General features: G+C 41.5%; 12 protein-coding genes and 2 long non-coding RNA genes across 37 annotated transcripts; 6 read left to right on the top strand and 8 right to left on the bottom strand.

Annotated features, from left to right (window-relative positions):
* Positions 1–923: 923 nt before the first annotated feature.
* Positions 924–8,822, bottom strand: LOC135503264 (doublesex- and mab-3-related transcription factor 1-like). 3 transcript variants are annotated; one of them, XM_064796762.1, is made up of 7 exons: positions 8,687–8,822; positions 7,731–7,996; positions 7,075–7,326; positions 4,164–4,271; positions 3,899–4,003; positions 3,507–3,611; positions 924–3,244 (listed from the first exon to the last, which is right to left on the bottom strand). In XM_064796762.1, the coding sequence occupies exons 2-7, from the start codon at positions 7,972–7,974 to the stop codon at positions 3,159–3,161; spliced, it is 900 nt and encodes a 299-aa protein (XP_064652832.1). In that variant the 5' UTR covers positions 7,975–7,996; positions 8,687–8,822; the 3' UTR covers positions 924–3,158. The 3 variants fall into 3 exon arrangements, with proteins under 3 accessions (XP_064652832.1, XP_064652833.1, XP_064652834.1); XM_064796763.1 differs by lacking the exon at positions 4,164–4,271; XM_064796764.1 differs by lacking the exon at positions 7,075–7,326.
* Positions 8,823–10,061: 1,239 nt separating this feature from the next.
* On the top strand, positions 10,062–56,880 carry LOC135503229 (uncharacterized). Of its 2 annotated transcripts, none has more exons than XM_064796697.1 (4): positions 10,062–10,240; positions 52,170–52,275; positions 52,374–52,527; positions 52,956–56,880. In XM_064796697.1, exons 1-4 carry the CDS (start codon positions 10,132–10,134, stop codon positions 53,088–53,090), a joined length of 504 nt encoding a protein of 167 aa, XP_064652767.1. In that variant the 5' UTR covers positions 10,062–10,131; the 3' UTR covers positions 53,091–56,880. The 2 variants fall into 2 exon arrangements, with proteins under 2 accessions (XP_064652767.1, XP_064652768.1); XM_064796698.1 differs by lacking the exon at positions 10,062–10,240 and adding an exon at positions 22,849–22,955.
* Positions 56,881–59,190: 2,310 nt separating this feature from the next.
* Positions 59,191–70,129, bottom strand: LOC135503063 (uncharacterized). Its single transcript, XM_064796350.1, has 13 exons — positions 69,997–70,129; positions 66,493–66,596; positions 65,992–66,236; positions 65,665–65,787; positions 63,492–63,734; positions 63,183–63,305; positions 62,606–62,860; positions 62,246–62,379; positions 61,930–62,055; positions 61,508–61,637; positions 61,058–61,192; positions 60,558–60,683; positions 59,191–60,210 (listed from the first exon to the last, which is right to left on the bottom strand). The coding sequence occupies exons 3-13, from the start codon at positions 66,224–66,226 to the stop codon at positions 60,062–60,064; spliced, it is 1,779 nt and encodes a 592-aa protein (XP_064652420.1). The 5' UTR covers positions 66,227–66,236; positions 66,493–66,596; positions 69,997–70,129; the 3' UTR covers positions 59,191–60,061.
* A 708-nt stretch (positions 70,130–70,837) lies between these two features.
* Positions 70,838–78,584, top strand: LOC135503253 (glutathione hydrolase 1 proenzyme-like). 2 transcript variants are annotated; one of them, XM_064796738.1, is made up of 16 exons: positions 70,838–70,970; positions 71,605–71,746; positions 71,888–71,996; positions 72,229–72,504; positions 72,641–72,694; positions 73,276–73,343; positions 73,783–73,856; positions 73,973–74,175; positions 74,322–74,409; positions 74,737–74,867; positions 75,339–75,427; positions 75,717–75,866; positions 76,054–76,174; positions 76,343–76,469; positions 76,590–76,700; positions 76,972–78,584. In XM_064796738.1, the coding sequence occupies exons 1-16, from the start codon at positions 70,901–70,903 to the stop codon at positions 77,133–77,135; spliced, it is 1,977 nt and encodes a 658-aa protein (XP_064652808.1). In that variant the 5' UTR covers positions 70,838–70,900; the 3' UTR covers positions 77,136–78,584. The 2 variants fall into 2 exon arrangements, with proteins under 2 accessions (XP_064652808.1, XP_064652809.1); XM_064796739.1 differs by lacking the exon at positions 72,641–72,694.
* An 883-nt stretch (positions 78,585–79,467) lies between these two features.
* LOC135503232 (mRNA-capping enzyme-like) lies at positions 79,468–86,499 on the bottom strand. The gene is made up of 15 exons (XM_064796701.1): positions 86,408–86,499; positions 85,759–85,881; positions 85,197–85,306; positions 84,677–84,780; positions 84,464–84,552; positions 84,052–84,267; positions 83,686–83,908; positions 83,456–83,557; positions 83,009–83,144; positions 82,636–82,707; positions 81,782–81,946; positions 81,530–81,601; positions 81,280–81,380; positions 80,888–81,078; positions 79,468–80,539 (listed from the first exon to the last, which is right to left on the bottom strand). The coding sequence occupies exons 2-15, from the start codon at positions 85,829–85,831 to the stop codon at positions 80,397–80,399; spliced, it is 1,797 nt and encodes a 598-aa protein (XP_064652771.1). The 5' UTR covers positions 85,832–85,881; positions 86,408–86,499; the 3' UTR covers positions 79,468–80,396.
* A 216-nt stretch (positions 86,500–86,715) lies between these two features.
* Positions 86,716–95,002, top strand: LOC135503192 (ATP-dependent RNA helicase DDX54-like). Its single transcript, XM_064796638.1, has 17 exons — positions 86,716–86,884; positions 87,390–87,641; positions 87,833–88,021; positions 88,248–88,297; positions 89,785–89,826; positions 90,018–90,297; positions 90,528–90,659; positions 90,944–91,154; positions 91,349–91,480; positions 91,665–91,756; positions 91,872–92,075; positions 92,349–92,540; positions 92,721–92,866; positions 93,092–93,196; positions 93,378–93,491; positions 93,773–93,900; positions 94,145–95,002. Exons 1-17 carry the CDS (start codon positions 86,804–86,806, stop codon positions 94,471–94,473), a joined length of 2,679 nt encoding a protein of 892 aa, XP_064652708.1. The 5' UTR covers positions 86,716–86,803; the 3' UTR covers positions 94,474–95,002.
* A 29-nt stretch (positions 95,003–95,031) lies between these two features.
* On the bottom strand, positions 95,032–97,276 carry LOC135503193 (uncharacterized). Its single transcript, XM_064796639.1, has 4 exons — positions 97,191–97,276; positions 96,360–96,817; positions 95,870–96,097; positions 95,032–95,540 (listed from the first exon to the last, which is right to left on the bottom strand). The coding sequence occupies exons 2-4, from the start codon at positions 96,794–96,796 to the stop codon at positions 95,279–95,281; spliced, it is 927 nt and encodes a 308-aa protein (XP_064652709.1). The 5' UTR covers positions 96,797–96,817; positions 97,191–97,276; the 3' UTR covers positions 95,032–95,278.
* A 5,473-nt stretch (positions 97,277–102,749) lies between these two features.
* On the top strand, positions 102,750–134,794 carry LOC135502880 (MYND-type zinc finger-containing chromatin reader ZMYND8-like). Of its 4 annotated transcripts, none has more exons than XM_064796050.1 (23): positions 102,750–102,852; positions 116,293–116,434; positions 116,654–116,794; positions 119,959–120,042; positions 120,453–120,692; positions 121,364–121,482; positions 121,796–121,825; positions 123,673–123,822; positions 123,972–124,085; positions 124,441–124,533; positions 124,790–124,877; positions 125,374–125,510; positions 125,865–125,924; positions 126,115–126,293; positions 126,412–127,154; positions 127,324–128,186; positions 128,320–129,266; positions 129,654–129,807; positions 129,973–130,126; positions 131,538–131,662; positions 131,860–132,132; positions 132,789–132,929; positions 133,502–134,794. In XM_064796050.1, the coding sequence occupies exons 4-23, from the start codon at positions 119,988–119,990 to the stop codon at positions 133,835–133,837; spliced, it is 5,001 nt and encodes a 1,666-aa protein (XP_064652120.1). In that variant the 5' UTR covers positions 102,750–102,852; positions 116,293–116,434; positions 116,654–116,794; positions 119,959–119,987; the 3' UTR covers positions 133,838–134,794. The 4 variants fall into 4 exon arrangements, with proteins under 4 accessions (XP_064652120.1, XP_064652118.1, XP_064652121.1 ...); XM_064796048.1 differs by having other exon boundaries at positions 132,786–132,929; XM_064796051.1 differs by lacking the exon at positions 121,796–121,825 and having other exon boundaries at positions 132,786–132,929.
* Positions 105,639–109,875, bottom strand: LOC135503395 (uncharacterized). Its single transcript, XM_064796954.1, has 2 exons — positions 109,822–109,875; positions 105,639–108,266 (listed from the first exon to the last, which is right to left on the bottom strand). Exons 1-2 carry the CDS (start codon positions 109,873–109,875, stop codon positions 105,639–105,641), a joined length of 2,682 nt encoding a protein of 893 aa, XP_064653024.1.
* Positions 134,795–135,622: 828 nt separating the features above from the next.
* Positions 135,623–144,485, top strand: LOC135503361 (translocating chain-associated membrane protein 1-like 1). 2 transcript variants are annotated; one of them, XM_064796915.1, is made up of 13 exons: positions 135,623–135,814; positions 136,307–136,364; positions 136,586–136,704; positions 137,464–137,580; positions 137,816–137,880; positions 138,024–138,054; positions 138,324–138,448; positions 138,927–139,037; positions 139,246–139,317; positions 139,472–139,543; positions 139,729–139,883; positions 140,604–140,654; positions 141,441–144,485. In XM_064796915.1, the coding sequence occupies exons 1-12, from the start codon at positions 135,689–135,691 to the stop codon at positions 140,609–140,611; spliced, it is 1,059 nt and encodes a 352-aa protein (XP_064652985.1). In that variant the 5' UTR covers positions 135,623–135,688; the 3' UTR covers positions 140,612–140,654; positions 141,441–144,485. The 2 variants fall into 2 exon arrangements, with proteins under 2 accessions (XP_064652985.1, XP_064652984.1); XM_064796914.1 differs by lacking the exon at positions 140,604–140,654.
* A 546-nt stretch (positions 144,486–145,031) lies between these two features.
* Positions 145,032–146,991, bottom strand: LOC135503363 (uncharacterized). Its single transcript, XR_010449893.1, has 2 exons — positions 146,850–146,991; positions 145,032–145,771 (listed from the first exon to the last, which is right to left on the bottom strand). It is a non-coding gene; the product is annotated as an uncharacterized LOC135503363 (long non-coding RNA).
* Positions 146,992–149,529: 2,538 nt separating this feature from the next.
* On the bottom strand, positions 149,530–151,512 carry LOC135503364 (uncharacterized). The gene is made up of 2 exons (XR_010449894.1): positions 151,405–151,512; positions 149,530–150,278 (listed from the first exon to the last, which is right to left on the bottom strand). It is a non-coding gene; the product is annotated as an uncharacterized LOC135503364 (long non-coding RNA).
* A 2,413-nt stretch (positions 151,513–153,925) lies between these two features.
* Positions 153,926–159,862, top strand: LOC135503276 (serine/threonine-protein kinase RIO3-like). Its single transcript, XM_064796780.1, has 11 exons — positions 153,926–154,546; positions 154,946–155,094; positions 155,466–155,564; positions 155,985–156,094; positions 156,381–156,524; positions 156,764–156,891; positions 157,104–157,298; positions 157,704–157,863; positions 158,362–158,532; positions 158,815–158,919; positions 159,332–159,862. Exons 1-11 carry the CDS (start codon positions 154,314–154,316, stop codon positions 159,491–159,493), a joined length of 1,656 nt encoding a protein of 551 aa, XP_064652850.1. The 5' UTR covers positions 153,926–154,313; the 3' UTR covers positions 159,494–159,862.
* A 10,651-nt stretch (positions 159,863–170,513) lies between these two features.
* Positions 170,514–237,470, bottom strand: LOC135503416 (syndecan-like). 16 transcript variants are annotated; one of them, XM_064796977.1, is made up of 13 exons: positions 237,297–237,470; positions 206,599–206,715; positions 197,425–197,490; positions 196,764–196,887; positions 196,213–196,341; positions 190,547–190,634; positions 190,164–190,297; positions 189,746–189,772; positions 187,428–187,499; positions 185,260–185,345; positions 178,605–178,674; positions 178,032–178,178; positions 170,514–175,839 (listed from the first exon to the last, which is right to left on the bottom strand). In XM_064796977.1, exons 1-13 carry the CDS (start codon positions 237,360–237,362, stop codon positions 175,670–175,672), a joined length of 1,296 nt encoding a protein of 431 aa, XP_064653047.1. In that variant the 5' UTR covers positions 237,363–237,470; the 3' UTR covers positions 170,514–175,669. The 16 variants fall into 16 exon arrangements, with proteins under 16 accessions (XP_064653047.1, XP_064653049.1, XP_064653057.1 ...); XM_064796979.1 differs by having other exon boundaries at positions 185,305–185,345; XM_064796987.1 differs by lacking the exon at positions 178,032–178,178.
* Between the last annotated feature and the right edge of the window lie 1,307 nt (positions 237,471–238,777).

Raw genomic sequence — 238,777 nt, 5'->3', positions numbered from 1 at the left:
TTTTTAGTATGTTAAACCAACATATATCATCATGACACTGTCCAAGCTGTCCCTTTAAAAAGAGTATGCACGTCCCAAAGCCCCAGTCCGCACACAACTGTACTCCGGCTAGGCTTTTATGTCATGGTGTATCCGCAACCAGAGTTTTTTGATCAATTCTGGTTATCCAAATTCTCATCCCACCCAAGAACTCTTCCACCTAATTCTTTTCGTAATCTTTGTGAAACGTCTCACGTTGCGGTAATGGACTAATCTGCTAACGGGAAGGGGATGCTGACAATTAATGCGAATTGCGGAAAAAAAATTAGTGAAAGAAGAACATGTACATGTAGCAGATGTAATCATTATCAGCGCTATTCTAGCAGGATTTTTCGAAATGAAATGTCGCAAAATGTTTATAACTGTAACCATTTTAGATACTTTGGAGACGGTTATGACAACTCAACAGAAAATACAGTGTATAGGTCCAACTGCAAAAATATTGTTGGATATGCAGGGATGCTATATTCGGGTGAGCTTTTTGCTCTCAAAACATTGGGGAAGAAGAGATGAATTCCCGCAAAAGTAGACGTTCGTGGGAGCTTTGGTTTTTGAGCCAGATTTAGGGATAGGAGCCAACATTTAGTGGTGTTGATTGTTAGACACCCTCCCCTCAAAAATAAAACTATATATTAAGTAATCGAGCCACATCGCAATGTACATTGTACGCCATTTCTGGTACAGAGTTTTTTTAGGTTCGTCTCTCAACTGGTTCCCAAGTTATGGGGTGGAGAGTGAAAACAAAGATGGCCGCCTTGTATCCATATTTGAGTTCCCGGCTCATAGCTTTCCATTTCTTGGAAGATTTCGAGGCCTCCAGTGGCCAAACCTTGACGAGGGTCGTCATACAGTACTTAACAGATTTAATAAAACAGAATTATCCTTTAACGTAATTTATTTCAATACTGAACGATTACAATGTTTCACAAACATAAATACTAGTTAACACACATGTGCACATCACGTGACACACGAAATATGTCATGTGACACATCACATGATACATCACATGACATACCATCTGACACACCATGTGACATATGCTAATAATTACTTCACAAGTAATTATTATGGAAATAGCAATACAGATATGCAAAGAAAATGAACTTGAATACTTTGTAATTACTTCATAGGTAATTATTATGCAAATAACAATATGCAATGAAAATAAAGTTGATTACGGAAGTACAATTTGAAGCACAATTTGCGTTTGTAACAGGTGAACAGCAGTGATAGCAAAGGCACAAAATTCAAAATTCATATGATACCAAAAATACAACAAGTTTCAAGCAAATATCAGCTAAAACTATGCAACTATTGCCGTCAAACTGACAACAGTTTCTGTGGGTAATGAATTTAATGCATAACTTAGTTTGGTACAGGTGTATTTCAAATGGAATTTAGTGGGTTTTAGCATGGAGGTATATATATATTATTTATACCTCAATGGTTTTAGGGGGTTCAGATACCGAAATGGGGGGGGGAGTATTTTTGACATCATAAGAATTTTGTCAGCAGTAAACAATATCAATTCAGTAATAATCATGGTAATAATCTTTTGATATGACGAATACTTAAATGGACAAACATGGATGAAAAATACTTTTTAAAACCTGGATTGGTTGAAACGGAAAAGCTAAGCTAAGAAACAACTGTAGTTCGAGCCTCAAGTTACGGCACACCGCTAACCGGGAGCTCGAACTACCACACTTTCCTGTTTGACCAAAACCAGCAAATTAATTCTCTAAATAATGAGCAATTATCTTTCTCCAAGTTTGCAAAACAAATAATACTGAAAAATAAGCCAAGAGCTGTCACATTGGGTGCTGCTACTCTTCTGTAAAGGTTGAACTACCACCTTACAAGTCATGACAGCCCCTGACCGGGTTTACAGTAATTACACAAAGAAACATGATGCAATCATAAAATGGAATGTATATACAGTAATACACAAAGCGTTCGGGTTGAGGGACAGAAGTTCATTGATAGATATGATTTTACACAAAAGAGAAAGCTTACCATTGAACACGAAACAACAATTTTTTGTTTACAACCAGGTTATGATGAAATGGCAAAATTATGGTTAGTGGACACAAGAAATTGTAAAACGATATATATCAATAAATGAAATGAAATATGCTACAATACTACACTCAGTTTCAATGTTGATTAGCAATATTTGGTTACGATTTAGAATACTCTTGACCAACCGTCAGAGAAAAATTGGCAAGCAATGACACAGTGACAAAACTACACATTGTTAAATGTTGATTAGCATACCGATGTTTTGAAAAATTACAATATGGCAAAGCACGTTAGCAAAAACGTGGAGTGCTACTCTCTCATGGACAAGGGGGAATTTGGTCTAAATAGTCTTGACTAGCCGTCAAGGAAATCTCAAGCAGGGACGCAATTATAGACAACATGTAACTTGGAATATAATAAAACATGAAATACAAAACTACACTTGTTTTAATTATGATTAGTTGACATGATATGGCCAAGCACTTTAGCAAAATTGCAAAGTGCTACTCTCTCATAGACATTGAGGAGGGGGAATTTAAATACCTCGACAAGCTGTCGAGGAAAATCTCAAGCAGGGACGCAATTTTGAACAACATGTAACTTGGAATATAATGAAACACGTTGACTTGAGTTAAATTATTTCTAACTTAACTCAATTGATTATAACTTAAGTTACTTGATTGTAACTTAAGTTACTTGATTATAACTTAAGTTACTTGGTTATAACTTAAGTTTTCACAACAGTACAATACCGTACCATGACCACCTTATCTTAAGACAGACTATGGACATCCAAGACAAGGAAATCACTGACGCAAACGGACAAATTCAGATGGGCCAGCATCAATTGGCTTAAAATCTTGCTGCGTGGAGCCCATAGTCAGCATCCACAGTGGCCAGAGCTAAATGATGCAGACTCAGGAAAATTTGCCGTAGATAATTTGCTCTATTTTTTTAGAATGTCTGTAAAGTTCTTAAGTTAATTCACTCTAACTAAGGTTAATTTATCTTAACCAAAGCTAACTCAAGTTGGTGGATTAAACTAACTTAAGCACGGTTTTTCCATCAGCTAACTATTCTGGCCTCACGTTTCCTTAGAGAAATCCGTTAGGATGGTAAGACGGGGCAGGCATCTGCATGGGTGACATTCTCCTCTCTGGACTCTGCAGGTTTTTGTCATCTGGAAAGAAACAGAGTTTGGGAACATCCTTTTAAAAAGGGCTGGATGGCAAGACTTTTTGTCTGACAGGGTAGTCCTTATGGCGCAGGTAGTGTAGTGCATAGCAGAACCAAATAAGACTAGCTGTACTACAGATACAGTTGATCCATTTTGGGCAGTACCTATTCACCCATTCCCTTGAAGAAGCGAAGTAAAAAGCAAACCTGTTCTTTAACTTTTTAAACTTTAAGTCAATCTTCTTGTTACAAAGAATCAAACTTACCCAACATCATGTGCTGGACAGAGTGTGAAACATTCGGTAAGTAACTCGCTGAATTATTTGCCGGTGCCATTCGAAGAAGTGAATCAGACGAATTTCGACCAGCACCTGAAATCGGCAGTTTCTCAAAATGAAATGGACAATCATCCACGTGCTTGACTCGAATGATTGCCGAAGACTAGTTATGCTACAGAAGAATAATGATATGAGCACCACAAGCCTTAGCCCTTCAATCTATCTTGAGGAAATCAGGTGTCTAGCTCTAGCACAAGGCCAAGGCATATTCTCTCATTGGCTGAAGTTCTAGTGCAAAGCGAAATGCATCCGATCGGAACCCTTTTTTCAGGGTTTTCAGATTTGGCCCGGGGAGGGGGAAATTAAGGAGGAAACCTCACCCAACATCATGTGGTGGACGGTGTGCGTAATATTCGGCACGTAGTTTGCCGTGCTAGATGTTGGTGCCATCCTTAAGAACGAATCGGAAGAATTGCGGCCAGCACCTAGAGACAAGACAAAGAAATAAAGTGAATTAGAGTTGAAATTTTCAGACTTTTAAAGTTTGCATTTGACAGTGCCGCTCAAATCAAGAAGATGAATGAATTGACTTTTCCTGGCCTCATTTGACAACACGAAAACAAAACTGATGAAATTCTTGCTTACCAAACATCATATGCTGAACAGAGTGTGATGCGTTTGGCATGTAAGTCATCGAATTATTTGCCGGTGCCATCCTATTCCTAAGCAAATCAGGGGAATTTGGCCCCGCACCTAACAAGATGAATGATAGAACTTTAGAAGAAGCAATAATTTTAGAGGGAAGATCATCCTGCCCTTGTTCTTTTAAAGTACTCTTTTCCTTTCTTTAGGACCCTTCGTGCCCTAGGTGGCACATGGGGCGTTCCTCAGGGTCCTCCACTCAAGTCTGTTGGCTGCTCGCTGTCTGGCTGCCTCCCACGTTAGGCCCTTCTCTTGAAGTTCCTTTGCCATGGAATGCCGCCAGGTCTCTCTTGGTCAGCCTCTATTCCGTCTCCCCTGTGGTGTCCATGTGAGTGCTCTCCTTGGCAATGCGTTTGCAGGCATTCGGAGCACATGGCCCAACCATTGCCATCTTCGTTCCTTCACCAATTCTGATATGGGCTTCAGGTTCTTTTAAAGTACAGTACTCGGAAAACAAGACATTTTTGTGGGAGTGATTTGCGTTAACTATTGCTGCCAAGAGCAACAAAAAGATTGCTTGTTCACTGGTAGAACTGGGTGCTGCTGTGTTGGATATTTATTGCAGGGTGCAGCGATGGTCATCGCAAACAAGAGATTTTGTGTAGAACTGCCTGGTGTTATGTTGGATATTTATTGCAGGGTGCAGCAATGGTCATCGCAAACAAGAGATTTTGGGTAGAACTGCGTGGTGCTGTGTTGGATATTTATTGCAGGGTGCAGCAATGGTCATCGCAAACAAGAGATTTTGGGTAGAACTGCGTGGTGCTGTGTTTGATATTTATTGCAGGGTGCAGCAATGGTCATCGCAAACAAGAGATTTTGGGTAGAACTGCGTGGTGCTGTGTTTGATATTTATTGCAGGGTGCAGCGATGGTCATCGCAAACAAGAGATTTTGGGTAGAACTGCGTGGTGCTGTGTTTGATATTTATTGCAGGGTGCAGCAATGGTCATCGCAAACAAGAGATTTTGGGTAGAACTGCGTGGTGCTGTGTTTGATATTTATTGCAGGGTGCAGCGATGGTCATCGCAAACAAGAGATTTTGGGTAGAACTGCGTGGTGCTGTGTTGGATATTTATTGCAGGGTGCAGCGATGGTCATCGCAAACAAGAGATTTTGGGTAGAACTGCGTGGTGCTGTGTTTGATATTTATTGCAGGGTGCAGCGATGGTCATCGCAAACAAGAGATTTTGGGTAGAACTGCGTGGTGCTGTGTTTGATATTTATTGCAGGGTGCAGCGATGGTCATCGCAAACGAGATTTTGGGTAGAACTGCGTGGTGCTGTGTTTGATATTTATTGCAGGGTGCAGCAATGATCATCGCAAACAAGAGATTTTGGGTAGAACTGCGTGGTGCTGTGTTGGATATTTCTTGCAGGGTGCAGCAATGATCATCGCAAACAAGAGATTTTGGTCTTAACTGCAAAAAAGCTTTTTGTTTGCGTAGCACCAAGCACTGGCACAAGAGAGTCAGTCATGTCAGTGCAAGCAACTTTTAACAAACATGTATTGTGTATTTTTTACAGAGATACAATGTGCACAGAATGATACATAATGTTTATTTAAAAATCATTGTTCCTTTGTGACTTTGTATCAGTTGGTGTTCAATGTATGTGTTCAATGTATGTTGTGTTTTTTCAACATGTTGCTACTTCACAATTTTGTTGACTTGAGTACATGGTTTGCCTTGACAAACTTGCAAGATGCTTAAAAAAATTCCCATTAATCACAGATTTGTGTCAAGTCATTAAAAAAAAGTGATAACTTACCATCTATTCTAACACAACGCCATAAAAAACTCATAGTCTTTTAGATGGGGAGGTAGTTTGATCTAAAGGAGGGGTATGTTCAAAAAATTGAAAGGGTTGGTTTTAACGAATTACCCCAACCCGCTCACCCCCAGCCTATGCCTATGAAACCGCTCATTACAGTCTAAATTATCGGGTTCTGATACGGCCCTGCCTGGCCTGTCAAATAGCACTGAATGCACCTATTGACTTTGAAATGTTGTCCCACAAATCACCGTGTTGACACTTTGTATAACAAGTTGATACATAGCGACTACTACAAACCAGTACGAACATTTCAATAAATCATTGAGAAGATTACAAACTGTGATAAAATTCTCGAGGAGTGTAACCAGTGGCCAGTACAACAAAAACACACTCTAGATGCTAAATTTAAAAGATACTCTAGTTTCACCAATATAAGACTGTATCAATGATATGGAAACTGGAGAAAGCAGAGGTCAGTTGATGCCATAACATGTTCACTCAGTGACACTTTAGACAATGTTTGGCAAACCTAAGTTGTCATGCTTATATCTTGGCCTTTTGTGCGAATTCCTCAGTAATCTTGAGTATGTATTTATTCAATCACATCAATGGAAAAGACTTGCTTTCTCAACTGACTTGACCTTCATATTTTTCCACGAGTCTCTTTATCTTGTTATAATGTTTTTTATTTATTTTAGCACCCGGACAAAAAAATAGCACCCGGACAGAATCATGGAGTTGGTAATCAATGGTTTTAAATGGTAGAGCTACCAGACATATTTTGCTGCCAACTTGGGCATAACTGGAATGTGTCAAAATATGGTCGGAGCAGTTGACCCAGGAAAGTTTCTGTGGGGAAAACTGACATGGACTAAAGTGCCTCCCAAATGAACCATCAACCTTTTTGTCGTGCAACAACCTGTGCCAATTATCCCAATCGCTGCAACCTGCAATATATGCCAAACCCAGCAGTGCCAAGTTTCACCCGCAGACAGAGGTTAATAATCACCACACACTGCAGCAATACACCTAACTCATCTGTGAGGCACTTAATGCAACAACAAACAATTTTGGTCCTACCTGCTCTCATGTTTTCACTCTGCAAAACCGATGTCTCTTCTTCCAGTGTTTGTTGTCGTCTAACCGCGATCTGCACTGCCATAATTTTACGTCGAGCGACGTTTAACTTGCATTTAGCGCACATACAATCCCGAAATTCACAGTATTGCTTGTGTCCCCGCAAATGTCTTACAACGCCATGATTTTGACACAAGGCACACTTAGGCGATCGCATTTTTGCGTCAATTTTGTTTCCAGACAAGGTTTTGCAAACTGTAAACAAAAGAATGGTAGACTTATAAATTTTTAGGGAATTTTGATTAATTTTGTGGCAAAGATGAGCACCCATTTTCACCTCATCATTAATTCCAACATTTCTGCTAGAAGAGCAAGATGGTCTCACCCTGTCTCCATGGTGATGAACAAAATGAGTATCATGCGCGGAGGCGGAGGCCACTCTATTGAGAAGCTTTTTTCAGAGAATAAACAGTAGGCCTAAATGGCTTCATTCAAAATACTTTTGCTAAAATAGTACAATCCCAATGGTAAACTCAAGTTGCCTGTGAAAAAGGTGATAAAAAACAGCCCGACAGGTGAGAAAGCAATCTATTCTGATTAAGTTAGGACAACAATATGAATGACAACAAAAAATAAAAATAGATTTAATGACAGCTCACCACCTGAATCTCGCATATTTTCACCTGAAGTCTGCAAACTTCTCATTTCTTGCTCAAGGTCATGTTGTCTCCTCAGTGCGATTTGACTCGCCATCACTTTTCTCCTAGCCAAGTTCAGTTGGCAGAGTTGACAAAGGCAATCCTTAAAGGGACAATACTGTTTATGTCCCTTAAGATCCCTTACAACGCCATGGTTTCTACATCGAGCACATTTTGGCGCCCGCGTCTTAGGAACTGTTTGCATTGTGTTGTCCACCGCCACAGAACTGAAATAATAAAGACCAGCTAGTATTTGTCAGTCACCACCTTATTATCAATATCATGACGACATCCCCTCCCCATCCCCCAGCCGTGACGTGCTGATGACTTCACTGCCACATTCAACCCCAAGTTTTGTTGAAATTTTACATCCCATCGCGAACATCAAGATCAGACTGAAGTGACACCAAGTCTGCCATTTTTTCCCCACAACACAGACAGTAGGCTATAGACTAGAGAGCGGTCGGGATCAGCCACTCTTATTACCTGATCAGCAGAGAGGCTACTTATTTGCTGATTAAGAGCAAGGGTCAAACTAGGGAGGGGGCAGGTGGAACGCAAGTGCCCCAGATATCTCAGATGTCAGTTGTCAGCAAAAAAACTTGTTTCAAAGTGACATTCGCCCCCCCCCCCCCCTCCGCCCCCGTCCCCACCCGAGGCCAAGGCCAAGACCAAAAATCCAGCTACGCCCCTGAAGCAAGCGGAGAGGAAAGCCACATCAAAAATGACAAATAAAGCGTCAAAATTCCGCATTTCGAGAGCGCGGACGCAACTGAATATCACTTGTCAATTTTGGGGAAGCGGGCGGCGCATTTAAGTTGAGAACGACGACCACCATTTTCGTTTTGGGGTGAAAAAATACACTTCTAAAGTTAAGATATCTCAACTAATTTTCAGTAAAACCAAGACATTCCTACCTCAAAATGATCCTCCCAATAGCGTCCGGTTATTAAATCCAAAGATTATTAATAGGATACAGTGAAACCGATGAGATCTTGCATTTTGTGGGAATGCGACTTCCCTCCTCGCCTTCCACTCTCCACTCAGATGTCTGACACTACATGATTGACTCTGCCACCGCGTGGGCCAATTGTCGTGGTTGTCGTGAGATTATAAAAATGGTCTTGACACTTCTTCCGGGAAAGTCTCAAAAATACCTTGAAGACAAGTAAATACTGGTGGTGGTAACCGCTGAGTGTTTTTCTAAGGTGTTACATTTGTATGCCAATGGTACAGATTCTTACAGCCATCTTTACCAACAACTTCTAAAACATGAGGACTTCCAATAGACCTTTCACCAGTTTCTTCCATTCAATAATTTACACAAGGTAGCTAGCTGGAGGGACGAGGTTACCTCATCTCGATAGCTGATTGATGCATTATTGGCAAGGTTGATTACTCCTGAGGCCGAGGATGTCAATAAAACAGTCTGCAGTGTGGCCATCTATAGCTGACATGTTCAACAAACAAAACTCGCCCTACGATTCAGTACGCGCCGTGAACTTGTCGTACACAAATACAATTGATAGTAAGCCACCTTCCTTCTTGGGGGCGTTAGTGTCAGTGTTCTTCCGACGTACTCCGATCCAGGGACGGTCGTACGTTCAAAGGTGCTGTTTTGCGGGATGGGGCTCCGTACCCAATAGGTTTCGCAGGCCTACGTACGTAAGTACGAAGCAAAAAAACTGTTGTTTTTCAATATATACTCATCTTGAGGACTCCGGCATGCACGCTGCGTGCAGGGCTCAGAGACCCTGATTTTCTCAGGATGCAATTTTGTGTATGACATCGAACCCTGAATCTCAGGATGGGTACTTATACCTTCGTTAGTCCTCATTGCCCCCAGCTAGCGGGTTTACTGCCCTATTAGAAAATACATCTTGACTCTCAATCGGGCCCTCTACGGTTTGGTTTGACATTGTTTACCTGTTATTCAACATAGTGAATACCTCTGGAACTATTGACAGCAAGTATATAATGCGAACTAACGCGAATGAAGTGGAATATCATTGAGAATATCACCGCCAGCTGTGAAATAACCCAATATTTGAATTGCAACGGGGCGAGTTCATTTTAAAATAGGGATGATTAGTATTTACACGCATCAAAATCACACAAAAACATTGAAAATCCATAATAAAGCATCTAAATATCATTTCCATTGCTTAGTTTTACCAACTGTGGGCTTGATTTGCATTTATACGATAATATTTCCTATACTTTGAATCATAATTTGGCGCGTGTCTATCTCTCACCCCTCCGTGGTCGAGTCCAATTTGGATGGTGAATCACTATCGGGTTTTCCTCGTGAAATGTTAGGCTGTTGAGTTGTTTCAATGCGACGATGAAGCACTAAAACATCATGGATTGGTCGGATTTCCAGCGTAATCTTGGATTTACTGCTCTTTTTGGATTATTATGGTGGATTAGTCTTGCGGATTCGGATAAATATATGTACACAAGGCAACCAGGTATGGGCTGATACATATACCCTCATTAATTTTCTTTCTGTTTTGCTATTAAAATATCATAGGCCTTTTAGGCATAAACCTGCAATTTGTATGCGTTACTCCAAGTATAAGGCTTTCTGTACACCTATGTTTTGTATCAAGTTCTCTACCTGTGGGGTTCTTTGGCGCCAAAAAAGAACCCCCGTTGGAGCAGTGTTCCAGTGCCTGCACGTGCCAATTATCTAACGTAATTGACTGTCGATCATTAACCAATCAAGCCAATCACGATGGACAATTGATGCCTTGCCTTGGTTTGCCTTGCCTTGCCTTGGTTTACAAAGATACCAGTTTCAAATAATAATGTCATTTATGATCCTGATGGTGTCCCCGTCCTTAATAGAGAGGTTCTACTGGATATGTCCTAAAGGAATGCGTGTCACATCAATTCATTTTGCATTACAGATAGAAAGTTATGACCCAAAAATGAAATTGGTGAATAATATTTGTGTCTCATTCTCCCATTGTTTGCATTTGAATATCATAAATACATACACATCTAGGTTATCCATATTTGCTCAAATTAAAAAACAACATCTTATCAACAAAACATGACCTATATAATAATACCACCAAAGAATCGAAGGCTGGCATTATAGGGACAGGCAAACACAGTTTTTTTTAAATCGTTGGTCAGGAAGATGGAAATGCAGTTATATCAATGCCGTATTGATAGTGCAGTTGTTCATGGTATTGGTATATCTCTGTCTACCACAAAGACCATGTTGATACTAGTATTTATATTCAGAATACGGATTTTATACAATTGCAAATTTTTAAATTCAGTTCCAGATTTCAAATTTTTAATGAAATACGTATCTACGCCTCTAAAAATAACCAAAACAATGGTGACGTACCCAGGACCCCGGATGCGGGTCAAGTTCAGCCCAAGATGTTATACTCGAAAATTTTGGTTGGCATTTTATACTTCCCTGGAAGATCAAATCCTTTCTGTGTCAGCAGAAACTTTCTTCACGATTATTCGTTGTTGCTTAATGATTACTAATCTTTTGAGAATTGTATTAGCTCTTGCATCCGGGCCCCATGAGATTTTGCCTGTCATCGTTCTCCTACAATCAGACTTGAATAAGATATTTGGTGATTTCGCTTCGAAAATTGAATATTTGAACGTAACGTTATATTTCATCTGAAAATTCAAAGTTAAAACTATCTAGAAATACATGTATAGTGTGTTGGCCCGAACATTCTTGCCAACATTCATGTCTGCTCTTGCTTCAAGGAGAACCGGCCAAAACCACACTAGTCCTATTGCTAGCAGGATTATTTTGTGGGATTAATTCAGATTAAAGCCTTTGGAGTTTTAAATGTCAGTTTATCTAAAATTCGGCACCTGTTGACCTTAACGCAAGGGTTTTTGGTCTGCAAAAGACATAAACAAACTACTTATCAAAAGAACTTAAGGTGCACCGTAATCAATTCTGACCTATTCTTAAAGGCCTACTGTGGGTTTTAAAGAATATTAACTCGAGAGAATTAAAAAATTTCCAATTGAGTAAATGTGTGGCAGTGCATATAAGCTTATACTGAATATAAATTTCAATAGCGTATTTGAACAGATGCAAATACTGTAAATGTCAATTTCATCAAATTTGTATGCATAATAACTGCACTAGGGCAAAGTGTATTAATGTTTACTTGAGTAACAAGAACACGCAATGAACACACATAATGTAGGCCTTTAAAGAAGCATACATGTTAAGTTAAACGCATCATGACAACCAAGATTTCCTGTTAAATGCATGGGACGGCATGAATGTACTTAGTCAATGGGTGATATGAATAAAGACAATCAAATGCTTTTATCTAAATCTCCATGTACATTTACACTAGGCCTTCCTGTACAAAACCAGAGTAAAAGCATTTGCTAGTCTTTATTCATATCATCCATTATGAGTGAAATGGGTTGTGTTCAGTTATATTCAGTTCTTAGCACAAAAAAAGTAGACATGGATGTGCAGACATAGCCAGATTGGCTGAGTGCCGTTAAATAATTAATGGCTAATAGAGTTCTCCCCCTGTAGTAATATATTTACGGAATTTTGCCTGAATATAAGCCAATTAAATACATTCATATCACGTATAGTATATGAGAGCCAACCATGAGAGCAACATATTCGCATGTTTGCACTCGATTCTACGACTTTGTAATAATCATAGTTCCTGTGCTAACTACGTATTAGCTAATTATTGGCAATTGACTAACAATATTTTGATTACCATTACATAAACGACTGGTAGCCTTGTGGTCCAACAAGTACAAACGGTAAACACGAATCCATGTTTTAGAACTTAGCCAAGTTTATTTTGAAATCGTTCCAATAGAATATCAACTTGAAATAAAAAGGCAGAAAAAATTGAAACGACGAAAAGCAACTAAAAAACAACTTTGTAATACGTTTTGAAGTATAGCAAGTAGGCCTACTTTAAGTTTATTTCACAATACAAAGTTGAAGGAAATTCGAAAGCAACATAGAACAAATAATTTAGAAGTACATGTACATGTTTGATCTGGGTAACCGATGAAACATTATACTTCGTGTATATATGAATTGTTTCTACCTGTTAAAAAAGGACATTGATCACAAGTTCGAAATTACCGAAATAACTTAATACACAGAACATACCAGAATAAGAGAATATTGAAAAATTAATAATTAGCAAAAACGAATCGATCTTTCAGAGAACATTGTCGTTATGTTTTAGTCCATTCATGCCAAATTAATAAAACATTAACTTAGTCTAAATATATTTCTGCTTTTAAAATGTGTCAGAATTCATAATAACAAACAATAGGTTTAATTCAACGTGAATAATGTCCTTTTTTACAGGTAGAAACGTACACGTAGTTGAACGTTTCAGTTTTAAAAATTTATCAGAGAATTGAAAATAATTTTCATTCGTACCACGAAAGCCCAGAAGGATCATTCGAAATACGATCCTTCTGGCTTTCGTACTCTGCCAGTTCCTTGTCTGGTCAACAGTTAAGACCCTCCTTGTATACTTTTGAGTGTTTGTGTCGTTGATCTCTCCCCGTCTATTCGTATCATCTGCTTGACCAAATCCGCTCTTCGATTTGAAAGTTTTTTTCTGGATGATTGATCCAATTATGGCTAAAACGTATAGTAAGGTTTCCAGACACATTATTTGCCCTTTGTATAAACTCTAGTTTCACTGATCTAAAAATATTGGAAAAAAACTCGGAGGTATCATGCGTATGGTAGTTTTGTGGCATTCAAAACGTTTAATTTGAATAGAAATGGGTTGGCGACACCAAGTTGCCCAATGGTCATGACTAAATAATCAAATACATCAAAAATCCCTTCATCTGTAGACACAAGACATTTTCAACAGGCAATAGTTCACAATGGTTCTTTTTCTCGCCATAAAGCATATCCCTTAAGTGTTCTAGTACATTTCTGATTAAAAAAGCAGCATTTTATGTCCAGTCTCGCCAATCAAAGCACTTTGTGATGTATATCGAAAAACAGTGTCGTGTCCTGATCAATCCTCTCTTCTTCCTCAGTTGGATAGATATCGATATTTCACAGCTGGTAGTTCGCAGGCCTGTTTACTAAGACACAAACTCTGCAATAGGCTGTTTTAACGCGCGAGTAGCTCGAATTAATGATGGCCGTCAGTGATCTTTCTCTGTACAGTGGAAGCTCTCTCAGCAGGCAATTTTTCCCTCGGAGATTCTCTCTATTGGTAGTGCAATACTTATCATGTCTCTGTGATAAAAATCTATCTGTATTATACAGTTTATAGGCCAGCGACAGATCTCTCTAGATTGTTGGCGCGTATTTTATTAACTTCAAATTACACGTTTCCACACTTTGGGCGCTTTCGTCCTTTGAACAACTTATCAACAAACTTTCAGCATAGATCAGAGTGAGAATTGAAGCTTTGAACGTCGCTCGAAGTGAACTTAAGTATCCAAAAGCCCTGGAGCAAAAGGAGGAATTGGAAATTTGTGAAACCTGGATGTAATCGTATCTTGTATTGGGAGTTGTCATATTATATGAAGCATATGATCAATTTACGGGCTTTTGATGAGAACCGTTTAACGGTTTCCAAGTTATTCGATCGAAAACAAGTAATACGAGAAAAAACTTCTCAGCGTAGGTTTGAGAAACTTATAGATGATTTAAAAGTTTTGGGGGGGTTTGCAAAATGTTTGAAGAATGTTGTTTTCCACTAACGAAGTTTACGGCTGTTTTTCCACGTGGCTTCGAATTTGCTACTTGAGTAAATACATGTAGAAATGAAAGTGTTCGTTCGTAAAGAAACACATCAGGTGAAAATGTTGCATAATATTTTATATGTGACGAACGCCGCAATTTCCACAGTGATATTTTTTATTTATTTTATAAAATTGCGAATCTTTAAAGAATATTCCATTTTGTGATGTTGTGAATATCTGGCTTATTTGTTTGTTATTTGTCAACATAGGACAAAGACTTTTGTTGCAGTTGATGGTTGTGCCTGAAGGCAACAAATATTTGTCGTGTAAATTTTAAATCTTCGATTTTTGTAGTCAGTCAATAAACCATTTATTTGTTGTTGTTTGTGGTGTGTTTGTGCTTCATACTGATCGATGAAGTGTTAAAGGGAGGCTAATATAGGCAGAAGATAGGTAGGCCAGACAAAGTTACGCAAAATTGCTAATCGCAGAAATATTTACAAAAGAACAGTTGAAGTCCTGAGTCTTTTATACTCCTTGCCATAAAACATGACTAGGATAATGTGTGGCAAATGCGTTGCTTTGCATTGGGATTTCTGTATCAATCAATAAACCAAAATAGTGTGTTTATCATAGTGCATTTGGGAAATAGAATGTTATCAGCGATAATGGTTTATTGACTTGAGTTGACGAGGCCAGTTCCAATGGCTGTACTGAAGTGATTACCACACATCAATATTGTTTTTACGCCGTGAAACGTCCTCTGTCGCGAAACATCATTTGGATTAGACATCGCAGCAACAAGCGTGACTGGATGGAAAGTTAATGATACAAACCTTGCAATATATATAAAGGACAGTTCACATGACACAAAAGTGACCCGTTGGGATCCGATCGAATCTGGAGGGGTTCCTAATTTCTCTTGTGTAAACGGAATATCGGTACCCAAGAGGAAATAGTCCGGCTTCAAAGTTGATCATCTATCGAGTTGGTTCTGTCGGGTCATATCCCCCATCCCCCCTCGCCTTTGAGAATAACACATTGCGATTGTTTTGATCAATCAATTTGATAGAAAGGCTGGTCCTGTGCGATGGCTGGACCACAGTCATTATCATGTCATCAGTATTGTTGTGATGGAAATCCTCTGGGAACCACCATTGGGATCAGATACATGTACAATGTAATTAACTGCTTTGAATATCAGTCGAGAACGAGCTCCGAATTCGCGGGGAGAGCGATGGTTGAAGTTCGCAGTCGTTCTCTGTTTTGTCTATAGACTACCGGGGCATTTCGTCATCCTATTCAAACTGTCTCATCGGGTGAGGGAAGAGGCCAGTCCACTGCGTCCGGAGTGTGGTTTTTTGATGACAACGCCCTCTAGTGATGAACATCAAAAGTATCCCATCATCTGTAATATTATGGTAACAGGAGAATATTGATATCCAGTAATCGCCACAGGGTGGTAGTTTTGATATTGTGTTGTTACTTTTTTCAGCCAGATCATGTTTTTACCCCTTGGCCACCAGCAGGGCCAAAACGGTATTGTTTTTTTTTCTGATAGTGTGTCGAACCACCTGCTAGTGTTTATTTATTGATGTTGTTTCCCTGATTCTGCCTGTGCAGTATCCCGATATCAGCAGCAGCTAACTAGACGCAGATTTCATTTACAGTAGAGCCTCTCTCTTAAGGACACCCTCGGGACTGACAAATGCTGCCTTAATAGAGAGGTGTCGTGATTAGAGAGGTCAAATTGAATGGAAACAACCAAATTGGGACCAAAACTAGTGTCCTTAATAGAGAGGTTGTCCTAGAGAGGTGTCCGCTAAGGGAGGTTCCACTGTATTTATTATAATGACACTGGGGAGAACCAGGAAAATCTATGTAATTATGTCCTTTTAGCCTGTTGCTTACAAGGCTGTATCGGGTTTTAGACCAAAAGTATGAACTCCGGCCTGATTTCAGATGATGAAAGCTTACTGTATCCCGCGAAATGTTTGCAAAGCTAAACTAATCTGAATTTCCTCTTCTGTGTGTCAGGATGTAGTTATCTCAGAAAGGCTCTAGTCCTAAGGGGGTAAATGGTAGTTTCTGCAATGATACTTTTTGTTTCCTTTCATCTAAATGATGCTTAACTCTTGCATCATTCACCTCCCTTCAATTACTCTCTCTATTTGAACATAACTCTTTCAGTAATTAGTGAGATTAACGGACAAAAGCAATAAAATCTCATCTTATCATCCTGCAATTGTGTGATAAAGTATCAATTACGGCAACACGACGGAGAACGACAATTACACGAGTTGCATGACTAATGATCATCATTCGCTCAGATTTAACACCCGACATGAGAAAATAGATTCTTGTAGATGATACTGTAAAACAGAAAAATTTCGCGTGCAGGATATTTTCGCGAATTAAGTGCGTCATGAAGTGATTCAAGTACTTTCCGAGTCACTTCTCAGAATCTGTTGTGCAATAACTGTTATTTCCTGCAAACAATGATGCAGTATCCTAGTAATCAATAAATTGATACCGGTAATTCGCTGTTATCTGTTCTACAGAGCTCTGCCGAGAGCAAGTAGTTTTATTTTTAGCAATGGAAGGCTAACATTTAACTCAAATTGCAAACAATTGTTAGAATCTTCCCACACCATTATGAAATCTGCTCCGGAGTCTCCAGTTTCCTCCTACAATACATTGCAATTCACTCAATATTGTTTAGTTAAGAAGCTATTTGAGGCTCAGCTTTCAACTCAATATTTTTCAACTTGCAACGAATTTTGAAAAAAATCGTAATTATCAATTTGTTCGCCAGGCTTCTTAACCATTAAGTATAACTTATCGGTTTTTTGATTGCAATAAGCGCCACGGGATATTTGAACGCCGCATCAGAATTACCCTATTACCTGTGATTACCCAAGAGAGACATTGTTAGCATAGTTTATAGTATGTCGGTCATGGTGTCACGGGATCTTTATTGGAGCCATATAGCCTACACAAAGAGTTTGTTACTGTTGACAGAGACGTTATGACCTAGTGCTAATGTTGGTGAACGTAATTGATATGTGTAAATTGATATGTGTAACTAAAGATATGACATTTGATAGCATACTGAGATCAGTTAGTACACCTCTGTTAGAACACAATAGCTGCAATCTGCTCGTGACACATCCTGCAGACACATCACACAAATTGGGTCGGAGAAGCGAACGTTAAACCCTGATTTCCCCCCAGGATGCTCGTGATAATGACGATGCCATTCTTGTAAACCCATTGTATTGTGCAGGGCAGTAAGATGTAACTATGAATTAAATGATGATTAATACAATAGAGATACAAGCTATGTCAAATCATATAGGATCAAGACTACACAACATGAGCTACATGTCACTTTCCACCAGTTGGATGCTATGCAAGAAAACTGACCTTGGCTCCAATTAATACTTCATTCCTTTGGTGATTGGTTCATTATTTCGTGCTTGGTTTTCCTGATTGCATCCTGTTGACAGAATGTTAATGTGTCGTTGTGGTTAGCAGCCATCTTTGATGGGGTGGTGATAAGTCTTGATACCGTAGCCTACGTGGTCTGTAATTTTGTTGCCCAAACCGCAGAGGAAAATATGGTGCTAAGAGCAAAGCATCAACTAAGACATTGTCAGTTCTACAAAATGATGTCGGGCAATTTGTAATATAAAGTATGAGGAAACCCTTGAGAGACCTTTAAGGACACCTATGCCTTCAGTGAGAGCTACTCAATGTCATCAGAGTAAGTGGGGGTTGAACCCACGACCTTCGTGACAAGCGCTGATGTTAGTTTTGAATGTCGATGTTATGACTTTTGCAGTCGGAAGCCAATAGTCATATTTGGGTATGAATTCAACTTTACATAATCGTTAAATAGACGTTGCAATCTCGAAGCATTGTGTGTAAAGAGATTTGTGGTACTGTGAGACTTTCGAAGTCCAAATCACAGCTGTCCCAATCAGATTACTTCAGCAATGCTGCCTAATCCTCTTGTCCTTGTTGTCCACCATCTCAAGTTTCGCTGATCTTGACCACATTTCCGATCCAAGCCCTGAGTCGTGTTTTCCGTAGCAGGTGGCATCAATAGTCAGGGAAACATTTGGGTACATCACTATTGTATTCCAATCATCGATCAGAAGTGACTAATCTAGTATTATCTTATGTTCTTCTCCAAGCTATGAACCGCCAGATCACACAATGGAAATCAAGAAAGGCTTGGGTATATCGCAGACTGTACGTTTTGAAGTACACTGGTACACGTAATTAACAAATTCAGTTTTATCACCTGTATTGGCCCTCTCCAGACTTTGATCTTCCCGAACCAAGTTTGTAAATCCATAGCCAAACGGCATTCAACATCACTCGGTGACTGGTCAGGAGGTGTGACAAATGCAGTGTAATCTCCTGGCCCTCTCCCGACTTTGACCTGCCAGAACCCACTATGTAAATCAATATAGCCAAGAGGATTCCACAGCACTCGCTGGCAGGTCGGAATTGTTCTTCCTCTTTATTAGTGTTTGAAGGTTACCCTGATGTTGGTACCTCAATGGTCAAGCATGGACACCGTTGCCACGCTGCCATGAACACTTGTTCCGCAGATAAACTTAGCCATATTGTGAATTATCTGGCAGGAACACTATCTGAAAGGAACGCATTGCTCCTGTAACAAAATACCATTGGTTAAGACTTACAGGTCTTCCTGGCTATTTTGATTTACTTACTGGGTTCTGGCAGGTCAAAGCTAGGAGAGGGCCAAGAGATTATACTGCATTTGTCACTCCTTCTGACCAATCACAAAGTGATGTTGAATGCCGTTTGGCTATGGATTTGCAAACTGGGTTCTGGCAGGTCAAAGCCGGGAGAGGGCCAAGAGATTATACTGCATTTGTCACTCCTTCTGACCAGTCATCAAGTGATGTTGAATGCCGTTTGGCTATGGATTTGCAAACTGGGTTCTGGCAGGTCAAAAAGCCGGGAGAGGGCCAAGAGATTATACTGCATTTGTTACTCCTTCTGACCAGTCACCAAGTGATGTTGAATGCCGTTTGGCTATGGACGTAATTGACTGTAAACAGTAAAAGGGTGACCATGCTAGTCCCTCTTCTGTGTTGTCAGGCGAGAACATACCTGGATGCATTAATACTCGATCGTGTTCCATATTTACTAGCAATCGACGCAACAGATGACCCAATAAATTTTCTGTCATGTTTGCCAAGGAAGCAATATGGTGGGGAATAATGAGATATGGCAAGTTTATGTGACATCAGGTGCGATAAGCTCCATGGGATAATTGACTGAAGACATGCGAAGAACTAAAGGAATTGTTGCGTTTTATTGGCTCGGTAAGGTCACATTGACTCGTGCAGACCTCTTTCCAAATGATCAATGCAGTTTTTGTGCAACAGTAAGATCGTGGTCAAACTAAACAGCCACATCATTAACGAGATATTGCAATCTATATATGATATATTACGATGTAAGTAACCAGAGAAGATGACTCCTCTCAGTCATGCCAAGAACTTGGTGAATCATTGCGTGTTATCTTTCCGGGGAAGGCCGCATCGATGGAGACCACTCTGCAAATGATCAATTGAAGCTCTTTTGCAAGGGATTAGTGACAACCATAACATGGAGATACCTTGCCGGAAGCAACAAGTTGGTGAGTAACAAGATATAGCAACTTTTCTGTGATTATATTAAGACGTGGTAAGCCAGAGTGGATATTGACTGCTCAGTCTAAGTCCTGGCTAAGAACTAAACAAAATACTGCCATGGAAGCATTATTGACACGTACAGACCTCTTTCCAAATGATCTAATGCAGCTTCTGTGTCAAATGAGGTCGTGCTCAAATTTAGCATCCGCTGCAAGGATATACCAGGGACCTTGGTATTTATAGGCCAAAACCAAATCAATTTTATAGCATGTTTGCCGTCTAGGCAATATGGAGCTGCATAACGAGATTATCGCAATCAATGGATATAAGCTGTAGTTCCAGCAGGTAATTGACTGTAGGCTGTGTTCAAGGTGTCCCTGGTGAGACCATACTGACACACACCACATCCGCGCTGCCAAGCGTTGATGTAGCTTAGGGCCCAAAGGAAAGGAGTATGGAAGTGCACTGCGACAGAGTTCGTAGCCAAAAGCAACAGAATTCATCGTATCCTCTTCATTGGGGAAAGAAATACGTAGGAGTTCGTCCAGATCTGTGTAAGCGTTCGGCCGAGCTTGAAGAAGTGGTGAACGTAATGCGGCTTTTGCAACTCAAGACTCCAACGCCGGAAAAGACATTGATTTGGTGAAGACAAACCCGTAACAAAGTGATAGCATAAGTGTAAATAAGACATGCGGATGTGACGGAAATCCGCTATCCTCCTTGATCCAAGTTAAGTCACCCGACATATTAACTAAAACAACCACATCAATGATCTACGTTACATGATAACCTGACCATTCGTGTTATTAATTGGAATCGTCGCAACAGACAAACCAATCAATTTTCTGTCATGTTTGGTAGAGAAGTAGTCTGATGGCGGATAAAGAGGAATGGCACCGTTATGTGATATAAGCTGCGATGAGCTCTGATTAGTAATTGACCGAGTGTTCTTGTTTTATGGAAGAGATGATGTCCATGTCAATGTTGCTCAGGTTTAATGGAAGAGGTGATGTCCATCTCAATGTCGCTCAGGTTTTATGGAAGAAGTGTGTCCATGTCAATGTTGACCCAAGGGCGTGCTCAGGTTTTATCGGAGATGTGTCGTCCATATCAATGTCTACTCGAAGGGTGAGCTCCCGTGTTGTAGGAGAGGTTAGTTCCATATCAATGTTGGCCCAAGGGCGTTCTCAGGTTTTATGGGAGAGGTGGTGTCAATATCAATGGCGGCACGATGGGGGAGCTGAGGTTTTATAAGAGAGGTGGTCTCAATATCAAATGCAGAACCAGCAGTGCCTGGGAATGTAAAACAGGCTTATTACCATACCTTCTAAGCAAACTCTTCTGAAACGGTGATGAAATCACTTACGAAGCCCCGACTTGCCAGAGCTGTTAACCTTTACAAAAACGAGTCCTGATTTGATGATAGTGACATGCTAATGGAAAGCTCTCGTGACAGTTCCCTTGTGTAAATATCTTCAACACATTAAACCAAGTCTGTAAGATAGGTGATTCGCAGCTTTTTCTTGCAGAGGCATGCAATATATATCACCCTGCGATGAGAAAAGAAAGACTGTTGTTATTGTACAAGTTGTTGAACTCCAGTACCGCACCATCCTCTTGCAAACAGGGCCTACAACACGACTTCTTCTCACGCATGTTTGAGGGAGTAAGTATGTATGTATCGAGTGAAATGGCCTGATAGTGTCAGGATGGTACTGCACTTGAAACAAATATATATTGACGACCTAGTTAATACACAAATTTGATATCAAAACAAACACATTGATATTGCTGTATTTCATTTAAGTTTGGATAGTCGGCCCATATGCCTACTATAAAACGGCCATATTTCTATTTGCAGAGGCTTGCAATCACTCCAATGAGTTTTGAACATGTTGTCGAACTCAATGCACCTAAAACAAGTGAGAGTTGACATTTCGATAACCGGGTTAATATTCAAATTTGATACTAGACCAGACACATTGACATTCTTAGCAAATCGTAATGCTGTATTGACTAAAGATTGGAATGTTGGCTATAACTACCTCATAGGGTAATCTTTAGAGGAGAATAAAAACAAACGTGCAAAATCATGTGTGTCACTCTATCTCCATACAGAAGGTACAACAATTAGATAAAATCTAGAGAGTTCCGGGGGCTAACGTTTTGCAGCATCTCCTCTGTACATTCAGAGAATGGCCCATTTCCTCGTTAAAATGTTCACCTGAGGCAATTTTTATTAGAGTTAAAATTAGCTTAGTTAGATCTTTCAGAAGGAACAAGCTGCGATATTAGTTCATACTACACCGCCATCTTGAACCTCATGGTCTTATACACTCTTAACGAAGGAAGCCAGGGTGGCCACACATCATGACCGGAATTCATTTGCTATCGCCAACAATAAAAGGGGAAGCAAGGTGTATCCGACTTTTAGGAAATCTATACCGGAAGCTACACTTCCTGGGGCTCAATAGGTTGCAGCTCTGGCAAGGTCAAAATAACATCCAGCAGAATAGTTTCTGTGTTAAAGTCAAAGCAAGTGGTTACAGTGACCTACTTCCTCATGAAGTTGTTCACCTTTGGGTTAAAGATTAGCTTAGTTAGAACACCCTGCTGGAAATACTACACTGACATAAGAACGCTTGTTCGTCCGGCACAGCGTTACAGAATTTGATTTGCTATTGTCGTCAACTTCGGAAGAGGAAGGGTGTATTAACTGTTTATCGGATTTTTTAAAAAATGTGGCTGGGATTGTTATGTTCGATGGTGACGTTTGGGCTTGTAATCTCTTCTATACAAGGTAAGCATTGCCATCTGGTAATAGTATGTGGTTGTGTTTTTTGTTACCAGAAATTCACCTGGGGATTTTCTTTCTTGGGCTTGTAACGTTTAAAAGACAACGATCCATCCGATGATTACAATGTAGCCGTTTATGAAAGGCAGTATTCATCTTCCTATACCTGCAGATCTGTTGATCAGATGTGCAGCAAACGCTGCTCGAACTCCAAGCAGTGCTTATATAATCAAGCGGTGTCTATTTTATATGGAACCATGGGACCAGGTAAATCTGTGTAATCTATAATAAATCTCGGAGTTGGACGAGCACTGAGGAACGCATTTCAGCTTACTCCTTTGGTCGAATGACGTGATTTTTCCACTGTGAGTTACTGCCATTGCTATCTTGCGGCTGTACCACCGAAACTGGGAATATTTGGGGATTTTCTCGAGCTTTTTAAGTGTTTTTTGCTCAGATTCACCAATAATTGGTCATTCTGTGACAACTCCATTTGACATGGTAAACCACTCCGTGTTCATTTCCGAGTCCGCCGTGGATCGCGCATCTATATCTGTCTTCGGTCATTTGGATATGTGTTCGGTGAGAAGTCTCGGGGAGTGCGACAAACAGCAGACCTTGGGCTAACTTGACGTCTCGGGGTAGTGGCAGTGGGTTTTCAAAGAAATACTCAATTAACAATGCTCGTACCAGTACAACCCGTCCGTAGGACGGGGTACCAACTAGTCCATTTGAAACTTGCAAACATTTCCAATGGCGTGATACGTACTGATTGTTGTGTAGACAGAATGCTACTACTACACTAAATTTCAGCAAAGCTGCATACATGATAACTGCACTCGGGCACTGTGTACAACTGCATTCCTTTTTTTCTTGGACCACCAGATATTATGAACGGCGTATGCCATGTAGTGGGGGCTGTATTATATTTTTCTGTGTGTTTCATACCAGAGCTGGAAAACCTTGCATGAAGAATTCTCCAGAGGCTTTATCATCATGATATATACTCTTCATTCACCTGATTCCACCTGATGGCCAAACAAGAAATACTGCTCTAGATTATCAGCTCGGCATTCTGTTACATCAGGTTACAAGAAGTGTTCTCTGCGAAGCATAACTCTTCTTTCACCTATAAATCCTCTTGTAGACTACACACAGTCCTGCACTTGTAGTATTTTCAGGTTTGAGAAAGAGAGAGATGACCATTGCAGCCTCTGATGACGAAAGGGTTCCCACAATGAAGCGAATGACCACAGGTCACTGCGACCACAGTTTTCATTACCAACAAGCGATTCACTCTCCTTTCGCAGTTAATGCACATTGCTGCGATTATAGTTGCTGCAGGCTGCTATTTTAATCGCTTTTTTGCGCAAAGCTTAAGATGAAGCATTACATGATTGAGCAACAGAAGGCATATCCCTTCAGTTTAAATCTCTATACACCTATGATATTAAAGCTAAGAAATCTTAGTTAAGTTAGTCTGATCATCACCTTATGACCAAAGGTAGAGGTTCTCATAGTTCTTCAGCCTTATACATTATTGTCATGCATTATAAGTCATATGTTGCCACTCTACTGGGAGTTCAAGCTTGTGAATGTTCTTGCATTCAGCCTTCAGCACATCATGATGGTAACATAACAGTATTGGCCCACAGGTGCTTTACAATATAACTCATCCTCCAGAATAAAAAATATGGCAGCATGTTTTAAAACACTGAATAATGCAAAGGGGAGCCCATATCACCAGGTCGACTGTACGTGTGAGTTGAACAGCGTAACCTCCTGAATGTTCCCGTATTGAATGACAGACCAACCACATCAGTGCACCTGCGTGTGTGAAATTTACCCTTTGCATTTCGATTATACTTATATTAAAATAACGTCAGTGTACCCAAATCAGAGTTCGCGATAACCCTCGAAAATTGTGTTTTGATGTATGAAGGTTGGCCTTAACCCTAGCAGTCTACCTCTGCCTACTGGGCACCCGCAGTGTAAGGCCGACGGTCAGTTCGAAACTTAGTGCGGCGCAACAGTCTTTTTCGGCTACAAGTATCAAAAATGATGATGACGACGACGATGGCGACGACGACGATGACGATGATGATCACGACGAAGTATTGACCACGAAAGATGAAATAGTTCTTTGACATCATTACGAAACATGTATTCCCATCTTCCATGTTTGCAGTCCCCCTCCAGCAAAGTGCTTTCCCTATACCAGTCACATCTCCAAAAACAAGCCAAATATTTACTTGGCTCTGTACAATCATGAGGTTGTTTGATCTCTCCGTAAATGTTCAGCGCAGGTAATAATTCAATCAACACGTTTGTACTGTCTTCTCAAAAAAGCCAGTTAGTCCTCATCCAATCACCGAGAAAAACACCCCAAATATTTACTTTATTTGGTTCAATCAGATAGTTATTTCATCTCTCCGTGGGGTATACAATCCATGTACACCACCCTCCTACCTAATTGTACTGATTCCCACCCAAACTAATCAAACTGAGGAAGTTACCGGGCTTGATTATAATCATGGTTGTTTGATGTAGTGGGGCATGAATTTGGATACCCACCATCATCAACAATCAGGCTGAACATATATTTGATAAGCGAGCGTAAATATTTGAGTTATCCGTCTCATATTTACACAGATGATCCATTGAGATCCCGAAATTTGATAATGATGTTGATTCGATTATACCCGTTTTTTTGCGTGTTGTCCATCTACAAACCAAATTGGCAAAGCAACCACTCTATCAATCCTTGATACATCCTCAGAGTGTAACGCAATGGTTTGGTCTCCAATGTCTAATTGCCCATTCATTCAGGAGCCGAGTTCAGTCAGGCTATTGTTGCATGATTGAGAATCAGTAAAAATTCAGCTTTTTCTCTTCTGCTCATCTTGGGTAATGAGACCAGCTCTTACTTAATGATTCTTTACATTCATTCAAATGGATGCATTTAATATAATAGGAACTTTCGGTCAGAGGTAGGAAATGTCTCATCATCGTTTTCCTGTGTCTGTGAAGTCATTGCATCGGATTGTAATTCCTCGTTATGTTGACTCCACGTGGGATAGGAATGACAAGTAGCGTGGGTACGGCTCCAACACACTGGAGAGACCTGAGACCTGGACACGTCAAGCCTCAACACACATCCAGGCCGGAGTTAAAATGGTTCACAACTGAATTAGGCTTGAAAACACGACGTGAAGGTGAAAAGTGACATCGTGAATCATATGTAGCCCGCTCTTTGGAAATGACCTGTTCGTTCTTTGTGTCACGCATGGAGCCTGAACAGTGACACTTTACATATGAAAACCGTGAACTCTATCTAATCGCGGCCTTGAAAGACTGGGCCTGCCTGACTCTGCCAACTGTGAACCTGATTTCTTGCGAAACGCCAGAGCACATCCGGGAAGACTGTCCCTCGACCAAGGGAAAGCCTGGCCGACATCTTCGCCAAGGATACAGCACGTACACTACCACATTCTTAAAAACAAACTTTATGAAAGTAAACACTGCCTGGTTCATTTCGTTCAGCTGAGTGACATTTTGATTGATAGAATGTCTACTCAGGAGTAGACTGCTGACTAAATAAGGAGATTCATCTTCTTCTCTGCTGTTTCAATTTGGGGCACAATAACACATCACATGTGTAGGGAGACAAAAACTGTCTCCGATAAACTGCTGACATAAATAAAGACTGACATCCTGTACATCGCCAACAGCATAACACTTGAAATCCAGCCATAACAAAGTTGGATCGTGTTATTGAACAAGTTTCCTTAAAAAATCCAGTTTTGCAATGTTTGCATTTACTCTGTGTGTCGCCAAGACAGCTGCTCAAGTGTTTGCTGTTGAAAAAGATTATTGCCAACCATCGCCTTACCAGCGCATGATTGATGAGTGTAATCAATGATGGCGTCCAGATTGTGGTTGCAAGGATGTGCTTCCCCATACACGACAACTCTTGTTGAGCTTTAACTCACATGTGGGGAGCTTTCCGGTCTTCAATAACGTGTCCTTGATCATGCGTTAGCGGAGCTCGTTTCGTAACCACTAGGACTAGATGGCTTGGAACCCGGTGTAATTGCAGCTTTGGGCGGTTGAAAGTCAATGGTTGCGAGAAAAATTTATTGTGGATTTATCTAATTGGCACCTATGAGGCATCTCTACTATTTGACAAAGATTTAGGTCAGTGTGACCTTCAGATATAAGTAGGTCACTGGTCATAAAATCCTGGTAGCTGTGCGTGATCTTCAAAAGTATGTCATTGATTTATTTTTTATGCCGGCTTGAAAAACAAAATGTTGGAAAAGAAATTGGTCTGTGCCTGCTGCAAGAACTTGCCGGCCAGAAAAATCAGGCGAGAAAATTGTTGTGTCTGATGCTTTTAAGGGTAAAGGCTTCCATGAATAAAACATCTCTCTCTTATTCAAACCAACATGAACTGATTAGGTGTCAAACCAGCAATCACGTTGGCGATTTTTACCAGGATGACTGATGACTGTGTGCTCAATCATTACCTGGGCCAGATCGCCTTGATTGGGCTCCAGAAATTGTCTATTGCCAGTCAATGGAGGAGAGGTTTTTTTCTTCACTTTTTGTGAACATGGGGATTTGGTAAAGAAGTCACTGCGAAACTAGTTTCGAGATACGTGGATGATGGATGAACAGCAGTAGGAAGCTGACATTCTTCTTCGGATTCGATATGGGTTGTTTAGATGAAGGAGAATGCCGTTCAGACTGAGAGATGTTCCATAAGTCGAATGTATGAAATGAAGAGCAGCAGGATCACCCGGCCAAATTTGGGACATCTTTTTGTCAATTTTCTTCATCAGATTTAAGTTCGTTACTAATTTAACCCAAATATCAATGGGGTGATTTCTGTTATATTTGGCCTTATTTAAGCATTACTAACTGCGAATCCGACAACTAACAAGGTTTGGAAAATCTCTCGCATGTTTTGTCATCACTCTGATGATCGAAAGTAACTCAATTTCAGTTTGTCAGTAATTCGACTCAACAGGTTTCTTGGAAGATCTCCCATGGATTTTGTCTAACATTTATGTGAGCGAAATGGATTCGATAATGCAGCCAAATTCTTGAAATTCCTTGGCTTACTATGTCATCGCTCTACTGACAATCGATGACAAAGAAGATTTATGTGAATGTCATCCCTGTTTGTCTGTCACCGGATATTGACATGTCGTCAACTAAAACCCTTATATCCTTGTCACATTACTGACACATGGTCCTATCATCCATTGATACTTAAAACAGCGCAACAGCGCGTATGATATGAGTTTGTCATCTTCCATTGATGAAGGCGATTCTATGTCTTATTTCTTTATGATATCGGCTATCATATCAAGTCATCTTATACAACTTATGAGACAGATTTGACAAGAGCAATTTCCTATTTCCCAGTTATGTGATTTTTATGGCTGCCTTTAACCATTTCGGGGCCATATGACGTACAACGTACGTCATGATCTGTATAAGCTTTTTGGCCAGTTATATCAGTAAACATCCTCTGTACCAGAGTGACCCCACATACTACTTACACGATGGCACTTCACTGTTACTTACTGCTAAATATTGAAGCTTTTTCGGATAAATCAACCTCTCCCGGCGAATATATTTGACTTCCCCACTTCAGCTGCGCTGAGAGGAGCAATTTCTGTTGCAAAACTAATTAAAAGTTACGTACGTTTGCTTCCAGTGTTCTGAGAGGAGTGTCTGAGTGTCAAGTTGGTGGTGTGCTTTGGCAAAACTCCTCGGTCAAGTTGGTGGTGTGCTAAGCCAGCGAGTCACATGACCAACTGTATAGTTAGTTGGTGGTGCTAAGGGAATGACCCACTGTCAAGTTGGTGGTGTGCTAAGGCGAGTCGAATGACCCACTGTAGAGTTGGTGGTGCTATGATCAATTCCCTGGAGAAAGCGCTACGTCCAAGTCAAAGGGAAGGAAACTAAGGAGTCACAAGAGAGTTTCAGTCTCGTACGGTAATTTGAATTATGTATCATTCTGTGACTGCCTTGGTTGAACTGGGTCAGAAGGAAGGCCAGGTCTGTTCCAGCGCAATTGCTGTTTTCAAAGTGATATGCTCAATGATGTTCCTTGTCTGACAAGATCGAGAAATAATCTCAGCTCCTAGGGATTAGGTATTTTTGTACGATAGTGAGCTGTCGGAAAGATGGGCATATCAGCATGGCTGGCATTGGACCGGGGCCCTAGATATAGACCAGCATTCAATAATGAGACTTCATTATATGTAGAGATTGTAAAAAAAAAATTATTGTAAAAACTGTTCATGTCAAAACATATGACGCATGTTCCGGCTGAGCCACAGCTGCAAGACTATTCTTGACTGAAATCTAAACTGTATGGATTTTATATCAGACAAAAGCTATAACAATTGTCCTCCATTTTAGACATGATCCACAAAACTAGATGTGATATGATGGTGCGGCTGCCAGCAAAAAGCACTTCCAATGCCATTTTCCAAGCCTGCAGCAGTAAATAAATATAGTGCTTTCAACAGATGTTTGTGACATCCCAGTGTATCAATAATCAAGATATTCATGATTTAAAACCTTTATCACGCCATTATCGTCCTTGTGAATCGATTCTCCAGCTTGCCAGAATCAGGGTAGCCTACCAACAAGCCAAGTGGTTCTGTTCTGGGTGGAATAATGCTCTTCAATTATGTTAGAAAAACACTGGTGTAGTCGTCATCCAAAAATGATGTTGTGTTCAAATGGAAATTAGGTTTCTGTTTGTCTGACCATGAAACTCATGATTTCATCTCACACTCGAAATCACTTTGGTCTTGATAGGAAATTGCTTTATTATCGTTTGGCTATATCGGAGGGCAACAGTGCATGGAAGGGACGGAATGCTGGGATATCGTCACACCAACGCTCAGTGGTAGATTAAGCAGCTACATGTACTAAGCTGCGACATAGAGTTCACGTTTGAACATGTTACTTGTCACTGTTCACTTTTCAAGCGTGACATGAAGAACGAACAAGTCATTTCCAAAGAGCGAGCTACATACGATTCACGATGTCACTTTTCACCCTCACGTCATGTTTTCAAGCCAAACTTGGTCAACTCGTGACAAATGAATCATGACAAGTGACAACGTGAACCCTATTAGGCGTGCAAAACGACCCTTCATAAAAACTTCCCATTCAATACCATTCTTCTGCCTTTCAAGCCGATTATGACTGACATCCACACGAGCTATGTTGCAATGCCAACATGTATATGTCGCCTTCCTCTGCCAACAAGCAGCTGAAGGCTCTACTTCACGGCAGCCAGTTGACCAATACTTCCCAGACTGGAACAAGTATTTATTCTGGCGGGACTGACTTGACATCCGCACGATATTTACGGAGGTTGACAAGCCCTCCTCATCAGGCACCTACTCTTCAGATAAAAGCTCTGCAAACAGATAGCTAAAAGCTCTACTTCAGAGCAGTCTGTCGGCGATTTCTTGTCTTGCTGGGGTAAGAGGTGGTTCTGATGGACGCACTTCTACCTTATATATTCTGCCCTTCGCTCTTGTCTCTGTCGACTTCATCCAGTTGAAGATCCTAAGCCATCTGAGTGGATTCTTTGACATCTCTGTGTGCTCTGCTCTGTGTGCCCTCTTGGTTTTCAAAACAAGGAAAAACTTGTTTTCTTTCCGATAAGCATATGCATGTTCTATATCCCCAAAGATTACCTTCTGCTGTTGGCAAGTTATCTACAGTGCTCTTTGCCTATGCTTATAATGCATGCGCAATGTACACTGTATGACTATGCATTATATAGTGTATTTTGGGCCGGGGTGAATGACGGGAGACCCAATAAGTTCGGAATTGCTGGTGATGGGCAGTTTCAAGTTGAACCGCTATGCATCTGAATCTTTCTACTGAAGAGTCACAAAAGCCGATATTGAATTTTAAAAGCTAATGGTATTCTGAATATCGGCAGTCCCTGGTCTATTTGCTGGGTACATTTAACATTACTTATTCTGCACAGCGTTTTAAGAAGTGCGATGCATTGTGAGTGGTATATCTGAAGAGCCCCTTAACGTAGCTCTAACTATGATGGCTCGATCTCACAAAAAGCCGATATCAAATTTACCTTGAACCTGATGGTCTTATTTCTATGGAAAAGGCCTAAGGGTTTCTCTCTAGCCTATGCTGATATGTAGATTTAAGAGTGCATTGTCTCTGCATTTACACAAGGGCGTTACGATTTGGACTGTTATAGATGTCTGAAGATCTGTTAAGTACCTCTTATGGCACTGATGACCTTGAAATGTTATGGTGTTAACTGTCAACAAAATATCGGTGGTTCCCTCTGGCTCTGGCCTATGGCTATGTACATGTAAATTGATATTTCGTATCTGAATGCATTTGAAGTAACATTGTTGACAGAACTCAATAGCAGTTTAGCGGCCATGTTGATTCATTCAACATTTGAAATTCGAATTTAAATTTTTGAATTTTTGAATTTTTGAATTTTCAACTATGCAAAATTTCCTTTACACTTTTGGTGTCGGAGTTATTTTGGAGGGGTCCTTTTTAGACCTAAAATAGTTACTTCGTCATTTCCAAGAAAAAAACGTAATCTTATGGAAACCCTTCAGGTGCTAATTGCCTACTCTATGATGTTATCAAAAGTAAAGTGGGAATTGAAATATAATATCGTTAATTAGTGAAGAAAGTGGGCTGTGCAGAAGAGGTTGAGTGCTCTTGTTTTCATCGGTAATTGGCGCTGATAAAATGTTTTCTATTTGTAGTTAATGGTTGTTATTGTTGAAGTTTGAAGTTTAAAATATTAACTACTCAAAAATCTATGTCCGCCATGACTGAGAACAGTCGCGAGAAAATCTCAGAAAAAGCTGTCGTCTGATATTTCAAACCGAAAACAGATTAACTTTTATAAGGGTCAAAAATAGTAAAAATCGCAAAAATAGTGTGGTGCAAGAAATTGGCGTTTACAGAATGTTTGGCGGAAAAGTTTGCTTTAACTTGGAGAATTACTGTTAAACCAGTTGGGAGCGAGTCGCTTTGACAAATTTATGCCGATCAACTCAAATTAATTCCAATTAGCAATATGTCACGTTTGAGGAAGTCAAGTGTCAAATACGCAATTTAGATATCACCGTTATCCATTTTCACTGCAGGCTGATTACTATTTACCTTAACTTGATTAGAGTTGTTACTTTGACAGATGACAACTAATTTCCATATTAACACATCGATGATAGAACTTTCCTCCCATTAAGGACACTTTGAAGAAAGCAAATTTGTCAAATAGCACTATCCACCATTTTCACTAATAAAATATACGAGTCATAAAATTGAAAATTATTTATAACCTTAAAGATAAAATGACCCCGATTGCAATTTGGTAATAAGAGCTAAAATTTGATACCGCACTTAAATGAAATTACATTCTGAATCTAACTTTTGAGATTATATTCCCGCTACTGTTAGTAGGCCTACAGTAGAATCACTGAAACTTGACATTACTAGTATTTGTAGATCATTCTACTCCATGACATTGTTGAAAATTACATATAGTACGTACATGTACTACATATAATAATTGGAAACTTTCAAATTCAAGTTCAACGTTCAAATTTTTGATCACAAAGAGGACATGTTTTTGCCTTTAACTGGACTGGAGTTGTAACTTTGACATACGAAGACCATTTCAAGATTAGTACCTCGTCGGTAAATGACATTTCTTGTGATTTCCTGTGGAGTAATTTGATCAATTCCTTCAAGGAGACATCTGAAATGAATGAGTCGACGATTGCTTTGAACAGCAAGGCAGCCGAGGTTGCTGACCTTTTCATTCAAGTTACTTGTAAGTTTATAATTTGTTTTTGTAAGGCAGACCTCTTCCTATGGCAACCCATTTTCGATCCAGATTCAACAATTGAATGAATTGAACGTCCATTGTCCAAATAGGCAATTTCTACTCATGATTGGATCTCGTAAATAACATCTCTTTAAAAGTCTACGCCAAGATTCTATACCAATTTTCAGTAAAGCTGCGTGCATGATACCTGTACAACAGCAATGTGTACAACTGCATTTCTGTTTTCCTTGCACATCAGTACCCTTTTAACGTTTAATGATACATTGATGTATTTAGACAGTTTACTCTGAATTGAGGCAATTTACTAGCACACCATCAAAATATAACTGACCTTTACAAAAAAAATTAATTGGAAAGTGTGCACCATCTCCAACATAACTCGTGGGTTAACAGTACGCATGGTATAACGAAATTACCCCTTTTACTGACACATCAGACCAGACGGTTGACATCACATTCATAAATGGATGGCTGATTTATATCCGTTATCACTACATTCCCTGCTTGCAGGCATTTTAAATCCAAACCGTCATCTTTGAAAAATCAATGAACTGTAAATTTACGTATGTAAGATTTTTTGAAAATATCTAAAATCTCACGGATTACAGTTCATGAAGACAAAATCTCCGTATTCGTGCATCAGTCTGATCTGGTAAAAAAATGCGTAATCATTAATCGTATAGCTGGTGAGCGATGCGCGGAAGCTCAACTCTAGACGATAGTCTCAACACGCAAGATGATCATCAAATAAATCATGAGACATTAGTGTGGATTCTCGTTTGTGATAAAGCCATCACATGGAAGATGAATTCAGTTACGTGTGATTTTTTGCCCTCTGGTATAAGTCTTTAGCCTACAGGCCGTGTGTTCAAAAGTGTGTTTATCTCACAAGAAAACCTTTATCAAGGCCTATGTTGAATGGGGTTAATGAGGTGAGAGCCCAGAGTGACCCTAGGTTTGAATACTAATTAGTTGACTCAAATAGGTCACCTCATTCACCCCATTCAACGTTGGCCTTTGATATTTAATGCCCTATTTTGGGAAGCCCTATTATTTAAAGATGTCGGAAAATCCTTCTGCTAGTGGTACTTGTGCTTTGCCTCATTGGAAAATGAGCAAATACGCCAACGTTTACCTTCGCGAAAACTCACAGATTCCCCTTCCCCATCCCAGTCTTTTCTAAGTTTTCCTGTCGACAAACTCGGCCACAAATTTGTTTAACGTGAATTGTCTTGAGAGGCGTCTCACTCGGTAAGATGGGATTCCTCCACGTCTATAACGAACGGCTGTTCCTCAGTGATGCTTTCCCCACCAAAGTGCAAACGGGTTGTAGTTAGGGAATACATCAGATTCTAATTTCTAACACAGCACTGCCAATTAACGCTCTTTGTGTCGTTAAACCATGTCTTGTAGATTCAATTGAATATCTTGACAATTTAATGAAATTACAGATCGATAAAAACCTACGTTGCGAAGAAATTGGCAGTTGAACAGGTGTGTCTTTCGTTCCAATGCATTGATTTGATCATGTCTCGTCGCGAGCGTTCACATGCAAGCTATCGTACAGCACATAGGCACACAGGATGGAGGTAGCCTACCTGTCCCGATGTCTTGTTATGAAAAAGCCTTCATCACGATTCCTGATAAGCAATTTCGGTTGATTCATGACTGAATACGCAGAATTCATCATAACCCTCACTTAGGACTATCATGACACCTTTAACCTCAGAATCCTTTCAAGTTTGTTTGCTTGATGTCAACAGATGCTACTATTTCTTCTGTAGTCTGTCAATTAGCTTGATTGATGTCTGTCAGTTAGCTTAATTGACCCCCTATGGTGGTTGACTTCCATTAGCAATCAAAGCTAATACAATTTAGCATGTTCAGATGGCACTGATCATACGTTTTTATCATGGGAATGGTAGTTTTTGTGATGCCGAAAGCAAAACGAAAGAGCTGGGATTTTCAGGATAGATTCCCATGTTTTATCATGATAGGGAAATTCGGGAGGGGAAAATACTGCATTGTATCAGGATTTGCCGAAATTGCTTGTCGGGATTTGGGATGAGGCCTATTTATTACCGTCTCACCTCCCCCTTTTGCCATCCAAACTAATCCCAAAATCCCCTTATTTACCAGCATGCTGTACAATACATGTGGACAAAAGGAAACCCAAATTGAGGTGGACATTTCTGTGTCACCACGAAGGCCGCAAAATAGCAAAATTTCCATAAGCAGTGTGTATGTGTGAGTAAAATCATCTTGGCTTGAGCTTGTTTACAAATCAGAATGGCGGCCTGATTGGACAATCAGGTGACGTTCTGACTGCCGTATACTCTTGTCTGATTTCTAATTGCAGCACGGCTTTATATGCATTTGTTTTAGAAACGATCACAAAATATTGACCCCCCCAGTCATCCCTTTGTCACCACAATCAAGCCTTTTATCCATTACTGTGACCTTGACCCTTTAGTCAATGCCCTCTCCTTCAGCATCAATCAGCGAACACTTTAGCTAATGATGTAGCAAACGTCATTAACTACCATGTTAGCGCATTTTCATCTCGGTATTGCATCGATACATCAATACAGGGCCATAACATCACACCAGGATGATTCCATTACTGTGATGTATTTCATCACTGCTTACGTTAGCTTTGCTTGTGTTAGCGAATATTGCACTATGTCCTGTGCAATTATTCTTGCTTCCCCAGGCCGTATACACTGCTGGTATGAGAAGTGTGCAACCATCCAATTTGTGCTGAAATTTCCTTTATTAAGTTGTGGTTGACCTGCTCGGCCCCATCGCCAAAGTTAAGCAATGCCGAGAACGGTAAGCTGGCGGAGGGATGACTGATAATTCTATTCAGCCCCTCCTTACTTCCTACATAGAAAGAAGGCCTCTTCTCTTTCTAAAGTTTAAAGTTCATCAAAGTAAGGAAATGGAAAGTTTACAACACCAATAAACCATAAAAGAAAAAAGAATACATGTATATCACTCAGTGCACAAGACCTTTAAGTGTCCCGCATACGAGCGATTTAAATCACTGCAACTTGCGATCAGATTGGACAGGACGTAGAACAGAGGACCTGATCCGCCTTGCAGAGGACCGGTCCCTATGGTGCCAAGTAGTCATGCATGCAGCGTCGCCCAAATGACCTGACAGCTGCGGGACATGATGATGATGATGATGATGATGAACTTGCGATCATGATTACATACATCGATAATTGCTTGTTTGCGATGGTCATCGCAGCTGCAACACGAATCGATGGTCTCAGCAATCTTCGATCAATATCGAACCTAGCAATCACCGGTTTCCTTCTCTATAGTTAGACAAGATATCTTTCTGTTGCAAATTGTAGCGAATATAATCACTGGGGGCAGTGAAGGAAATCGCTTATTTGGATGGCGCTTCCCCTCAGAACACAACGAACTAACAAAATATCAAATAACATTGTGACCTGAAGCTGGAAAAACAATCTGATTCAAAGATTTCAGAAAAACAGAACAGGTGGTCATAGCTTGAAGCGATAACATTTTGTTATCCCCAGCTACCAATACTGCTTCCTTCCATCCCACGCAATCAACTCAAAAACCAACGGTAATCTTCTTCAACCTCGAGGCGAAACACTGAATATCTTATCTGACAATGTTCGTTACAAGGATTGAAGGTACGTGTATTTTTGAAAAATAGCATCCCGCGAAGATGACGTCACGGCAGCTGCTGCCCTCTATTTCCCCATCGCTGAATTACAGGCAATGTCGTACAAACATGCGGTTTCGTAATGGATTCAGCCTTTCTAACTGGGCAGTTAGATTCAATCTGGCACATGTCCGAGTGTTGGAAATACTACATACATGTAATTGTTCTGAATATTTCTCTCTGACTCTATGGTATCATTCATGCTAAAAACAATGCAGGGTCAAAGATAATTGACTTTGAAATAAGCTCAAATGCGTAGAAATAAGTGTCGATGTCCGACTGTCACGTGACTAAAACGTCATCAATATCTTATGCAAATGACCTTGTGAGCTATAAATAGTAACTTCGCGGAATGCTATATCGGAATGATGATCATTTCCTTGAAAATGGTATTCGTCATTCAAATGAAACGAAAGTGTACATTAAGTGTACATTATTGTGACTAATACTTTATTAGTTTCTAAGTTCCTTTAACTTCCGCTGCACTTTCTCACAAGTTTCCTGAATGGAACCGTGCCAGACACATTGTTAGAGACATTTAGAACGACGAGCACTGGATAATGGTATATGTTACCTAACCTGGAACTAATGACTTTAGGCAACAGCTTCGCCCAGTGTCTCTTCTCATTCAGTACTAAAGGAGTACATGTACCTTCAAAGCAGCGAGTCATCTCGCACGAACAAAGCATCAACATCTTTCTTCAAGAATACATTGCTCCTGACATCTCCTCCTAAAAAATTTCCCTCCGGTACTGTTATCAAATTTACTACAAAGCCTTGATGTTCCACCTTCAATGCACAGTATTGCAACACCTACTTCCAAGGAAGCAGAAGGCTCTTGGGGCACTTCCTCTATAATCGTGTCATGATCGTAGCAAACCTTTCTTTAAAGATGTGTCAATGATTTGTCAAAGAAACGAGATATATTCATTTGATAGAGGCACTTGGCCATGTCAATGAGACTTGAGCCTAGGCAGGTTGGCTCCCAGTTGTAAATGCCGTTTGTTCCTCGTGTTCAGATCGTTATGAAATTGCCAATATCCACTGCGGAATGTCCTGGTTTGTCAAAGAATAAAGTTGATACGTTTGATATAGAGGTGAAGTTGTCAATGAAACTTGAGCTCAAGCTTGTTGGCTTCAAGCATCGCTTATGAATTTCTCCCCTCGCGTAGCTATAAATGCTGTATTGTGCTTGTGTTCTAAAGCAAGTTGTAACTGCCGATATCCACCGTGAAGATCAAGCGAAGAATATGCTTCGTACCTGCCAGATTATCTTCTGTCTCGTCAATTCTTGGCATTGTACAAGAGTCAAGTATAGTCGGCCTTTTTAAGCTGATGGTAATCAATTTATAGGCTGAACCCTTAAGCTGACTTCTGTACCATGACGAGACAGCCTAAAGGGAGTTTCGTGTAATTCTCATTCACTGATGAATTTGATTCCCAAACCTTTGTAAATAAATAGCTCTTCGAATATGTCTCCCTTACCTGTCATGAAAGCGATTAGAATTAGCTTGATGATGAAGGATCTGTCAATGCAACTGTAGCCCAGGGACCTTGGCATTCAATCAGTTAGGGTTTTAAAGGGAATGTTCTCTCTATGTTTAGAAAATACAAATTCTCTCCATTACTTCAATGCTTTACCTACTTATAAGAGAGCATTAAATTGAAGTTGGACTTTCTCTATAATCTTGTTACACCTTTGATTTTTTTTCTTAAACCTTTGTAATAGATATGTACCAGTAGGAGCGTCCCGGTTTGGGAATTAACTCAGATTCATTTGATAGAGGTGGAATTGTCAAGAAAACTTAAACTCCGGCGTCGTGCATGAAATTCTGCCTTAATGCAGTTATAAATGTTGTATTGTGCTTGGGTTCTCAAGCAAGTTGTAACTGCCAATATCCACTGTGATGATCAAACGAAGTATATACTTTGTACCTGCCGGACTATTTTCTGTGTCGGCTCATTAAGCTGACGGTAATCAATACATTGACCGAGATCTCCATCCCTCTTCTTTACCAAAAAGAGATCGCCTTAAGTGAGTTACAAACAAACCTGTTACGCTTGTAAATTCTATTATCGAACATTTGTAATAAATCGATCTTGTCACCTAAATGTCTTGCTAATCTTTCATGCAATGTAATATGATAAGGTCGATGATAGTGGGATTGTTCGAGCAACCGGAGGCCGCAGAATAAACAAAAAGCGACGGTTCATTCTGATATTGCTGTAAGAACTGACTGAAACCTGTATGAAAAGTTGTTTGATCTTCGAGATTGATTTGAGATCAAAGTCTACCTCAGAGCGCTACGAGGATGGAATGGATTGCTCACAACTGTGGTGTCACCTTAATTTTTCCGAACTGTCTATTATGAGTATCCCTTCTTCATGTCTAACTTGCTCAAGCCTGTAGCAGACTGTATATTCAGTTGTTCCTCAAATAAAATCCTGGCTTTACTCTGATTTCAGTTTTCTTGTTCTGTAAAGGCCAACAGTTAACGGTATTTTCGTGGTCCTGGCGCAGAACCAACATAGACATTGCTGAGGGGGTGAGACAACAGGTTTTTGTCTAGTTTCTATTCTATTTCTGGTTCTGTAATCAATAGCATCACCAGTTTTCTCTGTGGCATCAGCATCAGCAGTTGCAAAAGTAAGGCATACAGTCTCATAATAAGTCCATTTTTGTATCACCATCATCTTTGTTTGTCCAGTTGCATGTTCATGTGGCGCCGAATAAACAGAGACCGACAGGTGCCGTGTGCACAGCCAGTTTCTTTCTTCCCTATTTCTGTTCAAAGGGGTCGCCTGTGTCAACCCGCGGTCAGACTTCAACCTACTTGCAGAACAAGCAAGTGGCTGGATCCATTTGTTATTGGTAATCGATGGCTACAGAAAAGCAAATTTGATCTTAGTCTCCCCTGGGCACCACCTCTGCATGCCAGTCAAAGGGCTCATTCTTTATCTGCAAATTGTCATCTAATCCCTCAATGTTCTCAGGTTCATTGACACTGTACTGTTAGAATTTTTATCTATGGTTGAAGCTTTAAAAAACGTCTCAGACTGAATCTTATCCTGCGGCCACCTATACAAAGGTCAGCCAGAATATTGCCACCGTCTACCAGTTCTTTGTTTGGAATCGTTCTTTTTATGCAACTTATTCTGAGTTATATTATGAGAGATAATATATTGAAAAATGCTTATGAAACGTCTATGTTTTTAGGTGTTCAGCTTAGGCGAGTAATTCACCCGATGATGGCTGTACAGATATGTCATGGCAGCAAAAGATGCCATTTTGGACTTCAAAATTACGTTATCAAACGACGATGCGGACTTTTGTCAGTAAAGTGTCGCGATGTCAAGCATGACCCTATCAATTTGTGGCTCACTTTGTTGGCAATGTAAGCAAGGTCAAGGGCAGAGATTGCCATCCAAAATGGCTGTCTAAGTACGTCAGTGCATGTCATACATGGCCTCTTAACACACAGACAAAATCTCATCGGACTTCCTCTGGACAGGCAATCTATACAGTGTTATTGGTACTCGATAGCCTTCAGGTGACCTACCACTATATCCTGAGCCATCCAATAACGAGCTGTAAGATGGTATCTTCTTTGGGTTTTTAAGCAGATGGCTCTCTGATGGTATCCGTCACTACTCATATTTGTGCAACCAATGAATTATTGGAAATACAATATACCGCATCGATCGGTTTTTCACCACCATTGGTCAAGGAGAACCACAACTGTTAACCCCCCAGTTTTAATAATATTCAAACGTTTTAATTTGAAGTGTGCATAAGAGGGAAAAGATGAAGGCGTAAACTGCACTACACAGCGCTCTGTAAAAGAGCATTTCTTTTTTCCTGGACCACCAGTATTTACAAATGGCGCAACCCTCAAAAAGTGCATATCTGAAAAACAGAGATTTTCAGAACTGGAGCTTCTTCATAACAGATCAGACAACGGCGTATCTACCGACATAATAATTCTGACATGTTTGTTTAAACGCCACAATCACCTTCAACAAAATTATTCAGCTGGCGTTCATTTTCCCGCCGGCTTGCCCGGTGGTGCCTCATTTCGTATGCTGGTTTGCGATAATTTCTGCTCAACTGTCAGTTTGGTTGATAGCGCATCTTGTCTGGTTTATATTTATATCATAACCCGCTCGAATACCATATTCTTGAGTTGATACGTTGAGATTGTGCTCCGGCAATTGGCCAGGTTGTTTCTTATCACAGAAAATTCTAGTCATCTTTTGCAACAGATGTACTCCTGAGAAATTTTCTACTCAGAAAAATAAATCTAAAGAGTTAAAAAAGTCAGAAAATGGCATATACACAATCATGAAAAATTGTCGGCTTTCTATGAAAGCAATCGAAAAATGGGCATGGCGTCTCTTCTCTAAATAAGCAATCGTTGCATTTAGCCGTAGGGCAGTTTATGGACACCTTGGCTATTTGTGATCTCACTACTCTGACATTTACCTATAAGCAAAGCGTTGCTCATGGGCATGGCGTGACTAGAACCAGATTATTCCTGACTATTCCTGACTATTCCTGACATGCTTCAATCTCCTGTCTCCTCTCCTCGGTGTCAGACAATATGTTGCCTTCCAATAGACGTCTCAGATTTCCTGCTACATAAGGTGATAACGAGATAAACTTGGCAGAAAAAGACTTGTATCGTGGATGACATAAAACTACCTACTTCTACCTACATATATGTATCTCAGTAATGAGTTGTGTATTTTGTGTTCTGTCGAGTCAATGACAAGATGCGATGTACTAGACGACTGTTGAGAAGCAGGCAATCGGTGCATCGTGTTTCATTTTGGCTGAGAACAGTTGAACAGCTCGGAGCGATTAATAACTTTATATCTACCAAAAATGTATAAGCTTTGATTATATATTTGTGACCCGCTCTACCAAAACTAGGCGCTTGTCGCATCTGAACTTGACAGGTTGATACGGACTTGTTGTTCATTTCCCTATTGTAGACCTTTTGTGAAATGTGACCAGATCAGTTTGTAATAGATTTCACAAAAGGTCTACAATAGGGAAATGAACAACAAGTCCGTATCAACCTGTCGAGTTCAGATGCGACAAGCGCCTAGTTTTGGTAGAGCGAGTCACATTTTTTGTTTCTGTAAGCAAAGCGCTCCTCATTACGGCTCCCGACATCTCTACTGCACTCTTATATGTCACCTTTCAACCGGTATCGGACATGTCAGACAAGTATGCTATCGTCCAATAGACGTCTCACGTTTCCTGCAACATTGTGCTTAATTACTTGGCAGATAAAAACTTGTATCTTCGGCGAGATAGAACTTTATGAACATGGCAGAAATCTTTTGTGTCTTAGTAATTCTAGTTGCCTTTTTTGTGTACCGATGCATGATGACATGGAAATGACAATGGGTAAGAAAGGGAACCCGATTGCTTCATGTTGCCAATGGGCTAAGGACAGTTTTTGGACAGCATCTCGAGAGTGGCCAGTCACCATTGTCGTCGGGTTATTCTGTGTGACGTCGTGCTGATTCCATGACAACTGCTGCCGAAGACAATTCTTTTCTTCTATACTGTGAACAGCAACATTTTCACACCACCATGTTTTACGTTCCCGAAAATAATATATATGAAAAAATTTTGATTTTCACGAATTTTATCACTTTCTTTCTGATTTTCCAGTAAAGAAAGATAGTTTCTCGGTTTTTCCAATAAAGTTTTAGGAGAACTGATGCATAATACCCCTATAAAACGGTTTGAGATAGAGACGGATTCGGGCGAGTCTGTTGTGGCCCGTCACCAGTATATTCATCGATTGGACACCGTGCTTTCATGGCAGAGTTTCTAATGAATACGTATGGACAACCATGTCTTGAATAAACGAGGCAATTGTGCCTTGTTTGAGTGGGACTTGTGAGTCCTGTTTCCCACTGGCGGGTAATTCTAGCATCCTACTCGTGTTTGTATGGGTTGTGGAAGTGGAGTGTAGCCAAGCTTCCTCTACCGATTCCTCTTGTGTCACTTGTATTTCTTCCTCCTCCAAATTGTCTTTTGTCTGCAAGCAGTATTCGCTCCACACCTTTATAACATCATCTAATTGCACATTTTCACGTATTGTTGATAATAATCAATATTGTGACCCGTCACAGCAAAACCAGGCGCATGTCGCTCTGAGCTTGGCAGCTTGAGACGGACTGTTTGATCAATTCTCTATTGTCTGCCTTTTGTGAAATATGAGCACATCAATTTCTTCCATTATCTCCTGGTGTCATTTAGGCTCATCTTCTGTGCGACATGCGCCTGGTTTTGCTGGAACGGGTCACATATGTGGTCTGTCGCAGCATAACCATTTTACATGCTGCTTTGACCTTGGCAGGTTAAGACGGGTATGCAGATTGTTTGTTTCACGTTTGCCCGCCTTGTGCGAAATCTGAGTACGTCAATTCCTTCCAATATCTCCTGATGTTACATAGGCTCATCTTCTGTACGATTTGCGCTAGATTTTGCTGTGACGGTTTACGATACATTTGTAAAGCACTCTTCGATTGTTTGACAACGCTCAGGGTACCAATTGGTGCGAAATAAGAAAGAAACATTGATGCATTACCCGATATACCTTTCCTATTTCTGTAAATTCACAACCTCATATCCCCTAGTTCCAACCAACAGCTGCCATGTAAACCTGCGAATCTGAATTTGAAAATTTGAAATTGTGTAAATGCGTACTGACTAAATATTTCAGCAATCCCGTTGTGTAGAGATATATACAAATCCTAAAATACCAAAATTCAGCAAATTCCCATGGATTATTACTGCAACTACGGCATGTGTATGGCAGCGTGTACCTCTTGAACCTTCCGGCTACAATTTGAAAGTACTTGATCTACAGGTGCATCTTGGGTAATGCGATGTTCCTATTGTTGCCGCACATGGCGACTACTTGAGTGCGATCATGAGTACAAGGGCCTACTTGATTCCTGTGGGAAACACGTGTCCTTCATACGTGTGCAGAGATGTGGGAAAATGGCATACTGAACTTCCAGCGTAGCCCCCCCCCCCCCCCCCCAATTGATGTGCGTTTATTTTCTGGGAACTGAGCAATGTCATTGCATTGTTTGAAAGGTGGGAAAATGGAGGTATTATAGATTCACGTTGTCACTTGTCATGATTCACTTGTCACAAGTTTTAACTTGTGACAAGTGATTTACGACAAGTGACTAAATTAGGCTTGAAAACACGACGTGAGGGTGAAAAGTGACATCGTGAATCGTATGGAGCCCGCTCTTTGGAAATGACTTGTTCGTTCTTCATATCACGCTTGAAAAGTGAATTGTGACACGTTACATGTGAAAACGTGAACTCTATACACCTTTCCAGAAATGGGGCGCTGAGTGTCCGAAATAGTGATGTCATATAAAGGGGAAACTAGGCCATATGGTGGAGGGACAAAGGAGATAGTCATGGTTGACCAACACACTTGAATGCCTTTAATGACCGTCAAGGGGGAAAAAGTTAGTTCCAATGCAAGCCACCAATTTCGGGAAGCATGTATAAAGTGTACAATGCATTTAGGCTACTGGTGGCGGGCACATGTTTACTGCACAGTAACAATACAGGCGTCTCAAAGTCGCAAATATTCCGCCAAATAAACGCCATGCCAATTTGAAGTGAAAAAGTGGCCAAAATCCAGAGTGCTAGGCAATTTGTATGATTTGTGCGATAGCTATCCATTTTGGCTCCGACACGTCCATTTATGATGTATGGGTATTACGTGCGTCGTTTTCCTACGGGAATACAGTGGGGATTTCATTTTCTCATAATTTCATGTCGGGAGGGTATTTATGCTCCAGTTTTTGATCCTGGGGGTGCTGGGAAAAGCTTAATCAAAGCGATAAACTAGAACAAGAAGGGATTTGTTTTCAGGGAAGAGATTTTTTTAGATTAGAAGCTATTCAGTCTGTCTAACATATATTATGCTTCCCATTCTCAATGAGTGTTTTCATAAAAGACCAACGCCGATCTTTAAAGATTTGAACTTTATAATAAATTTGAAAAACTCCAATATTGCGTCACCAAGTCACAGCAATGACGCGTGCATAATAATTGCACTACGGCATAGTGCATTCCATTGCATTTCTATTTTCCTGGACACGGCGTACCCCTTTAAAGGCCGAGGCCAGTCATGTTCCGTGTATATCTACCAGTGGCTCAGGAAACAAAATCTGAACAGTGTTGTAAATGATATGCACATACATTGTAATATTCTGTGACTTTTCGTCTATAGTGTTGCTCTGCTGAAGCATCGATTTTCATCGATTTTGTAACTAGAGTGTCTTGTGTGCATATTCTACAGTTGCATGGAGGATTTTGATTGAAATTTTTTGTAGGTTCCCGCAAATGTCATTCAATCACGTTCTGTTTTCTCAGCCATCTCAATCTGTTTTAGAAACCCACCGGGTTATTAATATTTTAATATTTGCAGTGCCCGGGAACAGAGAGAGATTACTTTTCTGGCGAGAGTGCATGATATAATGGATGTTTAAAACCATTACAGAATCTAACTGAATAAATTTTTGAGCTCTACAGAAAATTAGAAAAAATATTGAGGTGAGGGCTGAGCGTCAACTCGGACATTGTTTGCTCTGTAAACAATACAGGACGATTGTAATGTAACTAGAAGGAAACCGGAGACCCCGGAGGAAACCTACACTGTTGAAGAGAGTCGCCCTCTCTTTCACAAGAGTGGGATTTTCAGATTAATTTTTGTCTGACTGTAATTTCTTGCCGGCGTAAGCCCTCCATTAAAGTGGCAACCACAAACTGCGCACATCCCTCTGAAAAAAATCAGCATTTCCGCACATCCTGTTAGCCTCATTGACGCTTACTAGAAAAATACAGAGCGTCCATCACTGCCTTTCCTGTCAAAGATTTCCGATATTTGTTCCGTTCCATTACCGTCTACCGATTACAACTTCCAGGTGCATATTGGGAAATATGTTTCAATACAACCGCGCCTCGATGACAATTTGAATTTTTATACTAGCTCACTGATTGGCTATTGTTTTTCAGCAGTTTCCTGATTGATTCAGCGCATTGGTGTTATTGCCCAGGAAAATTGCAACTTGATGCGAAGGCCGAACACGCCGTAACGACCAAACGTGATTTAGAGTAAATGTACACTCCTTTGGCTTCATATACATAGGATATGATTGGTTACTTGAAGGGGGGGAGTAAGAAGATACGGGTCATTTCTTAGGCTTCGTTTCCGAATTAAATATGATATCGTGAGTCTCAAGGGGAGTTAGATGATCTTTGTCGTTGCCTTTGATGAGGTAAAGGGGATATTGATGGGTTTCACAAACTAGGTCACAGGGTCAGCAACCACTACAGAACGGATGAGATTGCCATCCACTGAAAAAACTGGTGTTACGTGACATAACCAATATCTCCCATCAATAAGATAAAAAGATTAATGCGCTGCGACAAAATGCAACCGGTGTCTTCCTTCATGCCAGTCAAGGAAATGGGTTTATCGATCAAATTCCCATTGGGAGTGGCTGTATTCTGAGCAGTGCTGTTAATATCGGGCAGTGCTCAGTATTTTCACAGCGGGTTGAGGGAATTTACGATGATTGCTGAATCCCCATTGGCCAATGAGAGGCTTTGTCGTTATGTACGTCGAGCACGCGGGTCTTGAAACTGGTCACGGGTTTGGTGGAAATGTATGGAATCGGTTGGAGTCCGGTCAAATAGCTCGTTTTGGCGAAAACTTGCCGTTGAGGGATCCTAGCTTGCCTGCCGAATGTGGAATGTCGTGTTGCGGCTTGGTCAGCGTCATTCAGAGTGCAACCAGCAAAGGTTTCAGCATGATGCCGGGATCAACTTCCTGGCACCAGTGGTTTTTGATAAAGGCCTACCCCGCCTCTCGATATTTCAAATTGAACACGAGATAGGAGTATCGAAAACCGGAATCTCAGGGGGATGATCAATGATTGGTTGTGACCCGTCATCTTTGCCACCGTCACAAGACGCAATCTCCCGTCTCAGTAGAAAAGGATACTGCTTCGTACGTGTCGAAACTTACTGTGCTCAATTCGTGCACGGCCACATGGTTGGCTGCGACCGGCTAGCAACGACAGGATCGAAAACCACTAGTTGTGACAAGTACGCGACCTCGCTGTAGCTATTTTGGACAAATTTTTTGAAGTAAATTTCAAATTCACATTTTAAACTTTTGAACGAACAGGGCTGGCCTTTAAGAAGTAATTACAAGGAGTCACAGTTAATGGATCTTTCAGATGATTTCCTGGGTTACGACATTTCCTTCTACGAATTAAGATAAAAGCTTCGGATCTCTTTAGAGCCGCGTTCGTCGACTTTTTTTCACAATATTTGAAATTAAAATGTCGTCACCTGGGAAATCGTTTTGAACGTTTTATGAATTGTGCAACACCATGACAACTCACTCACAAGAGAAACAACTTCGTGAATTGCTTTTCTGAGTAAAACGACAACTTTAATTTGCAAGTTTTGTGCTAAATTTATTAATCAATTCCGTCTGTTGTATCAAAAGGTTCATTCCTAGGCGTGTCAGCTCTAAAGAGAACGTACAGCGCAGCTTATTCTTCTTCGAGAATAACCCCCAGGATAGAGCTATTGTCTCGTAGCGGTTGTCGAATTGCAACACGTATCAATGATGAAATCAGTTTTAGGAACAAGGGTTTTTGTTGGATTGTCATTGCCAATATCAGTTTTTCTGCTCAGCAGGAAAATCAGGTTTTCAGACTAGACAGCTTCTGAAACTAGAGGCAAATATGCCCCTGAAGCTAGTTATTTACTCATGTTGGCCGCATTTTGCCTCATTGTGGCAAAAGATGTGGTTTGTCCCTTCCATGTCTAATTCGAGGTAGGGGCGGGCGAAGTCTCTCTATCAAGTGATGACACGAATTCTAAAATAGTTCTCAACTTTATATATCTCCTTATTTCTCATCCCCATGCAGCTAAACGATGTCATCCTGGTCAAAATGTCGCTCATTTCCGGCCGAATATCTGAGAATATCACTAAATAGCACTAAACTTTAAAATATCTTCTTGTTTCTCATACCCGTGGAGCTAAATGATGACATCCTGGTCAAAATGTTACTCCTTTCCGGCCGACATATTGCTAAATAGCACAGTCAGAGATCTGACACTCATGCCTGCAACCAAATAAAATCCATCCAAAGGTCGGGGAGATTGAAGCTATACAAAATGGCGATAGAGGAAACTAAATCAAAGGGGGTATCCGACTCCTCCGGTAGTAATGATCGATAATAGCGTCTCCTTCAGTTGCATCCTCCGTCGCGAAAGGCAATTTTGTCGCCATTAAAAGATGACTCGGATAATTTTGGATTATTTTCTCTATGGTTGGTGAAGAAGATCAAGAGACCAATGAGATGATGATGAGACTTCTATAGGACTAAATCCGATTCATCTTCAAGCGCTCTAAGCGCTGAGAGTCCAACGCCATCTGTTGATTTTGTTGGCGGTTGTTTTTATAAAAATCATGACACACACACAACTGCCGTTCGGCATCAGAGTAAACTGGGTTTTTTTCAGTTTTGAAGAACAAGATATTAACTCTGCCTTGGGACTTTCAAATTCAAGTTCAATTTTCAAATTCTAAGCAAGGGTGCATGCCTTTTACCGTATTTGCATGCTTGGAAAAGACTCCTTTCAGAAAATGTTATTCAGCTATCATTTGTGTTCTTATGGTAAAAAAGATACAATTGTGCCGGTCTGCCCTTGGAATAAATATGTCACTCGGATGGTAGCTTTTCTTAAGTCGGCTCAACGGCAGCGTCCCTGCTCCTGACAGGAGGACATGACTCTAAGCGCCAATTAGAGTAAGCTCTATAAGAATGACTCAGTCACTAAGACAGTAATGGGTAAATCTTAATTCGGCTTTTGCATGTCGTTGTCTGTTTCAAGCTGAGATTGCCTGAGTTCTTTACTAATGTTGTGCTGCGAATGTACAGTGAATATGACCCAACATGCTTTGAAAAGAACTTAAGAAGCGGGCTGATGTCTGTTCCAACGTAGCTTTGCCCGAGTTATCTATAGTGCATATACTGCCAATGCATAGTGAGTTTAACCTAGGTTTTGCTGGATAAAAAACTACATTGTTTACGGAAGCAAAGGGGAGGGAGAAGGGGGAACTTGTCCCGATGTCCCGTTATAAATATTATAGATCAATCTCGTCAAAAATTGAAATGTCGACATTGCAAAGCAGCATGGGTAATAGCGCAGTTATAGTAACACAAAGCCGCCACTAGGGGTCTCTCCCATCTCAAACTACGTCAGAACAATTCACGTTTGTACGAGGAATATATTTAGTAGTGAATCAAACACGACCAAGTGTCCTTACCGTGCATATTAGTCAACCAAAGTTGGCCGCGTTAACCCTTCTGCACCAGCCTAGTCCCACTGTATCCAATAAGGAAGCTATAACGTAAATGCGTTTTTATGTTAGCTTCATTAATAGACAGATCCTGTTACTCCACCCCTCCAATAATACTAATCACACAGAACGAGGTTCTCCATAACATAAAAAGACCTCACATCTTTGGAAAGTATACCTTAATTCTCATGATCAAAACCTTATGGCACAAAGCGATAACTTTTTGTCAGAAAACGTAGCTTTTGTAAGAAGTTGCCACTTTTTCTGGTTTGATCGAGTCAGATTTTCCATGTAATCGACCACCTTGCCACCCAATAGCGCTTATATGAAGCAAGCTGTCGCTCTTTATAAATATAAAAGAAAACCAACGAAAGCCCACTCCTAACACTTAATTTGCCTTCTCCTATTTCACGTAGCGTTTAACGCAATCTTGGCGTGTAATTACCCCGTTATTTCCTCGCATTTAGATCAGAGAACCCAGGGCCAGGCTGATCCGTGGAGAAAATCGTAGCAAATTAGCCGTATTGTCTCTCAATGTCGTACTGGCAGCTCATCATTGAAAGATCAGAGTAGCACGACCTTTAAGGTTAACGGATCTCGCTAAGAAATAAAACAATTCCACCTTGATATATCATCTGATGAAACAAACAAGATATCAGGTGATGCCTTTTAACGAAAGATGTAGGACTTGTTATAAGTAGGTCTTAGGTTGTCGGAGTAATCAACGCCTCTCACCTATGATGTCCTCGATTCTATTTCCGGTTGTTCCAGGTATACAATCATGTTAAAGTCAGGCAGGGGCGACTCTCTCAGCATGCGTACGTTTCCTCATCGAGGGGTGCTGGTTTCCTCCTACTTCACATAACAATAGTCTAATATGGTTTATAGATCTAATATTGAACGAATAGTGTACATTTCTGACACCTCAGAACCGCTCACTGGTAATTTACGCAATTCGGAATTTAAAAATTTGGAACATACGGCCGCATGCCTCTAAATGTCAATTTTCACCAGATTTTCAGTGCATTTCATGTCAAAGGGAAAAATAAACTAATGAAATTAATGAAGTCGGACAGCATCCGATCCTTAGTATTACATTACAAACACCGAAGGAACGTGTCCTTGAAACTCTTTTCCAATTACCGTAGTGTCATATTTAGAGATTGTAGATTGTAACGAAGCAGTCATATTGTACGTCCGATGCCAGCCAACGCATGGCAGAAGTACACTCCGGGCCGGGCGCAGTGGACCGACCTCGTTCTTCACCCTAAGGAGTACGCGATGGGCTGCCCGGGGAGTCTAGGCAGGAGACGCCCAGGTCACCAGCGAATGTCCTACCTGTCTTACGCCCAGTCACTGTTAGGAGATGGAAAAGGTTGCTGTCACCGAGTCATATTCAGGACCTAGCCCACGACATATATAGGCCGGGTTGGCTGGGGGAAGCTTGTGGCTGCCTGCTGCGCAGTCGGCAGATGTTGATGAGAGATTGTATAGTTTAATCATTTTAATGGCTCCTCTCATCATTTTAATGGGTCTTCGTTGGGTTGCGAACAATTTAGAATCTCGTTAGGAAGTGAATTCCAAAAATGAAACTGGTCCGGAAACGGGAAGAGGGAAGATGCGTGCGAATGATTGGGTTATTTGTGGGTATGAAATGATTAGTGTCCGTAATGTAGAGGTGTCCGCCTGGCAGAGGTGTCCGCTAAGGGAGGTTCTACTGTCGACCGAATGATTTCGGCAGGGCTAATTTTTCTTTCGAAGGTAACTGAGCACGAACTACACCGATTTACCGGATCATAAACCAACATCTAACGGGCAATAGAAATGCAACATCACAGCCAACCATTAATCTACGATCCCCGAGTGCGGAGGCCGTCTCAAGCGACCAATAAAACTACGATAAACCAAACGAGACGGAGCTAAATACAGCAGCGTTTTGGATCTCGACGCTATTTCGTTGAGTTATTGTGGTGTTTTTACATCACAGTATCGCTGTGTGATAAATCTTTGATGAGCTAATCACAAATTTGGGGTAACAAGAATTAGTGTTCCGACTGTTACACTGTGTGCAGCCAAATGAGTAGGCAGAACAGAGTTGGTAACTTTGACCAACTTTCATTGTATTACAGGACATCCTCTCTAGTAGCAACACGCTTGGACTGACAAATGCTGTCCTTATTAGAGAGGTGTCCTGATTACAGAAGTTTATTGGTATCGAACCCGCCCTATTGGGACCAAAATCGGTAAGCCTAATAGAGAGGGTGTCTTGTTAAGTGATGTGTCCGGTAAAGGAGGTTTCACTGTAGTTTGAAAGATCAGCAGCCTTTGCAACTTCTGCAAAATTACCAGTATATGAATAGGCAAAAAAAGATCTCGTCAGTTCTCAATGATCCTCAGAGGAGATTCCGCAAACGGCACCAGATTACCAAGTCGTGCAGAAACTACAGAGTGCGCAAATGGTCGGCCACAGAAGCTGATCATACCAATTACAAAACCACGATAACCATTTATTATTCCGCAATCTGGCATGTAATAGGTGGTCTTCAACTAATCATAGACCGTAAGCGGCAGCAATTCCGGGGGGGGAGGGTGGCCAGCAGCAGGGTCATCATCCGCCCAAGTTGTCCCTTAACTGATCAGACGGATTATTACATTGTCTTGGGCGGCTGCTGTTCCCTGATTAAACCCACGATCTACTTTGATGAGGACAAAATGCTCCTCCTTTGTATCGGAGGCAAAGGCCTTTGTCATTCGCCGTAACCTTTGTCTGGTCTTTTCTGAGAATTAATGCTCTAGTTTGCGGGATTTGCTATTTTCTCATCTTTTTCTATATACGGGTGGGTGATACGATGAAAGTCTTCAGAGAAGAAAATGACAATTATCGTAGAACTGTTCTTGTTTGTATTGTGAAAAATGTGGTGAACCTCTGGCCATTTCATTGTGTCAGATCCTGGCCAAAGACAAATTGTGACCCGTGACACTAAAGAGAGGGGCATGTCGCACAGAAGAAGACACGAGAAGATAACGGAAGAAATTGTTGACCCAGATTCTACAAAAGGCAGACAACAGTGATATGAACAACAGTCGTCTCCACCTGCCAAGCTCAGAGCGATTTGCTATGTAACTTTTAAAAGAATCATAATAATTCTTTACCCTTTTCTCATTTCTTATCTTTGTAGACAAATCCTTTCCAAGCTCGACCATCCTCTTTGGGCGCAATGTCACCTGTGGCGAACACAAACCTGGTCTATTTCCATCCAGAACGTGGTCATGTACTGATATCAAGTGAGTAGCAAAAATATTTGGCTGCACAGTATCAAATTTTGAACAGTAACACGCGAACAGTGAGTTAAAATTACGATTTCCGTCTTTTTCTTTTCCAGAGTCGATGGCCTCCGGCTGAGCTTCACCTACATGCCTGGTCTTGGCGCCGCCAAGCGGGAATGCGGGGAAACAAAGGGGCGTAATGATCTAGCAGCATTATGTAATCACCTCCTGTTAGCTCAGGGGATTGAAGAAACACTCTGGAGTGCATTTGTGAGTATAAGATATTTGCCATTTGATAGTTTAAAAATTATAGGCTCGATCACTTTAATGGAGGTACCTTTAAAGATGAGAGCTATCTTGATATTGTGTTGTGGTAATTGTTGACCAAGGTCACCAACTCAAAGATGCCAGGTAACTAAGAGTATTGTGGACCAATGTCGCAATCTCAAGGTTGTTGGACCAAGGTCACAATCTCAAGGTCATGTAGCTGACTGCCTAAGGTCAGCACATGAAGGTTGGTTGCGAATTAAGTACATGTATGTGTATAGACCAAGGTCACATTCTTAAGGAGGATGAGATGTCTGTACCAAGGTCATGATCTCAAGGTTGTTGGACCAAGGTCACAATCTCAAGGTCGTTGAGGAGTATGACATAAGGTCAAGGCGGTAATCTTGACCGTGCTTTCTATCTCTTTCCAGGTCAGTCAAGCAAGTTGTCATCTTAGTCAAGGCCAAAGAATACTACTAAGAAACACGAGCAAAATCCACGAGTGGAGGACAGAAGAGGAGGGTAAAGGTTATATCAAATCGATACAGTGCATGGTGATTAGCTGACATACGGGTAACAATGACACACAGACATTCCTCAATCCGCCGAACATGGCCGATATTGTTTTTAACGAGACCGAGACCGATTCGGCGGCACATATCACAAGCATCAACATTAGAGCTCAGAAGTTTGTGAATGTTGCGCCTAGTTTTCGCGGGAGAATATTTTGCCTCGTCTATTGTCTGACGATAGTGATATTTCTGCTGTAGTCATGTGATCTCTGGTGTTCAACTTCGTCCGAAGAGGAGCTTTATCTATGTTACATGTACATGTAGGCCTACTGATCCTATTAAAGTTCGGGACGAGGTTGAACCTTTTGGTCCAGCAAGTATCGAGCTGTCTGTGAGTAATACCAGTTCAATAATTATCCCAGTTCACAGCAATTACCAATTCTCATTGGTGGCACCTGCGACCAGGATATTTGTGTCCCATGCGAGAGTTATCGCACATTGATGCAACAGAAATCTCTGCTCCCTGCTGTGATGTGTTATTTTTCTGACATAAAACACCCTCTATAGTTTGTTTTAGAATGAAACCCCTTAAATAAAATATCCAGGTTAATATTATTATTGTTACTCAATTGCCTGATTAAAAATCGAGAACATTTTCGGTTCTGCTTTATATCAACTTGAATTATGTCGACATACATGTACAGTCTGTTTTGAGAGTGTATTGCTGTGGTTTGGAGTTCGTATTTTCAAAATTTGATTATAATCAAAGATGATATATAAAGGTCAGCACGTGGTGTAAATACAGACACGTTTTTGTGTAAGAAATTCTCTTCACCATCACAGTATCTAGTTATCGTCAAGGTCACATGATAGTTACCATGGCAACAGGTTGGTTACTTTGGTTTAATGTTGCTTATAATAGTTGCTATGGTAACACAATACTGTTGAATAGGGATTGTTAGAATGATACTGTTCAGAATGGTTATCATGGTAACGGTAAAAAAGTTTTATCAGATGGGTAATATAAAAAATACTCTGGCGATATTGAATTGGTTAAGTCTTATGAGCTTATGATAACAGCAGCCTGTTGAATTGTGTAGTATTTAGCCTCGGTGACCGTCAGCGATCAACGAGTAAGATAAAATAAATACAAAATACGAAAGAAATTTCATAATGTGCCAAAATAATGATGAAAAAGCGACAATGGGACCTCTAATGTTAGTATTTAAGGGCTCTCCGAACAACAATAGTTGTTACCTAGATGGACTATTTCGGATCGGAAAGAATATGGTCTCAAGTCAAGTATAAATGTCTTAAATCAAAAGAATGCTGTCCGGTGTGGCTTTGAGAGTAGTGGTAGAAACTGGTCTACCGTACAGTTGCGTATTACAATGCCAATACAGGCCACCATTTTTGATCCGCTACTCTCCGATTCATGGAGGATAGATCACACAGGTGCTTGAAGATACCAAAATCTTGGTGATTGGTGAGCCCATGCAGAACTAATTGGCATAGGCCTACACAACCTTATTATTCTACACAAATTACCCTTTAATGTCCAATGTGTTATATATTGTGTTTTCTGTACGTTTTGTGGTGAATGGTCGATCACTTAAAGGATCTGCTGATTTTGATATCATCGCACGCCTGTGACACATCTGGACCACATGGTATAATGGAAGTCTGTGTTGGCAGAGAGAATATTCTTCGATCTGCTTTAAATTTCTGCTTGGAGAACTTTGCATTAACCTTAAATGCCCTTAAGCCGGGTGTTGTTTTCCTCACAAGGACATTGGGATTATTATGGTTATTGATTTAGGTGGGGACTTCGCTTTTAAACTCCTGTAAGGCACTGGGTTTTATATGGGCGGTTATTTCCGCATAAATAGAGGTTGTCTCAAATAGACATTTTATGTCGTGTTATGACTCGAATAGACGTTTGGTGGCGCTTTTCAAATAGACATACACTAAAATAGACGTTTGGTGGCGCTCGTATCTCAAATAAACATATTGTCGTGTTTTCTGATTTTTGTGTATAACTCAAATAGACGTTTGGTGGCGCTTTTCAAATAGACATACACTCAAATAGACGTTTGGTGGCGCTTTATTTGAGATACGAGCGCCACCAAACGTCTATTTGAGTGTATGTCTATTTGAGATACGACACAATATGTTTATTTCAGGTACGTCTCCGTTAAAACGAGCGCCACCAAACGTCTATTCGAGTCATAACACGACATAAAATGTTTATTTGAGACAACCTCTATTTATGCGGAAATAACCGCCCATAGTTTTATTTTTATGCAAACATGTTAAAATTGTTACTCGTGGTTGAAGTATTGTATAGATATGTACATAATAATATATCAGCGACATATCAAAATGCTATAAATACCGTGTTGAAATAAAGTGTTGAATTAAAGGGACTATAGTGCTTGGCACAAACACAGTTACCGTAATGACTACTGCATGTCGTAGAAACTATAATTTACATATTTATCTGAAGTTTTAACCGGTGGTCACAAAAATATTTATGGGTAGGTAACCATGGTAACCATGGTTTTATTTTGTGGGATTTTTAAAATGTCAAAAGAAGAGACTTCGTCATCTGTTGAAATAATCTTGGGCGGAGGTCAAGTCACACAAGGTCGTAGGGGGCCAACTCTTTTAAAATGGCTCCTCAGAATATGGATGACTATACAGATCATTCGACCTAGTTATTAAGCACGCGGAAGGCAATCATTGAAAATTAACCCTTTTAGTACCGAAGACAAGTAAGGGGAAACACATATGGTTTGTCTCAATTGGTGTTTGTTCTTGAAAAAACGGGGGATTTAAAGAGGTTACTGGCGTCCGGACCACCACTCTTATTCCAAGTTGATACGGAGTCACTTTGAGTCTATGACATCGAAGACTCACGAGAACTGACTTGAAATGATCTTCCGGCGACATTGCATCATCCTTGGCGGGTCCTTGGGTCAGACACTTTGCAACTGAAATCACTGTCAATGTCCTAGAAGAGCAGGGCTCCTGCCAACAGGGGTATTCGCTAAGGAGTTTTTCCGTTGTACGTTCGGTTTATATAGACTCCCGAGCCCCGGGGGCGAGTTTTTTTTAAAGGTAGATTCGTACCATTGTGTACAATAGACCAAATTTCCGAAGAGAAATTTATTATTAAAATGATTAAGTAAATGAAAAAAAAGCAATAAAAACAAAAAGTGCATAATTTTTTGGGTCCTTCCGAGATTCGAACTCGCAACATTTGTCTATGTGCATCGCTGATCTTGTTTACTGACTAACAACACGTGCGTTTCTGACTTGATGACGTCAGGCGAAGTTACTGAGCTCTGATCAGCTGTCGATGTACATAATGGTACGAACCTACCTGTCCCGGGGCAGTCCATTGCGACATCCTAATTGGATCTCCCTAGGTTGAGGGACGAGGTCAGTCCACTGCGTCCGGAGTGAAGTGCAGTACTAAAAGGGTTCATTTTAAAAGGTTTTGAAAATACTTAATTCTATTCAAGTTTCTGTCTCAAGTCTATCATTCTGTTATGTGAACGGGTTCGGTCCAAGTGGATATTTCGTTGTAAAATTGATACTGTATGGACGTATTTAAAGGAATCATGTCAGGCACCATTTGTAGAAACCTTTGGTTGGTTTAGCACAAAGATTGTCCAGTGTTCAAACGGATCCTTATCATACCTGCAGTGCCACCTTTTAGCTCCACCTGAAACCATGTATTTTTATTTCAAAGTATTCTATCTGCTCTATACTCTGTCCATATTTTCAAACCGCATCATTGTTTATACGTTTTCTGAAGAATAAATTATTGTTTGTAAGAGTGCCGAGTTGTGTTAAGTCATTTTGAAAATATTGATAGAGTTCAGTGTGTCAGAGTGAAATGGATATTACTGTCAAACCGCTCAAGAGCCATCACAACCTTCTACACAGGAGCTTACTTCTGTAATGATATACACGTACTATGAAAGTCGTGATTGGTTCTTTGCCCGAGTGTCTACCATGTTCTGGTGTTCTAGAAGAAAATGAAGTCAACAGAATATTTCTCTTTTATTTGATAAATTTATTGCAACACATCATGTAATCCTCTTGTTAATATAATAGTGTACATTTAAGGCTTGAAAGTTAATCTGGTTTAATGACATGGGTGATAAAAATGATGGACATTAAAGAAGGAGGAACACCACTGCTGCTGGTCATCGCTGAGGTAAAGTTTGGTGTTCCTGCATAGGGGGCGCTGCAGGGATACATCCCAAAGTGAACACATCCAGTTCAGGCCTCCCAAATGAGATGAAACCGAGTTTGGTCCCGAAATCGTAATTTCCCTACAATCAGGACACCTCTTTATTAAGGACAGGAATTCCTTGTCCTAAGGATTTCTGTCCTTAATGGAGAGGGTCTGCTGCATTGTTCGATAAGATTTGAGATTCTGTCATGATGACTGCAGACATTCTACAAAATCTTTTTAAAGTTTCAGCTGAATGGATTGCATTCTGAAGCACCCAGATTGAAATGTAATGTTGGTTGATTTTATGCAAAGTACGTAAAAAATACACAAAACAATAGAAAGAAAAAAAGATGGAGAAAGATTGAGAAGATAGTAAAAAAATATGAAACTATTAAAGTCAATTTCTCAGAATGGAGGGGGGTACATGGTTTACATTGGTCACTGCATGACCTATACATGACTGATTTTAATAAATACTTCCGTAAGATTCTAAGGCACTTTTGAATTTTCACAACAAAGTGAGATTGCACTCCTCTGATCGAGGGCTGACATTATTTATCATACACTGTAAGGCACATTTGCATATGATTGATTGGAATTAACAGACATTTGCATAAAAAGATTGGAATTAACATAATTATGCAAATAGAGTATAATACACACAACATGCCAATGACTATGCTCCTGAGATCGAATATACATGTACGCGTGTACTATCATCACTGCATGATACAAAATGATAAGAAAATTATGATTATCACTTATGCCAATTCATCCTAATTCAAAGATTGTTGCTAAGCACAGTACAAGCAAAATCCAGAATTTCACGAAAGCTGATGAACACCTTCAGCGCCGAACCACGTAGATCCACGTGGCCCAAATCCCCTCCCCTTTGAGCTGGTTATCGGAATCTCATCGACTTCCTGAAAGAACTACACCGTTGCCATCTTCAGGGCAAGGTAGGAACTGAAAACGCCATCTTCAGGGCAAAGTAGGAACTGAAAAGACTTCAGTTCCTACCTTACCCTGAAGATGGCGTAGTTCCTTCATGGTCATTTAGAGACAAGACCACAATTGATTTTTTAAGCCTTTTAGCAGTTAAATTGTCAATGTTTGACCGCGACGCATCAAAGAACGCGTGGTGTTGTGAATCTGAAATTTAGATTATGTTATTCCGGACAGTCGGGCAAGTAAATGGTGAAAAATAAAATGGTGATTGACCACGGAAATTTTTTTTTAATCGACAAATTAGACAGACTTTGATATTTCCACTCTTTTCAGCCAACTGGCAGAAAAAACTCAAAACACGCCCCCTATTACCCAATTAGCAAAATTCGAAATTAATTTTTTCATCAAATAATTTCTTTATATCTGTAGACTTGCCACAACAAATATTTTTTCAATACCTCTCCAAATATGTACTTGAGAGTAAAAAACATGCACTCGTCTAATAGATAGGCCTGGACCCTCCAACCTATGAATATTCATTAGTGGTCTTGTCTCTTTAAAAATCTGAACTACACCATCGCCATCTTCAGGGCACGGTATGGTCTTTTCAGTTCCTACCTTGCCCTGAAGATGGCGATGGCGTAGTTCTTTCATGAAGTCCATGAGACTCCGATAACCAGCTCAAAGAGGGGGATTTGGGCCACGTACATCCACGTGGTTCGGCGCTGAAGGTGTTAAAGGAGCAGGTGACTTTCCACTTGAATATATTCGTCATTTTCCTGTTTCATGATTAAAAAATTGAATTTAAAAGAGGTGCAAACATTTGGCATTGACAAAAAAGCAGTGACAAAAAAGTGCATTGAAAGACAATTGTACATTTCGTTGGAATTTACACATCTTGGATTAGCATTTGAATCATTCAACATTTTCTGCAAAGATGAATAGTAACAAAATCAATAAAAGAAGAAAATTTGTTGTTGCTTATAAGTTCTAAAGTGGTGATTAAAAGTTGCAATTCAGCCGTTTGGCAAGAGTAATTTCTAGTTTTAATACAATCGTGATGTCATTGGACGGCTAACACGCGACGAGGGACGGCAAAACGTTAGTGCTATCCGTGACGTAACATCATTTTCCATGGTCCCGTGTTCGCAGACCAATACAGTAGTACAACCATGTACATTGCACTTAGAAAAAGAGCTTCTCCTCGATATCCAACATTCTCCAGAAAAAAAAGCAAAATAACTAACACTAGTCGCATTTTAAATCTGACTAAAAACTACCCCCACCTATTCTTAACACGTTTCCAATAAAAAATATCTTTGTTTACAACAGGAATATGCTTCTGAATTGACGCACACAATCTAAAACTCGCACAATACAATGTGACACTTGAATTTAAGTTGTAAAGCCGAGTCCTGTACCACTATTTCATGTTGCCAAACCATTTGTTTCCCACACTAAACCTCTTTTTACTCATCATACGCAGAGCCGAGATTTTCAAAAATCAACACCCTATGAGTTCTACGATTGAGATAAGTTCTTTGACCTTGACATCAAGTTTGACAGAGAGGTTTCTCAACGTTAACTTGACCTGGACCTTAACCAACCGAGAGAGGTTGGGCAACGTTTACTATGACCTTGACCCTAACCAACCAAGAGAGGTTGCACAACATTAACTTTGACCTTGACCTTGACCATAACCCACCAAGAGAGGTTGCGCAACATTACATTGACCTTGACCAAATGATACAGTGATTGCGCAAGATTTACTTTGACTTTGACCTTGGCCAATAAATCTCATTCACAGCCTGGACTGATTCATTGTCGTTCAACTGCTATCGTCTGGACCTGTCGCAATTAATTTATCGATGACGGTCTCTGCTAGTTCCTGAACTGCTGGTGATGGGGCTTTTTCCTTGAGTTGTGTGAACCGCCTAGGTAGCTGACTCCGCTGAATAGTCTTGAGGAATGCTTGATCTGAAGGAATGAATAAGATACTTCAGCTCCTAATATCATTATTGCGGATATTACTAAATGCTAAGAGGGGCCTACTTCTTTTTTAGTATGTAGAGCCTATGAAAATCTGCAAATTGGGAAATTAGAGTAGTACTCGCCTTTCCGAATAACAAAATTTATCCACATTCTTATCCATAAAATTGAAATTTGGACTCCCGAAATTTAGAAAGCAGATTTGTGTCTATTGGTATGCTGATGCCAAACAGCAGAGCAACTGCTCGACTGTTGGTTGAAAACAGTCAACTCTCCCTGCACAGCAAGATTTACAAATAATCCTAAGCACGACAAGATTGCGTGATATATCTTACCGTCTAGTAAATGCACCAAGGTCCACAGAGCTATGTGAACGAAACTGCTGTCATCACTGTGGAGGAAGTCTGTCATGTATGACAAGATGCCGGCTGAGTTGGCTTGGATGAGGTCAGAGGGGATGGCTGAAATTAGAGGTTTTGATCATGTGTACTTGGAAACTGCCTGACAACAGAGATCTACAGGTACACTTTTGGGTCCGTTAGGACCATTGGGTGCAAGAAAAATTAGATCAACGTTGCCACCCAGTGTCAAGAAAGACACAAAATACTTAATCTAACTAAAATGTTAGAGAACAAATCGATGTGTAATCAATGCTTCTATGAGATAGGCATTTCATAATTTAGCTTTGGTCTAGTTTCGGACCACAAACTATTTTTTTCTTGGTATTTTTTTCATTTGACAGTGAGTTTCAAGACCAGAAAGGCTGAGGAAAAGATTAATTGGATAGCCTATAATAGACAGGAAGACGGGGAACAGACAAATAATCCTGACCTACCTATGACAGCTATTTGCCCAAGTGTCCCTGCACAGTTGTACCGTAATTCCGAATTGGATGACCTATTGGCAAGGTCGATGAGTTTTGATATGACCTTGCCATTTTCGTACTCCAACATCATATGTTTGACCTCCTCTGCAAGGCAAAGACATGGGATGTGAATGCGTAACGATTTAAGGACTGAGGGCGACATCTGTGGCCAAGTTGGAACTGTCAAGGTTGGGCAGTGGGTAAGACAATAACGGTTCAAAGATGGCATTGGTGTTGGCTGGGACATGTGTCAAACAGCACCAGGCACACTCCCTGACCGCACCGGATAGGACAAGAAACCGAGACTGAAGGAGACCTGGCGGCGTACTGTACAGGAGAGATGAAGCAGCTTGGTCTGACCTTCGGGAAAACCTACAGACAGGCTGCCTACTGTCATGAACTTTGGAGAAAAACTCCTACCTTCATCAGCTAAAATGGCAAGCGCGGCAGTGGTTTCTATGATAACTGAGAGCTGCGCACCAGAGTGTCGTGTCTGTGTTCGCAGGACTAGGATGCATAATGTCTCGATGTTTCCAGTATTCACAATGACCTGAAAATATGAAGACGAACATGTTGGTCTTGTAATGGCATGATCTTGACCATAACACCTTACCAGAAGAGACTGGCCAAAACGTCAAAACGATTTTATTGAGCAATATGGGTATACATCAGTTGTAAATTGTTCGAAGACAGACCTTGGTCGATGAAAAGCATCGAACAAAAGCAACCTTGGATCTTTTTGCTATGATTATGTAATTGCTGAACATAATGAGACTTCTCGGTGGTGCTACTCTTCACAAACACACTTGATGAAGTTTTTTTATAATTTCCACTTCACTTACCCTGGCATGGTCTCCAGCAGACAGGTTTCGTATCGTTCCTGCGGCGTGTTTCTTGGCTTCGGGATTCCCTGATGACATCAGGATCATTTGCAACTCCGGTAAAAACGATTCACAGATAATGGCAACCTGAAATGCCAAAGATGGTAAAAATTTCAAAGTTGAGGGGCGGCCAAATCAAACAGAAGCTGTTGTGGGTTCACTGGTGAAGACACTGGCCAACACAGGCAGTATCACTACCGGACCCTCCTACCACTACACCGCTAAGCTCTCAAAACTTCAAGGGTTCAAACAAACATTTCAGGACAGAAACACCTACCTCGTTTGCTTTATGAACTGATAAATTTCGCACACACGCCGCAACTGCTGCTAGGGTTTCCCCAGAGCTCCCTACCAAGACTTTCTTCAGCGCCGGTAAACCGTCATATCTGACTATGATGAGTTGGTTGTCCGCTGAAAGAGCAACAATATGTTTTTATCAAGCTTGGCCTACATATGAGATTCACCCCTCGTTTTGCAAGACAACCAATAGCTGCAGTTACACTCCTTACACCAAAAGACCTGTAGCGAGTTTGAAACAAAAACTCAACCAAAACTCACCACGACAAAGAGAAAATAATGATTTCCATTGAATGGCGTTATCAGTTTAGTCAAATATTTAAGAAAGCAAAAAACTTACTGTCACATGCAAGGTTTCTCAGCGCCAAACACGCCTGACATCGCACCTTCTCCACTGGTGATTGCGCAAGCGTTATCAGCTGCCGAACAACATCGCAATGGCCGACAGCGACCATCATCGTCCGATGTCGCTCGCTCATACCGAGGTTGCTAAGGGCCGCTGTGCTGTAGTACTGGACGTCTACGTCTTTGGAGGTTTGGACCTCGACAAGGATGGGGATGGCACCGTATGTGACTAGTTCATCGCGATTCGCGTCTGAAGGAAAAGGGACGTGAGAGCGATTTTAAGGATATCATACGTCACTGTCGCATATTTCCATAGAGAGACTGGAGCAGGGAAAACCTTGAACGCTTCTGAAGCTGAGGCCCTGGTAAACATGGTTCTCACAAAACAGAAGATGACAGCCAACTCATGTCAATTTTAAGGTCAATTTCCGGCCCAAATCTCACCAACGAAGTAGTCCCACAAACCTCCCAGCACTTGGCAGGGAAAGGCCACGAACAATTCAGGATGTTGTTTCAATATTATCGGCAGCAATCTCTCAAGCAGCTCCCTCTATGGCAAAATTCATACTTACTGAGATGGGTCAGATTAAGAACAGCACCAACGGCATTACGTTGAACACGGAGGTCAGGTGATCGGCACAGATTGAGAAGAGGTTTCGACGCGCCAGCTTCGATGATGTCGACTTTGTTTTCATCTGGGAGGATGATGCAAAAAGTTGGAAACAGTTGATCATGGGAGCTGGTAATATGACTTGAAAAATCACGTCTGGTATAGCTATAGCAATGCACGTTATATTGGGGTTGTGGTCTTAACCACTTAGAAGAACGTCCCACAGCTAGCAAAATACTGAAAATGCAAGATTTTGAAGAGCGCCACCTACCTTCGGTTGCTAGAGTCGTAATGCATCCGCACACATTGCATTGCACTTCATAGTTCTTGGACGACAAAAGATTCACGAGTAGCAGGATGGATCCGCTCTCAACAATCACGGCCCGGTTTTGCTCCGAACCTTCCAAGGCGAAGTTGCTAACGGCCAGAGACGCGGCACGTAGAACCTCAGTGTCTCGACATTGTAGGAGGACATTGAGAGGTTCCATTATGACTAGAGTTAATGGTACCATCACTGAAAGATAGAGAAATAGGTTAGACGCAGAGACAATGGATTCGTTAAATCTAAGAAATTGATTTCCAATTGGCTGAATCAGTGAAAGGGCCATCTCAGAGTGGCCCAGTGGAAACATCAGTGCCTATCACCTCTGACGCCCAAGGTTGATTCCTGGTCAGTCCCGGTACACTCCTGTGATAGAGAGGGTGACTCTCTTCGACACCATAGGGTCTCCGGTTTCCTTCTACTTTACATTACATTTGCCCAATATTGTCTAGAGATAGTCCTTGCATGTAAACGTCAATATGTTTCAAAATCCTAATAATGTTTGGAATTGAGGAGGGGGAGGGCTTGTCAGGATTGTCCAATTGGTTGAACATGTATCAACAAATCATATAAAAACTGTTTAATGAATAAAACAGCTACATCTGCACAAATAAATACTCGTAGCAGAGTAATAATAATAACAATAATGAGTCTTTTATACAGCGCAATTCCGTGACACTATAGTTCTCGCTCAAAGCGCTTTGGGATATCATATTATTACCCCGGTCTCCACAGAAATCAATCAGGGGTTTCAAGGAGCAACCAGAAGGTGCTCACTTGAACTCGACCAGCAGGGGAACTAAGCAGTGACTCGGCCAGGAGTCGAACCCACGACCTCCTGATCATGAGGCTGACTCTCTTCCACTGCGCTACCGCTGCCCCCGTATAACTCCAGTTACACGTACAAATAATCACGATACGTATAACAACATCCACTTACTTCCACCATACCATGGAAAGATAAGTTGTTTATACTGGAAATCCTAAAGCAGGGTTTGGATTAGGTAGTATCATGTAATCCACCAGTCCAAAGAAGTTGGAGAAGGATATGGGTGACAGACATTCACCTTGGGGTTAGACAGAATAGCCCAGCAGGAGGAATAGCATGACTCTGGGTCAGACGATAGCCCATCTAGAGCAGACATGACTTCATGCACCATGACCATGGCTTTACACTAACACAACTTTGAATTCATGCATGCTTGACCAAACATTTCGATAGCAGGACGATCGAACACCATGACCCTAGAGATGTAGGGGATTCATGAAAAGACAATGTAGTGACCGAAACCGGCGGGACCCGATTACTAATACAGAAGGGTCATCATTTCTGATCCAAAACCGAAGAACAGTGGGTGTTTTTCCAACCTTAACTACATGTACATTGTAATAAGGTAAACTTCCAGGTTCAAAATTACGGAACAACCCCTTCTGAGACTGGAAGAAAAACTCAAGGGAAGACAGTTGGTTGCCCACAGGAAGAAGTTGATGGTAGATACTGAATTGCATTTCATTCAAGAGTACACTGAATGAGTACCTAACCAACACCAAACTGATTTTTTGTATAACTGAGGAATTTTGGATGACACATATTTACAAGAAATTGTCATCAGAAATGCCTATAAGGTTAACTATGAGACAGAAATGACCAAAAAACTGCCGACACTTGCTAATCTTATGAACAAGATATACCACTACGAACCGAGAAACCTTTCTACGCCATCTCTAATTCCATCTCTAATACTGACCTGAAACTGTCCAAAAACTGCCAACATCGGCCATCATTCAAGAACAATGTATACAACTGAGATAATAGAAACCTTTCTACCGTACTCTAATTCCATCCCTAATATCGGCCCCAAACCACTCCGCCTGCCTCAACATCTAGATAGCAGTTTCCCAAAACCACACTAACATCCGGGTGCCACCTCGAATAAGATTCCTACTGTACCTCCGTTGTCGTCAAATACGCTATCAGACCCTGAACTACTACCATCATAGCCACCAGGAGTCGTCACTTCCTCGGACCCCGCACGGTGGCAAACCCAGGGCGCGTCATACAGCGTATACACCCACTTAACTCTGCTCAACGATCGCTTAGCAACAGCTGTAATGGTCTTACTTCTTTCGGAGATTTCGGCAAAACATAACGCAGCCGACCTTTGGAGCTCGACGTTATCTGAGTAGGTCAGGATACATAGGGCGCGGAGACGTTCGTCGTCAATGGTTGGGTTGTCAGAGGCTTCTGTAAAAGATGAAATAATCATTGTACCACTTTGATCAAGTGTCAGACGTCAATCATTTCATTACTGAAGTCAAAGCACTGTTTTCCATGTACTTTACACAGTGCCTCGTTTTTGAAGCAGCAGACTTGATTTTTTGATAGAACTAAAATTAACACCATACTCTTTGGTTTCTACACTAAAATCGACAACCTTTTCGAACTTACTCGAGTCTAAGTATTTCAGCAAGCTATTGACAGCCTCCCTTTCAGTATCCGACAACGCCGTCTCATATTCCTGACCATTCATTCGTCCATTTGGCGGCGGGACACAGCCGCACGTGACGACGCACAGACAGTAACCTAGCAACCGACGCAGGAAACGGATGACATCGTCGAGGTAGTTCTCCTTCTTGTGTTGTGGCTTGGCCGTTCCGTAGACCCCAGAGATACTACTCTCCATGTTGGAAGATCTAAAATATCAAGGATTTGGTAAAATCTTCACAAGCTCTTTACAGTCCTTCAAATGAGAGGTAAAATTGAGGTTCCTTGTATGTGGTGTCCATGCCTGGTAAAGCAAAAGACCCCACTAAGTGAGAAACATGACTACTCCATGGAGAATAACACCACAGAGTGCAGAGCAAACACAGTTTCTAGTTTTTTCAGTGGCAGTCACTCACGGTTTGCCAGAGGTGATTTTCATTCAAAATCTCTAGCTTGTAATCTCACCTTATGAAAACTTGAGAAATGTTTTAAATCATGTACCGAAATGTAAACATCAATGGAGAGTAGCGTCCTAGTTCAGTGGGTGACCTGCATCACAGTAGCGCCATCTGCAAAGAATCAGAAACATTATCACCCAGTACTCACATACTCACCCAGTACTCACATAATCATTCACTCACCCACTCCTGCAACTTCACAGTTTCATGTCAGCTGTGCCAAAACATCAGTCCGGAAATTTTCTTCTGAGTTTAGAATTTTTGAGATGTACGCGAGGCCGTCCGTTTTCAGTAACAAAGTCAGCTGTCCTAGAGAATTATGTCACAGAGCCCCTTCTTTCTCAGGGCAATATTCCCTCTATTCATTATGAGGGAGCAGATATGATGGGTCGGAACGAAGAAGCCCACCAGAGAGCTGATAGAGTTCGGGCAAAGCAAGTGGTGTTTCTACTGCTGTCGTTTCTCACCGAACAGCTCAAATGCGTAAAAATAATTCATCTCTTTCTTCTGAATCAGAATTGAACAAAACATGCCAGCATAATTATTTCAACATGAACTTTCACCCGCCAGATGTTACCAGTTTTATAAGAGTTTCATAAGTAGAGGCATGCAGAATCAATCATAAAACACATTACATTACAATCAATGTCGATCTATGCTAGCATCTGTGGAGGCCTACATGCTAGGCATGATATACTGGGGCATGCACAAGTCACAATTTTATCATCAACTTCAACAGCTGGGCATGTATAAGTACACATAAGCTAATTTTGCCTCGACAACGCATGTTTTCATACTGTAGGTATGAATGAATAAAAAACACCTGATACTTTATATTTCAGTTTTGGATGACCTGAAATGGTTTAGCCAAAACCTTTTCACAATACACATATCGACAGTGATGTAACACACGTATTTCTTACAAGTCATGCATCAAATCTCCTTCCTATTCGCTACCACTTGTATGTCAACAGACTAAAGACATGACAAACTTTTTCATAATCATACTCATGTTTTTGGAAACTGATATCAGGAAGTTACTGACCCTGTTTTTTAACATGGAGCTTCGAATTCCATTTCAGGAAACAATATTTCTTTCCAGAAAATAATATCAGCATGCCTGGCCTCTCATATAAAGCAAATAATGATATCCAGGTTCTGTTAGAACTCACTATAAGGTGTGGCAAATTGCTGTCAATTATTATGAGTCTGTTTTCACTTATGCAATCCACACTTTTGTACAATGCACAAGGAAGACATGTTGTGAAATAAATGGGATCTGAATTCCAAGCCACAGAGATGACCAACTGTGTAAAGAATTCTGAACAATAACCAATGACTTTTAATTCCACTGATAACAGAACAATCATGATATTAATTGCAAATTTACACAGGCTGAGCAGACTGGGCTTTTGACCCCCACTGACCACTTGGTCAACATTGACAGATTATCTATCCTGCATACAACTGGCACTAATCAATCCTTAATTGCTTTGTAAATGTAATCAATTTTCAAACACTAATTTGATAATCAGCAACAAAATATACCCTTGGCCTATGATACCATAATTTGATGTCCTGGTGTCGTTTTTGATTCCACACTAATGTGGTGTTGCAAATTGTGACCCGCTCTACCAAAACTAGGCGCTTGTCGCATCTGAACTCGACAGGTTGATACGGACTTGTTGTTCATTTCCCTATTGTGGACCTTTTGTGAAATCTATTACAAACTGATTTGGTCACATTTCACAAAAGGTCTACAATAGGGAAATGAACAACAAGTCCGTATCAACCTGTCAAGTTCAGATGCGACAAACGCCTAGTTTTGGTGGAGCGGGTCACAATTGTTGGCAATGGCACTTAATATGTGCATTCTCTTTTTGATTTCATGCAATCCACAGAGATCTCATCAAAGAAATGAAAGAAAAATTCATTCATTTAGATTTAGAAGACCTCCATCCAAAATGCCCTACCTGCCCCTGCACATGCCAAGATTAGGAACTCAAATATTACTCTGTTGATTTTTCTTTTCTCGAATGTCGAACATAAAAACCATGTATTCATGCCGTGAAACAAATCAGAATGCAATAAAAATCAATTTTCTGGATGCACCAGGCTGTCACTCAGCCAAGCCTAGGCCTACAAGGCTTGAGTATAGGTTGTACTTGGGATTCAACTGCACAGATTGACAGCTGCGTTTACGCCTTGAATCTACAAAAGTAGCACATGTTGTGTTGTCTATATCAACAACCCACCATTTGTACAATGGAATCAATTGGCTCATGCATACATGAGCAAAATGTGAGGGATAGTACTTGCATCTAATCATAATGCGAAACCAAGCAAAGAGGGCCTCAAATTTGTTTCAAAAGAGCTCACAGCAGTTTTCTGTGTAAAGGGCACTTTTGCCAGTTTTGAGAAAAAGGGCACACTACTTGGCTAGGATGATGCAGCCATCTTAATTTCAGAACAAGAATGTATCCTGATGTAATAGCCCTTCCCCCCCCCCCCCCCGTGACATTTGTTCATCCTGGCAACTTCTTTACCTATCTGCATCACCTGACCTACATTTGTAACATGCCATTGTGCTCTGATATAACCTGATGGAATATAACCCATATCACCATCCCTAAAAGTAATCAATATAGTTTGCATGAACCAAAACACTACATCTCTCGCCATCTGCCACACACATACTGGTATTGTCCAGATCAAATAACTCTCATTCATGACACTAATCATTTTATGATGGTATCAGTCCTTGAGACTAGGGGTGTAAACATGTGAATAGACAGTCACATAAAGTCTCATTTTGCTTCCATTGACTTTTATACGTACTCTAGTTTCACCAACCTAAGACCACTTCTGAATATTTGATATAATACATTTCGTAGTTCAAATTAAATCCCATCAACATGTTCACTTACAAAAATGAATTTTCCTGCACGGGCCTGTGAATTTCTAGATTGATTTAAGGACAGCAGCTTGGTCTGTAATTAGTGATTGCACACAACGAGCTGTTGATTGGGCCTACTACTAGTTTGTGCTTAACGTAGTGATAATAACGTTTCATTTCCCATGTAACAATGAGCTCTAGTCCGCTTATCACCATGAGCCAGATGGTCCCATAGTTTTCATGTCCAGACAATCACTTATTCACTGACAATGGTATGATGACCAAGACTAACTCACAGTGACTGGGGTGGCTTGTATTTTCACTTCTATAACTGAAGTATTTGCCTCTTATCCTTTTACGAAGTGCTGTATTATACATCATAGGCCTATATCATCCATTGCCATCTCAGGCATCTAGTCATTGTCGATGCAGACAATGCCTCTACTTCTAGACCAAGACCAAGACATACACATGTATTATACAAACATGTATGTACATTCATGTACATGATGTACATGATTTCCACTTAAGACTATACGAGATCAAAACAAAACACATTTTCAGGGCATCAGTGCAAAGTTCATTTTGGAGAAAACAACTTTAAATTGTGCTCACCAGTTGTGGTCACTCAACAGCTATTCGATGTTGCCTTATTTACTGCAATGCACACATCATCATTGAACAAGTAGGAGCCTTTTGTTCACCGAAATCCTTTGTTTTTCTTAGCAATCTGTCCGGAAGCACTTGCGCGACACCTTTCGAATTTCTGATAGACTGAGGTCCACGCGCCACCAGGCGCAGTATGCGCCAATGCCATCTGATGGGACAAGTTGGTACCAATCTAAGAGAGGAGGGGGCGTCTCATAGGCCATGACTTGGGAGCAGTGAATGTCAATCAAAAGTGTCCACCTTTCACGTTTGATTGTCACATCGTCCCAGAGATGGGAGCAACTGCAGAATAGCCGGGACACTCTGTGCTAAATGATAGGAATGTGTACATAATGTACAGAGGGACAGAGTGTACATAATGTACAGAGCTACTACTGCCCCGGCTATTCTGCAGTTAGGCCCATTAGGTACACATTCCTATCATTTAGCACAGAGTGTCCCGGCTATTCTGCAGTTGCTCCAAAACTCATCTAGGAGCTGTCTGAACCTTTAATGTGGCAGCACCGCCACCAGTGGGACCTACTTGCAGGCCCCTACTGTAAACTCACCCAGGAGCTATTCAAGCCTTCACCTCTTGATCTTAATACCATTAGACCCCGCGTGGTGGCGCTGATGCAGCCACTGCCGGGGGCCTAAATTAGGGGTAGGGCTAGATCCCTTGGGCTGGATCCAAAGATACTCCGCCCCCTTTGTTGACATCGGCTATTTTAAGAAAAGCACCATTGACGACGCTTGGAGAATGTGATGGACAAATTCTAATCGTCGCCGCTAGGGGCAGGCAAGTGCTTCCGGGAAAATTTGCAGCAGCTGTTTTATTTTTGAGGCCACAAAATTCGATTTTTCATTCGAAATGGATATGATCTCGCAAAAAAATGGCATTGTTGCTGCTGGGGGTGATGTTATGGAGCATCCACCATCAGGTAATTATAAATCAAGGGCAAAGACTGAAGGAAAGTGGCATCTGGAAAAGTACAACTTTTACAGAAAAAGCGAAGAAATCATGAACAGAAATGTCAAAAAATAGCTACTTTTTTCCTCCAAAAACCATAACAAATGAATAACACGATCAACATGAATGAAGCCAGAAAGAGAGGGTGGACTTTTAAAAAGGTGGAATTTGGTTATATAGTTTCAGTTTGGTCATTGCGAGATAGTTTGTTGCCTGGCTTTGTAAGTTTGTGCGCAGGCCATAAAATGATAAAAATGAAAGGATGATCATGGCATGATCAATGGTGCAGCCGGGGGAATAGCCTACCCTACAGTAGTGGTACACGGACCTTCCGGCTACATCCCATAGCTGTAGACAGAAGGTGTAGCATAGCATGCCAAATGACTTAGTGAGATCGCCATATCGTGCATAATATCACCACTTCATCAACTTGAAATTGAATTCCTTAAGAAATGTGGCAATATCAATATGTCGTATGGCAGTGAGGTTCAGAAACAATCATTTGAAAGATCACAACATCCAACACTGCATTCCTTGTAACGGAGTGCAAAGCCAAAAAACAATACAAGAGAGTGAAATTATTAGGAGAAATCCTTACCTTGCAGGAGACAAGTATGGCCTGATTGACAACGAGCTTGGGACAGCAGCTCATGAGACTGTCAATGATGCTTCACCGAGTCCAACCAGTGCCAAGGAGACGCTGCCGCTGGCAAGGGACCAGAGGGGGGAAGAAGAAGGAACCAACAAGTGAGAATCACCTCAAGGCCTACATGCCCACACCATTCGTTGAAAATTGAATTTGAAAACTTCCAGTGGTGTAAAGACATACTGAATATAAATTTCAACATTCTTCTTTGCTAATTTTGAATGGTTTCTTTGAAATTGCAGATGTTACAAGAAGGGTGATGGCCTAAAGATGATCGTCGGATCCAGCTTGGCTTTTGCCGTGGTCGTAACAACTGCTCTCATCATGCAGATATATCTCGGACCTCCCCAGGTAATAGTTAGTTCTGAGCTTGTTCGATGTTTAAAGGACTTGTGTGATAACAAATTTTGACTTGAGTAGAACCAAACTCTTGACTTTATACCATTCAAACTTGAAGTCGTTCAAAAAAAGGTGAAAATTGCAAGTAAGTCTTACATTTGGACCATAGAATTTTGAATTAGGCAAGAGTAATCACCCACCTAATCTATACGACAGGTAAAAAAGTACTTTCTTTCCCACATAGGTGGAGCCACATGGTGCAGTCTCATCAGAATCCAAACTCTGTTCCGTTATCGGGACCGATGCCCTGAAGGCTGGAGGCTCAGCGGTGGATGCGGCCATCGCCACCATGTTCTGCGTTGGAGTCGTGAGTTCTCATCACTCCGGCATAGGTGGCGGCCATTTCATGGTCGTCCATGATCACAAGACATCAGTGACTAATGTGATTGATGCGCGGGAGACAGCGCCAATGCACGCCAACAAGAGCATGTTTGTGACAAACCCGGCATCGGCGTACAAGGTAAGATAAATGATTGTCAAATTGTTTGCCAAGCGCTGAATAATTCACAGCAAATTCGTCATTCATCAAGATGAGGAATCTAAACTGAGTGGGGTCTCATTTTTTACTGAAAGTCTTTTCACTGATTTTATTCCAGATAACTCCTCACCACCCAAGCAAGATCAAATATGGATGGGTTGATCCTGTTGCGGTATAAAATATTGTCTAAATTTATAGCAAGCACTCCCGGCTTTTTTTATGTTATAAATATCAAGCACTCCAAGTCAATTTTTTTCATGTCATGACACGTTTTTAGAATTATCCTCGTGTATTATATCTGTAAACCACCAAATTTGACAGTTAATGTTAGAAATGTAAGTGAACAGTTCTTACCAAAGTCTGTTTTTGTAGATTTTTTTACCTCTATACATTCTCAGTATGTTTATATAAAAGCTGGTAGTGTGTGTTGTACTCATGTGCTTGTATCTACCATTCGGTTTTTTGCAGGTTTCAACGTTGTTAAGTGGTTGATACTCTCTCATGATAATCATTTTCCACCAAATGGAAATCATTTTCCATCAAATGGGAGTTATAGAGGTCAATTCCGTCAAATGAAACTCATTTTCAGCCAAATTGAAATCATCTTCTGCCAATTGGTCTTCCTTTGAGCTTTGTCACAATTCTCTCTTTTCTACGGGTGTTTATCTAGAGAAAATTCAGTTTACTTCAACTTGATATTCCCATCAACAGATAATGACTTTCAGGCTAAAGAAAAGTTATTTTGTTTTATAGGGAGGAAATGCAGTTGCTGTGCCCGGTGAACTGCGCGGCATGAAAATGGCTCATGACAAGTATGGAAGGTGGGTCACACTGAATTGAATTAAAATTGAGATTCTAGCCTTGAACCTGGGGTTGAAAATGTCGTGTAATGATTTAACTGAAACTAAAGCATTTTGAACCTTGACCAATGATGTTATTGCTGACAAATTACTGCTGTTATAGAAAACAGCACAATATGTAATTTCCTAAAGGTATGGGCATAAGACGAGTGGCTTTACATGCCCTGTGCCAGCCTACACGTGGCATGGATGCCAATGCCGTCAACAAATGTCCTACTTGTCTTACACCCAATCACTGCCAGGAGACGGAGACAGATTGGCAATTGCTGACCCAACAAATTGAGGACCAGGCCCAAGATTGCGTTAGGTGGAGGGACCTTGTCACCGCCTGCTGGCCTGCACAGTCGACTGATGATGATGACTTTGCCTTGTCATTCATTTACAACTGTTAATCTTCCAGCCTTTCGTGGCGTGACCTCGTTATGCCTGCTGTAAAAGTGGCCCGGGGAGGATTCAAAGTCAACAAAGGCCTTGGTAAGTCGATGATCGTTGCCAGTCCAAACGTCCACATGTCAAAACGTCCTTTGGTTTCCTGTCAATTGAACCTGACCTATTGACCTTAACCTTAACCTTGACCTGTACCCTTCCAGCCCACGTCTTAGACCACCACATGAAACTAACGGATTTCGAAGACAGCCCAGAACTCGCGAAGATTTTCATACGGAACGGCAAGTTCCTCCAAGAGGGCGACATCATCAAGAGACCCAAACTTGGAGACACGCTTGAGCGCATCGCAAATGAGGGGATCGAACCATTTTATTCGGGAACTATCGCTGATGATATCATCAAGAAAGTAAGTTACATTTTAACCATCCGTCCTGCAATTGCCACTGTGATGATTCTTCATTGAGACTGTTTGGAGAAGTGACGGTCCTGCTGGAAGCCATATCTCATTCCCAAGTTGTCCCTTTGAATTAGGAACTTATCATTTTCTTACAGATTCAGAAGACCAATGGCCGTATGACCAAAGATGATCTGAAGGGCTACAAAGCAATTCTAAAACCACCTGTTAAGAGTATATTCAACGGTAAGACCTCCATATGCCTCACTTTTCAGTTTTGTCAAAGTTCTACCACATGTTTGAGTGAACAGTGGAACCTCCCTTAGCGGACACCTCTCTATTAAGGACAATCTCTCCATTAAGGACAATAGTTTTAGTCCCAAAGCGGTTGTGTCTATTCAATTTGACCTCTCTAATCAGGACACCTCTCAAATAAGGACAACAATTGTCAGTCCTGAGGGTGTCCTTAATAGAGAGGTTCTATTGTACCTTGAAACTTTCCCCCAAGATTTCTGACATCGGCACAATTCGAAAAAACATATTTTTTGTGTGATTATATTTTTTAAATTTTAGATTACACCATCTACACTGTGCCAGCTCCATCAAGCGGTCCAGCTCTTCTGCTCATTCTCAATATCATGAAGGGCTACAACCTGACAATGGAATCAATGTCAGAGGCGACGACTTATGGAAGACTCATTGAGGTAAGAGAGGACTTAGATTACACCATCTAAACCGTGCTGCCTGCATCAAAGGGAACTGGAACCGCCAAGCCAGTTCGTATGACCTCGTTTTCATTTCCCGCGTATCGGGTGATCAGAACGAGGCATGAATGAAACATGGCGCCTAGCTGTCAATCATTCAGTGACGTCACTACTATGGAATTTACTACGAAAATTCATGAATGAAAGATCGTATGACTCACGTGATTCTGACATGATTCTCAATAATAACAAATTGAACTGCGCATGCTCGGGCACTGGGGGCGGAGCTACAAATCTGAACTCGAATAGGAAGTTGGAAGTTTGACTTTCTCGGGCGGTGAAAGTCGAAAAGTTGAATAAATCGCTCGGCGGTTCCAGTTCCCTTTAAGCAACTTAACCCAGCTCTTCTGCTCACATACAACTCAGCTGTTGACACTGCAGACTGGATTTTGATTCTTCTCCTTTTTGCAGGCTCTTAAATTTGGCTATGGAGAGAGATTAACCCTTGCTGACCCGGCAATGAATGATCAGATTGAAAACATCACTCAGGATATGATAAGGTACGGTGTTATGGGATTTGAATCTCCAGATTACAAGTCTCTATAACAATCAAAAGACATACAGCAGTTGTGATAACAGGATGCTCCATATTCTCTTTGGCCATATTTCTCAGCTGTGACTACTGCCAGGGGCATAGGAAAGATTATGATGTATAGCACTGCCTTCAGGGGGTTTGTTTGTATCTTGTCAAAGGCCTACACCCTTCATTCAGAAAAAGAGAAGACTTTGTTGACCATTTCAGTCCATGAGATTTCTTGGTCTTCACTCTTTCAATAACTTTTATTACAGCGACGCAAGGGCAGATGCAATCCGCCTAAAAATCGACGACACTAAGACATTCCAACAGAGTTACTACTCACAGTTCAACTCCAAGCCAAGCGGCGGGACGTCACATATTTCGGTGGTTGATACGAATGAGATGTTCGTCAGTGTAACCAGGTGAGTAGTCGAGACCATCCCATAATTTCTTACAACGAGCGCTACTCAGCCCAGCGAGGGGCTTTGTTTTCAGAGAAAAGAGTATTGGGCTAGGCCTGAAGTCTTATAACTGTGGGGTAACGGCGAAATAAGGTACCGGTAAATGTGTCTAAACCTTGTTGTATTTCCTTCTACGCATCTATTTCAGTTCCATAAACTACTGGTTTGGTTCCAAACTCATGACAGAAGGAGGAATTATTCTCAACAACGAAATGGCCGACTTCTCCATTCCTGGGCAGACGTCAAAGTTTGGCATGCCTCCAAGTCCGGTAGGTTTTCAAAACAACGAGTTCAGATCGTGTTTTTCTTGACGAGCTCATAGCCCAGTGGATAACAGTATGATACCCATTACCATTAAAAGAGCGAATGAAGGAGAATTTTTACCAGACCAGTTACTTTACATTTTCATTAAGCTGTTTTGTTCTCTCTTGCTCCAGGCCAACGAGATTGCTCCCGGGAAGCGCCCTCTGTCCTCCATGGTGCCAACCTTAGTCATGCATACAGAGCATAAATGTGGGCCTCGCATTGCGGTTGGTGCAACGAATGGAACAAAAATAATATCAGGTCAGTGAAGAGTCGGGCACGGATCCCCAATTGGGGTGTTGTAGGACCAATCAGGTAATTTTGCCTGTCACACCAAAAGATTCAACTGTGTCAGTTACACTATTCTTAAATTTATTTCAGGAGTGGTTGAGGTCCTGTTGAACTACCTGGTTGGGCAAGACTCGTTATCGGAATCTATAGACAGGCCTCGGATACACAATCAGCTCTTCCCCGACGTAACAGAGTACGAGAGTAAGTGGTGACGTATAATATAGCTAAAAGATTCACATTTTAAAGTTTCGTTAGGTATGACCCATTCTCGAAGCGGAAATGAAAAGATGAGCCTAAATGACACCAGGAGATAATGGAAGAAACTGGTGTACTCCGATTTCACAAAAGGCAGACAATAGTGAATGGTACAACCAGTCCGTCTTAACCTGCCAGGCTCAGAGCAACAGAGCCTGGTTTTGCTGTGACAGGCCACAGAATTCTTGCTTATTGATCTGTATTTACTGTTTTTCAGAGGGCTTCCCTCAGACTGCTGTAACATTCCTCAAGGGCATGGGAAACACGGTCCAGCTAGCACCAGAAGCAATCAACATCGTCTCGGCCATAGCCAAGGTGAATGATACGATAAAGGCCCATGTGGACTATCGTAGCGGCGGTGGGAACTATTCGCAATATTAGACACAGTCAGCTGATAGATAGCGCTACTTATTCTCTTTGAACAAACATGAACTAACATTAACTTGATAAAAAAGGCGTAGGAGAGGTCATTTTGCCTGAGGAAGGGACATATTACAAAGATGAAAGGGACTTTGGTAGTCAATTTCAATAATCTTTTTTGCACTGGGGAATTTCGTGGCCAGATTTAAAGATTTTTCCAACAGGTGGGTCTTTCACACTCCCAAACCCCTCCTGGCCTACGCATGTATTAGTTGGCAAATCTAGTTATCGAACAATGCTTTTTTCAGCAGAAGTGTTCCAAATTCTCGGTTATTCCTGCTTATGTTAGCTCATATGATATCGTGCAATGGTAGAAGTTAGTAGATTTTCTCTGTCCCCTTCGTGCCAAGGTGAATCTCATAAAAGAGACATAAGCATTAGTGTATCACTACATGTGGCGGCGCCTGGTTTCAAATATGTACACTATCCTCATGATCACTAAAATGCTAAGTTGTCCCTTTTAACCCCGTAACAATGGGACAGAGCTGAGTGAATCGAAGCATAGTGTTGCCTGTTTCATCAATCATGGTTGTTGTTGACAAAATTTAATCTCTGTTTATGTTGTTGACTTCTCAATATTTTATGGTCTTTGATGAAATAGCTGTTACCATGTAGTAGTTCACCTGACTATATAATGTATATGATAGATAATTTCGGGCTGTAGACTGGGCGATTGCAAGTCCTTTTCAAATGTCACTCCATTCACACTTGAGAACCAACACAACCATTTCCAATGGCATTCCTCAGTAGGAACTGCTGAACCAATTGCTAGCACTTATGCATCGTCTAGTTCTCTGGGTGTGCAGAATTCGTTTTTGTTCCCAGACTGTGATATTTTTGGTTTGCAGAGCACATCTTAATCCAAATATGGATGAGACTTTCCTGATATTGTATACCTTGACCATCAGATCACATTCCAACATCCTCCCTCAACAGGCCTTTGTTGCATTCCCTTAAATACACTGAATCAAACCTCTGCTGACATTTGCCCGATTTGGTGAGAGAACTTGGCTGTTACAGCAAGTGTGCATCACCCCACTGTCACCCATTTCCGCAGGGCTATGTGCAAGTCTATTTCAGAAACGGTCCCAAGCCCAGTTGTGGGAGGATGCTTTTCATTTGGATGTGCAAGACCATTCCGTTGCTAGCAAAAAATTCCAACACATTCTTATTTCTTGTTGTATCTCCACACATTCTAATAATTATGATTTATCATTTCTATTATTCCATAAATTTTATTACAAATATTTAAATATTGTATACTCTGTTAAACTTTAAGTGTAAATAGCTCGTTATTTATTTTTTGTCGCAGCAAATACTATGGTGATATTATATCATGTATGGTATTAAATTGTATGCTAGTATATTAGTTTATATTCTATGGGTCACAATAAAGGTTGTTTATTGGAATTTCTTCTGCATCCCATCTTTATTTGAACAAATCGTGCACATCTCTTGCCATTTTAGTTGAAAAGGATAAAAGGATCAACAAGTGACCTGAAACTCCATGGGGTCTTCGAATGAGGGAGTGAGACCAAGAGGAGTTGACAGGGTCCAAGCCAATTCACTCTGTTGCAGACCTGGGCTCACTTCATCGTGGTGCAAATTGCTTCACAATTCAGAAGTCTTTGCGTCATTACCCTAAGACACCTATACATGTATGCCGGTCTGTCTAAGCATGGTGAAAACTGTGATCTTGGTCTTTGTCCCCATAGTGAGGCGGACATTTCTTTCAAGCTCGCCAACTCACAGTTATCTTATTCCGGCCTCAGGTTGTGACACATCAGCTATTCAAGAGCCAAATGATGAAGCACAAAAAGACTTCCATCATGTTGGCATAACTGATGATGTCATACAATGTGATGTCCAAGACAGAGGTCATTGTGCAGCACTGCATCAAGAGCATCAACCCGTGCAACAGAGGTAAGTTTGATGTGCTAGAGATCTTTGGATGTCCGCCAATGCAAATGGCAGCCTCAATCAGGCTTTCCGGCGGCCCTATAATTCCTACAAATCCCTATTTTTAAGATGGAAAAGCCCCAGATATCCGCCTGTAATAGCCTCACAGGGCACCAGAAAGCCTGCTCAATGGACAAGTGCAGGTTTTTGGGCAGGAATGGCGAGCCAAACATAAATGGACTCGGTAGCCATATGCTACCTGAAATCAACTCGCGTTGTCATAGATACTGTGACAGTCAACAGAGCAGTTCCAATCTCCTTACTGATTGATACTCCTTGGGGACTCTTCAATCTTTCGAAAAATAACAACGACAGACCCATCTACAATAATATCTCTTATTATTTACAAACTCTCATACATCATGATAATAATTTAAGCTTAAAAATTTCTGATTTATATGAGCTCTGTTTAACATAAAAGAAATCCATGACCATGTTATGCATGATTAAAGCTATTATACGCTTTAAAAATCGAGCACACTGATTTGCTGAACCTAAAGCAAAATAGCATTTTCTTACATGTATGAAACGTTCTGTGAAATAGATGGTGTAAAATACTGCAACCAACTCTACTTTTCAACTTACCAAGACAATTGAGTTTGAAGGGCCGGCAGAGCATTTGAGGCTAGTATCCACAGGTCCGGCCGACACTGAATATCCCAAGTAAACACGCTTTCTTGAGTACGCCAAGTGGTGACCCTCAGTTACCACAACTCTCGACGTTACCGACGATCTGCACTTGATACCATTCAGTCATTCACTGCAACTTTTCTCGCTAAACCAGGTATACCCTGTTTATCAAGGATAAACCAGGATTGCCTTGGTTTCTAAACAGATGAGAGGTCAGGAAAATGGCACTTGCATTTTGACAAATCTTATGAAAAGGCCAGTTGATCGAACAGCACAGACCTATGTCCAGCCTACTCCCCTGGGAGAAAAATATCAAACTACAAAGGAGTCAAATAAACTGTACAATACAGTGATACATTCCCAGTCAGATACATGTACCGCATACACAAGTAGTGCTTTCTTTCTGAAAAAAGTCCAGCTGCTGCACCCCTTTCAAGGCAATGGCGACAGACGCAAAAGATCAGTATTTTTTTAACAACGGGGATGAACAGGGCTTCAATCACACACACACACCTGATGAGCAGTCCTTGTGAATGACGCATTGTTTTTTTAGGCCATCACACACTGAATCCACAGCTGGGTGCTGAAGTTTGGGAAACACGGAAGTCAATAGTCCAAATATTTCACTCCTCTTCAAGGAAATGGTGGAGGGGGCATTAGATCTCTATCCGTTGAGCTCCCGGGATGAACAGAGGCAGACGGTCTCCATCGGTCCTTCTCGATCATATCGAACAGTAGGTCCTTGGTGACTGGGTGCTGAATACTGTTGCACACAGCTGCAAGAAGAAGAAATTAGATACTCATTGAAATGAAAGCTTGAAACAATATCACCAGTGTAGGCCTAAGGGGCATTCAAAATTTGGTTGAAGCCTGAAGAGAAAATTTCTTGTCTCTCATTGTCTCTTCTTGAATCCCCTCTCTCAAAGGACTAAAAAACAGAAACCTAATAACTGAGTGCCAGTCCTGATCCATCCGAGAAACGAACCGACGACCTCTGGGATATGACCCGGCGCTCTAGCCACTCTGCCACTGATACCCCACAAATACCTAAGCTCTCGGCCCCTACTGAGTCCATCAAAGCCAATATGTTGAAAATATAAACACGACTTTCTAAAGAAACTTACCAACAGCAGTTTTGTAGCCATTTGGAAATGACTTGTCCGTTCGTTCCCGCATAAATTTCCATGTGTTATTCTCCCAAGTACACTCGATGATCTTTTTATCGTATGCTTTTAAATCTCTCGTAACCTTAATTTGTGAGAAAGGACGGTCAAGACTTCCGACGTACAGGTAACCTTTCGTCTCCGGTAACATTCTGTAAGATAAAACAAACACAACCACATCAATGAGGATTCACAGTAATTTGGCACCAAAGGGGGCGCTGATCATAGGGTAAAAACTATCAAAGTGACGTCTGTTATATCTTGTAACATCACACACAAAACAAAATAAGTATGTAGTTTCCAGGATTGTAAATCAAACTGAACAGCAAGCATCCTGAATTGACAAAACCTACCCTGGTCTTTGTTCTCGAGTGATCTGTAACTTGAAGTCGACTGAGTTTAACGTTGGCGGTTTCCACTTCAGGACGTCATCACAGCGACCACATTTATATTTCTGAAGTGAAGAGAAACTCGTTAAGATGCTGATGTTCTTATCCATTGGATTTTGCACAGCCACTCAAAAACAACAAACTGGCCACACTGCTCAACACAGGGCAATGGAGACAGAAAGTGGCTTCAGCACCCAAAGGGTAAAACACTTACATCAGGGACTGGCTGGAATATTAGTCCATCCGTCTCGTGGCTAACTTGTTGGATGAACTTTCCCTCCAGTAACTGAAAGAAAGAGTAAAGCTTGAGGATGCAATGCAGCATGAAAATGAAAGTTTCTTTCCCACTGAAATTTCAACCAATGCAACGTACGACTTCTGAATCAAGTCCCGGGAATCTAAAACCACTAAACCCCCATGTGGAAGCTATGCTAAAATCTCGTTACAGGAATCCCAGCCAACTTACTGCTTTTGATTGTGTCACATCCCAGAAAGGTTTTGCTCGGACACTAAATGCTTCGCGTAGCTTGTCTAATTTTCCCTGTTCTATAGACTTGTATCGCGGGCCAATTATTTCTTTCGTTATGCAAAGGAGACGCCGGTCGAAGTCTGTGCCTGCTACATCCATACCCTGAAATTAAAGAAAAAATCTAATGAGTGCATTCACTTCGTCTGTGGCTGTCAGAGCACACAGCTTGTAGCTAACTACTGCCTGGCCAGAGTTACGCTGAAGAGCTCTGTATTCAGTCAAGTATGTGGTATATCGGTCAGCAGTGCAGCAGGACAGCAGAACAGCAGTCAGAGGTCAAAATATTCTAGTTGTAGCTGAAGAGCTCTGTATTCAGTCAAGTATGTGGTATATCGGTCAGCAGTGCAGCAGGACAGCAGCCAGAGGTCAAAATATTCTAGTTGTAGCTTCCACAATATGTATAACTGTAACTGTTTAGATAGAAAGTATCTCGGAGACAAGCAAGCTTTCATCACAAGCCTTGCAGCAAATGTACAGTGGAACCTTCATGTATTGTACGCGCCGGTCACCGATCCAAAGGTTGACCGCGGTCAACGTTGCTCAACTTCCACTCTGGGGCCAACGCGCCAACCACTGGGCCATAAAGGAATTCCCTCATGGCCGGCGGGTTAAGCCGTGCCATATACCTGGGGGTACTATACACTTCCTTAGTGGATACCCTCTACTGGAGACACTGATATCAAGAGGTAAATCTTGAAGTTACAAAGACGCAATGAAACAGCAGTTTTATGAATACAGCCTGTGCATACCTCAGGTAAATGCAGTTACAACATTTATGAATACGACCCTACCTCAAATCTGACAATGTCATAGATGAGATATCGAGGGACGTCTTTGCCTCCAACATTATCCATGATCATCTCCTGGAAAAGAAGCAGAGGCATGAAATGCATTTTCATTTTGAATATCAGTATAATAAGGTGACGCAATTAAAGCCCACGTTAAAGTTTGTCGCCGACTTTACATTCAAACCTTGAATCCAGAAACATTTTAGTGAAACTAAGATGAGCTGCTCAATACCCATTCACTTGTACACCTGGGTGGAGTGAGGCAAGTCAGACAGAGAGACCTGCCCAAAGTCCACGCCAACTGTAATGTTCGAACCAGGGCCCTCTTCTGAGCAACAAGTCCAAAGCGCCAGGCCCCAAAGGAAGAAATACTCACCCCATCAACTAGAGTGTTTTCAATATTGGCGTTCAGATCCTTCCTTCGAGGAAAAGTCAGACTTGGCACTTGGAATACAGCGTTGTCTCGGTCGATCATGAAAATGCGTCGTGTTCCGTCAATTAGCATCATGTACCTGAAGAGGAGAGGGAAATGATCTGACCAAAAATTTGGTAATTTCAACTTTTTCATATCATTCATCAAGCTCACTTGACCGGCTTAGCAGAAAGGCACAGACCAGACCTAGGTGCGACTGTGAGCCTACGATTCTTCAGCTACCAGCACACAAAGGCACTCCGCCACAAGACTTAGGGTCTTAATCTTCTTCACACCCGAGCCAAGACATCTAGTTGGGAGACTTAGGTTTGGGCCTACATATTAGGTCCACCCTCCCGGTCTCAATCTTAGTACCCAGACCCGTCAGTGCGCTGCGACATAAAACCTCACCTTGTACCATCTGCCTTCCAGCTGACTTTGTATGGCTTTTGCTGTAGAAATTTCATGTTGTCAAGATCCATTGACACCGGCTGCGACCCAGGAAATCCTGACCTGAAGTTTAAACGAGATATCTTTTCAAATATCAAACTTTATAAAATGAAATCTTTCACAGGTATATTTGAAACAGTGTCTAGTTCCCCCTTTAACAACACCATTCACAGCAAGTGATAGAAACTTACCCTTCCCAAGAGCACATTTGTTGACACTTCCTCTGCACCTGGCCCAAGATCGGCTGTTCCGTAATCCGGTGTACTCCCTGCACCGTCCCGTCCATAAACTTTGCGTCTTGCCTCAAGAATTCTTTCCGTCTTCTTTTGGTCGCTGGCTCACCTAATGCGTCGGATGAGCGTTTGTGTCCGATGAGGTTACCATCGTCATCAAGACTACCAGTGTCATCAGATTCTGTAAGAAATCATTGTCAAGATTCGACTTTAATATTTCACGATGCTTACACTATAAACTTTTAACAAAATACTCGAGAAATATTTTTTTAAACCTTGAACTACATTCGTCGGAAAATACAGTGCCAGGAAAGGCTTACATACCTGTGCACCAATCAGGAAGAGGCGGGGCATTCGGTGTGTCCTCTGGGTCGCCGTATCGACGATATAACTCGTCTAAATAGTCTTGCTTATAAATGCCGGGTGGACGAGCCTTTGCGAACAGATTGACAGCAGCGTCGACGCTCCAAGACTGTTTTTCTACTAAATAGGCTATGATGAGGAAGCCTGTTCTGTTGAAGCCATGGGTGCAATGGATACCTGCAACAGGAAAGATTTCTACTGATAATTGTGTCTTTAATTTATACTTCAGAACATTTACTCACTTCTGAATTCTTCAAAACTGACGACGAGTTCTGTTATGGAGTTTTTTTCCTTGCCCTTTGTCACAATTTATTTTTATTCTGGATATATTTTTGATTTTTTTAGGAAGACTCCTCTGCTTGCTACTGCTTACCGATTTGCTGCAGCGGTTTCTGTCTCACAAAATTATCGCACAGTTCCAAAAATGCATTGGTTTGGTCTTCGGAGGGGCATTCGCCGTGCCTGAAAAAACATACCATACAATAACATTATCTTCTGCTGTTTTCATCTGATGCTGATGCTGATCTGATGAAGGACCTAAGGACGCCAAAACCCAAATCAAGCAAGAGAAAAACTGACTACTCACCCTCGACACTGTAACTTAAGGTAACGACACTCTTTCCCTTCGATTCTTCTCTTGTCATAGAACCGTGTTGTATTGGTCAGGTCAATTATCAAACCTATGCGGAGCTGAAATGAAAAATCACAGAAATTTACTGATTTTGAGAGACACTCATCCGTCAGTTTCCTTTTCCCACAATGCAAACATTCCTTAAAATTCCACTTTCGTGGACTGTAAAAATTTCAATAAATGGCTTTTCGTTCCTAGCTCATGTTTTTGGTCCCGTTGAAAAAGAAATCATTTTTTGCACTTTGTCAGCATTTTGAGGTTCATCACTTTCATTTGATTTTACTTCCTGTTGCAGTCATGAACAGGGAAGTCTGTGTTTGGTGTCCCAACGACATTCCTAAAGCTGGAAACTTTGCACCAAAAAAATGTCGCTAACATCGCTTGACAAACCATCGTATCCAAGACCCAGCCAGCGCCACGTAGTGGCAGCCAAAGTTGCGTCAGTAGGCCATTGAGAAGCCTGTAACCCACTCACCTTGGCTGCAGACATTGACAAGAAGAACATGTCAACATCAAATCTATTGGCCTCAGGAATCTGATCATCATAACGGCTGTCCAAGAGCGTCTTAAAGGGAAGAAACTTGGCTGGAAGTGGATGGAGAAGCTCAAATGAATATGAGAGAAGACTACGTTATGGGTATTTACTGGCCTTAAATTCAAAAATTATTACCAGTAGGTCCAATTCTACTATTTTAGGGCAAATTTGACCTTCCTTTGACCATCATATCAAAATACTGGTGGTGATGTCCATCTCTGATCCGAGCGCTCTTCAATTCAAATACCTATGTGTGTTTATTTGAAAAGTTGAGTACAAAGTATCTTTAACGTTCTTACAATACAATACAATACAATACAATACAATAAAGACTTGTAAGGCGCTCAAATCCAGCAATTAAACTGTTCGAGTGCGCCCCCTAGCGAGCAAAGTACTTCTGAAATAGGACCGTCTTTAGAGTGTTCCTGAAAGCAAGGAGTGACTGAGCGTCCCGTAGATTACAGCTTAGAGAGTTCCACAGTTGGGGAGCCAGAAAACTTACCAGCAACCAGTGACCCCTTCCTTGGGCAATCAAGCCATCTAGGTGGGATGGGTAAAGCTTTTCCAGATGCCATTACACTGAACTGACTGCTGATGATAATTGATATCAAAACATCCTCTGAAACTGGAAAAATGACACCAAATTACAAGAGATACTTTCATACCAGGCAGAGGAATCCACTGCTGGCCACAACAAACAAGGTAGGAGCAAACAAAAGACCGCATGGTCGCACACCACATGATCTTTTGTTCGTTGAGCCTATATTTAGGTTTGTTTGGCCGGTGTGCAAGGGATAGTAGTCCTAGGGCTGATAGTCCGTGTAACATAGCCCGCATTGCTAAGGTAAATGTTTTGGTTAGGGTTAGCGGTACAATAGATCATGCTGCTTATTTGGTCAAATACAATACTACCGGACTATGACTCCAGGGTGACTATATCCGCTGTCACACCGGCCCGCAGTGGCTTCCTCCGCCTGGTGTAATTGAGTAAAAGGCCTAGGCCTACATCATGTACATCATGACATCATTATCATACATACAACATACATGCAATGCATCTTCAGAAGTAACAACCTATATTCTGGTGATCGAAGTTTATCTATGACAATAAATGTGGTATCAAATTGTTCCTCGTATTTAAATCTACTTACAGGTTGCAACTAAAGTGAATTTAATTTCACTTTGGACAACTTTGAAGCACTTTTTCTTCGCAAGAGGAACAGCTGGCAAGACGAAAACAAAGATGGCGAAATTGGGAAGTGACGTAGACGATGGGGAAATTCACCATTTCATTTCTATTCAAGGCCTATTTACAAACTTAAAGTACAGTAGTATAAAGTTCATCAATTATAAACGCATTCGATAATAGAGTTGATAAATCTGAGCTCCTAGTTTTAGAGATATTTGTTCTAAATGACCTCTCGTAGTTTCGAGACACCTCGAGATCCAATATGTCAGCGCCCATGAGAAGTCCATGCGCGATTTAGCTTTCATCAATAAAGTCACTAATTACACCCGACAAAACGATATTTTGTAAGAATTTCAGGATGGGAAAAAAGAATGGAAAATCTAGCATCAAGGCCAATAAAAAAATATTTGTTGCACGTGCTGCAGTTCCTGACAAATCGGTATGAAATCATCAATTTTCTCTGTGTACATTTCTCAGTACCATCTAACCATGTGTTAGTGTACAGCCCGTGTACATTTTACATGTACTGTGCATTTCACTGAATATTGAACAGTTCACTTCTCTACAATTCTGACGGCGTGCAATCTCATTTTACAAGCGTCTTATACGCTTCCCTGGCTTGGATGGCTATGGCCTAGCTCAGAAAAATTATTTAGCTCTCATAGCTGCAGTAAATCTAAATCGCGATGTCCCACTAGGGCCTAGGCACTACACTGAGACTGATCACCTCTGTCTGTGTTTGACCAGTTCATGCTGTATGTTGCTCCGCCATTATGTCATCTATTTGTGTGTGCTTCCAAATTGATAACCACGCATCTATCACTATTTCACTTTTTTCAGTTCAAAAGGAAATGGATTTGACTGTGTTCGTTCCTCAGAAATCCGTTCTCAATTCATTCTTCAAGATTCAAGGTTCATTTCTTTACGTCTTTCTTTACTTACAGGACAACACAGAAGAGGTAGACATCTCGGAGCAGCTTGCCAATGATGATGGAGACGACAACGAGTTTGAGCAGGAGAAAAGAGGCAGCGATGACACGAGCGGCGATGAGACAAAAGAGACACGAAAATTGGTGATGCAACAGAACCGAAAGAAGAAGAAGTCTGGAGGTTTCCAATCAATGGGTCTATCTCACCTCGTCTTCAAGGGAGTCATTAGGAAAGGCTACAAGCAGCCAACACCCATTCAGAGGAAGGTCAGCATCTTACCAAAGCCAATTCCTTCATGTTGCCTTCCAAGTGGTCTGCCTTCATGCTTGAAGGCAGTCCTGGTTGGTTGACAGTCTGTCCTTGTACAAGTACCCATACATTTAATCATCCTCATAGGTGTTGGTACCATCTCACTGCATTTTTTCTTAAAGCAAACTGTTAATTCCGTTCCTTTCAGACGATTCCCATCATCATGGATGGTAAAGACATGGTTGCCATGGCGAGGACAGGAAGTGGAAAGACTGCCGCCTTTCTTATCCCGATGTTCGAAAAACTCAAGACGCACACAGCTAAATCGGGTGCCAGAGCAATCATCATGGCTCCAACGAGAGAGTTGGCGCTGCAAACGTTGAAGTTTACGAAGGAGGTGAGAGGACTGATACATTACTTGTGATCATAAGTAGTGCCCAGCTGTTGTGGGATGCAGCAAACTCTCGATACAGCAAATGTTGATATAAAGACAAGAATGAGAAAGTTGTAAAAATTGAACTGATAAGACAGAATTTTTCAGATATGAGTACAGAATTGTCCTAAACTTTCAGACTTTCTAATACTGATCAACATTCTTGTACCAAGTATATTTTCACTTTCAGCTTGGGAAGTTCACCAGTCTCCGAGCTGCGCTGGTCCTCGGTGGAGACAAGTAAGTGTGGATGTTACCCATCAAGAACTGCACTTGGAAAACATATTATGTGCTCATTTATAATTTACCAAGAAATAGATTAAACTTGAGACAAACGGTGTCAGAAATAGAGAGCTTCCCAACAAGTGTTAGTGTCAATAGGTTGCAGCCTGTAATAATGTTTGGGGCCTATTTTTGTGTCGTCTGCTCGCATAGAATTTGCTGTAGAAAATGACGTAAGCTTGATCGTAGTATGATCCACATATCTTGGATAATCTGTGTAAATCCATGATCCACTGCATACTATTTCTCAGTAGTTTCTCCTGTTCATTTGCCTTATTTTTAGCTCACCTCTTAGCAGAGGTGAGCTTATCCCATACCGTGGCGTCCGTCGTCCGTCGTCGTCGTCGTCGTCGTCGTCCGTCGTCGTCCGTCGTCCGTTAGCAGGGCACGTTTCGTAACTGTTAGAGCTATTGAGTTGAAACTTGGTACACATGTACCCTTATGTAATGACACCTTGGAGACCAAGTTTCGGTCCGATTCGTTTTATGGTTTGGCCACCAGGGGGCCAAACGTTAAAAGTGAAAATATGCAATATCTCCCTTAATAGTAGTCGGGAAATTTTGAAAAAAATATGGTAGGTACTTCTAGCAAAGGTGCATCATATATCCTCCGGGTTTTTGATTTGACCTCCTTTTCAAGGTCACAGAGGTCAAATGGTGTAAATTGGCCATTAGGATGTAACGATGGCACGTTTCTAAACTGCAATGACTATTGATACCAAATTTGGTACACATTTACCCCTTAGTCAGGTGATCTCAGGGACCGAAGTTTGGTCCAATATGATTCACCACTTGACCACCAGGTGGCAAAATCCAAAAACCTTAAAAATGTGATTATTCCTTAACTTCTTGCCCGATTGCCACCAATTTGATATCATGGGTACATCTAACCACCATACAGTATATGTCACACAGGTTTTTAATTTGACCTTCTTGTCAAGGTCACAGAGGTCAAATGGCGTAAATTCGCCGTCAGGCCGTAACTATGGCACGTTTCTTAACTGCAATGACTATTGATCACAAATTAAGTACACATGTACCCCTTGGTCAGGTGATCTCAGGTACCGAAGTTTGGTGCGATCTGATTTGCCGTTTGGCCTCCAGGGAGGGGGCCAAATCCTAAATTCTTCAAAATGCCATTATTTCTAGTAATGACTTGCCCGATTGGCACCAATTTTATATCATAGGTACATCTAATTCTAACAACCATTCAATGTGTCACCCGGGTCTTCTTTGATTTGACCTGCTTTTCAAGGTCACATAGGTCGAATGTACTGTAAATTGGCCATTTTGGGGAAATTGTAATTGCTTGGACCTACATCAAACCTAACACTACATGACACAATACCATGCTCTTTATCCATCTTTCCTCCACATGAGGTGAGCACAATGGCCCTGGCCATTTCATTTATTCTAATTTTTGAAAAAAATGTGTGTTATTTCCAGACTTGAAGACCAGTTTGCGGCTCTTCATGAAAACCCCGACATGTAAGTATGTGACATAGATCAAAGGTGATGAAAAGTTTGGCAAGATACTGATGTTAGGAAAGATGCCAACAGATGTTAAAAAGTTAAAAGTTTTGAGTTGAGTCTGATATTAACAGCGATAGAGGTCAAATATCTGTGGTGATAATAAATGGGCGTATCAGCTGGAAATCACGTTCAACTTTTGCTTCCAGCATCATAGCAACCCCGGGACGTTTCCTTCACGTCGTCATGGAAATGGACATGAAGTTGGGATCAGTCGAATACATCGTCTTCGACGAAGCCGACAGACTCTTTGAGATGGGTTTCCAGGAACAGTTAGAAGAGATCATCAAGCGACTCCCCGACTCGAGGCAGACGTTACTGTTCTCTGCTACTCTTCCCAAACTGCTGGTCGAATTCGCCAAGGCCGGTCTCCACGACCCGACACTCATTCGTTTGGATGTTGACACCAAACTCAGTGAAAATCTCCAGGTGCGTAAAATTGATTTTCTACGACAACTGACATCTCCCGAGACATAAAGCAGATGAAACCTCTCCAGGCTCTTTCTCAGAAGCTTAGTTTTGGATGGAGAAAATATGACAAACTTTTGATTTTTGGTGGACAGTGTTGCCTCCGTTTTTAGATGAATATTTGATTAAGTTTTTGGGCGATTTCTATGTTGCGCCTCTTTATATAATCTAATTTAACCTTAAAATTCCAGATGGCGTTCTTTCAATGTCGTGCTGATGATAAACCAGGGTTGCTACTGCATCTGCTCCTGAACGTCATATCGCCAAAGTCGCAGACTGTCATCTTCGCCGCAACGAAACATCATGTTGAGTTCTTGAATATGGTATGTATTGTACAAACTTGACCAGTATGATTGATAACTCTCTTCATGTCTTTTGTTTGGATAAGGTCTGTTGTTTGCTTTGATATCCTTAGGACCCTTCGTGCCCTAGGTGGCACATGGGGCATTCCCCAGGGTCCTCCACTCAAGTCTGTTGGCTGCTCGCTGTCTGGCTGCCTCCCACGTTAGGCCCTTCTCTTGAAGTTCTTGCTTTGATATAGGCACCAGGAACATGACAGAGCTGATTCTCAAAATTTATTATTTTTCAATTTGTGATTTTGTTATAGTTACTGAAAGAAGCTGGTATCAGCTGCACCTATATCTACAGTGCCCTCCATCCAACGGCGAGAAAAATCAGCGTGGCCAAGTTTCAGAAGAAGCAAACAATGGTGCTAATAGTTACGGATCTTGCCGCTAGGGGGATTGACATCCCGATGTTGGACAACGTCATAAATTATCACTTTCCGGGGAAACCCAAGTTGTTCGTTCACAGAGTCGGTGAGTGGTTGAGATGTTCTTTTGTCGGAAATCCGTGCAAAATGATTTTTTTTTTAATTTGTTGAATTTAGATGACTTTCTGCCTAAACCTGTAAGACATAAGCCAAGAAATTCAGCAGCAAAAGCGGAATTAAACCAACTGCCAAATGAAACAGATCATGAAATTAAATATATTAAGATATTTGTCTTCACAGGTCGTGTTGCCCGAGCGGGTCGCAGCGGGACGGCATATTCCTTAATCTCACCGGACGAGATACCCTACGTTCTGGATCTTCATCTCTTCCTTGGCCGACCCATGAAGTATGCGACAGCCAAGAGTAAAAAAGGTCAGGTTCAAAGTCTATATTGGTCTTGTTGAGGACATGATGTTATATTCTTCTTTGAGCATTCCACAACACGTTTGTTCCTAAAACTCGAAATTTGATGTATGAGCACTTTTGGACAGTGTCATCTGTGGGAATATCACTTAACAAGACATAAGTGCTAATACGATCAATGATGTTCTTTCAGATGAGGATGGCGTTTATGGCCGCGTCCCGCAGTCCGTAATGGACGATGAAGACGAGAATGTGAAGAAATATATAGCAAGCAGCAGCGATCTGGTAAGTTAGAAATATAATCTTATTGAAGTTATTTTCAAAGGTGGCAATGCTAGTTGTACAAAGTGTCATGTGTATATTCTGTTTTTGATAATTCTCCGTTTTTTCTCTTCCGCAGAAAGGTCAATTCAGCGTGGCCGAGAAAGCCATGAAGCAATATCAACGCTCACGGCCTGCGCCCTCTAACGAGTCAGTCAAGCGCATGAAGGAACAGAAGCAGAATCTTATCTCGATGCACCCGCTGTTTGGAGATTTGGATATTGAGGCAGAAGAATGTAGAGCTAAGTTACTGGACTCAATGAAGAAGTACAGGCCTGGCAATGTGAGTACGATAGAATGTCCCATGGCAGACATCCCTGTTAGAGATTTTGTCTTTCTATTCAGTTTTACCTCTGTGGTACGGACACCTCTGAAGGACAGCACTTGTAAGTCCTGAGGGATTCCCAATGATAGAGGATATGCTAAAATTGACTTCTAACAAAAATTGTTTGCTGTGATCTTGTGTGACAACAATAGAAGAGGATGAATAGGTTGGTAGACATTTCGTGGAATCACTCACAGTTACTTTTTCACCAGAATATTTTGTTGTTTTCAGACAGTCTTCGAAATCAGCACCACCAGTAAAAGCACGGCATTCGACGTTATGAAAATGAAGCGAGATATGCATCAAGGCGCCATCGAAGGGCGGAAAAACAAACTAAAGGATCGGGCCGATAAAGAAGAAGAGGAAGTGATTCGTGGAGCGGGGATTATCACGGCGGAGATGAGCTCGGAGAATGATTTACAGGTAAGTAGCTTGAAGAACTGATCAGGTCGTGATTTTGACAAACTGGGCCTGTGACGGGGGCTTCTTCTTAAGACACCCTTGCACATTCTGCAAGACTGTTCCCTGTGCCAGCCTAGCAACTCTTGTGATGTTCAGCTTTGCGGAGTAACCCATCCCAATGTCTTTTCATTCTTATTTCAGGATGTGTTCAAACGTGTCGTCGCCCCAAAGGCTTCGAAGTACGAATATGAAGAGACTTATAAAAAGCAGGGAAAGAAGAGAAAACCTGTGAGGGATGAAGAATTCTACCTGCCGTACCGGCCCAAGGATTTTGATTCGGAGAAAGGGTGAGCGCGATACCGTCAACCGCAAACTTTTCGCCCCATTTCATGTTGTTTTTGCTGAATACAAAATTTCATTTGGTTCTGCCAATCTGAAAACACTTTTGCACATATTGCCAGGACAAAATTTAAGTCCTTTGTTACTGATGCCAGACATTTTATGCCGCTGTTCTCAAAATCCTCAATTTGTGGGTGCTTTCTCATCATGATACAGTTTCAATTCTCTTCCAGTCTGAGTCTTAGCGATGGTTTCCATCAGCAGAGCCAGAATGCCGTACTCGACATTACGGGTGATGATGCGGACGAAATGCGGAAGCAGCAAAAACAGATCAGATGGTAAGATGTGACGAGAAAATGGATGATCTGAAGGGAAAAAGATTTACCCAAGTTTTCATCCAATAGGATAATTGAATGTCACTGCAACACAAAATGTCCTGTTTGCGGGCCACCCTTTATTGTTAATCAAATAAATCCCACCATTGGCTTCACTATCTAATCCTCACCATATCTTCTTCAGGGACCGAAAGCGCAAGAAATTTGTCGACATCACAGGTCAGGATGGGCCGGCCAATAAGAAGAAGATTAGGACAGAGAGTGGCGTGTGGATCCCAGCGACATATAAATCTAATATGTATCCTTTTATCAGAAAAATTTTGGCACCGAATGAGTGCACGACTTTCAAATTGAAGGAAGTTGTGCACGGGTCGGTACCTGGTTGATGGTACAGTAGGGACAGCAACCCCAGTCCCAAGGGTGTCCCCAATGGAGAGATTCTACTGTATTTGAGAGAGATCAACCCCTGGATGTGTCGAATAGTGCAGTCATGTCGAACATCCAACCTCATCATCGGACTATGTTTGGTTTGCAGGGTAGTTTTTGGTGGAATGTGTTTTTCCTTGACCGTGACCTCAGTTATAAAGAATGGGTTAAGAAGACAAAGACCGGAGAGCAGGAGAGAGACGACGATGACGCTGACCGGAAGTCGCAGCGGTCGCAGCGAGGATTCCAGGTGATGGGAGGTGGAAATAGTGGAAGAAAAGGTAACTTTCCGTTGGTAGTCTGATTCAGGAATGAGAAGTTTCCGCGGCCTCCTGTATTGCGGGAGATCAGTGGCATAATGGTTAGGGTGCTTGGCTCATAATCAAGAGGTTCTGGGCTCAGCACTGAAGGATCAACGCTGTTTCATGTTCGCGTCCTTAAGCTAGGCACCAGTCTATTGCTTCTCTTCATTTTTTTTGTTATTTTGGTGCTTATGTTCATTTCTTCTAAATCCTTATTGTTCAGGTTTCCACCAGGGTGGCAAGGGGTTCAAGAAGAAAGACACAGATGATATGAAAAGTCAGGGAAGGAGGGCAAAGAAATATGAAATGAAATCGACAGAGCACATTGCGAAACAGAGACTGAAGAAGGAGGCTGTGCAGAACTTTATGAAAAAACGCGAAGTTATGCGACAGAAACGGAAAGCTTCGTTCCATGGAAAAGGAAGTAAATCGTCTTTCGGAGGGAAAGGGGGGAAATCTTCGTTCGGAGGGAAATCTTCGTTCGGAGGGAAAGGACAGAAATCATCTGGGGGTGGTAAAGGAAAACCTTCGTTTGGGAAAAAGAAAAGATAGGAGTGACCGACTGTGCTGAACAAATGTGTCAGTGAATATGAAATGCACATGTCTGCGTAGTTGATTTCAGTCCACAGCGCTTGCGCGTCTGGAGTTAATCAGGATTGATAATTACGATCTTCCCATTGACCAGGTGCAGGAAAATTGCAGATACATTGGGTGATATGAATAAAGACTATCAAATGCTTTTATCTAAAACTCCATGTACAATTACACTTGGCCTTTCTGTACAAAATTGAAGTAAAAGCATTTGCTAGCCTTTATTCATATCACCCATTGATTCGTTTGACATTTAAGTGGATTAAGTTCGAAAGAGTCTATTGGTTAGACCGGTAGTTCTGTTGTGAAAGTGACCAGTTCCTTGTTTGAAATGGGATGGGAGGGCTTAAATGAGAGTTGCCTGTCCACTTCTGTAAGATCCTATCCAGCGGATGACCAATTTGGCTTATTGTTCAAGTCCAGTCTTTCATATCAAGCTCAACACTATGGATCAGCTTGAGGTCGGCTGGTATATAAAAGTAACTCAAATGAAATATTGTTAAAAAGGTAAATAAATTTATTTCTCTGCATATTTAAAGACATTGTTTCAACTTTGTTGATAAATAAGAACAACTGCTGAAATAAGGAATCATTTCGCAAACAGTCATTACAGGAGAACTTTCCTGCACCCATAACGAAAGGTTCCATAACATTGATGTTAACACTTTCAAGAGTAACCTCATGGCCCGCAGAAGATTCAGAGAGCCCCTTTCTTATGTTGCCTTCCAAAATCACATCCTGTAACCAGGCAGATTCTGAAATCTTCCTACAGGGTATAAAATCCTTCGGGTTCCGCAAAGCGAGTATGATTATTTGCACCTTCAACAACAACATTCATGCCATCAATGTTCTGTAAAAGTCTTTGGTATTGGTTTTCCATAGCACCATTTTCTTGCATTTTTTGTATGGCTGTTCGGTGGCGCGAAACTCTTCGGCGGACTCGATCCTTCTTGCGCTCGACGTCTCGGTACTGAGGATTCATGCGTTTGTTCCTCATGCGTTCCTTGGCTTTCTCCTTTTCTTTATTTCTGTAAAGAAGAAATGGGGAAAACTAGGAAGGGGGTTGATTTCGTTATGGTCCGTCTCAAACCAGGCAAGGTAGTTGGGTTCATGGCAACTTTGCTGGTATGATTTTGATTTCTCCTCAGGATGGCGTAGTCTTGTTAAGTGGTCTGGTCTAATGCTTGTGATCCAGTCCAAACACTTAGGCTTCGATACCAACACCTTACTTTTGTCCTTTGGCAAGTAACTTAACTTGAATATCTCGTCACCAGACCAATAACTCCAATTGGTACTTGACAGTCAGTGGCATGCAACAACTGCTCTTGTAAGTGAATACCGAGGAAAAAAACCTAACCTGAAATCTGGATTGAGCCTCTGGCGCCGTTTCTGCATCCGATCTCTCTCCTGCTTGACACGTCGCGCCTCCTGCTTCACCTCAAATGCCTGCTGCATCTGTTTGTGACCAAGGAACTGGTTGGCAGAGTCGGGTGGCTCTGTACCAGACGCCAGGATGCTGTCCGGCGCCAACGCAATGAATGACTCTTGGGACGTGTTCAGCTCACTTTCGCTAGTTTCTTCAACGCTGTAAAGAGAGGTAATGTTTCATTTCGTTGACAGTTTTCAGTTTGCCAGTTGACCAACTCTTCTTAAGTTTTCCAATTCAAAAACAGTTGCGTTCATGATTATTTCCATTCATCCCAAATTGGTCTTCTGTGGACAAAGACCCAACAAGAATGCAGGGAGAAGTTCACTTTAGGAGCTGACCAGTGGCCTGGCACTTGAGTTAACTAGGCCCCGTTGTGCAACTGGGCCTGGTGATCCTTGAACAAAAGGAGCTTACAAACCTGGTAAGTTTTCCACCAGAGAACTGCGACCAAACATTTGCATCATCCAAAGTTTGTAAATGGTCAAGAAAAACTCTATCTGTCTTGTGATCGGGAGAGAAGATCTTGACGCAGAGAGGACTGCCCTTGATGACATCATCCAATGAGAAGGCCTGGCGAGGTCGCGGAGGTGTCGTCGTGACTACCGTCTCCGCGGCAACAATGTCTGGTACATCAGTATCATCCACACAGAATTCGTACTGGAAAGATTCCTGTTTTATGACAAGGTTTTGTACAGTTGTCCCATCTGCATTGTCAGAAGGGACGCAGTCTCCAATGATTACAGCATGCTTGAGGTCATTGTGGAAAGTTATCACATGGTCTTGATGAAACTCCTCACTTTCAGCGCCTGAATTCGGTAAACAGGATTTATCTTGTTCTGCTTCTGTACTGTCCATCTACGGCTGCAGTGCTGGCACCTAATGGAGAAGAAGATAAGCATTTCAGGGGTTGTGGCCAATAAACAAAAGACGAAATTCGGTTGGAGTTGGGTCTTCTGGGGCGAGTTAGTTGAGTTTGGTCTGGGTTGGTTCAATCAAGGTCTGGTCCGGGGGTCCCTATTCGATTCAGACCTATTTTTCTCCTGCTATTGTCTACCTCAAAAAATGGGGTCTTGGTTGTTCTCCAAGTCCAAGGGCGGTCTTTGTTCTATGGTCTTCGTTTTGCATATTGGATGTCTGTGTGTCCGCTTTTAGCAGACAACTCGACCATTTCTGTAAATTATGGACATTCAAACCCTTCAAAACATTTGGCACCGATTCAACCTCACTCGTTAAACGCAAAATATCTTACTAAATCAAGTTGAAATCGTGGAAAGATGTGATTAATGGGAAGAATTCCTTCTTTGCAGATTACTTTTTATAAGCGGAAGTCAAGAGAATTTGACGCCTAGGCATGCGCAGTAGGTAGCTACTGTAAAATCGGTCAAGAGCGGACCGGCCTCTTGTCCGGAAGACGATGATCCCATGGCAACACAATTTCCACAGAAAGAAATGATATAAAATCGCGCTACACGTGAAATTATTGGAGATTACGGTATTTGATAGACTGATAATGGGCATAATAATCGGCAATTATCGACAGCGTGATATCGCGACTTGTTGAAAAAAAGATCCAGTTCGAAGTTGTGTTGAAAATCTGGGATTGGAACAAGTGTGCCATGCGACATGACATTGTGGTGGAAGCATCGGTTAGGGGGAGTCGCATGCGACTCTTCCGATGTCGGCCACTCCCCGTCAAGACTCCAGTCTTTCCGATGGTTTTCCCTGTGGTCAAGTCGTTTGTCGTTTGCCGTGTGTGCTCAGCTATATTCGCCTCACTCATTCACATTTTGTCCGCTGATGTACCGAAATGAAATCATGGGTGATGGCGTTGGTGCATGCGATGTTTCGGAGATTGGATGCCCGTCGTCAGGAGTATAATTATTAATTAGTTAGGACGTCTTCACGACGTTTTCATCCCGACTGTCTTCGTCAACATCTGGTAATTGTGATTAGTCCAAGAGGAACAACAAGTTGAAGACGCTTTGAGTTGTCCTCGGTCACAGATGGTGTGACGAAGAAGAATTTTCAATCTAAACATCGACGCAAACTATATCGGTCCAGTGATGGAAAACGTCACAATCGTTCCCTCAGAGGGAACAACCCCGGATAAAACTGGCGGGACAATAACATGCTACACATACCCAATCCGTCATGTGACCGAGATCACGCCTCGGTTCATGCCGTTTTTTGTCGTCTATTTCCCAATATACCTCGGAATAATATTTTGCGGAATGATCGGGAATGTTCTTTCGTATTTTGTCATCGGGGCAGAGCGTCCGTTCACATCCACGTCAGTGTTTCTGCGATCTCTGGCTGTCGCGGACACATTGGTCCTGGTGTCGCGTCTCTTATACATCACGCTCATACGTGTTTACACCTACTTTGGCGCGCTTGAAGACTACCAGATGTTCTATGAGGAATACTACAAATATCTGTGGACATTCGTCTGGGTCGCGAAGACATGGTCTGTCTATGTCACAATCTGTGTCGCTGGGGAGCGTTTCATAGCCATCTGCAAACCACTGCGCGCGGCGTCGCTCTGTACAATCAAAAACGCGCGTCTTATGTGTCTCGGTGTTGTGCTATTTTCATGTCTCTACAGAATTGTTTATCTTTTCCCGTATAAGACCAATTGGCATTATGACCCGTGTACAGATACGTACAAACCAAAATGGGGGAAGACGGCGATGTACTCGAACCCATTCTATCGCATCATTTATATTCTTTTCCTCCACAATGTTCTGATGTCTTGGATCCCGGTATTCTGTCTCACGTACTTCACGTATCGTCTGCTTATTGCGCTGAAGCAGTCAGCGTCCATCAGCGCGAGCCAGACCACGAGCGGCGGCAAAGCAAGCGACAACGTCAAGGCGACGACAGTCCGTGTCTTGGCAGTTGTGGTTGTCTTCATTATTTTAGAACTACCCGGCTCCTTGATTCAAATTGTCGGTATTATCCGAACCTACGCGGACAATGGCACAACCTTAATCGACTACTATATTTATAAATACATACTAATGGGGGCCTACTTTTTAGGGTTGGTCAACAGTTTTATTAACTTTTATATTTACTGTCTGACGGGGACAAGGTTTAGACGTGCATTGAAGAAGATTTTACTGTGTACAGCCGGGGGATCCTCCACCGGGGCCCGAGTATGAGTATGATTCGGATGGTTGAGTGTAAAATATGTTACCTTCTGTCAATTTATAGATGTCACAATTAACTTATCGCAGGAGGTATGAAGACGCTAGTGCAATCAAGATGGTGCCATTTTGTTTTATGTTCGAGTCACGATTGATTATGAGACAGATGAAACCAAGTTGATAGTCGCAACGGATCCTTGCCGTGTCTACAGTGACGTCATTGCATGTCGCCTCAAGTGATCTCCAACTCCAATTCGACGCAATGTCAAACGGCTCACCTTCCTGATCGTGATTTTCATCCAGAGCTTTAGGGCCGTTCACTGTGTAATACGTCCCTTATACGGGCGAGTTGAGGAGTATGGTTTGCGAGAACGGGGGAATTCACAATCGAAAAACAAAGACCAATTACACATGTATACGCCAGTTATTGGTTTTCGTTTTTATAATGGTTGCGAAATCTCCCTATTTTTCGATAATCAACAATAGTGGGGTCAAGCACACGGAGCCCAGACAACCTGACGACTATCCTGAAATTCAGGGGGGTTTTTTCGCTCCTTCGTCATTACAAAATGAAAAATCGAGAGGCGGAGTAGTATATTGAAAACCACAGGTTATTCCAGGATGATTCCCAACCAACTCCACGCTACCCCAAGGCGTCGCAGTGAGCGCAAAACACAAAATTACATAATTGCACTCACCGAAGAATATAATTGTCAGTCGAAGAAAAAATTGCGCTCAAAGCTGAAATTACTGACAAACGCCCATCTGATAACAACGATGATGTATTACTCCTCGTCAACATATAACACCATGATATTTTAAACTTGGCAATAATGGGATGATATAAGCGTATACATGTAATCTCATTCTGTATTCTGTATTTGTGCGCGGGGACACGATTTTGAATCCACGTCAAAGTGACTGGCCGTTTCGGGCTGGGTATGATTTCGGAGTCTCCTAGATGTCTTGGCACCAACGAGCCAAACCTGCCAAGATTTCTTTGTCGGATTTCATTCTCCTCGACTGGTTGCCGACCAAGCCTAAGAAGGACAGTGTCCCCAAAATCATGCGATCAACTGGACCAGAATATGTGTCACAACATCGCAAGGTCGCCTAGGTCTCATCCAATGTTCGCTGGCGGTGTGCACTCGAAGTGACTGTGTGTTGTCCCCATGTATCTGGGTTTAAGATTCCAAAGTTGGTTTGCTTCAATAATTACTCTTCGAAGGGCTTAATTCAAATTATTTGCCCATGTCCGATGTTCAGATTTGGTTGAGGAGCCGAAAATACATACAAAAGGACATGCTGTAAACTCAGGCAGGAGCAATCGCAACCCCAAATACGATATTTGGCTGATGAGCGCTGATCCAGAGGCGCTACGATTCGAAGACGAATTGACGAAAGGTGTACGTCTGAGAGGGAGGTTTTCTTCCTGAAGTGACCTCGGCGAGGAGGAACAAACCCCCCTCCCCCGGCCCCATTTCGCCTTCACGAAACACCCAACGCGAAAGCAGACTGTCAACCAACGTGATGGAAAACTTCACATTCATTCCGTCAGCAGCCTCGGATGAAACTGGCAGGACAATAACATGTTATACATACTTACACCGTTATGTAACCGTCATCTCCCCCAAGTCCGTCCCGTTTTTTGTCGTGTATGTCCCAGTATACTTAATTATAATATTTTTCGGGATAATCGGAAATGTTCTTTCATACATTGTGCTCGGGAGGGAACATCCGTTCACATCCACATCGGTGTTGCTACGTTCCCTGGCCGTCGCGGACACTTTAGTCCTGGTGTCGCGTCTCTTAATAAGCACACTCGGGCGCGTATACACCTACTTTGGCGCGCTTGTAGACTACCAGATGTTTTATGAGGAATACTACCAATATCTGTGGACATTCGTCTGGGTCGCGAAGACATGGTCTGTCTATGTCACAATCTGCGTCGCTGGGGAGCGTTTCATAGCCATCTGCAAACCACTGCGCGCGGCGTCGCTCTGTACAATCAAAAACGCGCGTCTTATGTGTCTCGGTGTTGTGCTATTTTCATGTCTCTACCGAATTGTTTATCTTTTTCCGTACAAGACCGATTGGCATTATGACCCGTGTACAGATACGTACAAACCAAAATGGGGGAAGACGGCGATGTACTCGAACCCATTCTATCGCATCATTTACATTCTTTTCCTCCACAATGTTCTGATGTCTTGGATCCCGGTATTCTGTCTCGCGTACTTCACGTATCGTCTGCTTATTGCGCTGAAGCAGTCAGCGTCCATCAGCGCGAGCCAGACCACGAGCGGTGGCAAAGCAAGCGACAACGTCAAGGCGACGACAGTCCGTGTCTTGGCAGTTGTAGTTGTTTTCATTATTTTAGAACTACCCGGCTCCATGATCCAAATCATCGGTATTGTCCGAACTTATGCGGACAATGGAACAACCTTAATCGACTACTATATTTATAATTACATACTAATGGGGGCCTACTTTTTAGGGGTGGTCAACAGCTTTATTAACTTTTATATTTACTGTCTGACGGGGACAAGATTTAGACGTGCATTGAAGAAGATGTTACTGGGAAGACAGGGGATCACCAGCCGGGGTCCGAGTATGAGTATGAATGGAGGAGGCTAGCCTGGCTTTACGCTGGTGGTTAAAATAGAATAAAGAAATGTCCAATCTATCGACGGAGGAATTGACCAGGGACTCGTTGATAACAACAGGCAGGTTTCGCAACCCTTACGAAGTACAAACGCTGTCTGTAGTGTCATTGATCCCTGCGCGAATTCAATTCAGAGACAATCCCGCTTGCGCTATCAGGAAAATCTTTAAACATCGAGTCTTCACATAAGTTGACTACACTCCAGACGCTGTGGACCGGCCTCAGCCTATGAGACAGTCATGACTCAGTCACCTCTGGATGTACTCTGAGTTTGAGCTATGAGTTTGATGATGGTGATAATGGTGATGGCGATGATGATTATGATAATTCGGTACATTATGTTCCTTGTTGTTCGGAGGCGTTGCGAAACCCGTTCAACATGTTGAGGAAGATAATTGGAGAAGTCGTGCACTGATTAATAAATCGGTCAAGTAGTCACGACCGTGTTAATAGTAGTGTAATATTCGTCATCTGGCAAGAATGTTCCTCGACGACCATCGTGAGGAAGAACTTGTTTTAACGTCGCCTCTGGTTCAGGAGTGCAACCACCACTCTCCGAGCACAGATGTAGTTGCCGATCATAATGCTGACACTCTCCCAAGTGGTCGATTACTACCTCAGTACTTGGAAAGTCGCAGACGGCATCCCCAGCTGGATTCATTCGGAAGTATAAGGTGGAAAATATTATTTCGGACGCGCATTAGAATATCAATATTGCCAAGTAACGGCAACATTTGCAGTGATTCTACTTAAAAAGTCGTTGGTATATAGCAATTGAATAGGCGGGTAGATTGTACCTCTGAGCACCGGGACAGTTCTTGAATGCTGTGAAATCACGCAAGAGCCGTATCGACTTCCACATTCGCCACCCGCTGGGGCTGCACTCTGAGAGAAGAAAACGGATCACTAAAATCGGAGCTTCATGAATCACAGCCCTAATTGCAAACGCATTTCTTCCAATCAGATCCCTTGTTACAATGCACTATGGCATATTATGCAAGTATGGCAGCCTCCTGTCAACATGGTGAAGTGCACGTTTTTCCATTATTGACAATTTGACAAGCGAAAAAAAGACGTTTTTAGCCAAATTATATAACTCAAAGGTAAATTGGTTAGGTGAACTAAGTTATTTTGATGCTAGTCCCAACGACTAAGTGTACAAAATTGTTGTGATATGTTTCTAAGCATAGGAAACTGCCTTGATCAGGTTGTGACTTCTTTCTCTTCTGACAGAGAGTGACTCGGTCTCTGAGTGACTCTGTCTCTGAGTCTGATGTCCCCGTCGTCAGTCATGTCTGTCCTCCTAGTGTCAAGTCTCAATCAATGACATGGCTATGGCTATGTCGTGTCATTATGACATTCACGTTAAGTGTGCCAAGTTAGTTGGGGTAGGCCCTGGCCCTAGGCCTAGACGTTATCCCGGGCCGGCAGTCCAGTTGACTGATCGAGAGGTGTCATTCTAAACAAAGTCTTATGGACTGCCACACAAGGCGGGTATAGTTTGGGGCCTGCCCCAAAAGTATTTTCCTTCGTGCATAGAATCAAATTACTCTGTAAAGAAAAGAAATGTCTATTTGCAAAAATATAAGTTTTATTGTTAAAAAGCACTACCCTGTTTGGGTAATATTCAACTGTACCAGTAAATAGCATTATTGACACAGACAAATGAACAGAAATTTTGAACAGTTGAGCTTCTTGAAATGTAAAAGAAATATCACCTTTTTGATGTCAGGAAAATCGCCCACAAATCTTATGGTTTCAATTTGTTTTCTTCAGAAGTCCCTATTTAAAAAGATCCCATTACATTAATTTACATAACAGAATGCAAGTTTCGAGTTTGAAATTTCACCAGGACCATTTTTCCTTTGTCTTATAGTGATATATTACATGTATCAATATCCCGGACAAAAAATAACTCAGAATAAACGACAAATAGTGCATAATTTACAGTGCTTAATTTTGTTGTATAGATCAATATCCCTGAAATATTTTCACTGCCAGTACTGTAAAATCAGTCAGGAACTGTTATGACTTTCCAGAGGGCAGCGTTATTTCTTCAAGGAGACACTAGGACATCCTTTTCACCCCAATTTCCATGAATAGACTCTTTCATGTAAAGAAGACCTTAATCAAGAAAATTAGGGTGTGAAGGTAAATCAATGCATGTGCTGCCACCTTTAAAGTCCTGATGGCTCCTGAGTGAGTTTACATTATGGTCCATCCATTCCATTTTCAAGACAGACACCACCTGCACTTGAGACATAAAGTTACATTACAAATGCACAGGTCACTCATCTGGCATGTTTCATGGAATGGAATTCAGCGATCGTCAAAACTAATTTCTACCAATGCTGGTAACAAAGTGAATACACTGGGGTCGGAATATTAATAAATAAAAAATTGAGCTCATAAAATATCGTGATTGAAAAAGGAACTCAGCAGTACAAATTATTCAGCAGATTTGAAACAGATTTGAAACAATGTTTTATTTGAGCATTACAATTCTTTGGTTTTCACAAAAAAGTATAAAAATCAGTCTTCTGACTTACTTGCAGTAAGGTAGATTGGTACAATTATAGTTTGACACTTGCTACAACATACACCTGACAGTGCACATTCAAGTGCTTAGAACTTGGTCCTATAATTGTACCGCCTCACCTTGTGTGTTTTGCTGCTCCTAATATCTGATTTTGAGCATGTAAACCATCAGCAGTACACGTTCCCTTTGATGTGATTTGCAAAAAGTATTGCAAGATTATACAAATGACCAGGATAATATGTAAATGATATGTACATAAATTAAAAGTGAGCAAAAAGTAATTACAAATGCTTGTTTTGTCAGCTGTGTATGAGATAATTTCTAGTCTACATGATTGTCAGAATGAAAATGTCTTATTGAATATTTATAGTCTGACTCGACATTTCATAAAAAAAGGGAACTAAATATGTGGTACATCTGGTACTATCTAACTTTGAGTTTAATTTTGGAATGTTTACTTTGAGTTTGAGGGAACATCAAAAGAATTATACACTAAAAAAGCCACATTTAGTCTAGAGTTATCACATTTTGACTTCGGGCCTCTACGAAAAAATATGGAGTGGTGGTTCTAAAATTGATACTAACTACGGAACAAGTTTACAATTCCCAATCAAGGCCTAAAAAAAGTCATTAAAAGTGCTTTGTTCAGTGGAGTTTTAGTTGACACAGTGCATAGTTCATAACAATTTCGAAACCAACCAAATAAATAAACTTGGATCACAGAATATGTAGCCTGACAAGTGCTGCCAACTGTGGCAGTCTTTGAAACTAAACTACTGATATTTTCTAATCTACCAAAACCATTGAGCTGCTCGCAGTTAAAGGAAGAGTGTCTTCAAGATAATGCTGGGCCACCGATAATGAAGCTACTGCATTCCTCTGTAGAGCATTGTACTGGGCTGTTTCAGAAAATGTTGACATTCTTTAAACTATTCCTGCACTTTTTCAGTTGTACCTGTTGGTGCTTCTGCAACTCCCCTGCACTAGAATTTTGGAATTATCATCATTGCCAGCCCATCATTCTCTCGGGACACTCCTTCTTTAATGAAAACTTTTGTTACAAATGCATCTTTGGACAATTGACTAAATAAAAGTAATAAATTGTGTGTTAAAGCTTGTACACTTCACAAAATTATCCTTAGATTGAGTTAGAATGGTTTTCCCATTCATAATGATGATAGTTGCACATCGCCTCTGAACAACTGAATTGGTATATTGTCTTACCCACTTTTGCCGATCCTTTAAAACCTTTATGTACAACTAGAATTTGATATTCAAATTCAGAGATTTAGATAACTTTTAGGGAGTACTGTGCCTCCATGGTACACTCATTGTCCTTCTGCAAGAGTCTCATGTACTGGCTTGAATCTCTGGCGCAAGAGGCGATTCTCTTTTCAAATTTAGCGGCGTCATAGTAAAATGGTGACTGCTCGGAATGTTGGCAGTGTTCGGCGGGGAGCTGGCAATGTTCGGCGGGGAGCTTGCGAGATGTGGTGGTTGGCTCACAACATTCGACTGCGTGCTGGCAACACTCGGTGGGTTACTAATACTCGTACTGTGTTCGGAACTTGTGTCAATGTCCATAGAGAGGTCGCCACCGAGCATGGAGACGTCCTCTTCCTTGATCTGGAGCTCTTCTTTCAGAAGTAGCGGACTAATGTTATTGTTGTTGTTGTTGTGGGCTTGGCTAGCAGCCAAGTTTAGACTGTTCATGAAGGCCATGTGCGAGTTTATTGGCGCCATACTTATCGGTAACTTTTCACGTCTGCGTGGCCTGTCACCATCGCTCATCGCAGTTTTGATGCGCTTGTACGCCGACTCAGTAACCTGAATCTTCTCCAGAATGTCCAGATTTTCGGACTCTAACTCTTCGTACGGACGTTTCCGGAACACAGTGCTCTTCTTGTTCGTGCGGTAGATCGTCCCAAATCCTAGATCGGCGACTTTCTGAAGATAGGCAACGGCTGCTTCCGTCTTGTAGCGATTTTCTGTTCCTGGAGTTTTCGTGGGCGGCATCAGGTGGCGCCCTGCGACGATCGACGCGCTGATCTCCTTATGTCCGGATGTCAACAAGCTTCGGAGATTCTTCGATGCGTATGGGAGGAGATTGCTAAAGTCGTAGTGGTACGTTCCGTTCTCACCCTCTGTGCCCACGATCGTTGGAGTGCGTCCACACATCTTGATCATGTTGGGTGGTATGACGGCTCCCTGGAAATTAGGTGATGATCGGGCATGGGCTGGATGCGGGTTCGGGTTCTTACGATGGTGTCCCGATGATCGGTTGGCCGTTCCATTGCTGCGGGGTTTCGATGTTAAGGCAAGAGGGCTATCGTTCTCGTTCTTCACCATGTTGATTGGCGCGGATGAAACAGGCGATGGAGACATCTGGTATGGCATGGGCACCATGCTGTGTGACGAGTGTGATGATGTCGGCAACGCTGTGACTAAACTCGGGGCAGCTAGGGCGGCTTTCGTTTGAGCGTATCCATTCATGTGTTGCATCATTGGGTGCATGGGGCTCGGGAAGGCAGGCGATCGGCGAGACTGTGGTGTATGGACGGCCTGCTGGGCTCGGAAATGATTCTGCAGATCTCTTGAGCTGGTCATGTGACTGAGGAACTCGCGTGCGGAGTTGTGCATCTCTTGAAGGACGTTCATGGCTGGCATGGCAGGAGACGGTGCTTTGGGATTCTGATGGTTTGCCCACTGGGATTGCTGTGCGTGTTGCTTGTATGGTACGCTGACTGGAGCCATCTGTTTTGGCTGCTCACGAGGAACCTCTGGTTCAGGTCGTTGCACGCTCTCTGTGCTCCCTGGTAGTAGGCCCAACTTCTGATCAATGAAGTAAACCATGATTTCTCTTGCTTGTTGAACTGCGTCGATAGAGATCACAGACGATTTCCAGTCGTTGTTGACTGCGTACAACTCCTCCTCGCTCTGGCCGTTCTCGGAATTCTTCTCGAACCTGGCGATGGCTTCTTGCATGGCGTCTCGTAAGATGTGGCAGATGAGTGCAAGGCGACAGAACTGGGCACGAGCTTTCGTGAAGATGTAGCGTTTCGTCTCATCGTTAGGAACGGCACGTTTCTGCATGATAAGATCGTTCAGGTATTCGTTGACGACAATCAGGGCGTCTGCGTTGAACTGGTACTTTGTCGGATACTGGTTGCTGTGTGAGATGATGTGGAACAGTAGCGACAATGGAGGCAGGTATGATGGCATGGGATTCAGGTCCTCCATGAAGCAATCTCGCTCAAGCGGGCAAGAGAACATGATGTGGCTTAGAATGGGATCGATATCATCGACGGTCATCATACCGAGAACACGCTTTGGGTTAAAGAATCCGGTAACATTGAAACACATCGGTGAATCAATTGCAGCACTGAAGTTGGGATCATTGCCGTTGTATACTGACGATAACACGTGCCGTCGTTCGCGATCTTTCAAATCGGCAGGATTCTTATCAAAAGTTTGTTTACATAGGAACGACAAGTCCTTAGCAATGAGAAGCAGACGATTACGATGCTGGGCTAGCGTATTACGTAGTGTCGACTGGTTGTAGTTGACCTCATCCAAAACGAGGCTGGCATCAGCGCCTTCAGCTATGTCTTCGCTAGTGTTCAGATCGTTGTTTCGTCGTTCGACATCGGCTAACGCTTTCAGTAAAATGTTCATAGAGGGCGCTTTCATTTCTCCCTGCTTTGCCAAGACGGCGAACCACAGCACAGCCGGTTCATTCCACGACTCGGTGATGTGTACTGACGCGTTTGTGCTGACAAGAGCAGCCGTGATTGACAAGAGTGGGAAGAAGAAATGTTCCTCGGGGCAACCAATAGAGTTCGCCAGTGCCTGGACGTAGTGGAGGACTTCCTGGTCACACATGGCTTGCCACGATGGCTGGATTCCCTGGGCACGTTTCAAACGCTCGATCGCAGACAGTTCTGTCTTCTTCGGCTCCATGGCGATGCGTTTACTCATCTGTAAAGATCAAAAGGGAGGAGAGGGTTAACGTTTTGATTGAAATTTGTCATGAAGAATGTGTGAAGTCATGCAGTAAGTGAAAGGATAGAGCTGAAATGATAGGGGAAGGGGTCAGGTGCTTGGCCTTGAGGAGGCCTCATGGGGAGCACTTCATCAGGGCATTTGTTGACATATTGTGGTGAGGCCATAGCAGCCTTCAGCGGCAAAAGGTAGTAACTCCAAGTTCAACAAAGTGTAGCAACTGCTTTTTGTGGAGCTGCGTGGTTTGCGAACATGTCAGAGTATAGTGATGAGTTGTTCTGTCCTTCACATTTGCTTAAGGTACTGAAGTGAATCTTCTGTAATGGTTGAAAAGTTGAAATTATTGGGAATTAATTCCTCCGTCTGAACGAATTCGAAGTGCTGGTGGTGATACTCGGGCCTAAAAAATAGTGACAGTTGTCATTACAATCGCATTTGCAAGATGGGTAATCATTGTTCAAACCACAACATTTTGCAACAAGGATTAACACACCATGCTCTGCCCAGTCATGCAGGAAATCTTTGCAAAGAATGGAGACCCACGTCCTCTCTTTTATTGAGGTGTTGGCAGGAGATTTAGGAAAACAATGGTATTTAGGATTTGAAAACAAAGTATTGTTGTCCTGCCTCAGGGTGAAGCTCCTGGACCCACCCAAAAAGCAGTCATCTGGTGCTGTAATCACAGACCAGATGGTGTGGCTAATTCTTTGATTTAAGACTCCCATTTTGGATTTCCAGAATAAACATGAAAAGCTTTATGAACACTGACCACATTAGACATGCATGTACATGTACATCTACATGTAGCTTACCGGATTGGAGTCACCAGCTTTCAAACCTACAGCAAACATGCCTTCACCAATTTGTTGGAATAAAGCAAATAATAATGATATTCATTAAGAACATCTAATAATCTGTCTGCATCAAAGTTGGACTTCAATTTGACAGAAAAAATAAATAGAACTTTAAGGAGCCTCATAGCCTAGTGGTTAACACTGCTGGCTACCACGCAATAGGGCCCGGGTTCGATCTCGGGGAGAACCCAGAGCCTAGTGGTTAACACTGCTGGCTACCACGCAATAGGGCTCGGGTTCGATCCTGGGGAGAACCCAGAGCCTAGTGGTTAACACTGCTGGCTACCACGCAATAGGGCCCGGGTTCGATCCTGGGGAGAACCCATAGCCTAGTGGTTAACACTGCTGGCTACCACGCAATAGGGCCCGGGTTCGATCTCGGGGAGAACCCAGGATTGTATTTCTGGATGAACCGGCGTGGCTTTCAAGGAACTAAAATTCCTGGCTCTTCACAACACGTACATTAACGTATGAAATACTCGAGGGTCTGTCGGATGAGACTAAAAGCCGTGGTCCCTTGTACCTGAGTGTCTATGCCAGGGCAAGTAAAAGATCCCACATAGGTGGACAGTAGCCTATAGTGGACTCCACACCTCCGGCATAAATCCAATAGGGTTACGACGCCGGTAATCATGATATGATGATATGAACTTCAAAGAACGAAATGACCATCCTACCTTCTCAGTAATACCAGCCACTTCCTCACTAGAGTCGCTAGCTTTCCGCTTCATGTTTATAAACTGGCAAAATTTCAGAAATTAACAGAGAGATGTTGACTGTAAAATTGTTGTAATGATACTGGTTCTTTCCAGAGAACAATCAACACTTTATACAACTATCCAAAATCGATTACCTGGGTAGGCCTAATTAGTTTAGTAAATTAGTAATTAACTCCTGACTGATATTCAAGGACCTACAGCTTGTATTGTTTGTGAGCAGAATGTGTCATTTCAAAATAAAGTTTGGCTGTTAATTGGTAATAAACATGTTACTTGGGCTTGGTGTGTCATCTCAGTAATCCACTCTAATTAGCTAATTAGTTGTACTAATTAATGATATTTTTCTGTACGGGGATTGGATCAGAGGTAAAACTGACACTGCTGTTTGTTGTTTTGATGTCAATTAGTGAGTTAATTAGTGAGATTATAACAGTTGAGTTACAGTCACATTTGGGAATTAGGAACTGACCAATCTGTTTTCGATAGCAGTTGGTCAGATCATGTGACTTGAGTAAAGTCAAAATACTCAAATACTTACATTTGTGCAGCCGTGGGAGAAGTTTGTTGGCCACACCAAGCTCAATCAAGACACATCCAAAACTGGTGAAAATTGGGCCTATTCTGTCCTTCTACAACCAACGTCATTAAAATCTCTGAGAACCCTTTCAAAAACATCAGGGCTTCCAATATCACAAGTCACAGCCATAACACCCTAGAATTACAACGCTTACTCAAAAGATTGCGTAAGAAAATTAACTTGCTTTACGGGCAGGGGCACATATCGGGGCGGTAAAGGATATAAGCCTATCATTAAGGCCTCCAGTCAAACATGAAAAACACACTTGTCACCTGCACCAGAGCATGGTCAATTCTCAACCATTTAAACCCCTCTAAATAGCTTACTATTCACCCTATTGAATGTGATGTAACAGCTATTCTATAGGTCTTTCATGTCCCTTATTCCTGTCTATACAAATCTAATATGTCTTTATAAGTCGTCTCTCTGAGAGTGAAATTTTTTTTGGTAGTGATCAAGAAAACCTATTCCTATTTGAGGTATTCTTTGTTTTATAGGCTAGGACCATTCTGCTCTGTTCCGATCCATGAAACATGTCAGACTAGAGAAGTCGAAAAGGTGAAAAATCCAACTTCCAAAGTTATTTAGTCAAAGTGACAAACATTTGAAACCATTTGTTCCTAACTTGGCTACCATGGCCAAGATGAAACTTTCCCTCTTTGCTTCGCTTCTCCCTCTGCGTGGAGATTCACTCGAGTCACCGCCCCCCCCTTGAAAAACATTGTCCTGCCCTCATGGACTTTCACGCAACACTGCGCTATCCATAAAAAAACATTGTCCTGGCCTCATGGACATTCTCAAGTATGACCCCACGGGTGGCAGAGGTGTAAATCACCAAATTGTTCTTTCTCTCCGCATGGAATCCCTCAAATGGTTTTGGAGACTCCCTGACTGGCAACATGCGTAATTACCAAAATCATTTTCTTGAAATTATCACCGCCTTTTATGCCAGGAGTCATGATTTGTCGGAATTTTTCGGAATTAGTCGATCACAAGTAAGATGATTTTCCAGTTGACAGGTCGTGGTTGCACTTGATTGCAATGTTAAGCAATTTTTGAAACAACTTTAGACATGTTTTCAATGGTTCACCTGCTCGGTGACTCGAGGATATATCACAAGTGGCTGACCCCCACATGACTTTTTGAAAAAGTTGCGGAGGTAATGTTATGTCAGTGTAACTTGTGAAAATGGTGAGTTGGAATTCAGCGTCCAACCATCATGTGATGAGTTCAGGTGTAAAGTGAATTTTGCACGCTCAGCACTTTTGCCTTCTACAGTTTCACCGCCCACGAAAATGTATCTTCTCAGGGACAGATCCTAAGCTCAGGGTCCCCCATTTCTCATAACTGCCCCTGTTTTAGTTCAGAACTCCTGGCGCAGAGCAGTATTCAGCTGGATTCAGAATACTATTGAAACGCTGTCCACTTTCTTAGGCCTGAGACTGCTGTTCTAAGACACCATCTGTGACTTTAGGATTAGCGCATGTGTCACCTTGCCTGCCCCCCCCCTGACCACTGCCACTTTGACGAGTCTCAGTCGCACAACACTGCATGGAGACAATTACAGCATAGGCCTGTACCATGAATGCAATCAGTGATCATTATGCAACCATGACCAGAAAGGGTTAAATAATAGACTTGAATGATAAATCGTTAATGATGTAGAAAATGCCTGTCTTTCTGGTGGTTGGGTTTTCATATACAAACTCCTCTGGTTTATTCATGAGGACTTAGTCACGGTCGTTATGTAATCGCTTTGACTGAGTTGACACAGGCGTGAGGTGCACAAATCATAGGCTTTAGAAAAACAGTTGGGAGTTTTGCATGTGGGTTTTTGATATTTGAAAAATACATTGTGTGGGCTTGTCCTTGTTCAGTGAATGAGAAATGGGGAGCTTATTGTTATTAGCTGGGTTTTATGTTAGGGTTTGTCCTCCGATAATGGGGATTGTGCCCAGGACAATGGGGACACACATCCACCTGTCCTCTGGATGGCAGAGGACACTCGAGGTGATGTCATCAGTTGGTGAAAAGCAGAACAGGTGGAAAAGAATTGAGTGAGGGTACTATCACTTATTACCAATCTTGGGTGATAATAGTGTAATTATGCTATGAGGGCTTCAAGTATCCAAGTAAATTTTTGAATCATTGGTGTGTTGAAACGTATTTCATGGAATCTGGCTACAACATCCTAAAATCTGGGAGGGTACATTAGAAAATTAGATATAACTGTGATAGCTGACTTGCTGAAAACAAGAAGACCCTTTATTCAGTGTGTCAAAGGGTCTGCTTCCTATAAGGGTAAAATAACTTGTTTGTCAATCAGCCTGAAATCATATAGATTAGTTATGATATTTTGGAAATGCGAAAATTTATGATGAAACAACTGAAAAACAAATGTGAAGTAATCAAACGAAAATGTCAAGTAAAAAGAACCATCACCAAAATGTCGGAATTTCGAAATATCAAATACGGAGTACACCCACCTTCTCTTTGGTCCGATCAATAAATATCACCACACAGCTTGTTCCATGCACGCCGAATTATATCATAAATATTGGATGGTAATCGTCGTCAATAATTTAGCAACACCACAAGTTTACGGTCACGTTCAGAGTTCAGTACGTTTGAAATGATGACAAAATCGGTCCAGTGATTGGATCTGAGAGTTGATGTGGTGTCGTTATTTTCCTGTTTACCAAGCTGCATTTGAAGATTTTCAAAGTCCTGAGTGATGGATGGGCATCCGGATTTCAAATGGCTTGAGTCTAGTTTGAAACAACTTGTCAGAGGAGAGTGACTGAGATAGAAGACTCACAAGATATCACCGTCCTTGTACAGTTTCTCTTTCTGTCAGTTGCTTGCCCACACACAAGCCAAGCTACTGAAAGTGTCAAATAAAGCTCCTGTGTTTGACCAATCCTACTTCTCAACTCACAACTGCTGAACAAACTCTGATATATAAACCCTGTTTGTCACACTATAACTCCTCTCTCATTTTCAATGGCTATTTAAATAAGGGCCTCAGTGGTCAGCCAATGAAAACAAAGTTACTAGCTACAGCTGACTGGTTTATCCAGACATGACTTGTACTACTCATGAATAGGACACGAATGTGATAATTGGTAACGAATTATATTGTAATACAATGCAGCCCTCTATCAGATCTCATGGCTATTTTGGACAATAAGTGAATTAGGGTTTAGGTAACTGGGCAGGTCACCATGTGTCCCGCTGGCTGTGGTAGTTTACAGGTGTCATTGGCAAGGGGTCCAATGAGAATTGAGGGACAAATTCTCAAGTTTGGTAACTTGGTCAATTATCCGGTGTCACTTGGGTGCAGGTTATCTGGGTGGGGCTGAAATACTAGTGTTTTTTGCATGTCTGGGGGGAGGGCATTGTTGTTCATGCTATTCTCTGTCTGTTTCCAATAAAGTTTGTAGAAATAATTTTGGGATAGGAATAAACCCAATACTGTAAACCACTTAATTTTGGGCGCAATTTTCCTTTTGTAACTGTTGTGAATAAGCTAGATTTGCAAGAATGAAATTGTGAAAAAATATTTTTTGATTGGAAATTTTAAGAAATTTAGAATTCTGTCAAAATGGAAATTTTCAAATTTTTGAGGAAATTTTAGCGAATTGCCAAAATTGGGCGGTGCGAAAATATGGCGTTTTGCTATCGTAAATAACATGTCAGAGACCAGAAAATAGCTTCTTTCAAGGGAGAAAATAAAACTCCTGTATTATCAAAAACCAACAAAAGCGCCACAAGTATTCCCAATGAAATGTTAGGTAATCCCCCAATACCAAACATAAACAAACCCCTAAGAACACTGTGAAAATCCAAGCTGCTATTTCAACTCAAATGCGTGCACTCGAGTGACACTGAGAATTTGACAGGGTCAGAGCTGGTCAGTTTGTTTTCTGGTTTTGGGGAGACATTCTGATGAAAATTACTGCCTGAACACTGAAAAAACAAAAGAGTAGGATGGCCTATCCAAATGCCCCCTTCAAAACTATCTAAGCTGGTTTGATAACGTTTTGCCTACCCTAATTTCAAACTTCAATCGAAACAACCCCCCCCCATCCACAGATTTTCAGGAATGGTCATCATCATCATTATGATTGATCATCAACGTCATCATAATGTTATCATCTGTATAAGCTGTTTCGATTGAAAATCATGATTTGAAGTGATGATTTTCCTTTTCTCAAAATCCCCGACCGGGAAAGAGTTAATACCATATAGAAGAGTCAACTTGTTTACTCCGCAATGAGATATAGGCATATATCCAAACCAGAAGGCCGAGTATTTAACACCCTTACGTAACATTCTCTAAAAGGGCCACGATTTCTAAAGGGTCTCAATATGTCATATATCCTGATAGATAAATACTAGTGTATTTAGCCACGGCCCAGGAGCCTTACCCAGACAAAAGGACAGTCCTATGTCACCATGGGTCCTTCAAAACAAGCGTAGTATAGCTATTTTCACATTATATCGACTTGGCTGGTTGCGTCATTTCTCATTTAAGAGCCCATGTTGTTTACACTCCAGTGAGACCCCCATACCTTGACGTGGTTTATCAAGCATTCGAAAGTTCTCAGGAAAACACCGCAAATAAACCCTGCTTATTCAAACAGAAGGGTTTAAATGTAGATTCCTAAAACAGCCAGTTTTCATTTTTACTTTTTCAATACAACAAGGAAAATGAGAACAGATTAGCCATTCTTTCACTGGTACACACCCATAAATACTTTTCACAGACTTTTGATAGCGAACAGAAAACACTATTGGGAATTCTAAAAGTAGAATTTATCTTTTTTTGAGATCAACTTATAACTCTGTGAAAATTCCTTAATAAGACCATTAAGAGCATTAAATCCTAATCTGAGTTGAATCAAGCTAATCCCAAATCCTCTCATATCATGGGTGTTCTTGTCTAGTGGAAGGGCCATTGGCCCTGACCGCACTCCTTTCCTCTGGTCAACGACTCCTGATGAGATATGGTGTAATCTTTGAGAACCACTAATTCGCTGAGGGGGAAATCTTATGTCAAAAGACATACCCCTGTCCTGCCCGTTCATGTACAAACTTAACTTTGCGGTCGAAAAGTTGAGGGTCACATTTTAAATGCGCTTTGAAAAGATGGCCTAATCTGTTGTTTGAGAAAGGGTAGTCTTGTGTGCTTGTACTCTGTGAGAGCTAAGCTAAGGCAAAGCTGACAACTTTTTTTTAGAGATTCTGACAGACAGATTAAGCCAAATTAACGTTAGCGCCAAATTAGTGACTTATCTGTTTTGAATGAACAGACCCTGAACTGGTGATTCTGGCTTAAGGTTGTTGCTGCCAACAGCCAAGATGCAGGTTGGAGTCTCAGTGCTTTCAAAACTTGCCAATCAAAGATCTTCTCAGAATTACCTTACCTCAGTTTCTGGGCGAAAGATTTGCGATTTGTTGTCAAGGAGTGACATCTTTGAGAATGCAGGCCCGCACTAAATCAACGATGCCTGAATGAGTGTTTTGTCAAGAAAATATTTTTCACTCGTTCAACCTTGACAAGGGACAAAATGACGACCCCCTTCTGAGGAATCGTTATCTGATGGGTGAAACTTCTATAATCATAGGTAATAACTTTTTGAGACGTAGTTTAGGACTAGGCTAGGTTATCCTTGTGAAAAAGTTAAAATGAACTTTACTGATTAGTGCTATATTGATGATTGTATGTGTGCTTTATACTGAAATAAAATGAAGATGATACAACTGTCTTTGTCTAAGGTTCTTAGGGAATGGACCAAACTGGTGTGTCTATTGAATAATTGTTTGTATCATTGTGCTTTTTCTTTCAGATAGCGTTACTGGTTTGGCTTAGGACGGAGGACGGATGTCACTTCAAGAGACAGAGCAGTTTTGATATCTCAGCAAGGACAGCCAGAGTCTGGAGTCTGGTTGGGACCAAAGGACAGGACTTGTGACATGTGTGATAGGGAGGTGTGTATGAAGAAGAAAAAGTCTTTCTTTTGATGGAAATATTCCTGATTTGTGACTCAACTAAAAGAATGTTGTATTACAGCTTGGTGTAATTTTTGCTTATCTAGTGTTTCATCACAAAACGAGATATCCGTTCTTGCCATTTTGAGAAAAATTTTCAAAGTTTGAAATTTAACTGAAAATGAATTGAAATGACAATCATGACATATATTGTTTCAGGTTGATAGCTGACTGATTGGGCTCCACCTGCTTAGGTAGATGGTTGGTGTGTAAGCTCTATCGATACGGCACTGATGATCCTGAAGTCAGCTTGAGTCATCTGTTACCCTTCCCCGAGCTGTTTTGGAGACCACTTCTCAGGTAACTTTTTGCTAAGTGTGCCAGTAACAGAAGGTTCAGTCTAGAGCCTGGCAAATGCTGTCCTCAATAGAGGTGTCCTGATTTGATAGGTCAGATTTGATGGTAATGACCAATTCTGGACAAAAATCAGTGTCCACAACGAAGTTGGTTGAAGTCGAAAGTTAAAGTTTTGGTTTTTAGTCTGATATCAACAACAGTCGAGGTTATCGTCTGCCTTTAATGAAGGTCTACCCTGAAACCTTTCAGGAGAGCTCCGATGAGATGCGAAATCAGCCCTACAACCTGCTGAGCATATCGGATCAGTTCCCATGTGTACACCTGGATGGAGTAAGGCATGCAAGGCAAAGAGACGTGGCTAGAATCTCACACTGACTTTGGGGATTGAACCAGGGATCCTTTGATTGTCTCCTGAGGTGTCTCCCAGGATCCCTGTGGGGAGCTTTAATCCACAGTGCTGCCATTTGGTGTTAATATGTAGAACTGAAATGGGACATGTTCAAGGTTGACTGTTTTGACAACTGTACCTGTAGTGTGAGTGGAGGTCCCCGACTTTCTTTCTGCTGAATAAGCGAGGCTATGTAGGCTCTGAGGTGGTGTTTTGGTCTTGGTTTTGGTGCAAAGTTGGTCCTTTGCCTTCAATTCAACCTTTGAATCGGGACACCTTTCTATTAAACGGACCAATTTGGCCTGCATTTTAGCCACGCTTTCAAGGCTGGTGAGGCAACCAGTCCCTGCATTTTGTATTTGTTTTTTAAAGCGAATTTCATACCAGTAATACTATACCCTTCCTGCACCTCAGTCCGTATCTTAACCTGGGGCGACACCCCATGGATCCGTCACTGGCGAATAGCTTGAAGTGGCAATGAAAAAATATTTAATCTTTGACTTGAGAAAAATTGAGATTATCTTCATGAAGGCACGATTTAGTCATTGAGGGGTTAATTGCCATCATCAGACATTTTACTGAATCAATTTTTTAAAAACGTCTTGTAAAAAGAAGAAAAATATCAATTGTGCCACCCCACTCTGACTCCAGTGAATGGGATAATAAAAACTTTACAAGTCTCTCACGGAACCATTGTTTACAACTCAGACACTACACAAGATATCCGAATGACCCAGATATCACCGAAAGAGCCCCAAATCTAATTCCCACAGCCCCATTGTACGATATTAACAAAATCCAGGTCGTTACCAGGCACCAGCCAATCCCTGCCCTCATTATGGATGATTGACAGGTGTAAGCCCCGCCTCTTACAATAGGCCATCCTCCATGTTGGATGTGTATTAATGCATGTAGGAGTGCTGTCATTGTGTGGAAACATGTGATGTCTAAATGTCTAGTTAATATTTCCACAATTCCCAACCAAATTTTACCAAAATTTTACCCAGATATAATTCAGTAAACATCAAAGAGTATATAGTGGGTCAGTTTTTGTGTGTTAGTGAGGTTTTAGTTGTAAACACAGTGTGTGTTTACTTGCTGTATGGGTGTGTATACAAAATGCATGCTGATAGTAGTGTATGTGTACAAAGGTTTACAAGAAGGCTTGTGTTCCTAAGGTTTTCTCAAGAAGACTAGGTTGGGTTATAACCGTAGGATAGCTGTATGTACGGGAGGTGTTTCAGTATATGCGTAGCAGTCGACTAGGCCTATGGCTGCTGTACAGGCCTACCATGACTCGTCGTGTTCAGATCCTGTTCGAGGTGCCATATTGAATCGATGAGTCGCACATTACATATTTCACCATGTTTTCAGTCATTACAGAGTCTACATTCGATTTAATTGTGACCTGATATGATGAAGGTATATGTTGAGAACACTTATTATTAAAACGAGAGTAATATCAGTAATCGAGGTGAAAAAAGATTGTGAGATTACCATCCCAGGGTTCAAGCGCTTTTCAAATCCGGGGTCCAAGTGTGGTGGACACTAATGAACGAGGAATCCTTACCCTGGATCATTGAGGCTTTGTAGCACATAGGTAATCAAGGCCCTCCTTACTGTGTCTTGAGCTCAACCTTACCTCACACTCGGGGCACATCAGTCACAGGACGGAGATTTGGAGACCTGAAGCACCTTGACACCCTTTACTTGCTCCTCATGCAATTGTCCCTGTACTCATGTCGTGATACTTCAAGTATATTCTAAAACATTTGGAAGAAATTATGCTGTTTATATTGATATCAATATAACGAACCAAATGCCTAGGATTCAAGCCCCAGGAGACTGGTCGCACATTCGAATGCCTCACCCTGGGCTTGTCGATGATTGAGAAGGGAATTGAAATTGAAATTACCCTGTAGGCCTACTTTGGTCTGTAGTTTATCGCCTCTCATACCGTAACCAGCCTGAAAACAGAAACTGTGCGACTTCAATTTTCGCTAAAGCAAGCTGGATGGGCCCTATGAAATATTTTGAGGACTCATCTAGCCAACAGCCATGTGTTTTCAGTATTTATGACCTGTCGAAATGTCCATGACAGTAAAAGTCTCCAAGCCTGTACTCGAGTCTCCTGCCTACACACTCAATGTTGATTGCAACTGATACCACATGTACTAATAGTGGTCTCTCACAGTGTGCTGGGTACCTGCTTGTGTGTATAAGATTTCGCTCTTCACTCGCTGACTGAATGCAGTGTACACACACTGATAGATCTGGTGTTATCATTCATTATATGCGTCTGCTATGTGGGTAATACTTGCTGTGTACAAGGCAGAGAGGAAACGTTAAGGGCATAGTTTTTGGAAACAATGCACACCATGATTACATTCCGAGTTGGAGGCCTAATGATTCGTTTGGCCAGCACAGATTACTTCACAGGTTAAAGGGGTAGGCCTTTTGTATTTAATCGAATGTCAGGAAAGTAGAAATGCAGTTGTACACAATGCCTTAGTGCAGTTGTCATGCATCACATGCAACCTTCCTGAATTTTGGAATATAAGTAATTGTATATATTTGTCAACCCAACGGCAGTGTTGAAATTTATATCAGTGGCAAACGCAGTAAAATCTTCCAGTGTTGCAAATCATCATGATATTGCTGTTCACATGTATCCAAATCTTGAGTCATGTCCAATATTGTCTGCCAGTGATGCTTAGTGTCTGTTGTGGCCATTTCCACGGCAACCGCAGTACTTCATTTCCCACATTCTCTCTTTCAGCTCGTCACATGACCGACTAAATCGTCGTTATGAGTCACACGCCGAACCAGAAAGAAGTCGTCACGACAAGATCCAGGAAGAGCAGTAAGTTACCTACCATCCCTATTCTACGTAATCGAGTTGCCCATTCTTAAATTGATGGTGTAATTGGGCTGTCCTATCATCAGAAAGTAGGTCAATGTCGAAAGCGTAGTTGGGAGTAATGACTGGTACCCTTATAGTTGGAATGGAAGGTAAGATCAGTCAAGTTACCTCACTCCCCCTTTCTGTGTCATGGCGTCGCACGTTCTCAAGTTGTTTGGGTAATTAGGTTCTTCTATTGTCAGAAAGTAGGTCAACACCAAAAGTGTGTTTGGGTGAACTGACTGGTTGCCTTGTGATTGGAATAGAAGGCAATATCAGTGAGGTGCGTCGCAGCCCTGGTCCACGTGATGTACTGATGTGTTGACTATTCTCGCGTTGTCTTTCAGCACTCGCAATGGTTTTCTTTTCAGATCCAGGTGAAAGTCCGAGAGACACGACATCGACCCTCCGATCGAGATCTGAGAGGCATGAAAGGGCGAGAACGGAGAGTCCTAAGCCGGGAACGCCACTCGCGAAGATTGCCACTCCCAAGCCTAAATTCTCCAGCCCGAAGAAAGATCTGGATGCGGGGAGGGCACGGCGCTCGAGAGGATGGAACGTCCCGAAGGAATCGGCTGCAGCGATATTCAGGGCGACGTCTGTTGACAAAAGTAGGTACCATTGTCTTTTCTATAGTTTCTGAGGACTTAGCTGAAGTTCTTCTTGGCAATTTGGACAAACTTTGTCTGCTAGAAATGGCCGGAAAATTAGTTAGGCTCTTTGAACATGCCTCCTATTCGCAGCTGCCTTTTCACAAGTAAATGTTCTTGACCAATGATGGCATATCTAAATTTGCATGGTATGATCTTAAGTTAACGACACATTTGATCCTAAGAAACTTGGATTGGATTTGAGGCATGTGGCCACACTTATATGATGTTCTGGATCACAGATTTTTGGCCTAAGAGTATGGGGAATGTGAAAGGCTTTTGGCTGTTTTGGGAGCATATATTGCTTCAACTGTTTTTTTCTCGTTCTTCAACAAAACTCGATATTAGACACTCCAGTATCGTTTCTTGGAATGCAGCGCATCAGCCCATGCTGCATTAGTATCCACTTGGAAAGATGATATTGGACAACGCTGATATGGAATTCCTGACCCAGAAACTCTTTTGAAATTTCTTGACCTGTTTAACCCCATCTAGTTTTAGAATGCAGTTTTGCTTTTGAGATATTGAATACTGGGTCATGTACGGTAGGTTCAGTTCAGTTGCTGTGCAGTATTGGTGGATTTCATGAAACGTTTTTCTATCAAAATCCCTCAATTCTGCTTACTTCCCAGATCCTGCACCGGCGAGACCGAAAAAGCGGCAGTCAGTCGAGGACAGCGATAGCGAGACTTCCGATGATCCACCGTTGAAGCGTCGCAGAGCGTCAAAAACTGGCGGCACAAATAGTCAGGTTTGTAGCTTTGTGTTTTGTTGCGGAGTGAGCTGTTGGTTTGCTATTGTTTTTGAGCATTTGTTTTTAAAGGCAGCAGGCTTCTTGCTCTTTTCTGGGTCTGTCGTAAATTGGGCAACTTTTAGGGTCATGGCGGTGATGTGAATCATAGCATGCCTGATCCTTGGCAAATTAAAAACCCATCTTGTACAAAGTAATGAGCTACATTCCATGCGAGGGTTTGGGAAGTCAGCAACACCAATCAATTACTTTGACCTCTTCACCCAAAACTTGCCCACAACCTCGTCCCTAACTTGGTTGCATCATCTTGCAGCCGGCTGAGGGTAGTAGTAAACGACCACAGGTATTTTGAGACACATTTTCACCTTTGCATGCTTTCCTAGGGTGTAGCTAGATGTGACAAAAGAAATCAACAAGCAGGGTACCTCTAATAGGATAATGAGACTGATTCCGGTCCAGAATTGATCAATTCCATTCATTTCTGACCATGTTGACAGAAAAAGTTTTGGGCAGAAACTGAACCCTGTACCACTGAGACATTTGATTCATCTCAATATTCACTGTGGAACTTTTCAGCGTGGCTGATATTAACTGTCAAAAGATCTTGCAGAGTCAGAAATGAGAATACTGTATGTTGTGGTTTGTGCTGTGTGTGGCCTTCTCAGATTTTCTGTCTGATGGAGACTGATGTACTCCATATGAATACACAGAGTCATTGATCTTAGGAATCCATCCCCTGTGGGTCTGGACCAATTGAGTTTCATACATCACCATGGTAACCTGGCCATGTGTTACCAAGACAACGCTAGCTACATCCCTTGTTTCATCCTCTTTCATCCCATGTAGGCATACCCTCTGCTTCTCATAGCTGGTCTCTGACATCTTCGTGGAACAGTGTATACGCAAATATTTTGCAAGTCAAGTTTTTCGCTGCTAGAACTATATAATGGGTTCAAGACACTGACTATGACAGTCGGATCCTAGTCCAAGGATTGTAAAACTTGCAAATGCAATAAGATGATAATTTATACAAACTCAATCTGATTTAAATCGAAAATAATCCTCTCGGTGACTTTCCTTGTGATGAAGTTTGCAAACTATTTGTATGCAACAGTCGAACAGTACTTCTGCTTTGTTGCATGGCATAAAATCTGCTTCGCTATTTAGTCGCATATACCCTTTTTACTTACAATGACTAACAATTGTTGCTTAGTATTTTACTAAATCAGTATCTAACTCTTTAGATAGAAGCTTGGCATATTTGCTTTCAGGGATGGACAAGTTTTAAGCAAATTGATATAGTCGACAAAGCTTCTCCCTTGACCAGTCCTTTACTCTACAGATAAATGTAACTTTAATTGTATCTTAGCTTCATGGTGTGAGTAATGATGAAAACGAATTCCTAGCAAGGAATTAATGACTTATAGAAGGGGCTATACATATCTAGAGAGGCAGTGGTGTCACTTAGAGATAGTGCACCCCTAACCACATTCAAAAGTTGCATGAAACTTTTGAAATTTTCTGGTCGTTGTTGAAATTTGCTTTCAAGCACCTGGTGCCATTCATAGGTGGCCTCAGTCACTCATACCAAGAGTAGGACCATTGTGCCCTCACCATGTTGACATTATCCTAATTCTTGTGATGCATTGTTCCTGTCTTGGACATTCTGATGTGATTGTACCCATGAGTGGTTTTGATTTTGTCTTCGCCTTTTGTCCTGTCCCCAATGAGAGACAGTATGAATGGTGTCTATTGTGTCAGGGTTTTAAGTATTGTATAGAGTCATAAGAGTGTTGGTTACCCTGTGGAATAATATGGCTGTGTTTCCTTCCGTTCTTTAAAGGGTCACTGCTCTCATGAACGCTTTGTTTACATGTGTGACCCAGGCAATGCATTGTGGTTATGTCAGATAGCATGACGTGAAGACTAGATTCACTCAAAACTTACTAGAGATGACAATTGGTAAAATGACATGATATATGAATAGAGGACCGAAAACTGATGTCACGTCACTGTCCCATCAATGCAATACCCTTGTAACAGTCGGTGCCTCGAAACGACGTCCATAGCTTGCGGTACCCGCTTGACTTCATGTCTGACGTCTAATGCTGTCATGGTCTCTTGCCACCACCATTTCAATCAAATATCATCAACACAGGTGTGAGACTTTGTTGATTTCTTCATCTCTAGGGCATGGAATCGGACTGCTACTGCTGGATCTGTCACAAGGAGGGGAATGCGATGGTCAGTTGCGAGCTGTGCCCCCGGGTCTATCACGTCAAGGGATGTCTGCCGAGTGAAAAGAAACCGGGGCTGGACTGGATGTGCCCCGAGTGTGAGGTAAGGTTGAGCTCCAGATACAGTAAGGGGGGCCTTGATTACCTCTGTGTTACAAACTGCGGGAAAAATATCGAAAAGAAAAGTTAATTCCAGATCAGTAACAGAAGGTATGAGATTAGCATTGACTTGGCCTTTCTTACCTCTTTCAGACGATAATGAGGGCGGAGTGTACGGACACACGATCACGCGCCATGACGATGTTGAGTCTCGACCACCTTTGCTCGTTGCTGAGGTTCGCTCTACAAAGGATGAAACACATGGGGGTGAGTTTAAACCACGGCTATCAGGCACCAGTCTGCATGTTTAACAAGTATAGACTTAGGTGTTAGACCGGAAACCCAGATAATTAGGGATTGATAATTGCACGTGGCCTTGAGCAAGTCGCTCTGTGTCAATTGCCAGGTCCGTGGATGAGACATAGAACAGAGATTCCTTCAGGCCATAGAACATTACCAAATGAGAAAAGAAAAATATGTGTCTTGTTGTGGAATTCTCCCTGTTGGAAGACAAGTCCCATAGCCAGTGACCCAAATTGCCTCCAAATTCTCGTGGTATGTAAGAAATACTCATATGAAGCTTCTGAAATGCAGTCTTAATCAGGTTAATCTTTTATTGCAGAGTGAACCATTCCAGTCGCCAGTCGATCCGGACACAGTACCGAACTACGATGATTATGTTGTTTATCCAATGGACTTGGATACACTGGAAAAGGTAGATCATTTTCCTTTCTCAAGCTGTCACTCCTATTTGCCTGAATAGACTTTCCTAATAGATGCATTAGAAGAAGATAAGATGAGAAAGTGGGGGTGTGAGGATGATCAGTCAGCTTGCTATTTTCAGCAAGTCTGGCAAACCCAAAATCAATACTTCTGCTTGTAAAAATGTACATGAATTTTATGGCCATGCCATGTATTAGTCAGACGACTTATTCTCTCATGCCTCGAATTAATTATTTGCTTTTTTTCAGAACATCGATAAGAAATTGTACGGTTGTACTGACGCATTTCTCGCCGATGCAAAATGGCTGCTCCACAACTGTGTTATCTATAATGGAAGTGAGTTGTTATTTCGATCTACATGTCGTCCCTTCACAACTTTCAATCAAACTTTTTGGGTCAATTGAATGACCCCAGCTATATTGATGTGCATGAACCATGGGTGATATGAATAAAGTTTAGTAAATGCTTTTACTTCAGTTTTGTACAGAAAGGCCAAGTGTAAATGTACATGGAGTGTTAGATAAAAGCATTTGCTAGTCTTTATTCATATCACCCATGTCTAAACACAAATAGTAAACAATGAACATGGTCAGTATAGTAATGTCTCTAATCCCTTCTTGAGTGATTTAGGCCATAATGTCAAAGGCAGTACAGGCAATACTAAAATAGTTCTTTATCTAAAAGCCTCAGTTCACACTTGGATACTAAATAGTGTTTGACCCAACTTCTGGATATTATTTTATTGTTGATTCCAAGTTGTATCTTCGTGGTCTATTCTTGTTCGATTCCATCGCACCAGAATGATTCAGAATGTCCCTCACGTTCGTTGCAGCGCACCACAAGCTTACGACTGCCGCAAAAATGATTGTAAAGATCTGCAAACACGAAATGAACGAAATCGAGATCTGTCCTGATTGTTATAGTAACTCTCAGTGTAAAGGCAACCCAGATTGGTTCTGTCTACCGTGCGTAAGTACTGATAAGAGTCACCGAGCTATGAGCTTTTATCAGTAAAGTAAGCTCTGATTATTACAGTAACAGTGTAAAGGCAACCCAGATTGGTTCTGTCTACTGTGCGTAAGTACTGATAAGAGTCACCGAGCTATGAGCTTTTATCAGTAAAGTAAGCTCTGATTATTACAGTAACAGTGTAAAGGATAGCCAGATTGGCTTTGTCCGCTCATCCCTGCAAATGAAGGCACTGAGCTATGAGCAGAATTTTGCTTTAGCTGTTTATATTCCTACTCATCTGCTAGCTGAAATTCCCCTGAAAGGATCTAATATCCTGTGTAGCCTCATTTAGAATCCTTTTCTGTCTTCCAGAGATATCCCCACCCCCTAGTCTGGGCCAAACTCAAAGGCTACCCATTCTGGCCTGCTAAGGTAAGAATAATGTCATGGTGAGATCTTTTTGGGTCATAAACTTCAAAATATTGGTGGAGTCCATTTTCTGTGAGAAGAAGTTTGTCAGCAGTGTATTCTTGGTCAGTTCTGCTGAGGGGACTGGAAACTTTGAGAGTCAAATTATCATCTGAAATTAAAGTCGTAATTGTTGTCCGGTTCCAAATTCCAGGTCCTACGTAAAACTGACAATCAAGTTGATGTACGATTCTTTGGTGCTCACGACCGCTCCTGGCTGCCTGTGTCTCAGATCTTCCTCCTATCGAAAGAGATCCCAGTGCCTGTGAAAAACAAGCGTGGCGGCCTGGAGAATTCCATCGCCGAAACCGATCGACACATAAAACTACTCAGGTAAGTTTCGAGGTACTATCACAACCATATGTTTTTGTGAAATGTACACTTTCTCAAAATACAATCATGATGATGATGATGATGGATGAATATCACATGATGTTTTCTTTGCTTTCAGGGAGAAGTTCGGCCATTTTGAATATGCGCCTTTCAGGACGCCATATGACCGTGAAGATATCTATTGTCCAATCAAACTGTCCCCGGAGGTGGACGTGGAGAATACCGCCAAAATCAGGAAGAAACGGGCACGGCGCACAACTGAGGAAGAAAAATACGGCACCGGTTTTGAAGATTCTGGCTCTGGACCAATGGTGGATGCTCTTTATCGGAAACCGCGACGTCTGCAGAAGTTCCAGTCAGAAACTGCCCGGATGATCTCCGCATCGTCGAAGACCGCGTCTGCTTTGAAGAGCAAGTATAACTCGTTTATAAACACGCGACGTGGGGGGCCACGCGGGGGTGCCGCGCTCGGTGCTAGGTCAAGGTCGAATCATAAGACTCCAAGTGGTGTGTTTGTCGTAAGTAAGGACGCGGCAGTCGTGCGCGAGGCAGCATTGGCGACTGAACCAACAGAAGAAGCAGCGGAGCCTGCAGATCCTCAAACACACTTTTTCAAAACGTTAAACTTGAAAAAAGGGCCGGAAAAATCTGCGGAAAATCCTGTTAACGGTGTTCATATTGGCGGCCACGGTGGTACTGCACGCCGGAGCAGTTTCACAAAGAGTAAGGTGCTGGATACGTGCGACAAGATGGCAGTGCTGAAGATTCCACGTCTCGATATGATGGCGGTCGAGAAAGGTCACGGTCAGGGTCAAGGACAAAGCGAGGTTAAAAGGGAAACGTCTACCGAGGAAGCAAATGGTAGGTGAATTTGTTATTTTTGTCGGTGTAAAAGGCAGACGTTGTTCCTTTAAAAAAATTTGAAATTTTCCAATTGCATAAATACCTTCATTCAGAATTGAAACAAAAATTTGTAATTTTTAATTGATATAATGTAGGCCTAATATTTGTTTTGCGTGTTCACTTTCAGGTGTTATCACAGCGCCACCTGTGAAGAGAACAAGGACTCCACCAACAACTCTCACACCGCCTCCAGAAACGGATCTGAAACCACCCGTGCAAAGTGTGAATGATGGCAAGATCATCTTAAAAATTAGCACAAAACGAGCCACTCAGACTTCTTCAGCTGCCGCAGTATCAGCCAAAGACTCTGTGTCTACAGTTACTAAGGACCTTGTGTCTACAGTTACTAAGGACCCTGTGTCTACAGTTGCTAAGGACCCCGTCTCTATTGCTAAGGACTCCGTATCTACAGTTGCTAAGGAGTTCGTATCTACAGTTGCTAAGGACTCCGTATCTACAGTTGCTAAGGACTCCGTATCTACAGTTGCTAAGGACTCCGTATCTACAGTTGCTAAGGACTCTGTGTCTACAGTTGCTAAGGACCCTGTGTCTGCAGTTGCTAAGGACACTGTATCTATGGTTACTAAGGACCCTGTACCTGCAGCTAGTAAAGACCCTGCATTACAAAGGGACACCCCCAAAGCAAATTTAGAATCCGTTACAAAATCTGACAATTCTGGGACTTCGGTTGCTGAGGATTTACAAATTGATGACAGTGCTAAAAATCAAGTGGAGGAGGACATGGACCTGGGAGAGAAAACTCCTTGCACTCAGAAAAGCTCGGACTCTAAGCCGGTCGGCAAAGACACAATAAAACCTGAAAGCATAACACCTGACCGACCAAAAACTACCGTGACTAACCCGCTGCCCGATGACAAAGCCACATCTAACGATCCTCTTGTAATTACGACGGGGAAGAAGAGCGCCCTCCATGAGCAGTTGCAGAAAACGATTGCGTGTTGTCGAAAAAACCTGGGGATTGAGGAAGAGGTGAGGAATTATAAGTATAAACTTCATCTTTGTATCTTTGAACATGGTTGTGTGCTCAGCCAATAGAGCTTAGAAATCTGTTGTTGTAAGAGTCAAAATTGCATCCTTATTCTCCAACTTTGTTGAATTTCAGGTATTGAAAGTGGTTGAATCTGGTTCCAAAGGAGATGGTGAAAAGGTGGCGCCACCCCAAGAGACGTCTGCTGTGGGCCGCAAGAAGACAACATTGACGGAGGGAGAAATGCCTAAGGCGGCATCAGTTTCAAAACCAGGAAGCAATCTGCCTGACAAATCGGACCAGAAATCGAATACGAAGGGTAAAGGTTTCAAACCTGGGACAGAGAAGACAAGAGTGGGATCTGTTGGTGACAATGGGAAGCAAGTCTCAGAAAAAGAACTGAAGAAGGAGAGAATTGAAGCCAACAAAATGGAAGTGGAGAAGGACTCTGAAAAACTGACAATGAAAATTTCAGAGTCTAAAAGTTGTGAAAGTTTGAAGAATTTGTTGTCGCGTGAAATTGTTGGTGGGCCACGTTCGTTGTCTGTGCCAGCAGATGCGAAGGAGCATGGGATGGCATTTAAGGAATTGGCGGACAGAATGATGGGAGAGGAGGGAAGTCGTGCTTCCTCAGAGCCCCCTGGTGACCCTAAAGAGAAACAGAATGAACTTGGTCGTAAAGGGGTGGACGCGGGAGTTACTGATCCTGCGATAAAAAACATTCTAGCGAAAGTGAAGCAATTGTCGGATCGTAATGTCGTCAAATGCAAGACAGTTGTGCCCCCTATTGAGAAAGGGTCGAGTAACACTGATGCTTCGAAAGCTCGTAATCTTAAAATGCCAATAGTTGTGGAGAAAGTCATTCTTCGTACTGCTGATCCCACAACTAGAGAGGTCATCAAGACAGCGCAATCAGACTTGCGCTCTGACGCCGTGGAACAGTCGCGGGAATTGAGCGAAGAGGAAATGGATTCGTCTGATGCTGAGAAGTTGGTGATGGATCTTGGCGAGGAGAAACGCAGAGGCGGGAAAGTGCAAAATGAAGGCGGGAAAAAGGTGGTGGCAGCTCGGGTGACAGAAAGGTAGGTACAGAACGTGTTCAGACATTATCCGGCATTCGCATTTCAGAGATGTTTCTATGTTGGGGTGCCTGGTGACTCCAATCTTTGGCCTGGGAAGAGTCCCGAGGTAACTGCTGTTATTTCCAAATAGACGGTCTGGGGTCTCTAGCTTGTCCTGGAATTGTACTCAACAAAACGAATCCCAGCTTTACGCCTAGGTCTCAATAGGTCGGTCCATATCTGGTAACAAGGCTTGATATTCAAATCATTACTAAGATATAATAATTCAGTGTTAAAGAATATTCTTATTCGAAGCAAGTACGAAAAAACATGGGAGGGCAATCATTTTCATTTCACACGAATTCATATTTGCTAAAATGCAGCGTCAAAGCTACTATTCTAATGCAGGAATTCATCGGTGTCTTCACGCTCCTCTGAAACAATGGACATCGCGCCGATCGAGATAACCATCCCAATCCCGCCGCCCGTGCAACGAGGTCTTCCCCAGCCTCAGATGCAACCCAGAAGAGGGCCTTTCAACTTTGGCAAATATAGGGAGAGGGTGAGTTGACATTTTTCAGTGGTATCAGTAGGAACGTCAGCGCCTGTTACCTCTGATGTCCCGGGTTTGATTCCCGGTCGGTTGCAGTACACTCGTGATAACAGTCGCTCAACGTAAGTTGTCGCCAATAGTCTCTTATATCCCGTGCTCGGTCGTTCCTTCCAGATGTTGCAGACAATCCAAGGGACATTCCAGGAACTCTACAAGGATGTCGTCGAGCATGAGCAGAGTATGGCCGGGACTTTGAAATACCAGCAGGAACTGGACCAGTTGAAATGGGCGCACAGGAATCACTTGGGAGAGCTCAAACACAACTTTGGTGAGTCCTTTTCATCATTACGTCGTACGAGGAATACTATTCCCTCGCAGCGCCTCAGTCTATTGTATCCAGTAGCAATTGCTGGTGGGCACGATGGCCTGAAAGTTCGTAATATTAACATACTCATCGTCAAAAAACTGTACTTTGTCATCTTTCGCTGCGTCGAAATCCGACAAACTCAAAAAAGTTTCTGCCTTGTCGTAACCACAAATTATGACATTTTCTTTATGTGCATATTCGTTAGATTTAACGACAGTCTTTGCATTAATATCAGTCACAAAGATGTCCGTTAGGCCAAGTTTTTCAACTTCCGAAAGAATCGTTGACAAGTTGATCGCCGACGGTCTGATAGCACTGATTATGTAAAGTTGACAGCCCCGATCTCGTTGTAAATGCCGGAGGAAGTCCCTGGTAACACGACTTGATAATTTCTTCTCTCGTTTGTCCCAAAGTTTAAGAGTATTGTCCCAGTCGAATACGACATATGAATTGTCCGTGATGAGCGAGTCGTCTATCTCATGAATGGGCGGTGGTCTGTCTTCCGCCGACATCGTAACTACTCATGATATGTCAAAGTCGTCAATAGCCGATCTGAGGTTCACGATACGTTGCTACAGAGACTGTTTCATCGGTGGCACAATAAGTCAATATCTTGAAGTGTTCTCTTTCAGTTACTGAAAAAGAAAAGTTTTTATGCATAGTAGTCAAAGTTATAACTGCCAATGGGTATGTGACCTATTGTTCAAGGCTGAGCCATTTGTTTACATTAGTGGTCGTTTCAGTGAAAATGACACGTCCTGACCCGCTGGCAATTGCGAAAACTTGCTGGCATATTTGTTATGATTGAAACAATACACCTACCTTGTACACCCGACAAATAACCCTGTAGAGAACACTTCTCAAGTATTGTCCAACTAGTCCAAACTATTTATACTGTGCGTAGCAATCAATATCATAGCTAAGCTTACCAGCTTATTTCCTTGTATACACTGCCAGATCTTCTCTACAGCTGGTACACATTTCGCGCTAAACCCTTTATTTAATGAGATCATTTCAGTGCCTATATTTAGCCACTGTGACTAATTGGCAATTCTAAACACTGTACATCAGACATGAGAAATGCATTGCACAATACAGAAATGAGGTCACTTCCTCTCGCTATGCTGCCTTTAACCCTTCCATGGCCATGGGCCATGACCATGCGAAATCAGAAAAGGTGTGATTTACTCCAAAATAGAATACGGAAGAACAAGAAGTCACTTCAGTCTCTTGCTTAATGAGTTTGTTTTTGATTGGTTTGGTTTCTTCAGTGTTGGCTCACTGCAGTTCCTATGTGATGCCAATGATGGCCAAGTGACAAATGATTTGGGAGGGTTTATAATGTTGTTGTTGTTGTCGTTGTGTTTTGTAGAGCTTGCTATGAAGGAAGTAACGTCAAACCTGAACCAGGAAAGGAACAAGGCCATCGCCGAGACAAAGAAAGCGTGCGAAGAGGCAGCGAAGAAGGAATTAGAAGAAGCCAAGAAAAAGCAATGGGTAAGATTCTGTGAAGGTCACCAAAGAGACTATTCATATCTTATCGATACTTTCCATCAGATAATCTGAAACAAATTGAGGAAATTTCATACAGATGGGTAATATGATCAAATTTTCACCTGAACAAAAATATGGAGAGTGGATGTCGTCTGCTTTAGGTTGAATGACTTCTTGACCTTGACCTTTTCCCATTTCAGTGTGCACAGTGTGGTAAAGAGGCCATCTTCTACTGCTGTTGGAACACAAGTTACTGCGATTTCCCCTGTCAACAATCTCACTGGCCTGAACACATGAGCTCGTGTACGCAGTCACAGACTGGAGCAAATGCTCCACCGAATGCCGCGGAGTCACAACCGACGCCAGCATTAACGCCAAGCGAGGGCCAGTCAGTTGTGGACGGACAGTCGCCAAAGCCAGTGGTGGTTCCAGTCCCACCGACACCAGTAGCTACGCCACCAAATATCCCAAAGGTAAAGTCTTCGTGCTATTTGTCCAAGTTATGACATCTGGGTCAAGGTCATTTTAGAACTTGACCTTGAGTTTGCAAGGTCATTGTCGAAGATCTATGATTGAAATGTTCACCGTTCTTGTTCAAGTTAACACCTTTCCTGTAACCATTTAATGAACACATTCCATATCAAAGGCCATCCATCTCCATGTACCACCATGAAAAATGTCTTCAGTACAATTTGTGTTTGAATTTACAAACTGTTCTTTAAAGAAGACAGAACTGCAAAACAGGCATGCATACTTCTTAATGTTACTCAATATGGGCCCGACTCTTTGGAAAGGCAATTTCTGGTGGTACTTGAGTTTGATGGCAATGATGCACTTATTCAACATGATTCATTTTTGCACAGTTTTCTCTTTTAAACTTGATGTACTCTGAATAGCTTAGTTCACAGATTACATCACCTTTAATAAGTTAACTTTAAGACCCAGAGGTTTATTTTGGTTAGCATGGTGGTTGGGTTTTTCATTTTCCTGATATAGGATTAAGATCAGTCAGTAAACTGTATGACTAAGTCTGGAAATTTGAATGGGAAACCTCTCCACCAATGAAAGCCTCCAAAACAAACCAACCAACCCCGTCCCTTGGCTGACAAGCTTGTTTCTATCATAGCAGGTTAGCCAGCCAGGTCACATGCAACTACCCCCCTCCTCCCAAGTGATGTACTTCCCCGTATCGGGACCCCAAACCATGCAGGCAGGGCAGCGCCCGCCGCACATGCAGACGACTATGACAACAACATTGCCCCACATTCAGGTAAGGGTTAAAATGGGACAAAAACATTACTCACTGTATACCATGAAAACACATTTTTTAGTTAAGCAGATTACAAAAGTTTTTTTCACTTTTTTCCAATCAAAAGATTTTTTTTCGTGGTTCTTCATGGTTATTCATGAAATCCATGAAAATAAAAAGCGTGTGATAATTTGGCAGTTTACAATATTAGATTTAGCTTTAATTTACAGCACTTGTTTATTTTGTTCTGTTTCACCTATTGTTTGATAACACCTAACAAATTATTTATAGCATATTGGCAACATTTCAGATCTTCTGAAATTTTCTGTTCTTGCACCCAAGTGAAATGTTTTAAACTTTGGCTGAACTTGAAATCCCAAAGTAATTAGGACTCTTTCAAAACAAAGTGAATGCCAATTTCAAGGGTGGAAGTCTGTTATTTCTTTCCCAACAGCGGCAGGTGAGATTTTAAATGGGCTTTCAGTTCATTTTGAAGGCGTTTAATTGTTTTAAGATTTCAAGTTCTGGCCAAAATAGTTGTGCCTATGTTCAACCCTCAGAAATGAAATCCCAATAAATTTTTTTCTTTTCAGATGCCCAATATGAACGTGAGGCCCCCGATGCAACAACCCCTTCCCGGGCAAATGATCCTACAACAGCAGCGCCCCCTACAGCCTGGTCAGATGTTACATTCGGTCATCCAGGGCCAGCCGCCAAACTTCGGGAATCGTATGATGACGCCGATGCAACAACCGCCTCACGCTCAACCGCAACCGCAGCTGCATCCTCCGCAACAGCAGATGCATGCGCAGCAACAGCAATTGCATGCGCAGCCGCAGCCGCAAATGCCTGTTTATGTTCTTGGAAATCCTGGGTTCGGCTTACGGCAGCAGTCAATGTTGCCTCAGTTTCAACAGAGACCATTCTAATGATTTAATCTGATGATTTGTGGTAGTTGAACCTGAGGACTGACTTATGCCAGGATTGTAACAGGTCGTATCAAATATACACCGGCAAGCAAAGAATGAAATGTATATATATATCTGTTAATACCTCAGCAATCTTCTATTTGAAGCTTGACACTGCCAGAACTATTGCATATCCAGTGTAGCAATGGTTTATGTACATGTGCGTACATATACACGCATATTGTACTAAATTGAATTGGGGGGAGGGGGGGGGTTAAAATGCATACATTAGGTACATACATAAGTATAAACGATATTGTAAATAAGACCGAACCATACAGTAAAGAAAAAAGAAATGTAGAATTCTTCAAATAGTAGTACTGTAGGCCCACTTGTATATAAATTTATGAATTGTCCATGTTGATGCTGTACGAATATCTCTAAAATGTAAGCCAAGAAGTTAAGTGCATTTGCCTGCCTGGAGTATTTCAGTGGTCTAATTGTCACCTCTTGGCTTCCTGTATAAACAGAGTGATTATGGTCTAGATAGTCTGGGTACTGAGTTTGAAATTGCATTTAGTTTTGAAAATATCTGATGTATCATGTATATTTACGTAGGCCTGGATCAATCAAACGGTAAAGACGTTGGCAACTGTATATACTATCCTGAATAAACTAGTTAGGGGCCACAATTGACTACCCAAAATCGTTTGTAGCTGATGAAATTAGCGGATGAAAAGGGCTCCCTTTCAATTCTAAAGGATGGTTTGGAGAAGTCTTCTGTGGCCCATAACTAGTGTAGTCAATCGGATACCAGTGTGTAAAAGACCCGATAGAGACATTTTGCATACTTGTAGAAATCTGGATTTTTCTGCTATTTTTTTCTATTTCTGAGACAGATTACTGCCTTATCGTGATAATCAGTGTAACTAATCATGTAGCTAAGTAACCATGGTTACTACACCAATAAAACTTTTATTAAGAAATATTGAATTATCATTGTATTTTGTGTGTGTATTGACTGATCGAGACGAGTTGTTGGCAATGTTGCTTGTCACAACCTTACACATGGACATAAAGAACAAGGGACTATATTTCCTTTCCTCTAGAAAGAAGTGGGAACATCCGTAAGAGATATGGTGCACTCCTGTCTTATTGGCCGAAATTCATTTCTGCAGTAACAATACAGACGATGGTAAAATACGCAGACCCGTTGCGGTGAAAAACAGAAATGTCTTCGTTTTTCACTTTCACTCCGATGTTTTTGAACAGGGTGACCAGTTCATGTAGGGCTACTAGTATACAGGGTGGCCCAGAATTATTTTCCCTCACACAATGGATACACAATAGAATTCTATTGTGCGAGGGAAAACCTTTCTGGGCCACCCTGTAGAGTTTCGGGAGTCAATGATTTTGACAGGACCCCCAGCTGGCGCCATCTGAGCTGAAAAAGTGGAACTACGCGATTTTTTACTAATTTTAGGGGGAAACTGGGGACGGTTTATTCCATGTACCCCAAACATGGTGCTGAAGACCGTTATGATCACAGCTTATCTTTATTCCAACTTACTTATATGACCAGGACCCATGCAGTGCAAATTCTCGCGGCATTACTCCTGTGTGTACGTTTCATGTGCGTACTAAGTAGTATTATTGGCCACCGGCAGGGGAGCCAGCAGCGGGCTCAGGACACGATTATAGTCTTGATGATTTGGGGCAACATTAGCCAATTTGCAATTCCTCACCCAATCAAAACCGTCGTTACAAAATATATGCCATGTGGAAAATTATCACTGCGCATGCGTGTGTGAAGACCCACTTCCTTTATTTTGGAGTATTTTGTGAAGAAAATATCTGAAAACTGCCGTCAAAATGGGCCTCAGGAGACCTAAGAGCACAAAAAATCCACCTTTTCTTAGCCATGAATTCATAATTCAAAATCATGCAGACGCTGTATCATGCGTCATGATGGTGTTTGTCATCGGACTGATGTTTCAGGTGGGTAAAAAAACCGGTGTCGAAAATCTTGGCAGTTGCCGGTACCACGTTGCACATTGTATTGTACACAAATCTACACTGTTTACATAGGCCTATTATGATGGTTTCCATATGGTAACCTGTCGATGAAATAGATGTGGCTGGCAGATATATTTATGGACTAATGTCTTTGATAGGATGTCATATTGAGGATGATGCTGTAATGTCTATCGTGATATATTTTATCTTCTGTTTGTGATGTTTATTTTTTACTTTTGGGACGTCGGCTGTTTACCTGTTGCCATTTGTCAAAGTTCCTTCCTGGCCTCAATTTACTTGGTTTAAAAATGTGATAGCAGCATTTACGCACAGGTTGGGCCTGTGCTTGCTACGAATGTTCGGTAATTTTCATTAGAACAGCTGGTTTTCGTTTGCTTGATTTTCAGCTTCTTCATGATTTTCATCTCGGAAATTCCAGACTGTGACATTGTGTTGACTGTTCTTATATTTTAGGCAACGGCACCTCTTGCTTCCTTGTTTGTTGCGATGCAACACAACGTCACAGTCAATGGTGAGTGGTAAAAGATTTTTAGATTTCAGGGTTCTTGATTGATGTACTGTAGCAGTCCTCTACCTATGTATCTCGCGTGTGAGAAATATTAAACTTAACTCCAAGGCACATAACCAATGCATTGACACTTTAATACTTCTCAATGGTGTTGAATTTGAAGTAAAAATAGGCCCAATAAAGTAACAGCGTTCGAAACTTATATCACACCTTTGGTCTTGCAGATACAGACAGTCAAGAAATCACTCACTACACATATGGCATCAAGGATACACTGACGGTGTTCTTCTACTTCATGATGTGTATTGTCGTTCACGCTGTTCTACAGGAATATGTCCTTGATGTAAGTCTCTCCCCCCTCCTCCGTGATGTCGCTTCTGGAAATGCCAGAACTAATAGAATTTGCCGGAACAGGAAATCTTGATTTCAACAATAGCCAATTCATTCAGTTCAAAACATGTTTGGTAAAATGTCTCCTTTATGTGTGCGTTTGACAAATGGGACAACAAAAGTATTGTCCTTAATAGAGTTTGTGTCCTATTTACAGGGTTGTCCCCAATGGGAGGTTTCACTGTACAATCTTTAAAAGCCCACATTATTATCAGGAATTGAAATAGTGCAACTTGAAAATGTTATGCCTGGGAATGAATTCTCATTAGCAGCTGTTGTGGTACATGTATTCCCAAAGGTCGTGGTTGGAAACCTGGCCTAATTGGTGCCTGTTATTGTCACAGATGTGTATTACTCCCACTCATACAATACATATGTCCAGTGTTTTCCCCAGGTACAGGTGCAAGCCCAAAATCAATTGTTTTTTCCCCTCTCCCCTCAACAAGAAATCCTACGCACATTTACAAGTATTGTCAGACAACATTGTATAGACTTCAGAGTGCGCAGATGAAATGGCAATCAACACATTGTTAAATCAGGGGTTTCTACCTGACCACTGTCAGTGATGTAAAACATCTGAGAACAGGTAGCTTTGTATGAAAAACTGTTACATATTCTTCTGCAAGATGGTTTTCCTTTATTGTCATGATGATATTCTATAATCATTGAACCATTTTCTGATATTTTGAGTTTTTTTATTTTTTTTCTTCAGAAACTGAACCGAAAGATGCACCTCTCCAAGATCAAACACAGTAAATTCAACGAGTCGGGTCAGCTAATGGTCTTCTATCTAGTGTCGGCGATTTGGGGAATAAATATCATTTTAACGGTAAGGATTCAAAACATGGGCAACAATCGGATCCGAGCCAATTCCGACAACATATTCTGGTTTATTGCCTAGTGGTAGTTGGCCACATACCCTTAGTCCTGACATTAGTGTGGGCTCACGGCCATATCCTGGGGACTAAATATAGTTACAAATATCTGAATACAGAATAAAATTTGGTTACTGTTTGTTATGTTCTATAATCTTTCCTAATAATCTCTTTGGTTTGTAATTCCAGGAAAATCTTGCTTCGAAGATCAGTAATTTATGGGATGATTATCCAGCTGCTCACTCTCATCTACCGTAAGTCTGTTTGTAGAGTTCAGCTTGTCTGAATCTAGCGTGTCGTAAAAGTTTCATCTCCGAAGTTGTTCAAAGTAAAAACCTATCAATGATTGGTGAGCAACGCCTCTCCTCTTTCTAATTGTCGTCCGCTTATGTTTCAGATTTATTATCAAGTTCTTCTTCATCATACAAGTAAGTCATCGTTTCTATGTATCATTCCTCAATCAAGGCACTTGGCTGCAAGGTGCATTCATGATCCAGTTTAGATTCCAGTTGAGGTCAGTCAAACTTCAATACCAGCACTCAATAAAAACAGCATCCAGTAGATTGTGACTTCTTCTTGAAAAATTCTTAATAGGTCAGTGACCATGGGTGGAAACAATTTTATCAGTGTTCTCTATTCATCAGTGTTCTCTATTTATCAGTGTTCTCTATTTATCAGTGTTCTCTCTTGTCTCCAGATGGCGTATTGGCTACACGGCTTCCCCGAGCTTTACTTCATGAAAATCAAGAAAGAAGAAATACCGATGCGATGTCAGTATATCACTCTATACTTTGTCTTCATACTGGCAGCATATTGTTTAAAGTAAGAAAAATATACTTCTTTTTCAATGGTCTGTTTTGCATTCAGAGACAATCCCCAAGTCTTTAGATTTATAGTTATGATAACTTTGGCTGTAGCTCTGAGGTGAGCCCACTGACAGGCCTGTTTGCTTTGCTTTTGAAAACAAGGAGCAGTTTTGAGTTAGTTTTGGAAGAACCATCCACTTGATCCATAGGGTTTCTTTCATAGAACGATCCACTTGATCCATAGGGTTTCTTTCATAGAATGATCCACTTGATCCATAGGGTTTCTTTCATAGAACGATCCACTTGATCCATAGGATTTCTTTCAAAGAACAATCCACTTGATCCATAGGATTTCTTTCATAGAACAATCCACTTGATCTATAGGGTTTCTTTCATAGAACGATCCACTTGATCCATAGGGTCACAGAACGATACACTTGATCCATAGGGTTTCTTTCATAACGGTATCAAATAATTCATCGGTTTCATTTCAGTTTCCACCGCGTGGCAATATGCTTGCTGGTTCTACATTATACTGTTGAGTTCCTACTGCACATGTCTAGATTACTATACTTCGCAGAGAAGACAGATTTAGCCAACACAGGGTGAGTACCACGATGCTCCACATTGAGCAGCGATGCCTATCCTGAAATCCATCATCACCTGAAAGGAAGTCTGAATCATTCTATATAAATCATCATTTAAGTTAGAAACATCTTCAGTGTGGGAACATTGGAGCAGAATTTAACTCCGTTATAGTTTCTTTTTAAACAAATAAAGCATTCTCACGAATTTCCCTTTCTTTCTTTTCAGCTTCATGATTTTTAACGCATTGTTCGTATTAATCCGACTGGCCACAATTACGATAGCAATTCTTACTTTTTGGTGAGTACAACTTCCCTTTTTACAAAACTTAACTCTAGATGACCTATTTCTATTGGATTTACACTTACAACTTTTTATCTGTTGTAGTCCCTGGTCACTTGGTTGTGTCACAAACAGCTGATTTCGTCACTAACGTCGGTTTTTCGTATTGCAGGTATGGGCTAAAACAGTCGGAACAGGCTAAAATAAACTTCCAGACTGGAAACTTCAACACACGAGTCGTCAGGTGAGTCGTCTCCCCTAGTGTTGAGCCCCGTCTTTGTCAAAGGCAACTCATGTTTTCATTTGGATGTGTCTTTGCCCTTGCTTAGGCCTGAGTCCAATGTTACTAGCCTGCTGCGGATATCATTATCAATGTTTGTTTCTCTTGCACCCACTGGCTGGTTTATCAACCAATGTTTCTATTTATAGAATTGGTTGCCTGGCAGCCCTGTGTTTGATGCAGGCGTGGATGATGTGGCAGTTCATCACATTCCATCTGAGGCGCATCAAGGAGCACCAGGCACTAAACGCGTCCGCTAACAAAAAGATTGTTACGCCCAAGAAGTCAAAGGATAAGAAGAAAGGTGAGTAAAAACAGAAATGGTGGCGGAAAATGAAAAGCCCTGAATGTTGCCATTAGTCCTTTGAGGTTTAACAGGTGCCTGCAGGTTCGAAGGGGGGCAAGGGGTGTATGGTAGTGCTTGTTAGCTCAAGTCTTGCACGCAGCGGTCTGTTTCATTATTTTGGTTTGGTTTGACGTGCATGGCTCGTGACTTTGTGTTGTTCTTGATAAATTTGCTTGCATGGCCATTCATGAAAAAAACATTTGTTGGTGGCAGTGGATTTTGTTCAACTTGCATACTTAAACGGACTGTTTAGAGAAGACCTGTCAAGCTTTCTAAAAGTACATTTTTGAGGCCCTGTAATTTAAACGATATAATTCGGGGGTGATTGAATTGATGAGTGGCTTCCAATTCTATTGTAGACTTTGCTGTTGTAGATATTTTATTTTGCTTTCTTCCCTTTTTCTTCCAACACCCTTTCCTCTGGTATTTCTCTTTGGTTTACCTAAATAGACTTGAGATCAATATTGCAGCAGTTGCCATGACAACTTGACAAGATACAGTTGTCATGACAAGTATCTTTTGCTTGGAACAGTAGCAGAGTAGGGTGTGAGGGAACTTTCTCTAAAAACCCTTCATAGTTGACAACGTTGGGAAATGAAAATCCTGGCTCTGAATTCCAAAAATTATGTGTCACCATGGTAACTTGGTTTTGGTCTTTTACTTTATTTTTTCTTGCAGAAAACTGAGGGAATCTATGAATCTATTGGGCACTAGTAGTTTTATTAATGAGTGAGTAGCTTCAGTGTTTCCACTAACAACTGGTTGCTTGGCAGCATGGGGAATTTAACAGTGGGTCAGTCAGCTAATAGGCTCATAAAACAAGGAATTGCCTTGCAGCTAGGCTCGCTTTTCAGCATGGCTTATCATTGGAATTGCTTGGTGGCTTTGTGTATCTACATTGCCTAGCAACATGGCTTAGGTACAAATGGGTTGCTTGGCAACAGGTTGCCTAGCAGCATGGCACTACCTAGTAACGCTTGGCAGCATGATGTGGAATAGTTTGTACTGTCACGAACACTGGGCTCAATGAAAAATGTATAAAAAAATCTTATAGTTCTGTGTTATTTTTTCCTATAAATTTGGATTAATATTTCTAATGCCAGGTTTCAAACATATCAAATCTTTCTACTGACTTTGGGATCCTCATGTGCAGTGTGAATTTAAAAGGGGCTATCATACTTGGTTACCCCTGCTTCCATCTGTTTAAAGGGGCTATCATATCTGTTCTGTCTGCTTCTCTGCATGCTTTGTGTTCATGTGTTCACACCTAATCTCTTTTATTTGTTTTGTTTATCTTTTTGAAACCTGTTGACCCTGGGCCCAGTTGGTCACTGTGGACTTGGTGTTAAGTTGTGTGGGCATAACATAAGGAGACGACACCAAGTTAGTGACCTGCCTTGTATTAAGTAACTGACCTCAGGCCCTCAGGTGTCACTGTGTGCCTCTTCCGTTCAATTATTGTATGTTTTGGCTTAGAAAGTGGTTGACGATAACAATTCTTTCCGCTCTTTTCAGCAAAAAAAGACGATGACATCAGCCATCTTCCTGAGGTCGACCAGGACACTGCCACGGAGAATGGGAGCCTGCGCAGCCGAGCTGTCGCCAAGAAGAAGAACTAGAGCGCCACCTATCGGCTGATTCCATGTCTAAATGCTTTATGAGGTGTCGGTTTATGATTGTGGCGAGACTTGAATATCCCCACCAACGCATGGTTCTGATGGTCACACCGAGTATACATGGGTTACACTAAGTATACATGGACTAGTCGAATGCTGTACGATGGGGGTTATTCAAGTTATGGCACATTTAAAGGTGCAGTGGGTGTGTTTTGTCTCGTTTAGTGTATAAATTTGGAAAGTTCCAAATTTATCTCATTAAAAGGTGTGAAAAGATAGCAAATTCATTGAATCTCCTGATTTTCACAAAAATGGTTAATCGCCGAAATTACCCTGAAATAACTATGGTATCAGTTTTTTGGTTTATAGTTCCTGTAATTTTGTTTATGCTGCTTTAATCGCCTTCTGTCACTGTCAGTTAAATCTTCCGTTTGGTTCAATTTTTATTTGAGACATTTTAGAAACCAAAAAGTACTCAAGATTTTCCCACCTGGATAAGCTTACAAAATTGTCTCGCAACAAAATTTACACCTGAGACTTTTGAGTGGATAATCATAAAGTCCATATTATACGACACTAATGATACACTTTGTTTATAAATTTAGTTAAATAATTTGATTTTATTTGTGAGGTTTCACGTCAGTTCTTTCATGATCTACAGGGTGTACCGAAGAGAGGCGACGAGAATGTGTCCTTCCCAGTCAAATTTCCAATGGTTTGAGTTGTGTCTGTGTCTAGAATCGACAGGTCAATATCATTATCAGTTTTACCCGCAGATGGGATCGTTTTGTGGTCACAGTGACCAAAATTGCTTGCTTTTGTGACGGTGAACACCAACAATTTGCAATAAACATAACAAACTTTGCTCATAACACAGGTAATTGGGACATTTTCCTTCTCTCTGGGACACCCTGTATAATATGTTGCTTTAATTCACATCAGTTGGCTAGTGATGTAGTTGTGCATGTAGTCCGCAGTACCTAGAAATACTGTAAACTGTCTAATTTTCAAGAGCACTTTGTTTTTGTGGATATTGCAGATAATCTCGATTCGCCCCAAAAAATAGCGAAAATATTTTTCGACAAAAAGAGAAATTTCATAATGCGCTAAGTGAAAATTGTTGAAATTTTATTTTTTCAGAAATTTTCAGAAATTGCAAAAATATAACGAGGTGTTAAAATTTGGCAGGTTACAGTTATCGTAGGTCGTATAATTACCCAAGAAGACCATAAAAAAAACAGGAATTCCTTCGCTTTGTAAATTATAATAAGTGTCAAGAAAATGTTACCGAGTAAAAAAGAATACATAATGCTTATCTGAGTTATGTCCTAAAAAAAGCTTGATGTCATGATGTTTATGCTTCATTGTGAATTCAATAATGTTCTCTATCAAACGGTCAAAGAGCTTCCATTGGTTTTAGTTTAAGGTTTTCTCAGTTGTGTTCAGCTTATTCCAAGAACACTCAACATTTGTTCTTAAACAATCATCAATATTTTCAAAATGGATGCTAATGATAAGTTGGTGTAGTATCCAAGGTCAGCAGTCAACTTATTGCACAGTGCGCTCACTACTGACTGTACAGTGTGGACATTGCACTGTACATTGTGGACATTGCACTGTACAGTCTGGACATTGCACTGTACAGTCTGGACATTGCACTGTACAGTCTGGACATTGCACTGTACACAGTCTGGACATTGCACTGTACAGTCTGGACATTGCACTGTACAGTCTGGACATTGCACTGCATTGTGGACATTGCACTGTACAGACTGGACTGTGTATACTGTACAGTGTGGACTGTATACTGTACAGTGTGGACTGTATATGATGTGCAGTGTGCACTAGTGTACAGCGTGTACACTATACACTGTACAGTATGATCTGACAGTACTTGATTTTCGATAAGTATATAGATGTTTATGTTGCATGCATTAGATATAGAGGTCAACCCAATATATGTAAATGTTATATCTCAATTACCCCTCATCAAAGTTCCTTGAAATATTTACGCTTCATCGTTTCAGTTCCAGGCTCGTTGTAGTTTCTTGTCGAGTCTTATGTGATCGTCTTTTGTATGGCAAATGGGTTAATGATGTGTCAGTTGTTTGTGGTTAATTTGCCTTGATGGAAAAGTGTACTTGATTTAGCAATCTGGCTGTCTTATCGACTTGTATTGCCGTTGGAAATTCTGTCAACAAATCAAAAATGCTTCTTGTTTCTCAAAGGGGGGGGGGGGGGTTAAAAATGGCCATAGTGGGAAAATTGTAGTTTTTCTGTTGCAAATCTGAGATAGTACTGCTTGTCTCGAACACAAACTTGGCATCATTCAGGAAAATGGCTGTAGTTTGGGTCTGGGAGATTGTATCTCAATGCTACAAGTGCCATTTTGAAGAGAATTAAACTCGATATCTAGCGATGACCTTTGTTTTTCAATGTGATGTCCTGTGTTAGAGCTGGCGAAAATTGGCACTTCCCTCCAAAAGTGACTTGCCCAGTACACTAATCGAGTTTCTCACAAGATTGGCCACTTGTAATGGCCGATGATTTTTGGGGACATCCTGTACATGTACATCTCCAGCTAATGTCTAAATTCAGTCCAAAGAAACCTTCATGTGCCTACTTAATTTGAGTAAATGCTGATAGTCTTCCTGGAGATATTGTGTGTGGATCTTTCATGTTGACAAAGACCGACGTCAATGAAAAAATAGCTTTTAAGCATCTCCACCACAGGACATAAGGATTTTGTTTAGGCCAAAATCACTGTAAACTTACAAAGGTTGAAGTATCTCCCCTTTTGCCCGTGTAGCCTCAAAACTCATATTTTTGGGGGGAAATGAGATTTTCTCTTGGTCTGACCTTGTCTGTACAGCTTTGTCGTCTATCTACAGCTTTCAATCTTCTTTCAATCATTTGGAAATAAATAACTTCATATTATGTTCAAGCAGTTCTCAATGTTGTTATTAATGCTACAATTAAAGTCCTAATCTGTTCATTCAAAAATTTAGCTTGATTTGAAAATTCCTAGTTGTGTACATACTGAATGTGAATTGCATTGGTGTCCCCTGATATGTAATCCCTAAAGGTCAAGTCACAGTGTATTTGCGGACATGATAACACACTATAATTGTGTTTTTTTCTAATTACCTAAGCTTCGGAAAAATACTATGAATATTAACACCGTAGCCCACCGAATTCCCAGATCATAGTAGGCCAACTCCCCTCCCCTCCCCTCCTCTAAGGCTGAAAAAGGAGGTCTTATACATGCTTCCCGAAATTGGTGGCTTGCATTGGAACTTACTATTTCCCCCTTGTCCGTCAAAGGCATTCAAGTGTGTTGGTCAACCATGACAATCTCCTTTGTCCCTCCACCATGAGGCCTAGTTTCCCCTTATGACATCACTATTTCGGACACTCAGCGCCCCATTTCTGGAAAGGTGTATTGACATTTCTTTGCTAGGAGATGAATCAGCTAACGAGAGACGGTTGAATGTTTTGATAATTTTATTACCAGGCTACAGTTATTGCATCGATTTGATCAATACTCGCAAGTGGTACATGTCCTTCTCATATTCAGAGAGCCGGATAAAACCTCACTGATGGAGCTTTAGTCATCAGTTTGGTCTGACTGAATTGCCCTCATCGGGCTTGCTGGGGTATTACAAATGTCTCCCAGTCAATTTAACAAAGAAACTATTGTATGTTTGACGACAAAATTACAGATAAACAACACTGATGTCCATATGAGCTGAATTGCCCTTATTAGTCCCTGCCAATTTAATGAAGTGGCTGTTTTATGATTGAAGGAAAAGTACAGTCCAAGTAGATGTGATGTCCATACCCGTATGACAAAGTTGATCCAAATCGCATTGGTCCTTCATAGAATGGATGCTGAAGTCTAAGGAACTTGCTCAATTGGGTCTGTAGTCGTTAATTCTGCCAACACTTCGTCTCATCTAAGCTGCGCCACCTATTTGTGGCCACAAGTACCAGCTGTTGCTGGTTGTGCACAGCAGCAGCACTCGCACCCCCCGCCGCATGAACAACCACCCGGCCCTCCGCACCCCTTCTCCTTGCAACACGGAGTCACGTCGCCACAATTGCAGACACCGCGCTTCCTATTGCAGCAGCAACAACCGCACACGTCACCGCATTGGCAGCCTGTTTTTTCGGTGCATCCCTTACTTTTACAACAAGCGCTGCCATCACCACAACACCTCATTACATCGCCTGCAAAGAAAAAAACCCTGGAAATTCAGAGAAGTAAAAAGGTGGTTGCAATAGCCCCTGGTGGATTTTACAGTACTCACAATACAAACAATAGTATTGCCTTTGACAAACCGTGAAGGACACTTTTTCAAGGGTCCACTTGTTATTGACTGGTGGCAAGAAGGACTGCTGTAAAATCGGACAGGAGCTGTAAGGCCATTCCTAGACCCAAACCTCCCTGATGTAGTGTCTCTGCAATCCTCAGCACACCCTATATTGTTGATCGAGTCAAGGTTACCTGTTACTAATAATAGCTGGCTGTAAACGAGCCACACCCTGTTTGTTACCTTTGGGGTTTATCTTTGATCATCAGATTCCACTCACAATCCTCAATTGTGGACAAAATATAAAACACTGATTCGAGATGTTTGTTGGTCGTAATAGATATGATCAAAATCTAATAGACTGTTTACCAAATCTGTCTTTGCTTGGCTCTTTTTTAAAATTGAAGGTGACATTATCAGAAATGGGTCAAGTCCATCCTGTTCATTATAGCCCACTCACAAAAGATTCTCAAATATTTTTATATTTCTATCTATGAATAGCCACACTATCTATTGCGTCAATAGATAATGCTCCAGTAAACAGTTATGCTGACCATGCAAAAGACATTGTGCAAGAAGTTGGCCAAGTTTGTGTGGGCCTGGGGACATCCTCAAATCCTACTTTGACCATTCTCACCGCGTATGATCCCTCGTCCCTCGTACGATCCCACGCCAACACTAGGAACTGACGACTGGGCTTATGTCTACAGATCTAACGTGTGCGAGGGGGGAGGATACGACTGTCTCTGGTTTTTCGAGGATGGGGAAGGGGCAGGCCCGAGACCTGTACGATACCCGACACCGTAAGGGACGAGTCCGCACAGCCACGAGGTCAGTCGGACCCGGTGTCGGACACATTCACCATTTGAGTGGAACAACAGCGCATTCATATTTTGGCCCTTATCCCTTCCCTACATTTAAGCCATCGGTTCAGGCTTGCCGAACCCTGGGGTGTGGTCATGATCAGAAAGCAGACCTAATAAAGTGGGCCCTACCTGTTGCGCTGTCCATTGCAAGGTTGTTTTTCGATTCGGAGATAGATGAACGCAGTAGGATCTAGACGTCGTATTTACGATGTTGTCGCGTTGCAAGCAAAAGCTCATCTGACCCGATCAGGTCATATCGATGGTATATGCATTTGAGCGGGAAAGGCTGACGCAGCAGATCCAACCCATAATTTTTACAACCAGACAAACATTTTTGCTTAATTTGCAATTTCGACATATCAGTGCCTTCAGACGCAGCAGAAACATCGGCGGTGTTGTAAATGTCGCAGTTATTTCGGTGAAAGACACATATATATGCTTTTATTCCATCGATCGTGGTGGTCACATCGAGGACCACGTGGCAATATTGGCGCTCTTTTCAAACCACGTGATAGACGATACGTCAGTCGACAGTTGGGAGGACAGAAGATGACGCGAACACGGTGTTTAATTAGTCTCTACTAATACCCAGCTAATTCACTATTTGCGTCAAATCCATGTGGTCCGGAGTACTCGTTTGGCATGCATAGACTTTGTATGAATAATCTCTTATTGGCCGCGTCCTTGTCGTCTGCCCGGGTCGTCCCACACTGTGATAAGATAAGGCCTTTCAACTTTGTGGCATTTGCAATTGTGAGGCGATATATTAAGTCTTCTGCCAGTCGAGAATATGTCTTCCGTGGACATTTTAAAAGGTAAGCTGCGCCCTTATTCCATCCTCCCCGTTGTTCCGGTGCCGCACAGATGTTCATAACTTCGGACTGGTGTACGTGTTGATCGTATTTCGCCGGTCCCTTTGCATAGGCCAGACCAATTAGCTATCACATCAAGCTGGTGGAGCTGTCTTGACTGTTTCGTAGCTGTTCATACCTCAACTGATTTTGAGCACTAATTGCCGCAATGCATTTGTATTTCCGAAAGTATCTGATATCTTTATTGGCGACAATTACAACATGCAATATTACCTTGGCTGGTCAGCAGGTTGTTCTACGTCTTGAAGAAATACCGCTGGAACATTGACTGCATTCGTCGCTCTGGATTGGCAGATGGACATAATGGATGTTCTTATTAGTGTCATGCATGTGCTTGTACCATAGGGTAATTCTTGATTCTCCTTCTTCCCTTTACAGCCCGGCCCTGCTGCTGCAGCGACGCTTGCAAGTGTTGCACCTCTGCCTTGGGTCTTGCCTGTGGTTGTGCCAAGGACAACTGCTGCCCTGCCTCGTGCTACCAAGCTAAGACGACAACGGATGATTCATTCGTCGTCACAGTCGCAGTTAAAGATTGCTCATGCAGCGACGATTGCAAATGTTGTGCCAAGGCAATGGTGGCGGGGAAGGATTGCTCGTGCGCTGAAGGCAACTGTTGCCCAGTTTCATGTTACCAGGCGAAATCATCCGTATCCATGACGACCGCGGCAAAAAGTTGCTCCTGCAACGATGACTGCAGATGTTGTGCACTTGCAGTGTCGGAGGGAAGGGATTGCTCATGTGCGGATGACTGCAAATGCTGCCCAGCGTCCTGTTGTCCAAAGATGAAGTCATGTTGCTCTGGTGGGTGCAAGTGCTGCCAGGAATGCGCAGACGGAGGGAGGATGTCATGTGGCCAATGCCAATGCTGCAAATGTTGCTCTGAGGCAAAACATCCGGTACACTGCGTCGTCCATGCTCCGTCTATGCTTTAGACTGTGTCGTCGCGGCGTCGGCAGAATATGATAACTATTAGAATGGATATTTTATGTAGTGCATAGTTGTAGTAGAAATAGATAGAAGGCCAGTCTATTAGCTTGGAGGATGAACACATTTACCAACGTCAGGGACAAAGTCACAATCTGGTTAAGACAGACAGTGTTCCGGTGAGATTCCCGGGTGAGACTGCATGGGAAAGACATGATTTTCCAATCAAAAGCCTATGCCAAATGATTCCATCAGGTACATTGAATGCTACCCATTGAATAAAACAGATGCATAAATATGTATTTAGACTGAAATGTATTCATTGTTTTCACAAAAAAGTTCATTGGTCATGGTGTTGTACAAATTTCCATTCCCGGGACAGCGTTGAACTATATTCTAATTCTTGATCGAATGGAGAGGTTTTCCTGAAAAGTTATTGTAAACTGTTTTGTTTGCTGCCGTCAGAAGATACATATTTGGAATTCCAAACACAACCAAAATACACTAAATATGAACACCGTAGCCCACCGAATTCCCAGATCATAGTAGGTCAACTCCCCTCCCCTCCCCTCCCCTCCCCTCCCCTCCTTTAAGGCTGAAAAAGGAGGTTTTATACATGCTTCCCGAAATTGGTGGCTTGCATTGGAACTAACATTTTTCCCCTTGTCCGTCAAAGGCATTCAAGTGTGTTGGTCAACCATGACTATCTCCTTTGTCCCTCCACCATAAGGCCGAAGTTACATGGACCTCATTCGTTCATTTCCCAGGACTCATTTTCCCCTTTTGCTATCTTTCCCCTGTGAATGCACGGCCTTGTGGCGTGCATTCACCGAGGAATGAAAGAAAAACCCGGAAAGTGACTCGTGGTAAATGAACGAATGAGGTCTATGTAACTTCGGCCTTAGGCCTAGTTTCCCCTCATGACATCACTATTTCGGACACTCAGCGCCCCATTTCTGGAAAGGTGTATTGACCTTTCTATGCTAGGAGATTAATGAGCCAACGAAAGATGGTTGTATGTTTTGATAATTTTATTACTAGACTACAGTTATTGCATCGATTTGATCAATACTCGCAAGTGGTACATGTTCTTCTCATATTCAGAGAGCCGGATAAAACCTCACTGATGGAGCTTTAGTCATCAGTTTGGTCCGACTGAATTGCCCTCATCAGGCTTGTTGGGGTATTACAAATGTGTCCCAGTCAATTTAACAAAGAAACTATTGTATGTTTGACGAAAAAATTACAGATGAACAACACTGATGTCAATATGAGCTGAATTGCCATTATGAATCCCTGCCTATTTAACGAAGTGGCTGTTTTATGATTGAAGGAAAAATACAGTCCAAGTAGATGTGATGTCCATACCCGTATGACAAAGATGATCCAAATCGCGTTGGTCCTTCATATAATGGATGCTAAAGTCTAAGGAAAATTCGAACTTGCTCGATTAGGTCTGTAGTCGTTCATTCTGCCAACACTTCGTCTCGTCTAAGCTGCGCCACCTATTTGTGGCCACAAGTACCAGCTGTTGCTGGTTGTGCACAGCAGCAGCACTCGCACCCCCCGCCGCATGAACAACCACCCGGCCCTCCGCACCCCTTCTCCTTGCAACACGGAGTCACGTCGCCACAATTGCAGACACCGCGCTTCCTATTGCAGCAGCAACAACCGCACGCGTCATCGCATTGGCAGCCCGTTTCGGTGCATCCCTTACTTATACAGCAAGCGCTGCGATCGCCACAACACCTCATTACATCGCCTGCAAAGAAAAAAAACACTGGAAATTCAGAGAAGTTAATAGGTGGTTGCAACAGCCCCTGGTCAGTGGATTTTGCAGTAACACACTCTCATTGCATCTATGGAGGACTTCTTCCGCTTCAGGAGACAATCTGTCGTAAACTCGGTTGGCAGCCTTTTTGTCTCTATACCCTATTCAGGAACAAGGATAGACAGGGTATCACAACAGCTCCTGGTGGATTTTACAGTACTCGCAATACAAACAATAGTATTGCCTTTGACAAACAGTGAAGGACACTTTTTCAAGGGTCCACTTGTTATTTACAGGTGGCAAGAAAGACTGCTGTAAAATCGGACATGAGCTGTAAGGCCATCCCAAGACCCAAACCTCCCTAATTTAGTGTCTCTGCAATCCTCAGCACACCCTATATACTGTTGAGGCGGGTCAATGTTACCTGTTACTAATAATAGCTGGCTGTAAATGAGCCGCACCCTGTTTGTTACCTTTGGGGTTATATTATCCTACATCATGGACAAAATATAAAACACTGTTTGAGATGTTTGTTGGTCGTAACAGATATGGTCAAGTCCATCCTGTTCATTATAGCCCCCTCACAAAAGATTCTCAAAATTTTTATATTTCTATCTATGAATAGCCACACTATCTACTGTGTCTATAGATCATGCTCCAGTAACAGTTATGCTGACCATGCAAAAGACATTGTGCAAGAAGTTGGCCAAGTTTGTGTGGGCCTGGGGACAGCCTCAAATCCTGCTTTGACCATTCTCACCTCGTATGATCCCTCGTCCCTCGTACAATCCCACGCCAACACTAGGAACTAACAACTAAGCTTATGTCTGCAGGTCGAACGTGTGCGAGGGGGAGGATACGACTGTCCCTGGTTTTTCGAGGATGGGGAAGGGGCAGGCCCGAGACCTGTACGATACCCGACACCGTAAGGGACGAGTCCGCACAGCCACGAGGTCAGTCGGACCCAGTGTCAGACACATTCACCATTTGAGTGGAACAACAGCGCATTCATATTTTGGTCCTTACCCCTTCCCGACATTAAAGCCATCGGTTCAGGCTTGCCGAACCCTGGGGTGTGGTCATGATCAGAAAGCAGACCTAATAAAGTGGGCCCTACCTGTTGTGCTGTCCATTGCAAGGTTGTATTTCGATTCGGAGATAGATCAACGCAGTAGGATCTAGACGTCGGATTTACGATGTTGTCGCGTTGCAAGCAAAAACTCATCTGACCCAATCGGAGCATATCAGTGTTTTATATCTTTGAGTGGGAAAGCCTGACGCACGCGCAGCAGATCCAACCCATTAGCCCGTGTCCACTGAGTGCGTTATTACGTGCGTTATCATGCAGCGCACTGCGCATATGTAACGCGTTGCGTAATACGGGCGTAATACTATGTCCATTGGTCCGCATGCCTTCCTTGATCGCTTTGCACAGCAATGGCGACGGACTCAAGCGAATCAGATACCGAAGAGATTTTGCTTCTCTACGCCTTTCATAGGCGCCAGAAGCGAAAGAGGAGAAACGATTACTGGGTTCACGATCTTTGGATGGACCGGGAAAAAATACGGGGCGTACCACCATCTCATAAACCCCTCTTCAGCTATGAAGATAAATTCTTCCAATATTTTCGTATGACAACAGCCCAATTCCATGATCTCCACGACCTCATCAGAGATGATAATTATAAGAAAATTAACAACATCCTTCCGCAAGCCCATTGGTACAGAAGAACAACTATCTATTTGTATATACTTATTATAATAACCTATAATAATTGTACTTCTATACTAGGCCCAAACTATTAATGAAATGATGGATTCCATATTTTGCTACTTTCTAGGTTATTGTGAGACGCACTGGCTGATGACAAAGTATGGTTGGGGAATCGAACTCCAGATGGTCAGTTTCTATTGGCTGATCACGTAACACGGACCAGAACTACGTTGCGTGATCCGCTTCATAAAGAACATTTCTTTGTGGGCCGTATTACGTAGCACAGTGCAGACCGTGTCATGCGTGCCGGACTGATGTTCATAACTTCGGACTGCTGTACGTGTAGATCGTGTTTGGCCGGTCCCTTTGCATTGGCCTGACCAAGCTATCACATCAAGTTGGTTTAGCTGTCTTGACTGTTTCGTAGCTGTTCATACCTCAACTGATTTTGAGCACTAATTGCCGCAATGCTTATTTCCAAAAGTATCTGATCTCTTTATTGGCAACAATTACAACATGCAATATTACCTTGGCTGGTCAGCAGGTTGTTCTACGTTTTGAAGAAATACCGCTGGAACATTGTCTGCATTCGTCGCTCTGGATTGGCAGATGGACATGGTGGATGTTCTTATTAGTGTCATGCATATGCTTGTACCATAGGGTAATTCTTGATTGTCCTTCTTCCCTTTACAGCCCAGCCCTGCTGCTGCAGCGACGCTTGCAAGTGTTGCACCTCTGCCTTGGGTCTTGCCTGTGGTTGTGCCAAAGACAACTGCTGCCCTGCCTCGTGCTACCAAGCTAAGATGACAACGGATGATTCATTCGTCGTCACAGTCGCAGTTAAAGATTACTCATGCAGCGACGATTGCAAATGTTGTGCCAAGGCAATGGTGGCGGGGAGGGATTGCTCGTGCGCTGAAGGCAACTGTTGCCCAGTTTCATGTTACCAGGCGAAATCATCTGTATCCATGACGAACGCGGCAAAAAGTTGCTCCTGCAACGATGACTGCAGATGTTGTGCACTTGCAGTGTCGGAGGGAAGGGATTGCTCGGGTGCGGATGACTGCAAATGCTGCCCAGCGTCCTGTTGTCCAAAGACGAAGTCATGTTGCTCTGGTGGGTGCAACTGCTGCCAGGCATGCGCAGACGGAGGGAGGATGTCATGTGGCCAATGCCAATGCTGCAAATGTTGCTCTGAGGCAAAACATCCGGTACACTGCGTCGTCCATGCTCCGTCTATGCTTTAGACTGTGTCGTCGCGGCGTCGGCAGAATATGATAACTATTAGAATGGATATTTTATGTAATGCATAGTTGTAGTAGAAATAGATAGAAGGCCAGTCTATGAGCTTGGAGGATGAACAGGCATGTAGTTACCAACGTCAGAGACAAAGTCACAATCTGGTTAAGACAGACAGTGTTCCGGTGAGACTCCAAGGTGAGACTGCATGGGAAAGACATGATTTTCCAATCAAAAGCCTATGCCAAATGATTTCAGGTATGAATGCTACCTATTGAATAAAACAGATGCATATATATGTATTTAGACTGAAATGTATTCATACTTTTCACAAAAAAGTTCATTGGTCATGGTGTTGTACAAGTTTCCATTCCCGGGACAGCGTTGAACTATATTCTAATTCTTGATCGAATGGAGAGGTTTTCCTGAAAAGTTCTTGTAAACTGTTCTTTTGTTTGCTGCTGTCAGAAGATACGTATTTGGAATTCCAAACACAACCAAGATCTGTCACAACCGATGACACACGGACATGCCGCATTGGCAGTCGCAACGGCCCCTGACTAGTTTTACAGTAATAGCATGGTTGACTGGTACTGCGACAATTTACAATTTGACGTGGCGGCATCTGGTTTCACTTTGTGAAACTACTGTCTACAAAATGCACTACGGGCAGGTACGCGGCAGGTCAGCGACCAGGTATTTCGCTTTGGCCAGATTTCACAACACCTCCAATAAAACGTGAAATAATTCCTCCCATAATCCAATAAACGTAATCAGGAGTCGTAACACAGTAAATTACCATCCAGGGAACATTTATAAAGACTTGGTACACCATTTCAACCTATATTTGCCAACCAAACTGGTTGGGAAGGGGGATCAAATTTTGCTAGATCAGCTGTTTCCAGCCATCCAGGTGTTGTTGACATTTCTAGTCCATCCGTGTATTGAACATACGCTGAACTGTCTCTCTTGCCCTTGGTATTTGATTATAACGCTCTCAGGTGCTGCGTTTTACTGTGATAACCCTGCCTTTATTCATAAACAACGAAACTTCCGATAATAAAACCTCAAACATGGATTCTTTGTTGGTCGAACATCCGGCGCCTGCCCACCCGGCTTGCCCGTGGGGCAAGGGAATCACTCCAGCCCCCACGACGGGGACATCACCCTGGGGTATCTCTCCATCAAACCTGCCGGTGTCGCTACAAGATGTCATGAGTGAAGAGCTTGCAAAGGAAATACAACGTGAAGAGGAGGACAAGCGTGTTCATGTTGAACTTCGTGAGGAGATCGAGATCGTCAACCCGTAAGTCGTTACCTTGCCTTGTCATGCTAAAACCTGTTCCCTGTTTGGCACAAGGGGGCCTGGCAATCAATTGGAGGCAATCTGAACCGAGATGGTGAGACTACCATCTAAAGAAGCCTTCAAACACAGTCCCATACCAGGAACTACTTTATCATAGTCGCAAGTTGTCTGATCATATCTTTGACTTCAGATGCTGTCTTCAGTCACAAACCCCCCTCTCCTGTCATTGGCAAAAATCACAGAGCAGTTGTCGCATCTGTCTTTGGCAACAGTCACAATTGTACTGCCAGTAGCAGTTTTCACACTCATTAGCTCCAGTTACAACTCTACTGTCAAAAAATCGGAATAAGGAAAAGAGCATCCTCAGCCAGTTAACCTTTCTTTCCTTCATTCTTTCAGTGAAGCCGACTTGTCAGAATTCCTGACCTCGGACGCACACGAAACAAGTGACGACCTTCTCCTGGCTCAGATGTTGCAGCATCAGTTTGATAAAGAGCATGACGATATGCTTAAGATAGAGGAGGAGAAGTATAACGGGAAAAGCAAAGGTAAAAATATTAAGACATATCACTGTGTCAGGTTGGTTGTTGCGCACTTGTCCGTGGTTTGGTCACGAACGATTTCACCTACCAGTACTCCGACTCCGAGTCAATTGTGATAAAAAGCAAGGTCGTCTCTGCACCTGATTGAAGGGATGGCCAAGTTTATTCATGACCCATTTCGTGTCGTGTATCTGAATTTGATTCCATCGCAGTTTTTGAATCTAGATTAAAAAAAGCAAGTCGCAAAGATCGCTATAAGTGACGTTCATGTTGCGAACAGGGAGCTATGAATAAATAAATATCAGCTGAAAATTTTGGAAGGGTGGATGTATGATTGATTGATGGATTGATTGATTGATTACTTCTTGTACTTCCAGTATCCATTTCATTCTCCAACTACCGAACGATTCATCCATACCACGATGATGATGACGACAGTTCTGGCAGTGATGAACCCAGTGAACGAAGCGATAAAGGTCAGCAAATTGAATAATCTCACAACAGAAGTATCACAGTTCTATGCGACTATGCTTTAAGCCACTGTTTGGCCGGATTCTTGGTGTTGTCTGCGGCCATTTTTCTCCCACTCGGATTCAAGATGGCCGCCATAGGTTTGGTTCCGAGCTCAGCCAGTGGCTTCATATGACTGACAGCCTGTGTACTTGCCTTATTCGGAATACACTTATAGATACTTTATAAAGCAGTTACTTTCAAGACAAGCTATGGTTAAATGATCGCAAGTTGTATTTGGGGAAAATAGTAAAAAAAGGCGAAAAGTGAAAAACTTTTGTATTTCTCCGAGTACTTCAACTATGATATGAGGTGTTAGGAGACCACTTAAGCCATACAATACACCAGAAAAACTTGCTCCTTCAAATTCAACTGTTTATTTTCAGATCCAATTTTCAATTTTGGGAAGAGTGGCATCCTGGGTAAAGGAAAGGACGCCGTGTCTAAACACGACGCTCAGATTTGTGGACGGAGGAACGCCAGCAGAGTCATGGATGTAAGTTCAACCTATGGTCTGCGTGATGGCATCATAAAAAACACTTTGTGTTGCGATTCACAATCTTTACTGGAGGTTTTGAGTATTATGATCACATGGCATTGTTACATACCATATCGATAAATCATGTAGGCCAGGTCATTGAGTATGAACGCAGTGCGTTTCAAAAAAAAAACCTCCAGAAAGCGTACATACTCGGGTTAGGGTATTGACCGAATCTGGTCACTGCCATATTTCAACAAGTCTGAAATCAATAATGTCGGCATCTACTTTTTCTTCCCTCCAGTTCCCACCCGAGTTCTACTCAGGTGACATCCGCGGAGAAGGCGTGGAACTTCCCAACAAAGTTTACAACCGGCTCAAGAGGCATTCTCAAGCTGAGGAGAAACGTGCCGCTCGACTTCACGAGAAGAAGGATAACTCGACTGCTGTAAGTTTAACCCTTTTAGGTCAAAGGACAATGTCACAACATGAATGCCTGATAGGAAAGTTTAACTATATTCATTTCATTCAACTTTAGGACCAAGCGGTTGAGACAAGAACCTGACTGATTATCTACAAACTTGTTGATGTTGATTTTCTGGAGGATAAGTCAGTCTTTGAGGACAAAGTCACAACCAGAATATAGTGATATGAAATTTTAACCAATTTTGTTTTACTCCACTTCAGGACCAAGCAGTTGATCCAAGGACCCGGCTGATCATGTACAAACTTGTTAATGCGGATGTTCTCGAGGATATAAATGGCGTCATCTCAACTGGAAAGGAAGCGGTTGTCTTTCATGCTAATGGAGGAAGGTGAGAAACTTGAGCAATAAGCTGTGGGCTGTTTTGGTCTCGAGGATCTGTTCCGAGAAGCAGATGTGAATTAGTTCAGGCTTTCGTCTTCATTGCGAGTCCTGTCTGGGGATGCTAGCAAACTAACAGAAAATGTCTGCTGTATTTAAAGCTCAACTCATGTTGTCACACCTAAGATAAGTTGAATTATGAATATCGTGTTTCCTTTCTAGCGATGACAACACAATGAATGTCAAAATGCCAAGAGAGGTGGCGATTAAGGTCTTCAAGACAACTTTGAACGAGTTCCACACACGTTCGAAATATGTGAACGGTGACTACCGGTTCTCAAAAGACGAGTTTAAGAAGCAGAATCCGAGGAAGATCATTCGGCTGTGGGCTGAGAAGGAGACAGTTAATTTGAGAAGGTGAGCAAATTTGAATATATGAAGTGTACAAATGGATGTTAAAGGGGGCTATAGGCAGGAGTTGGGAGTTAAATTTGTTGTCTTTTTGTGACCAGCATGCAGAATTAGGAGTCAGAGGTCAAATATACCTGCACAAAAATGCCTGGCAACAAACCTGGCAAGCACTTCACAACGTAACTAAGTTGTATGACGTCATCAACAACTAATTAGGAACAGGGGAAAAACAGACGTTCCCCAAAAACACTTGGGACCTTGGGATGTTAGGATAATGTAACAGTAGTTGGGCAGGGTTAACAGCCAGTCGAACACAACAGTCTTATCCAGCAAGGGGGCCAGACATCAAAAGTCTCCTAAAACCTTCTTTTTTTTCTTCAACAAGCTTACTAAGCTATTCTAATGTTTCAGACTGAAGCGTGCTGGTCTGAACTGTCCCGAGCCTCTCCTTTTAAAGAAGCACGTTCTGGTGATGAGTTTCATCGGTGAGAACCAGAAGGCAGCACCAAAACTGAAAAATGTCGACTTTTCCACTGAAGACTGGGAGGACGCCTATGATCAGACAAAAGAGGTAAGAGGTGACCCCAGAATACCTTCAATCAAATGATACTGTGAGCGCTGATGAGGGTATTTTAAAGAGTTTGTCTTATCATAATCAATGGTGGTGAGAGAGGGGAATATCTGTGTCCTGAGCTTGCGAACAGGACATTGCTATCGTGCCTCCTGAAACTGTAAAAAATAACATTCAAAGAAACGAAGATTCAGTTACAACTGAGGTTATGTAAAGTCGGTCGGGACTTGTGACTGATTTGACAGCCTGGGCCCGGTTGTTTAAAACAAGTTTTGTCACTGATGCTGGCCTTAACTTTTCTTGGTGTTAAGTCAAGGGCTTAACTGAAGGAGATGGTGTTAAGTCTAAGGGCTTAACTGAAGGAGATGGTGTTAAGTCTAAGGGCTTAACTGAAGGAGATGACGTCAACTTAAGTTGAACAACTAGGCCCTCGTCTATTTAGAGTTGAATGTCTTGCCTTTCGAAATCGAATTTATTGGTCAAAATCTTTTCTTACAGATTTTGCTGAAACTCCACAACGAGTGTCACCTCGTCCACGCCGACTTCAGCGAGTACAACCTACTGTGGCATCATGGGAAGGTCTTCATCATCGACGTCAGTCAAGCAGTTGATCTAAACCATCCACACTCGCTTGAGTTTTTATTGCGGGATTGTCGCAATGTTTCTGAGGTGAGATTCGGTCGGATGTTTTGTGAGGTTCTACTTTGGTGTTCAGCGTTTTTGCAGTTTGGCAAATCACGGTGGTGTCTGGTACAGTGCCATCTTGGCCCAGCGCCTCCACCTTTGACCGTGAACTGAAGAGGACTATGCTGTAGTGTAGGCTAAGGTCACCTGGGTCAACTTAGTCCTTCACCATCGATAGGGACCCAGTCAGACTGGGTTACCAAACTGCTGAATAAAATCCTTGCCAAGAGAAATGGATTGATGTATTTCTGCTTCTTCTCGTTTCAGTTCTTCACTAAGAAGGGTGTCCACAACGTCCCAACAACATATGAGCTGTTCAACGAAGTGACTGGTCTAGAACTGCGGGGAGAGGATGATGAATTCCTAATGCAGGTTAGTCATCTAGACTATGTCCCAAGATGTTTTTCTTATATGCTGGGCAGGGCTGTCTTCCGCACAGGTGGACACAAGAAGACTCCAAGGGGCATGTTCCATTCGGGTATTGTAAAATCCCCAAGAAAATGGGAAACTCTTTTGCAGAGATATTTGCATCTTGTCAAACCAGGTGCTGAAAAGGGTTTTTTTATTCTTTAACCAAAAAATCAAATATATAGGGCCTAGTAAGGAATTATAGCTGTCTCTTTTCTCATGATTTTGCAAGCTCTGGCCTCTGGTAAAGAAAGATCTGAGGCAGTAATCTCTGATAGAATTCTTGCTAGGTGGGTCTAAACAAATGCCAGCCGGATGAAATTATGGCACTGTTGACATCAAATCTCATTCTTCAATCGTCTGCTTTTAATTTCAGGTCCAACAATACGAGAACAGTGAAGAATGGCTTTCGAATGATCGAGCAAGAAGGGAATATGCGTTTGATTATTTCTTCGATAAATCCACAAAGGAACGGAACGATTTTAAAACGAAACAACAGGAATGGGATCCGGACTTTGTGGACATTGACAATATTTAGTTTAAGAAGTTTTAGTGAGAGACTTGTTGGTTTTTCTGGATGAGAATTCAGTGAATTATTTTCATTTGTTCTATCCCGGGTTGGGAACCCTGTTGCTAATGGTTGTTCTCTGACAAACAGAACAAATGAATTAAGAGTTTTGAAGTCTAAATTAAATGTGTACTTCGTATAGAAAGTTACCAGGCATTCAATGATGTGTATCAGAATCTTGTCAGGACATCATTTCTGTTGATTGTATTTCCATAATGTGAATTTTACTGCAAGCAAACACTTCGTGTTTACAGTACGGTATTGATAATTTATGTTGTGCTACAAGAGGTGATAACTTTGAAGGAGATGGTGACCTAAATAAAGCAATATGATTGATAAAAATAAGTTTGTATGTTTATTTTTTGGCGTTCTACTGTGCGTCCCTGTAAAAAGAGATGTCAGTTACAACAGAGGCGGTCTACGTCTTAGAAAACTGGATTATGCAGCTTGGTCTGTTTCAATCCTGACAGCTCCTGGTCGAGTTTACAGTAATGTAACCTATCCTCGGGGAAAAGACTTCCTCTGGTGGACTTGTCGATAGACGAGACAAATCAAGGGTTTTGACAGTAGCACTTCACAACCGGAGACACCAGAGAGCGAACATAATCAGATAACCAGCTGGTGGAGGTTGGTTGTGCCATCGTCTCTCCTGCTGTTGTAACTTAGGACAGGAGGAATCTGTGTCACAAACGGCTTGCCAAAGTCGGGAATTTCACTGGTTTTTTTTTATTAATACATGTATTTCTGAAGCTTTGCCAGTTTTCTCATGGATCACAGTGCAGGGCAGTTGCAAAGACAAAGGCACAACCTGACAAAGCTAAACAAGTGATGACGTCATCACACGACCGATTTTCATTCCACGGGGGCTTCAAAACCTTCGCAGTGGTCTCGTGCAAAATCGTCTGCCTCGTGGAAGATACACTGAGCTGCTGAGCGGGAGCATAAAAACTTCTCCGCTAAAACCCTCTATCTTACGTTTCTTTCCGCGAGTAAAGGCATCTTATGGCGTTAAGCTGATATCTAAGATGACGTAACTCATCAATGCATTAATTTTGATTCGTTTCTTTCACCACTGATGCAATATTCCTTGATTTTTGTGCCGGAGGTGCGCCAAAAAAGTGTCGCATCATGGCGCAGAATTTTTTGGCAACTGTGCGCTCAGAACTAAGAAAAAATGTTAATTGGAAGTTCTAGCAACCAGTCCAGGTAATTTAATCCAAATATTTGTGTTTTATGTGTATTTCTACTTCCTACAATCGAGATTCAATCAGTTCTTTGAGCGTTTTTTCTCAAGAAAAACGTGCATAAAAAATCATTTGTGTCGAGGTAACGGATACACTGTACTGTTGCATGCATTGCGCATGCCTGTAGACCATGTGCTTTGGCCCTGTGCATCGTTGGGCACTAATTTTCGGCAGGGTCTATTCTACAGATCAAAGACTTTACAGACCTCGTTTTTTGGCTCTCAATTTTTTATTAGTGGAGTTTTTGATAAAATCTAAAGTGATATTAGACCAAAAACAGTTTCCGCATATGCTCATAAAGAAATTTATTTTAAAAATTAAATTTTAGTACCTTGATTTTGAAGAAATAAAAGTCTGTAATTCTCAGAATTCTAAATAAGAAAAAACAGACCAAGGCAAATTAAGATATTTGAATAACATTTTTTTAATCACTCACACAACGTAGTGAGTGTAATGGTTACGTATGTATACACTGTATGTAAAGTGCAAACAAAATTCATATATCCATCATGTCCATCGAATCTGAAAAAATTTGTGCAGACCCATGACAATTCTGGTTCCTGTACAGTTTTGTCGCATTCCATATGGGCGGCGCGTTGCCCGAAGAGCGTACAGCGGACTGTCTGCAGGATGCCTCAGTCATCCAATACTAAAGAGACAGGGCTTTTAGCACCTCTGTAGGGATAACCATACATCGTAAGGATAGGATACAACACAAGTTTGAATGTCCTGGAATAATTCGCGTCTCTACGAGACTAAATCGGACGCTCTGTAATGTCACATCCTTCGAACTCCAGGGACACATAGATACACACATTGAGCGCCAGTTATTTTCCGTGAGTAGTGGAGAAATGGGACTTTGTCAGTAAAAAAAATTTATCTAGGCAGATTTCCCAAGCCCTTAGAGCGAAGATGTATGAAAGATGGTCTGTGGTGTCTTGAAATCCTCCTTAAGTTCAGTTACGCGATATTCGTAAATCGGCTCAATCATTGATACCATGAGGACTCTACAGATATAGGAAACCAGACAGAGCTCTTCAGAACTGTCGTCATACATAGACGTTGGTCTCCGCAAGGCTTGGAAAAACTGCTTACATACAAGTTGGCTATCTCATTCGGGGTTGAAACGGTATGCAAATTAAGTTACGGTACAGACTCTGGGCTATTTCGTCCCCGACCGCAGGCGTGAGGTATTTTTGGTGAAGAAGGTGCATTTGGTAAGTGCATAAATCTAACTTTTCGAGAGTGTCCCCCACGCTGAGAGACCGAAGGACAAGAGACAAAGCCTGATGATATGGCAACTTTTATTGGGCAAATATATAATATATACCACAAAACTTAGAATTAGTGGCCGGCATGCGGACTCAGAAAAGGCTGACCGTAAATTGTTGCACGTGAAGATAGTGTAGTGTGTTAATCGAACTTGTTGGGAGTGATCCGCACACTTATTGACCGAAGGACAAGAGACGAAGGTTATGATATGACAACATTTATTAGGCATACATATGAATAATGCAAAACTTGGAATACAATAACACAACGTTGATACTGCTGACGCCGCTTGAGCCGCTTGAGCAAGCGTGTCAAGGGATCAGATGTTGGGTCAGTGAGCATGCGGGGCATGGGATGGAGGGTGGTGCACTGTGAGTGTCGGTAAGGATGGGGGGGGGGGGGGGGGCAAAGGCAAATGATAATGACAATAGCATAATAACAATTGAACAATGTACAAGTCGTAAGTAACCGTGACCGCTTTCAAGGTGGCAAGAACTGATTGCTGACCAAAACAATGACATAATTCTGTTAACACCAATGGAGCATTCTCTTGTAATGTATTTTAGCCCAAAACCGCCCAATCAAAATGGTGCAGAGACTCGATTGACGTTTATTGTCTTCAAGAGGAAATTGATCTCAAAACTGATATGGGCCTATAGTATAAATAATATCCTACCTAAAATATAGGCCTTCTGTTAAATAAGGCCTGCCTTAAGAAAAAAGAAAGAAAACCTACAACCAATTCCTCTTGAAAACAAATATGTCAATAAGGCTCATCCATGCATCATTTGAGTAAAACAATGTAGAATAAATTTTTGCTGTGATCAAGAAATAGCTCCATTGTTGTAATGTTGCACTTCTTGTGCTGTGAAATAGCTCAGATGCGGTAAATGGTTTGCCACATTGAAAACGGAACAAGAAATAGCAATATTCTGGATCAGCGAGTACATACATGAAGTGCTATTGATTTCAGGAATAAGCACATATTTTGCATGGTTCACTTTTAACAAAGAGTAACAATGTTCGATGTTTAATTTTCAGGGTCGAAAACAGGTGAGTGTCAACCCATTCTGAGCTAACAGCATGAATTACAACAAGAAAAGGGTCAATTCCGTTGGGAACTGCTATTCCCTGATTATGGCTCTTGGCTACTGGCCTGGAATAGAAAGGGAAGATTTAAGAAATTGAAGTATTTGATCATTTTTCACGACGTTTTTTAAAAAAATCTTCTATTATAGCATATCAGTAATATGTCTATACACGTTTATGTCTGTGACAGCATCATTGGCACTAATAAGATGAATCAATTAAATTGAATTGTCAGGCAATGGTGGTCAGGCAATGGTGGTCAACCTGCCTCGGGTTTGTCCCAATGTCAGTCACATGATGACGGACCTAAAGCCTCATTTCATCAACTGTAGCCAGCTTATCGAATTTTATCTCATTTACCTCAATTGTGTTCCACAAATCTGGCATCCTGAATATTTATCTCTCAGAAGTGGCCTCGTTCGCGTTGGCTCGATTCTAGAGACGGGACAGCGAAGCCACACGAGATGTAGCAATCCACCTGAAAAAATTGGAGACAATTCGAATGCTGCTTCAGTGAACAATGGGCGATCTTTTCAGGAGACGTCTTTCAAATCGCCCATTGTTTCATAAACGAGAGCTGGACAGACAGTTCCAGCTACTCTTCGCAGATTTCCTTCTTCCAATGCATACATCGCGTTTTGTCTCGACCACACTTGCATAGCTTACTTTAAGGTCACGTGCAGGTCTTATTGGTAATTGCTGGGGTGGAACTTGGTACTGCGGGACAGACTTACATGTCCACAAAACGCAATGTCACTGCTGGACTGATTTACAAGTCCACAAAACGCAGAATCGGACATGGACATCATTACCCCAGCAAGAACCCAATGTAACCCCACAAATAGGGCCGTTTATAATGTTTAAGACATGTTTATACAATAACAATGCTGAAGCTATTGCCTGCAGTGACCTTGCTAATGATTTTTATGTGGGAGGGGCCAGGGACCGTGACTATTGATAAAGTCCTCACGATATTATATTCGTCAACAATGGGGCACAGACTTTCAGATATTTTCGTGACTGACCTATATTACCAGTACAGTCCAATATATATATTTTTTTTGACTGACCTCTATTACCAGTACAGTCCAATATCATTATATTCTTCGTGACCGACCTATATTACCAGTACAGTCCAATATATATTTCATTTTTCGTGACTGACCTATATTACCAGTACAGTCCAATACATATTCTATTCTTCGTGACTGACCTATATTACCAGTACAGTCCAATATATATATATGTTATTTTTCGTGACTGACCTATATTACCAGTACAGTCCAAAGATACTATTTAGTCTGTATATTATTCTAGGGCTGGGGTGGGGGATGGGGAAAGTGACAAATTTTTTGATTGTCATTCTGGTAAAAAAAACACGTCCAAAGAAGAAATTTATTCTCATAACTTTTAACAATGCTCGAAAAAAACTTTTAAAATGTTCATGTGGCGAGTTGCCACACGTACCGACTATACCTGTGGATCTAAATATATATATCATCATTGAAATCCTCAGAGATATTAAACCAAGACAAAAAAGGGTTCCATGCCCTTGGTTTCCATGTACCGCGAACGATGCTAACGATAGGATTTAGCTGACAGGATTTGGCCACATGAACCCCTCCCTGTCCAGAAGACGCGGGGGTCGTCAGATCAATTTGAAACCGCCATGGACATCACTTCTTCCCCCTCACAAGTCGGTCGCGATGACCTCCATGTGCAAACCATTTTGGCTGTGGATGCCCTGGTAACCCATGTCGCCTAACCAGACATAGCGCGCTGCCTGACTAGAAGTTACCGCCTCTGAGACCCAGGGTTGAGACACTGGGGTCTGCCCCTAGCTGACAGGTGGCTGGAGATCCATATCATAGAGCATACCAACCGTACATAACCGGCTGGACTGGTACACCCTATCAGGCTCAGACTCCCCAACGGAGTCTATTGAGCGCAGCCGCAGCGCCAGTTAATATGGATGGATTTACGTCGTCAAATAACTGTCGACCTGATGAGCATTCGTTCACGGTACATAGAGTTTATCGGGGTTGGGGGCGAAGAGACAAGACCAGGAACTCCTATGGGGTCGCGGGCGCAATGCAACCCGAGGAACGAGATGCACCCAAAGTACAAACTCGAAAATAACTGGCTCATCCTTCGCCATAGGTGTCAAGTATGTACCACTTATACAGACAGGCGTCATTAACGTTGGGTAACACCTCACAAGGAGCAATACCAAGCATTTTCAAGACCACATATTTAGCGAAAAGGTGTGACAACAATGATAATATATCAGATCCAATACCAGTCCCTTGACCAAACCCAACCATTTCTTGAAAGTTCAAAGGACGTCGGGGCTTCTGAAAGAAAAAAGAATTGGCCATGACCGCTACGGTAGATAGATCGAAGTGATAGATGGGCTAACTGTCCATCTGAAAAGGGCGGGTAGCGAAATTTTTTTCCCTGAACCTTTAGGGCACTATAGTTTACATTTGTACAGGGACTTTCAGCCAATCAGATTTCGACAAATACATGACGTCAGAAGTCTTAGAAACTTTAGAGCAGTTGGTAGAGCGCTCGTCAGAAATGGGAGAATACGATGTTCGATCCAAAGGTCGTGAGTTCGAATCCGGTTGTGGACAACATTTTTCTTTTTCTTTTTTACTCTTTATATTTTATTTTTATAACGCATTTCTTTTCCCTTGTTATTTAGATTTTAGATATTTTAGTTGTTTCTGCTGCCTGCAACATACCTTCAGAAGGACAATAACAATAGGCGATTAAGCAGGCGCATACAGTTAGATATTAAAATGGTAACAAAATAGCCGAAAATTATCTTCGCACACCATCTTTATACTTGTATAGGAGCTATAGGTAAAACTCAATGGTGACGATATTCTTACTGCTCCCGAAAGAGATTTTAAGTAGCATAAGTCTTTTGTTTGCTGCTGGTTTGGTGCGGCTTTCAGCAGCTTCCTACCGACAACACAAGGATATCTTTGAAAGCCACCACGTGACCGCAGGGCCAATGCATTGGTGTCATTATTCACATTTATCATCTTCGTGACCACGCGAAAACATACTTAAAGCTGACATGCATGCATTAAAACCCAAACGACAAAGACAGAAAACATAAACGCCCGACCACCAAAAGACAAACTGCACTTGAAACATGATAGACACCCAGCTACAGGTCTCACTTGACTGCACAAACACATGTTCATTGACGAGACAGGTCACAGAGAAAGAAAAAAATATTCCTCGAGCGGGTTCGAACTCGGAACCCTCGCCACTTCATCCTTTTCGTCTTTTCTAATTTGGCCGTTAGGGTTTTTATGGGTCAAGGTCCTCATCATTCATATCACATGTCACAGTATCAAGGGCTGATTGGTTCAGAGATAGAATTTGTTATGAGCACGTGACACATTGCGCCAAGCACGTGGCGTGTGACGTCATAAAACATGGCAGACATGACCGATCGTCTCATTTTCTTGCTGCCAGAACGATATACATGTACATGTACATGTAGTACCATAGATAGGGTATGGGCTAACAGTGTCCTCCTTTCAAAGGTCAGCTGAGCCGAGTGTGGAAATATTCAGAACAGCAGTGGCGGATTTAGGGGTCCCGCATGAGTCATCCCGAGAACCCTCCCCCTCATTTTCAGGATTGCACCTTCGGCTCTATCATGAGTTCTGATTGGTGGGGCAGCGCCCCCCACCCCCGCTTCTTTCCCAAAGTTCTGGATCCGCCACTGCTGCAGAGATGAGAAGTTTCAAAAGAATACATGTATGTGCGATCAAGGAAGTTTCGATAGAGAAAAATAACTCACCATGGTGGTGTTCACGTCGTATCTTGTGATAAACCAGTTGGGCAGCATTGGGTGTACTAGACAGGAAACGTGTCTGGCGTCTGCAAGAAATGAAAATGAAAAGATAAGATAGGATTGTACATTGTATCAGACAATAGTCGCAAAATTTGGGGAGAAATAGTTGTGGAGAAATCAGGCTGAACTCACCAATGTTGAACCAGTGCTTCGACTTGGCGTCGACACAACTGAACGCTTGTGTTCCCAAAACCGGTCTGTCATACCAGGAGCACAGCCAAATTCAACGCCCGTATTGAGTACGTTACGTCAGAGAGGTAACCAAACCAATCATCTGTTCAAATTGTGATTTTCAATCAAATTCATTGACCCATACAAGAAAATGCTCACAATATAAAGCTGATTGATCAAATACTGAGGTCACGGTCGGATGAACAGGAGTCGGACAACAAGTGACATAACTTCGCGGAAACTTGGCTTTTGTGGTATTTTTAAACAAGTCTACGTGACGTAACATGATTGTTGAAATTTATAGCCAGTAGTATTCACACATGGCAAATTTTTTTAAATTCAAGTGGTCCGTTTTCGCGTACGTTGGGTGCGCTCAGATGAATTGATAGCTTATGCTGCTCCGCCTGTCTAGCTGAGAGTTATGGCTGGTCAAATCTCTATGCTGTGGCCACACCCAAAACTTTGGGGGGAAAAATTCACAAAAATACCAAACTTCATAATTTTCTCCTATTCTATTCCTCTTATTTCAGCTCACGACCGCGAAGCATAAAAAAACGTCTTCCTGCTCGTGAGTCGTCTGTATTAGCACAGATAGCAAACGACGACCACACCAATCGTGTGCTCACAGTGAGTGACTAACGGATTCCCGGGCTCACTGTCTGAGGGGAAACCCTGGATCCCTGCCCTGGAGAAGGGCTCCCCATGTCAAACAGTAGTGTGAGTTCACTAGAGCTCGCTCTTTACATATTAAAAGATTAAGTTTGTTATGTGAAGGGTAATACAAAGATTATGAATATGTCAACAAACAATCGATAATTTTAATAGTTAAAAAAATATCACGAATTTTCTGAACACCTCTCAAAACGTCAACAACAAAAAACATGGTCGCTGGAAGGGAATTTTTGTGAAGTTTATTATTTACGCTTTCGATATTCATCAAAATTACAAGTTGTCATTCGGTAAAGTAGCCCAAAAATGGACTTTGAAAGCAAGCAAAATTTCGCAAAAATTTCAGACAGAGTACGCCTAGTAAAGGGTTATGGACTTGGTACACTATGTAGCAACACTGCCATGGTGCACTTTGAAGGGGGAGGGCACACACGTCCAGAAGACATGGGGCACCACGTAGAACCTGATAAAATTGGGGACAAGGCGCACCAAGTAGCGAAAAGGAACATCCATTAGAGGAAAGGGCCAGGCCGGTCTACTGTCTCATTGGCAAAAGACATTTCTGAAGAACATGGTTCTCCCCAGCAGATAAACAACATAGAGCCACGGTAAATCCATATGTGTCATATCTTTACAAGTCTTCGTAACTGATTTAGTCTGGTTGTGACTATCTCAATACGCTCACTGTGCCGGCAAGACGGCGAAGCTGCCACGGCCGACTCAGTCTTGTTATGACTTTCTCATTTCTCTTCCCTTCTTTGAATGAAAGACGGAGAAGCTATTCCTCCCTCGCTCCCCTTCCGTGGACCAGCAGTACTACATGAAACGTATACAAGACGTACCCATGGGAGCAATGCCGCAAGAAACTGACGGGTATATATAAAACAACTTGATAGGTATAGTATTGAGATAGTCACAACCAGACCAAATCGATCGGTCATTGCAGCTCCACCGTCTTGCCGACACGGTAAGAGATGATGCGAGACAGTCAGAACCACAAGCCGAATGGGACCAGGCTGCACTGCCGTCTTGCCCACACGATGTGAGAGCCGATGTGACTGCATCACCAACATCACCGTATCGCGACAAAACTCATAGGGAGAGAGAGAGGTCACATCCAAATCAGGCCGAACACGCCGAGAAGAGGCATGACACCATGTAGAGACTTGGCGTATCTAGCAGAGATATGGAACAACCTGCGTGGAGAGAAGGCACATCATGAGGAGACATGTTACACCCTGTAGATGCACACCTTGTACAGAAACATGGTGCAATGTGTCTGGGATGGCTCATCGAGAAGAGAAAGAGCACATCCGGTAGAGACATGGCACATCCAGCAGAGAGGATACACCATGTCGAGAGGAAGTATATATCCGAACGAGACATAGTGCAACCCTGCAGCGCCATATCACACCCTGGATAGACATGACACATCCAGTAGAGACATATCACGCCCAGCAGAGATGGCACATCGAACAGAGACATAGTACACTCTGTAGCTACATATCAACACTCTGCATTGACAAGGCACATCGAATAGAAACATGGCACACCCTGCAGCATATGGCACACCCAGCAATAGTATATCATTAGAAACACGGCACACCCTGGAGTGAAAATGATACATTCAGTAGAGACATGGTCCACCCTGTAGAAACATGGTCACTTTGTTGGGAGAGCGACATCCACATCAGACAGAGTACGTCTAGTAAAGGAGCATGGACTTGGTACACTAAGTAGCAACACTGCCATGGTGCGCTATGAAGGGGGAGGGCACATCCAGAAGAGACATGGGGCACCATGCACAACCTGACACACCCTGCAGATCAGAGCAATGGCACACAGTTGGGGACAAGGCGCACCAAGAAGCGAAAAGGAACATTCATTAGAGGGAAGGGCCAGGCCGGTCTACTGTCTCATTGGCAAAAGTCATTTCTGAAGAACGTGGTCCTCCCCAGCATATAGATTACATGGAGCCACGGTAAATCCTTATGCATTTAGTGTCACATCTTCACAAGTCTTCGTCACAGTCAGGTACCGCCATTCTAAACTTCACACAATTCCCTTCCAGCGGCCATGTTTTTTGTTGTTGACGTTTTGAGAGGAGTTCAGAAAATTCGTGATATTTCTTTAACTATTAAAATTATCGATTGTTTGTTGACATATTCATAATCGTTGTATCACCCTTCACATAACAAACTTAATCTTTTATTAAAAAAATGTGTTTCAAATATCTTAATTTGCCTTTGGAGTTGGTCTGTTTTTTCTTATTTAGAATTCTGAGAATTACAGACTTCTATTTCTTCAAAATCACGGTACTAAAATTTAATTTTTTTCAAAAATTTCTTTCTGGGCATATGCAAAAACCGTTTCTGGTCTAATATCACTTTACATTTCATGGAAATCTCCATTAATACAAAAGTGAAAGCCAAAAAACGAGGTCTGTAAAGTCTTTGGTCTGTAGAATAGACCCTGCCGGTCGGTTGTTCCATGGTCCAAAGATGTTTCCCAATGCGAACAATAGGGGGCAGTGCAATCTACTCCCGAACAGACACAGAGTTCCCCTAATGGAATGTTTATGCACCCTAAAACCACCGTCTCAATGTCCTCAAAAACTTCAGAGTTATGGGATGGACAGGTGTAAATAATAACAACAACAACCAAATTTGTATAAATTGTGTTTAATAAGATCATTCAATACATAAACAGGATTCGGACATGATACAAAAGGTCCGAAAGGCGGCATGATAAAGTCATGCCACCTTTTGGTGGGTGACCTAACTACAGACGACAGGTGATTGAAATAACATGTCCCAATTTGCAGACATCTAAAATTGAGTGAGCATTTACTATAAAGTCGGTCAGGAGCCCTACAGCTAGAACTGAGCTGGGACAGCTCCTGACTGAGCTTGCAGTTAGCACAAGTCACAAATTTGGATGAATTAGACTTTTCAATAAAATTTCCTCTCACGATAACTATGATTTAGTGTCTTAATTTTACAATTATTCATAACTTCTTGATAGCAAAAATTCGCAATCAACTTTTGTAATCATGTTTTTCAATATGCACGGATTTGTCTTAGTCTGACCTGTCATCAACAGCAGGTCGTCATGTGAAAGGAAAAGCACTATCTACAGCGAATGTCGAGGGCTGGCTCAAATGTGATCCTAATTTTACAGTGGGTTTTGTTAGACAAGTGGCCTAGCAGCTTAAAGTCTTCAGTTACTGCAAACACCCATATTTCCACGAACCTAATATTTTTGGGGGCAAAATTTAGGAGCCTGAAAATTTTTCACCAAACCTATTTCAATTTGGTACCATTTGATCGATAGTTTATATTTCATGTTATCATTTTACCATAATTCTGAAAAGTCCTAAATTCTTTGAGCTGTTACACCACATTTCTTTCGTAAGCCGCGACCGACATCGTTTCTATGTTATTTACAAAATAATACAGTTTTCCAAACAATCGACTCAAAAACAGACATATTTAACAGAACTTCTCAAACACGACCACTGCATAGGGAGAGATAACAAAGCTGGCAACCTCGGCCCCAACAGAAAAACGTTCCAGGGAAGAGGTTATTGAATACCGTATCATATAACATCAATCATCCGCGTCCACATGAAACATTTTTCTATAGGTACCAGGTTGCAAATCACGGCCATTGAAACTTGCGTAGAAAAAGATCACGTGACAAAGTTTAACAAATTCCATCAAACAATTTGTGACTCATTTATGTTACATGGCTAACAGTGTTACAATATCAACGCTTTGAGGCTGTTACTGATTACAGTAATAATCAGTGATTGTTCTCGGACAAATTCCACAGAAAAAACGCCGAGCGATGCACTTTGATTCCCACAGACACCATGGAGACTGTGCTGACCAATTTTTGTGGTTGTTGAAGAAACTATCTCTCTCATAGGTCCAAAAGAAACACTCCTGCCGCCCGAACCAACTCCAAACGTTGCAAATATCGAATTGGACTAATTTTCTAATGAGCCGGTATAAACTACAACTCACGCTAACATCAGAATAGGTCACAGTACAGGGTGGTACCAAAAAATTGAAAAGTACTGCAAGGATTAAATTTTTGTATTCTTTTTCAAAACTATTTTTTTGGGCAGTTTTTATTGGACCACCTTTAGAACAGCTGAACTGAGACATATAGTGCAGTAACCGCCTCTGACGTTGGCGAGAGATGGTATATATAGGATATTACAATGTATATATATAGTAACATACGCACATATGCAAAACTCTGTAAAAATAGACTTGTGCATGCTATCTTAAGAGCACACTATAGGCCTATAGGTGGATATATTGTTGGTGATCTTTGAAATGACGTCGGTGCTATCCGGTTTTTGCGTGGATAGTCCTACCAGTATGATAATATCTATCTACGTGTAGTCTATAGTACGTGTATATGTAATGGCCGTTCTGCCACATGCACAGCCCCCCTCTTCATACAACAAGATTTGTTCTGCCTAAAGATAGCTAAATGTTTTCAAGGCAATGTTGACCCTTTCATTTTACCCACCACATTATCTAATACTAGCATACAATTTCATATCAACATTGCTTTTTCAACAAGTTTTCTCAAAACGAGGTTGACAAAAGTTAATAGGTTAACAGTATCAACCTCATTCCCAGGTTCTCCACAATATACATGAAACAAACTCCTAGTATCTAAATGAGAACCCAGGGGTGAGGTCATTAGTTATGATGATTTCATGCATTATTTCAACATAATTATATGAACTCTATAAATCATTATCCCCTATTTGCTGGAAAATCTCCATAATGACAAGATCAGTCTGAAGCAACTCTGAAAACACTACAACAGTCTCAAGCAAGGGAAAGAGACTGAAACGACAGATCCTCCAAATGAAGACGGGGTTGCATAGAGAAGAGAATGTGTTACGTCTCGGAGACTGGAGTGTCTGGTTGCTTTTCCCACATTTTGAACCAAACTCGAGCAGGCCAATAATCTCACAAGCCGTTAGGATAAGATTTCAAGAGGACATTACAATCTTGTAACTGGGAAAGTCCATTGCAGACAGAGGTGTAACTGGTAATGATTACTTTGGAAGAAGAAAAGATGACCATCAAGGTTCAAACAACAGGTGAATGGACTCTCCCTGACCAGTCCATTTTATCAGAGGTGTGCATTTCGAAAAATTTACTCAACAAGAAGATTCCATTTCATCAGAAGGGGTGCATCTCAAAAATGTGTCTATTTACAGTTGATAATTACATTTTGACCTTGACCTGCACATCAACATTGACCTGCATCAACAATGCAAACATATATTTTTCTCCAACAAAGATTTTTGGCGAAAATGTCTTGTTTTGAAGAAAACAATCATTTTGACATCAGCCAATCGTGACATGGCTGTACTTTTGTTAATTTGTTGTCATAACAATGTTAGACACAACTCAAGAAATTTCTAAAACATTTTTAAATTTAAACTAAAACATTATCTTCAGTGGCGGACCATATTTCATGATTCATTTAACCATTCTGACATGATATAAAATTTGCAATTAAAATTATTCCCATTTTCTAAATTTTGATTATGAACACATAAAACGACCGATAGGTCAACAGGCACTACTGTGCCTCAAACAGGAGTGTAGCAGAAAATTAGGTCAGTCACAAATCCTCTGAATGTAACCCAATTCTCTGCAACACTTAGCACACAATTCAAAAACAACCAATCGAAATAAAAAAATTGAAAAAAATGCTACTCTAGTTCTCCTTGGAATTAGAAAATGGCTGTTCTCATAATTTTGCTAACTCCTCAACAAGCCTCAGAAGAAGACCACTCCAATAATGAGCAAAAGAGCCTCTCAAAAACGAATTCCACCTCTACGTGGAACAAATCACTAATAGAAACCTCACTAATGCATCGACAAATACAGAAACAAGACAAAATAGAAACCCAGGGGAAATTACAAAGTTTTGAAAAGTTCATCAATAGCTTTTACAAAATTGTGACAGTCGTTATACATGTATGACGCTATTTATAGAGTCTCTTATCATATTGGAAGACCTGACCACAGTACAAAAACACACAGGGGCAGAACATCAAAGCGACATGATAATATTACTTAACTGTTTTAGCTCATTCAACCCTGGTGTCGTTTACAACAAGCGAAATAGCTGTATTTTTATGATGACAAGAAGCCAATGGTTAGACAGCTATGAATGTTAGTCAAAACTAGTCAGCAGAAGTTTGAAATATCGAGCAGACGTACTTTGTGTACATTACAATCGGGTGGAAATGGATCTCAAGGTCGTTTCTAAGAAATAGATACATAATGTACATAAAGAAACAATGATATACAATTGCAACATTTCTTATGAACAATGATGTTTATGCTGCTATGGCAACGATGCGAGACATTTTTCAAAATGGCCGACAGTCAGCCATGTTAAACAGCAACTGTCCAAGGTTTGGGTTGAGAAACTATCATATTATGCTAGTCGCAAGATGTCTAAAAGTTTGTTCAAATCATCTCTTATTCTTCTTAAAATTCGTTGTTTAGAAACACAGTGTCATTTAAGCTGTCGCGATAAAGAAAATGCAGTTTTTCTCCTGTCTTTTAGACGTCTGAAGAAACTTGAGACAGAAATATTGAACGGAATGAATAACACGACGTTCCTCAGAGGCAGAAACATCAAAACGAAAACAGAGTCTTTACGAGTAGGAAACTTAGAAACATTTTTTTTCTTTTTTTTCACATTTCTACAAAAGACTTCACTCTCAAAAACACCAGAATACAGAGCGTCTCGCAAAAATCCAGCTGCATAAGAATCATATGAACAGAAAGAGATGAATTTTTCGAGACGACCTGTATAACAGAACATCTCTGCGACCAAATTCCCCGGTTTATGATGACATGATGAAATGCATTCTTTTCCCCATGACATATGAATCGTGAGCAATGCTCCAGGAGCGTATTATGAGGCATCTCATAACTGGGGACACGGGCCTCAGGAGTTCAAACACAAATATCCAATTTTTGCCAGTACATTTTGGTAGAAAAATAATAGGTTTTCAACCAAAATGGACACAAGCAACTTGCTTGCCCTACAGATACTGAATTCATTGAATTTGACATGTCGCAGCGATACTACACATCAGCAGCAATTATTGCATGATGGGTATTTAAAGGATCGCTAAACAAGAATACGAGTCAAAAATGCTATATACAAAGCGTGGGGTCTCCATAGATAACTGTAGCTAGTTGGAATCACTTCAATTGAAATGAAAAATTGAAGACTATTATGAACAGCGGCGGTTGTACGAAAGCAAGATGGAGTTAAAAATGTCAAATCTTGTTTTAGTCCCTTAGTTTCTGTTTGAGCTCCGTGCCCGTGTCCCCCAAAGGTGGCATTTTGTACAAAATACTTTGCCTGAGTATTGTAGCGCCACCTTAAAGTGAGTCGTTAACTCAACCAAAGTTTAATTCCATCCTCCAGTGGTCTTCGGTGTCCTGTATCCATGGCAACATGTCATCTGCTGCTATCCCATGATGCAAATGTCTGAATGTAGCTTACCAGTACTGCTCTGGTCCAGCTGTCCTGACTGAATTGGGTAACATATTTTCTACCCACAATGCTTCGGAACATGTCCCACAATGCATCAGGATATCTATCCCACAATACCTGAGGAAATCTATCTCATAATGCATCAGAATACCAACTCAATAGCGTCCCACACTTTCCCTGCATGCAATAAGTAAATATTTTACAGTCTGCCTATCCCAGAATACCCCTGGAGCATGACATCAATCTCTGGCGTACCGCTCATGCATAGAATTCCCGCGCTGGCGCCCGCTGATACGAATGCATGGAAGGCGAGTGTTTGGGTTCGTCCAGGGCGTAACTTCCTTCGTCCTTTTTCCGCATCCGGTAAACAATGAAGAGGACGAGCAAAATGGCGCACAGCAACCCGACAATAGTACCACCGATGATACCTGCAAGGGAGGAGAGATAAGAACGTTAAAGAAAACTGCCACAATCGATTTTTCGCCACTCTACTTCCTTGATTTCCAGCTTAGATATTATTTCATAGTTCAAGTATTACCAACACTTTCTTAAAACAGCCGTATGAGGTTGAACTACTTCATCAAATTCATTGGTAAGAGGTAAAAATCCAAACTAGCTAACACAAGTCCAGCTGTTGCAGACACACCAATTGACGTCTTGTAGAGAAAATGCATTTGAGCGATTTTCCAAGTGAGCAAAATCCATTCTTGTCCCAAGGGGGCAATAGTTTTCACTACTCAGGGGTAAAGTTAAGTAACACAACTCTTTGGCAGGGGGCATTAGATGGGAACGACACTTGGAGACAGTCTTAAAACTTGAACTCAGTACGAGCGAGTCCTGAGTTCAAAGAGTGAACGAGGGGCATTCAACACACATATCCAAACCATTTTGGGTAACACACAAATATGGGCCGTTTTAAGTTTCAATGGGTCAGTCATAGCACACATACTCTTGGCAAGGGCTGAAATCTTACTTCAATGACCCAGCGCTAATATCAGGACGTACTGTCAAAAAGACGAACAACTTTCAAGGCTCACAACGAAACTATTCACAAGAAATTAGTCAGTTGGCAATTGCAGGGCAAAGCTGAATGACTTTAGTTAGTAAATAAAGTTAAAGAGGTTTAAAAAATTTGGTCTGAATAAAATCTTGAAACTTATCTGAAAACAGACACACTGTCAAAGTACTTTATCATAAGCCATCACCGTAGACTAGTAACATTTTTCAGGAAATGTTGCATCCATGACCTAGCCTACACCTACTTTGGGGATCCGGAAACGAATGACCATGTCGGAAAGTCATGCAAAAATTGCAGTGCACCCCGCCCGCGCCACATCTCTAATCAAGGTGCACCGTGCCCACCTCGGGCCTGAACGACAAACCCAAAACCACAGAACATAGAGCTATTTCATTCTAAGATCCGCAATCTATTAATGGGATTATTAAATGCAGCAACAAATATTTGAAACAAATAACGATGCCTTCACCAAGAGAGCACTTTGCCTCTTTTTTGATCAGCACAAGTAGCTTTGCCAAGTTTTTGGGCCAGCCTTAGTTAAAAACAATGTCAATTTTTTCGATATTTGTACTACGACGTAATCAAAAATTCAAGTCCAAAACTTGTTATGTTTAGAATGTTTATGAACCGACATGACAGACATCACATACTCGAAACTCGGACAAACGACTCAAACTTTCACAGGGACACAGACGTCTGGCGTAACAGAAAACGGGACAGGTCATCAAGTTAGAAACGACTATGAAGAAAGTGGGCTGAGGCGACAATCAAAGTTTGGAAACTGAGTTTAAAATCACTTTAGAAGCTGAACGGCAGAGAGAACTAAGTGGCAGTATCAACCCTCTCCAGACTGAAATTTTTTAGGTTGTGCTGGTAATCAAAATTAACCAGAAACTGGAACTGAATCAGTTTTTGTGCTGCACTGTGCATTGAAACAAGGCTGCGTGAAATTGAAAAGGGCATCCGATTTCTCTGTCAGAAGACCGCTCCATTCCTTGCAAAAATCTAACCATGAAAATTTCAGTCTTTGAGGGTTAAATTAAAGGGGTTTGAGTCAAAATATGAAGCAGCTGGCAGGGGGGAGTAGGGGCCACAGTGCTTTTCAAACTCTATATTCTCCCACAGTCTTACATTCTATCCTCAAGACACGAGCTGCGAGATTTTCTTCTGAAATACTATTTTGATTTCTTAGTATCATAAGAGTGGGATGGCGTATTTTGTTATCAGAAGTCCTAGCATAACACTACAAGTCCAACTTAATGTGATTCAACCTGTCCAGCAAATCACACAACCTCTTATCAGGGTCAAAGGCATTTGGTTTTTGGTCAGAGGTCAGTTAGTTTCTGGAACTTCATCTTTTGTTAAATGTTTAAGCAACTTGGACAATCTTCTGGTGAACCCAACGCAAATGAATCTAATATGTGCAGTCGATGAGAAAAACCTATGCACAAGATCCATCTCAGAACATCACAACAGAGCCTTCTATTGACGGAACAAGACAGGAGACTTTGAATCACCGCATTTGATCTCACAACAACTGTGTGCGTATCGTTTTAAATTCATTGTGTGAAAAGCACTCGGGGGGGTGGGGAAAACACGGACCTGCCAAAATGCCGGGGGACGCCATTAACGCGGTGGAAGCCGCTGCCTGACCCTTATTGGATGTCATCAGGTCCGTCCCGTCGTCTTTTCCCGCCTTTTTATCCTTCTCCGCCTCGTAACCTTTTTGTGCATCTTCGGCCTCGGGTTCTGCAAGTCGAAGGTTAGAAACGAAAACATGATTACGGGAAAAACTTCGAGATTTGATTTGATATCGGTACTGTAGACCCCGAAATACTTGCAGCTGTTTTATTTTTGTAATTTTGGGAGGCAAATGAAAATTCACCTCGTAAAACAAAATGAACACCACCAGGCAAAGAGAGTAATTCACATTCTAAGAAATTCATTCCAATGTCACCTTTATCAATGTACAACTTGAACCACCACACTCATGCTCGTGCTATAAATGAAAATACAAATCTCCCACATGTCTTCATATTCAAGTAAACTGGAAACCTCTCTAGCCCATATCCAGACAACCGCATGCAGTTCTGTGTTTGTGTAAACCCCCAATACCACCCCCTCCCAACCATCAGACCCACGATATTTGTCTCCCGAACATTCCCCCCACAATACCTGATTTGGGTGTTCCTGCTCCTTCTGCGGGTTTCTCCGGTTCTGGTGTGGTCTCCGTATCTTTCTTTTTCTAAAAAGACGGAAAATTTCGATGACAAACAAATATTGAAAGCAACATCAGTCAGTATCTTCTGAAAGAGAAGGGCAACGTGGTATTGACATTTGAATCTCATTGAGAGTTCAACAAACAGTCCACAGATGGCAGCACTGTCCTGACAACACTCGAGCAGCCGGGAAATTGAATCTTTACACAAACACGCTCGATTTACGGTTCAATATCATGGCATAAATGTAAATATTGCTCCGTGTTAAATCATACCGACAAATATCGATTTCCGCTGTTGCCCAATAGACAAGTTGAATTGGATATATTTGATGACGGGAACTGTCTGGGTTGGATACTGTCTGGGCCGTTGAATCGGTATTTGATAAAACAAGGTGTGGTGGGGCAACCAGTGGATACCTATGCTGTCAGAGTTGCCCCCGACCTATCTCCCCCAGAAAGACGACATAAACCGAGAGAGACAAAACTCACACTGATCACGGAGATGACTGGTGCCGATGTCTTACTCTGCCACCCTGAAAGCCCATCATGGTCTTTTACCATGACGCCCCCCTATGGTTGAATTTCTCTTTGACATTGCCCTGGGTGATGTCCCACACAAACAAACTATAAACAGGCTTTTGAGCTGCACCACAGAATCTTCCGACAGCAACAAGAGAGCATATTGAAGTGGAATGAGACAGTTAAAGGACCGTTTCACAATTATTGGCGTTATCCCACATTCATGAGGTTCAGTGAGTCTCTTTACATCCTCGGCTCATTCATTCCGTTCGTTAATAATTCAGTGTCGTTAGGTCGGAGGGCTGAAACAAATGGCAAGGCAGCGATGAACGGAAAAAGTGTCGGACTAGCTCGCACGACAACGACACAGCAGCTCCTGGATATAAAATAAACACCGGCATACTAGGTCATCACGAGTTAATTAAAAACTGATATCTCCTAATGTCACTCCTCTACTAATGGGCAGAAAAAATAGCATTCAATTCATTGAAGATGATCCACGTTAATTTGGCCGGGTTTTTCTCGAGTAGTTTTCAATCCGATCTGTCACATTAAATGATGGATTGGACTAATGGGGAAGAAGAAATGACTTCTTTGGATTCGACTCAAGTCGGTGTAATGAAAGGCAAAAAATGAATACTTAGGATAGGAATTAATCAGTAGGAGGAAGGTGTGCTCTCAATCAGGAAATGAGGTGGTATGCTAAACTTGCATGAGACGTCATTCGAAATTTAAGAGCTCCTGAAGAGCACTTTCTGATGGTACCATTTAAAACCTACTGACATGACCTTTCATTTGAAAGCTCCTGGAGAGCACTTTCTGATGGTACCATTTGTAAACCTACTGACACAGCCATTGGTTGGAAAGCTCCTGAAGAGCACTTTCTGATGGTACCATTGTAAACCTACTGACATTACCATTCATTTGAAAGCTCCCGGAGAGCACTTTCTGATGGTACCATTGTAAACCTACTGACATGACCATTCATTTGAAAGCTCCTGGAGAGCAATTTTTAATGTTACCATTTGTAAACCTACTGATATGACCATTCATTTGAAAGCTCCTGAAGAGACCATTGGCTTTATCAAGGAAACGTTCTTAAAAACTTCTTAAACCGTTCCATGCCAAGGGCACCAATCTAGAGGCTAAATATCCATCACCTTGATGGTATTAGTATCAACCTTTTTATCACCAATACACGACTAGGTTATTGACGTCAGCAAAGCATGATGGGTAATCATCTAGCAGGAAAATGATACTTTGCGATCAAAGGAAGTACCGTTTCCTCATTGCTTTCAATGTAACTCTTTTTCTAGGACTGCTTGCACCTGGAGATGAAATGCAAGCCCCAGTTTTTTTCATCGGAGGCGCAGCTTAATCTTCTGCCAGGTTGAGCAGAACTGCTCCCTGATACTTAGTTAAAAGATGTTCCAACACGCTTTCAAAAGGTATGTTTGGTTGGGACACAATGTGGCTTGAAATAGTTGCCCCCACCATCAGCAGGGGAGCCAGAGTCTTCCCCTGTACACATAATACCAAATGTATAATATCATATGATATATTCTTAAGTTCGAGGCTGACAGCAAGCCGCAAGTGTGGTCCTTCATAAGATAACATAGCCCAATTTAATTAGTACTTTTGTGTGTTCATGTCCTTGAGAAGGGCACTTGAAGAATTTGAGGAGCAGTATTGGTATCAGTGGGGAATATCAAATTAAGACAATGGGTAGAAGACTCTTTGTTCAGTTTATTGAAAGTCTTGAGCATGTATTGCCTATTTGATGCTGCAACTCGCTCGAGAATCTGTGTTACGCTGATCAATGTAAACACATCCGTGTGATACACTGGCTGTTACAAGAGTCACACACACCCATAAATGCAGCTTATTAATGCAATGTGCATCATCTTCGATAAAAACTTGCATCAAATCCCGACACTTTTTCACAAAGTTGCATCTGACGAGGGTATTTTCCAACTGGGTTTTAATCACGGGAATTAACTTCGACACAAACGGGGAGTGTGTCCGATTGACATAACAGCCTATCTAAATTAGTGTCGAAACGCTAATTAGCAGTGAATGAAGTGTCAGTTTTATTTCATTTGAATTTGTGAAGATAGCTTCTGATGATGCATCACCAAATACCCCCGGAGAAAACGAAGATTTTAAAGTCTAAAACATCTGATACGCTATCAACTCTTAACCCTTGTTAGCCCCTTAGGACTTCTTGCCCTCATTAGCTGGACGTATATTTCTTCACAATCTTTACTTTGTGAAATATCTGGTGCTCAAGAGTTGACGTTTCAACATTTAATGAGAACATCTACTCAAGAGGGATAGATTTTTTAATGATTTCACAACTTGACTCTTGACCTTTCTTGACACTTAAAGACGCTTATCTGCGGATGTTGAACATCAGTCTTGTAAGTATGATGTGTTTCTAACTTCTGTGGACGATGCAAGATTGACATCACCAGACTTTTCACCCATGTTTCTGCGACGGGACAACCACCTGGCTCCCTGATACTTCAGGAGAGGAGTCTCAGGTGGTTTGGCCATGGTAGGCTGTGGAGCCGACCAGACTTCCCAGGGCAATATTGGAATGGGATCCCAGTGAGATGGGTGTGAAACGAACAAGAGGGTGGACAAAAGTGTCCGAAAGTGATGCAGGGATTATCAATACGGATGGTGACCTGTGAAGACTGGCAACAGACTTAGGATGGCATCAACAGCTCCACTGATGCTCGAGGTTGCAACGTTGTGAAAAGTGTGTATGATCAATATCAGACATTTGTAGCCGATGGATGCCAGATCGACATCAGCAGATTTTCATGCATCCATCAAGTCGTGACATCATCTCTTCTGCATCCTCAAGAGGAACCTAACGAATACACAATACCCGACACCCGAGCCAAGATTGAAACGCGACACGTCTTTTCAAATCATGGAGAATCCTGCTCGCCTTGGTGCCTGGTCTTTCCTCGCAGCAAATCCTGCACTTTTTTTAGAAAATCCGATCTTAATCCAAGCTACAGAATACTTCATGGAGGAAATTTTCCGCTATGTTATAATGTCGAGAAAAATAGCAGGATTATGTTTGCTGTCGTGTGCAAAGGCTACTTTTAGTATTCGTCAACAGATATGAATATGACAACGGCAAACATGTCAAAAGTACCGTCCAAACTGAAGAATGTGGAACGCAGGTCTAAGAGGACCTCCATCACTTAGAGAGCGCCTCCTTCAACTGTGTCAACAGGCAGTACGCAGACTCGAGCCCCCTGTGTCAATAAGTATTTTCTCGTCTGTAAACACTCACGTAAATCAATTATTGAGTTGCCGCTGTTTTTCATGGTGTTTTTTCGGCTGCAAGGAGATTTACTCCCTGAGGAAAGAGGAGCAGACTTTACATTCGAAGTAAAATACACCACAAGGTTACTACCATCATCAACACATATCAAATTTATCCTGATGCAAATTTCACAACAAAACATGATTGGATAGAATACAAAATTTAGGATAGAATACTCTAAAGAGAACAACAATGGTGAAAGAAACGGGAAAACTGATTTCAAAACATTAAACTGATCATATTCCAACCATTTTCCATCAAAACTATGCAAAAATCAAAGATTCTTGAACAAGTATTGTATATCTAACCATCTATTCAAGCAAATGCTCCCCAAGATTTTAAAGGGAAAATGTCTTTGAAAAATGCTAAAATATTATTTGTCATTTGAGATTCCACAACCTATTCAATACTGTTTCATACTCCAAGCAGCCACCATACAGTCATCAAGCACTTGGCATCTCTGTGGAGATCAGACAGTGCTGTTCAGTCAATATGATTTTAGCAATGGTAGCCACCTAGTGTATGAAACAGAACTAAGTACTTGGTATTCAAATGTTACTACAAGGGCACTGGCCCTTTAAATTTCCACATATGGCCAAAAGTTAGTGGTGCAGAGTATCATTCATTGTGCAAGACTGGTGTGTGTTCTAAGCTAATCTTTCGAGGTATTCAAAACCTAGCGCAATCGTGTCGCGAGCACTCATTAGTTTGTGCTAGTTTTAGATCGAGCGCTAGGTGGCGTCAGAGGTTCTACGATCAGTGTGAGGCCATGCAAAGAAGATGCACATCGAGTCGAGATTTGAGACATGGGAAGGAAGGGAAAACGCGAAGGGTCTGTTTTATCCAAAGTTTGCCATTTTTTGGGTGATAAATCTAACTTTTTCTGGTGCAGCTAATTTCTATTCTATTACTAGCACCTACTGCTAAACCAACCCGCAGACAAGCAATCTTTGTTGCAGCAAACTGCATAAAAAGATCAATCGTCTGAGGGTAAGACCGGTAATGGATGCGTTTGACTTTGATTGCAGGTCGTGGAAATCACCGATCCTTATTGCAGGTGACAATAGACATTTTTGTTGCATGCGATCATATACATTACGGTAACTGATAACTTGCACAAACTTTGGAACAAAACAGACTCGGGCATCTTAAAAATATTCCACCATTCAACCTCATTTCGAGAGTTATATGCTGTTTATATTCTGCCATATCAGCGTCAAGGTAAACACCTACTGGAGACGAGGTTGAAGGATAAAATATTTCGGAACTTGGGTGATTTGAAGGATTGTATCACGGCTGTTGTCTGCATTCATTATCAAGGATCTAACATTCGCACCAATTCATTCTATTTAGGAAATCAACCTGGTTACAGCAGTTTGAGACCAAGGGGTAAAATTTATGCAACACATCTGAAAGCCATTTGATACCAAACTTATTTGGCTGTATGGCCACACGACAGGTACATGTACTGGTAATTTACAAGGGCAAAGCTAGTAGCACACATATCTTCACACCTAACAAAAAATCTGAAAATTTTTTTTAAACATTGGTTAAAAAGACATCTTAGTAAACATTTTTGAAACATGCGGAAATTTTGAAGCTGGATGGGCAAAAAGGTTCAAATGCGAAAATTAGGGGAAAAGGGATTTAGATAAGAAAATATCCCCAAAATTCAAAACCTGACCATCAAAATCAAGCTGAGAAAATTGAGATAAAAATTTGCAATAATTGTATTTTTTTCAAAATTGAATGCAGATAATGATACAATACACCAAAACACACCATGAGGGGGAAAAGCAAGGGAGGATTACGAGGCGCGATCTGAATCTGTGTGGTTCATGACAATTATCTTTGAAATTTGAGCTGAATCATATCAACACTCCTGCAAAACAACTGAGTAGAACTCAATGTCTTCAGGATCAAGGACCAATACCACTCCACTCCATCCCCAACCCCCTCCCCATTGTATGAAAGCAAGTGGTCTCTTCAATTCAATGTTTGCCAAGGTGTTAACTTCAACAAGTTTGGACGGTTTTAGCCGATTTGCCAATCTGGCCCCTCCCCACCACCACTCTATATCAGAGCAAGGTCCATTAATCGTAGACTTGACAAGTTCAGACCTAATCAGCTGATAGTTTACGAAGTTGTAACTAATTTGCCAACAATGGCTCCTCCCCTGAGAAATCAGCCGTACCGTGATAAGTCATGACTGGACATACCGATAGAACTTGTAGCGCTTTATTACCAAATTAAATGTGACATGGACCAACATAACGAGTAGCTCTCCACCAAAATACGATTTATATTCTACCTTTTGCGAGTGTATAAGGGACAACAACAACAACAACAATGGCGTATTTCATGAACCACACAATTTCAGACAACGACCGATAATCCTCGATTTTACGGCAAGAAACAGCAATGCAGGAGGAACAAAGTCGAAAAATAATCCAAACTTTCGGCAGACGTTTACGGCCATTCTGACAATCAGAACTCTGTGGAAATTGTCAAAATTGAATTAGCTCACGGTGCCTCTGTCAGGGTAGTAGGTGTAAGTGTATATTGGTAACAAACTCGGCAAAATGGCGGCTAATACTGTTGGATACTCTCCCTAACAGAGGCGCCCTGAACCAACGTCTGCCGAATATCTGGACCATTTCACGACTCTTGGGTAGGCGGCGAATAACGATCCATGAAGCATCTTGAAAACATGGCACTCAACAACTGGCCGTTGAATCTCTTACGTTTTTTTTCTTGTTTTTCTTATTTTTTCTCTTCCGTTTGCTCACCGTATCTCTCTCTGACGTCTGGTAGCTCGTCTCCACGCCGTCTGAAACAAAATGGCGGATACATTAGCATCATAGTTTCATCGAAAAACAAAATGGACGAAATATTTACACGAGGTTGTTCTTTATGCGATGTATATATCGAAAAACTTCTTAATAGAATTTGCATAAATTACAAAAATGAGCAAAAATCAGGTATCACTTTCTAACATTTACGGTCGTCTGAAACAAAATGGCGGAGACTTTCAGCGTCGTGACATTACAACAAAATGGACGATACTTTTCGATAAGTTTGTCTTAAACCCACTACACACATTAGACAACCATAATTTTCCGCTTCAGACGTTTTAGGGTTAAAATACCAATTGAATCACGATAAACCGAGTACTTAACAATCGACTAATCTTATTGTATGAATAATGACCACGGTCGCCTTTATCGGCCGCGGCGCAGACTCAGTTGCTGTAGAGGCGTTGTTATAAATCGTGCTATCGTCGTTAGCGAGCGGTTTATAAGCCATAATTGGAGACATTAGCCATGCTAATTTAGTTAATTGGTTGTGGTAGCAGATTGGCGTCAGAGTGGGCAGGGTCCGTGGGGCTTGGACGATGGTTTATATGTCACGGTCAGAGCTCTTGGGGGCCATTAAACGGGCTCGAAAGATTTTGAACTAATTACTTTGTTTACAAAGCAAGTAATTTTGTTTAGACTGGATCTAAAGGGATTTGGGTCGGTGACATTTATCACTTCCGTCCAAACAGTTACCAAATTGATTAAAAAATTTTTGCAAACAAATCATTTTGAACATCCCTGCTTGCAACTGTTTCGCTCCAAGCCATTTCTAAGGTTATTTCCCGATTTCGGTTATATCCAGGCAAATTCTTTCAATGATTTCGCACCAAATATGAGTGGGAAGCCACGCCCCCAATTCCCCTTATTCTATTGATTATCTCCAACACCATATGGGGGCGCCACAGGAAGTCTGAGTTCCATTATCGGTAACGCAAAACATCAAAGTGACAAGGAAACTCGAAGTCAAAGAAAAGTTAGGAAGTCTCAAAAATCAATGCGAATGTCAAACTTTGATAAAACACATCTAATATCCGGGATCTTTTCATGTTTTCATAAAAGTGAACGGAATTATTCCGACTCTCCAGACAGACGTCACTGAAGAGGAAGTATTTATAACTAAAAGGAGCCTCTCATGAAAGGACACCTTGTTGAGACGGACGCAATGATCTTTCAGCTTTGATAAAATGGTACAAAGAGGGGCGAATGGCCTAAGTTCTTACAAAAGTCACAACTGTGGCTGATCTCAATTTACTTGGTTGTTTGGCAGGATAGTTTTGTGTATTTTTACTAAGGTTGTGAATTCAATCGAAGAACCACCATGTAGGACAAACTGCAGGTGCAAGTGAAGAAATTTGTCCCTCATTGAAGCGATAAGCAATAAAAATAGCTTGTCTGCGATGCAATTGAAGCACATTTACGAAATGTCACAGGCGTGTTACTGGAGCAAGGTGGTGAATTCAGTGAAAAAGCTGCTGAAAATGGTGTAATTGTTTACGAAGTGATCACAATGCCACCTATAGGTGATCAACATAACTTTGTAAATATCAACAAAAGTGACACAGAAAGCGGTAATTTGAAGCTTGAACGTAAATCAGGGAATATGCTTTACAGAAACGTCAGTGAGAACAGAGGACTTGCAACTAGGGGAGGGTGTCCAATCATTGTAACAGCTAAATTCCACATGCATTGCATTATCAATACAGGGTGACAAGCCGTGTTGTCAATTGCTCACACTCCCAGGATGATGATTACACGATAAAAAGAGTTGACATGAGCAATAATCATAAATTTTTCAGGGAAAACTTTAATATTTTTCAAAATCTTCATATGCAATAACTTGAAGCAGCTTGTTGGACCTTGAACAGGTCCAAGGTAAAAGCAATTTTTAGTCAGGGTTTTAGCAAGTGTAGTTACAGGATCAACGCTCTATTCAATTGGCTGCAGTTAAAAGGGTTAAAGGCACTTCAGTTATAAACGCATCGTGAATGTGAGTGAGGCATGGGGACACCGACGTCGTGACACGCCACGACCCATTAAGACGCACAGACACCAACCTTCATCCTTTATACTCCGGGGCATGTGACCACCGTCGTAGGCAGTCAGGTGAATGCCCCCGGTTAAAAACTCTGAAGAATGGAGAATCAGTTAGGATTTTAACAAAACTATGTTCTTAATCCCGAATTGAAGACCAGTGTTAAATAAACTTGGAAGTGTAAGATATGCATTGTTGTGTTGCGCAAAATGTGTTGGCTAGAAATTAAGCATTTGTGTGTTCCAAGAAAACCAGATGATGATGATAAGAAAGGTGTGTTTAGTCTGTGACTCAAAGTAAGATAAAGGGCGTAATTTCGCCGCTTTCTTGATGAGTGTCCCTTGTGGTAAGACCTCTGTTCTGAGGAACAAAATGGCTGACCTACTGGTTCAGCCTTCCACCGCAAGAGACACTCATCTTGAAAGACGCAAACTGTATTGTGTCTACTATTCATTCTCCCTTACCCTCACTGGCCGGGGACAGACGCTCCACCACAACACTAGTAGTTCCACCACTGACACTAGGTGGGGCAGTCATAGTTCTACCCATGTCAATAGGTGGAGTTGTTGTGTCAGGTGGTAGGCCAACCCTGACACTTTTACCAGGTGATGTTGTGGAGGAGGGTACGTCGTGTAAAAGTATCTGTGCTTCTCTTGCCTTGTTTAACATTATTTCTGGATCCAACGCAGCAGAAAATGTTTGTTGTTTATATTATTTCAAATTACACAATGCTTTGATATGATTAGTTACAGATCTATCTTGTGTATGTTGGATTTATGATGTTTGTGTTTGGAATTTTCAAACTTTTTAGATTCTCAGCAGTCATGTCACATCATATAAGATGGGATTTTTGGATCTCAAACTGTGCCAAGATCTCGAATCACTCAACCAATAATTTCACAACAAGACACAGTTTCTAAACTTAATCTGGACAGCTTTCATACCCAACAGCATCACAGCAGACGACTTCACATGAGAATTGAGGATAGTTTTGAACCGAAAACGATTTAGTTTACACCATGTGACCATTCACACCATACACATGATAGGAAGAATTTATAAGACGAGCTTATAACTTTTTCATGAGAGCTGGTAAATTAATACAATGTAGTTGACTACAGGCACTCCACAACCATTTACAATCTACATTTTAGTTGAACTTCACTCTTTAATCTACTTTAATCAAGACAACTTATACAGTATGCATCAAAATAAATGCATAACAGCCTAGTTTGGCCAACAAATGCCAACGTTTCAAATTATCATAGGAATTTGTAATATTCTAGAAAACTCAACATTTTGACAGTTTAGAGGCTGTTGCATTTATTTTGACACACCCTGAGGAACTAAAAGCGAAGGAGGACGCGAAATACACACACGACTCAGTTTGTATCAAGAAGAGCGCCCTCTAATATGAAATTGACATTTCAAAGTTGGGATACTGTGAATCACTAAAGTTTCGTGGGAGTTTTCATTTTTGCTGATTTTGTGGCGAGTCAAGTTCGCGAAAGTAAAAATTGTCAAAACAAATTATTTTTTTGGAAAAACTGAAAAAATGTTGCAATCTGCCAAAAATAAAATCGAGATTATTTCAAATTTTTTTAGAAAATTTTTAATTTTTTTCAGAAATTTTCACGGATCACAAAAATCAAATCTTCTTATTTGACAAAGAAAGATGCAATCAGGTAAAAAAAGTCGCTAAATCTTTCCTTTTTTAGAAATTTTTCGCAAATTGCCATAATCAAGGGACTCGAAATTTCGTTGATTACAGTAGAGAGAGGGAAGACATTCTGATACAAACTGAATTCATTTTGATAAATTCAAGACTGTTTCCTGTCGAGTTGTCCGAGGTTGAAAACTTCTAAACTCTCAATGACATGTGACCAAACAATCCGTTTTTGAAAATCACTCTTTGCTCAAATCCTCAGAATTTCTCAAACCAGTTCGGAGAACTTTTCAAGAAACAGTCCTGCTTATACGAGCAAATTAACACAGCTGAAAAGCAATCGAGGTTTGAAATTAATCAAATTAATCAAATTAATAAGTTACTGACTCTAGATAAGGTATAGCTGCTGCACGTCATGGATCCAGAATCACTCCTTGGGGAAGAGAGCTTCGACAAATTTGTGACTATTTTCATGACTAGATTTGCTGCATGGAGACAATAGACAGCCAATATCTCGTCCTAAAAATAAAGCATTCTCCCCCTGGTGAGTGCCTCCAGAACCAAAACGAGCGGCGAATGCAATGAGAAGTACTCGACTAGGGCACGAAAAGAAATGATTAGAAATCAGTCAAATTATCATATTTTGTTTTATTCGTTTGAAAATTGAATCATACCTTTTACTGACACATTGTCCCCATACGCTGTAAATATACACAGCCGATGAAAAAAATGCAAAAGTACGCAAAGCGCTGAGTTAACACCATTTTGCTCCTGAATTTTCCATTTTTTGATCAAACGTTTTGGATACCACAGGATCCATGGCCACAGCTTATAGTCCCTTTAAGTGTGGTTTCCTCCTACAGTACATATCCAACCTTACTTTGTGCAGGCCTCATTGCTGTGGTTCATCACTGCCAAACAAAATACTGCAGGCGATAAACAGCAAAGGGTGTTGCAAAAAAATAGACACAGAGAATTTCAAATATTTTTGAAATAAACCCTGAACCCCTATACCAGCAAAATAGGCAAGCCCCTAACATATAGAGTATAATGAAATGGGACGGAAGAGTTCATTACTTAGGGGAGACTCACCTCGTTCACAGTTTGGTTTGGCAGGCAGGTTCTTTTTGGTATATTTCACCTCGATTCCGTGGCGATCGACGCACCAGCAAACGCCACGCACCGTGTCGCATTGCTCTTCTTTGAAATCACCATTTGATTTACAACTGGAGGAGGGAAAAGGTCATTTAAAACCAAGATGGAGTACGGACGTACATCACAATGAAATTTACAAGTTTGTTTTTAATACATTAGATTCCATGGGAATGGATTGGACCTAGAAAATATACCCCAATTGTTAGGATTAAATTCTGCTGTTTTGACCTCTCCACACACAAAAATGAACAATTTGTTTTGGAATTTGAGAATATTTCTGATTGGCTCTTTTTCAATGTTGCCTTGGCAACCAAACTTACACTGGGAAGAAAGCACCTATTAAACCGCGATCGAAATTCTTGGCGTTGCGGCTTAGTTTCTCGCATTTTGTGAGCTCCCTCCCTGTGACTGAAAAGACAATGAAAATAAAATTATAACTTTTGCGATAAAGAGTTCATGGTTTCATCTACAATTAGCTTTTTCTCAGGCGTGAGATTCGTTCCAACAAAATGAAAGCTTACCATTCCATGCCATATTTTTACTGTTTGTTACAAATTCAATTCATTAAAGAATGGCACATTTTTCAAACAGAAGCGATGGGCCCGCCTTTAATGAGGAAAGATGCTATTATTTTTGTATTCATTTGGAAATTACGACCAATTTTCTTGCCTTCATTAAGAAATTAGAAACTGACTCCCTTCTACTAATTAAAGATTAACCAAATTGCTATAATCATCTTTTTGGATTATCTTTAATTGACTCCAATCTTACGATACCATCTTCCAGATGAGCTCATTAATTACAGGATAAAGGAATAATTTGCGTCTATTTGAATAGAAATTAAAAATTTTCTTCCGAAAATTAACTAAAATCCCACATTTTCATGACTCTTTACTAACTATGACTTTTTTCCTGAAAAGTATTTTTTTTCCAATTTAGAAAGATGACATGTGCATAGAATACCTCAACTGAAGTGAAGACATTTCAGAAACAGCGCCACCTAGATTGGAAGTATAACATCAGTACTCTCCACAAAGTAAGTTCAAAATGGATCTTTTGAAAAATTTCTGATCAATGGCAACTTTACAAAACTGAAACCACCACAAAATAGGAGTTAATTTCATGAAGAAATGTTTTAGGCCACAAGAAACCAGAAACCAGACTTTAGTGCAGAATAATTTTTTTACCACCATTTTAAACTCTTTGTAGAGAACACCGATTAAAACTTACCTCTCCCAGGAAGCACTAATATGCAACATTTCGAACATTTCACACAATATATTCATTATTCACGATATCGTAAACATATCAGGGTTTTATGAAATGACATTTTCAGCGGCACAAATTCATCTTGGATGTTAAAATACTCCACATATCTTTGCTTCATATTGCATGAAATCCCCTGAGGCGACCGGTTAAACATTTCAGGTAGAAATTCCTACAGGTCTGCATTTCATGAAGAAATATTTATTCTTTGGGAAAAGATCAGAAATTAATATCAACATGCAGAATGACAGCCGATATCTACAATTTTAAAAATTAGTTTCACCACTTGCATGCAGCAGAATCACCAACAGAACCGGCCAAAAAGCTACCACATTTGATTGAAGCTTACGACCTTGACCTTGATTGAAAAGGTCAAGGACGTCTTCAAATGTCAAGGTCACAGCATACAACCAAGATAGAGACTGCGATTTATGAAAACTGATACATCAGAGAAATTTATTACTGAAATGATTATATTAATTTCTGACAATGAAATGATGTTGGAGTTGTCATGCTGATAAGGTTTTCGTCACGAAATATTCAACTTATAGCAATAATTAGAATGAATTAATCACTACACATTCATTTTAACTAGATTCTGATAGATTATTTTCACACAAAATTAATATAAACTGTGACATGATACACACAACACAGTGTAGGTGAGGGGAGGGATGATATTAGGAATGACCAAGGTGAAGGTCAAATGACAAAGGTCAAATATAACAGTGCTGAGGTCAAGGTTATAGAAAACACTTTCACAAAAGTTAAAGCCTTTTCCTAATAAAGAAGTTAAAGCCAATTAAAATATTGTTACCATGGAAACGGGATACCAAAAATAAAGTGTGATTAAAATGAATTTTAGTTAAGTGATTTAGAAACTATCACACCAAGGAATGGGTAACTTAGGCACATGACAATAGGGGCCGCCACATTCAGTGAATCTAAAGCTCCATTTCAGAACATCCCAAGATGCTATTTTCACAATCAAGTTTCAAAATGTTCACAAAAGTTGTTAGTTTGAACGAAACCCTCACCGATGGGACGATACGTCTGAATTGGAACTCTCGACTCCTCCAGGGTTAGGATCGCTTACGGACACACCTAACGATATACTTACGCTTGTCCAAAATGGCTGAAAGTTTGCTTAGCGACGAGATATGGTTTGACCCAGTAACCATGGTTTTACATCAATTAACCATAAGGACTCTTAGCAACTGATCATTTTATCAAATATTTGATAAAATGTGCTGCACATTTCAATTTCATGGTTTATGTGAAGTGACAAAACTGACCCTCCATCAAGCCAAATCATCAAATATTTTATAAATAATTCTTCAGATTTAACACATAAGATTCAATTTTCCCCTAATACCTACACCCCTATTAAAGCTACATGTAATGAGACTGTCCACCATTTTTGATCATATACAGAAGAGCAGTCCATTTGTGTTAAGGGGTGATGTAGGTACAATGAGGTGGAATAAAACATATATCTCAATATTTTAAAGTACAAGTGTATATGGATTGCAAGGGTTAATTTAGACAAGAGACGATTGTGAGACATACGCAGAACTTTTTCAAGAAATTCAATAGCGCAGAGCAATTTGAGATTTTACATAAAATTTATGAAATTTACAAGGAGTGAAATTTTATAAGACGTGTTCTGATCAAATCATGCTAATTGTGCGAAAACATTTCAACAATTTAATCTGCAAGATTTTTTTGCGAACAACAATAATTCAAAGATATGAAAACTCTACCATGCTTATTGGTGTGAGGTCAAGGCCAAATGTGTAGGTCAAGGCCATATGTGTGGGTCAAGGCCGAATGCTGTGTTCTGGATGTCATGGAGGTTTATGAGTGTGTGTATTGGAAAACTGATAGAAAAGGATGCTGTTGGCTTCCTATGTTTGTCTTTCTGGGTGCTCGAACATGCATCCATCCTGAGACATATAAATTATTGTTTGTGTTCGAGTCTGAGACATGACTGTGGAAGGAAATTTGTTGACGTCATGTTTGCGTTGTCTCGTAGATAAGAATGGTGTATTGAGGGAAAATTGGGAACAAATTTCCACACAAAGGAGGATATGGTAATTTTCATCTGAACACGTATGTCAAAAGTGCTTCCAAAATGCTGATTCTAGTTTGCTTCTGAAAAATCGTCATTCTACAAAGACCTTAGACTAAAGACTATCTATGTTTTTATCATCACATAACCAATGCCAGCATCTACAGATCAACCATTCTCATCTATGAGTCAACGGGTGGTCAACTCTTGGAACATGCCATTGTGCACATGTTAGGTATCACCAGGCGTCATCTAAGGCAAAAGCATTTGTAAACTTTGAAACTGAAAAGTTCCGGATTCAAATTTTGTCTAAATTTTAAAAGGAAAACTGTAATATCTGCCAAAATCTCCAAAAATGTTACAAGAAACACATCACCAAACACTGCCTAAAATCTAAAATCTGAAATCTAATTGTCCAAATGTTTGAGGTTTGAATGAGAACAGATGACGACTCCTGGTGACACCTTTTGTACACAATCTTAGGTATAATCAGCCAACCTGTGTATGTGCAGGGCCCCCTCGTGTGACATGGGACCGTTTCTGCCGAGAGTTTTTCAGTAGCTGAAATATTGGCAAAATTTGATGGTAATACGATTTTAGGCGATGACTATGCATGCGTGACTTGGCCTACTGATGTTCTCAAACTAGTAACTGGTAACCATAGTTCCTAATCCAGCATCCGTATTAAGACTCCAATGACCTATAAAGGAGGCCGAGTGTTACTGGCCTGACATTCACTCCTTGGCTACCACAGACAGAGGTTCTCATATGCAAATGGTATCATGCATAAGTAAGCTACCTGGACGAGTCATACGTTGCCAACCAGCAGCAATTTCCTGGCTTTATATCAAGAGCTCCAATCCACCTGTTGCTTCAGAAAATCAGCTACATGCTTTTGCCATTATGCTTGTCAAGATCAAAGGCTACTCCACTGGCATCAAAGCGAGTTACATTTTGCCCGATAAACGTTTTCAATATTGTATAAAACAACCTGTATTTTACAGGAAACATCTTATAAAGGCATACAGGGTGTCTCAACGAGAGCGAAGCAATCAGTTTCACAAGGAAAGCAAAAAGTAGACTTCACAATAATCTAAGAATGTAGATTATGATAATGCTTGGCTAGTTTGGATTATGATAATAGATGGCAAAGCAAAAGACTCCTGACAGTTGTGACAATCAAATTGTCCACAAAGAAGACAAAATTTTATCATGTTCTATTTTTATCATTCATAAGCACAACAGCACCATCTATTATCATTAGCATGAAAAGGCTCTGAGGGCGAAAAGGAACGATACGCAGCAAAGTTTGTAAATTTGAAAATGAATTTGAACATAGTTTATTTTTGGATGCAGAGGAGAGTAGGGTCTTACTGTCATCTAAGCAAGTGTCGGCAATGATCAGAGAAAGAATACGTTAAAATTTAGTTTTGAGCGGGACTGATCGGGAATTGAACCCAGGATCTCAGATGTGACAGGTGCGGATGTGTCCATGGACCATGTCACTCATCTCAAAGTCCAACTTGTCTGCGACTAACTTCTCCACCCAGGTCGAGGGTGGAGTCACCAGACAAGTATCTCCAATTGGAACCCAACTGTAGTGCCACCCATCAGATGCTCACAGCAGCGGAAATTAAGATGTAGAAGACGCACTCTTCCAAATGACGCAAAAAGTTTACGAAAAGGAGGTGGCAGATATTCTTACAGGATGTCCTCGAGAAGGGAATACTTCTTGATAAGGAAGATAAAAGGATTTTATTTCTTCTCAAAAAGCTTCTAAAGTTTAAATCCTTTCTGAGATGAGGAAAGATTAACTTGGAGCGCTACGTGACCGGCATTGTTTCCGATAATGGATGTGATGAGACAAGCGGAGGACGTGCTTATGTTTGGGAAACAGCAAGTCTAGATCCATACTTTTTAAGTGATGTGTTTTTGGTAATGGGTAATGGGTATTATGATATGGATTACCTGTCTGTATAAGATTCAAATGATGTGTCACCTACAAAAGGCCTAAAGAATTATAAAGAATGTTATTTGTAACCTGGTTAAAAAAACTGCAGTTTATTCACTTAAGCATATATTAGAACTGATAGAATGTATCATCATCGTCTCAGGCTTGAACATGTCAAAGAAGCAGGTTATGTGCAAAGCTTGTAGCGATTTCCATTTTTAAGCTTTTTCATTTCATGAGGGAATCCTTCTGAAGCGACAGATTCATACCCGCATACCAACCACAGACCAATCCTGTCCATCAAGGGTTAAACAGCCAATAGCTCTGTCACCTTATAAGCTTTTTTGCTCGAAGCAATTGTTGTGTTAAGGTTAGGCCTACATCAGAACCATCTTTGCGTGGCAGAAGGCCAAGGCACATTATCAGCAATCATTTCTGGCATTCAATATTTACAAAGTTATCGCTCCTTACCATTAAGGTAAAGTTGTACAAGTTTAGCCACAGTACAACTAATAAGGTGAGGTGGTACAATTATGGCATCTGTACAAATACAGTAATTGTACCAAATTACCTTATAACATAAGGTAAATGGGTGCAGGAAATACTTGTTTTCAGTATAGGCCTGCAGCGAAAGCATGTGAGGGTTTTTGGCATATTTACACAGCTTTCTATTTGGCATATCTTTGACAATATCCTACCATTCTCGCTGACATTATTGACAGGTTCTGGGTCCACAGGATCTAGGTCAAGGTCAAGGTCACGACCTTGTTCATCATCATCGAGGTTTGAATAGTACCCTCTTTCTCCTGATTGACCTGAACGGCTAACTGTTCAACAGAAAATATCAAACTAAAGATGATATTGTTATCCCACAGACTGATTAACTAACGCCTGAAAACCAACTTCTATCTTACTCTCCCAACTCATTCCACTTTTCTTTGCAAAATATAGAAATATATCAACTGATTGCTCGTGTAAACATTTTGGAAACAGTCCGACAACTATACGCTGTCAAGACATTGAAATCTTTCCATTTGCTCCTCTCTTCTTACTACACATACTGTAAACCTGGACAAATTATACTTGTACAAGCCGGAAAATTTAGATTTTTTTAATAATGATAAAAAAACAAGGCTATTTCATGCAAGAGGAAAGATTTCAACAATTCTACATCATATAGTTTCCAGAACTGTCCCGTTGTTAGGCGTGTCCAAGGTAAACAAAGCTAAACATGCGGTGGCACACTTACACGAGGAAACGGAAACATAAACACCAGAACCGCTTTCACCCTCACCGTCCTCGTCATCCGGTCCGAGACCGGAACCGCCAGATTCCGTATCGTCTTTAGAACCGCCGCTGCCTTCTACTTGGTCCTGGAATGACAGGAAACGTAAATATTAGTGAAAAAGACTGACTTAAAGATGGACCCACCCAATATTGTACAACCACGCCAAAGTTTGTTGAAGAAAATTTTACTGCCAATCCCTCAAGCTATAACATGCTTTATGATGCGACCTGAAATAAGAATATTTCAGAGTTATTTCTTTCTTGTCATCCAACCTTTCAACCCGAGTTGATCTGCCAGCAATAACACGTTAGTCATGCAATCTGAAACAGCATCGCTATTTCAGTCGAAAGAGAGCCTCATTTAACTCACCTGACCTAGTCATGCAACACCTGTAACCTACTGACAACCATATCCAAGAAAAGAAGTCTATCTGACTGATAGACATTCCTAGACCTTATAGAAAATACAGGCAAAAGACATCCAAAACACTTTTTGATATTCAGGCCAACACCAGTCTTCAGGCACCATTCTTTCTGACTATCAAACCCTGCAATATGACCTTGACCCACAAATATGACCTTGACCCATCAATGCTCTGACAATGAATGTTCAAGCGACTTACGCTTCTATCGATCACCCTCTCTCGCCTCCCCCTCTTCTCGGCCGCCCTCCGACGATTCATCAAGTTCTAACCAACAGAAGAGAACCGAAGTGTCAATCTAAACATCAAATGACCTCGGTTACCAAACGATGTCGTGGTTGCTAAGCGACTGTCCTTGATCACCTTGACAACCAAAAGTATGAGATTTCATTTCTATTTCACCAAATTTCATCATCTTATACAGAGAAGTAACCTGTAACTCTAACATCAAATTACCTTGGTTACCCGACAATATATCCTAGTTGCCAAGCAATCATTTATTAACGTCACGGCAACCATAACAGCAATCAAAACTAGACTCAAAATCGGTCAAATCATTATTGACAGATCAAATGGCAATGTCCTCTCAAGTTTGAAGTCAATTTCCTGTCATTTCCTTCAACGTAAATGAGGCAGTTTCGAACATTAGATGACCGATTCTGTAAACTTAGATATTCTACAGGTTTCCCATCCTGTTGCCAACTAAGGTTCGAATGGGTGCAGTTTGGGGTCAAAATAACCCAAGAAGCAAGAGATCATTGCACGAATTCCCCAAAGAAGTTATCGAACCAATTCATCAGGAAGCTCTCCCCACTGTTCCAGACCAGTGCCTCATTGCGTTTAAACGAAACTAATCAATAGCTATTTCCGTTATCAATGATCTCTGGCAACCCCACCATCGATCCTGCTCCCCTAAATTTCACCGAATGGCTTCAATAGATCAGTTGATTTCACGGAGAATGAAGATAATTTCAATCCTTTTAAAGCTGATTGTCGCAGTGCCACCTCCAGGGGTCAGTTGGCTTTGAACTTTGACTCTGCAGGGCCTAATCATGCATTGCTTCATCATATGACGTGACGGCTTACCACAGCACACTAACTGAGCAGTATCTTCATCCAACCTGTAGCTTTATCTTATCCGAATCTTTCCTTCCAGAAACATAATATCTCAAAAGATATTGACGTAAGTTCTTTATGACTGGGGCTCCCTCGGGGCATCAGATTAATCTTCCTCAAAGAACGCACACGAAATGGTATGTTGAATTGAAACCCGTTCCACGGTACCCCCTTGTGCACCCCATCACCCATTCTAATATACGACCCCCCCTCCCCACGGGCACTCCATCCATCTTTCTTATATACACACCATCGACACAAACGTCAATCAAGATTGATGGCATTCCGATCGCCGTGGGAGCGAAACACGGGAAAGTTGTGATCGGCACGGAGCGGGAAATCCCAGGGGATGGACAAAAATTACGCCATACGTCATTTTTATGGCGAGTGATTTTGTTACTTTCTTTTGGTGACTGGAGGTGAAGCTTGACAATTGGGCTGTCAGCAGATCACGAACAAGGACAAACAACTACAGGGCCAACGAGACGCTGAACTCAGTATCTTTACAGTCAAACCAATCTCAGATCAAAATATACTCGTGTTACGAGAGTCAAAACATCCTCGCTTTCAGATGCTGTCTTACTCCTTGACCACAAAAAATAATAATTTACGCCTTTCTTAAAATAAGTCCTGTCAAAAAGGGTCAAAGTAGGTCGCCAGAGGCTTTTTTTACCTCCTGTTCAAAGTCTCCCATATTCCTTGTGTTTATGTCGGTAACCATGGCAATATAGATATCCATTATATTGCAAGCCAAGTGACTTAGGTGTCTTTGCAATTTTGAATATTAAGAATTCTGTTGTTGGAGAGATTAAATTGATAAAATGCTCCCCGTTATTTCACTTAATCTCAGACTAGTGCTTTGCATCCAAAGAATAATCGATGGAATAAACATCGCCCATTATTCGTGCTTTCTGACAAAGTTTCAATTCTACCCTGAAAGGTTACACCTATTGGGGACTTAGACGGGATGGATTCGAGAATGTGACAGGAGTAAGACAGGAAGCCGCTGAATCACCTGCACAAATTCCGCCTCAAGGTGGGGCAAAATTCGATAGGGCCTGTCTGTCCAAGCCAATTGTATCAAATGACGAGTGAAACAGCCTTAGAAATGTTTTCGGTATCCAACACAACACAACACAAATCGCAGTTTAATCTTGCCATTTATCATTTCACTCCCCATTGCTAAATTACGTACACCACCCGCGGGAATACAGCCTTAACCGCTCTCGAGTGAAACACGTCTTCAATCATCGGAGGAAAAAACCCAAGTGACAGGAATGGCCATGTCCATGCGGTCACTAGTTCTGCTGAACTGTTGCTGTTAGGAGCAGTGCTATGGTGCGTTACATGATAACACTACCAATAACCGCTGAAAAAAATCTCGTTCTATTTGCCCGGGTCAGCTGATACAATCGACTATTCGGGGACGTACAGACGATATTTCATCATGAGTTCAAGTTTTTACGCCGGGTACGCTACAGGGTTTCTTTTACTGCACTGAAGAGACACTTGGGATCTTGGCATCAGATAATTCACGACTTGATCCTTGTTACATCCTGTTCCCGGTTTTTCGATGATATCTGAACATGGTGATATCTGTCTCAATTTTCTTACAGCAATGTTGATTGGTTGTTGCAACGACGTATCAGGAGAACGTTACCGGGCTTCTAACCAGGAGGTTGCAGGCTGGATTCTAAGACTGGTCTCATTGCTACACCATCTGACCCTCTATCATAAACTTCCTAGGATGTCATCTATGAATCAAATATTACTGGCAGAACGACCCCCAGGGATAGTTTGGTATTCATAAACGCCCAGTGCGCTGGTTTTATCTTCTCATTGCATTATCAGTGAAAGGTTTCATAAGTTGTCGCAAGCCGAAATTGATATAAATTCTTAAACAGGCACTCTGAACAATTCCAAGTGAGGGTTCGTGTGCAGAATCTGGTCTGTCACAACTCTCAGTTGTCAACTGCTTATAAGGGTATCAGCAATCTGTGGGTAAAACAAGAATTTCTAAAATCTCCTCAAAATGGACCAAAATTGAAGTAAACCATATTGATATAAATTCTTAAACAGGCACACTGAACAATTCCAAGTGAGGGTTCGTGAGCAGAATTTGGTCTGTCACAACTCTCAGTTGTCAACACATTATAGGGTATCAGCAATTTGCGGGTAAAACATGAATTTCTAAAATCTCCTCAAAATGGACCAAAATTGAAGTAAACCAAGGTTCCTAATCAATCCTGGTTCCAAGGCTCCAACTTCAACACTTCAAGACACAAGAAGCCGGCCAATTTGATTCCTGGGGACAGGGTTTTCATACAGAAATCAATCACGTTGGCAAGAAAGATTATCTTCAATTCTGTCTCGGGTTTCAAACGGAGCTCTCCGCTTCTAAAGGTTATAATCTCCCATGTGTCGCGTCTGAAATCACCTCATTTGAATAGGTGGCACCTGAGGGATTCTTGTTCTCTTTGCAATTAAGCTGAGGCTTCTTTGGAATTTGATACGCATCTTCAAAGATGGATGACCCCAGTTTCATAAGGGTCTTGTGTGGAGTCTTCTCGATGAAAGGCTTCTTGGTCTTGGATACGTGTATCAAATGCTCATCAACATTTTACACCCACCCTATTCATGTGGTCAGATTTCGAGCCCAATATATATCTTACATAGAGGTCCGGGGGTACCATGTACCCATAGATCATGCTGGCGCGTTGTCAGATAATGGGTGACTTCCGCAATAATCAAATAGAGGCTAAAGGATGAAACGGTCCATCGGGAGCCAAAGAGAGCAAGGGGAGTTAGGATTGTAATTGGGAAATATGGGCTCATATTTCACCACAACGACCACTGATCTCACCCACGGCCAGGCAAACTACCTGACAATGAGAAGTTGCAAGAAAAGCATACATAACCACATAAGACATGTCGCGAACTCTATGCATTACATACGCCAAAAGCACAAAGCCAATTTACAGAAACCTATTCGGAACGTTCATCCGATTTACGAAGGATATAAATAATGCAGCGTTACCACAATGAATGTTGCGTGTTGACCTACCATCCAGAATACAGAAGCAACACAAAAAACAACCACTTGGAAAGAGTTAATCTCTTCAGTAACAGTACACTCTTGAAGAAATTTGTTTCCACCAAAAACCTGCTGCAAGTGGTCCACCTTTTATCGCTAGCTTACGACAATCTTCAGGTCAGTTACTGTCCAGTGATATATAGCATTGATTCAACCACTTTTATTTCTGTGGCTCCCATGACAACAGATGCATTTCTTGAACCTTTCAATAAAAACATTGCCACTTACTTCCAAGCTCTAAAATAACTCAAAGTGCTCGCAAATTATTTATGGCGGTCAGTCGTACGAATCTCTTGGGACGAGAACATGCATGGATTTTATTGATGATGTCGCCATATTTTATGTATTGTGTTGATAAATGGATGCTCAATCTCGTTATTACGATCTTTGAGATAGTGTCCTGAATCAGCAATAGGTTGTGTTTGACGGAGGAAATTTTACACTCTGTCAATTTGATAGGCTTAGAAATGTCTCTTTCTGAGTTCAATTCAGTACTATCAAAATAAACCAGCAGGAACTTTCAAAAGGTAAAACTCTTTTTTAATCAAATATCAAAACAGAGAAGATAAAGTTCTACCCAACTAATAGATAGTCATAATCCAGTTGAAACTTTAGACAAACATGAAACTTGAAACTTGAAATCTGATATTTTATTCTTGCTGATCAAAACGAATCAAGAGATTGGGAAGACGGCTTAAAACTTTCAAACATATCAAATAATTTGTGGCTAATTTTAAGCCTGTCTGGGATTTCGAGCTCCCTCTGATTATTACCAGTATGTCTCATTACCATTTAGTCAGCCATGTGCACCATACTTCAGAGAAGAGCATAAAACCTACTCTGAGGCGAGTCGGCCAACAATGGACCCATGAATCAACGCCCCCTTTAATCAAATCACACAACCAGCAGGTGAGACGTCTCTGCGCGTAAATCAGATTACGCCAAGGTTGATGAAGCGAAAGCATTGAAAACATTCTGCGGTAATGCCATTAAAACACAACTGAGCGCCATAGATCCAATTGGGAATTGAGAAGTTTCGCTAATTCAGTGGTTTACTCTGAAAACTTGAGCTCTGACCGAATATCTCGATAGGCCATCCGTCTCGCGGTTGAGTTTCAAGGACCAGAAGGCGGCTGATCAAATTTCGGTTACAACGGAACTGGGACTTAAGGAAGGTAACTTGAGTAATGTGCATTCTTTAGAGACTTGAGTAATTCATTTAGGTTCTGCTATGTCAGAAGGAGTGAATATGCTCTTTTTTGGCAAGAAATCTATTAGAGTTAGTTTGACATGACTGATTATACCGCACAGCTTCAATTGAAGACCGCGTTTCTGAATATTCAAGTCAAAATGAACGCATGGTTGTTTGATGCCATTCAACATGTTTAACTGGAGACACAATACGTTGGCGATGGTGATGATCTAATGTTTCGATTTACCCTTGTGTCGATTTCGTAGTAATTATTGTGCAGACATAGATCGGGGAAACGAGAGTATGGTGGACTCTCCTTACAAAGTACACGTGAAGACAAATATTGATTTCGTCTTCGGTAGTTCGGTCACTTGGTACAAGGAATATCGGCTTTTTGCCTCGCACAGTGAGAGAGCCAGAAACATTAACAAGAAACCCATACGATATGTGTATCTGGAAGCTGCCCTGGATTTCAACTCATCCAGTATCATCAAGTCCAAGACTCAAATGGGAGCAAGAGGGAGTGTAACAACAGGCACCATGACAGCCTTCAAAGTGGTTTTTGTTATATCATGTCAACCAGCTGTTGAGCTATGGGTTGACTATAGCCAGGTCAGTCAGAAAGGATAGAAATCAGAGCACGGGAATCATACCCACATCTGATTGATCTACCGAGCCATGGGTTGTTGACTATTGTCAGGTCAGTCAGAAAGGATAGAAATCAGAGCACGGGAATCATACCCACATCTGATTGATCTACCGAGCTATGGGTGGTTGACTATAGTCAGGTCAGTTGGAAAGGATAGAATTCAGAGCACGGGAATCATACCCACATCTGATTGATCTGCAGTTATCCAAATTCCAGACTACCTGCAGAAAGATTGATATGTTTTCCGAGCCAAAGAAAGATGCGCTGCTTCTGATGAGCATAGCTACTTGTTGAATCACCAGAAAGCTCTCAACAGGTAGGGTTAATGATTGCCAAATGCTCAAGTAGTGATCAACAGGATTGTTGATGCCTCGCTTGTGGGCTTGGCTTCCACAACAAACTCGAGGGTGCAACAGATGAAGGCCTTATTTACCAAGGGGGTGTTCTGTTATCCAACCCCTCAAGAGCGCTACCTTTCTTATTCTGGCTGCTGATGGTGCCAAAAAAGCATGTGGTAGCCAAATAAGGCAATGCTACACCATGTTTTTATTGACAAAGGAATTTCTCACGTATTTACGTCACACTTCTAAAAGGGAACACCCAGTTCTAAAAATAACGCCACTGACGCAAATTACAAAACAATTGATATATCCTCGGAGGAATTTCCAATCGATTGATACATATTTTCAAGTATAAATTGATTATTGATGATTTCATATCAAATTAGCGATACATTTTGTGAAGAGTACACTTCATAAACACACAATGATTCAACCAGGTTAACAAGAGATGATCTAATTTTCATTTCATCCGACATTGACCATATTTTCCTTTCTGAAACATACACACAGGAATTCCGACAAGGTTCACTCGAAATGCACTCAATGATATTTACACAATTGTATTGGAAAATACCTGCTCATGTTCGCCATTAAATATAGATAAGTTACCCATATATAGCTCCCCTTCATTTTGTGAGAACAAGAAATGAAAGAATTACGCGACCGTGAATTGTTCACAGCGAGAATGGCACGTTCGTTCTTCCGATAAAGATTACTAATTATTTACGGATCTTTCCGGAGAAATTCAATGTCCATGTTGTTGGTAGATGATGAAATAAAGATGTATTGTAAATGCCACGGTAAGATAAAAGATGTTTTGATCAATTAACGGTATTGTCTCCCTATAGCTTGGAGGAACGTGGTTTAGACTTCGAGTGTTAGCTGTTACGTGCCACTACAGTTAGCCACCAATTTGGGTTATTGGCCATCGCCTTGGTTACGGTAAACTGCATTTGTGAGGGGCATCTTTGAAAACGGAATGCAACAGGGACCATCACCCTTTATCCTTTGAAATACAGAATTTGTTTCTTGCAATTTGAATGTGAGTAAAGTTGTTGGCTTTTGACATTAGGAACATTTCCCAGTTCACCATTCAACTGACACTAATTGACAGACGGGAAAAGGACGACAGCAATAATACTTTAGAAAGCTACTTTATGCACGATACTAAAAAACACAACAGACAATTTCTGATGCGCAAAAAGATAGTGGTAATTATTACATCCAGGCATAAAATCGTCATGTTGTGAGATTATGATTGAATATTGTCATATCATCTTCAGCCAATCAGCACCAGCAGTCTGTCTGCGACCATTTCAAGTCAACTTAGCTTGATTTACTGTACTAATGCACATAGTAAATGATGCAACCTGATCAGGTTTTAGCGTTTAGCTTTTAGCGCCGAGAATTTAGACACAATTGCACCGTGACGAGTTTGACATTTAGCGCGGGCATCTTCCCGTGGATCAATCAAAATAAGACTACACATTGTATCGCATTATATCTAGAGTAAGTAATGAATTGTATTCGATATCATAAAAGCAGATTAGATGAAACGTAGTTTGATCCTCGTATTGCCGTCGGCAACTTGGTGTTTTGACCTTCAAAGATCGGCAGGAATGTGTACGAGATCGACGTTCATCTGGGGCGGGAATTGCTGACAAAATGTATACAAAGTTTGGCAAAAATCCAAACAGAACGCAAAACTGTATTCAAAATCAATTCTAAACCAAGTAGTGTTGGCAAAGCCAGAAGCTCATCAATATATTTTTTTTCATTTCGCAGTAGACTTAATTCTGCATTTGCATGGCAAAGTTTTACGGCGGAGTTGAAGTTCTAGCGATGTTTGCATGCATCCGTGCATTTCGTTTTATACATTCACGAAAATTTCATGTTTAAAAGTTATTTTATGCATCAACTAAGTCTTCATTGACAACATGGACAGACAGGGTTATATCAGGTTGGTAAAATACATGTGATCTACTGCAATATCAAGGCCCGAAGCATGTTAGTTTCAAACACAACATATTACCTTCAAGTTTGAAAATGTCACCGTCACAGTCATATATTGACCTTCAGAATAAAAGTCTATACATAGCCTCCCAGGGTTACGTGATAAAAACACTACTATAAAACTACAAAGTATATCAGTATCACGCTTGATCAATAATGCTGGGCGATGATCATCATGTTTTACTACGATATCAGGAATCTGGAATTTGTAAGAGAGCATCTCAGGTCAATCGAGAGACAGTGACACCAAGGACGTGATTGACTTTTAGAAATCAAGAAGAGGCAATCTGTTATAAGCTTAGAACTTATGTCATCGAAAAGCGACCCGTCACAGCAAAACCAGGCGGATGTCATACAGAAGATGAGCCTGTGACACCAGGAGATAATGGAAGAAACTGTGATACTCAAATATCACAAATGGCGGACAATAGCAAAAAGAACAACCATCGATCTCAACCTGCCAAGGTCAGAGCAAAGTGCGCCTGGTTTTGCTGTGACAGGTCACAATTTTGCAAGAGGAGATCAAGGGATGTACAATATAAACGGATGCAAAATGTTCCCAGTTTATGCAAGTATCAATTCGTTTCTTGTACCCCCCTCCTCAAGGGTAGTTAAGCTATCACCACTAATCTTTGCCGATGCTTGAGTAGTATTTATTTTTCCTTTAGTGAAAATTTGGCGAAGCTGGAAAGAATAAGGATGCTAATGTGTCGATGTCTTGTCGAACATACAGCCTTACCCAGTAAAATTAGTCCGGTTACTTTATATGACGGTGATAACTGATATATTGTTGATGGTGATGTCTTGACGAAAGAAAAAGTAGCATTGGTGAAAAAAGGGTGATGCTTGAGCCTTAAGATGTCGTTATAGGGTGATAAGGTGTCGTACCCTTGAGGAGGGGGGGGGGGGTACAAGACACGAATTGATACTTGCATTAGGCTCCTTCGAAAATATTTTGTAAACAACTTACATTTTGAGGTGCTTCGTCATCTATATTTATGATGCCTTTTACAGCTGTGAGTTGTTCTGGCTTGTTGTGAAAGTTATACGCCGGCTGGGCTTGTGACGTCCTGTGTCCAGCGGCATTCTGCAAAATAAGAAAATTTGGGAAAATTAGCCAAAAGAATAAAGTAACTGACCATGTATTTGGGATACTGTGCAAATCCGCGTATTCACAGGTCCGAAAACGCACAACTGATAATGGCTATGAAGACCTACTAACGTAATACATACCCAAACACACCACCCTCTGGCAAAGACCTCCTTTATAACTTGACAAATATCAAATCATTCTTTCTCCCCAAAACTGCCCTAGAAGTACCGTTCAGACAGAAATCGTTATCAGTACGTGACTTACAACATGTCCTGTCCAGGGTCCAGCAATAAACATGACAAAACACCATCTTACACCTCGGATTAGGAGACATGTTGATTTTTTATCGACGACTTGACCTCTGAGGCTGACTGCCATGGCAACGCGACAACTTACAAGAGAAAATAACGAGCAAGGGGACCATTATCTCACCCATCGCCATCGGAACAGAACCCGCTATAGAAATAACGGCAATTTGTTGGGGTGTTTACCAGGAGGTGATTTTTTTCTAAGATTCAGATGATTTCTGCAATACTTGTCTTCTGCTGACGACCTTGAATTGGTATGCAAAGCAACACAACTAAATCAACTTTTTCAAGAAATGTAAAATTATTTATCTAAGAATCAAAGTCACAGAAATGCCTTATAAACATTCATATCAATAACTGATGATAGCAACACCTCGACAAGTAAGTAACATATTGTCCATGGTGTAAGGAAGTAAGCTGGCCTTAACCTACAAACACTCGCCTCCCAGAACAGAATCCATACAGAAGCAATTTGTAAAATCGTGTCCATGAATAATTGAAGCAGATATCCCTGCCATGTTTTTATGAGCGTATTAAGTTCACTTGATGAGAGAGGCTGCAATCGGACCAGGTTGCGTGCGTCTACATCTCAAATCACCGTGCAAGGAAATGTAGAGTGTGCTTCGACGTGCAGATTCACCAACCACTCAAATTCAACCAATTGAACCCTCAGTTGAAAGGGGTAGTCGGAGTGCTGAAGGACAAGATCGGCCCTATAGAAGGTGACTGGTAATGAGTGGGAGAATACTACAGCCACTACTACCTGGGAACACGAGTGTCTCAACTTTGGAGAAAGTGGAACATCAAAGAAACTATGCTGGATGGATCCTAGGCCCTTCCCCCCACCCAATTTCAGAAAAAAATCTTTGAATTTGACCATGAAACAGTGAAAAGTGAGAGCTGAGGCCCCCTCTTCCTCTGAGCTTTGGATCTTTGGCCCCTGAGAGTGTTGGGATCTGACATGGCTGGTACTGTAAAGGACTTGTCTTTTAGACAAGATGTGACTATAAAGCTCTGAAAAGTGAGGTCAGGTGAGTCTTTGATCCACCCATGAGTGTTTTGGGATCGGACATGGCTGGTACCCTTCTTCTGTGTCCAAAGTGGTAAGCATCAAAACAAAGGGTGCGACATTACAAAACGGATGCAGTTAGCGGCAACCATATGGACACAAATGGTTAATCCTGGTTTTGTTCGAACAAGTTGTCATTAACCACATCAATCAACCAATAATACAATCACACACTGTATCTTGTGATTGTCTCCTGAATGTCACTTACTGATAGCTAACCCAATAACGTGTCTGACAGACCTAGCCGCCGAACAGAGCTAATAAAGCGATGCGTTAATTCCTCATATTTGTTACCGTTATCGGATTAGCAATGTTGATTAAGACCAGGGGCATTGTGGGATAGCTGGTGGTGAGCTCTAAGCTAATTCCAATCAGGGAATGGGTCTAATTGTGCCGTCTTGTTTGGTTATGGTGAACGGAGACATTGATGGAGGTCCCTGGTAAGGACTAATTCCCGTCTGCGTAGGTGTGTGTCTGTGACATAGAGTCACACTCGTTCGAGAACCAAACAACTGAAAACGTTTGCCAACAATGTTGAAATCTGCCCTGTACGACATCAAAGATGGGTGTGTCAGTTCGACCATCTTTGATGATATGCAACAGTTTCAAATATAAAACAATGCTAGGGTCTCAAGTAACATAAGTTCTTCATTCCTCAAGGTGTTAGGATCAATTAAATTCGCCCTTTCCAGGAGGGAAAGCTTCCTTCCTCTGCTGAAATCTGCGCTTCGTGATGTAAAGGTATCAAGTCCTATGATCAATTAAATTTGCCCTTTATTCAGAAGGCAAAGCTTCGTTCCCTAAGGCAATCTACTCGCATGTCAATCACTCAAAGCTAGTTGGACACAAAGTCGATCTCCATGACATTCTCAACTAAGTAGATCATGCAGCTATTTCAAAGGTCTTTCTATGTTCTAAGCAGCTTATTTCATTTAAAACGAAGTGATTCGTCTTAATCAGTTAGAATAACCTTACGGATCGCTGTCTTCATCATTTGGAATAACTTTCACAAAAGTCGTTCACTTTGACGAAAACTGTCACTGACGTATCATTATCAAAGATTTGGTAGCGAACGCTAAAAAGAAGACCAAAGTATGATGCAAAGAGAAACAAGCCAACCGTCAAAAATGCACTTGGGGCAGCATGAGGACTGAAGGGCAAGATGCACCTTCGTCATCGCCCTGAACCAATGAGTACCATCCGATTCCTTCATGCAGCACAAGCCAGCCCCCAACAAGAGAAGCGAAACCTTCCACGAAAGGCCTCTGGTGCAGAATGAAAACCGAAAGGCACCCCATGCAGCCTTCACTGGCTACAACCAGAGAGAACCATATCATCGTATTCCTTGATGCAGCAATGGCGGCCCCAGCACCAAATCCCCAAGCCTATTGGTGGTGTAATTGCTAAGGGACCATCGCACTACTAGGCAATGATTTGTAGGGAATAAACATGCTACACAAATCCTACGCCAAACGTGATTTATAGTAGAGACACCACATTTGTTATTCATGAATGGTTGGATTTTTTTCCTAATCAAAATGATTGACAGGTCCTGTCTCATTAACTAAGCTGCTCTCAAGATATGTCCTTGTCTTCTACCACATGATCTTGGTCATCAGAAGTGATTTCCTGCACCACAACTCTTCCACAATCCAAAGTTCATGACAATAGACTGCCAATGGTTTACATGGACTTATCACAGAAGCCATCTTGGTTTCGAAGGGTAAATTCATTAATTCCAACAAGTGCTCCTTCCTTACAGAGACCAAAGTCAACTAATCAAGTGATAACAGATGGCTGAGTCTTGAGTCACGAACTGAGTCAGTGAGTCATGCCTCGCGTGTCACTAACCAAACTTGATCAATCATTTGGTGAAGGAGCCATTAAGAGACTGTCAAATGAACTGCAAACGTCGAACCTTTCGCAAGAATTCTTGAATAACTTGATTGAAAAACCTGTTCTATGCGGTGCTCCACAAATGAGCGATTTAGATGCTGCGGTCTGCGACTATAATCGCTGCAATGTGCAACAAGAAGATATCTTTTCTACAGGTAGAACCAGTAACTGATCTGATTGCACGTCCCAAAATTCAGCAGGCGAGGTGACAGAATTGCTTGCGCTAAGCGACGGATTCACTCGCGGCAGGTTTCGGGGAACGGTGTGGATTGAAACTCTTCTGAAGAGAAAGCACTTATCATTACCAACACGTAACAAGTGCTTGCATCATAAAGCAAACAGTCCATTAAGAATCTGTCTATTGAGGCATCTGAGTCACAACTTCTACTCCTAACGTAACCCATCCATCATTGTGCTCAAGTGAACAATTATGATCGCCTTCGCCAAACATGCAGCTGGATGTCATGTTGGTGTGGAATAACTGCAGCAAGATGTCAGGGAAGTGTTGTCGGCACTGAGTAATGGACAGAAACATACGAGAGATGCTACGCGGTACTTAATCAACAGGCTGGATGATGCTATTTATCTATCAGACATGCGGCCATAGTTGTCTATCCTCTGCGAGGCGGATCAGATCTGGTCCATTTTCCCATCCATTCCTGTACATCGTCAATCAAATCCTCTTTGGTAGACCGCGTCCTCTACTGTGCCCTGCAGAATGATGTTTGCTAGGGTTCCCTTTGGCCTTGTCACAAGGCCAAACCACCTTAGCTTCTTCTTTTAACCACGGTCAGCAGACTTGTGTGGCATCCTATGTGCTGAACAACCAGCTCTCTAGTGGTAAATATCGCAGCAAAGGGGCCCAACTAGTCAGAAACTTGGCAACAGTCGGTTGATATGAACAAAAACTTCACCCCCACGAGGAAGAAGCCACCTCCCTACTCCTTCTCATATACTACACAGCTCTCCGTAACATCCAGATTCTGAAGTCAAGCTGCACGTATCTCAGAAGCAGCCATTGTCTACCAAGGCATTCAGATGCTCGGCAGGTGTCTGCCATTCACCGGTTTCATCTCCAAGATTGATTACACCGTCGGCCCCCACGTAATCGTCTAACAACCATTTTTATTCTCAGCAGATTCGCTGTGAACCTAATGGTCTTCTTGAGAACATAATGACTTTCTCCAGCGATATTTTTCCTCGCCAGAGCGTAATTAGATGGTTTGAGTTTGTTCATCATAATAACGTGTTGCAATGTATTACGATGTTTTTTAATACTGGGCTTATCAATTAGTTTGGTGGCATCAGTTGTATCATGTTATTAGTGTCAATCAACGCATCATGTGGCCCTCAAAATTATCCACTAGGAGATCTTAACAATGGTGTTTGATTAACATCTCGTTTTTCACATCACATTAAAAAGAATTTGTTACATATTCCAAAATTCATTTATAAAGCAGTTTCAGCCGACCAGCTTGTGGTCACTCTGAGCCACAAGAAACATCTACACACGACCGAAAACATCGTTTGAAACCCAAACTTGACAGTCAATCGCAGGCTTAACGAATAACCTTAAACCTGAAAAATAAAAATTTTGAAATCTTTTTTGACAGAAACCAAAAGAAATTCGGCAAAATCCGCTGAAATACAGAGTACTTTCAAATTTCTAGAGAACTTTTTGCACATTGCAAAAATAAAGAGGGCAATTAATTTTACTATTACAGTACCCTGGTATGTAATTTCACACAAGAACATTGTTCACTCCTCAGACCAGTAAATATGAATTCTAGCAACGAGTACAATTTCCGGTTGACATAAAACTGATATTGTTCAGCCCGAGTGGTCTTCAACCCGGTGAAATCAATTCGCATGCCATATAGTTTCTCCACAAGTATTTGGTGATGAAAAGCAGTTGACGTTTCAAGGGTATATTTTACCATCACATGCCTGAACAGATATCTAAAACTTAGGAAGGGTAAACACTAGACAGACACGTCATCTTCTTCTTCAGCGTTCGCGCCGACTTGTAGCGTGTTATTTCAACCCAAACGTCTGGCCACAGCGCCTACCTCCACACGATCTTTGCACCATCCCTTACTTGTCCTTTAACAGAGCGTCTTCTCATTTGCAAATAAGACTTTTCGCCTCCCCGACATGATAGATAAAAACATACTTTTGATGTCGGCGCGATTAACGGCCACCTAAAAACTCTGCCGCCCCCGATAAGAAGCTCACAGGAAAGCTTCCTAATTTGCAAATGAGTTTCTTACCGTCGCAGCAAATGAGGCAAACGGAATAAAAATGATAAAGCAACTCGGCTGATATGAATGAAACAAGATTTTTTGGGAAACAGAGGCGGATGACGTATGTTTCATAATCTTGGGTGCACGTAGGTATCAGCAGCGTTTGGTGAATGAGGAAAGAATGGTTGGAACTGCTGAGGCCTATTTTAACAATGTGCAGAGAGAAAGCAAAACCCGAGCCATTTCAGAGACACACAATGGGTGATATGAATAAAGACTAGCAATTGCTTTTACTGAAAACCCCATGTACATTTACACTAGGCCTTTCTGTACAAAACTGAAGTAAAATCATTTACTAGTCTTTATTCATATCACCCACTATCTATTTCACCTCAGGCCAGGTCTACTGGACAGCGGAACATATAAGACAATTTCAGTCTTCAAATCTACAACAGAGCCAATGAAGCTACTTAACGTGTTTATGTCCAAGTAGAACGACTTCTAAATTCCTTTGACAGCCTAACAAATTGATTTCACAGCAAAACAAAATCGAGCGAAGAAAATGTCATTTCATCAGCGAAGCTTTGATTTGGTGAAAACTGTGTTTTCAATTCGAACAGTTCGTTATTACCGCAGTCTTGGAATTCCATGATGAAATCAATCAGTTACTTATTCAAGTGAAAGTTGACGGGGATCTTGAACCGGGGTCGTTTTTCAATAACGAGGCAGTGACATATTGAACGGCGGAAACCTTATGCAAGTATCAATTCGTGTCTTGTACCCCCCCTCTTCAAGGGTACGACACCTTATCACCCCATAACGACATCTTAAGGCTCAAGCATCACCCTTTTTTCACCAAGGCTACTTTTTCTTTCGTCAAGACATCACCATCAACAATATATCAGTTGTCACCATCATATAAAGTAACCGGACTAATTTTACTGGGTAAGGCTGTATGTTCGACAAGACATCGACACATTAGCATCCTTATTCTTTTCAGCTTCGCCAAATTTTCACTGAAGGAAATATAAACACTACCCAAGCATCGGCAAAGATTGGTGGTGATAGCTCAACTACCCTTGAGGAGGGGGGGGGGTACAAGAAACAAATTGATACTTGCATTAGTTGGGATGATATTTTTGAAGGATTCGATATGTTTAATGTGGGAAGTGACTTGAGATTTCACATGAAGACGCGCTGCCAACTGGACACAATGGCGTAACATGCTTGTACATCAGATAACCTTATAGCAGATAGGATATCAAACGCTATGCCATGCCATTACTCCCAAACTTACTTTCAAGTGGTTTCACTTTCATGAAATCAATATACACTTACCAAGAAAAGCAAATAGAAATCGAATGAATCATCACGCTACATATATCTTAATATAAACAGTTTATTCAACACACGATCAAGTACAATCTTGGTCAATAAATGTTTACAACAATTGACAATTATTTCATTAGGGGAGACGTGTCGACTATTTGGCACATGCTACTGAATATCTAAGGCAAATCACTTGTGGTACAAACATGCTCTCAAAATCACAAACTCTTTTGACGATCTGTGAAAGACTATAATCGTCGTAAGAGTTCATGTCCGTATTCACTTCACAACTCACTAGTGGGCCATCCGTGACATCTAATTATCAGAACAGCATTCAATGGCCACGGAACCAATCTGGCATATCACCAGAACTCCGACAGAACCTGGCATAATTCTAAATTTCGAAAGTTCTACGCACTAAATCTTGGCACGATTGAATTTCAGGTTTATGTGCCAGTCCTATACCTAGCATTTCACCGACCAAAACCATTCTATGAACCATGGGTGTGATGCATTACAACACAAGGGACATTGTATGGTTATTTCTACCAGCCATTTCTACTGCACCAGCGCCATTATATCTTGCCCCATGATCATAAATTGTCTCGGCCAAGTCATTACCCAAACTCCCCCACATACCAATGCTGAGAGTAGCCATCTTCAGGTTCATTTAATCCTGATTCATTTAGTGCGGATGATTTTCTGCGAGTTGCATCCATCTTTGCATAACAATGTGCATACCTCGAACTAATCATGCAAGGGAGAAGCTAATAGATTTAGAGCTTGCCAAAGGCTATGCGGCATGAATTGGGAGAAATGTCTATTTCATCAGAAGTCTGGTGCATGCTCTCAAGTAGAATCCTTTTGTGATTCCAGCAGATTCTAGCAAACATTGGTTGAAGCAGAAGTTACATTGGTTACATTGGTTACATTGGTTGAAGAAACAGCACTTCATTCGCAAGCAATTCAACATGATTATTCGCACCAACAACAGCGAGTGCTGACATGACGTAAGAAACCAATTTATAGGAATTCTCGAGGAAACAAAGGAATTCCTCTACTACTTGCTGTTCCGGATTCGTGCCAACGATAAAATCAAGTCTACTACTTGCATGTCGAGTACCTTTCATCATCCCAAGTCTGTTGCTTTCCATCAGAACACTTCCCTAAGGATGTTTGGCATCTGAGATCAAGATAAAACGTTGGTTCTCTTTACTGATGGGGAAAAAACACATACTCATAAGATTATCTTACATCTTACAGAATGACAACCCTCTTGCAGCTCAAGAACAGTATCATTCCCAAGTCAAGACATCACAGTAGGCCTGATCATCGATCGAAGACCAGAAAACCTTCCATAAAAGCTACCTTTTTCTTTCACTAAGAGGGGTCCGTCGTTGCCCCAAAGGTCACTCCTGCCAACGCGACTGGCTTCTAGTTACTAATGGATCTGGCCACGATATTGCCAGGAAGATTACTTTTACAGGGGAAAGGATCAATCCAGCTCCTTACTGCTCAGTCTCACCGTCGGGAGAAAGAGAAGTATCCAGTTCCCTTCACAAAGGTTTTGTCGAAAATGACTTCTCTGACAAAACGTATTGGCAAGGGACAGTTGCTGCACACAGCACAACCACCAATACCCTTCGTCAAAGACGGAAGCTTCCTTCGACCAAAGGTCACTCCAACTAATTCCACTGGCTTCCTGACACTAATGGAGTATCTGGTCAAGTTGCAGCCAGGAAGATTTGAAAAAGGATGCTACCTCTTAGGGACTCTACCTTCCACCGTGGATATCAGGGAAGTATTGATTTACCCGTTGTGAAGATTATGCCGAAAATGGTTTCTCAACGACACCAACACTTTGAGCAGAGACAATTGCTCCAATGCCATCACCTTCTGACGAGGATACAACAATGGAGGTGACAGGTAACCAAGCAACCAGACCACGTCGTGGCCAGAGAAAGAAGCTCTGACAGGGAAAATGGATCCATTTGAGGAGAAAGGGACATATCACTTTTCATTCTGTGAAGATTTTTTAATGGTTTCCCTGCAGTTTTGACAGCTTGTAGCTTCCTGAATACTGGACAAAGCCCGGAGACGACAATGACCATGATAGGTAACTTAGCAACAACGCGGACAACACACATAGGCTGCCAAATGATCCCACTCAATCGTCGACGTCCTCTTACTGAGCGGCGACATCTTTAACAGCATTGCTTGAGGCTGAACACGGTGTACCACAGGAAGGACTATCTGATAACAGCAATGTTAGCCCCGAGTTCTTTACATCGAAAGAAAGGGAACCTCAGAGAGGAAATTAGCTGAAATCATCTCTCTGAGGGGAGAAGCCCCTTGCAACCAAAAGCGTGCTCTGCCTGAGTAACTCCATAAAGTCCCTGCGAGTCTTTTTGGTACTTTCTGTAATCAAGACTACATTGCTAGAGGCTGAACATGGTGTAAGACAGGATGAGTTGTCTGATATTAGCCCGACATCTAAAGAAAGGGAAGTCTTTACAGGAAATTAGCTGAAATCGTTTCTCTGCGGGGAGGGTATTGCCTTTCTGTCTGTACCGGTGATACACCTGGGGACTGCATCATTGCGACAGAAGCATCTGTCAACAAGTTAGCGACATCTGAGATGGTAAAGGTTGGGTGGAAATTGATGGCAAGTGCTACTTTCTTTCAAGCCTTTTATAGCAACATAGTTGAATTTAAAAGCAAACCTTTGTAAATTTTGACACTGGATGCCTTTGCCAGTCATTGGGTGATATGAATAAAGACTAGCAAATGCTTTTACTCCGGTTTTGTACAGGAAGGCCTAGTGTAAATGTACATGGAGATTTAGATAAAAGCATTTCCTAGTCTTTATTCATATCACCCATTGTCTTCAAACCTAAAACTGCCTCAAGGAACAAGTTGAAGAATTTATTCAAACTGTTTGGTCCCCCCAAACATTTTCACTGTAAGCTACTGGGGGGGGGGGTCACGGAGACAGTAGCACCATTTGTCAACCTATGTATTAAGACGCCGAGCAATTACCATTTTTCATTTTAACACAGATATGCGAGTAGTGTACACAAACACCATCTAAGAACATAGCAGCAGTATTGGTCCTTGGAGAATTCCTAATGGATTTTCCCGTATTTATAATGAGTTTTTTTATCGTTCTTTGATCGAGGACTCAGAAGTACAGTGGCTGATGTTGAGTATTTGCCTTCCAAAAGCAGTTGGCTGAATTAATATAAGCACCTTTATTTTTGTGAGCTGAATACTTTCTTCTTTTCCTGGGATGGGGTGCGATCATAAAATTAAGGGCGTGACAAGGTTTTTGAACTTAATGGTTTTATTGTTGGAAATTCTTCCATTTAAGCTCCTGGTCGACTGTGATTTCATAACGATATTGCAAATGCAAACTTTGTCGTGTTCAGATTTGACCTTTTATCAAATCCTACATTCACACAGAATCCGAAAATGATTAAAGAATATGACCTTTACAAATAATTAATCAGCAAATCTATGCAGTACTATTAATTCCCAGGCCTGCTGCAATCTCATAGATGTGGATTATATCATTCTAATACAGCTTCATGAGATTGTCAAACAATGGATCGTTGAAGTATCGTAAACGCCAGAAAGATACCCATGACATTTAAACGATAAAAATCGTGAAAATATTTGCGTTACTATTAATTTCCCGGGCCTGCTCGTAAAATGCGTAAGCGTATTGAACAATACACATCAAATTGTTGTGACCTTTAAAACCTGAGCCCCCAGACTTATTACCATTGATTATTGACAAAAATCGCACAAAAAATGGGCGGGTATTGATTCGATTGTAAATATCGCACAATATATTGACTTTTCGCAGCATCGGTGCTGATGCATTGTGTTTGGCGGGAATAAAAACGACGACTGTCTGTAGCGTTTTATGTGCAATATTGGCCACGCTATCCAAGTAAATACTGCACACTGGGCAATGTTAGCCCTGTAACGACCCTTGCCACCACTCCAGAAAACGTCCCAACATGCCCAACCACTGCTTTCCCTTGGATGATGATGACGCCAGGGTTCAAAGGGTTAACTAGCGGGGAAGAAACGACAAGTGAAAAAAAACGCTGAATACAAGACAAACTCGACTGACTTCACATCCTATCAGTGTGTCTTCTTCACCGCAAACTAACAAGAGACGAATATTAATCAACTTAATTCCGGAACCCGCAAACCTTCGCTGGTAATTTTTTCCAAAGGAATGCAATTTATTAAAAGCATTCTGTTTCTAAATTACATTAAGTTCACTGTGTAAACATAAATGCAGTCTTGAAGTTGAATGAAATCAGGATGTCGGTTGTTCAGCGAGTTTATGGTTCAGGTTTCTTGAATGTAATGTTATTGTTTACCTTCTTGGAAGGATTTATACAGGGTGTCCCTGAAAACAGCTGTGGTGGTGAAGTCGTAGAGCATTGGTGTCATGATAGGGAGGTTGTGGGGACAATTCCTGGCCAACAGGGCGAGACACCAAGAGATATGAACAAAGACAAGTAAATGCTTTTAGTTCAGTTTCCACCAGGCAAGGGAAATGGTGAAAATCCTGTGCCCAAGTCGTCCCCTTAGCCACAGAGAAGGCATCTACAAAATCCTGATGTCTATAGCCGCACTTACACCACCTGAAAATGGACCACCAATCTTGGTTCGGGAACCAATGCCGCACCATCGAAAATCCACCAAGCGCTTACACCAGCGCTGCAGCTAGTTATAAAATCCGGCTACAGATGGCGCGCAAACAATAAGCAGAACGCGGAAAGCCTTGGCAGAAAGCGCCATTTCGAAAGCGCCGCCTGGAGCCGAACCATCTAACTAGCTAATTGCCGAACCATTTGCGCGTACACCACGACAAAGCCGAGCTTTTAACAAGCCGGGCGAATTTGGACCATCAAGCTTGGTGGGACAAATTCGCTCGGCAATTTGTATCGGCAATGGATTGCCGAACCAATTTGTCGCGGCAATGTGGTGGTGTAAGTGCAATTGGTCCACCAATATTTCGTGGTGTAAGCGCAGCTATAGCCTAGGTTAGGTATCGTCGATACTGTCTGATTACTTATAGCCACCTGGTGAGTTATGATGGCGTCGCATGGTAACAGAGAACGGCGCTGTTCATTTTCCTTTCTCATTTCCTGATCTTTCGTCTGATTGGAACGTCTCGCCGTTCACTCTCAACGACGTATGGTGATGATGCTGAATAGCTTTGTCACACTTGCGACAACAAGGAGATTCCGACCAGGAATGAATGAGCATTTGTACAAATTCTCTGACAAATCCTGTTAATTGATGACTTGTTGGAAATGAGAGATTGGCTGAGTAGTTTCTGCTATTGGCTGTGTTGGTATTGCAATCATAGAGTAACGGCTCTCTGTCAATCTTACAGGGCTGAATGACCAGCCACAATGACTTATGTGACAATTACTGACTGGTAATTGATGAAAGTGTGGCGGAGTGGTTTTTGATACAGACTGTACTTGTACAATCTTTACGCACAAGTTAGGAAATCTTAACCTCTCTATTATCTTTGCAATTTCCGAATCTCAGGATATAAATTTCCTTGAAGTAGCTGACGGCCGGGAGCGGAGTAACAAAAATAGTGATTTATTGATTTCTATGTATTTGACCTGGCGTTCTAGCCCGCGGCTATTAGACATCGGTAAATGCGGCAGAATCACATATCACATTTTCAATTTCATCATTTCGAAACATTTGTGAGGGAATTTGACGTCCTAAATGATGTTGAATTCGAATATTTATCCGATCCCTCCGTCACTTGACAGACATAGGGCCAATTTATGTGCATAAGTAAGCATCGCTGGCTGAAACATGGAAATTACAGCTTCTATATTTTCTTTGCAATTTCCGCATCTCAAGCTATAAATTTGTCTTGAAGAAGCCGCCAGCCCGGGAGCAGAATAACGATAATAACGGTTTATTGATTTCAATGTATTTGACCCGGTGTCTTGCCTTGAGGCTAGGAGATATCCGTAAATGGTCACAATGGTACGATATTCGCTTGAAACGGACTCCGCTCCACGAAGACGAATGATTAGATTTGGAAAGACATCAAGGCGGACGCCAAACGGAGATATTTGATTGGTCGATTGGCAATTTGACATTTGGCAAAATCGCTCATTTTGATATATTTCATGAAGAAATTAAGTATACGATAAAAGTAAAAACAGCTCACATATTATTCTGACTGAAATTCATGAATACTGAACATAAGATGGATGAAAATTTCCTGAAAAATTGCTGTGAATGATTTCGTGCCTGATCATTGGCTGAAGAACAAACTGGTAGAACTTGCTGAGTGTTCAGCACATGATCCCTGAGCAAGTTGAGTCTTCTTAGAAAAAGAGAACACAGAAAAACAAATGTGGATTGAGGAAAAATGAATCTTTGTTGAGTGACCAAGAATGCTGTTAGCTTGATGAAAGATTGAGCTGTAGCCATTAGCTGCTAAGCTCAAGGATTGGTAGAGAATGACTTGCCAATTATACAGATCGTTGCACAAAAAGGGGGATAGCAAAGATGCGATTGCTCTGAGGGCAAAGTATCCATTTGCAACTTGGAAAGATCGACAGTGAAAAACTCGCACAAAAACATAAGCAGAAATGAATGAAGGGTAAGAAGTGTATTGGCTGTGTGGATCAAGTTAGCTTCTGCAATTTACTGGGGAGTAAAAGGCTTTTGGAGAAAAACCATTTTACCCATATCCCAGCTTAAAAAGAGTGCACAAATGCAACTAATGCGAGAAATAACGTTGGAGTAGCTGGCCTTGGCCAATTTATCAACGGGTATAGAAGGATTTGTAACGAATTGCTGAGAAATACAACTGCAGTTGTGATGCAGAGAAGACGGAGAGTACTTTTCTGATACACTGTGTCAACGCACTTGAGCTGTGTGTGTTACGCAACAGACTATCACATGTAAACTAGACTTTTGGATAGGCACCCCTAAAACGGCTTAAATGTGTCGACACAGTATTTGTGATTACCACTCTGTCCTCGTATTAGAATACTACAAAAGGTTACCATACCTAATACGACTATCTATCTTCCCAAGAACCGTACAAAAGGATGCCATATTGTCAATACAACTCTCTGGCAACAGAATAATCACGATCACAATATCGGAAAACCTAAGACATACTCTCTATAGAAGGGCTTGTACAGCTCTTAGCTTCACGTCTGAAGAAAGTAAGATATCATTCAAGCTGTACGGGATACTAATGGATAAATGTCTATACAAACAAAGCCAAGAGGGAGATGTCTCCTCCTTGATGGATGCAACACCACAATAAACATGTCCAGACAAACACAACAAGCTGCATTGACCATCAAATCATGCTCAGACTGATTCACCTTACCTTCCAGCCTTACCTACAGTGAAGCTGGTATGACCAGTTCTGTCCCTCTTTGAATCATTTCAAGACTTCTATCTACGGCCAATAGTCAGGCAAAGGTTTGCGACATGGTTAAAATAGTGCATTTTATGTTTGGACAAAACTGTGTGACACGATGCAACAATGATGATGATGATGATGATGATGATGATGATGACGATGATGATGATGATGATGATGATAAAGAAAATGATGATGGTGGTCGAATTCCCCACTGACATTTTCAAACCACAATATCATAGTGCAACGACTCCTCGTGCAACAACCTTTCAATCCCAATCTCACGGTCCGTATCTTTTGATCGCCACATCAAACAATCCCCAGACATTGTCTTCAAAGACAACGGTAATATCAATACAGTATTATATCTAAGTAGATAAAGGTACCTGACTTATTATGAAGCAAGTCCCCTTTGTATGATTATGGCTGCAAATACAGCTATAGTAGGTAACAAGCCTTTGGTCACAATATCAAATAGTATGGGGACTGACTATATGAAGCCATTCCTCCTTTGTATTGCAATGACCACAGATTACTTTAGTACAAGGGAACAAGCCTTTGGTCATGATAAAGTTACGATCAAAGCTTGAGAGAGTAAACGCAAGATGATATCATGAGGACTACCTTCCAACAAGCCATCGCCTCATCCTATCTTTGTTGGCGCGTTTTGAGATCCCTTCACACATTCTCCCTGGTGGATGAGATGCAAAATCTCTTAAGCGGTATTAGGCAACCCTGGGATGGGTTAATCTCAATATATTTATCTCCTTTATGCTCCTAGCTTTAGCAGCTGGTTGCCAACAAGGACCTATGGTATTGGTATTGCACATAAGCAGTTTTTAATGAAATACAATGACGCGGTTTCCATATCAACAAGTCTTTCTTTGAAGTTCGTAACAGCCAACTAGTCCTTTATAACCATGTCTCCAAAGCTAAAAATACCAAGTACTGATAAAAAAGATTTTGTACCATTGCCTTTGTAAGGCTTATAAGCAATAGTTCGGCCAATTACTCTTTGAGATATTCCTCGAAAAAACCAATACAACATGGCACGATCCTCTTAGAGAATTTTATTACTTTTGCCTTGATATTGTGATGTTTCTTACAAGAGTTGAGGACAATTGGATAATATCACATGATATGATGCAATCCTTCGCTCCGTTATCGAGTTCAAAAACGCCCCTCATGAAAAAATCTGTGACAAAGAGATCTTAGCTCTCAACCATACAGCATCAGCTTTTTTGATGTCATAGGATGTGTAACATATTACCAACCCTTGGGATGACACTGTCGCGCTGTTATAAAAGACACGACGCATTTGCCAATATTGGTTTCCAACATCAGGATGCCCAGTCAAAAATGACAAGAAAAGCTGTCATGGGTAACCTCTGACATTTTTCGTCACCTGATATCACTTTTAAGATTAGAATAGAACGAAACCCAAAGGCAAACTGTGTGAAGACTCAACACATTAGAATATCAGCACCATTTTGGATGGCAGCAACAAAATTCATTGGGGTTTTTTGCCAGCAACATTAACCAACATAACATCTATCTTTCCCATTCAAATTCTTTTGTCAGTTCAGCTCCAAGAAATTTCATTGTTTTCAACAGAGTAAACATCTCCATTGAAAAGCTGGGACAACCTAAATCAGGATTAGCAACAACTTTGATTCCTTACAGATTCGGTGGTTTGTAGCTCCTGGGAGAACAAAACCAATATGATCATCAAGCTCCGTGTAATGACATTGGTTTCCAATGTGGTCCACACCTCGATTGATAAGGTGGTGAAAAATTGATGAGATGCCTCAAGTTATCATCTCTTTCGGTCGTACGGGGAGTTCAAACACAGATATTGTCCAACAAGGACATTGTAGTCAAAGCCACAGAAGATATGGCATATTTGACATAACATTTTGTTCAAATGTTGCATTTTCAGTGCCATTTTCTCATGAAATAGAACCGGTCTGCAACCACCGTTTAGTATGGTGAAAAGGTCTGTTGCTCGCCCAGCTTGGCACTAAGGATACGCCATGCTAACTTAGCACTGTTCCAGGCGGAGAGCTGTGCCGTTCATTGAAACTTTAAAACAAAAAAAGAATGCGCTACATCCGGCTGCACTGACTGATGAAATCAATGAGATGATCCTCCAGGTATTCACAGGTCGAAGTATTCCCAGCACCAATTACGCCAATAGACACACTTTTCAATCCCGCAGCCAAGCGATACCATACTCATGGCTTCTGGAGTGATTCCAAGCAGGCGGTACGATAGAAACTTGTCTACACCAGCAATACTTAGCCCAAATACTCAGTGCATTACAGTGGAACCTCCCTTAGCAGACACCTCTAACCTTTCTAAAGGACACTAGTTTTGGTCCCAAATTGGATGTTTCCATTCAATTTGACCTCTCTAATCAGGACACCTATCTATTGAGGACAGCATTTGTCAGTCCAAGGGTGTCCTTGATAGAGAGGTTCTACTGTATTTCTTCAGTTAGTACCTAGCTTCTTAGCCAATAGTTTGAAGATTTACTTAAGATTTCCATACCATGCAATACATTTCTACCAATGATGAAGTATAAAAATTCCCGTGGAAGTACATTACAACCCCTACATCTTCTGATACTGACACGTGGAATGTGTCTTTGATGATGATATAGATGATATACAGGAGTCGATATTACCACATGGCTTATTAATAATGCATCAACATGTATATTACCAGTATCAATAACGGTGAGTGATACAGACACGAGGGAGGATGCATTATGAGGCATCTGGTATTTGAGGATCAACTGATCCTGGTATTCCAGCATGGTTTTAGCATGCATGTCTGCGTAATTCTATTTCGAAACATACTTAGTACCACCTGGCATCATTCAAGTCCGGTTCATGGAGCCTTCGTAGGTATAGGGCCTATAATAGGCCTACCCTACACAACAATACAACATTCGATAAACTATAGGTGATAAATGCCTCTGTATTCTATGGTAGTCTATGGTAGTCTATGGTAGTCTATGGTAGTCTATGAAGAGGAATACCTGTAGTAAAATTTATGTTGGCATTAGCATTTTTTAAAGCCTGCTGTAAATGAACGATTAAAATCACCGCAACCAGCAATCATGATCAAATGTGACACGCATCGCTCATTACTAACCAAATATTTTTTACCTCAGCAGATACACTGCTGTAGGAAATGAGGTGTAGATTGCACAGAACGAACTTCTTAACAATAATCAGGCAAGGAAGTATGGATAATACGGATTACACGAAAAGCTGCCTCTGTGCTTATCCTGCTTCAAAACAAACATTCTTCGCCTCCATCAACAGTAAGGAAATGAACTTGCATACGTCATTTAACAGTATTTTCCCGACCAATCAGCGCATAAAATGTATGAGTGAAGATTGTCTCATCATTTCTCATCAGTCCCTCCTTCCAGCATCCAATCTTCTGAAGTGAACCAGATTTTTTTAACACCCCGGAACAGATTGCAACAGAGTACGTAAGAAAGTGCACATAAGAAAGTGTGAAGGTGCAAGAAACTGGCTAATTTGATTACTGCGCTAATGAGTATTAGGGAAAAATGTAGCGTTGGCAGATTTTTGAGTCAGATTTAGTCTGGCAGAGAGTTCGAGTAAGACTAGGATACCGAATCAGGAAAACGCCATGCTGTATTTACGAAGGCTGAAAGTTTGGGTTAGACAGATCCTTGTACCCTTTGTCTCAACTGATTGTGTTCATTACGACCAAGTTTGTCCCCCAGAACACTTGAATTTATCACCAGTCCTCTGAACACGCTGGCAAATATGAGCAGAATTTAGCAAAACATTCCAGTCAATCTCGATGAAAGAGTTCGTCTGTCTGATTTATACTGGCCGAACCGCACCTATCCTCGGCTAATCAGCGGCTGTACGGTAATGACCACTACCATGTCGCAAGCTATTCTGACAATGTCTCCTAAACCCTCTCATCTGTCTTGATATAAACGAATCAAATACGACTCGGACTACTTTACAGAAAGTGCACTTAGTTGTCTTGGATTAGAGGCGATTTTTGTACCAATAATGATCCACAGAGAGGCAAAAAGTATGTTTTCTTAACAAATTGCATATTTTACACAGCCTACAACTCGTATTGACCTGATATTGATAGGTAACTAGTTGGCCACCGAGTTATATTGATCGTCATGACGCTAAAAGACCCACTTAAAGATGGCTCTATTGCACTTCGATCAATTTAACATACAGACTGTGATAGCGGACATGAAAATGGTCTTGTTGTTGTAACTCAGTCTGAATGATGTGTCTCTGAATGTCAAGCTCATATTCATGAGTTGGGGCATTTGCTGTGAAAAGTTTGAGAATAGATTGTTTATTGAACCTCAGGAGCCAGTTTCTCATATGACATGACTGCCACTGGCAACAGTTCCTTAAAATGCGTTCAATAATCTCGCAAAGATGAAATGAAATCTGCTTTAGATGAACACAAAGATACACGCCAGAGCGATTCCTAACGTGATCTGATTGGCTGATGGTTGGCGGGTTGCACTGTCACCAAGATGATTGACCATGATTTGATTCTTGGTGATCTGATGGTAAGATGGCAATGATCTTCCCGGTGAGTCAAAAGTCAATGATTTCGTTATTCAAATGGAATGCCATCAAACTGAAATTGGTCCCCAACCATAGTGGAAAACAACAAATGCCAAAAAACACAAGAGCAAAGGGTTCACAATCTCACAGCCCTATAAGATTATCACCATCATCATCATCATCATCATCATCATCTTCAGCTCAACTGGCCTGAATTCCCCATCGCCCTAATGTAGGTATAATCACAGGATGTAATCATGTCATTGGGGCAACAGCCACGATATGACATAAGATCAGATTGTCATTCTGACAAAAAGATACAGAAAATTATCCATAATCATGGCAATCAGCGCTGTTCTTCACTGTTACATCCTACCCCAAGAGAGAACTATGTCACATGTTAGAAATATGATACACCACTAGAAGGGATGCCAATTGCTCCACAGGCAGTCTTTTTTTTGCGTCGCGAATCCTCTTTGCTGAATTTAGCCTAGAGGGTTCAACCTTTTAGTTTTGACAGTATGGAAGGTACAAGTTCATCACTGAAAGCTAAAAAGACATGTAAAAAGCGGCCTTGCCTAAGATAAGACACGGATTGTTAGAAATATGATACCACACAGGAGATGCTTGGGTGCATCGCCAGGGGTCTTTTCCGTTTCTTTCGGTTGCGATTCTTTTTTAAAGATTGAGTTGAGCGTTAACTAGGAGATTATTAGCTCAATACATATTTCAGGTGCGGTACTTTGTTGCTATGTTCGGAGAACTGAGGGACGAAAAGTTGTTTTTCTTGTGGTGCGAGGCGTAAGTTTGTCCTTGGAACGTTGTAGATGAAGTATGAAGAAATGGCAGTAGGTGACACTGGAGAGTACAGTTCCTCATTTTGGATCATTTCAAGAATAGAAAGGTGGATTTGGTAAGCGTATTCTCAGCAGTTTATTCACAGTTGGGAGAAGCATTAGAAAGTGTGGCAACAACTAAGGCCTGTTGTAGACATGAGGATGACTCCAGGCTAGAGTTTCATGTAATTTTCATGTTTTTTCCTCGCCGATTATCTAATAGCTGATTTCTATGGCGTACAAGCTACTTATCCTGCGGTACGACATCCCGGAACATGTGATCAGCTAATGGCGGCTAATGACGAAATAGCGCTGATCCTGATCCGACAGAGAGGATGATGGGTATAATCGCCGCATATGATCACAGGCATGCGGAGTGATTATCTCCCTGTGTCACTTTGGAGGAAACAGAATGGAAAGGATGATGGCCATTATCCCTCTCCTCTCGGCAACAATTTCGGTGAAGGATTTATCCCATTGATGTTGACCGTCTTGCTCTTCGATGGCATTTGAAGATACAGGGTGACCCAAAGACACACATATTAGAAAAACATTGGCTGCCTCCGCTCTCGCCAAGGCCAATACTTCTGTGAAGTACTTATCCCCAAGGCACTCCCATAATAGTGTGAAGAAGTCATGGACCTCCCCCTCAGTGAAGCAAAGTAGGGCTCATCAACATAAGACCATTGAGAAACCAACCTTTGTAGCTGCCCTCTTCTTCTTTTTGCTGTGGCACTTGGCCATCACCATTCCATCACCGGATTATACTCCCATGGTGCAAAGGGCTTATAAACATCAGACCATTGACAAGTTATCCTATGTAACATAGGCAACACCAGCTACTGGCTGCATCCTCCCACAGCAAACCTTTGTATGGTTCCAGAAATACGCTCAAAGCCCGTTATTATATTTTTCAAAGCGAGCCAAAGCCATTGTTGCATTTGGCATGTTTGGGCATGTTTGGCTATCTTTGCACTCAGCTTCATGTACCAGTCGCTATCCTGACCATTCAAGATAGTTGCCAAACCCTCCCCCTCATGGTCCAAAGGCCTCATCAACATAAGACCATTGATAAAGTTAACCTTTGTAGTGCATCTACATCTTCTTGCCATCGCATTCAGTCTGTTGATGAAAATGGCAACAAATTCTTTGATATTACATTGACGTCAAGTAAACTCCCTCACTCTTGTTTGAGCGTTTGCAAAGAAAGGGAGGAGTTCTTTGCAGAGTTTTAAAACTCATTTTCATTGATGTCTAGTAAGAACAGACCGACAGTACATTGACAATGCAAAGCATTGCTTACAATCCAAGGGTAGTAAAATGTTTTGCTCAAGGATACACGCTGTCGTGCCACTTTATACCTGATTCACACCAACGGTTTTTCTATCCACTAAACCAACACTCTAGCCCTAATTTCACACAAAATGTGAAGCCATGCAACTACCCAGCCACTAAAATAAATCAGTTCTCCTACTGATTTCATCTCTATAAACCAAATAATTGAATTACCGCCAGCTATATGAATTTTTAACGAACCTGTGAACACATTCAGAAATGAGGACAGCAAAAAATATTCTAAACACAATCGCGATACAATTCAATTTATTCCTGTTTAATTGAATCAGGCACGAGCGAATGTTGTTTTAAGTTTTTTAGAGTATAAATTTATGAAAGCTTCTGTTGGTTATTTTATGAAAATTCATTCACAGGTCTGTTTGCATTCAAGTTTCAAGGTTACTGTTCCAGTATGTTGAAACGCTATGACAGGTTAAGGAAATAACCATGCACTGGGGGTGTTCGTACTGAAATCAAGATTGGGAGGGTGGACCTCAAATGAACATCTAAACCTAGTGCTTCACAGTATTCAGTGATATCATCAATTATCAGAGCGTTACCTTCCATCCCCATGATCTTGTCCAACATCACATTTCATCTCAAAATCAAATCGTTACGAATGTCAGCTTCATTTTCAACTCAGATTGATATAATGATTACATTGATGAAACGGCGATAAATTCAATAACGGCGCGCTCAGACGAGAGCGGACATCTTGTAATAAACGACGGCACTTTTGACACATCAAAACTTTCCCGACAGTTTGTATTTTATTAACGACGACTCCTAGCTGCGCTCGCGATTGATTCACGTTATTGCCCACTGGATTATCTGGCATTTGATTGGTTACTTGTGGCGCTTGTCATTTGCATTGCGGAGTATTGGTTTTGATTTAAGGGTGATCATGGGGGTGTTTTTATCTCGTGGGTGTGATATTGGCAGTATCAATGGTTGGTTACAGCACTCAGTGGTGAGGAAGAAAAAGACTGTGTTGTACTTTACATCTTATGCGAACAGAGTAGTAGAATGTCTAATAACTGGGCCCACGCAACAAAGAAACGATCCACGCAATTCGTTTCGATACCTCTCACAAAAACAGATTGTCAGGTGTCAGTACCATGTGGAGCTTCTTGTGCAAGGTGTCAGGGGCAAAATGAGAGGATGCCAAAAGTTTTTTCATCGCCGTACCTGTACTCTCTCGGAGGTATTCAAAGGCCAACTGACTTCAGCAAGGTGCATAGTCGGTGCAAGTGCCTATGGCAAAGCCTGTGCATAGTCAACAGCCATAAGAAAGAACTTAACTTTACCACCAAGATTCTATGTATGCCAAGGAAGCACTTGCTTCTCAAGAGCAACAGAGTTGACTTCTCTGATGAAACTAACCAATCTCACTTAGAAACTGTAGCTGATATTGGTTCTCTGTCATGAGTGGCTCTACTCAACAAGGCCAAACCTTTGACACCCACACAGTCTGCCCCGTAGGTCAATGATCCTGCCATTGATGCCCACAGACACCTTCCTCTCAGGAAAACAGAACCTTTTTTCCCCAAGACTCTACATTGGCCACGAAAATGCCCAAATTATCATGGCTGTGTCACGACTGGTTCCAAATATTTGACAGCCACATTGCAGTTCTAAATGGTTACAACACCAGAGACTGATTCGTGACTCGGAGACAAGACAAACATACAATTTATCGCTACTTCCCAGCCCTGATTTTTCATCATCATCCGTCCCTTCTGGCAACGGTCGATGAGATAAATATAGCGGCCTTATTATCCAATCAGAGCCAATCGTGCCTGAACCGTAGATAAATCATCGCATAATCTCAAACGGCACGGGACAGGCCATCTCGTCGTTAGCTCATTGCTGGATAATTGGTTGAAACATGTACCATCTCTGTTCATAGCTTGCCACTCGTTCGGTACAGACTGACCGAGTGACTCGCCGACATCATGTGGTCAAACAAATTACTTTTGCCGTGGAGTCGTGGCAGAGTCAGCTATAAGGCTCAGGTCCAGTGGTAGGAGCTCATGACTCCAGTCTACAGATGACACTGATAGGTTGTTGGTGCAAATGCAATCTTTCTAAAATGCTTCCACTGCTTTTCCAGTCCCATACGGCAATAGTTTTATCGATTTCACACTCACGCCATCCACTTCGCTAAAGTCTCAATGGTTAGAACAGTAATTACGGGATCCAGATCTACCAATGGTTCTAAGACCTACTCGTGGCGTTGTTTAGGGTACCCATCACCATTCCCTCCAACCACTTCCCTGCCACATCCACTATCGATCAACTCACTCATTCCACTACACAATTGCAACACCGCCCTCTCAGCGTTCAGTCTCTGTCTCATTTAAATTGTTAAGTGTGTCAGTGTCCATCCACATCTAATATAGTTTTGCCTCAGCCCTTCCCAAACCGGCAGCGACAGCAGATTCGCTGAACCTCCTCTAAGTCAGAGCGGCAGCAGGACGTTGACTCAAAGATCCTTCTGCCGTGTCAGGTTATTTTGCCGACTTTTCAAAGGTTGTTGAAACCCTGAGCCGCTTGCCATCACAATCCAATAAACGCATCCCTCTGACTCGCAATTCCAATCTTCATTAATTTTGCTCGAATCTTCCTTCCAAGATAGAAATGGTAGGAGGACATCGACCAGTCTTGTGTTTGTTTACTAGGCTGACTTTTCAAAGGCTGTCAAACCCCTGGAGCCGTTTGCCATCACAATTCAATAAACGCATGCCGACTCATAATTCCCATCTTCAATAATTTCGCACTCAAAGAAGATTGTTATGATTTCATTTCGGCGCACGACCTTCAAACGATCAGGATGATGGCAATGACCTTCAAATAAGAATTGCCATTTGTCAGTTTGTCAGCTGATCACCAAACTTGGACTAACAATCATCATAGAACCCGAGGAAAAGTCGAGACTGAACTTTCGAAAAAGTGCTCATTGAAAATGACAAAACTGTGGATGACTACGCAACATGCTGGAACAGTAATGGTCACTGATTAAAGCTGGTGAGAACTGATTGGCTTAGGAGAGGTGGAGAAAGGATGTCGCCCCAATCTGATTTCTAGAAATTGAAGGTTAGGGATTGGACAGGTTCCATCCACCCATGGGTCTGGTCTCAAAATTGGATAACCTCTTGGGTGGATTCAATGTGCAGACCAGTCCTGTTCCGTTTGTGTATAGACCATCGGATCCCATTTGTTCCGCTTAAATTATTTTGTAACTCGTAAACGGTCATATTATCCATAAGTACTTAAAACCTGTGGACTCATTATGCACAAGTGTACTTGATAATATATGTACACATACAGCAAGTTTCGTTTTATCTGGGAACTCTTTCATTATTGATTTCGCTGCAATAAATTTGAAGAAATGGGTCGTCCATACTTCCGTAAATTATACAAGTGAAAGCATACACTCAGGAACTCTCTAGGCACTCATTGTTGCTTGCAATTGTGAGTTGTGAGTGGTTGGCTTATTTTAGAAAATGTTCAAGTGTGGCCAAAAACAGGGATGCGCTACTGAGGCAGGTACATGATATTCGCAGAATAAGCTAATAGCAGGAGAGCTGTCAGGGTGCGTCGCTATGAGGCTAATCCATGTCACCAGCTTCCAGGCATGCCAGGGGAAGGAAGAAAGTTCAAGTGACAGGATACGAGGTACTTGACGAAGCTCAAGGTGGTTTGTTTAAGAATTCTACTGTTCTAAGGTCAAGACAAAGAGGACCAGTGCCCTATTTCAAAGTCGAAATCATGTCAGCTGAATAAAACACCCATGGTTCACAATCACAGTATTTCACTGTGACAAAGGGTTAAATGATGTAAAACCAATATCTCTGTCACAACCGTCAACACCGACGTCAGAGGATACGAAATGTGTGAGACTAGATGAAATTACATCCGATCTGAGATTATCGCAAGATGAAATCAAAGGCGTGTCATTTTGATGAACAGATGTACGGAGATACAATGTATATGTCATCATGGATCAGACGCATGGCATTAGACAGGCTTTGTGTGTTACAACATATCATGAGAGGATCGTTGCAAAGAGCAGCGCTGTAGCATTGGGAATTTGAGTGAGGGTGTGGAATCATGTCAGAGAAGTGCTATACCAGACAAAAGCTGATTGAAAACAGTCCCGCAAAGCTAAATGTACTGCAATATTCAAGAGATTAGCTGGTACTGGTAGCTGTTGATGAAAACATGGTTATCAGCAGACTGAAACGGCACATGGGCCTCTTGTTCTGTGAGCTGATATCCTAACACATGAAATTGATCCACGCTTCAAGAGTTGAAATGTACAGAATAGTCCTGTATGGTGAAATGTACTTAGTTATTCATGCATAAACAAGCTGGGAGCTGTTGATGCATATAATATAATGCTTAGATGACTCTCATTAGAATGCAGAATTTGTCCTCGCTTTAAAATGCTTGAGAGGGCGCATGGGAAAGCGATTGGTCTGACACTCAACATGAAGTGGAAAGCAGGAAACGTTGGTCATGAAGATGATTATCATCAACAATCTTTGCCCTGAACCAATAACTCAGTGCACTTTGAATGGAAACACTAGCAAATACCCTGATTTCATAGCATATCCCACCCACTAATGAATACACAGTATATTTCAATACCACCAATGTTACCGTGGCGATCTGCTACGATCACACGAAAGATCAACGGTAATCATGGCCAATCCATTACAATCCCACGGCGAGCCAAATAAAAGCGCACAGACTTAACATTCAAGCCGTATTGACTGACCAACCAATAAGGGTACTTGCCGCGACTACATACGACGTCTAAGCTAATTACCCAGAATCCACTGCGCTTTGCGATAGTTTCATCAGGTGGGGCTAAGATCGAATCCAATCAATTATATCTCGGCCAATTATCTCTGTCGTTATTAATTACTAGCCCTGTGGTTGCTATCGGTGACATCGCTATGATGACGGTTGCTAACGCCGATGATAGAATCCAACTGCTCATTTTCCTCATGAATAAACTGTCGTTGTTTGCTGTGTTTAGTGTTGATATATTACGGAAGTCGTGAGATGAAATTAACAAGACGAGATTACATACTGTAGAAACCTAATTTCTTCTTGGTGCTTTGACTGCAAATTTGAGAGTCGCTGGGCTGGACTCTGTTCATGTATTACAAAGAACGAACAAAAACTCAGAACTTTGAAAATGCCAAGAACTTGTCTCTTCTCAAAAGGGCGACCACAATTTTCCACAACGAAACCCTCTGTCCACATGTTCATCAGGCTGAATCTGGCAAACTGATCTGCACAGGACTTTAAAACAGGACATGAGAAGATACATTTTCATGGGTAGTGAAAATGCGGCTCAGTCTTCATCCCTGTGATAATAATTGGCATGACTGTCGCCCCAATACAACACAATGAACTCCCAACCAAGGCTACACAACCAACCAACCCAACCAACCTACACAAAAAAATTAGGCCTACTTTGAAATTACACTGAAATTATCCCTGTTGGCCCACTGATATTTATGTAAACCATTCAAATACCTTTGAAATGATGCATAATTTCGTCATAAACAATGAGAATACTGTTGACCCAGATGGTCATGGCCATTTTATTTTGTGGTTTCATGATATTGCAACTAACGCTTACACTTACAGCACTTTTAATTCAGGGTATTGACAACCCTGGGACAGTTATATATGAATTAGCCTTTTTATGCAGCCATACATTTTCTCGATTATCTCTAACCCCCAAAAATTTGAAAATTTAAGATCTGTGAATAGTTCTGGGTAACAGTAGATTACCAAGCATTCATTATATTTCACAATAATTAGGTCAAGTACCTGAGGGCCTATTATCATACAAAACAATAGGCCTGAACTTACTTTATTACCTCATCAATTGTTTAAAATGTTTTTTTCAACTCAACACAATCAGCAAACAAAGAATAAATTAGGCAGAATCAGGCCAAATGGTTTTTTTTTCTTCGATTATATGATAGCTGGTCATGATCATTTTTTCACATTCCGGCCTTCGCTGTGATGGTTGAGTGTCTTGCCGCATTCGTTTCAGAACTGACGACAGCGCATATGCAATAAACTTTTGATCATGTGACGAATCAAGTCTTGCGCAATGATGTCACGTGATATCAGAAACATCACATTGTCTCAATCGTGAATTCCTGACATCACACAACCCCCTGAAAAAACCATAACCTGATCATGTTAGCAGTACTTTTACATGGGATTAGAGAACTTTGAGATTTTCCTTTTCTATGGACACCAGGAAGATGCTTGGAGAACCAATGGTCATCACATAGAGATAGCTATGTACCTGAACAGTTTCAACCGATTTAACCCTTTGAAGGTTTAACATTCATGCAATGATGACCTGCGCATTTCCCAAGAGCACCCTCAAATCGTGCAAATTTTAACCCTTGAAGTTTCAAATCAAGATGGCTTATCCATGACTTCATCTCATTATCTACAATTTATTGGTATAATTATAAATATTTTGGTGCTGATTGCGGGTTGTTGGCCTACATCAAATCAATAAGTGCGGCCCATTCAGAGTAATAATTCCGTCATTATTATGAGTCAATTCCAAAGTGTGGCAATTATAAAAGATGATCAAATCGAACATCACTGTGTCATTATATATCATTATGTTTGAAATATCATTAGAGCAAAAACTTGTAACACTTTAACATTATCTGAATCCTGGAGTAAGAACAACTCTCAATCGGTAGCCTATAGAGTGGTTCACGTGACATCATCACCGCCATGCTGGAGTCTGCCCTAATACTTACATGGCTGACCGTGAAAAGACGACAGTAATTCCCCTACCTTAGACGTGATCACACTCACTTAGTTTCATGACTTTTTCATGCAAAAACTTTACTTACCTAATAAGACAGAGCAAAGAGCTGGGGACTGCAAACACCCCTTCAAACATGCACCCTTCCAACCCACTGGAAACACCCCTGCAAACATGCACCCTTCCAACCCACTGGAAACACCCCTGCAAACGTGCACCCTTCCAACCCACTGGAAACACCCCTGCAAACGTGCACCCTTCCAACCCACTGGAAATACCCCTGCAAATACACTCCTACCCTGCAATTATACTGCGCGAAATGAAAACTGGAAAGATGCAGTTAATGAGGAAGCAGTGGAGCTTTACGCAGCTACACAGGCTGTATTTTTTTATAAATATCGCACAGCAGTTTGATTAGATCCTGCTAATTTACTGGACTTATGGGACTCCTTATCACTTCATCTTGCAGCTGCTGAATCTGCACCATCTCCGTGAGTTGGAGAAGCATTGATGAACTGAAACACAAATATCTCCTGAATGTCACGAATATGAACTGACGCTAGCTTTTTCACCAAGACTCCAAAGCTGACTCAGGCCTTGCCATCACATCCTCTGGGGTCCCCAACTGATCATCAGTAATCAAGCTGAGCAAAAAGGAAGTTAGGGCCTACGGATACACGATCACACAGACCACGCTCACGCCCATCATACTAGCCTCGAGCAATCGCCAATTAATCTGGCTTGAGCGAGGATGAGTCAATATCATATTCGTCGATGTTGTCCAATGATCAACCATGCCAGCCAATGTATCGTCTCAAATATTTATAAAGCGTATTATACGCAGCTGGATCTCGGCCTTCGAGGAGAGAAATTGAATTTCGGGGCAGTTGTCTATCATGGGGTAGGTGGTTTTGCAGACTGATCGAAAAAAGTCTGCTGTACCGACCGGTACTCCTTGTCGTCTGCGGTTTATACCGGTCATGCCGGTACTGAACCGCAGCCACTTCAATCTCAGCGAAAATATATCACCCTTCCCAGGATGCAAGACTACAACAAGAACAATATTATCCATTACGAACCTCGATTGGTAAATATTATTCGATCCACTGACCAGAGATTGCATCATGAATGAAAATATTGATTTACGATCACAAAAACAGTTGCGGCTTCTGAGTTACCGCTGCTGATTTCCAGTAACAACATCAATTCTAGTAGCCACATAATTAATGCACACTCCGATGACCGGATGATTTCAATCATGGGTCCAGACTAGCTAAATCACCTGTAACTTAATTGACAGCCATGGCCAACAGCAGCATGCCAACAGTGAGACCAACATGATAGGAGTCCATTTACATCACATTACAATACATGCTGCTGAACCATGGAATCCAGCATTATAACAGATAGCTTGCCATATCTAAAGATTTACTGTAGCGTTACACAGTCATGTAGGTACATGCAAAGGCACATTTTTCAACTTCCTAAATGTGACTCGCTCTACCAAAACTAGGCGCTTGTTTCATCTGAACTCGACAGGTTGATACGGACTTGTTGTTCATTTCCCTATTGTAGACCTTTTGTGAAATCTATTACAAACTGATTTGGTCACATTTCACAAAAGGTCTACAATAGGGAAATGAATAAGAAGTCCGTATCAACCTGTGAAGTTCAGATGCGACAAGCGCCTAGTTTTGGTAGAGCGGGTCACAAATATCGATCAATCATTCAACTTTAGTCAACAGTACTATAACTGTGATCATGCCAGGTCGCACCACACAGAGGACGACATGCCAGCATTAATCAACAGATAGCCACCGACCCCCATCCTGTATCAGAAGATTCGGAATTGATTTATTTCGACGAGGACTGATTGATGAGATGTGGGCGATGTGTCCTGGCAGTGATGCCTGATGCCATGGTGATTACCCCGCATAGCCACCACGACTAAGTTCCCGTGCCTGGGGTCAGACCACTAGCAGTCAGGATATCAGAGGGAGAGGTAGGACGACTCCTGGCAGTGACGCTTGATGCTTTTGTGTCTACCAGCTCCAAGTCGCCTTGCCTCAGTCATGTCAGTCTCGGACCTGTAGCAGTCAGGATATCAGGAGGAAAGCTAGGCGGAGATGACGAATCTCCAATGGCCGATGGGGATTAAGACGTCCTTTTTAGAGGCTTTACACCCCGATTGATTGGGCATAATGATCCAAGATTTGGCCCCCCGAGGTAAAAAAGTGCTGTAATTGTAATACTACATTAGCACTTTTTGCCTCGAATCCCTGTGGTCCGGGATCCTGGTACTTCAACATAGGCCCCTTATCAACCAAAAAATAAGTGAAGCCATTCTTTAATTGACAGCTAGCTTGTTTAATTTTGAGTCATCCACCTAACGGTAAGAAATTACACTAGAACATAATAGGCTTCTGAAATGAAGTCGAAACATCATCAAAATGTACAAAACTCTGACCATGATGTGCAATGGGATCAACGGTATTTATTAAAGGAGATTATAACATATCCGAAAATGTTAGCATTTTTCATATAAATTGCCGATGATCGGGGAAATTGGGGTTCAAAAAGTGTTGAAAAGTTTGCGAGAAACTGACACCGCAGGCATACATGGGTAGTGCATTTCTAATGTAAACATGATGACAGCAATATTTAGATGTGAAGAGAGAAGAAAGGACTCACCTCAGTCCGAGAAATACCCGCCTGGATAATCAGGCAAAGGACACACAGGAGGGAATTGATATACATTGTTAATCCAAATCCCTAAAATGTTCGTAGATCACATAAATACACATAGAACCGTAGTTAAATCCAAAGAACGAGCGAAATTTCTTCACTCCACTTTCAAAAGTAGTAACAGAGCTAACCGGAAATAGCCCACAGATCAAACCGCGTCAATCAATGAGCGTGCTGCGGTCAATTAAGAAAATATTCAAAGTATTTGATGATACAATGCTGGTATTGTTCCTAAATGCCAACCAACAAACACTGGTATTGAATTATATGGTATAGTGAAACGAATTCTAGCAGTTTTATAAATGTACAAAGGATAAATCGCATGGTACTATTTTCGCAGCACCGCGCACCTGTTGGAGGCGCTATACGCTAGCGCTAGCAGACGCTTAGAAGATCCACCAAATCCCTCTGTATGCTCCCACCCAGAATGAGCCTATAATCCGGGATTAAGCATGGGGTTTCGGTAGCAACCAACATCCTAATGAGGGAGCATTTCTACCTTGTAATTGACAAGAGATATATTTTGATTTTGAAATAGGAATGCGATCTTTTTCTATAATCTCTCACAGGCATAATATCAACATGGCCCAGTAGTGTCAAGTTCTGACATGTCTCATGAAAACACTAATAAAACAATTTAGAATCATTGGAACTTTTTTAAAATCACTTATGACATTGACAAGATATAGGACTACACTTCTGCGAAGTTTGATGAAACTCCCAGTATTGATTTTTGTTTGAATCACGAAAATGTATGTATAGTATACAGAATGTGCACGGACCCTATCGCAGATTCAATTGCGCCCGGGGCCCGCTCCTGGCTCCCCTGTCGTTGGCCATTCATACCACATAGTACGCACATGAAACGTCCACACAGGAGTAATGCAGCGAGAATTTGCACTGCATATAAGGGTCCTACCCAGTAAGTAAGTTCGGAATAAAGAGACGCTGTGGCCGGCAACGGTCGGCAGTACCATGTTTGGGGTTCATGGAATAATTCGTCCCCCTTTCCCCCCTGACAATAAAGGGGATCATTTCCACCTCACAATGAGGCAATTTTTAATTTTAAGTAATCGCGTAGTTCCTCTTTTTTAGCTCAGATGGCGCCAGTTAGTGGGAGGGTCCTGTCAAAATCATTGGCCTGAGGGAAAATAATTCTGGGCCACCCTGTAGTACATGAATTTGTCACCCTGTTCAAAGACATCGGAGCGAAAGTGAAAAACGAGGACATTTCTGTTTTCAACCGCAACGGGCCTGTATATTTTATCGTCGCTCTATATTGTTACCTGCAGAAATGACTTTCGGCCAATGAGACAGTAGCGCACCATATCTCTTCTGGGTGTGCCCTCCCCTTCATAGCTCGCCATGTTGCCAGAGAGTGTACCAAGTCTTTGTTAGATGTGCCATGCCCCTTCACTGTGGGACCT

The sequence above is a fragment of the Lineus longissimus genome, chromosome 19 (genome assembly GCF_910592395.1).
Source record: "Lineus longissimus chromosome 19, tnLinLong1.2, whole genome shotgun sequence".
In the NCBI taxonomy this organism is placed as follows: domain Eukaryota; kingdom Metazoa; phylum Nemertea; class Pilidiophora; order Heteronemertea; family Lineidae; genus Lineus; species Lineus longissimus.
Note: the sequence above shows the minus strand (reverse complement) of the source record. Positions and strands in the feature narration are given on the sequence as shown.

Bases quoted from the DNA above. Each gene is read 5' to 3' on its own strand.
- LOC135503264 (XM_064796762.1), bottom strand. From the start codon at position 7,974: ATGCAAACAGTTCCTAAGACGCGGGCGCCAAAATGTGCTCGATGTAGA. The intron at 3,612-3,898 runs GTGAGGTTTCCT...TGCCGATTTCAG, and splicing joins CGTCCACCACATGATGTTGG to GTGCTGGTCGAAATTCGTCT. The intron at 3,245-3,506 runs GTAAGTTTGATT...GTTTCTTTCCAG, and splicing joins TGTCCAGCACATGATGTTGG to ATGACAAAAACCTGCAGAGT.
- LOC135503229 (XM_064796697.1), top strand. From the start codon at position 10,132: ATGGATTGGTCGGATTTCCAGCGTAATCTTGGATTTACTGCTCTTTTT. The intron at 10,241-52,169 runs GTATGGGCTGAT...TTATCTTTGTAG, and splicing joins TATGTACACAAGGCAACCAG to ACAAATCCTTTCCAAGCTCG. The intron at 52,276-52,373 runs GTGAGTAGCAAA...TTTCTTTTCCAG, and splicing joins TGGTCATGTACTGATATCAA to AGTCGATGGCCTCCGGCTGA.
- LOC135503063 (XM_064796350.1), bottom strand. From the start codon at position 66,226: ATGGAGAGTAGTATCTCTGGGGTCTACGGAACGGCCAAGCCACAACAC. The intron at 62,056-62,245 runs GTAGGTGTTTCT...TTGGCATTTCAG, and splicing joins CAGTTCATAAAGCAAACGAG to GTTGCCATTATCTGTGAATC. The intron at 61,193-61,507 runs GTAGGAGTTTTT...TTTGCCTTGCAG, and splicing joins TGCCATTTTAGCTGATGAAG to AGGAGGTCAAACATATGATG.
- LOC135503253 (XM_064796738.1), top strand. From the start codon at position 70,901: ATGGATATGATCTCGCAAAAAAATGGCATTGTTGCTGCTGGGGGTGAT. The intron at 71,997-72,228 runs GTAATAGTTAGT...TTTCCCACATAG, and splicing joins TATATCTCGGACCTCCCCAG to GTGGAGCCACATGGTGCAGT. The intron at 75,867-76,053 runs GTGAGTAGTCGA...CATCTATTTCAG, and splicing joins ATGTTCGTCAGTGTAACCAG to TTCCATAAACTACTGGTTTG.
- LOC135503232 (XM_064796701.1), bottom strand. From the start codon at position 85,831: ATGGCATCTGGAAAAGCTTTACCCATCCCACCTAGATGGCTTGATTGC. The intron at 81,079-81,279 runs GTAGGTTTTGTC...TTTATCTTACAG, and splicing joins ACTCGAGAACAAAGACCAGG to AATGTTACCGGAGACGAAAG. The intron at 80,540-80,887 runs GTAAGTTTCTTT...TTCTTCTTGCAG, and splicing joins TGGCTACAAAACTGCTGTTG to CTGTGTGCAACAGTATTCAG.
- LOC135503192 (XM_064796638.1), top strand. From the start codon at position 86,804: ATGGGAAAAAAGAATGGAAAATCTAGCATCAAGGCCAATAAAAAAATA. The intron at 86,885-87,389 runs GTATGAAATCAT...CTTTACTTACAG, and splicing joins CTGCAGTTCCTGACAAATCG to GACAACACAGAAGAGGTAGA. The intron at 88,298-89,784 runs GTAAGTGTGGAT...TGTTATTTCCAG, and splicing joins CTGGTCCTCGGTGGAGACAA to ACTTGAAGACCAGTTTGCGG.
- LOC135503193 (XM_064796639.1), bottom strand. From the start codon at position 96,796: ATGGACAGTACAGAAGCAGAACAAGATAAATCCTGTTTACCGAATTCA. The intron at 96,098-96,359 runs GTTTGTAAGCTC...CTCTCTTTACAG, and splicing joins TCTGGTGGAAAACTTACCAG to CGTTGAAGAAACTAGCGAAA. The intron at 95,541-95,869 runs GTTAGGTTTTTT...TCTTCTTTACAG, and splicing joins AGGCTCAATCCAGATTTCAG to AAATAAAGAAAAGGAGAAAG.
- LOC135503395 (XM_064796954.1), bottom strand. From the start codon at position 109,875: ATGAAGCGGAAAGCTAGCGACTCTAGTGAGGAAGTGGCTGGTATTACT. The intron at 108,267-109,821 runs GTAGGATGGTCA...TGATCTTTACAG, and splicing joins TGGCTGGTATTACTGAGAAG to ATGAGTAAACGCATCGCCAT.
- LOC135502880 (XM_064796048.1), top strand. From the start codon at position 119,988: ATGAGTCACACGCCGAACCAGAAAGAAGTCGTCACGACAAGATCCAGG. The intron at 124,878-125,373 runs GTGAGTTGTTAT...CGTTCGTTGCAG, and splicing joins CTGTGTTATCTATAATGGAA to CGCACCACAAGCTTACGACT. The intron at 125,511-125,864 runs GTAAGTACTGAT...TCTGTCTTCCAG, and splicing joins ATTGGTTCTGTCTACCGTGC to AGATATCCCCACCCCCTAGT.
- LOC135503361 (XM_064796914.1), top strand. From the start codon at position 135,689: ATGGGCCTCAGGAGACCTAAGAGCACAAAAAATCCACCTTTTCTTAGC. The intron at 138,449-138,926 runs GTAAGAAAAATA...GTTTCATTTCAG, and splicing joins CTGGCAGCATATTGTTTAAA to TTTCCACCGCGTGGCAATAT. The intron at 139,318-139,471 runs GTGAGTACAACT...TTCGTATTGCAG, and splicing joins ATAGCAATTCTTACTTTTTG to GTATGGGCTAAAACAGTCGG.
- LOC135503276 (XM_064796780.1), top strand. From the start codon at position 154,314: ATGGATTCTTTGTTGGTCGAACATCCGGCGCCTGCCCACCCGGCTTGC. The intron at 154,547-154,945 runs GTAAGTCGTTAC...TCATTCTTTCAG, and splicing joins GAGATCGAGATCGTCAACCC to TGAAGCCGACTTGTCAGAAT. The intron at 158,533-158,814 runs GTGAGATTCGGT...TTCTCGTTTCAG, and splicing joins ATTGTCGCAATGTTTCTGAG to TTCTTCACTAAGAAGGGTGT.
- LOC135503416 (XM_064796977.1), bottom strand. From the start codon at position 237,362: ATGTATATCAATTCCCTCCTGTGTGTCCTTTGCCTGATTATCCAGGCG. The intron at 206,716-237,296 runs GTGAGTCCTTTC...CTTATTTTGCAG, and splicing joins CGGGTATTTCTCGGACTGAG to AATGCCGCTGGACACAGGAC. The intron at 196,342-196,763 runs GTAAGTGTGCCA...TCTGTTGAACAG, and splicing joins TTATGTTTCCGTTTCCTCGT to TTAGCCGTTCAGGTCAATCA.